This window comes from Hetaerina americana, unplaced genomic scaffold (assembly GCF_022747635.1).
Source record: "Hetaerina americana unplaced genomic scaffold, ioHetAmer1.1.p SCAF_16, whole genome shotgun sequence".
Lineage (NCBI taxonomy): Eukaryota > Metazoa > Arthropoda > Insecta > Odonata > Calopterygidae > Hetaerina > Hetaerina americana.
The window spans coordinates 11,351,338-11,639,695 of NW_027286719.1; the positions used below are offsets into that span (position 1 = coordinate 11,351,338).

The 288,358-nt window shown below is 39.2% G+C and overlaps 5 protein-coding genes and 1 long non-coding RNA gene across 12 annotated transcripts in view; 4 read left to right on the top strand and 2 right to left on the bottom strand.

Moving 5' to 3' along the window:
- Nucleotides 1–18,056, top strand: part of LOC139687014 (oxysterol-binding protein-related protein 11-like) — a 53,280-nt gene extending 35,224 nt beyond the window's left edge. For 2 of the 3 annotated variants that reach the window (XM_071584101.1, XM_071584102.1), the window contains 6 exons: nucleotides 5,095–5,311; nucleotides 9,997–10,223; nucleotides 10,348–10,619; nucleotides 13,691–13,807; nucleotides 15,122–15,283; nucleotides 17,520–18,056. In XM_071584101.1, coding sequence (XP_071440202.1) covers nucleotides 5,095–5,311; nucleotides 9,997–10,223; nucleotides 10,348–10,619; nucleotides 13,691–13,807; nucleotides 15,122–15,283; nucleotides 17,520–17,630 — 1,106 coding nt within the window. In that variant the 3' untranslated portion in view covers nucleotides 17,631–18,056. The remainder of the gene's footprint in view (nucleotides 1–5,094; nucleotides 5,312–9,996; nucleotides 10,224–10,347; nucleotides 10,620–13,690; nucleotides 13,808–15,121; nucleotides 15,284–17,519) is intronic. The other variant, XM_071584103.1, reaches the window with a different exon arrangement.
- A 7,738-nt stretch (nucleotides 18,057–25,794) lies between these two features.
- On the bottom strand, nucleotides 25,795–38,873 carry LOC139687015 (hydroxysteroid dehydrogenase-like protein 1). The gene is made up of 6 exons (XM_071584104.1): nucleotides 38,648–38,873; nucleotides 38,375–38,497; nucleotides 37,631–37,741; nucleotides 37,321–37,541; nucleotides 26,937–27,164; nucleotides 25,795–26,755 (listed from the first exon to the last, which is right to left on the bottom strand). The coding sequence occupies exons 1-6, from the start codon at nucleotides 38,856–38,858 to the stop codon at nucleotides 26,666–26,668; spliced, it is 984 nt and encodes a 327-aa protein (XP_071440205.1). The 5' UTR covers nucleotides 38,859–38,873; the 3' UTR covers nucleotides 25,795–26,665.
- Nucleotides 38,874–58,331: 19,458 nt separating this feature from the next.
- Nucleotides 58,332–217,017, bottom strand: LOC139687042 (inactive hydroxysteroid dehydrogenase-like protein 1). The gene is made up of 6 exons (XM_071584146.1): nucleotides 216,809–217,017; nucleotides 135,708–135,830; nucleotides 130,009–130,119; nucleotides 127,525–127,745; nucleotides 99,472–99,699; nucleotides 58,332–59,315 (listed from the first exon to the last, which is right to left on the bottom strand). Exons 1-6 carry the CDS (start codon nucleotides 217,002–217,004, stop codon nucleotides 59,208–59,210), a joined length of 987 nt encoding a protein of 328 aa, XP_071440247.1. The 5' UTR covers nucleotides 217,005–217,017; the 3' UTR covers nucleotides 58,332–59,207.
- Nucleotides 217,018–257,021: 40,004 nt separating this feature from the next.
- On the top strand, nucleotides 257,022–274,032 carry LOC139687016 (protein OPI10 homolog). 2 transcript variants are annotated; one of them, XM_071584106.1, is made up of 4 exons: nucleotides 257,022–257,345; nucleotides 257,463–257,574; nucleotides 268,553–268,682; nucleotides 271,627–274,032. In XM_071584106.1, exons 2-4 carry the CDS (start codon nucleotides 257,557–257,559, stop codon nucleotides 272,043–272,045), a joined length of 567 nt encoding a protein of 188 aa, XP_071440207.1. In that variant the 5' UTR covers nucleotides 257,022–257,345; nucleotides 257,463–257,556; the 3' UTR covers nucleotides 272,046–274,032. The 2 variants fall into 2 exon arrangements, with proteins under 2 accessions (XP_071440207.1, XP_071440206.1); XM_071584105.1 differs by lacking the exon at nucleotides 257,463–257,574.
- A 3,124-nt stretch (nucleotides 274,033–277,156) lies between these two features.
- On the top strand, nucleotides 277,157–279,247 carry LOC139687019 (uncharacterized). The gene is made up of 3 exons (XR_011700591.1): nucleotides 277,157–277,384; nucleotides 277,495–277,554; nucleotides 279,111–279,247. It is a non-coding gene; the product is annotated as an uncharacterized lncRNA (long non-coding RNA).
- Nucleotides 279,248–279,533: 286 nt separating this feature from the next.
- The window catches only part of caly (ubiquitin carboxyl-terminal hydrolase calypso), a 119,878-nt gene continuing 111,053 nt past the window's right edge, over nucleotides 279,534–288,358 (top strand). For all 4 annotated transcript variants that reach the window (XM_071584108.1, XM_071584107.1, XM_071584109.1 and 1 more), the window contains exons 1-2: nucleotides 279,534–279,962; nucleotides 283,672–283,886. In XM_071584108.1, the coding sequence (XP_071440209.1) occupies nucleotides 279,905–279,962; nucleotides 283,672–283,886 (273 nt within the window). In that variant the 5' untranslated portion in view covers nucleotides 279,534–279,904. The remainder of the gene's footprint in view (nucleotides 279,963–283,671; nucleotides 283,887–288,358) is intronic.

Genomic DNA, 288,358 nt, shown 5'->3' on the forward strand with positions numbered 1-288,358 from the left:
TATTCTAATGAGTCTTTGTGCTATATACATTGGCATAATATGAGCAACGTTGCATACTAAAGAGACTTTGTACTTTACCATAGATTTTTATTATAAGGTACAAATCGTTTCACCGACTTACAGTGTCATCAGGTACTGCAAGTTGGTGAAACGCATTGTACCTTATAATAAACATCTGTGGAAAAGTACAAAGTCTTCATAGTATGGATATTAAATACTTCCACGAAGTGAAGCCTGAAAGAGCAGAATATATGTGATAAATTTCTTCTCATATCAATATTTGCCACAGATAACTGCCCATGTAAGTGGTATATTATTTGATTGCTTGGAATTAATCCATTAAATAAGGTTTCTATTAGCTTAAGTGAAAGAATTTGTTAACAGAGATAGCTGCAGAATCTGCAATTGAAGTTATAAGTTTTTTCTTAGTTCAAAATGATTTGATATGATGAAATTGGGAGCTCAGATGTATGTGCAACTCACTGTGGTTCTGTTTGTTTTCAAGGCACTTGTACCACTTTCAGTTTATCTTCAACATTAATTCTTTTCATTACAAAATTTGATGAATTTTCTGTTTCATGAATTTTACAAATCTTTCACATATTTTACTCAACTGGACATGCCTTCAGCAATGATTTAGATGATTAACTACATATTATGGGTAATTTGACATTTGCATTCAATGATTGCTATTAGCTCTGATGGATCTGGCCAATCTGACACAAATAGAATTGAAATTGGAACAAAACTGAGCAAGCGAGTTCTTACATTTAAGTTAGATATTTTATGCCAAAAGTGAGTGCAGAGTTCATACGTATCTATACCATGGGTGGAAAAAGGGAAGTTTAGCTCACACACCATTTTATACCATCACAAAATTGTACTAGCCAAAAATGCTCTAAAAATACTCGAGGATATTTGGCCAGGGCAAAGAAATGTGAACTGATGTAATGAAAAAGCAGTGCTTAGCTTTTTACCAATGACTATGGATGCTGTGCTTTTTCATGGTGATTTGTGATATTGTTGTATGAAAACTGTCAGTGCAATAGTTTTATGGTAGGGTATACAATTTTTGAATGAGAAAAGGGTCAAACATCAAAGGTAGTGCTTGTTTTTGGTATATGTAATTGCTGTCAAATGAAAAACACAACAAAACATAAAAAAGGAGAAAACCAAAATGGCAAAAGTCTGATAAATTTTATTTCAGTAACTTTGAAGGCTTGCTTGGTTCTAATTGGCAAATTTTGGCAAGGTTTCTGGAAAATCATCCTCATGCTCATGACTCCTTTACCAATGGGCAATTTAAGAGATGATAGTCTCTCATCAAACAAAGATGATCATAGGTGTATTTTTGTTGATTTCAAAAGATGTAAACTGTACTTGTAGCAGTTACTGGCATCGTGAAGGTACATATGTAGTACTACCCTTATGATAGAAAAGATAATTGTTTTTGTCTTGAGAATTGGAGGACTTCTCATGGTGCAGTTTTGTCTTGAGTTAGGATCTTGCTTCATACAAAACTGCATGAAGCCAGACACATCTTGGTATAACATTTATCTGACCCAAATTCAAAGTTAATGTTACTTATGAACTAACGAGAGATAGGAACTCATATTTACGCTAACCTTTTTCACATATTAAAATCTTGTATAGGATTGTGATATACATCACAGGGTATCCTAGATCCCATGGAATATTTTTAGATCAAAGTATTATACTATATCACACATTTTACCTTCATAGATTTTCTATTATCGGGGATGCTCTGAAAAAATATTTTGTAGAACCACATAATTTTGAATTTAAGAAGGCTAAAACTGTTGACAAAAAACTATTCACAAAAGCTAATGAGGGAACTATTCACAGATGTCAGTTGTGCAGTAGGTGGTAAGGTAGCTACTTCAACAGCAACAACTTCTAAGATAGCTAGGTACAGTAAGTAGGCTCCAAGAGTGCTGTGAGCCGGAGCTAGCACAAACTTTTAACTCCACATCTAGTTTATGCTCAGGTTACGTGTCAGTATTTGCACTGCCAGGCGACATAGTTGAATGATATATGAACAATGCTGATGTGGATGCACTGGAGGATTACTTCACTTAGGACAAACACTGTAACTTTGTGGTGTGACAGCCGGCACAAATGCCATCATTGCTTCGCATGGCACCATCATTGCTTTCCATGAAAATAAAAAAAAACTAGAATTATTACTCTTGGTCACATAGCAAGCAATAAACTCAATGAAAGAGTTAAGATTTTTCTAAAAAAATTACTGTTTTTATGGACCATAAAGTAAGGCACTGGTATGTGGTAATGCTGACCAAACTCAGAACACACTTCAATGGCACAAATGTAAACTGGGAAGTGTGCATCGAAGATAGTGGTGGTGTGTGTGTGTGTGCATTAAATATCCTAAACAAAAATCTGCCTCTTACTTAACCTGTTGAATCCATCATTTAAGATTTTTCATTGAAATGCTGTTACATTTAGGTAGAAAATATTTATGGAACTAGGTTCTAGCATTTACTGGTTATTTTATGCAAGGTGTGTATAAAATGAAATTTTGAATTATGATTTGCATTAGTGGTTAGCAACGTGTGAGCTGATATCACCTAAACAAATTAATCTGTGATGGTGTAAATATTGCACTGAAGGTAGAAGCAGTTTGTTTTATGTAATTCAATTCATGGCTTAAAATGTGAAAGAGAGTGTGAGGTAGACTAAGAAGTGGAAGTTGCTTATTTCTTGGAAGTATGATGTTCTGGAAAAGTGGGTATTGCTAATCTAAATCTAATCTAAAAGTGGGTAAAACTAATCAAGTGTTGGCAGTTATTCAGTAAACTCAGAATTCTAAATTGTATTCATGCTGATTTTCTGAGTAAAGCCTGATGAATTGAGGTTTTGGCCACTTAATAACTCTTAAGTGAAATTGAGGCAGGCCAAATGGAGTTCAAAAATTTCCTAAATGTGCCGTCAGCTTTTTGTGTTCTGTTCGTTATGAGAATTGTACCATCAGTATTATGGTACCAGGAAACAATGCATCAAAAGTTCATAGAATATTTGGAATGAAAGAGGCCTATGAAGGCATATGAAGTGACAATAGATGCTAGCTTGTAGCAAGTCCACAGTGATGTTCATACTATTCATTGTAAAAAAAATGCTTCCAATGATTGTATAAATCTGATCAACTCATTCTTAGTGTCTTTCACTGATTCATGAACTGTGCAGTGTATACCCTTAGTTGAGTGATCTTATACGTTTCCACCACCATAGGACGAGGGCGATTCAAAGAGTAAGGTCCACTATTTTTTTTCATGAAAAATAAAATTAATTCTCGACTTTGTGTACTCGTAGGAAAGGCTGAGCATTTAGCTATTTTTCTGCACAGTTACCTTGACGATCAATCACTTTTTGCATCCTTGTAACTAGCGTCATACCTTTCTCCCGCCATGTCACGAAGCCAACTGACGACTGCTTCTTGCACTTTCTCGTCTGACTTGAATTTCTGTCCTCCAAGGTGTTTTTTGAGAGCGGGGAACAAGTGGTAGTCGCTGGGGGCCACGCCTGGGCTGTAAGGAGGGTGGTCGATGATATTCCAACCGAATTCACTGAGTAGGGTGGTCGTTTGATGTGACACATGTGGACGTGCATTGTCATGATGCAAACACACTCCCTTGGTGAGACACCTTGTTGTAACCGAGGACCTCCGAAACAATATTCTGCTCGGAGAAGTAGCCACTCTCTTCATTAATACCTTCCTTCATCTCATGAAGGTTAATTCTCCGGTTATTGCGCTCCATCTCATCAATTGGAGCCACCGTTAATTCCGGCAAACTCGGCTGCCCCAACCACTGCTCATCATGTTTTTGATGTCCATTCCCTTCTTACCGTAGGCTTACACTAAATGGTGATGAATTTATATCAGAGAAGCAGTCATCAATTGGCTTCGTGATGTGGCCGGAGAAAGATATGACGCGGGTATTAAAAAGCTGGTTACAAGGATGCAAAAAGTGATTGATCTGCAAGGCAACTACGTAGAAAAATAGCAAAATGCTCAACCTTTCCAACGATGTACGCAAATTTGAGAATAAATTTGATTTTTCATGAAAAAAAATTCAGGAGACCTTACTTTTCGAATTGATCTGGTTTTTACCAATCCTGAGTTTTGTTTTGATTGATGGCAGCCTCCTTTTAACCTGGCCATGCGCAACATACTCTTTCAGTGAAGAAGCCAGTTCTGTTCCAGGTGCCACCATTTAGTTACTCACCAAATTCTTGCAATAAAAAAAATTGCATGACTTGGTGGATAATAAATGAGTTGAGTTATTCACCTGGGACTCAAACCCAAGACCCTTCAGTTGGCAGTTGAACTTGCTAGTCACCGCTACTCATAAATTTGACAAATATTGTACGAAACTCCTGTGTCTACAAGCTTAAAGTGTGTTTACATGTAGTACTTTCATAATTTGATTTTTGTAGGCCTGTGTTTGTTCAAAGTATTGCTATGTGTCATATGTGGCATGCGTTTGGAAACACTGACATTTTAAGTTGAGCGCAGGTGTTGGCAAAGCTTCTAACTTCTGATTGCTCACCTTGCCCATTGCATAGTGTTGAGTGAATGTAATAGAGAGTTTTTTCACTTTGCTTTATTTTCTTTATCACACTGTGGGTTAAGAATTTTTCCCTCATTTGAATGTCTTCAAATGTCTTAGGTAGAAGACTGCTGATGATTTGGATTTCAGGATTAACTGGGGAAAACAATGAATTTTGTTTAAAATTGAATTATTTTAATATTTTTTCAGCAAAATCCATAACAATGTTTACGCATCAACCTGCATCTAATTTTGAATAATTAATAGTGAGTCATGCATCACTTTTTATTTACCCCTTGTATTACTTATAACTATTGTATATGACTATATATCATTTTTGTCGTATTTCCTACTGATTCCTAAGAAGATTTTCAAAGGCAGAAATTTTTTCTATTTATAGCTTGAACCATTGTTGAATGATTACATATTATTTGAAGATCTTATCCATGATGTTAAATTTGGCAAGTTATAATATTCTGAAATGTTTGCTCCCCACATTTTTCAGGAAATAATGATTTAGAAGATTATGTCACTGATGATGAGTCTGACGGAATTGAAGACATGCACTTAGAAGAAAATAAAGCTGTAATCCTTCAAATTTTATCACAAATGAAGCGTGGTATGGATTTAACGAATGTCAATTTACCAACTTTCATTTTGGAGGGACGCTCTCTACTTGAATTGCTTGCTGATTGTTTTAACCATCCAGATTTATTTATTAGGTAGGCATACTTTAAAAAGGAATTTTGAATTGCAATTTTTAATAAATGAAAAGTAAAAATAATAGTTATGCCTTGAGTAGCTGGTGGCTTTCATAGCTACCAAGTATGTGCACTCATATGTTATTTGTGGTTATGAAATTAATATAATCGAAAGCACTTAAGAAGAACCGCAGTGCATAAGAAATAAATTTGTACCTTGTTAATGGGCCCAGATCACTCTTTATCATTAGTTATATGGTTATGCTAGAGATTAAATTGTCTCTGGCCCATTGGTAAGGAGGTAGGTTTTGAAATCGTTGATGAATTATCTCTACTTCTATTTCCTTCAGTAAATATGTAGCAAATTATTACTATTCTTATGTAGTAGTAATATTTTAAGGTGATAATGACTAATATTTGACTAAACATATTCATTTGTGTGGTGCAAACCTACATTGGTAATTTCTTCTGCAGTTGTAGTTTGGGCAGTTAAGAATTCTGTAAGACCTATCAAATTCATGACTTCTGCGGTCTGAAAATTGTGAATTATATCACTGAATAGCTGTTTCCATATCATTTCCCAAGGCTATTGACATTTTTTTTTAGATGTATGGTATTCTTGTAATATTTTCAAAAGTGGTTGTTTTGCCTTTTCATGTCTTATTTTTAAGTTGACTTATCAGCAAATTAATGTAGAACTAATTGTGAATTGAATGCGTTCTTGGAATTTCAGGTAAAACTAACAAAAATTATTTACACGTGGAACTAACGAAATGCATGGATGATGATGAACAAGTTTGCTCTCTGGGGATTCATTCTACATTTATTTATTTAACTCATAGCATATTTACCAATATTTCAGTCAACTTCTTCAAATGAGTTGTAGTGCAATGAGAAAGACGTATAAGAAAATCAATCTTGTAGCCAAGATTGATTTTCTTATGTCTTTTTACATAATGGGAAAGATAGTTGACAGAGTAATGCAAGAGATGGTTCTTTTTTCAACTTTTCTTCTGAAGTTAATCATTTACTCATAAAACTAAAATACAATTACAAAATATATTGTTCAATTGGAAGTATTTCTGAACATCAATAGAAGTTTTAACCATGGTATCTTAGGCATAGGCAAGATGAGAGGAAATGGCTAGTCTTGCAAAAGTGAAGACTTGACTTTTGAAGGTAAAGAAGATTGCTTTATCTTCCATTCTTTAAGCAGTGTGTGTATGACATTTGTCTCAAGTTTTTAAAATTCTTGGGAATAATAAGATCAATTAGTAATGTTTGTGGGGAAGGTTATTTTGTAAAACTGATATGTAACATATATTCTTAATTTTGCACTAATGCTGGAAACCATTAAAATTAGTATTTGTAAAAGTAATTATGTGAACCAAAATAATTTTTAGCCATGGGAAATGAGTTTTGGTCTGCTGCAATATTTTCTGAACAAAATGCTTATTCTTAGTGGCAAAATTCTTTGGCATAGCCAAGGTGATTGAGTGGGGAAAACTGATGCTATACAAGCAATGAAACATCCAATGCTGAAAATTCATGGTGACTGAACCTTATTGTGACATGAAATTATATTTTTCCAATTTCTTGATGAAGATTAAATTTTTTTTACGTAGAGTTTGTGTAAACAATACAATCTTTAGGATTCCATTTTTTATTAGATTAAATTTAAAATTTTGAAATGATAAGTTTTGTCAGTATATAATTGGTATAAACATAGATTATTATATTATTCTCATCAATAAATATATAAATATCTACATTAGTAATAGATATTATTTTACAAAGTCAAAGCATTATTTTCGTCTCAAATCCTTCTGCAAAGGCTTCAGCAAATTTGGCTTCAACCCCCAGTGCAATAATGTAAATGCATCGTTAGCCCATATGATAAATAGGCTCAGTTTTTGCCAAATTTGTCTAAGTTCTTCAAATTAATTTTCCTAAAATAGGCTCATGATTATCTGTGATAAATTGGTACTCTTTTTCATATCTTTTGTTTATTCATGCAAACTCATGGTCCATATTTAGTATCAACGTTTCAAGCAGTCCTCTCTTACGGGAATCTTGTGGAAGTCCATTTGTGCATGTCCAGTCAATGATCTCAATGGCTTTGTCAACTGGGGAATTAGTACATTTAATTGTTTTAGGATTCTTTATACCATAAGAACAAAAATACATGCTATTGGCTGAGGACAGGATTACATTTATGCATAAAAAAAGAAAAGTTGTCAAAATAATGCAATAATACAAAAGATTAATGACTAGGATGTTGGTGAAAAGTGGTGCACATTAAAGCTGATATGGAAATCATCCTCTGTAATCACTTATTTTTCACTATCTCCATGAAATGTGTCATTTTTGGTCAATGTAATTTTTCTAGAAAACGATTGAAGTCCACCAGGCCAGTTTTTCATTAATTTATGAATCAGAGAAACATGTTCAATATAGGGTACTTTTGAGAGCCCATATAATCTTGGTACATTAATTTGAGATTTGGTTAATTAATGTGTCTTGTGGGATGGATGAATACTGACTAAAGAAAACTGGAAAGAAAGAGTAATCTCTCGTAGTGAAAAGCCCTAAGAGCATTTTACAGGCACGCTTAGCCTTTAATGCTCAAGTTTCAGATTGTGTTATTCTCTGGGCATGGAACAATGTGTGTCTTATGAAATAAATTGTGCCTCTGAAACTAAAAAAGGCGATAGCATTATTAGGACTGCATATGGCACAGTGATAACTACTTATACTATAGGAAATGAATGAGATTTGGCCTTTTCAATTCTCAACCAACTTGGGTATCTTTACGACTCAAAATCAACTCTCAACCAGTTCAACCCCAGCTATTCCAGCCAATCAGTTGGTTAATTAGATGACACTTTCAATAAATGGTATAATACTACATTTTATCCTCCTATTTATTTAGTCATAATTATATTAACCAATTGTGTAATATTTTTGTATGAGCATGTAATACCATTTATCATTAAGCAAAGCACTACTGAGCAATTACCAAATTTGACTGCGTATAAGACACACCAACATATAAGAATGCACCCTAGTGCCTTCCTTAACCACCTTCAGTTGGGCACACGCAGGGAAAAAAGTTTTAACAGTCCATGCAAAAGCTTAATGCCCCGCTAACTTAAGTTACTGTTTCTTTTAGTTCTTACATTAGAAAAAAGCCAAATAGTTGGCACAATCATTGATGTAATTGCCCAAGAAATGTTGGAATGCCTTGCTGCTGCTGCTTCCAAGCTCTTTTGTGTAGTCTAACAGTCTGATTTAAAATTGAACTGTGTAGCTTCATCTCGTCTCCTATTGTCATAATTGTTTGGGTAACTATTTTAAAACAAATAATTCTACTCAATCTGAAAAGGCCACTGTTATGATGAGTATGTAGGATAAAATAGAATCAAGTTAATTCAATATCTCGCTTGCCCCTTGGTTGATATTGTCAAAGCAAGCAACGTGATATTCACTTCACATAATTGTGATGACCTTAATTTTAAAAATTCCTGCAACAAAATTCAATTGAATGATAAATAATATATAAAAGTAAATATAATTAATTAAATATGGGGATCGGGTTGGTGAGGAGGCTAGTACTGGCTTCCCGCCCTGAGGGCCTGGGTTCAAATCCTGAAGGCAGCAGATATTTTTCAGTGGTATCACGGTCCCTACTTGTGGTGCTTTGGGGAGAGCACTTTGAGTAAGTACGCCCGTCGGATGGGATGTTAAACTATGGACCCCTTGGCACCTTTCGTTAAGAGCAAGCTCATGTGGATGCCGGGTTTCTCCACCCTTTCTTGTCCATCCCAAATGGCGCAAACGACCTCAGCTCTTGGTTGCCTCCCATAAAAACTAATACTTATTTAGTGTTAACCATCTGGGGTAAAAATAACATTCAGTATTGGACCTTAAAGCATGGGGTCCCAACCTTCACATATGGGTGATTTGTTTAATCATACTTTTGGAATAAAAGGTCTTATATGCCATCAAATACGGTAGTTGTTTCACACTTATTCCTGGAATGCATGTTCTGTTCAATTATTCTACGTAATGGGAAATGGCACTTCAGATTTGAAAGCCTCCTAAAATAACTCTGGTTGAATCTTGGATGGTATCTGTGTTGAAACAATTGATGGCCAGTAATGCATTGTTGCATAGTTGATGCTGTTTTCAGCAATTGCTGATAAAATTAATGGTGTTGCTTTGCATGATTTGTAACACATATTTTGAAGTGCGTTAACTTGGCCGTTATTAGATGACGCCATGTAAAAAAGTGGATGTGTGATCTCTCTTAGGCTTTGGCCATAAATGACTTTGTTTTACTCTAAAAATTGGAAGTGTTTCTCTTGTGATTAAATGTTTTTGGAATGCACAGTGCTCCTTAGGAACTCACATAATTTTCTGCTTTGTAGTTGAGTTAAGAAAAAAATTACTTGCTCTAACATCTTCAGTTAATACTCCTTTTTTTAAATCAAATGCTATCAGTTCAAGTTTTGAGTTACATCACTAAGATGGCCAGTGAATACAAAAAGTTCATGCTAATCATTGAGCTCGTGTTAAATCAATGGCTATTAGTCACAGCCATGGCTAGAGGTCATAAATATTTTACTGGAAATAATTCAAATTTTAGTGTATTGATATTCATTGATAACAATGAAAATTATTAATACCATCTTCCATAATTGCAGGATTGCCGATGAGATAACACCAGAAAGAAGAATGCTGGCATTTATGGAATGGTATATGTCTTGTTTTTATGCCGGCCGGAAGCATTCTTTCGCCAGGAAACCTTATAATCCTGTTTTAGGGGAAACTTTTAGATGTTGCTGGAAGGTTCCTAATACCTATGACACTGATGAGAAAAGAGATATTGTCATAACTTTTAAAGCAGAGCAAGTGTCACATCACCCTCCAGGTATGTTAACTAATAAAAATAAAGGTATAGATCTTCCCAAATTTATCAATTATGCATTTTTAATGACAGATATTTATAATTGTAACAGTTTTGTTTGTTTTAATTTTATGTACCATTTCTTAAGTGTCAGCTCTGTATGTGGAGTGCCCAGAGAAGGAGTTATACTTGACAGCATCTATGTGCACCAAATCAAACTTCTCAGGCATGTCGGTAGGAGTTAACTTCCATGGAGATTTTAAGGTTGCTCTCGCATCTCATAATGAAGAATATACCTTCAACTTACCATCTGCATATGCTAGGTCAATCATATCAATTCCATGGATTGAACTTGGTGGGAAGGTTAATATTCATTGTTCTGCAAGTGGATATTCAGCATCAGTTGTGTTCCACACTAAGGTATGAACGCCTTCCTCTTGATTTCTTGTTTCATAAGAAGTAATAGATAAATAAAAAAAATAACAAGCCTACATTTTGGTACCTTTTATGATCAGTTTTGGCCTCGGTTATAGCTTTTTACATGTTACACAGCACATGCGGTACTATGGATCTATAGAATTCATATATGAACAGGGTGCAACAACATAACTTCCTTTTTTTATCACAAAACACTTTCACAAATGGAAGTTATGTTGCCACTCCCTGTATTGTTTAGTTGTTGAAGAAGTCATTACTAAAATATGGTCTTCTTTACTTGCTCTTAGCCACAAGCTATTAAAGCTAAACAAAAGCATTAGGAATACTCCTATTCCTAATGTTCATCAGTGACATAAGTTAACGTCCAAGAAGGATATAGTATAATTAGTTGCATATACCAAAATTACATAAATAAACATAATCAGTACGGAAGTCTCAGGTTGCTCTCCTGTGACGTAGTGATATGAGGGGATCACCATGGTGTGGTGGCTAAGGTACAGGCTTCCCACCGAGAGGACCCAGGTTTGAATCCTGGAGGTGGCAGATATTTTGCAGTGGTATCCTGATCCCTACTTGAGGTGCTTTGTGGTGAGCACTTTGAGTGAGTATGATGCCTGTCAGATGGGACGTTAAACTGCAAACCCCTTTGCACCTTTTGGCAAGAGTAGGCTAATGCCAACATTGGGTTTCTCTCCATCCTTCCTTTCCCATCCGCCCCTAATGGTACAAATGACCTTGGCTGTCGGTTGCCTCCCCTAAATACCACTACTACTACATAGTAATGTAAATAAAATTGACAACATTTCATATTTATGCACATTGGTGATTGCATTTAGTTCTTGAGGGGCCATTGCACATGGCATTTTTACCTACCACTCCGTCATGAAGTAGCCAATTTATGCCGTTACATAAATGTGTGAGAACAATAAAAGCAGACTTTCAGTTTATTTTATGTCATTTATAAAGTATATTTATTCCAGGGAAAATGTCTTTTTATGCTATCTTAGTATGTGAATATGTAGGCATTCTTGGGACTTCTAAAATTACATGAATAAGTTTCAACTTTTGCATAGTGAATCCTTTTTAATCATTGTCAAAAGTCAAAAGGTGAACTCTTAACAGCATTTAGGCTGATTTGCTGTGAAATTCCACTTCAAATACGGAAATGACTATATAGTTCACCAAGTCTCCGGTGTTATTGTTAATGGTATACTGGAGAAGGGGTGTTGCAGGAAGGATAGGGAGAAGAGAGGCAAGGGATGGATGGGGGTAAATAATGAGAGATGATCATTCCTATTGCAAAATAATAGGTAGTAGTATCTTCTTCTGGGTCCAGTTGTGTCCGTTTAAAATTTTTTTCCCATATATGGTACCAATGCATATTGTATCTGTTACTGAAAAAATGCCATTGTGTTTATTAAAATATTTTTACTATAGCAAACATGTTTATTTTTCATTGTTTAACAATATTAATGGAAAATTGTTTATCACAGGGGCACAATTTTTTTCTTAAGAAGTTGCTCAAGCACCCAGCAATGGGATTGACTGTGAATTCTTCGTAAGATAGATGTGGGCAAATTTCTAGTACCCATGAGAATACTGTATTTCCCAGCCTATAAGATGCACTTTTTTTACTTTGATACACCCTCTAAAATCAGCGTACATGTAATGGGTTGGAGGTACATGGGTACAATTTCGATGTATAAGCAGAAGGGGCTTTATTGGGAAAATATTATTGCGTATTTTTTCCAGTATCAGGCATAGAAAATGGTTGCCATTATTACAGTTCTGATGAATATCACTGTTGTGAGTCAGTAGTAAACAACAAAGTTTTAATATTTCATTGAAAGTACTTCTCAAAAATAGCTCTAAATAAATCTTAAACAAAATGGCTGTACACATTTAGATGAATTTCACATGTGGTGCTGCCGTGAGACTTAATATACGTTGGGTTAATTGGGATGTTGCCCCTCTGCTGATACATACATTGTATCTCTCCTGATAAACTCAGAGTCTATAAGCATTCAACCTTAATTAGTATGAAAGTTTCATAAAAGCATAGGCTTCCAATACCACTTTTGATAATATCAAAATGAAAACTGAAAGTAAGTGTTGCATGAAAAGTTAAAATAATTGTAACTTGATGGGCTCTTAAGAGAGAAATTGTCGTACATAATTGTATTTAAACTTGAATTTTTGAATAGTATGACGGAACAATAAAACAAGGCAGCTGAAAGGCATTTTGGCCTAGTTGTGATGAATTTCCACAGTTTTGCGATGAATAAATGTTGATATACATGCAGCTGCTAATTTTTAATGTAAAAATTCAATTTTCTCCACATTAAGTATTAAAATTATAATAATTTTATCTTTTCTGCTGATCCGACTTTTTTTGTGAATTCTGACCTGAAAAATCAGGGTGCAACTTATGGGGTGGGATATATATTTTTCCCTGTTTAAGAGATTCCAGAAGATGCTTTCAAATGATAGAAATCTGAAAAAATTATCTCCAGCTTTTAGTAGAACCCCTCCATCCATCCTATTGGATGCTGAATCTCCTGCTTTATAGGGCCGTGATCCCTTGTGGGGGCAGCATGGTAACTTCTTTGACCTAACCTCTGCTCTGAATGTTAATTTTAGTTCACTGCTAAAAGGTGTTTTTGATTTCTCAAAGAATTGCTCTAAGCTGTACAAGCAAATCCAATACTATGCGTGTGTGAAATATCTCTTCTGGGGGTAATTACACCATACATGGACATAAACTATAAAGCAACTTACTGAAGATAATTGTACACTCCAATTAACGAAAAGTAAAGCTTACATTTTTATATTAATTTTATCTAGATACTAGATAGGTATTAATGAAATTAATATGCTCAAAATGATGTTCATGAGAGTAAGCAATTCTCTTTCATCAACCCCATAAAAAGTCTGGGCATTTATTCAGTGTAGATTGCCATGTCCTGAGTCAGGTTCAACTTTGTGAGGTCATAACTTTATCACTTGTAAATTTGGAGTAAAAATGTCTGTGAGTTCAATAATTTTTATTTCAGAGTTATTATGGCGGAAAAGCAAATCAGGTGTCAGGAGAAGTTAAGGACAGCAGTGGTGCCATAATTTGTAAACTTAATGGGGAATGGAACAGAAATATTGAAATAAATTATTATGATGTAAGTATCAGGAGATTTGAACAATTAGTTGTGTAGTTGGAAAAGAACAAAGACAAATAAGAGACTGCAACCCTGAAAGCAATGTGATCATATGTGTGTGTGTGTGTGTCTGTGTATGAATATATATATGTATATATATATATATATCTTTATATATATATATATACACATAATATATATTTATATATATATACATATATATATATCTTTATATATATATATATATATATATATATATACATAATATATATTTATATATATATATACATATATATAGATATACATATATATACATATATATATATATATATATATATATATATATATATATATATATATATATATATATATATAAAATACATTATACTGCAATAAATATCCAAAAATGTACATAGGCATACTTTAAAGACAAATGCATTGTGGAAGGTTTCCTCAAACTTTCCTTTCCTTATTTATGGGAAAAAATAAAGAAGTTTTCCCATGTTCAAATGACAGGTTATTCCCTCCTCACTTAAATCTTAGCATAATTTGTAATATTAAAATGTAACCAGTTCATATGAGGAAAGTGCCTTTTCAGAAGATTAATATTAATTTGAAGCCATGGTGTGGCAAATGAGAGGCTAGGAGAATACAACTTCAAAAAGGCCGTTTTAACTTCTTAAGAAAATTGTAACAGCCCATAAACTTTTTAAATGATTTTTTCTTTGAGAAATAGGCAAATATGCAGACTGAAGTCAAAGTAGTGAACATATTTTTGTTGAGGTCACTTCAGGATTAACTAAGAGTTAATTCTGATTTAACTTTACTTTGGTGTAATTGATGTTATTGATCTTTCACTTTTAACTTAACTCAGTTAAAATATACTGAAGTATTCTTAACTGTTAACTTTTAAAGTTAGCACTACACAAGCTCTCCCCTTCGACAGGCATTTTAGGTGTTCACCAAAACTTCTGTGACCAGTAAAATAAAACACAGTTGTCATATTAAGTCCCGTATTGTGGTATAATATGAATGGGTTGCTTCAGTTCTGTCTCTTATTTGCATTAGTTACAGAAAATGTTGACAATATTTAACAGTAGGCAATGGCTGGATGAATTTATATCCGTCTTTTCACCAATACCTTTGGAAATTAAATTTGTTGCCCATTTTGTTGCTGCCTGAATTAGTCCTAGCATTGCCACATGTGAAATGGCTAGAGTGGCCAGACCTGTGTATATAACCATTTCCATAACTGATTTAAGTTGGGCAACCCGGCTTGAAGTAACATTTAATTTCTGTTATCTCTTACTGATATCATTTAAATTTTCAAAACAGGGGAAAACCAAGGAAATCAGCATCCCGAACTTACCTATTTACCGAAAGAGGATGAGGAAATTATCAAAACAAGGAGAATATGAGTCTAGGAAAATCTGGCGCAAGGTGACTCAGGCCATCAAGAAGAGAGAATTTGAAAAGGCCACTGAAATGAAAATGAATGTAAGGAATATTTTCATTGTTTAAGCATAAGCATGTGTAATTATGATTTCTTTTTATTATAGAAGTTTAGAAATAATATTATATTTTTTTGGGTGCATTTATTTGCTTTTATTCTCTGATCAAGTGTTTTCTGGTTAGTAATACATTCCTTTTTTTGAAACCTCCTTGGTGTGGACACAAAAATAAAATTGAGTCTGAAATTAAAATTAAAAACCACTGGCTTTGAAGGAGAAATTTATGAATAAGAATGGATACTTTTAATGCCACAATTTTTGAAAATACCTGAATTGAGTTGCTTCCTGTAATTCGCAACCTTGCAATTTCTAAACTGCTTGTTCGTACAAAATAACGCCATTTGAGAATGATTAAATGATACAATGATTAACTTATTTTGAGGCAGGCATTAAACTTGTTTGCACACCTTTTCAGGCTAAAATGATATGTTAAAGAAGCTAAATGAATGCTGTTGTATGAATTCAGTATACAATATAAGTAGTTGATGAGGCATATAAATAATTAAATGTCCTCTTTTACATAAATATACACACTCAATGGTATCAGGCTTGACTACATGGAAATTCAACATGAGTGAAAGAAGAATAATAGGTCTTTTCCATACATTTTTATTCAGGGCTACTTGTTTCAATGCACAGGTATCCAAAAATTGTTTATACCTGAAGATGACGCCTATGCATTGACATGAATAGTACCAAGTAAAAGTGTAAAAATAACAAGTATTCTTCTTTTATTCATGGATGTGTATGTATGTGTATATGAAGTTAGCCCGAGCGAACAAATACAAAAACACACAAAAAAGAAAAGAAACTAACTAGTTTTCGAATTGTCAGTGGTACAAGCCAACTTTTCACAAGGAATAGAAGGAAGGAACTGAGGAAAAGGTTTTAACAGAAGGAGCTGGATGCTGGATGGAAGGGGAAGGTAAGGAAAAGTTTGCGAGAAGAGTTAGAAGGGGGATTTTTAGGAGTGTGAGAGTAATATGGAAGGTTTGGGAGTGGAGGGGGGATAAAAATATGTGAAGATCGGGGTAATTAATGTCTAATATTAATACCTGTGTAATTCCAGGAATTCCAAATTCAGATAATCTCCTGCTCTATTGTTTTGAGTTTAAGTAGAGGGTCAGAGGGTGGGAGGGATGCTAAAATGGATGCACTAGAGCATTTATCAAAGGGAGTGTTGTGTTCGAGGGCGTGTTTTGGGAATGGGAGAATCCCAATCAGGGAGGAATTCTTCGATGTAGTTATTGATACTAATATTGAGGGGTGTGGTACACTGCCCAATATAAAAGGCAGGGCATAGTTGGCACTTCAGAAGGTAAACTACTTTGCTGGAAGTACATGAGGAGTAGAGAATTGGTGTGAGAGTTAAAAAGCGGGTGGGAGAGGGATGGGATTTGGGTTTTGAAAATAGGACATCTTTGGCATCTTGGTTTATTACTTGGTAGGGAGTGGTTTTGGGAGAGGGCAGGAATTTAAGGAGTGGATTGGTTGATTCAAGAAGATCTGATAAGTTGGTTGGGCATATGAAAGTAATGGAGGGATATTTGGCACTTCCCTAAGCCACACATGCCCAGCACTGAATTTCTCCTTAGCCTTTCCGACTTCATCCTCACCCTAAATTCCTTAACCTTGAACAATAAATTCTACTTGTGAAGTAGTTCAATTATTCGGGTACCCCAGATCAGCTGTTTACGATATTGTGGCTAAGTATAATACTTCGGAGAAGGCTGGGGATGGTATTGCTAACCCGGCTAATAACAGTATTATTTAGTGGATGTGCCATATTTTTTGTTTAATGGCCATAAAGGTGACAGCATAGAAATTGAAATAACTACTTGTGTAGAGACAACTCACACTTGAGTGAGTTTTCCTCAATTAATGCCCTTGGTATTTGTGGTTGTCCTCGTCATTTTGAATCTTGTGTAAAAGGCCAAGATTGATAGAGCCTGTGTGTTTAATAAATAACACTTCCACCTTCTGAAATGAGCCTTACCTTGTTTATCAGATTTTTCAATTCTTTTTCTTTCAGGTGTGTATAAAATATCTAGTCATTTAGTTCTAAACTGTTTTTGGAATATTCCATGTGAATATTAAAACATTAGATTCAATTTATTTATTTTTTTCATACTGACATGGTATTTATGGTAGCATTTTTAGATGAAATTTGAGTACCTACTCTAACTAACATGCGCATAAAAGATTTTATGTAAATTTTATAGATTGAGGATCAGCAGCGTGTGCTGGAGAGAAACCGCCAGCAAGTTGGTGCACCGTTCATATCCATGTATTTTCATAAGGTTGGATCCACATGGGCTTATAACAAGAAATAATCAGTTTATTTCATTTCATATTTATGGTTTTTTAATATAACTATTAAGGAATAAGTATTCTGATTTATTATATGTATCCATCATGTCATAGGAAGAATTATGTAAGTCACATAATAATGTTGTATCCTCCTCAAATGTTACGAGGATTATTTTTTGAGAACTTTTCGTAATAATCTTTATAGTCTAACATTTCATAGACAGAATATGTAAGGAAATCATCGTCAATGCATGTGCAAAAGCAAAGCAAAAGCAACTACAGTCATTTCTTGAAATTTATTGTTAATTCTGTAATGGCCACTCAACACTGGTATTTGTTTATCATCTGGTTTTGGATGGCTTTTTCTTTTAAGCCCAAATCATATATATATGTATATATATATATATATATATGTATATAAATGTATATTTGTAATAAAGCCATATGGAATTGTGATACATGTTCTTGTAATACTTTGGAATGCTCTATCCCTTTAAGAAAAGTTGGTTTTCATTTCCAGATAACCACTCAGTGTGTCATTTCTAAAGTTTTTAAATATATTACAAAAATATGAATTTTTCATGAGTTATATTCCATTTTTTAGGCAAGGGATTAAGTAGGCATATTTTATTCTAGGGTTAGAGTGCAATTTAGTGTCAAATGAAACCTTCGTAGAAATGCAATGGGGATTGAAATGGTGCGGTGTCTAACATACAGGCTTTCCACCATGAGGGCCCGGGGTCGACTCTTTGTGGAGAGCACTATGAGTGCTCTATGTCTGCTAGCTCGTGCACTTTCAGTCGACGATCATCCAGTATCACTTTTTGGATTTGCTTCACCATTTCTGGAGTTGTCATCTCATTTGGTGGACCAATGTGATGCTCGTCTTGACAGCTCGTATGGCCTCGTTTAAACTCTGCTACCCAATATTTCACTGTGGTAAACAAAGGAGCAAGACTCACCCAGAGTAGAATCCAGTTCAGCTTTTATATCGGTTGGGCTGAGGCTTTTTGAATTAAAGTATTGTATCTCATAACAGTGGGTCGCAGTAATCCAGTGGGTAGAGCATTGGACTGCTGACCGGCGGGTCCCAGGTTCGATTCCCGGGCAAGGCACTCTGGGCACCTGCAGCTCAACCCAAGCTATGTGATTTTTCAGGAACCAGATCTTCCTCAGAAACCATAACTGGCACAGGGAAAGGAACTGGCCCCCCTACCCTGATGTGTGAATTTCACACGCCGTCAGGCTTAGTCCTGGGTGAACTCTGCCATCACCTACCAAACCGAACTTCGGGTTGATTACTGTGTTTATGATTTTTTTTAATCACATAACAATGACCAATTTTCTCCATTTTCACAAATTCATTGAAAACGTTAACTATTGATGGCTTGATTCAAACTTAAAACATATGATTTATAGATTGTGTACTTTCTAATACAGTTATAGTTTTCAAACAACTACAGCTATCTCTAGGTTGAGCAAGGTACTTCTGGGCCTTCCCATGTACTACTAGAAATGCAAAAAATGTCATGATGAAGAAATCCTTCGTCTAGATCGACATAAAAGCCTGAATTCTTCGATTTTCATTTAAGTACTCTGTTTAGTTTAGCTTCCTAGGTATTACCTTTCACTGTAAACTTCCATCTTGGTCAAGGTGGATGACTTTTCCACGGTGAAATAACTTGTGTTTATTTTTACGTCTGATGGTGACACGAAAGAAGGTAGTTACAGTATTTCCCTATTCATTTGAAGCCTTGAAAGATAAATATTTTTCATTATCATGCTTTAATTAGAAAAGGAACTTTTTCCACGAAAAAGGCCTGGTAGGAGAGTTGGTATTACAAGAAAAAATAGAGTGGTATATAATTTCATGCCCTTTGCAGTACATAAGCATAATCATAATATAACATAACTTACTAAATAAGTTTTGTTTACCATTTAATTTCATACAATTATTATTGGCATTAACACTGCATAGATTGACCTGGAAAACTCTGGCTCTCAACCCTATCAATTATTTGATGGTTTCCGGCGTAACTTGAAGATAATATTGAACGTGGAAACCCATGTCATCTCATATTAAATTTTCAGTGGAATCACAAAGTTACTATTCTTTCATTTCCACTATCAAATATTTTTAAATTCTGGTCTTGTACATTCCTGTATGGGCAATTATCCTTTGAAAAGAGTTCAGAGAACAACTGAAAGTAATGATGTTAAATCATTGTGCTATTCATTTTCATTATTATGTTCAGTAATTGACTCACTTGTTGTGCTATGGACACTAGAATATCAAGAATCATTGGAGCATGAATCATTTTCTCTACAATTTACATTGCTAGCTGTAAATGGTTATTTTCAAAAGTAAAAGTTTTAAATATGCGTGAGGAATCGGGAGGACCTGTGATTGCTATTCCACTTGTTCATGTGAGAACCTATTTCAACATTATCATGATTTTGAGTTTGTTGAAAATATTTCAAATTGTATTTAAAAAAACAATAATCCCTGCAATTGCTATTATGTAGAAATTTTATTTTTCTATATCTACTGAAGGAACTTTGTCATGTTGATGACAATTCCAAAAATCTCAGCAATTTGTGACGATGCAAAATTACAGATATCATTCCCCCATGCAATATAAGTATTTAGTCTACAGATTTCTAAAGAAAGGCCTCACGGAAGAACTGACCTACTTCGTGTTATGCACGGGTAATCAAAATTAAACCATCATTATCATTAAATTTTTTCAAATATTCTAATGAATTAAGATCTAACACACCTTGAACACTAGCCATAACAGATTTCCAAAAACATGAGCATTTCAGGAATAAAAAAGAAGATTTGAGATTGTAATTCATAGATAAATAAAGCACATAGATCGTAGTCAATTTTGCTTTGATTTGCATACCATTCAGATGGGAAAATTGATTCAGATAGGCATATGAAAACAATTGTGGTCTTTTGGGTCACATGTTACAATGTATGAAATCTGGCACCACTGGGAAATTATAATTTTTGATATGGTCCTGAGGGAAGACATTAACTTAATTCAGAGCAATAATCTGTAGTATAACCTCATTTTTTTCAAAATTGAAGGAAGCGATATAAACAATTTAAATAAGTTAACTTGCAAAAAAGTTATTACTTTCACTCCATGTTTTGCCAATAAAATTGTGATGCAGTTTTACCTCTACTTTGAATACTAGTTGAATTAAGCTGGAAAATTTGGAATTTTTTTTTCAGTGTAGTTTTGGATGCAAGCTTGCAGCTGCGACAAATCATTTTCAAAAAAGTTAGCCTATGTTGACTGAATCAGTGAACTATGGAATATGCCCACATGCCTAATCCATGTTATCAGTAGAAATGAGTTGGCAAATAAAATCATTTATTTTGTCCAAGGAGTTCTAGAACAAATGTAGGACAGTTGCAAATTAGAGTTGAAGGTATTCATCAACGGAGTGAAACATATTTTAGGAGATATTTGCAGTTTTTTTTTAAATAGGGACATTTTGTTGAGATTCTTTACATAGCCTGGTAATTTATTAGAAAGAATGAGGTCCATATTTTTAGGCCCAAGTGCAGTATTTCTAGTTAACACAAAAGGTTGGTGCATGTTTTTGAAGTTCTGTTATTCCAAGGATGAAAGTTTTCGTTGTTGTGGCATTGAATGTTGCACTGAACAGTGATGATAGTGGTTTATATACGTGCATGGAAGAGGCAGAATGTGACGTTTTTATAATGGTAGGAACTCTTTTTCTATTGATACTCGCACATTTATTGAAGTGGGTAAGGTGATTGTTCTGCTTCAAGATTTCCTTTGAGATTGTCTTTAATTATAACTTAATACATGGATCATTAAATAATACTGATAGACAAATTATTTTGGTTAGATTTTTTGATTGCTCAAAATGATCTCCTTTCAGCTTGATACACTTTTCCCAGCAATTCTCCAAACTGTTTAAGCCACCTCAGAAGTAGGATTTCAGAAGGCCCTTAAAATATGCATCTGGATTGTCAATTACCGTGTTCCATGTGAATTGTTTTTCATCAAGACATTTCTCTACATTTGGACATAAAAAAAGTAAATGGGAGGCCAAATATGTTGTATGGGGTGGATGTTGTAATAATTTTGGCTTAAATTCCGTAATGTTTGCCATTGAAACTGCACAGGACTGGGCCCATGCATTGCCTTGACAGGAGAGGATATTTTCCTTTGCCAAATGAAGACTTTTTTTCTTGATTCCTTTGCTCAACCGGTGCAATAACAATGCATAATACTCCATTTATCGTATGTCCTTTAGCAAGTAACCGATGTAGATGATTCCATGTGAATCCCAAGAAACCGTGGCCATCACCTGGTTCGCTGATTGCACCATCATTTCCTTTGGAGCTGGATCACTTTTGGAAACTCACTCTTTTCACTGTTCCTTTGTCTCTGGAGTGTATCCATATATTGTCTACAGTTATGTGCCAACACAGAAAATTGCCAGGATTGTGATGGGAAAGTATTAAAAAACCTCTGAATTGACCACTCAATTGTATTTATTCTCTACCAAGAGTAAACATTGCACCCACTTTGCTGAGATTTTTTTCTCAAATTTTTTAGCAAAATTGAAAACACTGTACCTTGTGATGTGCCTGTGGCCTCAACTATTTTGTGAACTTTCATTCGTCGACCATTTAGAACCATATCGTGGATTTCGTCAATCATTTAGGAGGAAATCACTTCCACTCAATGCCCCAAATTATGTTCATCATTTGTGGATGTTCAGCCATGTTTAAAATGATTAACCCAAACGTTAACAGAAACAAACACAGGAGCAGGTACGCCATGAACTTCATCCAAATCTGCTTTCAGTGTTAAGCCTTTTCAATAGCATTGAAAAGTGTTTAATCAACCCATGAAACTCATTTGCTTCCCATTTTTCTAAGTAAACAGAACTTATTTTTGATTTGCATATTGCTATTCAAACAAAAATATTAAAACAGCTGGATACTCAATTTTTTCCATTTTCACAAAAATCTCTCACCAACTCTATCACATAACAACCGAGAGTCTAAAGAGGCCGAAATTTAGGTGAGTACCTTTCACTGCATGCACAAACATGTTCCTCTACTTTTGCTAAAGAGTGCTGCCATCTTCATGTTGAGGTTGGAAACTTTTCAGACAACCCTCATATGTGGGGGGTTACATTTTTATGTAATTATCACTGAGAAATAACCACGATATCTGGATAAAATTTATTCTGCATATTAATTGATTTTTATGCACATGATATTGTAAATTATGGCTATTAATATTGATTTGTTTTGTTTCAGAAAGCTGTCGTTTGAAGCACATAGTATGGAGAAGAAAGAGGCTTGCATTATGATTAAGTTCCTTAATTTGAAAGGTTACAGTAACCCACTAGTCCATGACAAAATGATCGCTGTTTATGGAAATGATAGCCCATCCTATGACACAACTGTGAAGTGGAAAATGACTTAAAACTGGCCACATGTCCTTCACAGACAATCGAAGAAGTGGAAGACCATGACTCATGGAGGATACTGCCATAGTGAAGAAAGTAGAGGACTTAATCCTATTAGAATAAAGAGCAAACATCCAAATGATCATGAAGGAGTCTGATCAAGGCAGGGTGTGAAAAACTGCCTACGTCAAAGGTGTTAGCACAATGATTTCCATGACTACTGAAGCAAACATGGCACAACCTGTCAAGACAGATTTTGAAGCTTTTAGAGCAGGACAAGTAGGATTTTTTTGGTTGCCTGGAAACAATGGATGAATCTTGGACCTATCAATATGATCCAGAGACCAAAGAGATGAGCAAAAAATACCCCCAAAAGGGCTAAGGTGCAGAGGTCTGCAGGGAAAGTGATAATATCTTTTTTGGGGCAGTCGTGGAGTCACCTTAACAGACTACATGGAGAGAGGTCAAACCATCACTGATGCATATTACTGCACCTGCTAAACAAATCACGTGATACTCAGTGGAAGAAACGGCAGGGTATGATGACCAAAGTCATCTGCCTCCTTGCAGAGAATGCATGTGCTCACTCATCTTAAGGGGTGCTTGAGGGATCAAAGCAATCTTGGAAATTGCTTCACATTCGCCCTTTTCTCCCAGTCTCACCCCAAGTGACTTTCCTTATTCCCAGGACTCAAAAAACCATTGCGGGGTCAGAGATGAGACTACGCAAATAATTTCATTCAAGAGATGGAACAACTGTTTTTTATGCAATCTGCTAAGTTCTACCATGATGGCCTTTGAAAGGTCAAAAAAACACTGGGAGAAATGCATTACTCTGCATGGTGGCTATGTAGGGAAGTCTCAAGGTTAGTAAATAAAAATTTAGTTTATCTCTTGATTAACATTTGGTAGTAATTACAGTTTACAATATCCCTCATGTGTCCATACTTGATTCACATAAAACGTTAATGCATTTTGGTTTCAACCAATGAAGTGAATTTTTGCCTTTCATCTTAGAACAAAGAATTACTAGAATTAAAGCCTGGTATATTTTGATTATCTTTTCCCAGACAAAAAAGGCTCTTGATCGCTCATGTCTTTCTTTTCACCCACTATTGCACTTCTGTGCTCCTTATCTCAAAATTCATGCTTTTTCCCTATTCCTAACTGCTTAGCATTAATTATAAGGACACACATCCAAAGTAAGGATGATAAATCCTTTTCTATCCTCCAAACTTGAAAATTAAGAGGTTTAATGACGCCATACAATTTTTTGCTTTTAAGTTATACTTGCATGATTCCTTTGCAAATATTTCTTGGGATATGCATGTAAAAGCCCTTCAACACAAGCTCAGTTCAACTTGCTACTTATTAAGACACCTGAATGAAACCACAAGTAAAATGATACTACTTAATTTGTACTATGGGGAAATTTATTCAAATACAACCTCAGTATAATAGTATGGGGATCAGCTGCTATTTCTCAAACCATCTTTAAAATGCAAATGGAAGCTATTAGAATCATCACCAGGAAACCTCACAATGATCCATCAAGGCCTATTATCCATGAATTAAATTTGCTACCACTCCTGTGGTTGCAAATTTAATTCATGGACCACTCCTGTGCATCTACATTATGTTTTCAATTCTAGATATAAAAAAATAACATTGCTAACTATTCTCTTAACTCTGCCTATCATCATCACTACACCAGAGGAAGGAATGACATCCATTATGGGAATATAAGAACTAAAGCATTGAAATTAGGACCCAATGAAATGGTCATCAGATTATATAAAAAACTACCCAAAAGTATCAAGGATACAAAGGGAACTGCTGCATTCAGGCATAAATAAAAAGGATATCTACAGCGCAATAGGTTTTACTCGGTTGATGAATATCTCAACAATATTCTTGATCAGAAAGTTCATACTTTTAGTTTTTAGCAATGGTCATGGTCCGATTCATGCTGGTGATCAATGATTTTTCTGAATTTGATATTGTATGTGCATGTTACAGCCAATGTTTGTGGGTTTGTGCCAAACATTTATGTAACTGTGAGCATCATTTCTTTTTTTGGAATCTTAATTGAGCCTGTGTCTTTGCTCCTTTTTGACATGCCTTGTATCATATAAGAATACACCACCCACCTGGTATTGTGATCTCTGGGCAAATACAAAGTAATAATAATAAGAGTGGCTGCATTAGCTCTGTTAAACTCATTTCAAATTTGCTATTTACTCGCATGATAATTGTGTATGCTTTTACGTAAGCTGTAGATATTATACCTCTCAATGAATGACAGTTTCAGGCATAATATGGTGGAAATCCTTCTTGATGAAAGAAGACACTTGGCTTTTCCAGATAAATTTTTTTTTATTATGACCTAGGTTTTGTTACAGCGCAATATCTTTGGGTTATGCTGTAATGAAACCTAGGTCATAATAAAAAAAATTTATGTGGAAAAGCAAAGTGTCCTCTTTCATCATTATACCTCTCAGTTGAAAATAATTTTTGGTTAACCACAGATCTGCATCTAAAAAGAGACAATTCTATTAAACTGACTGTAGAAGCCGTAACTTAATTGAAATCTATCTTAGTGTGGAGTGCAATAGCATTGGCTGAAGACATTGATATATCAAAAGGTGTAGTGTTTAGGTATAAATTGTGATTTTTTAGAGTAATTTTATTTCTTCCCGCATTAATTCCACAATAAATAAGCAATTTAACTTTATTATCACTTTTAAAATTTCAGCTGATACAATGTTTTGGTAGATACATGTTTAACATAATATGACATCAAAGAGAGGGCAGCTATAGTCATAATATAATGCATTTTAATATGATTTAAAATGAAAATTAAGATGACTCAAATGACAACTTCAAAAGGGGCATAGAAAATAAATATAGACAGGCATCCACTAATATAACAATGATTAGACATAATTTGATTATACTACACTTTTTTTCATGATCTATTCTCAAATTCTGACGGAATGGAGGATGCTTTTTCATTTTACTCCCTCAACTAAAACTCAACTAAACATGCCCAAATATGGGAGCTGAAGCACAATACCATTGGTCGCGATTTTTGTAGTTAGGAAGATCTTTCTGAGTTTCTGGGATCAGCAATACATTAGCATGGCATACCTATATTCAGTGCATAAGTGTGATAGATATATCCTGCCGTCAGTGATTATGGGTAGGCCAGGAGAGAAAAAAGGAAATGAGAAGCAAACAGTGAGGCAGTGATGCGGGGGGTAGAGCAGTAGGGAAGAAGGGTGGCCACAAGCATCACATCCTGAAATGCCCAACCCAAGTGTCACTTAGCAAAGCAATTTCGTAAAATTCTCATAGTTTGACAGTTGACTCTGATGTATACTGAAGCAATACTGAGCTGTCAGTAGCCTTAGGATCTGCCCTACTTGGCCTCATCACATTCTGATTGCATTCAATTCACACATATGCTCATAGAGAGTTAATCTTTCTCCTAAGCGACTTCACTCAGTAGATGAGCTAAGTACCCTACACTAACATGAATGCTTGCATTCAAATTTAGTAGTTATACTCCCACTGATGAAAAATTCTATGCATAGGCATCTTTGTAGATGAATTGTTGGAGATACAGACATATTTCACTGATTATCCTTCTGGGTATTAGATTAAAGATCCAAAGCTGAAAAAAATTATTAAATCAGTAAAAGAAAAATTCGCATTTTTCTGAACTTTCATTGTTTTGACATTCATTGAAACCAAAAATGATAAAATTAATTAGCAAACTATGTACCAAATGCAGATGATCAAATGTAAGTAAAATTATTTAAACATATACTTGAATTCAAGAAGATTTGAATTACCTGAACGTCATGAACCCAGTAACCGCATGTGGTGTCAACAATTCCCAATGTGGCCACTGCATGCCTTGCATATTTTCTGGGTGATGGAATAGTTAGTCCTCCTTGGCTGAGGTACGACGATGAGGCTACAAGTTTGGTTTTTACATACGATGGTGTTAAAGTCTGAACATCAATGCCTGATGATCTGCATTCTATTCTGAGCGCTTCCGAGAAGTAATACACATATGACTGGAAAAAAAAGGTAAACTTAGTAAAATAGGCACCTATTTACAGTGTGCTTTATGAAGTTACTACTTATTTATACCACATAAAACTAAATTAGAATTGTGCCCAGCCTTTCAACTGCAACCAACATTTAAGATCTCTTCTAAATGAACTTAAAATAAGTCTACTCCTTCAGCACTGAAATATATTTTTTAAGTGACCTAACTAATGAAGGCACTGGAGTTTCTTGAGCAGCAAGCCCTAAAATTATTGAGTTCGAAAGGCAAAGAGTCTTCAGTGAAATTATAAGAAATCCTAGTTAAAATGACATTTGCCACAGTCATGCACATTCTAGAAATTGCTCATACATGCTGACTGAGCTTTGTCTACACTAATTTTGGGATAAATTCTTTTGTACTGTATGGTTCAAACTTATAAGGTCAACATGGTTCAACAACTGGAAGAAGAAATAATGAAAATATCTTACATCTATACATGTAACACCAAAATATGAGTACCAAGCCAAACTAGTATCTGAATATCTTCTCACCAAGCCAAAGTATACCGCCAGCTAAAGAAGCCTGGAATCAATATCTGTATGTCCTCTAATGCAATTAAAATTTATTAAAAGGGAAACAGTACAAGGTATATTCGCAAAGTAAAGGCCGCTTAAAGTTTAAGGGATCATCAGCTGCCCTAATTCCTCAAAAGTTGCACCTAGATTATGGGTCTACACTAATGACCAGGGGCGTATTAACCCTATTTGCCGCTCTGCGCTATAGTCAATGTCTGCCCCCTCCTTAAGGAATTAATTTTCTACATTTTCACGTTAATAAAAAGAATGTATCCATTTATTCTTTTTCAACTACTTATACAAAATATAGACTTTAGAAAGGAAACGCTAGAATAATTCATATGAAATATGTATAATATTTATTTTGAGGTACTTACTGTTCAAGACTAGAACACAAGACTAGAATTCCATCAATTAATACTTTGACTGATAATAAATTTACAATTTTTTAATAGCGTGATCATTTGCAAGACAATGACTAATGTAAACACAGGATTTGCGCTCCTGGCGGCTTATGGTGGAACCTTTTTTCTAAAAAAGAAAAGGCTCGGGATTTTGAATCAATATGTTCGCATTAAAAAAAATTGAAAAAAACTGAGGAAATAAAAATTCCGGGACTTGTGCCACCCCCTGGGACCTAATAACTAAGGGCTAATGACAAAGAAAAAGTTAAGCAATGGAGTTGAGACTTCAAAAATGGCCAAAAAATGTGCACGATGGAGAGTGGAGTGATACATCCAGTATTTAGACTGATGAAATCATTCAACAAGTAGACTAAGAACTGTGATCTGATTGATCATTAATGTTCTACCTGATCTCCACTCCTTGGACACATTACACAAACACACTTTGCTTTTCCAAATAGAATTTTTTTTCTTATGACCTAGGTTTCGCTATGGCCTGAAGATTTTATGCTGTAACGAAACCTAGGTAGTAATAAAAAAAATCTATGTGGAAAAGCAAATTGTATTCTTTCATCATAATATCTCTTGTTTCCACTCGTTTCAGAAACTTAAATGCTATTGTATCAATGAGACAACAATAAATTGGATTAGAGACTTCTCGTCAAATTGCAAACAAATAGTAGTCATCAATGGGTTGTGCTCAACGGATATAGATGTAACTTCAGGCATCCTTCAAGGAAGTGTAATAGGGCCGCTTCTATTCTTAATATATATTAATGACTTAAGCAAACACGTAAGTAGTAATTTCAGATTATTTGCTGACGACACGGTGTTATACAGGGAAATAAAAAGCCAACTAGATCACAAGCTACTCTCTAGAGACATCGACACAATCTCGGATTGGTGCAAGGAATGGGTATTAATGCTTAATATAGACAAATGCGCAGTTTTGAAATTTTGGAACAAAGGAAGTGGCAAACAGGACATAAACTATGAAATAGAGGGTTCAGCATTAACTGCGGCCAATCAAGTTAAATATTCGGGGGTAGTTCTAACACTATCACCTTTCATGGGGCACACATATCAGGGCAATATGTGGAACTGCTTTAAAGAAACTCAACTTCATTAAATGGGTGGTGGGAAAATGTAATGAGCAAGTTAAAGAGAGGTATTATTTTGCTCAAGTTAGACCTCATTTGGAATATGCCACAAGTATCCTTGGAAGAAATGGATCCTAGGGAGAAAATTTGGTAAAAGAAATTATGAAGTCCAGAGAAAATCCACCAGATTCGTTAAAATTGTTATGATAAGAACACAAGTGTGACAGGTCTCTTAGGGGATTTAGAGCTGAGTGCCACTTGAGATACGAAGAGAACAAGCGAGACTTAGGCTCTTAGAAAGGTTCAGAACAAACGAGTTTAACGATGGCACTAAAGGAATTATAATGGTCCCGCACTACTTAGGTAGATCAGACCACAAAGATAAAATAAGGAAGATAGATTCCAATGCAGATAGATACAAATACTCAATTTTTCCCCAAACAATCAGGAGTCATAATAGTAAGAAACCGAAGTCACTTCAGAAATATTAAAAACATTTAATTTACTAGTCTGAACAAAATTAAACATTTCAAAGACATCAAGTATATTTGTAGGCGCATGTTTATGTTAGTTGGTAGTTTGTGTGTTTGTATTTACGTGGGTTGTAAGGGTTTTTGAATGACTGTACACCATGTTTTCTTTATGGATTGCATATATTTGTGGCTTTTTTTTCTTAATTATGGGTGGTGCCATGACACCCCCCACCACATACCCCTGTGGTGGCTTGTGGGGTACTAAGTAGATGTATATTACTATTTACAAGATAGTTACTGAAAAGCTCTGATATCAAAACTTGTTCGCAAGGTGGGTACCGAAAATGCTTACCGACCGACACAAAGAGCAAAGAATGTTGAGTGGCAATGTTCAGAGCCATTCAAAATGGATTAATTCCTTCTCCTATGAACCTATGCAGTGTATTCATTCTTCTTCAGAGAATTTTTAACATTTAAAATAGTTACCCTGTTGTCTTATAGGTTACATTTGTAATTATCATAATATTATTTAAGTCAACATTTTAGCACACTTTTCTCAATTCAATACTAATTTTACGTATTTATTGTCTATTTAAAATAACCTTTATTTTCCAAGAATGAATATCCCACATTTATAAATTAACAGTTAAATTAACATCTCCTGAAAGCATTTCAATGGCGCACAGCAATTTTTAAGTCTATTGGAAAGAGATGGTGTACACCAAATGGATTTTGGGAACTGAACTAGGCATGTGACATGATATCAGTGAGTGTGAGTAATGAAATTTTCAAGTTACATGAATTTGTGACCTCACTTGTGAACTCATCAACTCATGTTGACACTACCTGTACTGGTGGATCTGATATCCTTTTTATATTTAGCTACCTCTACAATGGATTGTTGCCCAGCAAAACTCAGGATTTTGACAAAACTTCCCAACCCGTCCTACATCATGGCATTCATCAAATACTCAGAGTGAAGTGTTCCAGAAAAGGATTCTTGAAAAAATGTTCACTGCACAAACAGATGGCAAATGATGGTTTCATGTACATGATACAAAATTACTATATTTGACAGCATTTAAGACAACTTTTTTTTTGAAAATTAAGGTTGAAAAAATCACCCATGTCTTGTGTGTGAAGTTAAGGAAATGACACACTCTACTATGCTACAAAATATCATTCAACTGCCACCAGTTTCAATATATATCCTTCAGCCATATCATCATCACCTGGCTACATCATCAGATGATGATGATAGACTGCATTGAAACTGGTGGCAGTGAAGTTATATTTTGAGGAATATCCGAGTGTTTTTATTCCTACATATCATGAAGGAGTTCCACCAAGTTATGTCATCCAGCATTACATACATTATATGTGAAGATTCCAAATATATGAGAGAAGATTTAATACTGAATTTTGTTTTTACTGCATTATATTCGCTAATATGTAATATTTATGTAATTGAAGAACGTTGTAATCCGGGTTGCTATCATTAAGGTTTTTGCTCCTATGTGACTTGAATACCACGTTGCTTGTTCCGTAATGCCAAAAGAGATGTGGGAGAGATATGGAAAAAAATGGATACTATGTCATCACAACTGATCATAACGAAACAGTGTGTGCTCTTATTACTGAGTGGAATAATTTGTTTTTAAAAAATGACCCAAATACATATGGCAACAGGGGACAAGAGATCAAGCTACATAATGCAATTTAAAGAACATTTTGTCCTGTAATTACATTAACGATTCTGCCATCCATTTGGCTATCCTGAAACAAAAGAGCTTAAAGGAACTATAATTTAAGTTGGAGGGGTGTCAAACTTCCAATGGAATGTGGATATTTTGTTCTTCTATGTGCTTTACTGCAATGATGATGCATCATATATGCCATCATATACAGCTTTTATATTATGTGTAAGTAAAAAGCGGGCATGGTAACCTACTGGTTAGAGAATCAGCCAGATGACAAGAATAATAATGAACAAATAATAACTCTTTTCCACAAGATATTGATTTATTAAATGACTGATTTTGAAGTACCTACTATGTCATTTTAAGGTCTTCATGAAACCGGTCATGTTATAAATCAATATCTAGTTTAAAAAAGTTATCATTTGTTCATTGTTATGTTTGAATGCCGCCATATCATGCCTTAAACTATGCAATTTATGCTGAAAAGAGGGTCAAGAGTTCATATCATGGGTGATGCAGTTAATAAATAAGGTAGCCACTCATTTTCTGCATGGGATTTTCATTCTAGACTTTGACCTTATTTACACAATGAGCATGCTGTCTTCATTTTAAGAGCTTTTCCTGCAGATTTACAATTTGAGTAGGATTTGGATTTGATCTGTGCTTCATGTTGATCACCCCTCACTTCACAAACTGTTAGTATCACTGAAATCGGTATAACAAAACTTTTAGCTCTTGACAGGGCCTGGGTGCACAGAGGACTATGAAAAACATGAACAGTTCATGCATATAAACGACACCATGTTCTCATTGGAAACTTTCATTTAATTCCCATATAGTCTCAACTCAAATATGTTTTTGCTGATTTCTTATCCAAAAGTCCAGCCCATTTCTCAAGTTCCTTCTGAATTTTTTAACAAGATGAGCATCTTTTACTGATTCTTGATTTCCAAAATGACCACCCCGCTAACCCCACCTAAAATCCAAGTAATGTGATATTCTGAGTGATAGAACTTATTTGCAAACCAAATGGCCGCACATCCTACCCCCAATTCATCAATTTCACAGACCAGGGTGAACTCTAACTTTACCTATCAAAGCCAACCTTCAGATTCATCATGTCCAATACAGTTTTTTACAACCACCTGATCATCATATTGCTCATCACAGAAGATAAAGAATCTTACAAATTCATTTATTCTAGAATTACAAGTGATTCTAGTTACACACAGAGAGAAATGTTTTTTTCAAGAGAATTTTTCTGCATAAGAGTGGAGGAGATTAAAATGCTATCCAAACCTAATTAGGGGTACAATCTTTCAAAAAAACATAGATTTATTAGAGTTATTTCTCTTCAGAGATATCTAAGGCATCAAGATTGTACAACAATGGCAATTTTATATACCAAATTGTAAATAGATTAACTGCCTGCCCTATATATCATTTTCAAACAAGCATGGATGATATTACAAGATAAATTATTTATTAATGATGAAATTGAACTGTTGATGTGACATACTATTTATATCAAATGACTTGCCTGACAACCAATATAATGCCTGCCTATAATCCCTAACAATCAATATAAGCTCTGATGAATAACTATGTATACAGCCACAATTTACACTGGACAATTGCAACCTTTACACCCATCGCTCCTTCTGCATTAAAACTGCTAAATGGATACTTTTGCATGTTTTTAAGGAGTTGGCCCGAACTGTAGCTTCCCTTTCCAAGGGTGCAAGTTGATTAACTTTATACACCATATGTAGAAGGAAAAACTTGAGAATCTCATTTCCTTGCGAAACGTTTAGAATCATAATTGAATCGGCACAAAGATTTAACAGCCCAACAATAGCACTTATCGTACTAAATTTAAACAAAGAATCTGCAATGTGTTTCAATTATTATTGCGGCTGGATATAATTATGGTGAATTCTGGAAACCAGAAATCCAGAGAAAATATTGTTACTCTACAGGATTATACATGACTCAGTACAATAACAAGAGAATGAACGAGGGGCCTAAAAAATCTAAGGACATATCAGAATACTTTCAGGTTTTCCAGACAGTTCAAACTTTTTCCATATTTTTTCTCACGATTTATAATATAAGTAAGCTCATGAAATGATAATGACAATATTATCCTCTATAAATAAATTCAAGATACTGGCATGAACCAATTTATTCACTAAAATAAGAATATTAATTTTTTAGGCAAGAAAACTTTAATTATAAAATGAGAAATGTTTGTATAAAGATAAATCAAAAAATAAGTGAAGCAACACATCTTAAATAAAAATCACTGGAGAAAATGGTTTCCTTCCTTGATATATCAATAACTGACTTTGAAAGTAGAAGTTAGCAACTTGAACATTTTAATTGCTAGAATACTTGCGCATACAAAATTATCAAGACATAACACACATTTGACTTAACTTAAACATAAACTCAACATAACTAGAAATATGTTTCATTAAAATCATTGGGACAACTTAGGAATTAATTTGTATGCTCTACAATCCAGCTGATCATCAATTAAGTGTTTTCATAAAATGCAATTATCTGGAAAACCAAACGCACTTATTCATACTCATATAGAAAACGGTGATGAAGTTAGCCTTATTAATCAAAAGAGAGATGGTGCTTTTTTCCACACTTTATTTTTAAGTCGACCGGTTTCGTCGCATAGGCGACATCATCAGGTACATAGATTCAGTGAGTTCCAGAATATATAGTTTTTTGAGAGGGGGAGGGGAAAGAGGCGGTGGTAAAGGGGGGGGGGCGTGGGTGACTCAAAGGGAGGGGTGGGGGGGTATGCCGTTCACAGCGGGGATTGGGGCATCAGGTATTGTGGTCAGAGAAATATCCAAAAGGGGGGATTGCTTACAAAAATATTCTCGTTGGCAATTTTTCCTGCCTTTTGATGCTTCCTTATCTCCAGCTCCTCCAGACAATCCATTCTTCTTCCCTTTTTCTCGAGGTGAAGAATCTCTGGGACAAAATCGCTCCTGTGGTCACTTTCCCATAGATGTTTGGCAAAATGGGATCTGTTTAACTCAACGTTTTGTAGATGTCTTCTGTGTTCTTCTGCTCTTACTCTGAACGACCGTCCAGTCTAGCCAACATAACAAATTTCACAGTCACCACATTGGAGTTTATAAATACCACTTCTATCACTAATGTCAATATTGTCCTTGGTTTTGTTTAACACAGCCCTTAAGTTACATTTGTTGTAATATGCAATTTTAAAACCTTCCTTTGGGAAAAGGTTGGCAATAGACCGCGTAATCTTTCCGTAGTAACTAAGTTTGCACCATCGTTTCTTATTTTTACTAATTACAGATGATTTATAAAACAGTCTCTGTGCTCGGAGGGAGCGTTTTTTATCGATCATTTTACTAATGACACTTTCTTCGAAACCATTTTTCACTGCAATGTCTTTGATTACCTTGATTTCCTTGGCGAAGGTCTCGGCGGACCGGATGATGTTGAGAGATCTGTTTAGCATGGAATGGAAAGCGGCCATCTTATCGGAGGGGTGGTGACGGGAGTCGGAGGGGATGACATGGTCTGTGGCAGTTTCTTTCCTGTAGATTGCGAAGTCGTAGCCTTTTTCCGTGGTTGTAATTGTTAAGTCCAAAAAGTTAATACTATGGTTGGTTTCTTTTTCACAGGAGAACTTTATATTTTTGGATTGGGAATTTAACTTATTCAAAAATATGTCCGGTTGTCTCATTGTACCAGTCCACACTGCAAACACGTTGTCAACGTATCTGTACCAACAATGTATAAAACTGGTGTTCACTGAATGATCACTGAATAACCTTTCCTCAAAGTCGTTCATATGTAAGTCCGCCAAAAGTGGTGAAAGAGGTGACCCCATTACTAAGCCGTCCTTTTGTTGGAAGAACTTGCCATTGAATTTGAAGTAATTCTCTTCCAGACACACTCTTAGTAGTGCCAGAAACTCGTCGAGGAAGGGTGGTTCAGCTCCGGCTTTTCTTCAATGTTTCTTCGGCTACTTTAACGGCTTCAGAAATTGGAATATTGGTAAGGGAAATTGGAAAATTGGAAGACAGGAGCTCTCTCTGGGTAAGATGTTGGCATAGTTCCGTTGAGTTCTTAACCCCGTATCTTGGCTTGAAACCTGTGACTTCTCTGAAGAGTGAATTTAGATGGGAGGCTAGTTTCCTTGATGGAGCAGCAACACTGGAGACTACTGGTCTTATTGGCACATTTGTTTTGTGTATCTTTGGGAGACCAAAGAATCGTGGAGTTTGCGGGTTCATCACTGTCACTGTGTACGTCTCACTTGGTTTGATGATACTCGGGGCAGAAGTGAGGGCCTTCTTCACTAATTTTTGGAATTTGTTTTTAGGGTCACATGGTAGCTCCACTATTGGGTTGTTGTCAATAAATTCGTAGCACTTATTAACATATTTGGTCTTTTCCATCACTACTACTGCATTGCCTTTATCCGCTTTTTCTAAAATTAAATTTTCTTCCTTTAACAGCTTTTGAATGGACTTTAAGGATTTTAAATCGTTTGATTAATATGGAAATATTATGGGAAAGAACAGTTTTCAATCTTCTATCACTTTTAAAAAGGGCTGCATCACAGTCCACGATTAAATTTTTAAATATAAAGTAAATACTAATAAAAAGTTAGCCTTAATTTATCAGTAATTTCTTAGAAGCAAATCTAAATTTCAAGTCAAAGTTCTGCAAGCTTTAAAATTTCTTCCCTTTGAATCCATCAGGCTAGATCACAAAGTACATCCCATGATAGCATCATAGCTGATTAAAAAAATGCAGCCACTGTAATAATAAAAAAATCCAGGATATCTTGTAACTTTCCAGGATCTCCAGACACTTTCAAAACACAGGGCATTTCTAGGCAGCCCTGTTTTTTCAGACACTTAGCTAAAAAGAGGGCAAGGTGCCATTCGAACGAAAAATTATTGGCACAAAATTAATGTGTAATCCAATTACTAAATTATTTAAAGCATATGTGACCCAATTGAATAGCAGAGTGCAATTTCTTATTCGCAGTCGATTCCATTGGCAAGTGGAAGCCCTAATCAACAATTACCTCCTAGATTACACTTTACCATAAATCAATCACATAAAAATGTAAACTATACATAATCAAAAGCTTATGCGTTTCACATTGGACGCCATGCCAGTTTTCTTGTTATCTATATAAATTGGGAACCATTTTAGCTAGCAACAATTGTTGATGATTTATTACAGATGAACATCTTCACATATTTATTTAACAAAATCAAAATTTAAGCTATATTTTTACAATAAATCACTGAAAAGGTACTTGAGAAATGAACTCTTTAAGTGGGTTTTTGGTTAATATTACTCATGAAATTCATACATTTTGGTATAAAATGCTCGCTAACCAGGATAAAAATTCATAAAAAATGTATTTTAGCTGACTACCAATTAACAAGCAAAAAATATCTTTTTTTTTCTTCGCATTTGCAATAATTGGTATTATCACACAGAGATAGAGGAAAAGTGAACTAGAAAACCTACATCTCAGAATATTCATTCACAACATATTACTTCAAGAGGAACAGCTAAAATTAAAATCAACAAATTTATACTTTCTTTGGGGATTCAAACTCTATTGGTAACACACTAACTGCACCATATAGACTAAAACTTATTTTTGTGATTATTACCTGTATGTAATGTTTCAATGTATTCCTTCCTTCAAAGTCCTTCATAAAAAATAAAATTATTTAAAATGGTCGTATTTCAGGAATCTAGTAGCAATAAAGAGAATTTGATATGCATGTTTGTTCTTTTGAGGTAACTTTTGAAGTGAATGGATTATGGCATCTATCAAGCAAATGCAAGTTGCCTCTTGTACACAAAAAAGTAACAATATACAAATAAATATTCTTCTTACCTTTGATGATGAATATACGTTCAACCACGGTAAGGGGTGCATTCCTGCAACTGAAGAAATATTCACAATGGCACCTTTTCTGGCTTCCACCATGGATGGTAAAATCAATTTGCTCATCAAAGTGGCAGCTCCAACATTAAGATTTATAACTGTCCACATGTCATTTTCAGACATATAAACAACTGGACCAGCTCTTTCACTTAAATAACCCACATTGTTTACTGCAAAAAAGCAGATAAATTAGCTATCCGACGCACTACAGGAAGTGAATGTCAGTATATAGTTTGCATGCTTTATCTCCAAAGATTACCAAGAATTCCCACTTGTATTCCCTCTAACGCTTTTCCGATCCGATCGTAGACAGGTCTCCCTTCACTGAAGTCAACAGCTAATGTTTTAGTCGTAACACCACATTCTGACTCTGTATTGAGTAAATACAAGCATTAAAACCTGATCTGTACTCAGCGGCTTTTTAGGGGGAATCACAAGCCTACGATGTAGATATAGAGGTAGGGTGAAACAGAAGGAAATGGTCAAGAATTAGATATTTCAATAATGCATGCACAATTCATTTACCAAGTTTTACTCGTAGTCGTCGTATTTAGAGGAGGCGACCGACAGCTTATGTCATTTGCGCACTCATTTGTGTACCCCTTGGCGCCTTGCGTTAAAAGCGAGGTCCACCGCTTAACGTCCCATCCGACGGACGGCGTACTCACTCAATGTGCCTTAAGTAGGGATCGGAATACTTCTGAAAATATCCGCGGGGTTTGAACCCGAGCCCTCTGGGTGTGAAGCCAATACGATAGCCAACGCACAATCTCAATTCCCTTAAGTTTTATTCATTCACCGACCGTCACTTTGAGCTGATGCAGGTGAACTGTTAAGGCATTCTGTTTCGCAGAAGCTATCACAATGAATTATAACATATAAAGTCTAAATTAACCAAGCGTCTCTGCTGAAGAATTCAATCTTCTCACTGTTAAGTGAAACGTTGTGGAAAAATGAAATTATTCCTAGTGATACTTGCAAATTATCATAGACTTTTACGTACCGATTTCCTGAGCCACTTGATTAAGCTTTTCTGGATTTCGACTGATAAGGAACACGTTCAAACCTCGTCGAGCTAATTCTTGCGCATAAGATTTCCCAATACCATCAGTAGAACCGGTGATAACTATACATAAAATGAAGTAATCCGTTAATAGGGAAGGGAGGTTTAATAATAAGCCGTGCGGGCACAATAATTTTATCAATAGTTCACTTCACTCGGCGTTAAATATTAAAAATCAACACTTCCAACTGGCTTCCATAGGAAAAAACATACCAGCCCATTTTCCATACTTCACAGCCAAATTAATTGGAAAGAACGTAGCATATAATCTAACTTTGATTTCTTTCCATATTGTGATTGTAAGTGACAAGAGTACTTTTCCAACGTAGAAATACCCTACGATCGTGAAGAACTCATCACACATCATTGCAGTTTTGGTCATTTCTCTCCACAGGAGCACAGGAGAATCTGACGTGAGAGCCATTCCGAACCATTCATAACAAACCCCACCCCCTCCACCACACAAAATAGGCCGCGTACACAGCCCAAACAATTGCGTAGCGATATCTCTTTCGCGTAAAGATTTCTCAACTTTCGAAATTATCGCCTTTTGCGTCAACCTGCTGGAAGGCGACAGTATTCGGCTCGGAGGTCAATTTAGAGAGGAATTGCAACTATTGGAAATTATTTTTGCCACATGCTCTTTTATGTTTTGACTAATTTATGTTTTTTTAGATACGTTAGACTCTTTCAAATCTGTTCAGCTCTTGATCGTAAGATGAAATACCTGTAGCCTGTTTACCAAATGTTATGGCCTTAATCAAAGCTTGATATCTGCGTGAAACGAGCATAGTTTATCGCTTAATTTCATTTAATTGATGGAAAAGTAATACCGAATTTGACGAAAAGACTCAATTTTCTAAAAAAACTTGATATGTAAATGGGACTTTGACAGTTGTAGAGTTAAAAGTAAGCTTAGAGTGCAACCTGACCCAAGCACTCAGTATATGCGGGCGAAGCACTCGAATTGCTTGTTGGGTTTCAGAGTGAGGGATATTACTATTGGCATAACCGGTAGTGTTAAGTTAGTATGTTTTCTTTTCTGTCCACTTCACCTTTTTTATCCTTCTCCACACCCACGTTTCACCAGCCTCCAATATACACCTATCGTCTTGCACCAACGACCACATTTCCACGCCGAACCAACCCACTCCCCTGCAAAACTCCACATCAATGTATAACCGCCTTTCCTTAAAATCCTTACGCAGCGTCTGTCGTCAAATATAGTCTCTTTCTGAAAGCTTCTTTGTCGAACGTAATTCTTCTTTATATGTTCCTACTACTTTGACTAGTTAATCCAAAACAATTCCAATGAAAGAAAACTGCCCCAAATGCTTTAGTTTTTCGAACTCCTATTTTATTTTAGCTTTTAATTTAACTTAGCTTTTATATTTTTCGAAAACCACGGAACCTTTGTTTTGTTTATTGGATCCTCATCCCATACCTAACGAACTGACATTCCAATTCCCTGAGGATTGCTTGCAACTCCTGGTTGACTGGTTAACCGAAGACTGATCTACCGCATACCTTATTTTATGAAATGTGCACCGACTTTTGCGTCTTATCTTGAGATCTGCCCGTGCCTTTTTATTTTTTTTTCTTATATACACGGGTAATAATGACACCCCTGTCTTACTCTTCTTTTTAACACCATTCCGAATCTCCACCAGCCACTCTGCCTGAGCAGTCTAAGACATGCACAAGTGACATACATGTAAAAGTCGCCTATCCTTCCAATCTACTCCTGTTTTCTGCAATACATTCATAAATTCTACCTACTTACTCAAACGGACGCATTCTCAAGATCTACGAAACAATCGAATGCATCCTGATTGTATTCGATGTATGTTCCTCTATATTGGTGACATTACTGCTTTAGGATCACGCCTGCCTCTACCCCTTCCAGAACTAAGACATATCACTGCCAGAGTAAACCTTTGCCCTCATTTTAAATCATATTAGTGATGATCCTAAGTATCGCATTAGCTGCCAGTGAAATCAATCGTGTTGTTCTGTAGCCCTGAAATGTCTTCCTTTCCCTTTTTGGAATGGGAACTGAAACTAATCTTAAGAAATCTTCCGGCCAAATTCCTTCCTCGCAAATGGCGAAAATTCGTTCAGAAAACTCATCCTCCCTCGTTTCCTTAAAACCTTAAGAAGTGATACTTCTTAAGGTTTTAAGGAAAGTTGGGAAGTAATCTAGCCGTAGCGCTGTCTTTGATTTCAATTCAGACGTTCGATTTAGCATAACACTTGTTGGAAAATGCCAATTATTGGAATTCGACCCATGCCACCTCACTTACAATAGGTTCATCGCACTGGACGGCTGAGCGATAACCCTCGACAAGTAATTTAAAGTGACCTCTGAGAACGCTCACCCTCCCACTCCTTGATATCCGGAGACCACCAAACTCCCCTTCCCCGCCTCATGATACACTTTTGCCTGAGCACTCCACTACCTTTCAATTATCCCATGCCAACGCGGAAGAAACTTGGACAGAATTTGTCAATATTATGCAAAAAGGCATCATAGATCTCATCCCTATAAAATACGTTAAAGCAAATCGCGACCCCAGGTGGTACAATAAAGACGTTAGAAAAGCCCTTCGAAAGCAGAGAAGGGTAAAGAAGGCAGGCGTGAACACATCATCCCCTGAGAATAAACAATTATGGGACACATATAGATCCTCTAAAATTGAAACCAAAACACAATTACGTAGCGCCTTATTGGACTTTAAACGCAAAGTACTTTGCGAGCACTTGGACACTGACCCCAAAACTTTCTGGTCATATGTTAGGGAAGTAAATGGGAGTAAACAAACCGTGGCTTGCTTAAGGGATTGTAGCAATATAGTTCATTCAGACGGTGAGGGTAAAGCTAACATCCTAAATTCATTCTTCCAAAGCGTTTTCACGAACGATGTTGCCACCGCATATCTCCAAGAAACAATACATACTCAACCCATGGAAAAAAATAACAGCTGGCCAACAAGGAATTCTAAAATTGCTTAATGAGATAAAACCCAACAAATCCCCGGGTCCCGAAACTAAAACAGCTAGGGTTATAAAACATTTAGCTCCAAACATTGCTCCGTACCTTGAATTTATATTTAACAAATCCCTCACAGAGTGCAAAGTACCTAAGATTTGGAAAACCGCGCAAATAACGCCTATTTTTAAAAGTGGTGACAGGGGGGACCCCAGTAATTACAGACCTATATCTCTCACTTCTATCTGTTGCACAATCTTAGAGCACATAATTGTCAGTTCAATAATGACACACCTTGATAACATTAACTTTTTAAGTGACAATCAACACGGATTCAGGAAAACCCGCTCCTGCGAAATTCAATTAGGATTATTTACACATGATATACTTTTATCGGGTGAGAGAGGTAGGTAAGTGGATGCGATCTTCTTAGATTTTCAAAAGGTATTTGATAAGGTTCCCCATGGTAAACTCATTCATAAATTATAGGTCGCGGGCATAAACAAGGGCGCCATAAGTTGGGTTAAAGATTTTCTTTCAGAGCGGGAAGAGGGTAGTCCTTGATAGCGCTAGTTCCGACAGCGTTCGAGTCATTTCGGGGGTACCTCAGTGAAGTGTAATCGGGCCGTTGCTTTTCTTGATTTTTGTTAACGATTTGAACCGCGAAGTGAAAAGTAAAATTAGGATGTTCGCGGATGACACGGTGATCTATCGGGAGATATCTGGGGATGAGGATCGTTTTATTCTAGCGCAGGATTTAGATTGCATTACTAAATGGTGTTCTAACTGGGGATTGGCACTAAATTATAATAAATGTTCGGTGGTAAATTTATTTAAAAGATCAACGGGATTCGCTTACAAATTAGCTGGAGGTGACCTAGCAGTAGTTGATACGGTAAAATACCCAGGTGTTAAATTCACAAAAGACTTAACTTGGGGGACTCGCATACGTAAAGTCTGCGGTCAAGCATATAAAAAATTGGGATTCATTAGACGCGTTGTCGGCAAAAGTGACTCGAAGGTCAAGGAACGTTGTTACCACGCTCTTGTAAGGCCTCATTTAGAATACGCATGCAGCGCGTAGGATCCGAGTGAAAAAGGCCTCATTCGGGAAATTGAGAAGGTTCAACGCCGGGCAGCCCGTTTTGTAAAATATTCTTACTATAAAACGCAAAGCGTCACCGAAATGCTCATGGATTTGGGGTGGGAATCATTAGAAGAGAGACGATTCAATGCAAGATTGAAATTATTAAATAAATTCAGATCCGCATGTTTCAGCACCGAGGTCTCGCAAATTATTCGTACTCCTGCATTGTCGGGTTTCACCGCGTCGTTGTTTGTCAAACAACGACGCGGTGAAACCCGACAATGCAGAGTACTTCAAACCACCGCCGCGAAAACCTACGCAGCCATATTATTCGTACTCCTACATACATTGGTCGCTTGGATCATGCATATAAAATTCTACATCTACATCTACTCAACACCCCGCAAGCCGCCGCAAGGGCATGTGGCGGGGGGTGTTAGGACACCACCCGTAATTTAGAAAAGAAAAAGAAAAAAAACCGCATGCAATAACCACAAAATCATATATCCAAAAAAACATGGCATACATTCATGCATGAACACTTACACCCCACACACATACAAACACTCAATCTACATCTTACATACACATGCACCTGAAAGTATACCTAACAGCTTTGCAGTGTTTCACTTTGCTCCGACTGGTAAATTCAATGTTTTCAATATTTCTAAAGTGACTTCGGTTTCTTACTATTATGATTTCTGATTGTTCGGGGAAAGAATGAGTATTTGTACTGATCTGTCCTGGAATCTATCTCCCTTAGTTTATCTTTGTGGTCTGATCTACCTAAGTAGTGTGGGGCCATTATAATTCCTCCAGTGTCATAGTTAAACTCGTTTGTTCTGAACGTTTCTAAAAGTCTAAGCCTCGCTTGTTCTCTCCGCACTTCAAGTGGTTCCCAGCCTAAATCCCCTAAGACACCTGTCACACTTGTGTTCTTATCATAACAATTTTTAACGAATCTAGCGGATTTTCTCTGGACTTTATCTAATTCTTTTTGCCAAATTTTCTCCCACGGATCCCAAATACTTGCAGCATATTCCAAATGAGGTCTAACTAGAGCAAAATAACACCTCTCTTTAACTTTCTCAATACATTTCCCCACCACCCGTTTTATGAAGCCAAGTTTCTTTAAAGCTGATCCGCATATTGTCCTGATATGTGCTCCCCATGAAAGGCGTGGTGTTAGAACAACCCCCAAATATTTAACTTGATTTGCCGTAGTCAATACTGAACCCTCTATTTTGTAGTTTATATCCTGTTCCTCGCTTCCTTTATTCCAAAATTTCAAAACTGCGCATTTATCTATATTAAGTGTTAATCCCCATTTATTGCACCATTCCGAGATATTGTCTAAGTCTCTAGAGAGTAGCTCGCGATCTAGTTGGCTCTTTATTTCCCTGTATATCACCGTGTCGTCAGCAAATAACCTTAGATTGCTACTAACGTGTGTGCTAAAGTCATTTATGTATATTAAGAACAGAAGAGGCCCTATTACACTTCCCTGGGGGACGCCCGAAGTTACATCTCTATCAGTTGAGCACAACCCATCTATGACTACTATTTGTTTGCGGTTTGACAAGAAGTCTCTAATCCAATTAATTATTTCCTCATTGATCCCATAGTATTTAAGTTTATGTAACAATTTATTGTGTGGGACTTTGTCGAAGGCTTTTTTGAAATCCAGGAATACTGCATCGACTTGTGTGTTGTTTTCTCCCGATCTAAGTATATCGTGAATGAAGAGACCAAGTTGTGTTTCGTAAGATCTGCTTTTCCTAAATCCGTGCTGGTTGTGGATTAGTATTTTCCTACTATCAAGAAATCTTATAATGTTAGTGACAATAATGTGTTCCAATATTTTACAAGAAATCGATGTTAAAGAAATGGGTCGGTAATTGGTTGGTTTATCCCTATCGCCGCCTTTATAGATGGGAGTTATATGGGCTAGCTTCCAGTCGCGAGGCACTGAGCCTTCTTCTATCGATTTTAGAAAAACAATATGTAAAAACGGGGCAATTTCTATAGCTAATTCCTTTAATATACTAGCAGGTATTTCTTCCGGACCAGGTGCCTTGTGTGCTTTGATACTACGGAGCAGATGTACTATTCCCTGCTTGATCAGTGTAAGATCGCTCATGTGTTCCCCGGGTGGGTGTGGAGGATCGTTTGGTGCGTTTGTGTTTTTATTGTAGGCGCTCTGAAAAAAATGGTTTAAAATATTGGCCTTTTTCACGCTATCTGTAATGATTTCTCCATTTTCCGTGTTCAAAGAATGAACAGTTGGATGTTTACCCTGTATTTCATTAACATAGGACCAGAATGACTTTGGGTTTTCCCTAAGATATTCGCTTAGCATTTTAGATTTAAAAGAGTGTAGTGCTGTGCGCATAATACTTTTCGTCTTACTACGACATTTTTTTAGTTGCTGTTTGGATGCATTCATATAAACTATATCGTCACTTTTTAAACTCTTTTTGAAATTTGACTGTAGCTTTCTTTGCCTTCTTAATGCCGATCTGACTTCCCCGTTGTACCATCTAGGTTCCTTACTGTCGCATTTGAGTATGGACGGGATGTACGTCTTTATTCCTTCGCGTAAAATATTCAAGAAATAATTCCAAGTGTTCTCTGTATTGGTTGTCAGTGTTTTTGTCTTGTATTCTGGTATTTTTATGTTTAAATATTCTCTTAGTCCGTTAAAATTTGCCTTGTTGTATAGGTATATTTTACGCTCTTCTTTGTTTATTTTGACGAACTTAGTTTTGAACTCTACAAGAATAGCCTTATGGTCACTGATTTCGTCTATTATTTCAATGTTAGTAATGATTTCGGGCATAGAAGTCGCAAAGATGTCTAGTTTGCTTTGGCCCCGTGTTGGTGATTTAACAATTTGTTCTAAGGAGTGTTTTGTGAATATATGAAGGAGCTCTTGGCATGAGTCTAGGTTTTTGGCAGATTTTCCTACGCAGTAGTTGTCCCAGTCAATTGACGGTAGATTTGTGTCACCAGCGATTATAGTAATACTGTTGCTTTGTCTGCTGCTGATAGTGGATATTTGTTCGTCGAGCTTGTGAAGGACATCTGTGTTAGAATCTGGGGGTCTATAAGGCTTCTGCCGTTGTAGTCCTTAATGTTGCACCAAACGCTTTCTATGTCATCTACGTCGCATTCATATCGTTGGCTACTAAGATGTGACTTTACTGCAATGAATACTCCCCCACCCAACCTATTTGGTCTGTCCCTTCTGTAAATTGTGAAACCGTTGGGAAAAACCTCATTGTTTGCTATATCTCCCGTGAGCCAACTTTCTGTTCCAACTACTATGTCTGCGTTTGTACTGACAAACATATGTTCAATATCCGATATTTTGTTTCTAATGCTACGGCAGTTTAATGTTATAATCTTAATATGGCTAATAACTTCTTGTTTTTCGGTTTTATGTACGCTAACAAAACTGTTTTGAGACTATTCGTGGTGAACAGAGACAAAAGAATTACATTCACTTGCATTGCTATCTGGTATGTATTTAGAGGCACCAATTTTATTAAATTTAGATGGGTTATATGTTGTTTTAACGCAAGTGTGTGTTTGTTCAATTTTTTTGGGGATTTGAGAGGCATGACCTGAACTGAAGTGACAAAAAGCGCTGGATTCTACTTTATTTATCCCAATTTATGACCTACGCTCTTGCCTACCAGCTAAACCCTCGAAACGTGTTCGTGTAACCTACGCGCTACCAACTGCGATGCCTCGGCAGTATAATGGACCCCGGAGCGATTAAGGGGTACCCGACACGATGAGAGGACGGGCCTCAGATCAACGAAGTCCGCTCCGATTCCCCGGCAAAATCCCAGCAATCTCTGATTTAAACCCACAATGCGGCTCCAAACGAGGCTTCCGCGGTCTACACGCGGCACAATACTACCTATACTTAATTTAATTGGGACCTTCAACTCTGCCTCGACTCGTTTCACCTCCGAGTGCATCTCCTTAAAGGAGCGCAGGATCTCTTCAGATCCACGTTCCGAGGCGTCGTTTGTCCCGACATGAGCCACAATGCGAAGCTTGGAGCAGCCCGTATTACTGACGGCCGCCTTCACCGCCAGCGTCGCCTGGGGTACCCCGCCGCCAACACCTCCCTTCTGTTGTACTCTGCGGCGCAGCGGATTCATTATACGCCGGACATTTGAACTACCTAATATAACGGTTCCCTCCCTTCCCGACCGCTGATGCCTTACCCTAGGCAGTGCCCTCGGAGTAGGGTTAGGGGCTGCAGGTACGGTGGTGCTGTCATCCGACAGCACCTGGTACCTGTTGGAGACGGGGATGGTATCTGCCTCCGCAGAGTCCAATCTCGCCGCAGCGTTACCTTCCCCTTGCCCCGAGAGACGACCCTCCAATCGTCCGACCTACGGACGTGAGACACTCCCTCGTTGAGAGATGGGACACGGGGTAGGTCTCTAATCGCCCAGCCACGTGTTGCATTCGGACGAATCCGTGCACCCCTATGGGCGTGGCGGGTTTTCGTATTCCCACCCTGAGCACCATCTCTCCTGAGGGGAGCCGTCCGGCCGGCGATCTCCGATCGAAGCTCCCGCACCATTCTCTCCAGCATGACGATACGGGCCCTTAAAGGCGCGCATTCGCCCGTGCCTTCGAGCATGGCAACAGGGGACCTGGATGAAGCCATCCTAATTTAACTACCGAGTTCCCAACCAAAGCTAACCTGTATACACTATGGTAAAATTTCTAAAAGGGGTTAGCTAAATTTAGCTCAATCAATAAGTTACGATTTGGAATTGAATATGAAGCGTAAGTGGAAAAAACGATGCTTGAGTAAGGTCTGGTTTTCAGAGGACCAGAAAAAGATAGTAAGAAAAAGGAAAGCACTCACCGGTCACCAATCAGAGTCGAAGGACAAAAACCACTGCAATCCACTGAATAAATTACTACTACCACACACTACGGTTAACAAACCACACACAAAACGAAAACTATATACACGAAGCAACGTATACGTTCACACTTCACTAAAACCAAATGCACCAAGAATCAAGCTGGCAGGCAGGTAGTCTCTGGTGGGTCAAACCGGTTACCAGGAGCGCTCAGTAGGCAGGTCCGCTCAGGTTGAGGGCCAGAGAGAGGATGTAAGGAAAGTGAATTCAGGAAATAGATGCCAGAACTAGCCGCCTCAAGGACTCCTTCTTCCCACGGACAATACGGGATAGCAACTGCATGGTTATAGGTAGCAAAAATTCCACTTGCCACCCTCAGCGTCTAAAAAATAATTAGTTGTATTTAAATGCATGCTCTACCACTAACCTTATGTGTTTTGTTATAATAACCCATTCTTTCCGAATGACCTCATTCGTGTTCTGTTCATCTGTTTTTAAGTTTCCCTTTCAATCCCTCGTACCTCTCCGCGGGGGCAAATTCCTGCTACCTGCAACGTTGGGTCGCATTCCCTGCCTTTTACAGTCTCCTCGGAGGGTAGAGTGTTTTGTGATGCATGTTCATTTGGTAGTGGTGTTTAACATTCTTGCTTGTTGTCTCCTGGCTTGAGTGTTGTAGGATGGCTTTCGTGCTGCAACCTGGGGTGCAGTTTTTTGTTGGTTTTTTGCATGAGTGTGTGCGCTGCTGTGGGTGTAATTTTCCACGCTGTTGTTTTGCATGTGGTATTGTTTTCGTTTTTATGGTTGATGACCTAAAACCCCCCGCCACACGCCCTTGCGGCGGCTTGCGGGGTATTATGTAGATGTAGATGTAGCGATCCAAAAACGCTCGCCCACTCAATATTCTTTGCTCTTTGTGTTATTTGGCAAGAATTTTCGGTACTCACATTGCACACAAATGGTAATATTTGAGCTTTTCTGTAAAAATCCTGTAAATCGTGGTGCGTTCAAATAGAAGGAAATGTATCATCCAGAGCACTAATCGCCAATTGTTGATCAGACCAGAGTTCTTGGTTCACTTGTTGAACGATTACATCGGTCTGGATACTGGGCCTGCCACTCCGTTCTTCATCGTGCACATTTGTGCGGTCATTTCTAAGTATCGACACCATCGTATAACATTTACTTCACTCATTCCCACAGGTCTACAAACTAGGCACAATTCCCGATGAATTTCAGCAACTGATGTTCCTTTTGCGCCAAAATATGGAATTACAGCACGCGAAAACGTTTAAAGATAAGGGCGGGGAGAGGAGCAGGAATTCTCTATCGTAAAATTACGCCTGTTTAGAAATATCACGTAAATGACGCCTTAAGCCAGAGTCTTGCTACCCCGACATAGTCTTTTTTTCACACTGGCACTTTAAGACAAGGATTAGGGACAAGTTTTGCTAAGGAAATCATGGAAGGAGAGTATTTGGCGGGTATAAAGTATTGCAGAGAAGGCCTATTGTGCAACGAAACAAGAATGCTCGACCGTTATATGGGCGTTCAAATATTTTATGTGCTATTTATAATGCAGAAGTTTTCACTTTGATAAGTGTGCTATGCTCCTTGAGTGAGTATTCTCTCGCAAGGAGCTATCATCTTGTTTGTCTAGGTGATACCTCATCCTGAGAGCTTACGGGTTTTCATCGATTCACCACTCAAGGATAATGCATCCAAATTTTGATATCCTTTCCTGAACAGTAATTCCAGTAGTAATGAGGAAACATGAACTCACTTTGGTAAGTGTACTCATTGAAGCGGATCAAGAGTAGGACGATAATTGCAACAGAGTTGAGGAAGGTGATTCCGATGTGCTGAGGGCAATTGTCGTCGGATTGCTGCAAAAGGGAACATCTCATTTGATCGTTTCAATGAACATGAGAGTAAGGATAATTGCTTACCTATCATGGTGAACCGTCGGCGGGATAATTGAACAGAGTGAAAGGCAGGATAGCTAGAGTAAGGAATATTTTGGTTTTCACGGATTCAGAGGAGTACAAACGTCTATTACGGGCAATGCTGAGGTGTCAAGAGGGTAAGAATTTGGAGATTAAGGGAAAAGCCCCGGTTCAAAAAAACCCCAGGAGGTCACCATCCCCCACCGAAGAACACCAATGGATATAATTGGACCGCTCCCAGCAATGCTCTACCAAGGATATACAAATATCAGCCTTTCAGGACTGGGCAGGACCAAGGCGTATGGATTTATTCGCCTGGGTGGAGGCCTATAGGAGCAGAGGAAGCCAAGGAGTAATGAGTCCAAAAAAATTAAAGGTTTTGAAATAATGATTTTCTGATACTTCCGTGTTGAGACAGCATTAACAATGGTATCTGTATCCATAACTACGCTGCATCAAAGGCGAGATGCAGCGGTTACACCAGAAGACACTGATGGAGGCACCGATCAAGACTTGAAGAGGGCCCCCAGAGAACTAAGAAAAAAGAGAATCTAATGCCAATGGGCGATTGGAACGTGGTAGTTGGAGAAGGCAGAAAAGGAAGCTGCCAGCATAGGACATTTCGGCCTGAAGGAATTAAGTGCCAAACGAGAGAGACTAGTAAAATTCTGCGAAGAGAAGAATATGGTATTGAAAAACATACTCTTCGAACCACATAGGCACAGAATATTTGCATTAAAGATAATTGATGACCAAGCCAGTTTTTCAATCGGCTACATCTCGGCCGGAGAGAGGCATTAGAATTAAGTGAAACAGAAAAAGCAGTTATAAAGAGTGACCATTAGCTAGATTGTTATGAAAAGCCGTCTCTCATTCAAATAGATTAGAGGGCGAAACACGAAATGAAATGGATCACAGTAACTCGAGGGAAAAAGCAAATCAAAGAAAGCAGGGCCTCCGACGAAATATTGGAGTGAGGAAAAGAGATCATTGCAGAAGGAAAATGGAAATACTCCGAAGAAGGCAAATTCAGGTGTAGCAGAATCGCTTCCGTGAGAGCTTAAGTCTGATGGCCTTAGAAAGCTGGTCAGATAAGAACGCTTATCGAGGAAAGTAGACAAAAACAACGACTCAAGAAATGAAGACGAGAAGGGCCTAACAATAATTACTAAGCCAAGTAATTCGAAAGTCAAAGAAGGCGAAGGAAGAGCGAATTGAAAACAAATGCGAAGAACTCATTAATTACGTGAAGAAGAGAAAGACCGAGGGATCTTATAAGCTTTTGAAGAGTCAATTTGAAGGGGCGAGTAGTGAAATAATTTAAGAAAAAAATGTGCTAGGAGGTGGCAACATCAACGGAGAAATCACCAAGGAAGGCGAAGGGAAAAGTAATAATTTCCTATTTGGACTAATGAAAGTGACCTACGAAAATGGAAGGCTTCCGGAGGACTTCAATCAGTGTATGACGAATGCAATTCCATGTAAAATCAAAACCGAAAAATTTCATGTCCAATGTTGAGCCTAGTTTCACTTGGATGCAAAATACTGACGAGGATGATCAGTCTAGGGAAAAACCAACTCAAATTCAGGAAGAACAGAGGTGCAAGGAAGGCACCACGGTAGCTTAATTGAGTGAATCACTCGGCCGGGCGTCAAGTGATTCAGGTTTAAATCCCGATCAAGGCGAGTTATTTTTACGCTGTGGAATTACTGCATTGAAGCTCTATAAGAATAAAACCACCTCAATGAAAATGAAAGAAAAATTGAAGCTAAATTAAGTAAAGGGGTTAATCATTGTAATATATCGCTGGAATGGCATTATTCTGAATGTTCTTAGAAGAAGCAATTACGAAAGCCCAAGGAATCGGCATCAAAGGAATAAGGGTAAATGGAGATGATGTTTACATACTCCACTTCGCGGATAGCAACACAGTTGTGGTAGAGATTCACTTTCAACAGGAGGGCTGCAGCTAGCCACTGCAGAGCAATCGGCTTCCATGGCGTGCTGTATGTTCCGGATGGCGAGTGCTGGTTATTGTTATTATTATTATTATTAAAAATACACATGTGCTGATAGACAGTGTCAGGTGGCACACAAGTCCCAAGTAATCACAAAAGATAATAGATAAAATCAGGCAGTAAAACAAAAGTACACGAAAAGGAAACTTCAAAACACAAATCTCTTTAACAAAACAAGAGAATCCCCATCTCATTTACATCCATCAATCAGCAAGAAAAAAAGATAAATTAAAAAAAAGCTGTTACATAAAATACAATACACCACACATCAATCAAATTATTACATATATTCCTTACATCTTTTCTTAAAAGTATGCACTCTGTTAGGAAAGTATACACTCTTGTGGCACGGGGGTCTACAGATCGATGGCGATCTCGAAGAGGTCGGTGAACTGGAGACCTTTTCCGAAGTGAGGTATTGTACAACTGGTGCTATTGATTAGCCCTGGCGACCCATTTGAGGCTCCATGGATGGTGTGGAGATCTTGAGGGACGGAAGCTTTTCTTGAATGGGAGAACCGTGTTTATCCGCGACCAGAAGATCCCGTTCGAACACGAACGGGAGAGAAAGCATTTTCTGTGCAAGTTAAAATTACCTTATAATGCGGGGGGGGGGGATTTTTACTCTCGAGTCACATTTCCTAATATTTAAAGTTTTGTTTATTTCTGTACCTTGAGAACTAAAATTCATCAAAAAGTTACGCCATGGATACCAAATTACGTTTCTATTAGGAGTGCAAAGGTTCCACAACTAATAAAAATGGCGTATCGCAAGCAGAGTGAGCATCTTCTAGGTACAACCATATTGCAGAACATTCCTGCGTGGGTTGAAGCAGACAACTCTCAATACAAGTTGGGGGTTTTTTTCATTTCGAACTTTCGAGTGTCGACTTCGAAAAAATGAAGAAAAAGATTGCTCCACAAAGAGTCATCGACTGCTGACAGTTGACGAGCAAGACAAAGAAATTGTGAGCTCCCTGGGAAAGTGTTTATAGGGTTAAAGCACGCTCAAGTACGACCCTTCATGCCGAACCCAATGCGATTTTTCAATTGCCAACGCTTCAGCCACATCTCTTAACGATGGGAGGGCAAGTCTACTTGTCTGCGTCGAGGCAAAGAGAAACAGGAACTTAAGATGTGCGATGCTGAATCTTTCTGCGTGAATAATGAGAGAACCCACCCCGTGTTCTCCCACGATTGCCCTGAACTGATTACATACTGGCTTCCCTCCCAGAGGGCCCGGGTTCTAATCCCGGAGGTGGCAGATACTTTTCAGAGGTATCCTGATATCTACTTGAGGTGCTTTTTGAAGGGTACTTTGAGTCATTACACCGTCCGTCGAATGGAACGTTAATCTGGGGACCCCTTGGCGCAGGCTAGGGGCTAAAGAAGAGGCAAGTGCCGACGCCGGGTTTCTCTCCACCCTTCGTCCTTTCCTGCCCATCCCCAATGGCGCAAATGACATTAGCTGTCGGTCACCTCCCCTCACTAATAAATGAGAATTCGGATGAAAGTTAGAGAACTAAAGTTATTGAGCCATATAAAAACGCAAATGCAACATCCATGCAAATATTTTTTTTGAATAATCGAAATCGGTGATTGAGCATTCAGTCGCATACGTCCCTTTTCGTCTTTATCGGACTGATCATTTTTTACGATAATTTCACGACTCAAAATTATTTTGGCTCTTTCACTATCTGGACATGGAAAATTGTTGATGTTGAAACTCACTGCATGTGATTATGATAAAATTTGATTGATGTTTTGAATAAATGAATGTGAATTAATGTTGCCATACTGATGAAATTTGTGAAATTAAAACCATTAAAATTAATTAATGGCTCACTTCCTTATGCCTGGACTCATCCTTTCAGTGTTTAGGAGTCATTTGTTTTGGTTGAATGCTGCCTTCAATTTCCTTATCCTCAGGGTGCGACAGCATACATTTCTAATTTGAATCCAAATGGGCATATAACGCTGCCGCATCCTACCACCATACCATATCCTACTTGTTTCACGCATCGGTTCACGCTTATTTCAACCTAGTCTAATTTTAAACATATCCTTCAAAATTCAACTGCACACCATTTACTCGGTTTCATTGTCGTTGATTGAAAGTTTGCACATTTTCATCCCCTTTATCATGTATACTTATCCTTATCAGGTCCTCCCTCTTCTATCAATGCATGAAACCATGCCGTCCTCGAGTTTTAAAGAAAAATTATCAGAAATTAATTTAATATTAATATTTCGTATTTTTGTTCTAATTTACTTTTTTTTAAATGTAAATTTTTTTGCATGCTTATTTTTAGTCAATGCTCAAAGAGTTGACTGCGATGCTTTCCGATCTGACGAATGAGGCCAAGTTAGATCTTCTCTCGATCGCATCCTCGGCTTCCATATCTGACGTGTGACATGGGGCATAGTTCTGGAACTACGTAAGTTTTCCTCCTCCCACAGTTGCGTTACAATTGTTCGAATAGGTGTACCGATCTTCAAACTTATGAAGCGCAATACAGCCGAATCTACTTTCCTTAAAGATTTGATTGAAAAAATGAACCAAACATTGGGATGTTGAATAGAGTGATGACATGGTACACACGCATAACCTTCTCCAAATAACCGTGTGTGACTCCATGCAAATAGAGCGCGGCGTATTATTTAACATTCTTTCACGAGGAATGATTGGGAAGTGCTCAAGGTCGATGTAGAGAAAAAATACTATTTTTTTTAGGCGTCTTTGAATGGCTTAAATAATATTGGATTGCTATTGAGGAAGGCGTCGATGAAGATGTATACCAGTTGGACCAGTTGAGATGGATATTTTTACAATGGTTCCTTCAACTCCTCACCGCATCCTTATAAAAAATTGAAAATTCTAGAAATTACCCCACTTGGTGGCGACAGAAATTCGAAGTTCAAGGGCGACTCAGAATGGAAATGGAAGAATTGGTTGACCTACGGAGGTTTGGAAGGAGTGAAAGGAAATCAATCGAATGCAGAAACCACGAATCGCAGGCCCACTTCCTTGCGGATTTCCGTCGGAGTGGATGTCAAATTTTACTTCCTCGAGCATTGCACTCGTTCATTTCTTGAATGAAGTCCTAGCGTTCCGTATGTTTATCACATTCCTGTTGTGAAACCTAACGGGTAAAACTATCTCCGGCCCCCGTGGGTAATAACAGAGATTTAAAATAAAATCTTGCGACAATACTTATTTCGTTACTTAAATTACAGCTTAGTTTTTAAATAGATCTTTTGAATGCTCTCGATCTATTCACTTTCACTCAACTACTCCATTAATGAGGCTTTGGAATGCAGGCCGATTCGCGGAGCGAGTTCTTCGTCTCGTTTGCCCATGGAGTTAACTTCTTAGCAATTAAAAAGATCGCGTCATCTTGTTAAAAATTCGTTAGTTTATTTATGGAATGCATCATTTAAAATTTTCATGCTTTTTTGATTTCAAATACGGATCCGAATATTGCATCTTGCACCGAATTGCACCGAACGGGGACGTTTGTAGGCTGACAAGAAGATTTAGTTGTCACATGTTGTTGCCAGTTACATAGGTAATGATTATGAACGCGAACTACTTCGGTTGTCAGTAATTATTCTAATCGCTGGGGATTGTTGTTATGAATATTATCTCAGCCCAGCCAAAGTTGACAACAAATTGAGACTTTTATCTTGCAAGATGCAGAACCATAGTTGACAGCAAGATGCTCGAACTCTTCCGTGCTCCTGGGTTTATTTCATGACTTCTTTTAGAGCCTTATGACACGTTACCGGAGCAGTATAAGTGATGCTAGCGATGAAATAAAAGATAAATTAGGAAGCAATTCCCACAAGTTTGTCTTCATGACTGGGATAGTATAACACATTATGGACAACTGGTTAGGAAACGCTATAAAACACGCGTAGTATTTCGCTAGTGCAAGATTTCCTTGCTCTATGTGGACTAAAATTGTATAGTCAGGTAGAACAGGGTGTGTGGTGGCAATCAACGATAACTACGAAGATTTCTCCTCGCATTTTCTAGTCTCTCTAATGAAGTGACAAATCCAGATCCGGTTGCTTATTACTAACTGATCAAAGCCAGTTTAGGCATTGCGCGCATGGCACTCTGCCATAGTACATACTTATATGTACTGTACAGAATGGTGGACCAAAACTACAGAAAGTTATCAAACTGAATGCTAAATAGCTTGCAAAATGTATTTGTTGTCCTTATATATAAGTATAAGTAGCATAGGTCCTAGTAGTATAGGTAGCATACTCGACGATGAGATAGAAAGGGCATTAAGGGAGATGAAACTAAATAAGGCCGCGGGGGTGGATAACATTCCCGCGGGACTATTGAAATGTTTAGGAATATAGTATGTGGGAGGAAGAGGCTATATGGGCTCATTCGTAGTATATATGAGGAAGGAATCTGGCCGGAAGACTTTGTTAGATCAGTTTTAGTTCCTATTCCGAAAAAGGTAAAGGCTACATCATGCGAGGACTACAGGACAATAAGTTTGATATCCAACGCAGCTAAATTTGTTCTCAGGATCATAAACAAAGGGATAGAGAGTAGGGCAAATGATTATTTAGGGGATCATCAGTTTGGGTTTATGAGGGGGAGAGGTACGCGTGATGCCATTGCAGTAATGAGATTATTAATGGAGAGGAATATAGAATACAACCAGGAGGTATGTGAATGTTTCGTAGATTTCGAAAAAGCGTTTGATAGAGTGAATTGGGAAAAACTAATGAGTATATTGCAGAAAATAGGAATAGATTGGAGGGAAAGGAAGCCAATCCGCAACCTGTACATGTCTCAGACTGCTTAGGTGCGGATGGGGAACGGGGAGTCCGGATGGGCAGTGTTAGGAAGAGGTGTAAGGCAGGGTTGCCCATTATCACTGTTGCTGTTCAACCTGTATGCAGAAGAAACGATTAAAGAGCCATGGGAAGAACTGGAGGTAGAAATGAAAGCGGGTGGGGAATTCATACAATCAGTTGGGTTTGCTGATGACAAGCTTTAGTTTGCCAGTCGGCCAAGGGGTTGCAAGTATTTCTGAGTGAATCGGAAATTCAGTGCGACAGATATGGGATGAGAACCAATATTAATAAAAAAAGGTTATGCGATTTTCTAGAAAGAAAAGCGGCAAGCTTAACATTAAAATAGGAGGGCAAAAACGAGAGCAGGTAGGAAAGTTTACGTATATCGGAAGTGTTTTTGATCAACACGGTCAAAGTAGTAGGGACGTAAGGAGAAGAATTGCGCTAGGCAAAGAGGCTTTCACAAGGAGGAGGGAGTTGGTGAGAGGGACGTTGAGTAAGGATATTAAGAAAAGACACGTAAAAACGCTGATATGGAGCGTAGCTATGTACGGCGCGGAAACGTGATCATGGAAGCAGGAGGATAGACGTTGATTGGAGGCTTTTGAAATGTGGGTGTGGAGAAGAATGGAGAAGGTGAAATGGACAGAGAAGAAAACAAACGAGGGAGTACTTGGTATGGTGGGCGAAGAGAGGGGTTTGTTGGGAGAAATCCTATGGAGGCAGGAAATGTGGAAGAAGGGGCATTGACCGTCAGTGGGATGTTGAAGAGTCTGATAGAGGGGAGAATGTTAGGGAAACGAGGAAAGGGAAGGAACAGGATAGGGATGTTGAACGGGATGAAGGGAGGAAGAAAGCACACAGAGATGAAGAGAGACCTGATATAGAGTAGGATGCTGGAGTTTGTGTTTTGTTAGGAGTCACAAAATGTTTTATTTAGTAGCTGTGTACATCCAAAAACTTACCTTAACCGGTAGATTACATGATAACAAAAATAATATAAAGTATGATACATTTTTGCTATGCTTATAATCTATTAAACAAGAGTTGGAAGTTCAGGGGTTATACTCAGAAACAGACCATATCGATGTTTCGGGAAAAATTGCTTCTTTCTTCTAAAAATGCAGACGCAAGACATAATCTGCATTTCTATATGATGTACAGTGACGCAAATGACGCAAGCAAGGAAGCCACTTAGATTCAATAGGGAGAAGGGAAGGCAATACTAGCGAATATCGTCTTTTAATATGCGCATCAAGTTCCCACAGATTAACCGTCAAATAATGAAATATTGACTAACTTCATGGGTTAGTTGTTCTTGGGGTAAAATATTAGTGAACTGTGTTTGTTTTGCGACAATAGAAATGAGAGTGCTCTAGCTCTAGCAAATATTTATTTACTTCTTTGATATAAAAAATTAGCAAGTGTTAAAATTATGAAAAGTAAACAGTTTTTCTATAGGCTTCTGAAAGCATCTTTTATTTCAAATACATACTTAGCACATATGTTTTTTCTTTTATTTTTTAGCCACTAATATTGATTATGGATAAGGTACTTGATTGTTTGCGTACTCCAGTGAAGATACAGTCGTAGAATCAAAACGATGTGTTGGAATATAAGCTTTTGATATCGATTTCCGCTTCCTTCACAATCTACTTACGTTTTCAACCCCGGGAGCTGATTTTTCAATCTTGAAAAAGGATGCTCTGACTCAGCACGTGGCTTTCAAAGGAGGCGCTTTCTAGTTTATTGCTTCTTAAAGTAATCTAATGTCATGGAATATGCTCAAAAACGTTAAATTCCTTCAAAATGTATTTCAAACTCGACATCTAGAATTATCCTAAGTAGCACATAAACGGAGAAGTGATTTTTATGCCTTTATGTCAGCATTGAGGGCAATTGATTCTGATGTTCACCCGTCTATTCCATGTTCTATTGTATAGTGTATTTTTATTACCACATTATATTGTAATGTACTTCAAACTGTAATATTTTTTGTAATTTATTTATTTTTTACCACCTTGCAGGGCTTTTGTAGGTTTCTCACACACCTGTTTCTTTGTGGGTGTTTTCCTGTGTCGGTTTTTACCAGGGTATTAATATTTGAACTCCCTTTAAGGTTTTTCCTACAAAATGACATCTTGTGCTTATTCCTTTTATTATATATGTGGATTTTCCATTCTTTTATTTTTTCTTATGACGCTTTATTATTATTATTGTTATGTACTTGACGAAGGTTTAAATGGAATGTAATGGTCTCAATTTCGCCCGATTAAAGACGTTTATCTATCGTGTCTATTTCTCTCCTGTTGCTATGCCAAATATTTTCTGACAGTAACTGTACGATTTCTTGGTCGCTGGAAAAATCATTGTAATGACATTAAATTTTCATAAATGTATTTTATTACCCATATTGTTAACATGAAAGTCATGCTACTAACATCAGTGGATTGAGTATAAAGACATTTACTGAAACACACACTTTAACAACACACATGCCAATATTCAAATGACTATAAATATAAAAACATAATTCAGTCCTCGCGGACACACAATTTCTAGTAAAATCAATCCATAAAAATCATACTGATCAAGTGCAATAGCTTGCATTATGTATATTTTAAAATATACTTTAGAATATAATGGAAATTCCTTTGATTTTTACAATAGCCTACTCGTTGAAAAATAAATATTCCAATCGGTCATATCACTATTTATTAGTCGGCAATCGGTATAGATATATTTAAAAAAGCTTTTGCATGCTTAAAAATTCAGGTAAAATAATGCTGAGACCAAGGTAATCATTATGTGTTGACGTTTTAGACGTAAGTCTGTATGAAAACATTCTTGCAGCTATATTTGTTTCGGAATTTTCATGAGCATAATACAAGCGTATATGTCACAAATGAATATCGTAATAGTTCATAAAAAACCTAATATTGAATAAAGGAAATAGCAGATCCCGGGTTGATTTGATTTTTCCCAGATCCAAAAAAACTTAAAAAAACAACTAATGAGTCACTTTGTAAGACTTGAAATAATCTCTTCTGAATCCTTGTACGATGAGGCCGCCAATGCACGTCCGCACCCACACTGGTGCCAGGACGGTGAACCAGTACTGAAAAAGTAAAGAATAAATAATGGTCAATGTAAATCTTTATATTGATGCATCACAACGACGAACGAAGATATTAAATATATATATATATATATATATATATATATATATATATATATATATATATATATATATATATCTTATTTTATTAATATTAACGAAAAAGTGACCATTCTACCCTTTGGGCGGGTACATTTGGAACACGTAAAAATAATATTTTATAATAATATCCTGCGAAGGTATATCATACATAATGTATTATAATCTGTAGAATCTATTTCCAAACTTTTAGGGTTAATTGTACCGCACCTTTTTTAACCTGAGTCAATGGGTAAGTTTTGGAATTAATAATGCAAAAATCGTTAATTTGTGTTCTCTTTAGTGGCTTAACCTTCCTGACTTCATTATCTCATGGCCTTAGCAAGCTTTTAGAGAACACATTTCTGTTTCCCACGAGCTCTACATGGGGCGACCCGATCTTTTTAGGGCGGATTATGATCACAGTAAATTAGCAGATCTACGAGTATCTATGGGTATTTGAAATATTTTTCTAACTATTCTTGAGAGAAATATTAAGTATCTTTATTAATTTACATCAAATGGACTAAATTGAAGGTAGAGTATGGGAACATGTAATTCAAAAACCGATAACTGAGCTTCGAGAATGAGCGCTAGCTCTAAGGGAGCTATTTTGAAGCGTGTGCCATACACGAGTAAATATGTAGTAAAAATCCATATTCACAATCGACAGATTGATTGCTTTCCTGAGCCTCAGCGTTACGCTCGAGGAAACTACGAGGGTCATCCGGAAAGTAGTACCCGTTCGTGCCGCATGAAGTGCTGACGACACAGCAATATTATAAATATTATGGTAACAATTCATACAATAGCACAAACATACCAAAAAAGTGACCAGAAACCTACTATGAAGAGATAAGTCACAACATAAAGAAGAGAAACACCCAAACTGCTTATGATCTAGCGAAAAGAAAATTTGGAAAAAGAAAAACAATATCCCACAACATCCAGGATGCAACTGGAATCTCTTGTAATTATATTTCCCAAGAGCAATCACTTTTTTTAGTCATTTCCTATTGTGATAAAACCATTCATGGCTACTAAAATATCACCTTTCATCAAGTATACAGAAATGACATCATCTTCAGGTGAGATGCATGAATTACCATCATTTATTGATGATTTTAAAATATTTATCAGAATCATAACAAATACTTTTTCATAAAGATGGAAAATTGAGTTATGATTCAAAGGAAACCAAAATTTAGTATGATTTACAAGCTTCCACATATAGTCCTGCGAATGTTTTTTTATTTATGTTATGGACCATAATACTATTAAAATAAAAAATTTACACCATGATATCCAAAGTTATAATTCATAACCCACTATGGAATTCACAGTTAAGATTGCCTCATTCTGTATGCTTGGGAAACATTCAGCAATTAGATAAATATATGAATTATTTGTTTCTGGAAGCAAATGATTTATCAAGCTATAAAACATACTTTTGGAAAGTCAACATTGTACTTTTATCACCATATTCTGAGAAAGTTCCAAGCAAACCATATGTTTCAGCGGAATGCAATAGTGTTACTATCTTCTGGCCCCACCCCTCACTACAAAACCAGTTTCAGTTCAGATTTTAAATGAGGATACGACCCAGGTCCAGTTCACTGTGAGTTCCTTGCATGAATTCCAGGTCTCATTGCCTTCCATAAAACAACTTCACTAAATAAACAATACAATATTGCTAGTAGGTATCCAAGTTACACTGACATTATTGCTGGTGTTGATTTCAGATTTCCGTATTTTCCCATTGATAACGCTCGCGTTATCTATACAAATATGTCCAGATGATCCAAAAAATGACAATGCGTGCAATATAATAAAAATTGAAAAAAATCCTAACATTTGCATACCTATACACACAATAATTTGAAGAAGACTCTCGCAAAAATATATTAGTCATGTGTGATGATGAGCCTGATATGTGAATTTCACACGCCGGGTATTGCTTAGTACTGGGTGAACTCTACCAACACCCGCTAAATCGACCTTCGGGTTGATTACCGTGTTTATGGTTTATATCTATACACACATATATATATATATATACACACACACATATACATATACATCAACATATATATATATATATATATATATACACACGAGGGTCATCCGGAAAGTAGTACCCGTTCGTGCCGCATGAAGTGCTGACGACGCGAGTAGCCGCTGGACGAGGTCAGATAGCTTCAGTGGCTTGTCTGCCTTCTCTGAGCCAAGTTGCGTGACGCTAGCATTGCCTGTGTTGTTTCTGTGATTGTTTACAATGTTTAAAAAAATTGAGAACGCCGCCAGTTGTGAAGTGAGGGCAGTGATTAAATTCCTCAATGCAAGAAACGTTCGCCCATGTGATATTCATCGCCAATTAAAGGAGGTGTATGGAGACAATGTAATGGACGAGTCGTCTGTTCGGCGGTGGTGTCGCAACTTCAACATGGGGAGGGGGAACACACACGACGATGAGCGTTCGGGGAGACCGTCTGTCATTACAGACCAACTGGTGAGCTCAGTTGACGAATTCGTGAGGAACGATCGGCGCGTCACAATTGATGACATCTGTGAGCATTTTCCCAATGTTTCTCGAACAATTGTTCATGAAATTGTTAAACACCATCTGCATTATGCAAAAATTTGTGCAAGATGGGTCCCTCGCGTATCTCAATGAGCTGGCGGCGAAGGACTATGCAGCAGGAATACAGAAACTTGTCACACGTTATGACAAATGCCTTAATTTGCTTGGAGATTATGTTGAGAAGTAGTTTAAAGTATCCTCTTTCAAATAAAATTTTTTATGTTTGTTAATATTTACTTTTGTGTCTTTATTTCACGAACGGGTACTACTTTCAGGATGACCCTCGTATTTCGAGCGAGACGTATCCCCTCGCTCTTTTTTCAGTTTCACTTTTTCTCTGTGCATAGCTCATGTTGTGGTCCCGTTTTTAGCAGCGATCCATTAAATGGGTCTAGGGAAAATCTTGGGGGAAGGAATTCTGACTCAAGGGACAGTCGAGTCAGTGTCTTCAAAGCGGACCAATTTTAATGCACTCTATTCATGCATAACCATTTTTATGGCACACAAGGAAAATGTTCGCTACGATCAAAGTTGGAGTACTCTCCACAAAACACTTTGAAGGGCCCTCGATGCAGATTTCATTTAAGTACGCTCGATGTTTTATAACGTTACGGCCTTGGGGCTGCTAATGTATCTTATCTGTTTAGGCCGTAGTGCTTCCATCTAAATTTAAAAAAAATAGAAATAAGACAATGCTGCAGATCTAGCACATAGAAAATCTTCGCAATCTGTTATTTCAGCCACCAATCTCATCAGTCATTCGGAGTAATTTAACAACTTTATCTTTCCCTCTATATTCACCGCCATCTTTCGAAATGCTCCTTCGGCATTGACTAAAGCGGATCGAAGGATGGCGGCATGAGTCGTAGTGCCACAGTCAGCTATCCGAGTGTTTTCTTTAACTCACTATCCCCTTTTTTCCATGCAGAGGTTTATATTTTATTTCCTTTCTTGAAGAGACTGCTAATGTATGTTTTACTCATGTACCTTCTTTTTTAGATTCATTAATTCCTGATTTTAATTTCATTTTTCTTCTGCTCAGGTATTTTTGGTTTCTTGAAATAAGTTTCTAGATTTTACATACCACCAGCTTTCAGATTTTGCTCAATATTACTATCCTTCCAATTCAATCAAAACTTCATCGAACACATTCCCCGATGTACTCAAAAGACTAATTACTCCATAATACAAATTCCCAGAAACTACGGGAAATGCCGCAAGAGTAAATTTTAGTGGAGTCATCCGCTAAATGTGCAATACAGTGCAACAATACTCTATAATATTTACATTCCAACTTACTCCCTTTTATTTGCACAAATGTACGACTTTTGTATTCCTCCAAACTTCTGGTTGAACTAAAGTTTGTTCGTTATACTGTCGTGTCCCCTCGAGGACAGCGCGACAAGGGACGTCTCAGAAAAGGATCTTGACTAACGCTGAGGAATCTCCGGACGACGAAGGTGGTCCAATCGGCGAGACAGTACGGCGAAATGAAAAGAACGGGGTCCTCCGCTAGAGATTGTATTTGTACCAAAGCAACTCCGGCAAGAGTGACTCGTCCATCGGCAAACCCCGGGTCTATCGAAGAGTTTCCCGCTTCCACGGTTCTCGGCTTCCCTCCGACGTGTACGCGGACTTCCAACGAAAAGACATCGAACCAGGAGATGCGGAGGTTTTATTAGATCGCGGCATCCGGCCGCGCCCCAAAATATTCTAGAACATTCCAGTGTTATGACCATGAGCTGTGGTCGCGTGCTTGCCCCTTCTCCCTCGAGACGACGCAATTCCCCAGTTGCTACAGCCACATCCGTAGAAGCGGATTCACGCCGGATGCTGGGTGCTCACCATCATCGGCGGATGGCAGTCAGTGGAAAAATCCCAACATGTGAAATGCGCAGCAAACAAATAGACCTCCTCGCGAAAGAAAAATGAATCGGGTCGGGAAAAATAAGCCGGGACATAACAATACAACGCCGTAATGTTTAGGCAAATAACTAGTTTCTCTATCGGCGAAACACTTTCAACTCCCTGATGAATTTCAATTGGTAGAGGAGGGATTGGAGAGCAAATAGAACTTTTGAGAGACATAGAGATATAAGGGAGACGAGAATAAAACGTCAAAAAACATAAGTTGCATATCTGTACAATGGGAAGAGGGATAAGATGGAACTTCACTCCGCAATTATGTAAAACTTATTCTTGCCACGCAACGCTCGGTGAAACTATTCACGATAATCGCAAACCGCAACTGCGGCACTGCGAATTATCAACTACTCGTTCACGATAATTAGCAGTGTCGCAGTTGTGATGAAAACACCAATGCCAGGGAAAACGCAACGAACATGCCCAAAACGGCATTCGAATCCAAGATCTGTGGGTCACGAAAAAAGCACGGCCCGCTGCCAGTTTAATCCTGCTCTCTAGACTATATTTTCTTCAACCGAATTCACTTGCGACTGCATACTTTCATCATGCACGGCGGACCACCTTTTATTCCTGTTTCTCTATGACTAAAAGCATAGCAATTCCACATGCGCAGATATCAATACTAAGAATTTTGTCCTTGCAGCCCTTCTTTTCGCCCTTGTTAAAGCTGAATTTTTATATCTAGATGTCCTTTTTGAAAACCTAGTCATCTGGTTCATCGGCGTAATGCTAATAAAAAAATTAAAGCGAATTTTAATCTTGGTGGAGGACATATTTTTGGCCGTAGAAGTGAACAGTCTATTGTAGAAACTATAGTTTCCTCTCTTGAAATGTAATCATAGGGCAATGTATGTGTTAATCGTCGATGCCTCCGTCAAGTCTGCCGTGCAGACAATTTAAGTGATTCTGAGACTAAAGAGAATGATGAACTTTGCGCATCTTAACGCAGGTATCAACCGTGCATGCAACTCGTGTTCAACTCTAGTGCATATGAGAGCAGACTAAATGGTACATAAAGATCGTCCCTTCCCAACTGTAGTCAGTAGTCGTAAAATTTAGTGGTCATTCACTCTACGTACGTCATCCGCATTGCGACTCTTGGAAATGAATCTTTGACTGAATTAAGGAAAAGGCTTTATCTGACAGTCAGGAAACTGATATATGAGCGTAAAAATTGCAATGTGGTAATGCCTTCGTTTTTACAATATTTTTTATTTCGCTAAAATAAGTTTATTTTTCGGTGCTTCGTTTTACGGGGAGCGGAAGCCTTGGGGATGGAGTTGAGGCAGGTATTTATCGAGTCCCTAGAAGTCGAGTCTTATTGTGGTCAAAGTGGGTCGTAAGAGATAAAACCTTCACAGAAGAGAAAGGCGGAAGAATAAAAAAGCCTCCTCGGAGATTTTCCCTCGGCTGGTGTGCACGAACTCTGTGTGACCTTGATTCAGTGAGGAGGACTTCGTGAGATCTTTTCGAGTCACTCCTGCAAGGAAGTTAAGGAAAAAGCTACCGAGACGATTACTGCAATATCTGTTCCGTCTACCGAGTTTCATCCGAAAGTTACGTATGCTAAATCATCGCTAACTTTTAAGTAGTTTCGAATTATGGAATTCTTTCTTGTTCGGTTCAAGAATATATTCTGAGCCGACTGAAAATGCTCTCCCAAAGTTTCCATTTTCAGGTAAATACGATAAAGGGAACGTGCGCAATTATATCGTCCACGTAAGTAACAATGCCAATGTCATTAATTTTTCTTTGCATATCGAATATTTCAGGTGCTAGGATATAACAATGTTACATGAACATTAATTAGAGTATTATATATAATTGTCAGAGCGTTATTATACTTTTTATTGATTAAATGAAGATTATTGCAATATTTTAAAAATATAAACCAACTGTTTGCATGACAACTTTTTGAGAACTAACGGAATGCTTGATGTAAAATTGAGGAATACGCAGTATAAATTTAAAAAACTGAACCTTAAATGACTTTTTTATGATAATTGAACATTTTTATGTTGTCATGCGTACTGTAGCGTCGAATCCTTCGTTCGACTTCCACAATTCTTCCCTGGACGCTCACTATTTATTTTCCAGGCCTGCTACTGGCAATTGCGATTTATAAACAAACGTATTGCCACATTCACACGCCAACCATTCATGATAGCTGGTTTCCCAACATCGCTTTCTGTAAGACCTCGTAGGATGTAGAGGATGAGTAGATTTTGTGTGAAAAAACTAGGGAGAGTTGCCTTTGTGCCCAGGAAGTTAAAACATTGTGTCTGATTTCGGAGCGTGAAAAATTAGGTTGGCACAATAATGTGCCAACCCAAATTTTTTTCCAGCTGAAAGGCACAAAAAAACCTTTTATTCTGATCGAAAAAGAGGGTCCCTAAACGTCTTGAGAGTGTAGTGCAAACGCAGCTATTACAAACGGCTCATAAGATTTTTTCAGTGAATCACTAAAGTACAACTAAAAAAACCTGTACGATCTTTAGCCAACTGGCAAATGAGAGAAATGGTTTATTTAGCGTATCAAAGATATTCCAATTGAATTTAACCAATTAAAACTATATGGCCATGTATGGATAATATTTAAGAAATACACACATTATGCTGATACGCAACAATAATAGGATACAATTAAGCAACATACCCACACAAAAAGCGTATAGGCATGACAAAACTTCTTATTGAAAGTAGACTAGAATATATTGAATTAGTCGATAAAGTTTGAGAGCTTGTTTTCAGCTACCTGTACAATCACTAGAAAAATTGCAGATAAAGGATTTGTTTTGAAGCTTTCGATTCAGCCACCTAGTCCCACAGAATGATCAAATAAATAAAAAAATAAGCCCATAAGCAACACTTTCTTTGTGGCATATACATCATCCATTTAACAACACAGAATGCACTTTTTCGGGTTCATTCTTAACATTTGAGCAGGGTTTTGGATGACGATAATTCTACACGTTTTGCGTAACAACCGCATTTGAATAGGGAACAATGCTAACTTATTTCCAATGTAAATCAGGTAGATGACTTTTATTTCTTACAAGTACCGTGAAATTTCACGCTTCCGCGAGCGAAAAGTATTCCAAAGGATATTTTCCCCTTTTTTAAAATAATAATGCAGCAATTTTCCAGGCCTGTTTTCATTTCGAATACTTTAAATGTATCGCAGCATTATCAAGCGAAGATTAGGTAACAAGTTCAAATTGATGCACCGATTGAAAGAGGAATCGGCGGATGAGTTAACGGTGGACCATCTTTGAGGGCATAAAATGGTGAATGTAACTAAATTAACGAAATGCCACCGTTGAGTTTTTTTATTGGTGCCATACACAAGAGTAAAATAAATGAAAAACATATCTGTGAATTTTTCACAGAGATTAATCATGTTCACCAATTAAATGATTCCATGCCTAAAATATTTCTTTTAAGATCTTTCTGAATTGGAATATAAAGCGGGACGACAGAAGATGGCGCAGTGAATAATCAGAAGCAATTAGGAAAAGAGACGCTGTGGTAATGAGTAATTGGGAAATTACAAGAAACTGCGGGAGATGCCGCGACAGTAACTTTTAACGGAGTCATCCGCAATATACGCGGACGCGGAACTTGACCGGGATTCGAACCCGGATCCCTCGATGTCCGACCGAGTGCTTTAGCTGGTTAAGCTATCGAGGGGTCCTATCAAGGCGAATGATATTTACACTCTGAAATTGTTGCATTGTAATGCGTATATTGTGGATAACTCCGTTAAAGGTTACTGTCGCGGCATCTCCCGCAGTTTCTTGTAATTTGTCAAAGGTAAAACACCCCGGGTGTTTAAATTTGGCTTTAGCCTCCTGGACTCTGGCACATTGTACACGGCTACGAATGCCTATGACATTATATATTCGGTATTTCGTCACAACATCTTGTTCCTTTAAAGCCCCCAGAATTTTGGAGTGTAAGAGGACGCCTGGACTTGTGGCATTGAGGGATACGCATTGAGGATTATGAACAAATTTTGGACACCGGAAACAAACATTGAGGTGTCAACAGGATATAAGTTGTCCTCCGCGACTGCAGGATAGCATGCTCGTCTGTCAGTCTTAAGACTTCTGGCTCAACTCCCACCTAATTGGAATTTTCTTCACATAGGGTTTGGGGTTTCACTTCGAGTATATTACCAACGTTCATTTAAGTTGTCGGTGGGATTGGAAGATGCGGGTGGGGATGAGACGTTTGACTGCCAAAAATTGCAAGTCTCCGTTACCACCTACGAAACGGTTTCACCACCTCAAACTTGACACTGATTGCACGTTGAAAAAACTCCGTCTCCCGATGCCAGCAGCTCCTCGCCGCCATAGCCACATCCCCCCTGAAGCGAGCGATCGAAAAGTCCCGACTGAACATCCACCCTTGACATTTCCAGACGACGTGGGAGTGGCGAAGCAGCACAGGCCGGCTCGCGGATGGCCGAACGTGATTTCCCGGCGGAAGAAATTGGCTTTTCTGGCTTCGGTAATGAGGGGAAAAAGAAATGCTGCAGGAAGACGCTCGCCCGTACTTTCGCTGTGAATGGAGGTCATTCGGTCCCGGTGGTCTTTGCGGCGGAGGGGCCTCCTCTCCACGTTTCCTTCGAGCGATGGCATTGGGCAAACGGAGTTGGTTAAGCACTGAATTGAAACCTACATTGTATCGGGATCGTTCATTTGTTGCAGTGGTCTTATTCAGCGGCTCTCGCTTCCTCCAAATTCTCCTTCGGCCGGACAGGTAGATTCGATCTAACTTGTGGATTTCCTCATTATGTCTCCCATGGTTCGCTCGCGTAGATCGCAAGGCGAAAATGTTGCTCGAAGTAGGTAATGCGATGCGTTCCGAGCGGTGGAAAATGTCAGTCCTTTTTGTGATGAAATTTGGAAAGTTAAAAAATTACGGCGGGTGGTGGCTGGCTATTTATTTCCATTTTTTTCATCGACGTGAAGTTCACGGCGATCGTCTGGGTTGTCCTGAGCTGGAAGGCTAGAAAGTGCCTAGGCAGAGGAGGGGGCGCTTCTCTCCGCCTTGGTTGGGACGCCACTAGTTACATCTTTATCGCGTGATTGACATTTCGAAAAATTGTTAATTATAAAATGAAATATCGTAGATCACCGAGTGTGTTGACAGGTACTCTATTCCTTCTCCGCTGCACCTGGCACTCGGTGCGAGTTACTGCACAATGCTCGCATCACCTAGTAAATTTAGAATCGAACATTATTGTGCGGCCAGAATTTAAACTGAAAAAAAATAAAAGGGCTATATTCCGTTTAAAATTGAAGTTGGTTTTAAGAATATTTCGTCTCTATTGATTTTCGTATTTATTTTGCACTAAAATCAGCAAGGATTATATAAAAGCGTAATTTTCCAAAGTGGGTAATCTTACTCCTTAAAATGTGACCGCAACTGGCCAACTGGAAACTTGAGGAGTAACTCGTGGGAAAGGCAGAATGTATACCGAATAAAAAATGCTGACCAGAAAGAATGAGCTCAAAAGCAACAAAAAGTGGGTCGATAAATTTAACGAGCGCATGGAACGCATGGATATCCGCTCAATGTCAGAAAAAAACTATTCTTCTTTTACACTTTTTGGTGGGTGTAAGTCAAACAAACTTTATAAGAAATATAGCGCTATCTGACTGAATCATTGAGGAATCCGATGCTTTGGCTAGATACCTACGATTCTGATATGCTTTTGTAGTTTCCTCTTTGAATCATTAAAACAAATTTTTTACTGCCATTCGAAAAGGCAAATATTTTTTATATTTTCTTCTAATCGTATAGCAATATTTTAATTGCCAATGTGTTCGCATTTTCCAGCCGAGTAGTCGTTGTTGAAACATCACCTCACTGTGGTAGCTTCTACCGAGATTGGCACCCTGGCGGAACCGCTGTAATCAGCTCAAACTTTGGTTTCGAGAATAAGGATTGAGCTCGGCTAATACTAAGCCCCGTCGGGTGCCCTGCTTCCATGTGTCACCTGTGGTTTCCCAGAACCTGTTACTCGGATAATTGCACAGCTCCGGTGAAGGTGAGGATGCCCAGAAGTGTCATCCGAAATCGGGCCCAGGCCCAAGAGTAAGAGTCCATCGCTCTGCTTCCCGGACTACCACATGCACTTAAAGGAAACGGAGCGAATCAGAAGGAAAACCCCCAGAAAGATTAATGATCGATAAAGGTAATTGATGAAAGACTGCACAACTAATATATATATATATATATATATATATATATATATATATATATATATATATATATATATCCTTTCGTGGACGTAACACGGAAGTGCCGAATAGTACATTACACAGTAACAAACAATATAGAAACTCAAAAAAAGGGTCACTCACACGTTATTTCTTGATAATTTCGACGGAATTCTACTCAATCTTCATCGGAAGATAGAGAAGTAACTTCACATAGTGACTTCTCTATCTTCTGATGAAGACGGAGTAGAATTCCGTCGAAATTATCAAGAAATAACGGGTGAGGGATCCTTTTTTTGTGTTTCTATATTATTTGTTACTGTGTAATGTACTATATATTATATATATATATATATATATATATATATATATATATATATATATATATATATATATATATATAGAGCTCGAGCTCGCTCCCTAGAATCGGTTCGACCCTACCTGAGACTACCTGGGTGCCTGTTGTTACTTCTGTGCCTCTGTGTTTGTTCTTCCCTAGTGAAGTGTTGTTCAGTGTTAGCTTTAATTTAGTGAAATAGTTCAGTTTATTTAGTTTTTGTGTTGCTTGTTATTAGTTTTTAATAGTGTAGTGGTATTCCTAATTGGTACTCTTAGTGGCTTGCGGTGGTTTTTGTCCGTCGAATCTAATTGGTAATCGGTGAGTGCTTTCTTTTCTTTACTATCTTTTTTTATTTACTTCCTTTACTATCTTCTAAAGCGTAACTTATTGATTGAGCTATATTTAACTAACCCCTCTTAGAAATTTTAGCGTAGCCTATACAGGTTAGCTTTTGTTGGTGACTCGGTTGATAAATTATGATGGCTTCATCTAGGTCCCCTGTTGCCAAGCTCGAAGGCACTGGCGAATGCACGGCATTAAGGGCCCGTATCGTCATGCTAGAGAGAATGGTGCGGGAGCTTCAATCGGAGATCGCCGGCCGGAGGGCTCCCCTTAGGAGAGATGGTGCTCTGGGTGGAAATACGAAAACCCGCCATGCCCAAAGGGATGCACGGATTCGTCCGAATGCTACACGTGGCTGGGCGATTAGAGACCTACCCCGTGTCCCATCTCTCAACGAGGGAGTGTCTCACGTCCGTAGATCGGACGATTGGAGGGTCGTCTCTCGGGGCAAGGGGAAGGTAACGCTGCGGCGAGATTGGACTCTGCGGAGGCAGATACCATCCCCGTCTCCAACAGGTACCAGGTGCTGTCGGATGACAGCACCACCGTACCTGCAGCCCCTACCCCTACTCCGAGGGCACTGCCTAGGGTAGGACGTCAGCGAACGGGAAGGGAGGGAATGGTAGTAATAGGTAGCTGGAATGTCCGCCGTGTAATGGTCCCATTGAGGAAAAGGGCGCGCCGCGTAGGCGTCAATCAAGGGGTGACCGCTTGGTGTATACCAGGCGGAGGAGTCCCTCAGGTGACGAAGGCGATCGAGGCGGCGGTCAAAGGCACGAAGTGCTCTAGGCTTCAGGTCGTGGCCCATGTGGGCAACAACGACGTCACGGACCGTGGATCCGAGGAGGTCCTCCGTTCCCTTAGAGAACTCAGCTCCGAGGTGAAGCGCGTCCAGGGCGCCGAGGGGGTTCGGCTGGGACTGACGGTCTGCAGCATCGTTCCAAGGGAGGATCGCCGGTCTCTGGTTTGGAGCCGAGTGGAAGGCATAAACCAGAGACTATCGAGATTCTGCTCGGACATAGGAGCCTCCTCCGTCGACCTGAGGCCAACTCTCCGATCATGCAGGACTCCCCTTGACCGATCTGGGGTCCATTACACGGCGGAAGCGGCGAGTAAGGTAGCGGATAGGATACTCGACCACTGTAGGCCTTTTTAGGATAGATGGCAGGTCATTTAGTGGGTGGGTGACATCTGGGGCTAGCGTGTATAATATTATCTCCCTCCATCAAGCAGTACGCATGCCCACCCGTCGAAAGAACATATTGGACCTATTTCTTACCAACACGCCTGAACGTATTATTAGTGTATCAACTGACGAGGGCTTGAGTGACCATAAAGCAGTTAATATCCACTGGGACATAGAAATAAAAAAGATTGTTAAACCAAAAAGAAAAATTTATAGTTACCATAAAGCAGACTTTGAAACTTTTGCCAATCGATTAAACTCTTCACTACCCGAGTTCAAAACCCGCTTAAGCCATGCCATCGCGGAAGAAACTTGGACAGAATTTGTCAATATTATGCAAAAAGGCATCATAGATCTCATCCCTATAAAATACGTTAAAGCAAATCGCGACCCCAGGTGGTACAATAAAGACGTTAGAAAAGCCCTTCGAAAGCAGAGAAGGGTAAAGAGGGCAGGCGTGAACACATCATCCCCTGAGAATAAACAATTATGGGACACATATAGATCCTCTAAAATTGAAACCAAAACACAATTACGTAGCGCCTTACTGGACTTTAAACGCAAAGTACTTTGCGAGCACTTGGACACTGACCCCAAAACTTTCTGGTCATATGTTAGGGAAGTAAATGGGAGTAAACAAACCGTGGCTTGCTTAAGGGATTGTAGCAATATAGTTCATTCAGACGGTGAGGGTAAAGCTAACATCCTAAATTCATTCTTCCAAAGCGTTTTCACGAACGATGTTGCCACCGCATATCTCCAAGAAACAATACATACTCAACCCATGGAAAAAAATAACAGCTGGCCAACAAGGAATTCTAAAATTGCTTAATGAGATAAAACCCAACAAATCCCCGGGTCCCGAAACTAAAACAGCTAGGGTTATAAAACATTTAGCTCCAAACATTGCTCCGTACCTTGAATTTATATTTAACAAATCCCTCACAGAGTGCAAAGTACCTAAGATTTGGAAAACCGCGCAAATAACAACTATTTTTAAAAGTGGTGACAGGGGGGACCCCAGTAATTACAGACCTATATCTCTCACTTCTATCTGTTGCAAAATCTTAGAGCACATAATTGTCAGTTCAATAATGACACACCTTGATAACATTAACTTTTTAAGTGACAATCAACACGGATTCAGGAAAACCCGCTCCTGCGAAACTCAATTAGGATTATTTACACATGATATACTTTTATCGGGTGAGAGAGGTAGGTAAGTGGATGCGATCTTCTTAGATTTTCAAAAGGTATTTGATAAGGTTCCCCATGGTAAACTCATTCATAAATTATAGGTCGCGGGCATAAACAAGGGCGCCATAAGTTGGGTTAAAGATTTTCTTTCAGAGCGGGAAGAGGGTAGTCCTTGATAGCGCTAGTTCCGACAGCGTTCGAGTCATTTCGGGGGTACCTCAGTGAAGTGTAATCGGGCCGTTGCTTTTCTTGATTTTTGTTAACGATTTGAACCGCGAAGTGAAAAGTAAAATTAGGATGTTCGCGGATGACACGGTGATCTATCGGGAGATATCTGGGGATGAGGATCGTTTTATTCTAGCGCAGGATTTAGATTGCATTACTAAATGGTGTTCTAACTGGGGATTGGCACTAAATTATAATAAATGTTCGGTGGTAAATTTATTTAAAAGATCAACGGGATTTGCTTACAAATTAGCTGGAGGTGACCTAGCAGTAGTTGATACGGTAAAATACCCAGGTGTTAAATTCACAAAAGACTTAACTTGGGGGACTCGCATACGTAAAGTCTGCGGTCAAGCATATAAAAAATTGGGATTCATTAGACGCGTTGTCGGCAAAAGTGACTCGAAGGTCAAGGAACGTTGTTACCACGCTCTTGTAAGGCCTCATTTAGAATACGCATGCAGCGCGTAGGATCCGAGTGAAAAAGGCCTCATTCGGGAAATTGAGAAGGTTCAACGCCGGGCAGCCCGTTTTGTAAAATATTCTTACTATAAAACGCAAAGCGTCACCGAAATGCTCATGGATTTGGGGTGGGAATCATTAGAAGAGAGACGATTCAATGCAAGATTGAAATTATTAAATAAATTCAGATCCGCATGTTTCAGCACCGAGGTCTCGCAAATTATTCGTACTCCTGCATTGTCGGGTTTCACCGCGTCGTTGTTTGTCAAACAACGACGCGGTGAAACCCGACAATGCAGAGTACTTCAAACCACCGCCGCGAAAACCTACGCAGCCATATTATTCGTACTCCTACATACATTGGTCGCTTGGATCATGCATATAAAATTCTACATCTACATCTACTCAACACCCCGCAAGCCGCCGCAAGGGCATGTGGCGGGGGGTGTTAGGACACCACCCGTAATTTAGAAAAGAAAAAGAAAAAAAACCGCATGCAATAACCACAAAATCATATATCCAAAAAAAACATGGCATACATTCATGCATGAACACTTACACCCCACACACATGCAAACACTCAATCTACATCTTACATACACATGCACCTGAAAGTATACCTAACAGCTTTGCAGTGTTTCACTTTGCTCCGACTGGTAAATTCAATGTTTTCAATATTTCTAAAGTGACTTCGGTTTCTTACTATTATGATTTCTGATTGTTCGGGGAAAGAATGAGTATTTGTACTGATCTGTCCTGGAATCTATCTCCCTTAGTTTATCTTTGTGGTCTGATCTACCTAAGTAGTGTGGGGCCATTATAATTCCTTCAGTGTCATAGTTAAACTCGTTTGTTCTGAACGTTTCTAAAAGTCTAAGCCTCGCTTGTTCTCTCCGCACTTCAAGTGGTTCCCAGCCTAAATCCCCTAAGACACCTGTCACACTTGTGTTCTTATCATAACAATTTTTAACGAATCTAGCGGATTTTCTCTGGACTTTATCTAATTCTTTTTGCCAAATTTTCTCCCACGGATCCCAAATACTTGCAGCATATTCCAAATGAGGTCTAACTAGAGCAAAATAACACCTCTCTTTAACTTTCTCAATACATTTCCCCACCACCCGTTTTATGAAGCCAAGTTTCTTTAAAGCTGATCCGCATATTGTCCTGATATGTGCTCCCCATGAAAGGCGTGGTGTTAGAACAACCCCCAAATATTTAACTTGATTTGCCGTAGTCAATACTGAACCCTCTATTTTGTAGTTTATATCCTGTTCCTCGCTTCCTTTATTCCAAAATTTCAAAACTGCGCATTTATCTATATTAAGTGTTAATCCCCATTTATTGCACCATTCCGAGATATTGTCTAAGTCTCTAGAGAGTAGCTCGCGATCTAGTTGGCTCTTTATTTCCCTGTATATCACCGTGTCGTCAGCAAATAACCTTAGATTGCTACTAACGTGTGTGCTAAAGTCATTTATGTATATTAAGAACAGAAGAGGCCCTATTACACTTCTCTGGGGGACGCCCGAAGTTACATCTCTATCAGTTGAGCACAACCCATCTATGACTACTATTTGTTTGCGGTTTGACAAGAAGTCTCTAATCCAATTAATTATTTCCTCATTGATCCCATAGTATTTAAGTTTATGTAACAATTTATTGTGTGGGACTTTGTCGAAGGCTTTTTTGAAATCCAGGAATACTGCATCGACTTGTGTGTTGTTTTCTCCCGATCTAAGTATATCGTGAATGAAGAGACCAAGTTGTGTTTCGTAAGATCTGCTTTTCCTAAATCCGTGCTGGTTGTGGATTAGTATTTTCCTACTATCAAGAAATCTTATAATGTTAGTGACAATAATGTGTTCCAATATTTTACAAGAAATCGATGTTAAAGAAATGGGTCGGTAATTGGTTGGTTTATCCCTATCGCCGCCTTTATAGATGGGAGTTATATGGGCTAGCTTCCAGTCGCGAGGCACTGAGCCTTCTTCTATCGATTTTAGAAAAACAATATGTAAAAACGGGGCAATTTCTATAGCTAATTCCTTTAATATACTAGCAGGTATTTCTTCCGGACCAGGTGCCTTGTGTGCTTTGATACTACGGAGCAGATGTACTATTCCCTGCTTGATCAGTGTAAGATCGCTCATGTGTTCCCCGGGTGGGTGTGGAGGATCGTTTGGTGCGTTTGTGTTTTTATTGTAGGCGCTCTGAAAAAAATGGTTTAAAATATTGGCCTTTTTCACGCTATCTGTAATGATTTCTCCATTTTCCGTGTTCAAAGAATGAACAGTTGGATGTTTACCCTGTATTTCATTAACATAGGACCAGAATGACTTTGGGTTTTCCCTAAGATATTCGCTTAGCATTTTAGATTTAAAAGAGTGTAGTGCTGTGCGCATAATACTTTTCGTCTTACTACGACATTTTTTTAGTTGCTGTTTGGATGCATTCATATAAACTATATCGTCACTTTTTAAACTCTTTTTGAAATTTGACTGTAGCTTTCTTTGCCTTCTTAATGCCGATCTGACTTCCCCGTTGTACCATCTAGGTTCCTTACTGTCGCATTTGAGTATGGACGGGATGTACGTCTTTATTCCTTCGCGTAAAATATTCAAGAAATAATTCCAAGTGTTCTCTGTATTGGTTGTCAGTGTTTTTGTCTTGTATTCTGGTATTTTTATGTTTAAATATTCTCTTAGTCCGTTAAAATTTGCCTTGTTGTATAGGTATATTTTACGCTCTTCTTTGTTTATTTTGACGAACTTAGTTTTGAACTCTACAAGAATAGCCTTATGGTCACTGATTTCGTCTATTATTTCAATGTTAGTAATGATTTCGGGCATAGAAGTCGCAAAGATGTCTAGTTTGCTTTGGCCCCGTGTTGGTGATTTAACAATTTGTTCTAAGGAGTGTTTTGTGAATATATGAAGGAGCTCTTGGCATGAGTCTCGGTTTTTGGCAGATTTTCCTACGCAGTAGTTGTCCCAGTCAATTGACGGTAGATTTGTGTCACCAGCGATTATAGTAATACTGTTGCTTTGTCTGCTGCTGATAGTGGATATTTGTTCGTCGAGCTTGTGAAGGACATCTGTGTTAGAATCTGGGGGTCTATAAGGCTTCTGCCGTTGTAGTCCTTAATGTTGCACCAAACGCTTTCTATGTCATCTACGTCGCATTCATATCGTTGGCTACTAAGATGTGACTTTACTGCAATGAATACTCCCCCACCCAACCTATTTGGTCTGTCCCTTCTGTAAATTGTGAAACCGTTGGGAAAAACCTCATTGTTTGCTATATCTCCCGTGAGCCAACTTTCTGTTCCAACTACTATGTCTGCGTTTGTACTGACAAACATATGTTCAATATCCGATATTTTGTTTCTAATGCTACGGCAGTTTAATGTTATAATCTTAATATGGCTAATAACTTCTTGTTTTTCGGTTTTATGTACGCTAACAAAACTGTTTTGAGACTATTCGTGGTGGACAGAGACAAAAGAATTACATTCACTTGCATTGCTATCTGTTATGTATGTAGAGGCACCAATTTTATTAAATTTAGATGGGTCATATCGATGTTTCGGGAAAAATTGCTTCTTTCTTCTAAAAATGCAGACGCAAGACATAATCTGCATTTCTATATGATGTACAGTGACGCAAATGACGCAAGCAAGGAAGCCACTTAGATTCAATAGGGAGAAGGGAAGGCAATACTAGCGAATATCGTCTTTTAATATGCGCATCAAGTTCCCACAGATTAACCGTCAAATAATGAAATATTGACTAACTTCATGGGTTAGTTGTTCTTGGGGTAAAATATTAGTGAACTGTGTTTGTTTTGCGACAATAGAAATGAGAGTGCTCTAGCTCTAGCAAATATTTATTTACTTCTTTGATATAAAAAATTAGCAAGTGTTAAAATTATGAAAAGTAAACAGTTTTTCTATAGGCTTCTGAAAGCATCTTTTATTTCAAATACATACTTAGCACATATGGTTTTTCTTTTATTTTTTACTTTACTCGGAGGTACTCGGAGATGAAGAGTGACCTGATTTAGAGTAGGATGTTGTGTTTTTCTAGGAGTCACAAAGTATTTATCTAGGAGCTGTGTCCATCCAAAAACCTACCTTAACCGATAGTTTACCTAATAATAATATACAACCGATGTACGGTGTTTATGGGAAGTTTTTCAATCAAATTGCCCTTTCTCCAACATTTTACGTAAGTAACTCTTTGAACCCCAAAGGGTTCCGACATCTTTAATGAATTCTTCACGTCAGAATTCTTGGACGCATTAATTAACAAGCAATAAAACTACTTTCGATTTAATGACTGAATGTTGAATAAAATTACCAATTTGTTTACCAATTTTCATTTTAAAAGTTTAAGTGAGAAACGTTTGAATTATTTATTATTATGAACATTTTGCCTCCTCGTAGCAAGCCTTGCCTCGGTCACAATGATTTGCTGTTCGATTTAACGAAAAATATGATTAGCGAAATTTACTGATGTAGTCATTTAGGTAATGGCTCTATTTAAGAAAGAATTGGCAAGTTCATCGTCCGCTGAACTCTTCTTTTCCTTCGTTTACTCATATTAGTCAAACGCAAAGCAGTTATGCCCATAATTTTCAGAATGTTTGCTTTATATTCAAAATTAGCATTAAGATAATATTAAAAAATGGTAAGACTGATTTGGACAATTATTCGTTTGTTTATTCGTGATGTATTCGCTAAATTTAAGCTTTGCCGTCGGGGAAGAGGAAGGTTTGAAAATTATAATTTATATTTTATGGTAGATTTTGTTGATAAGACCTAAGACCTGATGATTAGGTATTTCATGCATATCATGCGGTCATCTCAAGAAAACGAGGTCATTCCTAGCTCAGCTGAAAGGTTAAGTTTATGTAGCGTGATCGCGGGCAGTCGCCAACTTTCACCTCCTTTCACAACGTCGACGGATCAATTTCCTATACCATGCAGGTACGGACCATCGAAAAGATTTCAGCCATGCCGTAAAAACTCATATTCTTCCTTCAAAGTGTCGTACTTGCCTTTTGCGTGTTGCAAAGCGTTCTGCAGGAGTCATCAAACTCTTTTTTGCACTGGAAGTAAAACTCTTTGTGTATTCCAGCATACGAGGTGACCGCCACCGAAACGGAGCACTATTTTCCCCAATCTCCTCGTCTCAGATTGAATTATCTTTCTCCTTAATATTTCGAACAATTAAGATTCTATCTGGATCAATCAAGGAAGTTAATGAAGTGCCCCTTTGCTTGAGTATATTCCCGAGGAAGGGAAGCGGTGTTGCTCATTAACCGACTCACTGCGGAGAAAGGGTGGCCGAGCGATGCGTTTCGATGAAGCCCCTTTTGACTTTTCCTTGAGTGCCAAATGGTGGCCCGTGAGATTCCGTGTGAATTTCCAGAGCGGAGAAACGCACGCGGGTGTGACTATTTTTTTCCTTCGTGTGCACATTTGTGGATGAGCCCGAAGTACTCGAAAGCACATGGTGTTTCAGGGAAAGTAAATTTTCTGAAAACCAATTAAAGTCCCGAGGCAGGCGACGGTGGAACGTGCACGTTGTTTACCGAAGCAAAATTAAAGATGTTTTGTTCTCTCCACTTCAGCGCCTCCGGTTACTTGCTCGCATCTATCTATCTCTGTCCCTATCCCTCATCTCTCTCTCTTTCTCTCTTCATCTTTCTTTCTCTCTCTATCTCTGCCTCACTTGCCTAAACCTTATTTTGCAAACTCTTCGCGTTAAACTTTTACCTACCATTTTAGAATTGAAAATAGAGTTAAAATTGTCTTTATTTAATTGTGTTTAAGTAAAATTTTAACAAATAAATTTTTAGGGTGCAAATTAATTTTTAAATGCTTCACCATTAGATATGAATACATTCTCTATTTAATATTTTTTGAAAATCAATCCAGTTTTTAGTCTTTTTAATATAAATGATTTTACCCTTGGAATGAGAGCATTATAAATGTCCTCCTTTTATTAATAGCAACTTTTGATGTGCCGAACACGAGAGTTTCGATCCATCTCGATGACACCAATGAGTGAACTCTTGGATGTCCTTGTTTATCACATAAGGCTTCTCTGAATCGTGTCTGACGAGATCAAGTAGCGTGGCTCCTTTTTTTAAAAACGCTTCAATGGACATCATATGCAAAAAAACAATTTTAGTAACATAATTACATATTTTGCACCAATGGGAACACAAAGTAGTGACCACAACATACCTAAAATAAACCATTCAAAGTTAATACCATTCAAAGTTATTTAACTATTTCATTAGTCAACGCCACCCTTTTAGATCACTAACTCCCTCAGAACTGATCATTTTAATTTGGGACTTTGATCCCTAAAACTAGTCGCCACTTTACATAGCAATAGGTATTCTTTCGTAATTTTATAATTTCAACAGATAGCATTCAGTATTAGTGCTGAGATCGATTCTATATTTTAAAGCAATTACATAACTCACAAGAGGTTGTACTATATTTGATGAATATTAAAAAAATGATCCATTATGAAAAGGTTTCTGACGAAATAATTTTGGAAAACTCCACAAAAACGACCCAGCAAGTGTTTTGGGAGGTTTATATTGGACCAAATTATTTCTACTATTAAATTAACTGAAATATATCCAATTAGGCTTTAGTGGTTGTATAAAATTATTGTCACCATTTATTTCCCTCTCATTCGAATCTTATCTTTGGTTCACGTTGACAGTGCCATGATGATAAAACGTTTAATCAAAATGGAGACTTTTGAAAAACCTGACTGAAGTTGAAATCTAGTTCGGTTATTCAGAGTCACATTTACAAAAATGACCTTAAAGTTAACCTCTCATAAAAATTGAATTCCAAATTAATTCCTAGAAACCTTTAACCTATTATAATTTGGTATCCTACCAATTAAGGTGGGTTTTGGATAGTCTAAAACTGATCATCGCTAAACTTCTAAGCCTCGCCGAACAAGGCATAACCTGAAATCTCACACCACGATAAACCCTGCTTCAATTCCGCTTACATTCTACCTTCCTTCAGTCTCCTCCTCGTGAAAGCCTTTTTGCCTAGCACAATTCTTCTCCTTACGTCTCTACTACTGTGACCGTGTTGGTCCATAGCACTTCTGAGATACTGAGAACTATTCTACCTGCTCTACATTTTGTCCTCCTATTTTAATGTTTAGCTTAGCCTTATTCTTTCCGGATAATCGAATAGCCTTTGCTTTATTAAAATTGATTCTCATCCCATATCTATCGCACTGAGTGTCTAGATCACTCAGCAATGCTTTGCAACCCCTTGACTGACTGACAAACTAGGGCTTGGTCATCAGCAAGACTAACTGATTTTACGAATTCCCCTCCCCTCTGACTTCCATTCCCACCTCCAGTTCTTCCCATGCTTCTTTAATCATTTCCTCCGCATATACGTTGAACAGCACCGGTGACAATGAATAATCCTGCCTTACACCTCTTCCTAACACTGCCCATCCGGACTCCCCGTTTCCAACTCACACCTGAGCAGTCTGAGACATGTACAGGTTGCGGTTTTGCCTCCTGTCCATCCAATCTATTCCTATTTTCTGCAATGTATTCATTATTTTTTCCCATTTCACTCTATCAAACGCTTTTTCGAAATCTACGAAACAGGCAAATACGTCCTGATTGTATTCTATATTCCTCTCGATTAGTCATCTCATTATCACATTGGCATCACGCATACCTCTCCCCTTCCTAAACCCAAAATGATCATCCCCTAAGTAATCATTTGCCCTACTCTCTATCTTTTTGTCGATGACCCTGAGAACGACTTAGCTGCGTGGGGTATTAACTTTTTGTCCTGTAGTCCTCACATGATGTAGCCTTTACCTTTTTCGTAATAGGAACTAACACTGGTGTTACAAAGTGTTCCAGCCAGATTCCTTCCTCATAGATACTACGAATAAATCCATACAGCTTCTTCCTCCCACATTTTCCTAAACCTTTTAGTAGTTCTGCAGGAATGTTATCCATTTCATGGCCTAATCTAGTTTCATCTCCCTCAATGCCCTTTCTATCTCATCGTCAAGTGTGTCTGGACCTAAGCCATCTTCATCTACGTCATGTTCTCTTTCTATGCCTAATCTTGGATTTTTTTGTGTGAACCCGAATTGTCTCTAACTGTTAGCACAGATCTTTACTTCTTACTTCCCGATAGAGATTTATATAGCGTTGAATAGCGAACCAATTTCGTTCTTCCTCTGCAAACTTTCCATCCCCTCGCACTGCGTCTTCCACCATGCTTATTTTGCTTTATTTGTTGCCCGTCTCAATTTATTATTTAACTCTTTGTACTTCATCTTGCCCAACTCTGTGTTTACAATCATCCATTTTGTTTTGTCATCAATCTTATTAATCTTTGTAATCATTTCGTCCGTGATCCATCGTTTCCTTTTCTTTTTTCCATTAACGGTTCGTATTGTGTCTTTTGCGGCTTTCGATATCCCTTTATTGACATATTCCTATTTTACTTTGATAGTACCCAGCTCTTCACCATCATCCATGACTTTCTCTGCAGCCTGCTGATACTTCTTCCTTGTCAATCCATTTATTGCGTCCACGTTCCATTTCGTCACCCACCGCCCCTTCCTTATCTTTAGAAATGGGCGCTACACTTCATAACAATTAAACTGTGGTTAGAGTTCTCATCCGCTCCAGGGAAGCTGCGCCGTTTGATCACACTGTTTATGAATTTGTGCCTAACTATAATATTATGTAACTGATACCTTTCGGAATCACCTGGGATTTTCCATGCATACCAACGCCTTTTGTGGTGTTTAAACCAAGTGTTGGTGATCAGTAACCCCTGTCTTCTGCAGAACTCAACTGCTTTCTCCCCGCGGTCATTCCTCCTGCCTAAACCGTAGTCCCCGACCTCGTCACCATCTCTTCCTTCGCCTACCGTCGCATTCCAATCTCCCATCACTATCAAATGTTTCCCTGCAGGAACACACGCGATCATGTCCTCTAACTGATCGTATATGCAATCGACCTCTTCCTCTGTATGGTTCCTCGGTGGCATGTATACCAGAATAATAACCAAGTTCGTCGGTTCTGCATTTACCTCTACCAGTAATATTCTATCCGTTACCTGTTCCATGTTGACTACGCTTCTTATTACCTCTTCATTTAATACTATGGTAACCCCTCGTTGGCTGTCGTCCCCGCCGCTGTATATTATTCTATAATTATCACTCCACTAATCCCCGCTATCCTTCCATCTCACCTTGTATAGACCTAAAATATCTATTTCCCCCTTTGCATCTCTCGCTTAATATTCTCTAATTTTCCTGTCTTCAACATTGTCCTAAATTCCTAGTTCCTAACCTAACTAAATTGGTCTTCTTCTTCGGCGCCTTCTGTCCTGCTGCTCCCGGTTTTCCCTCGCAAGTGTTTCCTGGGATGACGACCGCGGAAGACTTGCTTCCCCCGCTGCCGGGCACGACACACGGCCGATCGGACCGACCCCCGTGGTTGCCAGGACTCATATTCTCTAGAGTATTCATCATATTAATCTTGGGAATGACAATTGAAGGGGTTTTCCATTGCCTTCCTCAATAGTGTTTTTAACGTGACACCATCACTCAATGGCCGCCCCACTGAGGAACAGACGCTGCGTGGAATTCATTTCGTCTGGCTCCTAAGCTTCGACCTATCTGGATTGGGTGACCCTACCAGGTGGAATTATTTTTACTGCCGCCAGCACAGCTCTAGGCGTCATCGGAACGTACAAGCCCTTCCACCACGTCAAGGTTGTTGTACATGAGAGGGAGTGTTGCTTGTATTCAATAAATATTTAAGGTTGGCATAAAAAATGTGTAAAACATTTTCACCCTGCAGCTGTTATTTCCTATTTAGGCTGAAGCAATACCCTTTGCAGATATGAAAAACCTACTTGACAGCAAAATGTATATTTTCTATTAGCGCTAACAAGGCAATGTTGACGCTCCTGTGCACATGCCATTGAAGCCGCTTGTATTCCATGATACCTGTTCGGTAAAACATGAGGGGAATCTGTAAAATGTTTACTGGTCGCATTCTGAAACGGGAAAAAACGGAGGGGGTAATAGATACCCTTCGAGTATGCTTCGAGACACCGTGGAGACTATTTTGGCATGTAAAGGATTAAGGATTCTGTGGTAGATGAATTACCTGTATCACGGCAATTCTTAAAGCGAAAGCATGTAATGAAATCTTCATAGTAAAAAAAAATTGCCGCGGAATGGTGGTGAAATGGTAGGATTTATTTTGGGTAGTATTAGTTGATAGAAATATTTTATTTTATCATTTAATTGTTTGAACAAAGAGACAGAAAATTATTTTGAAAGTAGTCTGAAAAGATCTACCTAATGTTTACTGCTGTGGAGACTTCAAATGTTGCTTAGAAATACATTTCATTCATTGCAGATATATTTAAACAGGCAGATTTATCAGTTTCGTTCTTAAAATAACCAATTGTTGCTTCACATAGAAATGTTTGGCGGAGGTAGAATTGTTTCCTTGCGGCCAGAACTCAAGCCATCCTTTTTTATTTTTCCAATCTGTTGCATCTTTCGGGTTTCAATTGTATCATTCTAGGTTTCCTAGCATTCGTGTGTGACTTCATATGTTTTTTTTAAATCGTGTGGCTTTGCTCTGAACTGGCTAAATTGAGAAACTACTAAATCTTTTCATCGCTGGGCTCAAAAGCTGGGAGTGAATTTACGATGAAGTATAACTTAGGCACAGCAACGAACGGCTCTCCTTCAATTTTAATTGGAAACTGCTACACTAATTGTATGATATGACAAAGTTTCTTTATCGGAGCCCCGGAGATGATAGGAATGGGAAGTACGAAATGGAGGAGGGGCTCTGTGACGCAGGACATTGAGTGTATGGAGGGAGCGAGTAGACCAAGGCCGGACGCTTCTTAGAGATCGATGCGAGAGAGTGGGTGCCGGGTCTCCCGAGGGCGTTCACGACCCCAGAGGTTTCGCTACAAGTGCATTCACATCTTGCGCGTCCAAGAAAGTGACTTAGGGTGATTGATGACGTGCGCGGGAGATATCTCCCCTATAGCCGCCCCCTCACGTTGCAAATTCGACTAAATCTGTCTCAGGTGCTGCTTTCACTGCGCTCCACGCTAGCCGCGACTTTTACAATGCTCTGTCGTGGAAATCGAATCAGTGAATCAGCTGCTAGGATATTTCCCTCTAGTGACCAGCACAATAAAGAATACATCTTCTTTGCCCTAAATTGAGGGCATTGCCACACTTGGGACTTTTTCACACTTTGCCGTAGAATTTCCAGAGTGGCCCCATTTTTTCCCTCTCACTCCCTCTGAGCTCGAAATCTTAAGAAACTTTGAAATCGAAGTGTTCCTTACAGACTGAAAAGCATGATACTGTCTTGAAAATCCATGGCATTTCTTGCAACTTATATGTCCAACGGTATACAAGTGCCATTGTCGCTTAGAGCTGCACAAAGATTGCAGGTAGAAAAGTAGACCAATGGTCATAAAGAGCATCCAGTTTGTATTAAAGAAATCTTCCGAATTCCAAATTAAGTCCTGTCCCAAAGCTACCACGACCCCGCAAAACGTCCCCGAAAATTACGAAAACGTCATCTACTTGGCGGTAATGCCCCTTCAGGGAACTGCGAATTTAGATGGAGAATAATGATGATGATGACTAAGGAGGCCATTGAGATCCGCCTCCAAAAACATAATTTTAACAGGGACTCGGGCTTTTACCTGAACAACACGTGAAAACCGATCCTTAGAGTAATGGGTGAAACCAGGAACGACGGGCGGCCAATGGGAAGGCGCCCTGATACGGACCAATCAAATGACACCTGATTGGGGGGAAACCATATACTATATATTGTTATTTCCACCCTGAAGAGGAGCTGATCCTTAAACGGGGTTTCCGTATTGTTGATGTTATGTTTTCGCTGTATATTTTATATTTACTCTTGTAACGCTGATTTTTTACGGAAATAAAACCTTCAAAAGTAAAAAAAAGTAAAGTAAGGCAAACGGCCGCAGAAAAGAAACGCAAACGCTACCATCTTTGTAGCCTTTCCTTATTTAATTTTTCCACCCCCAAGAGGAGTATATCCTAAAACGGGGTTTCCGTATTATTGTGTTATGTTTCCACTATATATTTTATATATTCATTCTTGTACGCTGTTCTTTACGGAAATAAAAACCTTTAAACTGAAAAAAAACTGAGGCAAACGGCATTCAGAAGCCCAGAAGACGATGACCGAGTCGGACATCGAAACGTCGGCCGATTTGGACGATATAACCCGGTGGAGGACCCGAGAGGAATTTACGCAAATGATGATTTTTCTTCGACGTAACACGGGCAGAGCGTGGAGTAAACTGGCCTAATCGCAAATACTTTTGGAGAAAGAAATGCAGTCCTTCGATTCGACTTCGTGGAGCACGAAGACCCGCCAATGACTGCGAAGACACCAGGCAATGAGTTCTTTGTTAATTCGATGAAAACCACGCAAAGAGAAAGTTGGTACCGACGGTCATCGTACAACAATCTTTCAGCTTTAAAAATGAAGAGAGTTAATGTATTCCGTGCAGGAGGGAATAGTGAGAAGGCCAACCAGTAATTTAATTGAAATGATGGCAACGAAAAACGATTATATGCCTGCGAAAACACTTGGGGTTTGCGCATTGAAATGTCATGACTCGCGAAGTTAATATACTAGCGACTTACAACGCGGAAATTTGATGATATAAGTGCGTGAGGGTGAAAAAACGTCCATTTTTACCATCACACACCCTTTTAAGTTTAGACCATTAAGATTTAAATCTCGTCAGACAAGTCGTGCGTCCAGCTTTGGAGCCAGCATTACTTATTTCCTACAAGAAGAGCTTTTTCCCCTCTTCTGCCCTGCTCTCCGGCGGAGGGGAGGGAGAGTGAAAGGAGCACTTTGCCCAGGGAAAGCAGTCACTGGCATAAACTTCATACACTGCCACCAGCCGTTGCCTCCCCAAATCTTTATTACGGCACTCAGTTCACACAATTTACGAATAGCCTCTTTCTTATCTTGACCATTGACATACCACGTTCTATATTTGTGACTTTATTTAATTGAAATGTAGTTTTTGATTATTAATGTTCAGAGTAAAAATTGTCCTCAAATTTAAGCTTAAGGAGTTACATATTTAGATACCTGTATCCAACGCAGGTGTACTCATTATCATAACTTTAATAGCATATAAGAAAACAAATGTTGTAGAGAGAAACTGAAACTGGAAGCTGAAACTTAAGAGTTGAGAAAATCAAGACAAATTAAAATTTCTTGATCGCATTAGTTGAAAAAATAGTATTTAGTAAATCTTGATTTACTTAGAAGCAACAGGAAATGTTTCTGTCCAAGAAAAAATTTAAAAGGGGAAAGCAGGCAAAGAAGCGGGACGTAATATTATTGGAAAAGTTTTTAAATATTTAAAAACCTGATTATATTTGAATAAAATAACTGCTAAAAGTGGTAATAATTGCCTAAAGTATTCTGACCTTAGATGAACTGTCGGATACCCTTCAGTTCATAAGTTCAACGATCATTCTGCAAACTCATCAAACCTTCTCTTTTTCTGTGTATATTAGCATAAAATGTATGATGAGTATGTATAATTATATAATAATTATATATGTATATATATGTATATGCATGTATATGTATATACATATGTATGTATATACATGTATGTATTGTCCATCATATTTTTCTTGGGAATGATAATTGAGGTGGTTTCCCGTTGCCTTCCTCAGTGAGGCGGCTGCAAAGGCGTCTGACCCCTGTGGGGGGCTATTGAGTGATGATGTCACGTTAAAAACACTAGTGAGGAAGGCAATGGGATACCACCTCAAATATAATTCCCAAGACCTTTATGATGGACAGAATAATGAATATCAGTCCTTGCAACTACAGAATGCTTAGGTCCAGGCATGCTCGACGATAAGATAAAAAGGCGATTATGGGATATGGCATCTAATAAGGCCGTGTAGGTTGATAACATTCCTGTGGAACTACTAAAATGTTAAGGGAAATATGGGAGGAAGAGTCTATATGGAATGATTCGTAGCTTATATGAAGCAGGAATCTGTTTGGAAGACTGTGAGATCAATGTTAGTTCCTATTCCGAAAAAGTTAAAGGCTACATCATGTGAGGACTACAAAACAATGTTTGATATCCCACGCGGCTGAAGTTGTTCTCAGGATCATCAACATAAGGATAGAGAGTAGGACAAATGATTACTTCGGGGATGATCAGTTTGGGTTCAGGAAGGGGACAGGCACGCGCGATGCCATTGTGGTAATGAGATCACTAATCGACAGGAATATATGATACTGTCAGGACGTATTTGCCTGTTTCGCAGATTTCGGAAAGACGTTTGATAGAGCGAATTGGGAAAAACTAATGAGAATATTGCAGAAAAATTGGAAAAGTATATATATATATATATATATATATATATATATATATATATATATATATATATGTGTGTGTGTGTGTGTGTATGTGAGTATATATATATATATGTATGTATATGTATATATATATATATATATATATATATATATATATATATATATATATATATATATATATATTTGATGATACTTTTTAAAATAATGACGAGGCGAGGTTGCTTTCAAGTCAGGCTTCCCGGAAGTAAGGCAATGTGAAAGGATTCACTTCGTTCGTAAATTGGCCGCTGTAGTAGTTTTGGCGGTAATCGACAACGGAGCTCGCCCGCCAGTGCGTGGTAGGCGGGATTCCCAGGAAATATTTCTCTTTAGGTTCTCTGATCGCTTCGTGATAACTCGACTTTACGCCTTTTCATTTGCGAGGTTTTCAAATATTCATTCAAAAACGGGCCCCTACCGGATGGAGGAGGGAGAAACCAATGGGAAACCTTCATTTGTACTCTGCTCTTCTCCCAAATCTCTATGTGTCAAAAATTTCAACCTCATGGCGTTCTTACATTTAAATTGTAAAAGGGCTTGTGTGAAATGCGATTGGTCCTTAGGGAGGGGATCAGCAGATCTCCTTTCTAGGGATGATGGAAGAATTAGGAGAAAAAAGAAGGAAGGTGTAGTGGGAAAGGAGAAATGAGAAAACAGAGAAAGAAGAACGGTTAAAGACGAGATCCTTAGTTCAGCAGACGGAGTGAGGAGCGTTTGGCGTGATTCGACGCGCTAACTCAAAAGCGTTTGAACACTGCGCCAACCTATTTTAATTCCAACCATTGCTTTTCTCTCTTGGTTGGACCACACGCATCCATTCTTTTAAGTCAACCCCTTATATATTGTGAAGGCAATAGATAGTGAATGAAAATAATCGAACGTTAACCACGCTAAACGCAGTTGGTAGATCACTGAATAATGGTTTTTCCATCGACGTATTTCCAAGACTTAATTTTTAAATAAATGGCAGAATTAATTTTTCGAGTGCTCCTGTAGGGATATATATATATATATATATATATATATATATATATATATATATATATATATATATATATATATATATATATATATGTATATATATATACAGCTGAAAATAATATGAATTATTTGTTGTCTATTGTTATTTTCTGCCCACTCTCATTTGATACTCAGCGATAGCGGCGTTGGAAGTGGAAAGAACAAATATTAACTCTAAGCTCATAATTGAATGAATAAATTAGTTATCAGTTCACCATTTGTAGTTATTATGGTAAATAATTCAATTTCTCAGACACACCGAAACTTAGAACTGGGTTTTGCGATTATTTTGGTGATTGCGAGTCAGGCCGAGAGCGGTTGTCACTTGATTGATGACCAAAATGTAGCCTACCCTTTTTTAAGAAAGAAAAGAGATTTCTTGCGAATTAAGAGGCGAGGGAGAGGAAAGATTATCGATGTGGTTACTGAGAAGATTTTTCCCCAAATTTTCGTCCCGGAGAGCCTGCTTCATTGGCTTGAACCTTTTCCTACACGTATTACCATGAAATATAACCATTTCAGTAGAGAATATTTTTGTACTCAGGACATTAAAATTCAAAGGAAATAAATAATTAAGGTGAAAATGAAGAAACACTGTGAACCTGGAATTAGTCAAACGCCATAAAAAGCTGAAATAAAATTTGATTCCTAAAAACAAAAAAATCTGTATTTTCGAAGGAGGTTGTTCAGTGGAAAGATTTGTTCCTTGGAGGGAAAATGAAAGCATTTAGACCTTCGGGGTTATCTAAAAAATGGGAGCGCCCAGGGTACCTAGGCATTGGGAGGCACCCAAAGAACTCAGACTATGGGGTCCTGAAAGCAATAATTGAAATCACTCTCACAACTAAAATACGGAGGTGAAAGACGGGGAGTGCTCACATAACGAAATATTGAGTTTTTATTACTAAATGTAATAGAAAGAGAGGTATTTATTTCGTTTTGTACCAGGAGCCTCACTAGTTGTTCACCATGTTAATTTTGTAGGGATTATTAAGTGTGCGTGAGAAAAGTATTCCATAAGTATAGATTGCCGTGACGGGAAAGATTTTTTCGATGGAAAAGAAGTTCTCTAAGTGGTTTTTGATATAATTTGGGTAAAAATTAAACTTCAGTGTTGTCATTAAATCGTAAGATTCGTCGATTCCATACTCAGGTGAATCTAGAGTAAAGATATTAACGCTTACTCATTGAAATCATATGCTTTTTATTTATCCCGGGAATCGTTAAGTGGCTACCGTCATGGGTCTTCCAATAATCCTGTAACATTTTCCGCCCTTTCCTAACATTTCTTAATAATTCGTCTTACTAGGGTTATCCTTCGCATTTTGTTTCCAAGGAAATCTTTCTGCACCGAGTTCCAAACGATCTAGGGCTACCCAAAATGAGGTTTAACTAATGTGAAAGCTAAACCCACATAGCACATTGGTGCTTTCTCTACGACCAAGGCCCTGCTGATCAGACACATCAATTACTTCTGATAGACTGGAATAGTTTCTTGATGAGTTTCCCTGATTTGTCTATTTTTAAAGGACGTAGGGTGAGAGCAGAGTGAGTGATAACTTGCGCATCCCCATGTTTCGATAGTCAAAGCTAAATAATCTAAATAATAATCACACGTTTTGCCGAGTATAAAAAGTGTCAAACCAAAATTCCATGGTTTAACGCATTGTTTTTGCTATGGGTTTTCATGAAAAAACATAACTCATAATATAACAACACAGGAAAAGGTTAATATTAAATAATGCGTGCTAAAATGTAGGCAACTTAGTCTCCCTTTAATTGTTTAAGCCCTTTGAATCTTCTGATTCTCATTTCATGCTCAAAATTACTTTCTAAAATATCTGTCCAGAAAGTGACTTACGCTTCGGCCGAGGTGGACAGGGCTAGAGCCACCATCTTGGTGTCCAAAAGTACCTGCACTGAGTACGCATCCTGCTGTGGTGGTCTGCAGGCTGTGAGTCCTCTACTTTGCTCACTGTGAGCATTTAAAACGTGCGCTCTAATAGAATATCCCGCGAGTTGTGAAATGCGATCTGTGATTTGGTTCTGTGATTACGTTTTTACTGGCAAAAAATCACAAACCGATTGAAATTCATAGCCAACTATGTAGAGGGCATGGTGACGGATTAATGGGTGAAGGCGGAGTGAGGCTGTGGTGAATGCAGTTTAAAAATGGCCGCAAAAATGTTCAAGACGAGGACCGCAGTGGTCGGCCTAGCCTTGCGAAAAATGAACTGACCGTGAAAATCAACGAAAAAATTCATGAACGTCACCGATTTAACTGTTTCTTCTCGTTTTCACAATATAAATATTATTTTCCGACTGTAGACGGTTAGGGCTAGAATCTATTGATATATTTTTCAATCATTCTCTTCAATTTTCGTATTTTAATTTTTCCCGAGCACACATTCTAACAAAAATTCTAGAGATGCAGTCCCTCATAACATGGATTTCCGAAACTTCCAATTTTCGATTGCCAGAGAGATGAATGTATTGCCAATGATTTTTTCTCTGTTGTTACTCTAAAGGTTCCTGCTGGAATAATAATTATTCATTGGCATGCTTCCTTGATAACATATTATTTTTAGAAAGCTATAAAATTTGCTCTCAGCTAGCTAATTACATGATTCTATTAGGTTTAAAAATATTCAAACACTTTTTATATTTTAACTGCCCATGTTGCAACCAGGCGGCCGGGAAATTGTTCGTGCAGGATTAGGCGTGAACGACACGCGGTATGAGCCATCACCATCCTGTTGAAACCAAAATGCTTCCGTGTCATATCCCTCACCATACTCCTCCATTTTGGGGTGTAAAAGGTTCTCCATCATCCCACAATAGTGTAATGAGTTCACAATAGCAGTTAAACCTGGAGATTTAAAAAATAAGTCCCAATAATGCCTAGACAGCGCACCAAACTGTCACTTTGGGGCTATGGAGTGGTCTTGGGTGAAGTTTTCAAGGGTTGTCAGTCGCCCAGTAACGAAAATGTTGCTTATTTACTGAGCCGGAGAGGTGAAAATGTGCTTCATCGCTAGACCACAGAATATTGTCGGGCTGCGCAGAGGTTAAGATTATATTGCAAGCATCTGTACGTTTCACTCAGTTTTCTGAAATCAATTCTTGAACAACGATCGTCTTGTAGGGGTGTAAGTGAAGGTCAGAGCGTAAAATTCGCCTTACCGTTCTGGGCGATATTCCAAGAGCAGCAGTATGTTCCAGCGCAGAGCACGATGGAGATAGTTCAATAGACCCTCTCACTGCCACGATATTTTCAGGTGTCCGCATACTTCTAGATCGCCCACCTGGTTTTGTAGGAAGTGCAGATCCTGCCGCCCGTACACTATCAATCCATTTCCTAATGGTTTTAGCATCAGGAACCCTGTCATGGCGAGTCAAACCAAACCGTCTACGAAAAGCCCTCTTGCCACTACACTATCATTGTTTTTAAAGAACGTTTCTACGACAAGCCTCGATTCTCACCAGACTACTGCATTATAACTACTAAAAATGGCGTTGTTTCCCCCAGCTAACGCCACTACTCCCACTCCGCTAATATACGTGTGCGCTCTTCAGTGATTTTTTAAAACTAGGGAGTCCATTCTGTTTCACCCTGCATAACTTATACGGTATAGTAGAATCCAACTTAAATCAATTAGTTTTGAATTATGGGTGCATCATTGTCTTATCTCTTTAAATATCACTCGACGTATACAAGAGTTGCCGGGCAGTTGAAATTAATTCTAAATTACTCCGTTGAATAACAAAATAGTTGAGCTATCCGCTACCTAGGAGAAGACCACAAGGTAGTATTGATAATGTGGAGAGCAATCGCCTTTTACAAAATTACCCATTAAGTAGAGCAAAAACATTTCACGGAAGAGGGGAAAGGCGAAAAGTTCTTAATTGGACGAACTGTAGTCAATAATATTTGAGATATTCCAAATTCCTCAAAATATGCGCAAAAAATAAGCAAATGCCTACCAATTGTATTGTTTTCACGTGAAATGCATAAATATCTTTTCGCATGAATTTAACTGAACAATTCCAAGCAGACATTGATTTCTGTCCCTACTAAATTGGAATTTCAAGCCAAATTAGTAAGACGGAGTAGCAAAGGTCACTCACTCTTTGCGTCTGCTCCATTGTCTTTATCTTCTTGCCTGAAATAATCCTGAATAATGGAATTTACTGTTGGTGAATATATTTTACTTTCGAAGAATATTAAACTAAGGGTTTCTCTCTGAATAATCCCGAAGGATTTGGCTCCTTTACACTAAATTATCACCGAAAAGCCGTCTTAGAATTTGCTGAACAATAATAATCCAAAAGAAATAAAACCACTGATAAGCATAGATATATGCTACTTTAAAGTATTTTTCCTTGTCCTGAATGAATAAAATATCTTTATAAGAGTAAAATAATATTGCTCGCCTAACACATGCACGGGAATGTACTCAAATTAATATTCGGTTTTTTTTACTCATCCCAGCCATTTTTTTAATCAAAGAAGGTGAAATTCTCTAAATACTTGACTGAGTCAATTACTTGAGTAACTACCCGTGGAAAGACTTAAGTTTGATAAGAAAATGTGGGTCAATGCGGGTGCTCAACAAGCCACTCAAACCTGAGGAATTAGGCCAACTCTTGACGGTGGAAAATGAAATGGGGTGGAAGTAATCGTACATAACTGTTTTTATGTTTTCGGCAGTTTCATATGGGGCTCAACTCCTCTTTACTCGGCGTACATATCGAAACAGTTTCACGAGCAGCCAACTCCTGCAATTGTGCACCTTTTTTCTTGATGGAACTTTTCACAACAATCCGATCAGTGGCCACGTTAGTTTGGTTCACAGCGAGAGTTCCGTTCTTTGCACGTCCCCTTTCGCTCTCTCAGTCAAAGGTGAGGGAGAGAAAACATTCCCTTTCTCTTCTGCTTTTTGACGATGGCGAAACCCTGGTGACTCCATTGTCTCGAGTTTATCTCTCGACACCTCTGGCTCTATTTGCGCGGTCGAGTACCTTGCTAGGATGGAATGCCGAGTCACCGTTGCGTCGATGCCTCTCCATCGAAGATGCTAAGTACACCGGTCGAGCACCTCGCTTACTCTCTCAATTCGCCCCCATTTGAGTCTATAAACCCACGCGGAAGGCAACGATAAAATAATGCGTCTTCTCGCAAGTGCTACCAACAGCAAAAAATACTTAAAATTAGTGCCCAATTACCGCTATCAGTTTTGCGTCCGTTCGAGTGCTGCGAGGCTGATATCATTCGCTTGAAAGCGTGGAAGCTCACAATAAACAGTAAATATGGTTCGCCATCTCCCACTCGTTGACTTATTCTCCGTTGGAGATGCTATACTCCTACCGTGAAGTAGCACCCCTAGTAAAGTTAGTCAGTTATGTAAAGCTCGTAGTTGGAGTCTCCGAACGTCCTGGGTTGAGTGCTAATAACGGTTAGAGCGCTTAATTCAGAAGAAAGAATGTTAGTTCGAGCTAAGAAAATTGGAAGGAATGTAATGGCACAAGAAAAAAAAAGTAGGTACAGTCAAAGAAACAATAATCTTGAAACGCATTTCCAGAAGATTCATTCTAACTCACGATAATTATGGTTAATTAGGAGGGTGGCAAACAATGAAGATACAGGGTTATACAGAGATGCACGTCCTTGAAATAACAAAATCACAGGAGAGGACATAAAAAAATGTAGCACACAATATAATAGGAGGCAAAGCAAGGGGTGGAGTCGAGAAAAACAGACTACTCTAGAGAACATGTTCTTGCATACTGAGTGCTCTTTAAATATATTCGTTAACAGAAAGCATACCATAATATTTGGTTAATGGATGAGCTAGAGCTATTACTTGGTCAAATTTGCAAAAACAATATCATCAGTATGTCTATGATAGAGGAAAATTGGTGGGACAGTAGGAACAGAGTGTTACCTATTGCAAAAGAAACACTTGGTTTTTCCACATAAAATATTTATTCACGACCTAGGTTTCGACGCTCAGCGTCATCTTCAGGTCTTCAGGCGTCCACAAAGTGACGCCTGAAGTTATCTCCTTTAGAGTGTTACCTACCGTGACCCTTTCAATTGTAATTCTTGTACAAAATTTGGAAACGGCTACGTTACCACCGCTCAACAATCCTAAAATATTCATCATTTATTAAAATTCTTTTGAGATTTGATAGTTTTTTATAAATTATCATATGTAAATCTGAAGAAAGGCATTTATAACAAATCTGTTTCAACAACACCTCAGTAATAAAGCCGAGGGTTGACTTATTAAGAGCCCGATGGAGCGTGCAGTTCATACATTCCGAGTTGCAGTTTTTTTCCTCTTTTAATCTTGCTACCAGTCACTTCCCATGAAGTCCTTGTTATGAGAAAAAGGCGACGTTTTATGGGGACTGGGAACCTAAGAACAAGCTTCCTACAGACTTCGCTGGATTATCACGAGCGATCTTATAGTCAATATCTCTATCCTTGAATTCACAGGTTCCTTCGGCAATGAAATTATTATATAATTTGATTAGAGGTTTTCTTCAGGTATTTCGGTCATTACAACTGCATAGCGCACAATTCCCATGATCAGTACAGAAAATGAACCCAAAAATTAAAGAAATTCATCGAGCACGTTACTCACGAGGCTGTATGCTTGCTTTTGGTTTTGTACGAAGGCTGCCCAGAAAGTAACTTACGTTTTGAAATAAAATATTAACCTAGAGACATGACAAAGTTTTATTGGATACATTACAAAGACTTATTCTTAAACTATTGTTTTCATAGACACCATTCAAATTGAGTTATGTATCATCACCATGCACAACCTTTTCAATTCCGTCTCGGAAGAACTCTGCTGCCTTAAATTTTAACCACTTGTTCACACCAGCGTGTGATTCTGCGTCACTATCAAATCAATGTGTTGCAAGCCACATTTTCATCGGCCTCAACGGTGCCACAAAAAATGTATCGTTTTGAAAGGTCTCAGCGGTGCTACAAAAAATGCCTCGCTTTTATTTTTATTGTGTTCCCAGTCTCGTTGCCCTATAGCAAATCGGTGAATTTTGAAGATATTCATTTTCATACTTACTAAGTGTTTACTTACATACAAATAATTTAAATTATAAATCCAGTTTATTGTTTCTACCAAAATATTTTACTCGTTTCTACCACCATTTGCAAAGGAATGCAAAAATGATAATTATTCATGCTCAATTCCATGATGCTAAATTTTGAATGGAGAGAAGCATGTATGAATAAACATGTGTCTAAGATAAGAGTCGTCCGTAATGACTCATCCCCGCAGGCGCATTTACTTTTTACAGTATAGCCTTAAATATTACGATGCCAGTGTATCTGTGTACTAGAGCATGGCAAATATCTACAGCTTATTCTTAGTTTCTTATGGTCCTATCGTTTAAATAGATTTTACTTGGTTTATACTAATATTTATTGTATGCATGAGCATTTAAAATAGTAGTTATTTTGTGATAATAGAACACAAAGAATGGGATACGAAACGATTAAAGAACATATATTTATACAATTTATTTATTGAAATTGACAATAAACAACATGGTTTTTCCAGATAGAAATTTTTTTTATTTACCACCTAGGTTTCGTTATGGTCTGACATCATCAGGTAAAAATACAAGTCGAACACAGTATATGTAGCTCTGGACGGAGGGGAAGAGGAGGGAGGGAGGAAAGCAGGGATTGGTTGAGGTAGGAAGAGAGGGCTGATGAGGAGGATTGGTAATATTGATAAATTAGCAGACTGGGAGAAGGAATTAATGCAGTGTTGAAAAAGGTTTTGCTTTGTCAAAGGCCTACATTGGATTAATCCCTACCTCAACCAATCCTTGTTTCCCTCCCTCCCTCCTCTTCCCCTCCGTCATATGCTGTGTTTGGCCTGTATTTATACCTGATGATGGTATACCATAACGAAACCTAGGCTGTAAATTTAAAAAAATTTCCATGTGGAAAAGCCAAGCCATTTTTTATTGTCTATTTCAATATGAAGATTTTCCACCAAGTGACGCCAGAAATTGTTTTATTTAACTATTTATTTATATGAATTACAGTTTTAAAACCGGGGTATAAATTATCAAATTGCCGTACCTCTCATTAAGTTATTTAATACAGCAGCAAAGCATATGCCCATTGAAAAAGAGCACTCGGACTATTCCACAGACCATTTAATCTTACAACACGTTCCTTCGCCTACATGAAGCGAAACCTAATCTAGCAGAAGTTAACAAAAATTATTTTATAAAATGCTGCTTACAAGTTCCCGCAGCAAGGCACCACTAATATTCCCAGTCTATAAATGTGTCAATTTGGTAGCTTTAACAAGAGACCGATGAATGAGGTCTTTTCACTCTTAGAATTCGATGGACACCTTCAGTTTTTCCATAGGAAGACGAGAGGACAAAATATCGGTCTCACTATTAGTATATTTTTAATGAAAGGAATCCATATTTTCCAAACAATGGAGTGAGTCTAGAATTTCAAACGCTCTTGGCACAGCGAGCAAGCGGGTATCGGAAAATCATTAATAGGTGGGCCGTCTAGATTCAAAGCTTTCGAAATACTGAAGCACTTGCCACCCAATGATGCTTTTTTATGGACAGATAAAAGCATAACCTTAATGTGTAACCAAAGAACATTATCCGACGGTATCAGTGCGATGTAAAAAAATACAAATATAGCTGTATGGCAATTTAATATAAAATGCTGCATGTAAGCTACCCAAAGATCATTTTTATTAAAATTGTGATATTATTATTAATATATTATTTAATTATTAGGATCACCATTTTATGTATGAAATAGTTGAATTTATAATGACAAAGATTGGGAGGAGGGCAAATTTTATTAAAGAAACGTATGCATTTAACTCTATACAAAAGGTGAAATTTTCTTTGAGCAGTAATGGTGTAAGGATAGTGTAGCTAGAAAAAATGAGAAAAATTCGAACAAATATGAAACAGTAAAATAATATCCCACTTTCTCTTTATTTCCAGGAATTTCTGAATCAGTTACTTCAGAATCATGCTGGGAAAACTTATTTTAATCGGCTACTGCATATTCAATATAATGCCTTGTATAAAAACTAATTTTGAGCATGAAATCCTACATCTTTCGTTTCGTAAATGCATAAGTTGGGTTATTATGTAGCTCTGATATTTGAGCTCGTTTGAGCCTCGTATTAATCACGGGGTGTGGTGGCCTAGTGGAAAAGGGTTTGGTCCTCTGACCGAAGGTTCTCTGGTGATCTTAAATCCAATTGGTCTTTTTATCTCGTTGCTAGAAAGTTAAAAACATATTGATGGCGCAGGGAAAGTAACTCCCCATCCCCTTCCACGAATGCGTGAATTTCACTTGCCTTCACCAACCTCGTGGCAGATATTGTATGGATGGTTTTACCCTGGAAGGTTATCCTCTTATATTTTACAACATTCCAAAATCTCCATATCATACATTTCAATTTGACTAAGAAATCTGCTCTGCTGAAATCGGAGCCGTGGGGAAATTCAAATAATAAAAATCGTACTGCAAACGCATTGTGTGCAGCAAATCTGGCGTAAAAAATTTGTGCATTATATTTTAGGGTTCCTTTCTATGCACAAACAGTTAAGGCAATTTTTTGATGAAAATCTATTGATACCTCAGTCTATTAGCGTTTGCTTCCCCTAATTTACTAGCCACCTACACCTTATCGCAAGGCTCTGCATGAGTCTGGAAGAATTACTTGGGGAACAACACTCGAGGACGTTGCCAGTCCAAGAGAATTGGGTCGTGGGTACGTGGAAAACACTCGTTTAAGTTTCTATTTCACTCTTAGTCTCCCTGATACTCTGCAAAAATATGTTGCCAGGGGCAGTCTAGCCGACGAGCGGTCCACACTCGCCGCGCCCAACCCATCATCCATCGCGTGCGTCTCGAAAGATTCGAGACACGGCCCTGCAAGGGGGACGTTCCTCCCCGACCTGCATCACTACCGCCGCTCTCACACTACCCTTACCTGTATCCCGTGCAGCCAGTAGCCCGTCGAGTGGTCGCAGAGGCCGAGGGTATTGACGGCGCTCTTGGCATAGGTTGCAGCGTCCGGGACGAAGACGGTGGACCTCCGCAAGCGATGGCTGAAGTCGTTCATCTTTGTGTTGACGAAGAGCGGGGAGAGGTGTTGGACGGTGATGCCCGTCCCTTGGTACTCATAGCGGAGGGCGTCGGAGAAACTCCTCAGGAACAGCTGCGTTAAGGAGAGATGTGTTTGCGTGAGCAAATGTGTAGAGGTGAACACTTCCGCGAGCGTTTCGCCTCGGCTTCCCTCCCCATCTCGGCCGAGCGGAGTGGAGTGGCCGGCCAAGGAGAACGGAAGAAAAACACGCCACTTCCTCCCCAAAAAATTATTTTAATTATAACCATTTGCATTTATCTTTTGAAATCAAATCTCATTCTTTCGCGCCAATGATGACGGGCTAGTAGATATTTTCCCAATCTGAATATTTCACGAATCGCTGTTTCCACAATTCCATTCTCACTGTCACGGATCCTCACCTTCGCTTCGGGTTGGTGGCTCCTCTTCCGTGATGGGCGATGATGTCTTTGGGAATATGCTTTAAAACGACGGCATCAAAGGTTGCGTTGGAGATGTCAAAAATACGAATGTGTCTCCAGTGAAGCATTCCCTGAGTTAACGCTCTTTATAGGCATGGAGATAGTATTTTGTCGTTCGTATTAGTATTTACATAAATTATTATTTCGTTTTATGTAAATGTAACATTATGAAAGGGTGAGAAAATTATCACTTAAGACTCCAGAAAATTACGTAAATATTAATACTGTCATTGTGAAATGAACAAGGTTTTAAAATTTTAGAATGTCTGTGATAAACGTGAATATATTTGTATGAGTGCGCGTGTATACAGGCATACGCACTCACAAGAGTGAATGGCGTTTGTCTATTTCAAGCGGGTTATGGTCAATGAGTAGAAATGTAAATGTAGGAGGAGATTAGCATATTTAAGTGAAAGTGGAGAGGCTTCCAAAAGTATTCAGGAGTTCCTTCCAGAGCTTTTGACTTCGATCATTTGACTCCCTTACCTGAGAAAGTTTTGCAGCAGACAATAAGGTGAATATATGCTTTCTTAAAGTTCACTAATGGTTAATAATACATTGGTACTACAACGTTAACGTTTTTTCTTGGTTTTTAACTCGAAATACAATTTAATAATTATCTAATGGAAAATCTAGGAATCTGTTCCAATAAAGACTGCGGGGAAAAGTAAAAAATTATGATTTTACAAATGTGCTTAATATGAAATAGAAAATTCACAGCAACAAAATATTTTGTTTTTTATGCGAAAAATATTTTCTAAAATATTACTTTAACTTATTGAAAAGGTGTTCAGTTGATGACTAGAAAATACTGTGGATGATCCGTCTGCAAACCTGAAGAAGTGCATTTTTTGTTTAAGGAATATTAAAAACAACAGTGAATACGTTACGCGTTCGCCGTAAATTAATTACATACAAAATGCCAATACGGCGCTGCGAACAGTGAAGTGTGCAACGGGGCATGCATATTACAGCGGAATCATTGGCAGTACGCGCCTTCGAACAGATGCCAATAACGTATATCGTTGCTCGCACTAAGTAGTATGTGGTACGCTACATTAGAAACTGCAGCGTGTTCGAATCTCTAGAGTTAACTCGTGTCTATGAGCCAAAGCTGAAGTTGAAAAAAGTTGGTATCTCGAAACATTCGTATATTGAACGGTTCGCGTAAATGAGCACCATTGTACCTAAATTAATTATAAAGCTAATAAATAAATGGTGTGAAAAGGGTGATTATAAATTTTTTACGTGAAACTCACTTGTTTTGGATTTAACTTTAATTTTTACTCCATTTCTTTATGATTCCTTCTTCATCTTATTCACCTCAATCTACAGTAATTCTGATCATTACTTAGTATAAATATTGTTTCCAAAATTTAACTTCCCTCCGCTTCTAGAGGAAAATAATATTTATTATTTTACATTATTTTTGTTATGATAAATACTACATATTCCAAATATACACGGTAATTTTTTAAATACGCTTTATGGCTTGTAAGAGTGAAAACATATCGTACCTTTCATTGGTTTTACAGTATTCAATAACTGCAGACTGACTACATATTCTCTCGAAACCTTCGATAACTTTCCTCAATTCACCCTGTCATGTACCTTCTACAACTCGATAAATGTAAAGTCAATTTTCCTTCCAACGTCAAAACGTTTCTTCGGTACTTGCTGAAGTGCAAGGAGACACATCCACATATCTTTCACCGGGTACAAGGACACAATGAACACACCGAATACTGCCCTAAGTTTCTTCCGTACTCTTCAAGAGACACTTAACCAAACACTTTCCTTGGTATGTCTAATAAGCTAAAACCTCTATGGTTATCACATTTCATCTATTACCTCGATTTTCCCCAACACGGAGGTGCAATTCTTGCATTCTTTCCATCAGTTAAAAGATCTAAATTTTGCCAGCAAATTCAAGCCATTCCCAAAACCAAATCAGAAGAAGTAACCGCTTTCATACTCCTGTATTCATTCCCTTCATATATGTTCCATCCCTGAATCTATTCCTATTTTTAAAATGCATGCAGGTTTTAAATCTTCAGTTTAATTTATTCAGTTTAATCTTCAGTTTAATTTATTATTTGATATAAACTCCCCTGGGCGTTTATACAATCGACTGACTTTGGCTACCTTCTATTTTCCCTTTCTCTATTATTTAAGCTCTCACAATTAGTTTAACTTGGTATTAATTAATCCACTATTCCGGTGGCGGCGGGGTTACGCCCTCGCCTTCAAACCCTGAGGTCACGGGCTCGATTCCCTCTCAGGTGGGGTTTCCTTCACCCAAAGAATCGGTGTATGTAATTGTCAAATTGCTATATCATGGCTCATAGTCCAATGGAAAGGCCGAAGTGCTGTTTTCAGGCTAATGCATAATAAATAAATAAAATTATTGTTAATGGCAAAATCCTTCCTTTGCATTCTCTTTGCTCTGCCCTCTTTACTCATGTCAAAAATAGCTTTTAATTTCCTTCGAAGACAATCTGTATTTTCTTCCTATTTCTGCTGTTTATATTTTTTCCAATCGTGCTACTTTTTCTATATTTTTTGTATTTTCTCTCTTTCTATTTGTTCACGTTACAATCTATCCATCTAGTTTCATCACCTTTAGCCGCAAATATCGTTTTCTCATCCAAACATTTCTTGGTATTCACGGAATCTTTCTCTTCTTCATTCCACCAACCATCTTTCATTCTTCCACTCATACGTTTCCTGCATGCACGGTCCGCATTGAGCGTCCATTCCTTTCAAATGTTCCCACCCATCACTCTCACTTAATTCTGTGACGCATTTATCACCTTCCGCCGGATTCGAGTCCAGCATATTCTTTTAGAGTTCATTCATTCCGCATTTTTACATTTATATGAAGTATCTTCTCTACTTTCACTTTTATCAGTTTTTACATACTCTGATTTCTTTGCCATTAACTTTCTCGCCAGACATACTTTTGGAACATTCAATTAGGTGGGAAAATGTAATAATGAAAATAATAATTTGCCTGGAAAAATCTACATACGTTGCGGCGATAGATATTGTAATGTTCCGAAAATGTGGAGAGAGCCGAGGAAATCTCCCGAACGTTGCAAGTCCCCAAAAAGTCTAGCTGGGCACCAAGTCCGGTAGTATTTAATTTAATCCTACTTTAGATGAATATGAATATCGTTTATTTCACGAGTGTGGGAGATAGTTGTGGAGGTGCGTGTGTGGCGGATCGAGATTTGGGATTGAGAGTGTTAGGGGCTTAACACGGCACTGCCCATTGTCACCCGTGTTTTCCAACGTAAAGGTACCAAGAGAAACCAAGAAATGCCAGGTTTGGCGAGGGAAGGGAGAGAGTTGCTGTGGAGATCCAAAGGTGTCAATAAAAGCGAATTCAGAACGTTCCGATTGCCAGTGGATTGTTGAAGACAGATGGAAGAGAGAACTTCAGGCACGAGAGGTAGCGGGAGGAAAACATAGGCATGTTTGATGAAATGAAGGGAAGTAAAAAGTATTGAGAGTTAAAGAGGGTTTCTTTTTGTGAACAGGATCAGGCTTTACCTTTTTAGGCGATGCTTGGCAATTTAACGGTATTTGTCTGTGTCCACATAAAATTTACATCAAAGGATAAAATAGTAAGATCTGGTTTTTTCCCGGCGTATTTGCTTCATGAAGTTTTCTCGGGTCTCGGGTCCTTTTCTCCGGTAGGGGTTCCATATTGGCCTGCGGAACCTCTGACCCGGTGGAAGACCCGAGATAACTTCATTAAATAAAGGATAAAATACGTCAATAAAAATACCATGATTACAAAGCCCGAGTATTTGAAATTATGATCATTGAGGTTTATACTAGCCGGTATAAAATAGTCACTGGCTTTGATAGTATCTTGATAAAAAATAAAATAATAACCCCTAAATACAAGTTGTAACAATACTTGCAATTTCGTGACTGATAAAAATGTTATCTTAAAATACATGGTATCGTGATCACTTTACCCCGATTACATGCGTTCAGGTGTTATCATTCTCACCTAAATTTCCACCGCAGTAAAAAAGAAGCGGTGGTTGGTTTGCGAGGTGAGGAGAGAGCTGACAGGCCGTAGATCCAAGCTCTACGGCCTGTGAACTTCGCACATCGGGGTAAGAGAGACATGGCCACGAGTGTACTTTTCCTCCTCAAATCATTTGACGATGGTGGATCCTGCGACCCATTACCAATAATTCATGTTGGCGTCAGGAGCCGCGAATGCTAAATTTGAAGAACACGACAGAGTATTCCTTATTCATAACGGTAGCGAAAACGCGCGCGCGACATGGTGAACCATAATCTCGCCCCCGGCGGTCGGTAAATCACGGAATTTGGATGAAGTTGCGGGTGCCAAGTGGTGTCAGCCGGATTTTTGAGTCTTAGACCCTCTGCTCCGTAGTTAAGTACTCTTCGGATAAATCAATCAATGCTGCTCCCTAAAGCGACACGAGGCGAGAGATTTGATAGAAGGCAGAGATGAAAACGCCACAATATAGCTGCGCATTGCCGATCCTCGCGAGACATGGTGTGCTCAATCGTGCAGTCCGAGTACCAACCTTGGACCCCGGGAGGCGTGAACATCAGTCCTCCGGGTCCAGCTCCCGCGCAGGATTCCTATTCCGCGAGCATAGTGGGGGAAGCCTCAGGGTTATTTTGCATAATGACTCGCCACCGAGCGGTGAAAGGAGTTTTTAAGTCTCATTGACGCATACTCTCGACATCGGCTGTTCCTTGAATGCTAACACTTAGAAAGGCAACACTCGATGAGTTGAAGTATTTCTCCTGTGTTTGCTTTCAGAAGAACACTTTTGGCCAGCTGACTCATCTTGTTCTCTTTACTCTCGAGTTTCGGGGAAGGGCTTGGGTAGCCGCAATGAGGGGTTCTTTCGTTACATGCCGACAAAGAAGCTTTGTCGGAGGTTTATGCCTCGGTAGATGAGAAGTAGGTCAGGGACCACATATTTACCGTGACCATATGATAAAGGTCGCAGTAATCAGGCGATAAACAACCTGCTATTTTATGCATAGCTGTAGCACAATCCTGCGGCCAACTCCCATGAGGGGTCATGGGAGTTAGGAATGACGCTGAATGACATTCAACTATTATGCCTATCGCAAGTATACGTAGGTCTCATTGAATTGCATATTATCTTTCTGCCTAAACAGCAAAATTCAGCTGTTCTTGCGTGTCTCTTGACGATCGTCTTACCATTTGAGTAATCATTCTTCCTTAAAATGTTCTCATGGGAGAGAAAAGTAGTAAATAGACAAAGTAAAAGGTTTCGGAGGAAAAGTGGCTTTGTATATAGTATGTCGACTAGGAAAGTGTACTTTGTGAGTAAACTTTTTATTTGGAATCTACCTTACTCCGATGTAGCTTCTTTCTAATCGGGACAGCTTTAAAATTATAATGCAAATGCACTTATATCACCACCGTAGGGAGATCTGCGTTTTAAGAGGAATTATATCTCGTCTCCCCAAATTCACTCACGTTATCAATCCTCATCTCAATAAATTCATCGGTCTGTCAGAGATTGATTCATTGAACTCCCTAAAACGAAACTTTATAAGGTGGGTGAAATAAGCCTTTCATTTTCATAGAGTTGTGAATATTATATCCATCATAGAATTTCATCATTATCTAGTTAGCCTAGTTTATAAAATAATTAATATTTTATTGCTATTATTATAATATTTTTAAAGTGCTTTATTCGTCACTGGATGAAATGCATCGGCTCTTGCACAATAAACGCTACGTATTGATCACCACCAAGGAGACGGTTTGCAATCTCGCCAGACTTTAAAATGCACTGAGAGCTAAATTCAAGGGGCGAAATTGGCTTAAACATCGGAAGACCTTCTTAACTTAATTACGGATATCACTTTCAACAAGTTTTGTAATGTTTTGTAAGTTTTGTTTTTGTTTTCAAATGTAAGATTAGTGAACACCGCTGTTTCGTACTAAACACAATTAGGCACATGATGGGCTACAACTTCATTGAGCCTTTATTTTTTCATACGAGATTTCTTCAGACTAGCATATTAATAATTTAACGTTTAACTTTTTCTAACAAAGAATATCAAACAGGAATGTCCTTGCTTTTATGTTTGCAGCAATAACAAGGTCTGTTAAAAAAGTATCGCGACTTTTGTGTTTTTCCGAGAATTATTTATTTATTTATGAAAAATTATTTTGTTACCTTCAAAGTAATCCCCATTAGATCTTATACACTTGTACCAACGTTTTTTCCAATCCTCGAAGCACTTCAAAAAACTTGGACTCCTCAGTTTCGGGAACAAGGAAAAGTCACTGGGGCCTCTCGGGAATACGGTGGCTGCGGCATCATTAGTGCATTGTTTTTGGCCAATTACTCGCGCACAAGCAACGATGTGTGAGTAGGGGCGTTGTCATGGCGCAAAAGCCAATCCACAAATCTGGGCGTTTGTGGCGGATTGCTTCGTGCAAATGGCGCATAACTTGCAGGTAATATTCCTTATTAACCGTTCTACCCTGTGGTAAGAACTCATGATGCACCACGCCCCTGCAATCGAAGTAATCTCTGAGCAAAACATTCACATTCGACCGAACTTGGTACACTTTTTATTGCCTTGACTTGTGTTGCAGCTACCATTGGGAAGTTTAGGAGTTTGAAAGTTTCCACGTCATAACCTTCACCCATGATTCGTCACCCGTTATGACCCTCGGGAGCAAATTTGGGTCATCGCGGACAGAGTCATTCCATTACCTCATTAGCAATATTAATGCGTTGCTTTCTTCACTCAAAATTCAGCAATTTTGGTACAAAATTCGCGGCGACCCGTGTCATGCCCAAATAATTGGTAAAAATCGAATGGCACGAGCCAATCGATATGTTTAGGTCGTCAGCAACTTCTATAACAGTTATTCGACGATTGACCAATACTATTTTATTCACTTAATCAATGTTTTCGTCTGCTGTTGCCGTGCTCGGGCGTCCGGCACGCTCTTCGTCCTTCACATCTTCTCGGCCCTCTGAGAAAGTTTTGTACATTATTATTATTAGATAATCTACAGGTTAAGGTAGGTTTTTGGATGGAAACAGCTCCTAAATAAACATTTTGTGACTCCTAGCAAAACACAACATCCTACTCTACATCAGGTCCCTCTTCATCTCTGAGTACCTTCTTCATCCCGTCCAACATCCCTACCCTGTTCCTTCCCTATCCTCTTTTACCTAACATTTTACCCTCCATTACAGTCTTCAACATCCCGCTGCCGGTCAATACCCCCTTCAGCCAGTTTTCCTGCCTCCATATGATTGCTCCCAACAAACCCCTCTCTTCGCCCACCATACTAAGTACTTCCTCGTTTGTTTTCTTCTCTGTCCATTTCACCTTCTCCATTCTTCTCCACACCCACATTTCAAAAGCCTCCAGTCTACGTCTATCCTCCTGCTTCAATTACCACGTTTCCGCGCCGTACATAGCTACGCTCCATATCAAAGTTTTTACGAGTCTTTTCTTAACATCCTTACTCAACGTCCGTGTCATCAACTCCCTCCTCCTTGTGAAAGCCTCTTTGCCTAGCGCAATTCTTCTCCTTACGCCCTTAATTCTTTGACCGTGTTGGTCCAAAACACTACCGAGATACGTAAACTGTTCTACCTTCTCTAGTTTTTGCCCTCCTATTTTAATGTTTAGCTTAGCCTTTTTCTTTCTAGAAAATCGCATAACCTTTGTTTTATTAATATTGATTTTCATCCCATACCTGTCGCACTGAATTTCCAATTCGCTCAGCAATGCTTGCAAACCTTTGGCTGACTGACAAACTAAAGCTTGGTCATCAGCAAACCTAACTGATATTACGAATTCCCCGCCCACTTTCATTCCTACCTCCAGTTCTTCCCATGGCTCCTTAATCATTTCCTCTGCATACAGGTTGAACAGCAATGGTGATAACGGGCAACCCTGCCTTACACCTCTTCCTAACACTGCCCAACTGGACTCCCCGTTCCCCACTCGCACCTGAGCAGTCTGAGATATGTACAGGTTGCGGATTAGCCTCCATTCCCTCCAATCTATTCCTATTTTCTTCAATATATTGATAAGTTTTCCTCAATGCACTTTATCAAACGCTTTTTCGAAATCTACGAAACATGCAAATACCTCCTGGTTGTGTTCTATATTCCTCTCGATTAATAACCTCATTACTGCAATGGCATCACGCGTATGTCTCCCCTTCCTAAACCAAAATTGGTCATCCCCTAAGTAATCATTTGCCCTACTCTCTATCCCTTTGTTTATGATCCTGAGAACAAATTTAGCTGCGTTGGATATCAAACTTATTGTCCTGTAGTCCTCACATGATGTAACCTTTACCTTTTTCGGAATAGGAACTAAAACTGATCTCACAAAGTCTTCCGGCCAGATTCCTTCCTCATATATACTACGAATGAGCCCATATAGCCTCTTCCTCCCACATTTGCCTAAACCTTTTAGTATTTCCGCAGGAATTTTATCCACCCCCGCGGCCTTATTTCGCTTCATCTCCCTAATGCCCTATCTTTATCATCGTCCAATATACCTGGACCTATGCTACCTTCCTCTACGCCATGTTCCTTTTCTTTTTCCAACATTGTTGGTCTATGTTCTTTACCATACAGTTATTATATTCCTTCATCTCTCTTGGACCTTTTCTGTGCAACTATTATTTTACCCGCCTTATCCCTAACTGTTAGCATACTGATCTTCCCTTCTTACTTCCCGAAAGTGTTTTAACCTTGCTGTGCATCGCACCTATTTCACCCTTCCTCTGCAGCCTTTCCATATCCTCGCACTGCGTCTTCCACCATGCTTCATTTGCTTTATTTGTAGCTCACCTCAATTTATTGTTTAATTCTTTGTACTTCATTTTTCCTATTTCTGTATTCTCCTCTCATCCATTTCTGTAATCATCTCGTCCGTGATCCATGGTTTCCTAGTCCTTTTAGCGTTAACGGCTTTAATAGTGTCTTTTGTGGCTTTCGATAACCCTTTCTTGATCCTTTTCCATTTTTCTCCGATGGTACTTAACTCTTTACCATCCTCCATGATTTTTTCTACCACCTATTTGTACTCCTTCCTTGAAAACCTTGAATAAAATTTTTTTGCCATAGAGCTTTCTTTAGAGCTCCATATATGAAGAGCACCGCGAGTCATTTAGAATTTTTAAGGTGTCGATAACCTTTGGAATACACCAAAGCGATAACGAGAATTCGCAGTGAAAGTGGAAATCGATTGTGCGAGTTCGAAGATTGATTTATTTTTTTGATTTCATAATTGCCGTTTTTTGAAGTTTTTTCTTGCAAAAATTTCGGACAAATTATTTTTAATCAAGTACTTGAACGCTGACGGAAATCAAATCGTCTCGGGTCGTGTCATAACGTTTCCAGTCCGTGCTATCGAAGGATATAATCATGCACATGGGTGTGCTTACAAACGTTTTGAAAGCTTGATTTCCCCAAGGTAACCACTCTACAAGACTTTGGCAATCCCTTTTCTTGGATTTCTCATTCTTTCATTTTTTCGGGTGGCAGTCATCAATGGAGCTTGATATCCCATGCCATGATATTCATAAGGATCCATCACTTGACAGGCACTTCATGACCAACTAATCTTGTCACTCATAATATACTCTCATATGAATTGTGATTGCTAAGGAAGTGTATCGAAATAACTTATTTACATTAACGGATAAAATTTTGCGCAAAATGCCTCTCTCACTAAACTTTTGCAATAATCGTCAGCATGTGGCAGTTCAAAAATGTTATCAATGTCAACGGAGAAGTTTTTATTGCTTTATGAAGGCATTGGCCATATTTCGATGTGAAAAGTTTTATTTTATAATTGGTTTTACATTATTAATCATGAAAATAAATGGAAGATAATAGTTTTATTTACAGGGAATAGAAATAATGTACCAAATTAATTTCTTCTTTTCGGAAAATTTCTGGTAAAATGTAATTACATTATTTCTATCTTGGGATATTCCCGCATCTCATCCAAAGAAATTTCAATAGCAAATTTTTCATTATTATATGGAAGGGAAAGAATATAGCAGAGTATACAGCGTAACATATCAGAATCCCATCTAATATACCATTATATAGGTCTTTTGTGGAGATAAATCTCCATGTAACACGTCGTTCCTGTTAGAACCGATACATAGTGTTCAGCAGAGTTCAAAAACATTTTTCATTTTATACTCAGCGTAAAAATTTAATTTATCATTCCCACGTGTGTATTACTAGTTTACGGGCCAAATAGCCTAAATTATTTGGCTAACACTACGCAAGACATAAAATACGTATCTTATTAGATCATTGAAAATTACAACCTTTTTTCCGATGGATTGTCTCTCTCCGAATCGTTTCCCTGGTCACCCTCCGCATTTAATGAAATGCGTACACCCTTGCTGCTCCAAATTTCTACCCGACTCTTTCGGGAATCTTGTAATAAACGAATGGATTTAATGAATTATAAATGGTTACGAATTGAAAAGCAACCTCTGAAGTGAGCCACCATTTCTAACCTCGAAATATTTCTCCCGTGACTAACAAAAAAATCTACCTTAGGCGATGGGGATATCGAGTCTCACTCTCACTCCAACAGAGATCTTTTATTAGTATTATTGTATCCTTGCTACTACTCTCCTAAGGTTCTCCGGAAAAAAGGTACCACTGAGGGTATTACATCCTTTGCAGGTTCGGATCAGATCTGTGTAATTGTTTGTCCGTGGATCATACACTACCGATTTAAGTGGTAATCTATGATGAAGCCGTGACACAACAATAAATGTCCATTTTAATGGGCTGAGGAATCAGAAGAAAAAGCATGCAGCTAGTTCTAGTATTTAGGAGAGGCGACCGACAGCTAGGGCAATTTGCGCCATAGGGGATGGACAGGTAAGGTTGAAGGGTGGAGAGAAACCCAACATTAACCTACTCTTAAGCAAAGGCCCCAAGGGATCCGCAGCTTAACGTCCCATCCGACGGATGGCGTACTCACTCACAGTGCCCTCCGCAGCTGCAGGAGTATCAAATGCCATCAAGCTTCGGCGGACAGGAAACTAGCTTCCCTTCAGCTCAGGCGTACCTAATCTAGGCAACCCCACCCCCTACCCAACCCTTCGTACAACCCGAAGTCAGAGTTGCCAAGGCCAGGTGGACAGACCGTGAAGTCTGTTAGGAAAAGGTTTTTTAATAATATTAAGGGTTCTTTTTTCAGCTTATCCTGGATTTTTCACTTAACATTTATGGGTCTTTTGTTGACTGTACATTTTAAAGGGCAGTTTTTAATAGCTGATGACTTCTTGAATTTTTCTTTCATTTTTTCACATTTACAATAGCCCAAGCGACCAATACTACTGCCTCTCCGAGTCCATGGATGGCAATACCTTCAAAAATGGTTGTTTAGGTGAAAATAAAGTTTTGAAAAACTAAAAATTAACTGAACTGAACTAAAGAGGCAATGCTTCACTATGGTTTTAGGTAACATCACTTTGCATAATCTCGATGAGGAAACTAAGACTGCACTCTTGAATACCCTACGTTGTCGAGTAATGCGGATTTTGTTTAGATGAAATATTTTGTGGTAGGAATCACTCATTTTTGGTTTGATCACACATGTAAATAATAAAATTTGACTTTGTTTTAAAAACAAATTCCACGTCCTTAAATCAGGGATCAAATATTGTACAGAAAAACTAATTACATAGATGAAAAGCGTCCGCTTTTTACGTTCGGTTTGTTTCTAATGTTTTATTTGGAAAGATGATGGAGGGAAAATGCTTCAAATCATGATAATATGACTAAGTGGGTGAAAACTGCCCAAGAAACAACAGTGGTAAAAATTATATGCATAAATGTTCCTCTGGGCCCTCAAGTACAAAAGACTGCGTAGATTTATTTATATAAGAGCCAAGGCGAAGTAGATAGTTCCCGTCATTATTAAGGTAGTGCCGTTAAGGGATACGCTGTGATACCTGTCTCATGCAATGACTGATTACTAAATTGGGTTGGGAAGCTGCGCCTAGCCGACTAGCTTCCTGCTATATGGAATTGAGCCTAATGTATGCGACAAATTATTCGGTTAGTTAACTCAATGAATCTAAAAAAATTGGCTCGGAACAGAACTACTTAATGATGAGTATCTTTCATTTTCTTTTTTTTTTCATTTTGTGCGTATCGTTTCCTGAATCTCTGGATTTAAGAAACAATTAAGTTCTTAAATCCATAACCCACGTTACAGTAACTAGATATCCAGAATGTAAATTATTTGATGCATATTTTAAAATATTTTATGGCATGCGCATCATTGCAAGGAAACTTAATCGACTGGACTAATCCCCAAGAACGAATAATTTTGGCGCCACAAATCATTCAAAGGGCAATGCTCCCAAAATTTGATTGCATGTTCCTACATTGACAGTAGTAATTTTAATTCGATATCAAATGCGCTGAAATGAATGGATTTTCAGATGGTATATCATCAGTTGGTCACTTATACAAACAACAGGATGATACGCTTGTTCTTCATTCGAAAGACTGAGAAAATTATCGAGTTTCTCCAATGGTGAGCTAGAGAAAATGATGACGAATCGCAGTTTTACCCAAACACGAGACCAAGAGTCATAAAACTAAGCATTAGCTACCACTGCGTTCGCAATAGAGCGTTTCAATCCGTTGGATTCTGTTGGCGAGTGAAAGCTCGGGGAGAGAAATAGGTTGGGGTCGTCGGTTTTTTCACCTAGAGCAAGTAACTATTTACATACTTAGCGAGGGATATCATTTCAAGGCGTAGAGTGGTGACGCTGTTTTTGCCGTTTCTGGGTGGCATTTCTCCGTTGCATAGATAATAGAAACACAGCTATTTCACAATTAACATTCATTGACAACCATGGTTTCACCACAATGTGACATCATCAGGTCACCTGGTGAATTGTGGAATAGCTGTTTTTCTATCATCTATACAGGGTAGATTGGTTGTTGACGTGGAGCTTCAGTCCAGGCAGCCTCAGACTAAGAGTTTCAATTGAGCTGCGTATTTTTTACGTACGAAGATTTAGACCCCAGACTTATTTTACACACAAATAACCTAGACCCCATTCTTAATGCAATCAATTAAAGTCATTTTTCACTCTTCATCCAATTCCATTACTGCTTATCATATATCGTTCGGATGCTTACAGAGCCAACATTTGCATTATACATGTATATTTAGAAAATTTCACTAATCTTTATTCTTATACTTCATTAAGTACGCTCCCAAAATCCAAGGTAATCTCCAAACATAGAATAAAGCCTTCGACCGATAGTTTCTTGGATAAACAGAGCGCTCGCATCTTTTTTCAGTTGGCTACAGCATTTATTTAACTTAAAGCCCGTAAAATTGTTTTTGTCGGGACACTGTGGGTTAGATATTTTTCGGTTATGCGCAATGTGGAACATGTGTAGCGGAAATTCGGAAGAATAGGTTTTTTGACCATGTGAGTGTATAGGGTTCGAATGCTTTTCTTTTACCCTTATACCTAACTAAATATATCGGATTATGAGCCCGACACTAAATGAAATACTGTTTTCCATCAGTGCTAAAGTAGGCGAAGAAAAAGCGCAGTTTAATGAAGCCATGATTTAAATGTCGTAAAAAGCTGTTCCAAGTTTTTGCGCGAAACGTCTGTGTCGAAAGCGATCCCTATAGAGGTCCAGCATCCCTAATCACCGGCAGAAAATTTATGCAGCTAAAAATTGACGGTAATTTTGCCGGCAGGAAGAAGGCAAGTAGCGAATGCAGATCCTGATCAGATCGAAGTAAAATTAAAAAAGGGTTTTAAAGTTAACCATGCTAAAGAAAAGGCAATTACAGTTAAATTCGTTACAGAAAAGCATCTTGATCTAATTAAAGATGTTCGGCCTGCTAAAGTATTACTTGCAGCACATGAGAATGTCCTTCAGCTGAAGAATGCGTACACAAACTTGGTACTCAAGTGTAAGCAATTAAAATTCTAGATTAAATAGAAGAAAAGTTAGAAATTCATTTTCTTTGCTTTTTTTCTTTTAATAAAGAATTAGAAAACGTGTGTAAGTGGATTACAGAATCAGAAAAGATTCTCCACCTTTTGGTATCTCTCATTTAACAATTATGGTAATGTAAACATTAAATAAAGAAAAAAACATGTAAACTTTGTTAAAATGAAATTTATAAATGGAGACAAAGATAAATACGAAATTTTAGGATTGTGTGAGAAGTGCAAATAGCGAAGTATCATTTGAAGCTACCCCATTAATATGTTAACAATACGGATAAAAGAACATAAAACTTAAGAATACGATGAAATCAAAAAAATACTGGTGCGGGAGATGCCGCAACAGTAACTTGTAACGTAGTCATCCGCTAATGTGCATTTCAATGCAACAATTTCAGAATGTAAAAATCAGGACGAATGATTTTTACACTCTGAAATTGTTGCGTTGCAATGAAATCAAAAGTTTGTCTTCATCTTGAGGCAAGAGGAGTAGAGTAAATACAGTCCATATGAACTGAGGCTGTCGAAGCCAGGGTAGTCATTTTCAATTTAAGGAAGCACTTCAGGTCAGCAGTAGTTATATGGAAATTCGTTAACTTCAATAAAACATTTCGTAATGAGGCAATGTCGAATATTTAATAAAAAAATCTAGTTCATTCGAATATTTGGTAAAATTTGAACTAAAAAAATACATGAATAATATAGAGATTTACCAAATGTAGTGAGTGATTCGTGTGGCAAGCGGTGAGAAGGTTAAAGAAAGGGACGTGGACAGTAATTTTCATATGGGGGGAAAATTAAAAGGAATATTCAAATCGTTTCTGAATTGAAGCAAAATCTCCTTTGTGTGGCTCGGTTAGTAAACAAAGGATATTGTGTGAAGTTTTTCAAGGAAAAGTCCTTGTTGCAAGACGCGACTCTGAGATTGAGCGTGGGAAATTGAAAAATTCGTTCGGAATCAGGTTTGTTTTCTTATTATCTGCCATTGAAATGTGAACCTGCTGGTAAAGGCTGTTCACTATGAACAGATAGAGAGAACAAAGGTGAATTTAATTCTTGCCGTGCCATTTAGCCAATTAAGTGAACTTATTGTTAAGCAAGAAGATTTCTCCGAGAGCCGTTTCATGATAAGGTGAGAAATTATTTTCATTAAATTGGTGATCTATTTCAATCTAACATTTGCGGCATTTCAGGCACTGACACTCGTCAATCAATTAGGTAAGAACGATTGCAAGTATATGGAAGAAATTGTTGATGTTTCCTCAGATTTTGTGATGGATATATTAAGTTGAACAGCGGAGCTGAGGATAACATAATATATTACATAAAGCTGGAAAACCCCCAGATGCGTCTTTGACTAAAGCTTCATAGAGTTGACGATGGTAGACGATTCTCATTATATTCTTTCAAATATTTAGAGAGACAAGCCAGCTCAGTATGTGGTGGCTTTCTCATTCAAACAAAATGGGATGAATGGACTCGGGATGGAAATAAATGTACCATTGGATCGAGAACGTACAAAATTATCCCAGAGTTTGCGGAGACCCACAACCCAAGAGTTTGTAGGGAGAGGCTATGTTCAGTGTATAAACTCAGCATATGTGCTACGAGGGCCAATGATGATATTCCTCCTGTAACACATTTGTATGAAGGGAATGGCATATCCAAATTGAGGGTCTTTGGGAGCAAGGCATGGATCGCGCAACTATCCTAACCGACTAACTATAAAATGGAGATGCTTGAGCCAATCCGATGATGATGGCAGAGGAGGCTTCCTTTGTTAATCCTTTGAAGAGATTGTAATACCTCTCAGAGATGCCTTTTTTGTAGCTAATACCAATTATGAGAAGAGCATTTTTTAGGTTTAACCACCAATGGTGGATGGGCACCAAACAAAGTAGAATATGTTAAAACAAATAAATATTAATAGCAAAACATTAGCTCAAAAATTACTGTAACTAAATTTGGGAGAATTATAAGCCAATTGAAGTATTGAAGTTGATGCGATGTGTACCCAATTTATTGTCTTTTAACTATGTTCAATATCCAGGGACACATGATAAAGCGGTCTGTGCAAATAGTTGTATGCAAAAAAGAGCTAGAATCTCACAAGTAGATTTAAACATGGACACTGTCTAATTTCCCCCAAGGAAGGACGCTCTTCGGCAAAGCAAGATGGGTCTTAAAAACCATCACTAGTTGATTGAGGATTTCAACAGAGGTAAAAAGTAATGCCCGGTCTACTTTATGCGGCAGTTTTAACAATTACCACACCAAAGGCGTCATTTGTCCATTCAGTTCAGAAAGGTTTGCCATGTTCCTCAGATTGATATTTCAACCGCATATTTAAATGGTGATTGGGCAACAGAAGTGTATTTTGGACTCAAAAGAAGAAGTCACTTAAAAAGTAATGTTTCAAAAATAAATAAGATACAATAAAATAAACGATGCTCCACATTGCCAAAATAATATTTTTTAACAGTTCGCCTTAAAATTCGTATGTAAAAAATCAGGTCATGACTAATGTTTGGATAGTTATGAATCAGTAGGTATTGCTAAAAACATTTTGTTGGCTGTCGGTGATTTAATGGCTGGTGCAGTTAGCAGAGTAGTCCATGCTTTGGAATATGAACTCTCAGCAGAGGACAAGGACATCTATAAAGGTTTATGGGGATGAAAATTTCACAAACAGATAAGTGTTTAAAGATGACACACATGAGTCAGAATTGATAAAGAAATTTTTAAGTCTTCAATATGCCCCAGAGCAAAGGAAGTAACTTAATCTCCAGTTAATGGGAACTGTATTTCATATTCCTGATGGTGAGAGGAAGATAGACTCTTCTTTCCGAAAGTTGAGGAAACCTGGCGCATATGGCCATTACAGCACGGCCAGACTTGATGTTTGCAGTTGCCTGTCTCTGCCGAAAGCTCAGCTGGAAAAGTCAGCAGAGTCCCTGGAAAGCTGGTATATAGCCTTGTAATATTAAAACAAAACATTTGGGCTTAATTTACTGAAAATGCAATAAAACTATTTTAGAAGGCTATTCTGATACTGACTAGGCTGATGATAAAAGCGAGAGAAAAAGTGTTAGTGGATCGAATAATTTTGTAAGCGGGTATTCCAGTGTCATAGTTTTCTAGAAAAACAAACTTGCGCGCCCTTATCAACTGCAGAAGCTTAACATGTTGTTGCTGTATTTTCAGTACAAGAACTAAGGGATTGAAAAGGCATTCAAGAAATTAAAAAGTTTTGTGTAAAACTGTTTTGCATACGGATAATCATACTCGCAGTGCATTTGTTATGAAGAAAGATAGCCAAAATACGAAAAGAGGAAAACATTCTTGGACATTTTATTGAAGAGAGCGAGGGAAGGAGTAATAAATATTTAGGGTACGATTTCAGTGGACCATTTGGCTGGTAACGAACAGCTGACGAAACCCATGTGTAAAGAACAATACCTAAATATATTGAAATGAAATGAAATAATTTACTTTGTAATTCCACACACTTTATTTAAAAAAAAACGCGACCCAGGTTTCGACGTTGAACGTCATCATCAGGTGGTCCTCATAGAAGTAGGCTGGCTATATATACCTTCTAATCGAGGGAGGGGGGTTGGTCCGAGAGGGAGGTTGAAGGGGTAAAAAGATTACAATGTAGTTGGGAAGATAAGAGAATTACATCTTTGGACTTAGAAGAGTGTTAGGCCTAGGAGTGGGGAGTGAGAGGGATACAATATTTTGTTGGCAAGCTCATCTTTCCAACGGACAAATTTCAAAATTTCTAACTGTTCCAAAGCATCGGGCCTTTGACCTTTATTTTCAAAATGAATAATATTTGTCACAAAGTCACTTTTGTGGTCACTTTCGATGAGATGCTTTGCAAAGAGGGATGTTATGTTCTTATTTTTTTACACATGTTTGGTGCTCTTCAAATCTTTCTTTAAATTTCCGTCCTGTTTGCCCAATCTACTTGGTGTTACATTCTGAGCACTAACTCATACACTCCACTCCTCTCGTTTCTGGGGACTTTGTCTTTAGCGTCAGAAATCACGTTCTTAAGGCATGAACCTTTGATGAATCTTTTCTTCCCAGCTACATTGTAACCTTTTAACCCCTTCAACCTCCCTCTCTGACCAACCCCCCTCCCTCGATCAGAAGGTATATATAGCAAGTTTGCTTCTATGGGGACCACCTCACCTGACCTGACCTGACCGACCTCCGCTGATTCGACCTCTGAGTGGAAGGAAAGGAAGACCTGGCCTGGTGATATACCTACTGAAATTTCGACGCACGCCTCCCTTGGCGTATTCTACTGGATACTTCTAACCCTGGTTGCTGACATCATTTAATAATCGAGGGACAGCGAAGCAAGGCGCCCGGGGCGCCCAATATGGACATCGTGCCGCTACCGGCGGACATTAGAAGGACTCTTCTCGACCAGCAGCCGGAAAATACTTCTTCAAACTCTGTTCATACCGTCGGCGCTCTAAATATGGACGTTCACATGCATCAGAACGGGCCGTATGCCCCTGCAGCGAAATTCGACGACGACTGGCGACACGTCAAGGATCCCAGAGGAGCCGGGAAGCGTAGCGCACCATTGCTCTCCATTGAAGAAGCAAATAATAAGCGCCCGGTATGCACGAGTAATAAATACTCACCGCTAGTGACGGACCCGGGCACGGACATCTCTTCTGCTCCCGTGGCGATGGAGGCTGAAAATTCATCTGCACCATCTAGATCCCCGGCAAGCCGAAAAAAGGAACCACGCCCCCCGGCACTCATCATATACGATGTAGTAGACCACGCGGCCTTGCTGAAACTAGTCCGATCCGAGGCAACGGACAAGTACTTTACTGCAATCCACACAGCCGACTCGACGAGACTTTAACTAAAGACTGCGGCTGATTATGCGGCCGCAAAGCAGCTGTTGGTGCAGTCAAATGCACAATTCTCGACCTGGGACCCGAAATCGCAACGAGCCAATTTCTACGCAGTTCGTGGACTTCCGTGCACCTACCCAGTTGAGCTACTGAAAGAGGATATGGACGCATGGGGATTCCGGTGGAACGGGTGCATCAGGTACGGCAGGGAACCTTCTATCTTGTCGTTGTTAAGGAAAACCCTGAATAGCAAACAAAAGAAATGCTTGCCATAAGACACATCGGAAATCCCGTGTCAGGGTGGCAAAATATCAGCACAGGGAGCCACAAATGTGTTACCGGTGCACCCGCTTCGGACACGCATCTTCCAACTGCACGGCCGCCCCGCGATGCTACAAGTGTGCTGGTGCACATGAAGGCATCCAATGTCCGGACAAGGAAAGGAAGAACACTTGTGGCTGTAACTGCGGAGGAAACCATCCTGCATTTTTCAGGACCTGCCCTGTCTACGCCAAACAGAAGGAGATGAAGATGGCTAGCCTCCGGAGGAAAGGCGTTCCAACCCAGGGGGAGAAGAACACCACAGCTGAAACAGAGCTGCCTTCTCATCAACAGAGTACGCTTGGTACCTTCAACGCGTGGAAGCCGGGATACCCAACCAACACAACCCAACGTCCGACCATGTGCAAGCATCTTGACTTTCCTCCACTCGCGACGCCGGCTCCGGTCGCCAGGGAGACGGCGGAAGAAATAAAAATTCCTCTTCTCCAGAAGAGGCGGGCTGCAGACTCGCAGATGCCGACTCCAACTTTGGCTACATCCCTCTCTTCCATCCTGGAAGCATTGACGTCCTCTGCTGCGCTATTGCAACAACAGTTGTAAGCTTTAACTGTCGCTCTTACCGCTATTTTCCCAAACCAAAATGGACCATAGGCGAGAATCAAATAAATCTATCATCCTAGCCACATGGAATGTCGGCGGCGCTTTGAAGCGAAAGACCCCTGAATTGCTTGCCTTTCTACGGAAGGCAAGAATCTCAATCGTCTGTCTGCAAGAGACTCATCTCCGTCCTGGAACTTCATACGCCCTTCCAGTCTATGCAGTTTACCGAGATGACCGGCAAACAAGAGGAGGGGGCACGGCGGTCCTCGTTTTGCTTGACCTGGTTGCGAGAAAAATTGACCTACCAGCTCGACTGCATCTAGAGGCGACAGCAATTGAAGTAGATACTTCGCTCGGCTCTCTCACAGTGGGGTCACTCTATCTCCCCCAAAACGACCTCTAGCCACACGGGACTTCGAAGTCATTTTCTCCGGGTCACGGCCGTCGCTTTTTCTCGGGGATCTAAATGCAAAGAATGCTGCATGGCATTCAATTACACCGAACTCTCGGGGTGAAGCGCTGCTCACATGGACTCAAAACAACGGAGTACGCGTCACGTGCCCACATGGGCCAACGCATCAGCACCACGGCAGGAGCGAAGACGTCTTAGATATTGCGCTGCACCGTAGGCTCACGAGTTCGCTTTCTCTCGTGGCGACACCGACGTTGGACAGCGACCACTACCCAGTCTGCGCCTATCTGGGATGCTGCCCAACGTTACTTCCCCCACGGCCGGTGCGATGCCTGGATAAAACAGACTGGACAGGGTACAGGCAGATCCTGTCCGACATTTTGCCGGAACAGCCGCCATCACTGGCGTCACAAGCTATGCTGGACGAATATGCTTCTGTCATAACAGCTGGCGTGGACCAAGCATTACAGAACACCGTGCCAATAAAAGTGATCCGCCCTTCTGGACATCTGACGCTGCCGCATTCCATCCTTCGCCGCATTCGCGGAAGAAATCGGCTTCGACAACGATTTCAAAGAACCAAATGTCCCGCGGATGGCGCACGGTTTAGAAGAAAACGAGCCGAAGTGAGGCAGCTCATCGAGGACCACAGGCAGACGACGTGGGAGAGGAAGGTTGCTTCCCTCCGAACCGAAGATGGGAGCATCTGGAGAATTGCAGCTTCTCTTCGCCACAACATTCGGATCGACCCACCGATCGACTCACCTGGTGGCCCTCTTATCACGGAAGAGGAAAAGGCTGAATTTGCGGCAACTATGCTGGAGGCCACTTTCACGTCGACACCGGATCCACTGGTACCAGATGATCCTAGTGACTTTCCTGAAGAGGATGAAACAACGGAGGAGGGCACCATGACGGTAATGAAGGTTACCGAAAACGACCTGAGAGCAGCCCTTGGACGACTAAGCTTCAAGAAAGCACCAGGAGAGGACAACATCCCGAACGAGGCCCTTCGACAGATGCCTGTCTCGCTCGCAACTCACCTTATTACGCTCTTTACGGCCTGCTTCTCCATGGGACATTTTCCGGCCATCTGGAAATCGGCAAAAGTCATCCTATTGCCGAAGCCGCCGAAGTCCGCTCGGAACGTAGAGAACTACCGCCCGATCGCCCTGCTAGCGACCCTGGGAAAGCTGCTTGAGAGGGTACTGCTGCCACATCCTGAAGCACATCGCAGCCTACTCAATCTTGCCGGCATCACAGTACGGTTTTCCAGAGGAACACTCCACCACACACCAGCTCGTCCGTCTCGTGGAACAGGTGACGGCCGGATTCAATCGGCGATGCTGCTCAACGGCGGCGTTCTTTGACATCAGAAAAGCCTTCGACCGGGTATGGCACGCTGGTCTCAGGCGAAAACTTGCAATACAGCGGTTTCCAAATTGGCAGCGCCGCTTGCTAACATCTTCGCATCACATCGAAAGGAATTTCCGTGTCGCCTGGGGACGCGCGCTGTCACAGCCGAAACAGGTCCACGCAGGCGTGCCGCAAGGATCGGTGCTCGGACCGATACTTTTTAATCTATGTACGGCGGACCTCCCGGTAGACCATGGACGACATACCATGGTTGCCCTGTATGCGGATGACGCAGCAATAGTGACCACTTCGCGGAGAGCACACATGGTGGCAACATACCTGCAGCGAGCAGTAGACAAACTGCTGGAGTGGTACGCCCTGTGGCGAATCAGCGTCAACAACGCAAAGACGCAGACGATTCTTTTTTCACCTGAAGGATTGCGAGAACCAGGAGAAATCCTCGTGGGCACCGAGGATGCGCCATGGAAGGAAGAGATGATCTATCTAGGCCTCATACTGGATAAAAGACAGACATTCAAAAGTCACGCCCTCGCTGCCACCAGGAAGGCAAGAGGAAGACGACTGCAACTCTCGCCGCTGCTGCGTTCACCGTCCCTCTCTATCAAGACAAAGACGTATCTGTACGTGGCGGAAATTCGCCCAATCTTGATGCACGCTTCACCGGCATGGAGTGGCAGAATGACTCAGACGGCCTTCCACCACTTGGAGGTGACGGAAAGAGGGGCACTCAACAGTGTACTTGGGCTTGGCTGGAACTATGCCGCAGAAATTCTCCACGCCTTAACTGAAACTGCGCCCATTGGAGATGTCATCAAGACTCGCGCGACGGCCTTTTATGAGGAACTTGAAGGCAAAAAATAAGAGCACTTGCGGTCGATCGGCGGCTTAAAACCTTTCTCCTGTGAAAGGCACAAACGCCCAAGAGCAGCAACGGGACGGGACGACGACCAACCACCATTGAAAAGGAAAAGGAGTTGATTGGACCCTCCTTCATCGACGGGCTAAGAAGCCGCAAACACGGCAGCTGACTGATTATATCATCGGGCAGCTGCAAGCCAAGCATCAAGAGGGAACGTTTTGGCAAAAAGAAGACGAGGAGGACCACCTCTAGGCGACCTCTGAAAAATAAAGCCGCTTATAAAACGGCAAGGCATGTCATCGTCGAGGACCACCTGACGATGACGTTCAACGTCGAAACCTGGGTCGTATTTTTTTTAAATGAAGTGTGTGGATCACAAAGTAAATTATTTTGATTTCGTTTCAATATGTTATGCAAATTCCATAAAGTTACGCCTGAGACACCAAAACAATACCTAAATTTGAGGAACTTAAAAAAATGGATATTTCATTTTTGTGTTCCAACAAAGTTTATTTTTTTATTTGCTTCACATGCCAGTATGAATATTGATTATAATTGAGTGATTTTTCATATTTATTTTCGCTTGTTTAAAAATTAAACTTGGCAGAATCCGCTAGAGTTAAAGCTAGAGAACTGGTGGAGTCTTCCAAGTCAGTCTTCCCTCATTTACACCTGGTAGGAAAGGTTTCCACCGAGTTACGCCTGAAAACTCCTAAAAAATAATCATTTAAATCAAGTAGGAATGTTAGCTCTTGTTTTGATTCTGTATGAGCAATACGGGGCAGGCAAGAAGTGACAGGCAATGTGTAACGTATGTGGCAGAAGTAGCACTGCGTTGCATGCGCTGCGTCCCACAAAATGTATAGTTCTTGTGTCCATCTGACTGAATTGAGTTCGACCAATTTTCTCTTGCTCTTTCACATCGTGTAGTATTCCGTTCCTTCCCAAATAAGTCCTATCGCCTGTTTTTAATGTAATAGAACGAAAGCCATACAATTCTGAATGTTAAACAATCCTAGTTTTTAATATTGTACGACTTTTTCAATGCATATGGTGTTACTTTAGACTTGACTTGTGATACAGAGGAATGAGAATACTAGGAAGGACGACTCGCACGAGCTCTTTCAATATGACCTTCTCCACTGTCACCTAAGAATGACGGTGTTTTTATAAGATTCATAAAACCTCTCCACGGCGTCCTTGATAACATAACTTCATGCAACACCCATCTAATCGGAAAATCGGAGAAATCTTTGAAGAATGTCCCTCTTTTGGAAACCAATAGGAGCCACTGATATATTTGGCAAGTGGTAATGAATTCCTCTTCACATGGTAGGATGAAGTGATCCCATTCGTGCCATGGCTTGCTATCTTCCACGCAAACTTCCTCGACTAGACATTCATGAAGTCTGTAAATTGAAAGAGTAAGCATAAGAGCTTCCCTATACACTATTTAGTGATAATAGGTATGTTTCCATACTCAGATCGATTATTATAACACTTGATTCGACACTGGAAAGATAAGAGTCACAAATGAAATTCTGTTTGTGATAATAATCTTAAAAAGGTAAAGGAGTTGATTGGGTGAAGCTATTACATAATTAAAGTATACATTTCATTACTAAATAAGAAGAAGGAAGGAAAAAGAATAGTGCACTGGAAACACATTTTGACCTAAGTTGCACCATGTTTGACGAAACGTTAACCCTAGCTATGGTCACTTACCAATTTTTTACTTGACTTCGTATTTTTTCTTTCACATACGTGAATTGTGCAGTAGAGTCAGGGGCGGCGGGTTAGAAAACGGATAACGGAAAATGGAATGTAGAAGCATTAAATGCATTAAAAAGGAAGAAGTACCAACAGGCAGTGGAGGATCATGGAGGATGGTAAAGAGCTAAGTACTATCGAAGAAAAATGGGAAAGTATCAAGAAATGGTTGTCGAAAACAGCAAAAGACACTATTGGAACCGTTAACGCAAAAAGGACTAGGAAACCATAGATCACGGATGAGATGATTACAAAGATGGATGAGCGGCGAAAATGGAAGAATGTAAATACAGAATTAGGCAAAATGAAGTACAAAGAATTGAACAATAAATTGAGGCGGGCAACAAATAAAGCGAAAGAAGCATGGTGGAAGACGCAGTGCGAGGATATGGAAAGTCTGCAGAGGAATGGTGAAATCGGTGCGATGCACAGCAAAGTTAAATCGTTATCAGGAAGTAAGAAAGGAAGATCTGTGCTAACAGTTAGAGATAAGGCGGGTAAGGTAATAGTTGACGCCGGAAAGATCCAAGAGAGATGGAAGGAGTATATAGAAGAACTGTACAGTAAAGAACATAGACCAACAAAGTTAGACATTGAAAAAGAATATGACGTAAAGGAAGACAGCTTAGCCCCAGGCATACTAGACAATGAGATAGAAAGGGCATTAAGGGAGATGAAACTAAATAAGGCCGTGGGGGTGGATAACATTCCGGCGGAACTATTGAAATGTTTAGGAGAATGTGGGAGGAAGAGGCTATATGGGCTGATCGCGTAGTATTTATGAGGAAGGAATCTGGCCGGAAGACTTTGTGAGATCAGTTTTAGTTCCTATTCCGAAAAAGGTAAAGGCTACATCATGTGAGGACTGCAGGAGGATAAGTTTGATATCCCACGCAGCTTAAGTTGTTCTCAGGATCATGAGCAAAAGGATAGAGAGTAGGGCAAATGATTACTTAGGGGATGACCAATTTTGGTTTAGGAAGGGGAGACATACGCGTGATGCCATTGCAGTAATGAGATTATTAATCGAGAGGAAAATAGAACACATCCAGGAGGTATTTGCCTGTTTCGTAGATTTCGAAATAGCGTTTGATAGAGTGAATTGGGAAAAATTTATCAATATATTGAAGAAAATAGGAATAGATTGGAGGGAAAGGAGGCTAATCCGCACCCTGTACATGTCTCAGACTGCTCAGGTGCGAGTGGGGAACGGGGAGTCCAGTTGGGCAGTGTTAGGAAGGGGTGTAAGGCAGGGTTGCCCATTATCACCGTTGCTGTTCAATCTGAATGCGGAGGAAATGATTAAAGAGCCATGGGAAGAACTCGAGGTAGGAATGAAAGTGGGCGGGGAATTCGTAAAATCAGTTAGGTTTGCTGATGACCAAGCTTTAGTTTGTCAGTCAGCCAAGGGGTTGCAAGCATTGCTGAGCGAATTGGAAATTCAGTGCGACAGGTATGGGATGAAAATCAATATTAATAAAAAAAGGTTATGCGATTTTCTAGAAAGAAAAAGGCCAAGCTAAACATTAAAATAGGGGGGCAAAAACGAGAGCAGGTAGGAAAGTTTACGTATATCGGTAGTGTTTTGGACCAACACGGTCAAAGAATTAAGGGCGTAAGGAGAAGAATTGCGCTAGGCAAAGAGGCTTTCACAAGGAGGAGGGAGTTGATGACAGGGACGTTGAGTAAGGATGTTAATAAAAGACTTGTAAAAACTTTGATATGGAGCGTAGCTATGTACGGCGTGGAAACGTGGTCATTGAAGCAGGAGGATAGACGTCCGTGAATTGAAGCAGGACTATATTGTTCACGTTCGTGAGACTTTCAAAAAGTGTTATACATGTAGAGATATAAATATACATAATTATATATTTACATATATATAATAGACACATACACGCACGGGGGTGGTCTGAGAAGTTTCCGGCCTTCGACATTCCAGAAAATTTCAGTAAAAATTTATTTAGCGATGATACATTTGGAGAATAGTGGTAGATTAGAAGATGAAAATCGTGGAACTATTGGAAGCCTGGATTGAAGAATGATTGTACTGCTATAAGGAAGACATGTTTGGTAGAAAATGTATTTTTGATAAAATATACCGAATTCTTTTGTCGTAATGCTATGTAGTGCGGCAGAGGGCGGCGTTCTAGATCGTGAATCCAATTCCAGGTTCAAGATTTCTTTGGCAGCATACATTTTATCCCATTACGCTTATTGAGGCCGGAGATTAAATGTACTTGCCGAGGACGTGCCGTTTGAAATGGTAGTGATTAAACTGAATAAAGGGCTATCGAATAGCTGTTGTTGAAATTCGGCCTTCGAGCAAGCACCTTGGGCATAAGGTATTTCAATGAACTTCTCTGAACTCGGCCGATGAATTAACTTTCTAGTTCGGGAAAAAAGAGAAAGATCAAATTTAATTTAACGCATCATGGTATTAAATGAGAAAGAAATGCTTTCGTCTTCAGAAATATTGATGCAAAATATAATTTTTTCCTCATCCCTTTCGCCCTACGTGCGAATTACCCTGCCGTCATAAAAGAAATACGTAAAGAATGACTTCGCAATATCGCACCACCTTTGGAGATAATTCATAATCGAGTATAAGTGTTTTCCAACTCGGTAGGCCACCGTTAAAAACTATATATTATCTGAATAACATTTAAGAAGATTTGATCAGTGATATCTTTTTCCGATAAAGAATGTCCGCGGTTTGACTGAATTCCGTGGCTCTGCTCACTCTTTATTTCCTCCGAGGGAAATAAAGAGTGAGCTCATTCTAGCTCAGAAATTGTGGCATACCAAACTCTTTCCCGTCAACCTTTAATGGGCGTGCTGTGAGAAAAGCGTCGAACATAATCACCTGTGGCGTCTCTTTTATTTACTCCTTTTTGAATTCATTGACAAAAATGAAGACGCACTTAATATTTTTAATGCTCATCAAATACACCTGCCATTGCCATTTAGGCAAACCCTTTCGAGAGAAAAGAGAAAGGTCTTCAAAACCTCGGTCTCAATTCTCACCGGGAAAAGACGACTTCTGACGGCGTCACGATCTTTTGTCTATTGACCCTGGCGGTTTGGCGGCATCATTTCCGTGAGTGAGGGAGCGCCCGAGTGCGAAGGGCGGCTGCTTCCACTCTTTGCAAACCTTGAGCTCGAGCGCCCTCCTGTTTACTTTTTACGTAGTCGGGGAGGCGACTCACTTTGGAGGCTGCGTAGACGGTCCAGAGAGGAAGGGGCTGCAGCTCGGAGCCAGAGGAGACGTTCACGATGGCGCCGCGCCCACGCTGAACCATCCCACCCAGCACCATTCTGCTCATCATGGTCGTGGCGCCGATGTTCACGTTCACTATGTCCCACAGCTGTTTCGGTGGGACCTCTCCGAGGTACATGGGGTAGCTGTATTGACACCCCACGTTGTTCACTGGTCAGGGGAAACACAGTAATTATTATTAGTAGTTATATACTAGGAGGAGGAGACCGAGAGCTGAATACATTTTCTCCTCTGTCCAGTCCAGGTGATAAATTGGTGAATATGTTCGGAGGATGGGGGAAGAAATTTGATAGAAACCCGGCGTAGGAATTAGCCTACTCCTAACACAAGGCGCCAAGGGGTCACAGAGTTTAACATCCCATCCGGCGGATGGTGTACATGAAGCACTCTCCGCATAGAACCCCAAATAGCAATTGGGATAGCACTGAACGACCCGCTAGCGCCGGAAATAGAACTCGGGTCCTCGAAGTAGGGAGCCCGAACGATAATTACCCCACCAAATACCTAAGGGAATAAACGGAATTGAAACATGAGCTGAGAGGAGCATCGGCTGGGATTGAGGGCGTGCGAGGACAATAAACACGCCCTCCAAACTGCCATGCGAAAAGCCCTTTAGCCAAGACAGCCTTGAGCGAAGGTTCGAGGATTGGAAATGAAGATGAGGGAAACCTGGTGGCGACAGCCTCGCATGCCAACGACCCATCCGATGTATGAATTACCCATCTGCTGTATTTGAAATTGTCTCTAAACTGCACCCGAGAAGGGATGATGGGGAGCATTACGTATAGTTTATACCGTGCTCACGAGTAATTCCGATTAAGATTAATTGTGATACGTGATTGAAAAGTAAATGAACAACTTTAAAGGGCCCATAATCCGTTCCCGGATGGAGGAACATCCATCTCGGCGAGACTCTGACCTGCGACCTTGGAATTAGCTGGCGAATTCATCGCCGTCAACACATCCTGTCAGAGAAATATAGATGTGAAAAGTGCCGGCCACCGCATGGGCGCAAGCCCGGCTAGCCAGCTTCCGCATCAATCGGGGTATTGCATTGTATTTGGGTAATTGGGGCATAGTATTGAATAGTTCAACTCAGTGGCTTGTTTATGTAACGTCTAGTTAAATCCGGCGTTCAATCAACATGAAATATAAAAGATTGTTATTGTCGGATTTTCATCGACTATCATTAATCTATAAATAACAATTGTCAATTCCCCAATCGCAGGTCTCCCGATTGTTAATGAGGAAAGAGAGCTTTCAAAAGTTGCCCCTAAACACTTTTGATTTATATTTCAGCAAATATTGAGTTTTGGTAATCACTAGGAATACAACTAACTGGTATAATTCAATTTTTTGGCTGTACTTCTAATGGCCGTGAATTCTTAAGGCCGGAAACCTAGTTACTAAGGGGAATTATGGGAATAGAAGCATATAGTTGTACCATACCCCGACTTCGCTTTCAAAATTTGTACGCCATTATTTAGGTATATATCTAAATCATGATACTGATGATGAAATGTTGACACAGCATTCAATGTATATTCCACTACAGTGATCAACCCAAAGGTCGGTTTGGTAGGTGATGGTAGAGTTCACCCAGTACGAAGCCCGACGGCGGGTGATATTCACACATCAGGGTAGGGGGCCAGTTACTTTCCCTTTGCCGGTTATGGTTTCCCAGGAAGATCTGGTACCAGAAAAATCACTTAGCTTGGGTGGAACTGAGGGTGCTTAAGGGTGTCCTTAGAAATTGAACCCGGGCCCTCCGGATAGCAGTACGGTGTTCTACACACTGGACGACCAAATCCCCCGTTAATGTGCATATATGAGTTTGTTAAAAATGAAATGATTTTCATTCCCTTAACCCCGAGGATGAATGCTTGAGAAAGCCCAAATCGTTATGATGAATTGGTTTTCGAGAAGAATGGCCGAATTCTCACGATACATGGCAGCTAAATTTCTCGCTCTCTGCCCTAGTTTTTGGTGATATCTTCCAACAAACCGCAGTGATCAAACAAAATAATAAGCTAAACATATTTCAAAGCAAATTTTCAAGCTTTCATTTATGTACTCGTACCTCAGGTGCACAAGATCCAGTTTTTTTCTGTGCAAATCCCGCTAACCTATGTTTTAACGGGATTCCCACAAGATACTCACCGTTACCCATTTTATTTTTCCTTGTACACATTCATGCGTTTTATATCCTACATTTTTTAAATAAGTTCCATAAAATAGTGCTAAATTTCAGTAATTGAAATAATGCCTTTCGAGCAAGAACTTTGGGTAAGTGCTTTTGTTCCAATCCAGTGAAAACATTGCGAGACATTGCGACAACTACTGCAACTGTGTATGAATTGAGTAAAATAATGAATGAAAAGATAAATACTTAGAATAATAGATGTGTTCTTACCTAATATTCCAATGGTGATGTCTTTTAACTCCTTCTCAATGTCGGCGTATATTGGAGGGCCGAGGCTGAAGTCTGCCACGACGATCTTCGTCTGGACGTTGTAGGTCGTCTCTGTGGTGTTTTAATATTTCTTTTACTGTTATTATCGGATACTCAAGAATCGAGATCAAGGAGAGGAAAAATGATTTCCAAAAATTTATTGCCCATCAAATATAAACGCAAGCATAGATAACTGAAGCATGCTCAAACTAATGTTATTCACCGCTAATGGGGAGAGAATGGTTGAGTAAACATCGCTCACGAGGCACTAATTCCTCTTTTCCGAAGCAGGCTACATATTTTCCTGTTCTCAGTTTATTACCAAGGCAAGTAACAATATTTCCACCCTATTTGTGGAGGTGGTGATATTGTTACGTTGAGTCATGCTAACAACAATGACTGGGTTTTCATATTATTATTTAATTTTCCGTGTTGTTTTTTTGCATGTGGTATTTTTCTTTTTTACGGTTGGTGACCTAACACCCCCCGCCACACGCCCTTGCGGCGGCTTGCGGGGTATTATGTAGATGTAGATGTAGATGTATTATTCCGTGGGCAACATTTTATCAAATTCAAACAAATTCATTGTATTTCTCTTTTGAAGCAAAATCTGCTGAATGAATAAAAATGCATGGCCATTTACCACTGATCTAGGTGGTAACTTTTATGTGCCGGTTAAAATTGTTTAATATAAATTGCTGCATATTTTTATTATACCTTTTTAAATTTAAACATTTTTTCTTTGTTAGTGGACATCAAAAGGACCTAATTATTATTATTATTAGAAATACACATGTGCTGATAGACATTGTCAGGTGGCACACAAGTCCCAAATAATTGCAAAAGATAATACATAAAACTAGACTTCAAAACACAAATCTCTTTAACAAAAAAAGTGAATCCCCATCCCATTTACAACCATTTATCAGCAAGAAAAAAAAAGGATAAATTAAAAAAAAAAATTAAGCTATTACATATAATACCATACACCACACATCAATCAAATTATTACATATATGCCTTACATCTATTCTTAAAAGTATACACTCTGTTAGGAAAGGGCTCGAATATTTTTGCAGGTAAAGTGTTCCACTCAACAACTGTTCTATTTAGAAAAGAAAATTTTTTTTTATTTGTTCTCTGTGCCCGGCATTTTATCTTAAATTTGTGATCATTTCTGCCTATAAAATTTGGGTTCCCCGCCTCTTTCCTAAGATCTGCCCAAGCTTTCTCCCCCTTCAAAATTCGGAACATTCCACAAAGTCTGCTTACTTTTCTTCTAGATTCTAGAGGTTCCCAGCCCAGCGTTTCTAGCATGTCAGACACACTCTCCATCCTCCCATGCTTCCCCAGTACATATCGGGCAGCCTTTCTTTGCACCTTTTCCAGTTTTTTAATATGACCTTCTTCATGAGGGTCCCATACAAGAGAAGCGTACTCTAAAATTGGCCTTACTAGGGTCTGATAAGCCTTCTCCTTGGTTGCTCTAACGCTCCCTTTGAGGTTTCTCATTACCCAATGAAGAGTTTTGAAAGCTTTCTTATAGATGCACTCCACATTTAGCCCCCACCCTAAGTCCTTAGTTAAATATACACCTAAGTATTTGACAGTATCACTTCTAGGAATGACATTTTCTGAAAATTTATATTCCCTATTGTTTCCATTTACCTTATTGCTAAAAGTGATTGATTTGCATTTGTTAACATTAATATCCATCCCATTTTTTGTCACCCAATCTGCCATTTTATTAATGTCCCTTTGAAGTTTGTCACGGTCTCTGTCATTTTCGACTTTCCTGTAGATAATACAGTCGTCTGCAAAAAGTCTTATCTGAGAATTAATATTTATTGGGAGATCATTTATATATATTAAAAACAAGAGCGGGCCAAGTACGCTTCCTTGTGGGACTCCCGATGTTACCCTTGCTTTTTCAGAATACACTTCTCCTAATTTGACCCTTTGTGTTCGACCTTCCATGAAATTTCTGACCCAAGAGATTACTCTTCCATCTGTGTGTAGTGGCAATTGGCCCATCTTAAGCATTAAGAGATCGTGGTCAACTTTGTCAAAGGCTTTTGACAGGTCGACTATTATAGCATCCACCTCTATTCCCGCATCCATAGAGTCGAACATTTCTCGGCAGAACCCTAATAGCTGAGTTTCGCAAGAGTGCCCTTTTCTAAAACCGTATTGGCGACTATACAACCAATTCTCACTCTCCCACAAGTCCCAGAGATAATCAGCCATTATCTTTTCTAATAGCTTGCATACAACTGATGTCAAGCTTACCGGTCTATAATTATCAACTAGTGCCTTATCTCCTCCTTTGAAAATTGGCGTAACATATGCCTCCTTCCAATCATTTGGCAGGGCATTATTGTTTAAGGTAACATTGAATAAATGATTTATATAATTTGAAACTACACTACCGCCCAATTTAAGCAAGTCAATTGAGATACCATCTGGCCCTTTTCATTTATTTGTCCTCATTTTCATAATTTTTTTATAAATTTCTGCGCTGGTCGTTTTAATACTTTTGGTATTTAATATTTTTTCGCCTCCTTGTTGACTCAGAGTTGAATCTACAGGATCCTTTTTATTTACCATAACTTTAAATACACTTGCATACCAATTGTTAAACGTATTAGCCTTTTCCTTATCATCAACGATTAGTGTCCCATCCTCTTTTTTTAAAGCTGTTATGTTTTCCCTGTTGTCTTTCCTCCTCCAGAGGTACTTGTAAAATTTATTTCCATTATCTATCCCGATTATTTTCTGTAGAAAACTATCTTTGGCTATTTTCTTTTCTCTATTTAATTCACGAACTAATTTTTTGTAAATTATGAGCCATTCCGAGCTCTCGTTCCGTTTTTTGTGAATCACTCTCAGTTTTTTCTTCAAGGATCTAATTTTGCGGTTGTAGAACTCTGGATCAGTATTTTCTTTCAGAATTTTTTTCGGGACAAATTTATTTAATCCCTCCTCCATTATCCCCTTAAATGTTTTCCAGATTTCTTCTACATTCTGCCCACCACTTACCCATTGCGAATACTTTTCCCTTAAAAAGGTCTGGAACCCTTCCCTATCACCCCGTTTATATTGCCAAACTATCTTTTTGTTTACTAGCCCCTTATACTGAGCCCTCTCCCAGTTTAGATACATACGCACAGCTGAATGGTCACTTATTCCCGGAAGGACATCGACTTCCCCTACCCACTTTTTCGGTCTCACAAGTATGACGTCGAGGATGTTTCCCCCGCGCGTGGGTTTTTCCACCATCTGTACAAAACCCTCCTCGTTTATAAGACGACTAACGATTTCTTGGGCCTTCCCACCCCCCACCGTGACCTCGTCTGCCGACCATTGAATACCTGGAAGGTTCAAGTCCCCCGCTATGAGGGTGTGATCCTCAGGGTTAGCCGAGCATATGTCTGCTAATACCTCGACTGCGTACATCCCTTCGTTGGGGCTTCTGTACATAGCAACTATTTTTAAAATTTTCCCTCCATTCCTACCTTTAACATGAACACACATCATCTCACAATCATTTCTTACCCATTCCAATGTACTTATTAGGTTTTTATCTACACATATGAATATCCCCCCTCCACGACCATCCCTATCCCTTCTGTAAACTGCCTAATTTTGAGGAAAAATCTCGTTTGACATAATATGATCACTTAGCCACGACTCCGTACCTATCACAATATCCGGATTACATGAATCAACTAACGTCTCGAAATGGCATACTTTATTTAGAATACTTCGGCAGTTTACCTGCAAAACTACTAAGCCCTTACCTTTCTTTCCTTCGGTATTGCGAGGTCCACCTCTTGTGCCCATTACAGGTTTCCCTGCTCACTGAGCTTTAGTGCGACATTTTTAAACAGATTTGACAAAACCAGGGATCCCTTCCTGTTTAAATGCACTCCATCGCGGCCCAAGTGTCTATCACCGACCCAACAGTTTGGGTCCACAAATGTCAGACTTTGTTGCACGCAAACCCACTCTATTCCTTCGTTTATGGCGTCAATTCTCTTCCAATGTATGTCCCTTCTACGAAGAATTCCACTAATAACAATTTGAGCACTTTTGAACTTATTTTTGGCCGAGGTCGCCAAATCCCAAATAAAACCGATTAGATGGTCTTCTGACTTAGCACTTTTTACGTCATTTGTCCCTACGTGAATTATGACAACACTTTCATCACCATCACTAGCCATATTAGCTATTTTATTGTCCAATTGTTCCACTCTTATCCCCGGAAAACACTGAACGCCTTCATTGATACTTTCGCCACAATCTCCGACGAAACGTATTATGGAATCACCAAATATTTTCACTTTGGGTGGCCCTGGATCACCAAGAGACGTCCCCTCCCTTGACACTATGACCTCCCTCATCGGAAGCACTTCCCTCTTCGGTCTCACATTTATCCTATCCTTCCTTCCATCTCCTCGCTTCTTTGGCTGCTCTCTCCGTAGGAAGCTTTCCCGTATTCCTCCAGCCCGATCGGCATCCGCGTCACATGAGCTTGTTCCACTTCTGGTCGGCCTTAAATCTTCCGGTTTCCTCTTATCACACCTCCGGACAAAGTGGAGATCATCTTCGATTTGCTGTTTCACCCGCCGCCTCATCTCTGTTAATGATGCTTTCAGTTCCTCATTTTCAGCGGAAAGACTGAAAATTGTCTTCCGAGCGATGTTTAAATCCGCTTGCAGCTTTTCAATTACCTCCTCCTTTTCTTCTAAACCTCTTCGATTCTTCTGACTTTCACACTTACTGCATTGCCAATTATCACTCACGCAATCCTCCAGTTTACTCTTAGAGCAATTAAAGTGGTACCAAGAGCAACACCCACTACACTGGACTCCATTTCTCAATTTTCTACGGCAAATAACACACTTTACATCCACCGCCATGCCCTTTCCCATTTCGCCCAAGGGAGTGTGCCTTCTAGCGGTCACTAAACCTCTCGAGCGGTCACTAATGCGCAGCTTGAAAACACGTCCGTCTCCCTTGAGGGTCCGTGAGTGAGTGTTAACCAGAATTATGAATTAATTTATAATATAACAATAACCCGCAATATTGATAATTATGCTACTCAATAATCTGTGTATGGATGTTTAACAATGATAATTATTCCTTTCATAATATGCATTATTCCAGCAAATGGCATGCCGTTGACCAACCATTCATGCCCCAGAACTTCGAAAATGCCAAAACCGTTAAATGAGTCCAAAAGAACGTATAATCTACATCTACATCTACATAATACCCCGCAAGCCGCCGCAAGGGCGTGTGGCGGGGGGTGTTAGGTCACCAACCGTAAAAACGAAAAATACCACATGCAAAAAACAACACGGAAAATTACACCCCAGCAGCGCACACACTCATGCAAAACTAGATAATAATGAAAGATGACACAAATTTAGTTGAATTGTGGCTTGATTTCAGACTAATCACATTTTTTTATTCAGAGAATAAATATTTTGCTATTCTTAATTATTTTTGAATTAGTGGCAGCTACTAATTAGCATGATTCTCTTCATATAATGCAACCTTTAGAATGAACTTCATGAACTAAGTTTTTTTAAATAAAATTTGGTGGAAAAATCGATGAAGACCCAGTTTTCTGTAATTTCTGCATGGGCACTCACCTATCTTATGGGAAGCTTGTTTCAGTTTTTCCGGATTTCGGCTGATTAAAGCTATGTTGAGACCCTTTTTCGCAAGTTCCTCTGCATAAGCCTTTCCAATGCCATCTGTTGATCCGGTTACCACTGTAATGAGAACATATATGCGATTACAATCCCGTTGGTGACGTGACTTGCATAGTCGTACCTTAGCGCACAAATATCTTTCATGATTTACAGAATGAGCGTCAAAATTCTCGGGACAGATCAGAAGCAGTGCGCTTCAAGGGGGTATGAGCACAACCAAATCATTGAAATAACTATACGGACTCTAGTTTACATAATAATTCCCTATGCGTGGTTAATTTACCTGAAGAAATAAAATTACGTTGTATCAGTCACCTCCAAATTTCTTGTATTTACGTGTGCAACCTGACTTTCTAAAAAGGTAGGGCTTTTTTTTGGCTAAGATAAGATTTGAGAACAGCCGTGGTACGTCAGCTGACGTTATTTGGGCCAAATACTGTCAATTTACACTTGAATAGGAAGCCATAAATAGGGACTAAAAACTAAATGATATCCATGAATAATGAAAACCATTTTACATTACGAAAAGAAGGAAAACCAGCTCTTCTCAACTAAAAAGTTCAAGACTGATTAATTATAAAATTGCTTGTTTCAATCAATTCTATTTGAATTTCTAGCCGCAAATTCATGTAAATCGCACGTCTTTCCTTAGATACATTTATATCTTCTTCGAAATGATATCTACTCGTAATTTTAATAACAAATCTTCTGAATTAATGATTTAACTTTTATTGACTATGATTGCCCTTTAACAATTACTAGATTTTCATGAAGCGATTAATTTCATATCCACAACCTTTATACCGGACCCTCGTTCAGGCACCTCGTCGTGACCTCTTTGGCGTAATGCAGTGGTCTAAAATAGTACTCAAAGGGGTTGTACTTGAGTAGTACTCAAAGACCCATGTCTCGTCAACAGTAAGCAAGTATTCTAAAAACTTCGTGTCACTTTCACCGTGGTCCAAGGCAAGATTGCCACACACGCGGTCTTCTGAGAGCACCTTGCAGTTTTGGTACACCTTTCTCATGGCTACATCTTCGGTAAGAATGCAATGCACTGTAGTTTTATGAATATTGAACTCTTCTGCTAACAACCTGGAACTTCAATGAGCATTGAGCATGTGACTCACTCACTGCACATTTTCATCACACTCTGTTGTTGATGGATGTCCAGGGCTTTATTCCTCATCGTCAACCTCCTCGTTATACCCTCAGAATATCCTGTGCAGGTAAGATCATAGTTTAGCTGATAGAAATGAAAAATTTTTCCAGTCCCAAATCCAATTTAGATTTAAAATGTATCCATTAGAGCATAAGTCGTTTCTGAATGCGATTTATTCAGTACACGGTGAACAAGGGGTCTAAAAATGTTTCACGAAGAAAGTTCCTTTTCTTTCGAATATCTCATTGCGCATTTTCAGTTGCGTTGCACGGTGTTCTGTCATGACCAACTTATATATACCAACATTTTTCTGAATTCTGGTTGCACAAGTCAGTCTTAAAATTTAAGTAGGACCCTTAAAGAATATGATGTTTACCTACTGTTATCAATCCCATCATTCTGGATTTCAAAAATTATTTAACGGTTTACCTAGTTTGCATAGTTGTTAACGCAATGATTTAATTGAAAGTCTTATGTATAAGGAACCTGTTAAAAGTTCTTAGCAAGTTATGCCTGAAATATTTTTATCGGCATGATTGAAAGATTCAGGCCCATAGGCCAGTTGACCAATCGCTGTCTTTAATTTGATTTTTCCTAGGTGCAGTAAAGATGTTCCCTCAAGTACTGAGTATAGATGCTAAATGGCGATAGAGATTTTATGACAGAAGTGAAGCCATCGGCTTTAGAAATATTGTGTATGAAATTAGTCTCAATTATCAATGCAAAGGCCAATTTTGAAGCAAAACTTCGTTTTCCCACCGTGGCAGCGCGGTCTCTTCAATTAAAAAGTGCTATCAACATTTTGGGTTTCCAGTATTCATAACATAAAGAGTGCGGCGATAAAAATTTTCTCAATTCTAATAACTCAGGGGCTCATTGGTTCCAGGGGATTCATCTAATCAGAAAGAGAAACCTGAAAAATCTCATCATTATATTTTCCATAAGGATACACTCCACCATGGCATCGTATGAATGAGAGTTCTATCGATGACCAATTTCAAACTGTTCCCAACCTCAAAGCATGTGTTTGACCTTGGCTATACACCAAGGATATTGCTGAGTCATATTTCGGTTGTGACGCCTGACTAAATATACATAAATATCATGGTGGTCTTTCAAATTCGCCTCTAGAATATGGGATTCTTTATAGGTTAGACCTCCTTGCAGGAATTTAAAAATAAAATCCTCCCCCTCAACTCAAATATGTGGTTCCAGAAGGAAAATATGCAAATATCACAACCCTAGATGATACGAGATACTTTAGTATGAGAGTATGTTTATATTTCCGTCTATTCGTAGACTTCACGGTAAGTTATCAATTTTCGGAAAAAAGGAATCGAAGTGACTTTAAGAAGGGTCTGTAGTTGGGGAGAGAATCTTTAAAAAATGTATTCAATTAGGAATCAGCAGACACCATTTGGCACAGTGGCTTAAATATGTTATCTCCCATTCCACATTCAACAGAATTTGATTTTTTAAATGATGAAATTGAGTGCTTTTTTTCTAATGCACATCATTTCCGCCGATATTATGGAAGGGGCTTTATCGCCTTCCGAATAAGAAAATATTTAGCGAGGCCAGGGGTCAATTATTATTTTAATATAGGCCAATCGTTCGTCAAGGACACATCTGTTCTGGGAATTGCATCGTTTTATTTTTGCATTATTTTTATATTTGTACTTGATAGTAGGCTTGGAAAAATCCACTTCAAATATTATTTTTGCAGAAATATCAACATATCATTTTTATTGCTTTTCGCTGAGTCTCTGTGGAGTATTTACGATGCTTAAAGAGTACGGTTGAAATTTCCGTACTAGCCGTCATCACCTATTCACCACCTTTGATTATTCGCCATCATTCATCGGAGCGAAGTGAGCTCTTTTCAGGGAAGAATTCAAACCCGAAACTTAATCCAGCGAATACATGCACGATTGGCTAGACTCGATTACATGAATGATTTCCATCCTCTTGCAACTAAGTAACTTGCAAGTGCTATTTATACATCCTAATAATGGTGACACAGAATGTATTCAGGTCCTATATCTCAGAATTAAAATGAAATTATTAGTTTCAAAATAAAAATAAGTAATAAAACGACCCTTTTCCATTTCTGTATCAAAATTACTGCAGGTTGAAAAGTTCATCAAGAAATACTCGATCCAAATAGGATGAATGCAAACGCTGATTACCTAAGCTCTAGATTGAAAAGACCTAGGTGGGATTTTAGCTCGTCACCTTCTCTGTAGCGGCTTTTAATTTCCACCATCCCCTTCATCGAGGACATGTCATTTCGAAAATTATAAAAAAAAATAGTTTGTAGTTGGACATCCCGGCATTGGCAATTAAATAAGTGATGCGAATCAAAGGAATTAAAATGAATGGGAAGGAAAGTGATGTTGATCCACTATGTTGATGACGACACAGTTTTAAAAGAGAATCGAATTGACCTGAACGCATCCCAAGACGAAGTTGGCGAATACTTGAAGAATATAAAGAGAAAAACTTAATGAGAAGACAACTAAAATTGTAGCATGTGAAGGAGAGAATATGAAAACGAAGAGATCGAAGGATATTTACTTCGGAAACATATGGCATAGATAACAGAAGAAGGTCAGCGGGCATAAAGTGTTGAAGAGCTCTAGCGGGCGGGTCACCCATTTTACGAGGGTCATCCGGAAAGTAGTACCCGTTCGTGCCGCATGAAGTGCTGACGACGCGAGTAGCCGCTGGACGAGGTCAGATAGCTTCAGTGGCTTGTCTGCCTTCTCTGAGCCAAGTTGCGTGACGCTAGCATTGCCTGTGTTGTTTCTGTGATTGTTTACAATGTTTAAAAAAATTGAGAACGCCGCCAGTTGTGAAGTGAGGGCAGTGATTAAATTCCTCAATGCAAGAAACGTTCGCCCATGTGATATTCATCGCCAATTAAAGGAGGTGTATGGAGACAATGTAATGGACGAGTCGTCTGTTCGGCGGTGGTGTCGCAACTTCAACATGGGGAGGGGGAACACACACGACGATGAGCGTTCGGAGAGACCGTCTGTCATTACAGACCAACTGGTGAGCTCAGTTGACGAATTCGTGAGGAACGATCGGCGCGTCACAATTGATGACATCTGTGAGCATTTTCCCAATGTTTCTCGAACAATTGTTCATGAAATTGTTAAACACCATCTGCATTATGCAAAAATTTGTGCAAGATGGGTCCCTCGCGTATCTCAATGAGCTGGCGGCGAAGGACTATGCAGCAGGAATACAGAAACTTGTCACACGTTATGACAAATGCCTTAATTTGCTTGGAGATTATGTTGAGAAGTAGTTTAAAGTATCCTCTTTCAAATAAAATTTTTTATGTTTGTTAATATTTACTTTTGTGTCTTTATTTCACGAACGGGTACTACTTTCCGGATGACCCTCGTATATATGCAAAGGAGATGCGTTGAAGTCAAGAAGGCGGTGTTAAAACATTCGTGGGACGGTAAATGTAAATGGATCAGTGTAAAACGGACCAGAGAAGAACTAAGGCTTTGCATTCTGAATTCGGAGGGAGTTCGAGTGTACTTCGGGGAAACCGAAAGTATATAGAAGAATGGAATGAGAAAAATCGCACGGGAAAAAAATCAGATGCATTGAATTCTATTCTGCCAATAGATTCACTAAAATAATTAGGTTGGTTGGGTCATAAATGTGGAAGATCTAGGAACAATTAATACGTGGACAAAATGAATAGGATTTAAGATGGAAGATGAATTTATCACGGTGAAAGTTTGGGATATGGAAGAATGGATTGTTGAGGTACACCAATCTCCAGGATGAAATACTTCTTGAGAAATATATGCCGTTTAGCATAGTGTGATAATATATAATTCCCTTTATGAGGTTTGAGTACAGTTAAAATGTATAGGTATTTAAAAATTCGATGGAAAGCCAATTCGTAAAATGGCACCAAGAGGGAACCTATGCAGTTCACACTTGGGGGGGGGGGAGGTTGAGGAGCGAGCTCTGAATTCGAATGCTACATGTTGATGCACGTTTTCGGAGAATGCGACCACCGACCCAGATCCGTGGGCACCGTCCTCGCGCGAGAAGCCGTGTCCTTAGCCCCATCCTCCCAAACTTCTTCCTCCGATTTCTTCCCGCACACCGGCCGCCGTCAACTACCGGCTTGACCTTCATCTTCAAGCCCCGATGAAGTTTTTGTACTGGCCTTCAAACAAAATTGGTGCCCAAAATACACTTCGACATGGGAGGAGTTGTCACTTTCGATGAGCTAGGCCACGAAATACGGAATCCAATTACGTTTGTGATCGAGAGCGAAAAACAGATGAGGGCACATGGAGGGCGAAGCGGAACCCCTCCACGATGGTGTCACGTTATTATATACAGTGTGCAGACATGTTTTTAGAAACTATCAAAGTGAACTGATTACTAGCGGACGTAGTCCACTCGCAGCAGACGTAATCTCCACACTTCTTAGGTAGATCAGACCACAAAGATAGGATAAGGGAGAGAGAATCCTGTACAGATAGGCTTTAATGCTCGCTCATTCCACGGGCAATCAGGAATCATAATAACGAGAAACCGAAGTCAATACAGAAATACTTAATACATTTAATTTACGCGTCAGGACAAGATTAAACGTTGCGTAGACGTAAGGTATATTCGTAGGTGTTTGTGTATGTTAGTTGATAGTATATGTATTTGCATGCGTGTAAATATAAAGGTTTTTTAAAGAATTTATGCGATTTTGTTGGTGTAGATTGGTTTGAATTTGTGGATTTTCCATTCTGTTTTGTTCTCTGCTACGGATAGTGACCTGATATACCCCGTCACACGCCGTTGCGGCAGCTTTGGGGGTACCATGCAGATGTATGACCTTTGTGTTAATGAAGTTTCCCCAACTATCATGGGCAACCGTGGACGGATAATGATTCCAGGCACGGATATCCTAATTATTTAGTTAGGCTTCATGTACAGCATGCTGCTGGAATCATGGGATCCTCACGATGTTGGTCTGAACGCCGAATTAGACCGTGAGCACTGAATGGATTTGCAAAGCACTGTGAAAAATGTAGAAGCGTATCTGGATGATTAGAGGATCTAGTTTGGAAGTGAAGATAGGGATGGTGGGGCGACTAATGTCCTGGCTTCCTCCCCAGAGGACCTGGGTTTGAATGCTGGATGAGGTAAGTGGTCAGCGGAGAGCGAGTGGGGCCCGCCGTCCGTCGGATGGGACCGTAAATTGTGGATTCCTTTCTACCTATCGTTAAGAGCAGGCAAATGCCGAAGCCAGGCTCCTCAACATTCGACGGACCCTTGGGTATTCATGCAAGGGAAACCTGCTTTCAATACCATTCACATATTGTTCCTATTCCTGTTGCTTCCAAGCAAAGAGTCAATTAGTTTAGAAGTAAGCTAAATGAGTCGATCCAGACCGCCTTGCCAACACAAACGCCACAAGTGCTTTAGATAGCCTGGAGTGGTCAAGAGAAAAGGCTGGATGTTGTGCGTAAAATTTAATTAGTTACTCAGACCAGATGATTCAGCAAAACCTTTACCCGAAAAGGTACACATAAAAAAACGTTAGTGCAGTGCACCTAAAATACCATGTCTTTAAATTTGGGTTTTTGGTGAATTAAGATCTCAGTGGCTGTTGAATATTTCCTTGGTAAGATGGTATTAACGAACCATGAGGGCGCGTTCTGATTGCACGGAGAACATGATCGCGTGGCATGGCTCTCGGTCACTCCAAGGTGATTGATAATTAATCGTGAACATTATTTTAACGCGCATGTACGGAGCCCCTCCCCAATTCATGTCTCAAAGGGCATCGGTGAGAGGCAAGATGGTGCGTTGTGTTTCTCAAATAAATAAGGCTAAAATGAAACGGAAACCCAGCATTGATACTTCTTTCAACAGGTGGGATAACACTTGTTGAATTGACCGGTGCGGATTCAAAAGAAGCCGAGTGGGCCGGAGAGGGAAGTTATGTGGCTGTGGGCAGTGTCAGGGACGGGGTTGAGGAAGAAGCGCTATGGGGAAATTTATGCTGGTATTTGTTTATTTCGTTGGATTTCTTTTAATTCCAAGGATTAATTAAACAGTGTAGTTTTTATGATGCCATGTTGAATTTTCATAATTTCATTTCCGAGTTTGCGTAAGATTTACTTGGCGTCAGGATTTGAATTTTCTTTTGATTTTAATAAAGTCAAGTATTACTCAACATTCTCATAAATAATCAGAGCTCGGCGCTGAGTGAAGAAAATGGCCATTCGTTAGATGTAATAACTTTTCCTCGAATCCGACACTATGTTTTTTCATTGTCCAATATTTGAGTGCTGACAAGCGCCGCAGTTTATGTTATGCATGACATTATTTTTCTTCATCATCGTGCATATTGCATCACCTCAAATCTTTCGGGTTTTTCTCAGTATTTGAGAACTAATATGCCGAAGGGAGACATGGTTCAGCGTCTTTAATGGGTGCCAAAGAAAGGAAGATCCCCGCGGAGGCTTTTCAGAAACGTGGGCATCAGCATTAATTTCTGCACTTGATCGGGCAAGAATTTCGCTAGGTAGTCCTCGACTTCTCCTAGATCTCAGGCGCAACAGACGACCTTCTCTTCTTCCTTGGCTAGCATTTTTCTGCTTTCAGCATTTCCACGCAATCGCTCGTGCATATGTTTGAGAAAAAAAGACCCTCGTTCGGAAGCAAGAGTCGCTTTTCATCTCCTTGCATGGATCTATCTCTCCGAGCCGGGCGGCCGTTCCGCGACTACCGTCCAGCCCACGCAAACGTTTTCTTTTCTTTTTTGCGCAACACACAGAGCGTAGCCATGTTGGTCGAACCAAAACAAGACATCCATCCTCACGTCTGATTTTTTCCAGCGTCGCCTGCGCCGATCCCAAAAGGAAAGCAGAATCATAAAATACCACCGCTCCCAGGAATGTGTTTTTTCCCATGCGCCGAGGTGGGAGCGTTTAATACGTCCGCATTTCTTTCGCAAGACAATTAATTCAATCTAGTTTCCTCCCTAACTGCTTTCCATCGCGCACTCCTCAGCATTCACCTAAGGCTTCCGGGAGTGGGTCGCTTAAGTAATGAAAACAAAATGTTTAATACCTTCCCATTCATTTGATGATTTATCAGAAAATATAAATGCCAAAAATCAAGTGCATTAAGTGTGCGTGGAAATATTGCGTGAAAAATGAAACGTGCTTCCGGAAAGAGATATTTTGCGGTTACCTAGTATGCAGTATCATAGCCTAACGTCCATATATTACGTAGATAAATATATTTAAATTTGTATGCATTTTTAAAGGAATAGTACTAGAAGATTACGCGTAAGCGCCTTTGAATTGATGGAATCGATTCATGTGTCTAATTGTGAAACAAATGAATCGGTGATGATACAAGGAAGAAGATTTGATGGGTAAATTTTAGATGCCGATAAGGACCGTCTCGAATCCCTCTCTCGCCCATCGCGATTCGTCCGCTCCAAGACGCGGGAGGGGCAATGCGAATGCCCACCGAGAACCTACCTCAACGGCGGAAATGACGAGAGATGTTTATTGGCAGCGAAGCAAATGAAGGGAACGGCCTCCGCAGGTGATTGGTGGATAAGGCATCTCTTATACCGCCACAGATTCTGCTCTGGGAACAGTATCCCGTCCCTCTTTTAGACAAGTATTCCCGCGGAAACGCCCCACGTTGCGCAATCTTTGAAATGCCAGCGTGTTTTCCATAACAGAGTGCATGCACTCGAAGGACATTGCACTCCAAGGATTTTGAAAGTTCATGCTTTCGAAAAATGAAGCCATCCTTATTGCAAGGAATTGCCTATAATTGAAGGATCATTTTTAGAAATATATCTCAAATTCGAGAAGCGAAATATTTATCTAACGCCATCAAACACGAACGCAAACGTATCGGTACGCAAATTAGCTATAAATCACTAACCCTGCTTTGGATATATATGTGATAGAAAACAGGTTTATTTTGATTGAAATAATGCTTACATTATTGTTTTAAATAATGCACCTATTTTCATGCATCAGAGAGTGGTCTTTTTAAATAGTGCTTCCCACTCACTCTTTGTACTGGCCCGAGTAATTGGTTGTGACGTCAAAGAAACACGCCTGCACCATTCGAAAAACATAATTAACTTTTCCAGGAGTGTTTTCTATAAATTCGACTTTTTTCATGGAATTTGGAATCATTTTTTGTCTTTTCACAAACACTCTTTCGCGAGGCGAAGTGAATGACAGGTGAAACGTATGAATCCAAATATACCTACTAATCCCGACTACCTCTGCACACACATAAATTTTGCTCCTCAGAATGTTTGTGCCTATATCTTACTCATCGTGAGACGACTGGCCTTTTAGCCCCATTTCAGGCGAAGCTGCACTCTCGGTGGTAGTCGATGACGTCATGCGTCAATGCTTCAAAATGAATCTCGTCCTAAAATGCACCTGGGAGGAAGACTGTGGCAGTTGATGCTGTCAAATTTCAAGTTACATTTCAAGTCTGATGCCCGGAGGAAGGCTGCTCGTTCCTCAGGTTTCGCGAGAGCCTGATTGCTTGACTCAAGAAAGTTGTTCGGCAGGTGGAATTGTAATGCGGAGTGGGCAACGAAACGAGAGGTTTGATACGAGACCGTTTTCTTTGAAGTAAAAATAAATGATTTTACTGAATGGGTAGTGGGCAATCTAAAATGATTGGAATTATGATCGCATAACCGGATCATTTTTTAATGGTGATCAAAAAAGTGTGTCACAATATTTAATGATCAACTTGATTATTATTCAACATTTGACTAGAATATATGCATTCTCTATTTTGAGTTTTTAGTTACTCATGGGCAACTGCCTATAAAACCATTAAATAAGCTTATGGTATTGTATGTGTGCGTGAGAGGGTTGATCTACAAAAATTGGCTCGCACTGGATGAGTTACATGCATAGGGAGTAACTATTCCATAGCGCACACAGCCGTTTTAAAAAAATGTAATTCCCCTAAAATATGAAAGGATAGAATTTTCGATTAAAATATAGAAACATTAAGACCAGCTTTACTCATTGTTAATTAGGCAACAATGAAAATAAAATTATAGGTTTTCAAAGGGCAGCAGGCTTCGCCTTTTAACTTTTAAAACCGGTAGAATATATTAAACGGATCTCGTGAACAGGAACGGGCCATATTAGTAAGGTGGCTACTTTGGAAGGGGGTATTTAGACGTTTGTTTTTAAGCGATTGCCTCTTCGTTTATGGTTTTAATGTCAAATATTATTTGATAACAAATTATGTTGCTTACAATTTTTTCATGTGCCAAATGGCGATTTATTGAAGAGTAATGGTTGGGCGTTTGAAAATTGAAAACTAGCACTGATAGTAAAAGTGATTAGTTCTCCTTAACAAGAAAATCAAGAAATTTAATGCTGAAAATCGCCATACTAATGTTTAATCAAACAAAAGAGAGTTTTCGACCTTGCAAAAATATATCGAAAAATTATTCTATCCTCGCGGCATGAACTCTCGGAGGATCAGAGGGGTCATCAATCTCCCAGCATTGATCAGAAAATTCTCTGCAAAAGCTCATCGCATGCCACATACCACTTCCATGCTCCTGCCCGAGCCTTGCTTTTTGGAAGGAAAGTGATTGTTTGGGGCCACACCCTCCAGGGTTCTTCATATGCTTTTCTTATTGGTCACAATTTAAAATATATTTCACAAACTAAACAATATATTTTCTATGAATACTGGCTGCTGAAAAACATAAGCGGAGAAATAAATAACGAAACTCCACGAGAATATATTTCTAAAAGCGCATCGTCTCTTGCCACCGCCACTACGTAATGGACTAAGTTCTTACACAGGTAGTCCATTTTTGGGCGTCCAGTAAACTCTAACCTTTGTCTTTGGTGATATTTTTTGTGTTGATATCGTGGTGGCATCTTATTTTTGTGTTTATATCAATAATATAACACAGAGATTCGATGGCCGTATCATGAGTGAAAATGCAGATTAAAGTTGTTTGAAGGAAGGTTTTGACACCGATCTCAAACTTTGCTTTTGAGGAAAAAATTATGACTTCAGATGGAGATTTCTGAGATACGGTGTTGAAAAACGATGGAGAACACAAGAAGGACCGAGATGAAGACTAACGGAAAAGTGTCCGATAAGGTACAAGAAAAGAGAAAGTTGGCGAATTTCGAATGAGAGGCAAAAAGTGAATGCAAAAGAGAACAAGCGGTTTTGGGATGTTGAAGACTGCCGTATGATGAATATTGCTATGTGAAAAAGGAAAGAAAAATCCACAAATCAGGGGGGGCACGGAAGGGTTCAGAGGCTTTAAGGAGCTAAAGGCACACTGCCAGACTATTGGTTTTCCTACGGTGGCTTTCTTTGTTAATAATTTAATGACATGTTAGTTCCTTCGTTATTAGATTTTCGTCCTCGTAACCTTTATATCCCCGTCCTTTTTTATATCTCTCCTAAAAAAGCACTGCCCAACATCCTACTCTAACACAAGCCCCTCTTCATCCCCGGATGTTTCCTTCCTCCCTTCATCCCGTCCAGCATCCCTATCCTATATCGGTCCCTTCGTCCCCAAAATTCTATCCACCATCACAGTCTCCAATATTCCATTGTCAATCATTGTGCTTTGTATCCATTTTTCCTATCTCATAAGGATTTCTCCCAACTAACCCCTCTCCTCCCCCGCCATACCTAGCATCTCCTCACTTGTTTTCCTTTCTGTTCTCCTCCTTCCTTCTCCACACCCACTTTTCCAAGGCCTCCTATCTACGCTTATCTTCCTGCTCCAATGACCACGTTTACGCGCCGTACATAACCACGCTCCATATCAAAGTTTTAACGAGCATTTCCTTAACATCCTTGCCTAATTTTGAATGAATGTAAAACTCCAATAGCCGTAAACAGTTTACCTTTCTAAACCAAGTAGTATATTTGTTACCGTATTAATTTATTATTAAACTCTTTGTGCTTCTTTCTACCTAATTCTCTATTAAATTTCTCCATTTCATTCTTTCATCTATCTTCCTCATCATCTCATTCGTAATCTATGATTTTCTTGTCCTTTTCCTCTATAGTTCCCATAGTTTCTTTTATAGCTTTCGATATTTTTATGCTATATTCCCATTTTTCATTTTTCCTCATTAGTATTCAATTTTCCTCCCTTTACTCACTCATGATTTTCTCTGTTGCCTGCTGATACTCATTCCTTTTCAATCCAGTAAATGCTTCTACATTCCACTGCCTAACCCATCACCCTTGCCTTATCTTTTTGAATCAGATGCTACACTTCATAACTACTAAATTGTGATCAATCGTACTAGCATTCCAAGTTCCTATCTAACTAATTCGGTTTCCTTCGTATGCGTCTTCTGTACTGCTGCTCTCTGATTTGTTTTGTGAGGATTTCGTGAGTTTGCGACCGCGGAAGCCTTTACTCCTTCGCTGCCTGGTACGACACACAGCCAATTGGGATGACTGCTGTAGTTCCCAGGAATCCATTTCTCAATATTGCCCATCTTGAAAATCTTGGGATTAATAATATAGGTCGTTTCTCTTTGCTTTCCTCAACACTGTTTTCATCGTGAAACCATCGCTCAATGGATGCCCCACTGGGGTCAGACGCCTTTGCAGCAGCCTCACTGAGGAACAGACGCTGCGCGGACTTATCGTCTTCTACCTATCTGACATGGGTGATGGTACCATGAGCAAATATCCTTGCCCCCGCCACCACAGTTTTAGGGGTAATCGGAACGCACGAGCCCTTCCATCACATTAAGGTTTCAGTCCATGGGAGAGAAATGTTCATTAATAAAATTAAAATATATTGGAGATGCAGCGTTTCTTGTTCTCTACCGAACATTAATTATATTAACTGTTTTCCTTGTGATTCAGAACATGATCAGAAAATTTAAGGACCACACTATGTACGAGGGTCATCCGGAAAGTAGTACCCGTTCGTGAAATAAAGACACAAAAGTAAATATTAACAAACATAAAAAATTTTATTTGAAAGAGGATACTTTAAACTACTTCTCAACATAATCTCCAAGCAAATTAAGGCATTTGTCATAACGTGTGACAAGTTTCTGTATTCCTGCTGCATAGTCCTTCGCCGCCAGCTCATTGAGATACGCGAGGGACCCATCTTGCACAAATTTTTGCATAATGCAGATGGTGTTTAACAATTTCATGAACAATTGTTCGAGAAACATTGGGAAAATGCTCACAGATGTCATCAATTGTGACGCGCCGATCGTTCCTCACGAATTCGTCAACTGAGCTCACCAGTTGGTCTGTAATGACAGACGGTCTCTCCGAACGCTCATCGTCGTGTGTGTTCCCCCTCCCCATGTTGAAGTTGCGACACCACCGCCGAACAGACGACTCGTCCATTACATTGTCTCCATACACCTCCTTTAATTGGCGATGAATATCACATGGGCGAACGTTTCTTGCATTGAGGAATTTAATCACTGCCCTCACTTCACAACTGGCGGCGTTCTCAATTTTTTTAAACATTGTAAACAATCACAGAAACAACACAGGCAATGCTAGCGTCACGCAACTTGGCTCAGAGAAGGCAGACAAGCCACTGAAGCTATCTGACCTCGTCCAGCGGCTACTCGCGTCGTCAGCACTTCATGCGGCACGAACGGGTAATACTTTCCGGATGACCCTCGTAGATTGCAGTGGAATGTATATTTGTCCCTGAGTGTGTATATATATATATATATATATATATATATATCTATATATGGATTATTTAGTAATACTGAATGGAAATCTCTTGAATCTAACGATTATGAATGTAAAAGTTATATTTGACTCAGAGTGAAAATTTGAGGCTTCAACGGGATCTATCAAGTGATATTACATTTTCAATTCACGCCTTTCAAGAGGACTTTAAGAAATGAAGAAATAAGGAATAACAATTGAATTGATACAAATAGGGTCCATTAAGTTTATCGGATTTGGTGCTACTGTCTTTGAATATTTTAAAAGGCTACAAGAATGAAAATATTCGCTTCCGGCTCGCGTCGCCTTTGAATAATTTTTTCCATGATTTATCGCCATCATTCTGCTATGGAGATTAACTCCATTGGAAAATCTTCATAGGTTCGTCGATGGCTTTTCATGTACTGAGCCGCCTTTCCCAGCGACTCAGTAACCTGAAAAACCCACTTGTCTTTGTTTTTTCAGCTTGAAGTAACCTTCGGCAAAATCAGGTTTCTGGAAAATTGGCGATACTGCAATTATGATGATATCATTTCGTACGTCTGAATTTCTAACATGAATCACTTCGTATGGTCCAATAACCTCATTTCAGGCATCAAAATTATTTTTTCAGGCCCAACGAAAATTATACCCCAAGACATAATCAGCTCCTAGAATAGAGTTTATTATTGAACATCAGGTACCATGGAAATTGTTTTTTCGATTTTCGGACTCATATAGCTGTTACCATTTATGTAACGATGAGGGTTACATAACAAGGTGCATACTTTTGATGAAAAACTCGTCAGTCCTGGATTAGCCACTCCAATTGGAGCACTTGAGCAATCAGAATATAGCATTGAGAATCGAAAGACAGCGTGAAAAAATCTTGAACATGCAAGTATTCTTTAATACCCAAATTTTTGTCCACCGCTTAACTTCCTTTTATAGAGCTAAGCAAAAAAAAAAAGAATTTTACTGAGACATGAATTTTTCATTGTCCAGGTCACATGGTAAAACCGCATTTGGATAAATATCTAGCCATTTTTAGGATACACAATTTAAAATAAAAATTTAAGAAGAAAAATAATATTGTTGTACGTCAATACAATACGTTTTTGTATTCTTGCTCACCATAAAATTGAAGTTTCCTAATTTCATTGAAAAATAGTCTGCGTAAAAATACATGTTTAGGTACCTGAAAATGACTAATAAGAATCAGCAGTAGCAAATTAAAATTATAGATATTATGATGATTTTCAGTATGTAACACAATTTCCTGTTACTACAATAGAAATTACGCATATATAAGTACAGGGCAAAAAATTGAAATCTAAGACAATGAATGAAAAATGTAAAAAAATATGCCTGTGGCTTTTTAGGAACCATAGACGAAAATTCAGGTGGCCAAAAAATCACAGCTTGGGTGACGCTAAGAGTCCTCGAAGCGTCATCAGAAATCGAACCTTTGTCCCCCCTAGCTCAGCATTCTCTCCACTGGCATACCACACTCCAATTAGGCGCTCAAATTATTTTCTGGTTTGATAAAAATTAAATAATTTTCTGTAATTAGTGAGAACAAGCCCACGAAAGTTTCAAGCTTCATTGCTAAGGTCCGAAATTAATTTCAAATTGTATGCTCTAAAGAGTAACGAATATTTTAAATTAATTTCAAAGAATTGATGACTTTGCAAATTACTTTTTTTCTTGGGCACCCGAGTTAAAGTATTCAACAGACGATTTTCAAAGGCCAAATATTTACAAAATGCAAAAATATTAAGTTGAGTCTTACCTCTTGTTATCAGCACTTCTAGTCCAAAAATATTATGTATGACGAAGGTTGATTCGACGGATTCATTACCATTCTATACCAAATCAATTCCACTCTACCTCCAATTGCAAGGTTATTTTCGCCGCCGGCTTGATGAAAAACCGAGTCGCTTTACATCAATGGGAAAACTGCAGCCCACCGTAAATAATATCGCTGACTTTCCACGGTGTAATATTTGTGGACGAGCGGCGGGCAATTTGCGTCGCACGATATGCCGCTAGCACAACTTTTTACATTTTTTTCTTCCCTTTCATTTCAGAAACGAATGAGAGAGACGTTACAAAAATAAAGTTTGCCCCTACTCTCGCTCCCATTCACGAGTCATTAAATAAAACTAACCCCGTTGTGAAAGACGCAGTACACTTGCTTTCTTTTGTCCCCACTACGGCAAAACTCTTCGTAAGTCTCCTTGTATCTGAATCGAAAGGGTGCAACCCAAACATCGAAAAGGATAGTTTGGGAACTCGGCATAGTTTAACGCAATTGTACTAAAATTGCTAAAATACGAAAAACATTTCGGTATTCTTTTGATTAATATTTGAACTCCTCAATATAAACGACCCCGTGGAACTAATACAGCTTCCACAAGAGAGATGAATATTATGGTGTTCCTATGGGTTTGCGAGAGAGTTTTAATTAAGATAACTAGAGTAATACGAAAAGCTAAGGGAATTTGCGCGATGAGTATTCCGTATGAAATGCTATTCCACCCATTCCATGTATTTTCTATGCATCCCCGTCGATGTATTTTCAAAAGGGGCTGTGTGATGAGTACTGGTCCGCCATTAAGTACTGTTACTTATTGGTCATTGAAAAATTCAGTCATTGAGTTTTAGAACCATCTCTTAGTTTCATTTTTGTTACACAAAATTGGATTGAATGAAAAAAATAAGGCCAATTGCTGCAAATGCTGAACGTGCCTGAAAAAACACATGAATTATTCATGCAATCTTTTGAACCATTCTGAACATCAATGTTCTTCTCACTTTTGGGTATCTGAACCCTCTCTTCCTCTGTCTCATTGTGACCTGGTAAAGCATTACCCTACTTTCCCCAGGGTGGCAATATTATTTCTTCGGCTAAGAACTCCTCTATTATTTTCCATTCTCCTTTATTTCGCCCGCAAATTATTGGGACTGTTCACCGAAACAATAATAATTGCATCTTACAAGTCTCAGGTCGTGGAAGTCCAAGGAGCAGAGCGTTGGACGACTGACCAGAGGGTCCCGGGTTCGATTCCCGGGCAAGGCACTCTGGGTTCCTGCAGATCCACCCAAGCTAAAGTAATTTTTCGGGCACCAGATCTTTCTGGGAAACCAAAACCGTCACAGGGAAAGGAACTGCTCCTCATACCCCGAAGTGTGTATTTCACGCGCCGTTGAGCTTAGTACTGGGTGAACTCGACCATCACCTTCCATGCCGACCTTAGGGTTGATTACTGTGTCCTTGGTTTTTTTATCCTTACAAGCCCCCTCAGTTGTTGGATGAAAGCGGTTTTGATAGATGGTGCCTTGTATGGCACTTTTTGATAATTGCTGAATTCAAATGTGCTTCGGGCCTTTTTTCCTTGCAAAAATGCAGAAACAACAGATATTTTAAATGATAACAGTGAAAGATGCACGCTACGAAAAGAAATTTATTTATGAAGATGATCTTAAGTCCGTTTGTCGTCGTATTCGAATCTGTAATTATATTTTCCAGCCAATCATTCCATGTAATACTTTGTTATTTAATATAGCAAAGTGAACTAAAATAAAGAGAGGTAAGATTTTCAAAATTTCGCTCTTCTTTGCTCCAAGCATGAAATCGTATCGCCAGCGCGGTGGTCTCTACCTGCGGGCGTGGTGCTCAATGGAAGAAGCGACTCCATTTCAACTTGTTTCTGTGGAAAAGACTTTTCACCAGAGTGAAGCTAACACCGACCTCACCTAAGATTCAGGAGAACAATCACTAAAAGTATGTTCTTCAAAGAGCCAAACACCTAACACAAATAAAATCAAAGCATCACGGTTTATTAAATGAAGAACACAATGTTTTTTACCACTGTTATTGAAACTTGAAATACATTGTGTTCTTCTTAATGAACATTAGCTTCCACAAATTTGAGACAGAAACCATCGCAAAAATCACCGTTTCTTAAAGCTGCTAGGACATTGAAAATTAATTTCTATGCTATCAGCTCCCTTGGAGAACTGTCTCCTGAAGAGCATTTCCGAGTTGCGAGTTTTTCCTTTATTTACTATTCTACGTTCAATTTCATGCTATTTAATACATTCACTGTGCTAATATTATCTTATACTTATTAATACTGAATAATGTAATGTTTTAACATATATATAAAATCTTTAAATATTTTTATGTCATTTAACAGATGTTTTCTTTTTAATTTCTTATATTCTGATCGATATGATATACGATAAGTTAGAGGACATAATCGCATGGGTTCCGCAGGGAAACATTTTATAGTGATGGGGGATTGGAATGCGGCGGTAGGCGAAGACAGAGATGGTGATGAGGTGGGGGACTACGGTTTAGGCACGAGGAATGACCGCGGGGAGAAAGCAGTTGAAGTACAAAGAGATAAACAATAAATTGAGACGGGCAACCAATAAAGCAAAAGAAACGTGGTGGAAGACGCAGTGCGAGGATATGGAAAGTCTGCAGAGGAATGGTGAAATTGGGGCGCTGTACTGCAAAGTTAAATCTTTATCGGGAAGTAAGAAAGGAAGATCTATGCTAGCAGTTAGAGATAAGGCGGGTAAGATAACAGTTGACACAGGAAAGATCCAAGAGGGATGAAAGAACTCAGACCAACGAAGTTAGACATAGAAAAGGAACATGACGTAGAGAAAGATAGCATAGGTCCAAACATACTCGACGAGAAGATAGAAAGGGAGATGAAACTACTATATATAAGGCCAAGGGGGTGGATAACATTCCCGCGGAACTATTGAAATGTTTAGGAAAATGTGGGAGAAAGAGGCTATATGGGCTCATTCGTACTATTTATGAGGAAGGAATCTGGCCGGAAGACTTTGTGAAATCAGTTTCAGTTCCTATTCCGAAAAAGGTAAAGGCTACATCGTGTGAAGACAACAGGGCAATAAGTTTGATATCCCACGCAGGTAAAGTTGTTCTCAGGATCATAAACAAAAGGATAGAGAGAAGGTAAATGATTACTTAGGGGATGATCAGTTTGGGTTTAGGAGGGGGAGAGGTACGCGTGATACCATTGCAGTAATGAGATTATTAATCGAGAGGAATATAGAACACAACCAGGAGGTATTTGCATGTTTCGAAGATTTCGAAAAAGCGTTTGATAAAGTGCATTGAGGAAAACTAATGAGTATATTGATGAAAATAGGAATAGATTGGAGGGAAAGGAGGCTAATCCGCAACCTCTACATGTCTCAGACTGCTTAGGTGCGGATGGGGAACGGGGAGTCCGGATGGGCAGTGTTAGGATGGGGTGTAAGGCAGGGTTGCCCATTATCACCGTTGCTGTTCAACCTGTATGCAGAGGAAATGATTAAAGAGGCATGGGAAGAACTGGAGGTAGGAATGAAGGTGGGCGGGGAATACGTAAAATCAGTTAGGTTTGCTGATGGCCAAGCTTTAGTTTGTCAGTCAGCCAAGGGGTTGCAAGCATTGCTTAGTGAATTGGAAATTCAGTGCGACAGGTATGGGATGAAAATCAATATTAATAAAACCAAGGTTATGCGATTTTCTAGAAAGAAAAAGGCTAAGCTAAACATTAAAATAGGAGGGCAAAAACTAGAGCAGGTAGAACAGTTTACGTATCTCGGTAGTGTTTTGGACCAACACGGTCAAAGTAGTAGGGACGTAAGGAGAAGATTTGCGCTAGGCAGATGCTTTCATAAGGAGGGAGTTGATGAGAGGGACGTTGAGTAAGGATATTAAGAAAAGACTCGTAAAAACTTTGTTATGGAGCGTAGCTATGTACGGCGCGGAAATGTGGTCATTGAAGCAGGAGGATAGACGTAGACTGGAGGCTTTTGAAATGTGGGTGTGGAGAAGAATGGAGAAGGTGAAATGGACAGAGAAGAAAACAAATGAGGAGGTACTTGGTATGGTGGGCGAAGAGAGGGGTTTGTTGAGAGAAATCCTATGGAGGCAGGAAAAGTGGATGAAGGGGGTATTGACCGGTAGTGGAATGTTGAAGACTGTAATAGAGGGGAGAATGTTAGGCAAATGAGGAAAGGGAAGGAACAGGATAGGGATGTTGAACGGGATGAAGGGAGGAAGAAAGTATCCAGATATGAAAAGGGACCTGATGTAGAGTAGGATGTTATGTTTTGCTAGGAGTCACAAAATATTTATTTAGGAGCTGTGTCCATCCAAAAACCTGCCTTAACCGGTAGATTACCTTTAAAAAAAATATTCTGATAGTTTCATCATTTTTCTCATTTAGCACATCAGCGGTTTTCTCTCTGGGAAGTTTTTCCTCTGTTTTACCTCATTGGTCTTTGCAGCATCTTATGGAATTCCCATCTTATTTTAATACAGCAACATTGATATAAGTTACCATGTGCTAAAGATTAAAAATTTGCCTGCGAAGCCTCATTCTTCACGCCATCAGAATACTTCAAATGAATTGCACGAGAGTAACACACCATCTGCTGAATTCTTTATTTCCCCATATGCATTATTTTGCGCTCGGGTAATAATCTTAAGTTTCCGCTGGCCTCATTAATGCGATCATTCCTCCAATGTTAACCCCTCTTTGTGCCCCCATCCCACCCCTCCTCCCTCCACAACCCCCCTCCTACTTTACCTCCAGATGAAAGTGTACGTATGATGATACTTTCACTCATTCTGAACTGGAAGGAACTGTTCATTCTTTCTGTACGTATTTGATCTAAAACTGAAATTTATAGTAAATTTGCTAACCAGCAGAAAAGTGCCATTTTTAGATCATTAGTCAGTCATTTTTGGGAACAGAATCGGTCCTATCACACTGCTGCCGTTACGTTTTATCTCGCTAGATTTCACTTCTGCATCGTAAAACAGGCGTCAAATTACTCAAATGAATTAAGCGGCTGGTATGTACCACTGCACTCCCTATTCAGTCGTTCACTAGTAGTCTCCATACTCCGTTAAGGTGCCTGTCATCAACTCCCGCCATTTTGGTAAAGCTACTACGTCTTAGACCGCAATTCATCTACTAATGTACTAACCACATCACATAATCTACCCGAAAAGGCTAAGCTATTCTTCTCGCTCCAGTTTTTACCCTCCAATTTTAGTGAATAGCTTACCTTTTCTACTTCTTGAGAATCGCATTACCATAGCTTTCCTATGATCCATGATCATTCCTCGTCGCATGCCTATTACAATGATTCCGATTTTACTAATGATTCTAGTTCTTTGGATGCATTTCTAACTAACGCGTAATCATCGGAAAACCTAACCGATTAGAAGGCCTTTCAATTATGAACCAAATTAATTTTTAAGAATTTTCTTCCTAAAAATAAACTTGAAAATCATGTGAATTTCGATATCAATCTCACTTATTTTAGAAGAGGCAACCCACTATGGAGTAAGTGCATAATGCCATTATCAAGGGACCGCGCGTATTTTATGGAAATGTCCAGTGTATCATTTATGCTAATTTTGAATTCTATTCAAGAAAGGTATTTCCCAAAGGGCATGGCCTCCATGAATCTGCCTTCGATTATAAATCGGAGTACAGTTGGAAACTTCTTCGCCTGCCGGAATCTAATCGTAGCCATGGGTGCTACGGTAGCCGGTTAGTTCCGGTGCGTTATTAAATATCGGCCTTGTTCCAACGGCGGTTGCACTGACGGCCCACGTTGTATAGTCTCAAGCCCCATCTTCCTGCTCAGCCCAGTTCACCACCACGCCTCCACTGCCCCCCTCCTCGCTTCACTCGGCACTCGCCCACTCTCTGCAAAACATTCTAAGAATTCAACTCAAATTCCTTACCTTACCTTAGGAACCTGAATCTGAATTCAAACTCAAAACCAGTTTTACGGAATTTCCTCCCCAGTGTGGGCTGATTGAACAATCCAAGGTGCACTGGTGCCCGTCATATGTATTCTTCATCGCCCTAAAGCATTTCTCTCTGTCCATCAGTCACGGGGTTCGAATGAAAATTATATCCTCTCAAACGCCGCTTAGTAATTTCCCTTCATAGCAGCCCCACCAATTGATCGGTTGGTATTAATCCAAGAACCTTCCGGCACCTCCCGAATGCAAGTAAATATTTTCTTCATGTATTATTTTTCAGCAATTATACTCGTATAAAGTTTTCTTCCGAAAAAGAATAATTTTCTTACAACATATTTATAAAATATTAAATCAAAGCGCGCGATTGTCAAGGGAAAGATTTCCTAGCGTTAGTTTGTTTCATTTTCGTTTGAAAGACAAACACACACACACACACACACACACACACACACACACACACACACACACACACACACACACACACACACACACACACACACACACACACACACACACACACGCGCGCACGCGCACGCGCACACACACACACACACACACACACACACACACACATATATATATATATATTTATATATATTTATATATATATATATATATATATATATATATATATATATATAAACCATAAACACAGTAATCAATCCGAAGTTCGGTTTGGTAGGTGATGGCAGAGTTCACCCACTCCTACACCCTATACGGCATGTGAAATTCACACATCAGGGTGGGGGGGTTAGTTCCTTTCCCTGTGCCGGTTATGGTTTCCCAGGAAGATCTGTTACCGATAAAATCACATAGCTTGAGTGGAGCTGCAGGTGCCCAGAGTACCTTGCCCGGGAATCGAACCCTGGCCCCTCCAGTCAGCAGCCCAACGCTCTTCCCCCTGAACTACCGCGACCCACTTAAATATATATATATATGCACACACACGAGGCATATTCATAAAGTAAGGGGCGTTTGCTTGTATTTAAATATTGGAATATTGGCCCTTCATAACGTACTTTTACTCCTATTACTGCAGCACCATCTACTGATTCATTGAGAAGCTATAGCAGCATTTGTTTTGTTTCAGAAGTCGTTTGCTTGTCCGTGAGTGCAAACAACAATGTCCGCGACATACGTTCATCCCGCCAGCTGTGAAGTGCTTTCTGTCCGAAGCTTCTTGTATGCAAAAGGATTGTCGGCTGCCGAAATTCATCGGGAGTTATGCCTAGTTCATGGACCTACAGTTATGAGTGAAGGAAAGTTTACATAATGGTGCCGTGATTGTAAAAAAGGACGAACAAATGTCCATGGCGAAGAGCGAAGTGGCAGGCCCAATATTCTGACCCATGAAATTGTTTCGCAAGTGGAACAAAAACTGCGATGTGATCGTCGATTGACGATTAATAGCCTGGCAGAACAATTTCCTCAACTTGGTCGCCCTACTGTCTACCAAATTGTCACAAAAATCTTCGGATACCACAAATTGTGTGCAAGGTGGGTACCGGCAATACTCACCGACCACCACAAAGAGCAAAGAACGTTCATTGGACGAGAGTTTTTGGGCTATCACCAACAAGAAGGAGATGACTTATACTCTCGAATTGTTACCGGGGACGAGACGTGGATATTCTACATCAATCGAGAAACAAAACAGCAATCGATGCACTGGCAACACTCATATTCACCAAAGCCGAAAATTTTAAGCAAACTCCATACACGAGTCGAAAATTGATGCCTACCGTTTTTTGGAACATGAACGGTGCTCTTTTAGTGGATTATATGGAACGTGAGAAAACAATTACAGCTCTTGTGTACTGCAAAACTCAATAAACTGATACGTGCGATCCAAAACAAACGACGCGGGAAACTGTCATCTGACGTAATTCCTCCACGATTACGCGCGTACTCACACTGCTGCCAAAACCAATACGAAAATTCAAGATTTTCGTTGGGAACTATTTGACCACCCACCGTTGAGTCCTGATCTTGCACCTAGCGACTAATTCTTCTTCTTGCACTTGAAACATTCCTCGGTGAACAACGTTTCGAAACGCAAGAGGAACTCAAGAACGGCGTTGTCAATTGGTTCAACTCTCAAGCGGCGAGCTTCTATGCAGAGGGGTTAAAGAAGCTGGTGCAGCGGTATGAAAAATGCTTATAGGTGAACGGCTTATGATGCTTATTTTGTAGGGAAGTGAAGTAGGTTTGTAGCCTATTAAAGGTGCCAATAAAATGTGTTTTCCTATTAGAATATTTTTTCCTGTGACCAAACGGCTCTTACTTTATGAACATGCCTCGTATATATATATATATATATATATATATATATATATATATATATATATATATATATACACGAGGCATGTTCATATATATATATATATATATATATATATATATATATATATATAAACACACGCACATAAATCATATCGTTTATTGGAAACAAGGAGAAAGATTACTCCTCTTTAATATATTAAAAGCTATAAAAAATCTTTGTTTTGGCCGTTTTATCGCAAAATAAGTGTTTTCCGGGAACCTATACTATTGCTATTCGGAATACACGTTACCAATTGCTGGCATTGTACGAATTTATGGCCTTTTACCTTCCATTCCCTGACAATTGGATTGAGTTTTTCTCATAATAAACGGTTGATCTCTTTGTTCATTTAAAAATATTATTCTTTGATCGCAAATTGCATAAACTATGAATAAATTCTTTGAAAAAATTTCTTGAGAAAATAAGAAATAGGTGTCTTTGGCCGCTTCGTTTAACTCCATGGTGATTCTTCTTTGTCCTGCGAGAACAATGTGATGCATTTTAGAAATAATGGCATGGAAACTTTGGAGTCCGAAAACAGAGTATTTAACCAGATAATAAAATTGAATGAAATGCAGCGTCACCTCTTTTCAACAATTTCTCATGAAAAAAGTCATCGCGGGAATCCCATGACTTTGGTTTTGATTCAAGAACGTATACCGAGTGACGTTGCCACGGAAGGTCAAGCAAATTGTTTGGCGAGTGGAAAACCTGGAATGGAGGAAATCACGCATTCGTCATACGTGAAGCTACAGAGGGTAAAAAGGTACTCGAGGGCTTACAGAAGTGGTAAGTAACTATTTGAGCATACATATATGTTATTCATTTAGTGGCGATAGAGCTTTGAAGCCGAAGACTTTGTTTAAACAGCAGCATGAGCACTGTGAATATTGATTTCCCAAGGAGAACTTGTTTATTTTCAAGACGTTTTCTGGAATATTCTTCGTTTTCCGTAATGCGCACACAAGGTTGAATGATATGCTTGAGTCCTCAGGAATCCTCACCTCACGTACAAGTCCTCTTTCATGGACAACTTGGTTTAACCTTGGCAGTTGTGGGTTTTTACGTTGCCAACATTGTGTAAAGATTTTTACCAGAGATTGCGGCTTCCTTCCCTAAATGAAACCATCTATTCTTTGAGCATGCGGTGAACAGACTTTCCCGTGAGGCGGAAAACAATCCGCAGATGAACGTGGCAAGGATATGTCTGGATTCGAATTGTCGCAATGTTAGGTGGAATGGCGAATCCGAGCCGAAAAGTAACTTCGAAGGCATGACTGTTTAATTGAGCATGCAGGCTTTGAAAAAAAACATAGTTTATTTATTTTAGCGATATAAATCCATGTGATCGCCAAGCGTTTGCCAAAGTCATTCCGTTTATACGATGTCTCATCCTTTCTTGGTACAATGATAAGTTCATGCAATAAAGGCAGCTTGCGAATTCTCTCTATTTTATTGACAACCCCTGCATAATAAATATCAACGGAAAACAGATACCGATGGAACACGAGTGTGTTGCTGATTGTTCGTTCCCTGTTGCTATCGGAATTGCTCTGGTTTTTGTCATCAAACACGAAATTCGAGGAGTAAATATTAGGCAGCTTCAGTGCACCTTTCTTCCAATTTATTATCCAACTGTTGTCAATTAATAAAAGGGAACAGCGAAGTTGTTTTTGAAGTAAACGGAAGAAGTCATAACTTTAGTAAAGTTAGCGAGTGATTAAGGTTGAAGGATAGCGAAAGTTTTCTATTCCATTTTCAACGATAAATTTTATCAGCTGCTCAGTGAACACTGAAAGATTTTTAGTGGTTGGCTTATTAGCAGTGAGTTTTGTTTTGATATAGGAATCATCACAAAACTTATAAAATGTCCAAATTTATGCCTAAATCTATGAAAAAGTTGTTCACGATGCGCGAGTTTAGGGAGTAATTTTTTCAAATTTCAAAGAAACTGCGGGAGATGCCGCGACAGTAACTTTTAAGGGAGTCATCCGCTAGTGTGCATTTCAATGCAACAATTTCAGAGTGTAAAAATCATTCGCCTTGACTGGGATTCGAACCCAGATCCCTCAATATCCGGTCGAGTGCTTTAGCCACTTAAGCTATCGAGGCGTCCTCTTATGCACTTTATGAAGTGCACATTAGCGGATGACTCCGTTAAAAGTTACTGTTGCCGCATCTCCCGCAGTTTCTTTGGAATTTGTCAAAGTATAAACACCATAAGTGTTTAAAGTTGGCTTTAACCTCGTGGACTGTGGCTCGTCGCGCACGAATACGAATGCCGGTGACATTGTATGTACGGTATTTCGTCATAACATCTAGTTCCTTTAAAAGCCCCAAAATTTCTTTAGGATATTGAGGGATCTGGGTTCGAATCCCAGTCAAGGCGAATGATTTTTACACTCTGAAATTGTTGCATTGAGTAATTTTTTGCTTTCAAGTGAAAATGAAATTTCCTATTTAAAAAAACACTATTGCGAATCATCAATTAGTTTTCGATGTGGTTGAAAATGCTTTTTTATCTAAATAGGGGTCATGTAAAGGTTGACCTTTGTTCACTTAGCCATTCAGTGAATTCACTGAGATTCATCAAGTGTATGGAAAAAGTACTCCATTTCTTACTAATCATGAATTCTGATGAGTTGGGAAATTCAAAAATATTTACTTTCTCTTGAAGAATGTCTGTGAACCCTGTACTTAGGCATGATTTCTTTCATTGTTTTAATCTCACCGCAGTATCCATTTCTCATATGTTCATTCGGCTCAGATGAATTTTACGTCGGTTATGTATTCCAAAACACCAAATATTTGGATTACACGGTTATGTGGAGGGAAAAATAGTATTTTCTCTAATACATGTATGTCTTTTTGGGTTGTGGTACCTAAACTACTTACTGATGTTGTGCGTACATCAAAAGAAAACAATACATTTAAAAACTAAGTGAACTAAACCGGAAAGAAATATACGCATAGCTATATACATATACATGTATTTTGGTCACTATTTATTTATCCTCGGCGAAATACCTATTTATATTTTAGCGCGTTATAAATACATTCACTGATAATATTTTGCGGAAATGCATGGTTGGGCACCAGTATGTACGTAAGCATTAAAATTTTAGCTATAAAAAAGTTATGATTATCGAAATGTTTGCTAAAATACGTACAGTAATGTGAATATGTTGATTGATGAGTGGTTAAAATTATGCTGTAACGTGTGATAAAAATTCATAATTGGTTCAGCCTTTGAGAGAAAAATCTGAAGGACAGAGTGAGAGCAGAATACTTCCTGTTTCCTAGTTCATGATAAAATTCCCCATGCATGACGAAACCTCTCATTCACGTGAACATTAAAATGCAAACTGATGTGAAGCATGGAGATATCGACATGTAACTTCTCACCACTTTAGTCAGGACTTTTACAGCTAGTATATAATTTAGAGAGAAGAAAATAAAAAAGTCTAAAACCACTGAATAATAATGGTAATCTTCTTTGACTCTATGCACTCTTTAAAAGTGATGTTAGACAAAGGTTTGTTACCTTCTTTGCCTAGCATCACTTTTAAAGAGTGCATAGAGTCAAATTGTCAAAAATAAGTTTTAAAAGTCTGAGAGCAATGAATACATCTGGATGATAGACTTAAAATATAGTTCTACCGAATTTTAAACCTGTGTCTTCTCTGTCAGCTTATTGACGTTTATATCACAAGTAAATCCGCTAGAAACATTTCCATGTATTACTTGCAAATGAAAGCAGGCCTCTGAAGCATTCAGCTTACTCAAAGAGAGAAACGCTATAAAGCTATTCTTAATCTCCTTGGAGCATATTATTTCTCATACTACGCTGGGTCAGAGACTGTTATTAATGGAAAATTTCTTATTACTTTAATCTGTTTGGCAAAAAGATAAATGTGGAATAAGGAGGGGAATCTGTATAGCTACAGACTAGGTCCTCACTCCTGGCACGGCCTTTGATTGGTATTTACGAGTAATATTGATTTCAAATGTCGGGATGCAGGCAGTCTAACAGAACTAAAGTTTACTTTATGTTTTGTGAGAAATATTAGGGATCTCTCGAAGGAAATATTTATTGACAAGAGTTATAGGGGAAGAATGATCCACTAGATCCATAAAATTTTTTGCGTGAAGAAATTAGATGTGGCATTTGGTAAAATTAAATGAGAACCGTTTCAAGCCAAGGAGTGAAGTCACTTTTAAATCGGAATCTCTTTTATACCTCTGGCTCAAGGCAATAATTAAATCAAACCCTACATCTATGGCTTTATTATCATCGATACTGATGATATTCAATTCTGTCACGGTCCCTAACACTATAATATATTGCATATGGCGTAGATCCTCTTATATGACTTCATATCATCCGTCATCTCTTCCCTGCTTACCTTACCTTACATTCTACCTTCTATTTGGTTCTCTAATATCCCACTATTCCTCAATTCGCAAATCTCTTACCCGCTCTTTTGCCTTCTTCGGAGTTCACCTGGTGACTTCCCGTCTTCTCCAACCACGTCAAAAACTTAAGTCTTCCTCCCCATTCTTCTCACTTTCTCAGCTGGGATACTCAGTCGAATCTCAAAAGCTACTAAGCTATACTTATCATCATTTTATAAATACATCGGATCCATACCGTGCTACGCTCCACTGCAGTCTGAACTAATCTTTTCTTAAGCTCTTTACTTGGGGAACTCTCGTCAATTCCGATGTTTGCAAATTATTCTTCGCTAACGAGAAGAATTTGCAAAATTCTTCTCGTTAGCGAAGCTATTGGCGAAGTCTTGTAAGCGTACTCGCTCCTAGTAAATGCAACCATTCTACTTCACCCATTTCCCTCTACATTTTTGAACGTTTCCACCTACCTTAGCATATTATCTCCAATTTTAATGTTTAACTAGGACTTCATACTTGCTGAAAATCTCAGTACTTTCATTTCTTGCCCTTCATTTTCATCTGCCACTTCTTGCATTGCTCCAGTAATTTACCCAGTCAACATAACTGAAATCCTTTATGTATTTGCATGCGTGTAGAGGTTTTTGCTTGAATATATACGCCTCTTTGGGTATATATAGATTTGCATGAATTTTTGGTGTTGCATGTGGCTTTATTCTCTTTTATGGGTGGTGATCTTACAACCCCCGCCACATGCCCCTGCGGAGGCTTGCGGCGTATTATATAGATAGATCAATCGAATCTTTTGGCTATTGGACAAACTATTGTGTGATTTTGCATAGACCCCGCGGACTTAATGTTTCCCGCTTTTATTTTTCGCTTAAACCATCGCTGCCCATGCCGGTTCTCCTTCTCCCACCCTCACCTCAGCTCTCTCATGTTCAAGTCGTCTCCTCCCACCTGCACCTTTATTCCGCGGCACTTCACTCAGCTTTGCCCAATCTTCCATTAATCCATACATTAAAGCCTGATTCCATTAGTTTTATCGCTCATTCATCCCTGTTGAACACCTTATTGAAATCCACGAGGCGCATAAATACATCATGTTATTACATATTCTGTATTCATTTCAACTAATGCTCACATGACTGAAATGCCATGTTTTCCCCTCCCCTTTCTAAACCCAAATTGACCTTGCAATTCATTAGTTCTCGCAACGTATAATCATTAATTATCAACGCTACCTTTGCTGAATGTTTACTCACGTACTATGGACCTCAAAAACTGCCTGCTTGCTTTTTTTCGGGATTGGGATCAATATTGACCCCTGAAGTCTTCTGTCCAAATTGCTTTCTCACAAATGTCACGCAATTGAATAATCTCTTTCTTTCATTATTTCTTATAATCTATTCCTACTCTCTGATGCGGCTTCATTTCCCGTAGCACTTGATCGCTGTCTCCGACTCCCTCTAGTCTACCTTTTCCTTCATGCCTACCATGCATTCCCTTTGTCATTCCCAGCTGGCTCCCCTCATCCTCGCCATTATGCTCTTCTCTTCTCTTAATCTCTTCCGGCTCCATTCATAACTTCCTGTCTTCTTTCGCACGGACGGTTACATAAATCCGTTGCCTTCACCACCTTCCGGCACCTTTATAATCCTCTCCTGATGCTGCATTCTCTTGAGTTGCGCAATCTGCACGCCACGGACGCCTTCGCAGCATATATTTTTGCCTCTATGTCACTCCAATGTCTTTTTATCTTGGCAATGATTTGCCCGCCATCTTACTTAAGTCTTATTGTTTTCTCGAAAATTTTTACCATTTAGCTCTCTGCACATTCTTCTCCCTAACTTGATGCTACCATTATTCCATCGCATTCAATCCTCCTTGCCATGAGTCTGTGATAAGTGGGCCCTCAATTCTCTTAGTTTGAACCACTACATCCTTTGCTGCCCTTTCCATTCTCTTCGGTGATGTTCAGCGTTTAAGTTTTCTATGCAAGGTCCACCTACTTCTCCTCGGCAGTTCCCATTCCTATTAACCTCTCTTAAATCTCTACTAGGATTTTCTTAAAACTCCTTCTTTTTTACTTCCGTTAAGGCACATGCCACTTTAGCTTCCAAACTGCTCACCCTTTCGCATTTTAAATTCCACTACATTACTACAACGATGGTCCAAATCTGTGTCTGCCCCCGGGATAATGTGCGAGTATGCTGTTCCCAAATCTATGTCTAACATATGAAATATTCTAGCAAATCACTATCTGTTTCTCTAGAAATTTCCCAACTGTACCTATGCCTGTGATGGTATTTGAACCAGGTGTTAATAATTATTAAATTATTTCTTCTGAAAAATACGTTGCTTTCTCTCAATCTTCACCTACACCTCTTTCCTAGCAGTACGAGTATAGACCCATATTTTTTCATCTAACACTTTGCTAAACTTTGCGTTCCAATGCACTCTCGCCATCATCGTTTGCTACGAAGTTAACGTTTCCTATTATTTCTTCAGTTTAATCACTTCAACTCTATTCTCCTTCCTCCCGATGACCGCTTCTCGCTTTGTACACCTGAGCAACTGTTATGCATCGGAAGATTGGGTTATCTATAACATTAAGAAAATTAGAACCCAGCACCGAAAACAACATTCATTTCAACTGCTCGTATGCTCGACCAAAACAAGGTTGAAGAGCCTGAAAATATCACTGAAACGCCTTTTTGCTATTTGGTTTACCCTTGGGGTAAATTTGTTCCGATTGTTTAAAAATACCTCACGCCAGCGTGGCAACTCGTAGTGTTACTTAGATTGGTTATATTCTGTAATGGTTACATCAGTTACATCTTCAGAAAATATACCCCATAGAGTAAGCGATAACTTCATTTTTTCATCGCCCTTCGTAGCCACGTCTTCAGGCAATATTCGAAAGACTTTAATATCTAACTCGATCATCATGTATTCATTTGATTTTTGACTTGAACAGCATTGCCATTCCTTGTAGTTCCATTTCCTTCGCTGCTGCTTTCGACCATATCCCATGATGCTAGTAAATTGTACTACATATTGAAACTTTAATGAATATGTATTTTACTTCCACATGTGCAAAAACTTACGATTAATGGCAATGGGCAGTTCATTAGTGTAGGAGGTTGTGAGTAGAGGTCCCCTTCGCCCTTTGGAATATTTTTAGAAGATTTCTGTTAGTTAGTAGTTTTAGAGTTGGAGGGTGGTAAGAGGAACTAGCTTCTACAATACGACGAAATATAAATGTAAACAAATGGTGCGAAGCGGGTGAATAACCTAAGTTGAAGGATTTCCTTTCAACAGTAATTGCAGCTACAGCTACCATTATCACTACATCTGTAATAAATTAGTAGATTCTTAATTTTCCATATTCAAAATATTTTGATCATATTCATTGACATTTTCTAGATTAAATCATTTATCAATTATTAGAAGCTCAGTGTGCCACTATCGTAATAATATTACATGAGATGTTTATCAATGTTTAGTCATAAAAAATTTGATGACCAAGTCTACCTACAGGTACATTTCCAATACATTTTAATTAATTTAAATTAAAAAATAGAGATGTATAGGTATATAGATACATCGAACATCACCAAATTTTTATCAATCCATACGAACCATCACTATATTCAAGTAAATATTTTAGCAAGTCATGGTAAAGACAGTTTTTAAACTGTCAGCAGTAGTGCTGAAGTGCTGATTAACAGCAAATTTCTCTTCTATTTGCTTACCCAGATACATGTAAGTAGCAAGAAAAATTCAATCGCGAAGCAAGATGGCGGTCAACGGGTTACGTCATTTCTCATTAATACGGAAGAGCTTGGCATACGTTCGACATCAGCGTAAACCAGCATCCTAAACCTCGCAAATCAAGAGGGTGGCTCATTTCTTGGTATTCAACCCGTGACTCGTCCTTGCTCAATATCTCCACACCCTCCAGCCGATTGTGCCTCACGCTTTCAATTATGAAAGGGGAATAACGATGAAATTTCACCAAGAAGTCTAGAAAGTGGTAACAACTTGTGTTTCCCTTGGAGTTCAGTCGATAGATACATGATAGATTTAAAGGATGTTTTGGCTACAATGAAATCTCGTACATTTCGTTCTCTACCTCTGGTTTAAAACGGCGATTTAAAATGATAATAGTTTTGCTTTGCTCTCATCAATGCCAAATGTTCTCCGACCCCATTTCTCCTTCGTAATTACTTGAGCATGGAATCACGATTCGTATTATTATTATGGCTAGATGTCCATCATCCAGCAAAAACAGATTAGAAATTCCATCGAATTATATTCTGGCTAATTAAATTGGACCAAATTTAATTAGTCACATACGCTTTTGTATTCTAACGCCAAGTCAATCCTTACCTAGATGTGGGAAATGGATCTATGGAATTGTAGGCCAAACGAAAGGAATGCTGGCTCGATTATTTGGACATGAATTTTTAAATTCCTTTCTAATAGATCCAGAGATCTCAATAAGAGTTCCTAAATATCCTCCAATCTGACAGGAGTCAGACTAATAATTTTTGATTTGAAACCTGCCATTCGATGTATGAGTTGAACTGGAAACCGCTGGTTTGGAAGGCAAACAAGTTACCGACACGCATAATAGTGCTTGACATTTTTCGCAAATTTGAAACATTATTTTTAATAGCAACAATATTATAAACCTTTTAAAGTTGTAGAGCACATTTCAGCCACATTTTATAAACAGAGCAGATACTTTTCTTTAAAGAAATTAGATGCTTCATGTTTTCTCAGATCTTCTACTTTTGGCCCCGCAAACTGATTTTACTGCATTGCATTCAACGTTATAATAAATTAACCTTGATTTCCGATATATCCTGACATTTCCGTGACAAATGAGACCGTGTGTAGTTGGCAGTTGAATGCTTTTTATGTCTATAAATATGCTCAATTTTTAGAACTTCAGGCCATAGTTTTCTTCTCTGTAGTAATTATTGCTTGTATGCATAAAATAGATTTTTAGGTAAAATGCACGTAGAAATCCAACGTCTAACCATTCGCCCAGCTCCTACCATCTCTTAGTCAGCGCATTTCTATCATAAAAGTCGTTTCAAAAAGCACGGTCTCATTTCTAAGGTTGTCGTGCGAATAGTAGTAGCTGCTCTTCAGACGGATAGAAGACAGGCGAGAAACCATGGTGACAATGAAAATGTCTCGCAAAGCAAAGCAACTTCGCCATTGACCATGCCAAATAGCTTCGGCATCCCCTTAACTTCTGATATCCACAAAAGTATAAGACATCACATATATCTACAGTTGTATTTAACATATTATTTTTATGATCCGTTTGATCTTCACAAATAAACGTGCAAATGTGCAATGTCTTCTGCTCCTCGAGAAATGCTCAAAACGTTTTGATTTTTCCTGAAACAAATAAGCTCAGCAGAAGATACCACATCGTTCAAAGTTTAAGAACTTAAAATAAACGGATGCTTTTTCGTAGTAACTTGAAGGACTTTCCGCATGGCAAAAATGAAAAACTGGGTTTCTAATGGCGGGGGTTCGGGTTCAAATACCGATAGTGTCAAGATTGTTCAGCGGTTCCCGACCCTCACTAGGGTCGCCACGTGAAGAACACTTCATGCGAGGTACGCCGTTCAGCCGGTTGTCTTGTCGGCATCTTTCGTTAAGAGTAGGCGGAAACCGACGCCAGGTCTCTCTCTACCCTTCCCCCATTCCCTGCAAATCCTACCACTAAAAAACATCCCGCCTATTCCTAGTGGCGCAAATATCAGTCGGTTGCCTCCCCTTGCCACATAAATGGAAAACAAGCTGCATTTCCCTTTCAGATCGTTCCACGTTCTGGAAAGAAATTTCCGTCTACCCTCGTAGAAGGAAAACGCATTCTGCCAGTACCCAATTAATCATTGTAAAACATAGCCTCTACTGGACGGCAAAACCAGCAAGCAACTCTAAGATTTGTAAAAAGATTAATAGCAAAATGGCCTTAAACACTATGTACTGTTAACCTTTCCCGAAGTGTTTTGGTGCTTACACGTCATGCGTAGTTTTGGACACAATTTTAATCAGCATCACTTTTAATGTTTACATGTCATTCTAACCTGAAAAAAAATAATTTCCCGTCCATAATATATTTTTAAAATGCCCTGGTCTTACAGTGAAAACATAGGCAAAAGTATTTAAGTAAATTACTACTTTACTAGAAAAGTCTGCGAAAATAATGCACCTGGAAGATTGAGAACTGCTTATAAAACATTCAAGCACTCAGCGTTGGAAGATGTCCAAATGTGAGGCAATTCCTTTACGAGACTTCACTCTAGCATCAACAAATGTAAATGTTTTTCAACCGGCGATTAGAGGAATTTACCTCAATTTTCTCTTATTATCTTTCCATCTATAAAGTTTTGTTCTTCGCGATGAATAAGTAAACAAAACAACTCGACCCTCTTACTTTTAATCGAGCGCAAATCTCAATGTCATCCGAATAGGAGAATTGAGATTTTATATTGCGTAATAGATTCAAGGCTTATAGCAGTGAGCAATATATTTCTTAAACACGATTTTGAATTTCAAATTATCTGTAAAACACGCGTTTTCTTCGGGAAGTAACGTTTGCAGAAATATTGTTAACTTTTACTCCTCCAATCGGTGTTATCGGCTATGGGCAATTTCGGAACCCATCGAGCCGAAAAAAGTCTCAATTGCAATATGTCTGTTGTCAACATATGAGTGGCACCCAATGAAACTGCAATAATTCTGATATTAATCTTAAAATTATTCGAAGATCTTATCATATAATGGCAGTTGTTATGTCGAAGTTTACTTCTGAAACAGTGACGATTGGAGCTCCTGATCCAATAACAGAAAATTTTATTTTTGGCACAAAGCATTATCATATTGTTATTACAACACTCTACCCGCGTTTTTTCAATTGTTTTACTTGGCCATGCAGTAAGTGTCTAATTCATTCGAAACAATTCTGTGTTTCCAAGTATTATTTCATTACTGAAGGTGAGAAAGAATTCTGATTAAAAAGATGTTTACACAAAGTTGCAAATCGTGATAAAAATATTGGTTAACGCTGCGAAGGAAATATATAAACACTGTTTCACACATTCATAGAGCCCGTTTATTTATATTTGAAGAGATTACCTGCAGAAACATCCCGCATCGCATTACAGCACTCATAAACGCCGATAATTCCAAAAGGAACACCAAATCACGCGAAAGAATATTGTCATAAAGTATTAGATGAAGGTCAGTATTTATAATTCCGAAGAATAATGTCAGGTTTTCAACTAATTCATCCGTTTCTCGGAATTGTTTTAAAGAAAATGTTTTAGCAACCGTTCTTAGACAGCCTTTCAAATGAATTATAGCTGCAGAGATTTCTGTAATACTAATAGCGATTTACGAAAGATCTTCTGCTTTCCCGGCGTGTCTGTCGAATAAAATCCTCGCAGATCTTCAAACGGTTTACTGTCACCGTTGGCAGCAATGGAGACAGTAACACGGCTTAGACCCGAGAGAATTGCACTCAATAGCGATTTAATTTTATAGTATTTACTTAGGCTTGCCTCTATAGATGACAAGATTTTAAATTTCATGTTAATGTAATTTGATAGAAGTGTCATGAAAATGTGAAACATGAGGCTCATTGCAATGGTGTTAGTGTTTATGTATATCATGTAATAATCGTATCATTTTGGGATGAATGCACCCTATTGTGGCAATATCTAGAACCATCGATTGTACACTTGAAAAACGGCTTTTCCGCTTTTGATGCGCGTCTCCAAGTTGATGTCCTCTATTGAAGTCTCCTACGAAGCATTCGTCATTCTTAGCAGACATTATATATGTCCCGAGTTGAACAGCTCTTTTCATCCAATCACGTAGCTGAAAAAATATATTTCGCATCGACGAGGACATATGCTACCTCATTCAGGAAAAACAATCCAAAGGGTTTTAAACTTTCGGCTAAGCGGCATTGAGTGTGGACCTGAATTTTTCCGATACATGGTGACGAAATTCATTTTCCCTTGCCGTCAATCATTCACGTTGCTGTTCCAGTTGGTAATAGTTCTTGCTGGTAATGGAGCCCTCTTTCTATTTGTATCGGCCGGGAGGTGGATTGATAGAATGCGTAGAAAACGATCAAGGTCGAAGGGCCGCTGCTTACGCGGGCGCACTCGGGTCTCGAAATCATTAGCACATCTTCCTCGGTCCAGACGTCGATGTACGAGGGTCATCCGGAAAGTAGTACCCGTTCGTGAAATAAAGACACAAAAGTAAATATTAACAAACATAAAAAATTTTATTTGAAAGAGGATACTTTAAACTACTTCTCAACATAATTAAATAAATAATCTCCAAGCAAATTAAGGCATTTGTCATAACGTGTGACAAGTTTCTGTATTCCTGCTGCATAGTCCTTCGCCGCCAGCTCATTGAGATACGCGAGGGACCCATCTTGCACAAATTTTTGCATAATGCAGATGGTGTTTAACAATTTCATGAACAATTGTTCGAGAAACATTGGGAAAATGCTCACAGATGTCATCAATTGTGACGCGCCGATCGTTCCTCACGAATTCGTCAACTGAGCTCACCAGTTGGTCTGTAATGACAGACGGTCTCCCCGAACGCTCATCGTCGTGTGTGTTCCCCCTCCCCATGTTGAAGTTGCGACACCACCGCCGAACAGACGACTCGTCCATTACATTGTCTCCATACACCTCCTTTAATTGGCGATGAATATCACATGGGCGAACGTTTCTTGCATTGAGGAATTTAATCACTGCCCTCACTTCACAACTGGCGGCGTTCTCAATTTTTTTAAACATTGTAAACAATCACAGAAACAACACAGGCAATGCTAGCGTCACGCAACTTGGCTCAGAGAAGGCAGACAAGCCACTGAAGCTATCTGACCTCGTCCAGCGGCTACTCGCGTCGTCAGCACTTCATGCGGCACGAACGGGTACTACTTTCCGGATGACCCTCGTACAATGGGAAATAAAGTGACAGAGCTTGTGCGAGTCCAAGGTGTGAGTGAGAAGAGAGGCCTCAGGTTGTTGCGGTGGCGACCTGGGCGGAGAAACACCTCGCCTTTGATATTTCCTTGATGGAACTTCATGCTGAAGGAGAGGGAGAAAGTCTCTTTTCCAAGTACACCCTGGCGGGCCGCGAAGAATGCAAATCCCAACTATTGCTGTCATGTATTGGCGGACTCCTCGACGTGCATTGACCAGCGATCCGACAACCGGCGTGCGGCCGCCGTGGTGAAAGCCGTTCGTGACCCAAAGCGGATGGAAGCTGTCTCCTTGGCCAATGGATGAACGTTGCGAAAAATATCTCGCCCTCCGTCGCATCACAGGGAGCGACCCGAGGAGAGTTCTTTCGCGATTTTGAGTCGAGAATTGAGCGGTTGGGAGGAATGTCGAGCATTGAGTGAGGCGGTTGTGTGAGTCCACGTAAAGGCATTTCGAGAAGGATCCACACGCCATTTGCACCTCCCAAAATACCAATGGCAGTGATCAGGATTTTAGCGAGGACATCATTTTTATATGTGCCAAACCAAACCCCAAATGAAAGCATGAGGAGAAATAAAAATCACACTCTACCATCAAAGTACTTTTATTCCCCCCCCCCCCAAGAAAGAAGGCATGCATCGCTCCCGATTGGTTTCACACCCAGCTAATATGGTACGCAACATCATCGCTAAGACAATGAATAAGAAGGCAAATGAACTACGGGGATGATAAGATTGGTTTCAGGAAGGGAAGTGGTATGCATGATGCCACAACAGTAATGATATCACTAATAGAGAGGAGCACAGAGCACAATCAGGATGTGTTTCATTGTTTCGTGGATTTCGAAAAGGTGCTGTTCACTGAGCGGAGATAATGAATATATTTATAGAAAATAGGAGTAGATTATAGGGATAGGGGACTCAACCCGCAAACTGTTCGTCTCAGGAGCATGTATGTAAAGAAGAGGGATGGGCAGGGTAAGAGAGGGGAGTGAGACAGGAATGCGCACCATCGCCTGTTCTTCCCAATCCGCATGTAGGGGCAACAGCAAGATTTGGTTTGCCAGTAAGCCAAAGGGTTACAATCAGTGCTGAGTGCATTAGAAAACCAGTTTATTAGGTATAAGATCAAGTTGATGTGGAAAAAACAAAGATTACGAGGTTTTCAAGAAAAAGGCAAGCCAAGTTAAACGTTACAATAGGAGGGCAAAAACTAGAGCAGATAGAACTGCTTACAAAGCTTCCAAGTGTATAGGAACAAGATGGTCAAATTAATAGGGACATCAGAATAAGAATTGGGCTAGGCAAAGAAGCCATCACAAAGAAAAAGGAGTTGATGACAGGGAAATTGAGACAGGAGATAAAAAATAGTGAAAACTTTGAATAAATTGTGGTTTTGCACGACGCGGAAACGTTGCCATTGATGCAAGAAGATTGGCGTAAATTGGAGGCTTTTGAGATTTAGGTTTGGAGAAGGGTTGGAAAAATAAAATGGACGGAAGGAAAAGCAAGTGAAGAGGTGCTAGGCGTGGTTTTCTGGGAGAGATCTAAAGGAGGCAGGAAAGGTGGGTGCAGAACATTTTGATAGCCGAAGGACTTTTTAAGACTGAGCTAGAGTGAAGAACGTCAGGCAAACAAGTAAGGGGAAGAAAAAGGATAGGAATTCAGACGAAATGAAGCAAGGTATAATACATATATGTGGAGTATAAGAAGGGTTTATTATGGGGTGAGATCAGGCTTTATATTGTACGAGGCTAGGAAATGTAGGGATGTTAAGATTGTGTTCATCCAAAACCAAACCTAAACGGTATACTGCTAAATAACAATAACAATATCTCATTATCAATTTTATGTAAATTCATTTGTTATAATATTATACAAAAATAGGCACACATGTCAGTTAAAACTTGATAGACCTAAAATAAGTTTCGTGTAAACTGTTTATATTATAACTATGAAGTACTCGTTTCTTGCCGATCGCCCTTTGAAGCATCCACTGAAATCACATCTTCCCTCTCCTCAGCACGGATTGGCATCTTGCATTTTAATCCATTTCTAAATATTTCCCCTTCAATTCTATAGTCCAGAAGATAACTTCAGTCAACTCTCTTAGACTTCTAAGATAGGAATGTTAAAATATCGTTCCTACGGGCTCCAGAGCACGCTGGAATAGCAAGAAATGAGATGGGAGTTAGAACGAAAAAAGAAACGGCAAATAAATGCCATTAGCTGTCGCCAACCGCACTGGGTCAAGATCTAAGAATTATGTTAAAGAGAATATCGGTAGGCGAGTGGAGCACAACATGGCATGCCTAAAACAATAATAAGCTGCAGGCTTTAAAACCCGGTCTCGGCTTGGACTTCAATCATCGACTTCTTCAAATATTCCATTTACCAACTCTTTTTACGCAATCCTCAGTGGGTATATCTAATGAATCCTAAGCCACCCATTGCCAAAATTCTGGGTCACTTGAGGCATCAATTTGGATTTTAAGGCAAATCAAGGGTAGGGTGTGCAAGGTTACCAGCAGTCCCAGTACCACGTGTAGAGTTCCCTGTTAGCAGTTACAATACTCTACGGACCAGTGTTGGCACGTTTCCTCCATAGAAAAAAAATTGAAACCAAAGCTTAGCTAGTAATACCCTTAATACCCTAGAACAATTTACACTATCGTAAACAATCTCATATAAAGGAATCGATATCCAGCGCGTCGCTGCCCACAGATCACCTATGGGGCTTTTCTTCATGCGATGCACGAACTTACCAAGAGTAAGAAAGTATATTTTGCGGTATTTGGCGTGATTTAGTTTTCTACATTATTTCTAGCATATGATGCAAACGACATTCAATTCCGTTGTAATCAACCCGAAGATTGATTCGATGGGTGAGAGGAGAGCTCACTTCGAATTGAGGCCAAAGACGGTGAAATTGGGGATCGAGATAGTGCGGGGGCTAACGTACTGGCTTCCCACCCTGAGGGCGCGGGTTCAAATCCCGGTGGTGTTGAATATTTTTCAGAGGCATGTCGATCCCTACTTGAGGTGCTTTGTGGAGGGCACTTTGAGTGAGTACGACGTCCGTCGGATGGGACGTTAAACTGCCGACCCCTTGGCGCCTTTCGTAAAGAGTAGGCTAATGCCGACGCCGGGTTTCTCTCCACCCTTCATCCTTTCCTGTCCATCCCCTATGGCGCAAATGACCTTAGCTGTCGGTCGCCTCCCCTAAAAACTACCACTACTACGGTGAAATGTGTACATTAATGGTAGTGGAGGGAGCAGTTATTTTCCCTATGTCAGTTGCGGTTAACCCGTAAATCTGGTACCCGAAAAATGACCCGGCTGGGGTGAGATTGAGGCAACCTGCCATGAGAAACCGTAATGTCATTCACTAAACATGCGGTGGTCGTCTGGCAAAATTCCAGGGTAAGATGAAACATGAAAATTATGTGATGCATACAATCAGGTGGGTAACAAATAAAAATTTATGAGAGAGCAAAAATCAAGGAGTTCATGGTAAAAATCTGTGTGACGCCTCAGGACACCCTCAGTTGACATGCAGTCTTGACCATTCTCAGGATACTTGTGGGAAGTCTTGTGGAAACCACAGGAGGCACAAGGAAAGTAATTGCCTCCACTATCCTGAATTCGCACGATGCGAGTCTTTTCTCACCTGTCTAAACAATCCTCAGGCTGGTGACTGCGATGATTTCGGAATATGAAGTGTTTTTTTTAATGATTGTGCCGACATTCTACCTATTTTCACCGTCTATAGGCAAAAATTTGATCTAAAAGTAGGCTCTACTAAAGGGGGAATGATAATAAAAGTTGAGCCCTCTTGGAGGCGTATTAATTGAGATGCAAATTAAAATTTTGTCGTATATTTAGGTACATAAAGATACAATAAATGCTGTTCTACAAATATTGTAGGAAAGGCCACTTGGATGATTTTTCCCCAGAGATACTCTACTGTTATTCATATAAGTTATTTTGGCTGCCACATATGTACGTGAAAAAGCTGATTATTAACATTTTTAGCAAAGGAAATCGAATTTGGTCAAGAACGGCATATTTTGGTCTAGTATTCAAGAGAACCTGGTTACTATTTCTAACTATTTCTAGAAACTAATAACCAATATGGAAATTTGTTGAAATTCAGTTTATATTTAATATATTTAACATAGTATATAGCATTATAGTTAACATAAATACATGGATATGTAAATTATCGCTATAGATAGGTCCAAAACTGGTGTTTGAGGCGATAGGATGTGCCTAGGTAAGAAAATTTTAACTTCCGGGTATGGCGAAGAGGGGAAAGAAACGAGAGAGGGAAGGTGAATTAGAGACTGCGAGGCAGTTCGAAACTGAAGACATCAATAGATTAGATGCGTTGATGTTTTGAAAACGGAGGAGAGAAAGGAAGAGACTAATATTTTTTTGGTGGCATCATGAGGCAGGAGACACATGTACGAGGTCTGTTCAAAAAGTATCGCGACTTTTGTGTTTTTTTCAAAAACTATTTATTTATTCGCGAATATCTATTTCGTCCCCTTCAAAGTAATCCCCATTAAATATTATACACTTGTGCCAACGTTTTTTCCAATCCTCGAAGCACTTCAAAAAATCATTTTTTGTGATCTTGTTCAGCTCCTCCTTCGATGCAGTCTTTATCTCGTCAACCGTAGCGCAGCGTCGTCCTTTCATGGGCATCTTCAGTTTCGGGATCAAGGAAAAATTACTGGGGCCCAGATCTGGGGAATACGGTGGCTGCGGCATCATTGATGTGTTATTTTGGCCAAAAATTCGCGCCCAAGCAACGATGTGTGAGCAGGGACGTTGTCATGGTGCAAAAGCCAATCCACAAACCCGGGCGTTTGTGGCGGATTGCTTCGCGCAAATTGCGTATAACTAGCAGGTAATATCCCTTATTCCACCCTGTGGCAACAACTTATGACACACCACACCCCTGATCGAAGAAAACTCTAAGCAAAACTCTCACATTCGACCGAACTTGGCGCGCTTTTTTCAGTCTTGGCTTGTGCAGCAGTTTCCATTGGGATGTTTGGGAGTTTCCACGTCATAACCATAAACCCATGATTCGTCACCAGTTATGACCCTTTGGAGCAAATTTGGGTCGTCGCAGACGGAATCACTCATTTACCCCATTAGCAATGTTAACGCGTTGCTGTTTTTGGTCGAAATTGAGCAATTTTGGTGCGAATTTCGCGGCGACCCGTGTCATGCCCAAATCATTGGTAAAAATCGAATGGCACGAGTCAATCGATATGTTTAGGTCCTCAGCAACTTCTCTAACGGTGATACTATTTTCTTCACTTAATCAATATTTTCGTCTGTTGTTGACGCGCTCGGGCGTCCGGCACGCTCTTCGTCCTTCACATCTTCTTGGCCCTCTGAGAACATTTTGTACCACAGATAAACGTTGCTTCGGTCCAAGGCAGCTTCTCCATATACCACAGTCAACATTTGGAATGCGTACGCGCACTTAATTTCGTTTTTCACACAAAAGATGATACAGATTCTCTGATCCATTTTTTGGAACGGGCAAAAATCGAAGACAAGCCAAAACACGTCCCAGCAAAACAGCCGCCAAAAATTAACGTAGCATCCAAAATGGCCAAAATGTTCGGCATAAGGGAGAGACATAAGTATCAACATAACGCTATAAAAAGGTCAAAGATCAAATTCACGTAACCTGCGAAAATTCAAAATTCGCGTTACTTATATAAAAAGATGCAAAAAATGAATTATGGATGAGGAAGAAGAGTTCCGCACGTTGTGTCATGCGTACTACGTTTTAAGAACTATGATAAATCTAACTTTAAAGAATCCAAAAAACTGCGGAAGATGCCGCGACAGTAACATAACACCATTTGGTTTAATTAGACTTGAAGTCTTTCTGCACATTTTAAACCAACCTTTGGGCAATTGAATTCGGTTGGTTACTGTATTCTAAGTAATATTCGTAAGTTTGACGTAAGTCTGTTTCGCATTAATCAAGTACTAGCTAAATTTTATAAAATTGGGTGATACACTCATTGTCGTTCCAATAATTGTTTTCAGTACTTTATAAAATTGTCCATTTTGCCCAGAGTTTTAGTTACATGTGATCTAAATGAAGCATTTCAGGCGTCAAGTCACCCCTGCCACACACTGGAGGCCTTTTTTCAGGATACCTCTCATGTAGTCAGTCTAATAAACCCATAATTATAGAGTAAATGAATAGTCGATCTCATGCATTAAATGAAGCATAAAACGCTTAGTCTCATTTGCTGATATATACTCAGGAGTTCACAGGCACGGCAAAATTATGTACTCTCCACTCTTTAAAATTTCGAGCTCACTAAAAGATTATGGATTCCGGAGAAACATTCTCTCTTAGCTATTGCCTCATTAAATTAATTTTTATTATATTATACTGCATATAAGGCCATGGAAGTAGACAATATGAAGTTTTTATAGCTCTATAAAGTTTTTATAGCCTCAGCTCGGGTATTTATTGAACAGACCTCGTATTGCAGAAAATAGGAATAGATTGGGGGGACAGGAGACTAATCAGCGACCTGTACGTGTCTCAAACTGCTCAGGTGCGAGTGGGGAACGGGGAGTCCGCATGGGCAGTGTAAGGAAGAGATTACGGCAGGGTTGCCCATTATCACCGTTGCTGTTCAATCTGAATGCGGAGGAAATGATTAAAGAGGCATGGGATGAACTGGAGGTAGGAATGAAAGTGGGCGGGGAATCCGTAAAATCAGTTAAGTTTGCTGATGGCCAAGCTTTAGTCTGTCAGTCAGCCAAGGGGTTGCAAGCATTGCTAAGTGAATTGGAAATTCAGCGCGACAGGTATGGGATGAGAACCAATATTAATAAAAAAAGGTTATGCGATTTTCTAGAAAGAAAAAGGCAAAGCTTAACATTAAAATATGAGGGCAAAAACTAGAGCAGGTAGAGTAGTTTATATAATTCGTAAGTGTTTTGGACCAACACGGTCAAAGTAGTAGGGACGTAAGGAGAAGAATTGCGCTAGGCAAAGAGGCTTTCACAAGGAGGAGGGAGTTGGTGACAGGGCCGTTGAGTACGCATATTTAGAAAATACTCGTAAAAACGCCGATATGGAGCGTAGCTATGTACGGTGCGGAAACGTGGTCATTGAAGCAGGAGGATAGACGTAGACTGGAGGATTTTGAAATGTGGTTGTGGAGAGGAATGGAAAAGGTGAAATGGACTGAAAGGAAAACAAATGAGGAAGTACTTGGTATGGTGGGCGAAGAGAAGGGTTTGTTGGGAGAAATCCTAAGGACGCAGGAATAATGGATGAATTGGGAAAATGGGTGTATTGGTCGGCAGTGAGATGTTGAAGACTGTAATTGAGGGGAGAATGTTAGGCAAACGAGGAAAGGGCAGGAATAGGATAGGAATGTTGGACGAATGAAGGGAGGAATAAAGTACTCAGAGATGAAGTCCTCAGAGAAGATGATATTTATTTAGTAGCTGTGTCCATCCAAAAACCTACCTTAACCGGTAGATTACCTAATAATAATTATTATTATCCATTTTAACCATATAATTTCAGAATATCACTCATGAACTTTCATTCAGCACCAATTTCGTTCACCTGTTCTACTCGTGTATCATTTCTTTGGTTATCAAATTAAACTGTGCAGCCAATTTTAGTGGGAAGTAAAAAATTCAGCATTGTAAACCTATATTTGTATAATTAAGATCGAATATACCATTCATTACATAGGACTGTAGATTAAAGAAAAGCTATATTTTTCAATTCGAAACCACCGAAATGTAGTTGCTCGATTGATGATTGTTAGGTGAAGCGAACGAGAGCCCTAGCGTCAACATAGATTGGGCACTATCAAGGAAGGAGGAAGGGGGTGACTCGCCGCGGGAACAGCCTTTAGACCCACCTCCCCACGGAGGTGTCACAGAGGGCCAATGACAATGCGGGCCAGAGTGGAATGAGCGGAGAACTCCTTCAACTTGCTTCAACTTGAGCGTGGATGTGCTTGTGATCTGCTCGATTCCACCTTCCACACCATTCCTATTTCTGTCCTTCATCTTGTATGCGTTCCTATCCCTTTTCTTTATACCTATTGCCATGTAAATGAAAATGTGTTCGCCATTTGGCGGGTTCTCGTGTTTGAATGTGCCAATGTGGCCCGTTTCCTTCCTCTGACTATGCGTGCCACAAGACACACTGTTTCTATCCTTCATGTCGTTGTATTATGATTGCTTCCCCTATTATCCTTTCCTCTTGCATCCTCGTCTATTTCTCCTTTGGTTGGCGAAACAGCTCCCGAACGCCATCTCCTGCTCAAAGAATCAGGGCACTTGGTTGCATGCACCTTCGCAGATGTAATTTAATGCGTGTAAAGTAATCCGTCAACATACCTAATTACTTTAAAGCCTTTTTAAAAAATTGGTAAAGTGAAGAACGTCATAGTAGCTTAATTGTCTAAAAAGTACTTGGCCAAATGTCGAGGTGTCCGAGTTCAAATCCCAGTAAGGAAAGTGATTCTTCTCGATGTGCAACTTGCGCCATATGCATGCACGTCAGGGGGTGACTCCGCTAAAGTTGTTCTCTTTTACGTAATAAACCGATACATAACAAACGTTAATAGACCAATGCATGATCATTTAATAATTTAATATTATTAAAATAATTTTCCCTTGGTAAGTTTTAGTAATTAGAAGTTTTGGAACCGCATGAAAGAAGAGAATGTTTTGCAATTTCAGGACACAAATGCATAACGGGCCGCCAAAGAGGGAAATATAATATTCGAAAGAACCTGTTCTCGTTTATAGCTCGAAATGTTAATATAATCCAGATGAAGAAAGAAAACGGTTATCCCATGTACGAGTAGAAAGTATTTTACATTTACGGTCTTAGAAGTATATCTTCACCCTTAGACTCAATTGCACTCTTAGAAATGTAGAGCGACAAATAGAGGTCAAACGTGTACGCCTATGCTGAAAATAAATGAAGGGGAGCTGTTGTTTGCATACTAAATCATTATAAAACCTGTATCATATGATTGGTCCCATTGTTTCTCACTTAGATGAAGTTTTGAACCAAGATTTTCCTTGATTTCCATTAATATAAATAGAAATTACTTGAGGTTTTTTACTCAGCTTAAGTGGATTTCATCGAAGAATGAAAAAAATATTTTTGCTGATCTTTCGGATACTTAAAAACATTTGCCCTATTTGTTCACACTCGTGCGTCACGACACACGAGTCTCATCTCCACAGCAAAGTGGGCTCTTGCCTGATTTATCACTCCTATTAACCCTTACTGGCCTTCCAAAAATAACTCCTTTCGTCCGTTTTGAGCTTCTTCCTGCACCACTTTCACTACGTATCACGTTAGAACGAACCCTCCAAATCATTCCGCATCATTTTGATTGCAAAAGTACACTTCTTAATAATTTTGTAGAAAATCATTGCCATAGCGTGATCGTTGATACTATATTTCCCGGATTTTTTGCTTGATTTATGGTACTCACAAGACAAATGCATATTGTCCGCTCCCAGGATACCAGTTAAACCTGACAATGGTTTAAAGGGAGATTTAGAAGAGCATGAAGCAGAATACGTTAAGGATTAAATCATTCACTGAACTGATTGCATGAATACTGGACTTCGCATGAATTTTTAGGCAAATTATCAAATCAAATAATAATGTCGATGAACAACTATTTCCAATGATACGCCCCGTGAAATTGAGAGTAAAACGGCTCTCAGCTAAGTGAAAAAACGGTTGGTCACGAAGTATGCAGAATATTATATACTGAAGTTAAAGTTTTAAGAATAACGAGTTAAGAGGAGTTATTTCCTCGCACTGAGAAGTAAAGCTGCTCTGACCTCCCCGCCACATGCCCTTGCGGGGTGCTCTGTAGAAGAATGTTTTTCCTCGGGGACCTCGATTCGGTTTGAATCGACATTGTTTAGCCCTTAGAATTTCAATTTGAATACGCTTCCAATCACTTGGAAACTCATCCATGGTGTAAAGTGATGGTGGTGGGATGATGCAAGGAGAAGAAAATCGAATAAATCGGAAGGGAGCCAAGGAAGTGACATCCGCGAACATATGACATCACAACTGAATAACAGCAATGGAACGGAATGATTGACATCTTGTCCTCCATGTAGGGTCTGAATTTATTTTTCTCTAATTCCCTTTGGGAATGAAACGTTCACATCCCAAATGCATCGAACAAAATGGGGATGGCGGGAGTCGAAAAATTCGAACTTCACCTGCGTTAGTCCCCATAGAACTAATGCCTGGCAATCGTGAGGCGGGTGAACGGAGACGGTCTTGGGGAAAAGAATCAACAATTTATGGCAAGGAATTTAAAATTTCACCGATCAGAAATGCTAATGTCATCATATTGACCATCGTTTCGTAACTCTGTTGATTCTTTCTACATGAGAGTTATCGTTTCCTTTTAAAATATGAAAGTGTTTTGACAAAAAAACCTGTGAGCCCTTAGGTATGAAGCATGTGGAAACAGCCTTCAAGCCTTCAACCTCGAGATCGGCTTGATTGGCCGAGGTAGAGATCACCACCTAGTCGTGAAGAATGTGGAATCCACCCAGTCACAGACATCCAAAGGAGTTCACTTCCCTGCGTTCTTCGTGTTTCTTAAAGAATGTTCTGATACTAAAATAAATGTGCATACGTATTTGGGAAAACTGGGAATGCTCATAATCTGAATTTTAAGCTACATAACTAGTGAAAATCTTGTTTCGAAAGATTGCGGGGATAAATCAGATTTCCTTATAAGACTCGCTTTTTCAATTTCTCCTTTTAAATTCATTGAGAACTTTTAGACAGCTCATTTATTTATGGTTAAATCCTTATCACATAAATTTATGGAAAAATAATTAAAAGCGCAAACTTGAGTCAGCTCATATTTCTATCGGATATATCGGAAAAAAATCTATAAAATATCGGATATTGAACATATTTTTGTCAGTACATACGCAGACATAGTAGTTGGAACGGAAAGTTGGCTCACGGGAGATATAGCAAACAATGAGGTTTTTCCCAACGGTTTCACAATTTACAGAAGGGACGGACCAAATAGGTTGGGTGGGGGAGTATTCATTGCAGTAAAGTCACATCTTAGTAGCCAACGATATGAATGCGACGTAGATGACATAGAAAGCGTTTGGTGCAACATTAAGGACTACAACGGCAGAAGCCTATTCGTGCGTTCATTTTATAAACCCCTATATTCTAACACAGATGTCCTACAAAGGCTCGACGAAAAAATATCCACTATCAGCAGCAGACATAGCAACAGTATTACTATAATCGCTGGTGACACAAATCTACCGTCAATTGACTGCGACAACTACTGCGTAGGAAAATCTGCCAAAAACCGAGACTCATGCCAAGAGCTCCTTCATATATTCACAAAACACTCCTTAGAACAAATTGTTAAATCACCAACACGGGGCCAAAGCAAACTAGACATCTTTGCGACTTCTATGCCCGAAATCATTACTAACATTGAAATAATAGACGAAATCAGTGACCATAAGGCTATTCTTGTGGAGTTAAAAACTAAGTTCGTCAAAATAAACAAAGAAAAGCCTAAAAGATACCTATTCAACAAGGCAAATTTTAACGGACCACGAGAATATTTAAAAATAAAATTACCTGAATACAAGACAAAAACACTGACAACCAATACAGAGAACACTTGGAATTATTTCTTGAATATTTTACGCGAAGGAATGAAGACGTACATCCCGTCCAAACTCAAATGCGACAGTAAGGAACCTAGATGGTACAACGGGGAAGTCAGATCGGCATTAAGAAGGCAAAGAAAGCTACAGTCAAATTTCAAAAAGAGTTTAAAAAGTGACGATATAGTTTATATGAATGCATCCAAACAGCAACTAAAAAAATGTCGTAGTAAGACGAAAAGTATTATGCGCACAGCACTACACTCTTTTAAATCTAAAATGCTAAGCGAATATCTTAGGGAAAACCCAAAGTCATTCTGGTCCTATGTTAATGAAATACAGGGTAAACGTCCCACTGTTCACTCTTTGAAGACGGAAAATGGAGAAATCATTACAGATAGCGTGAAAAGGGCAAATATTTTAAACCATTTTTTCCAGAGCGTCTACAACAAAAACACAAACGCAACAAACGATCCTCCACACCCACCCGGGGAACACATGAGCGATCTTACACTGACCAAGCAGGGAATAGTACATCTGCTCCGTAGTATCAAAGCACACAAGGCACCTGGTCCGGAAGAAATACCTGCTAGAATATTAAAGGAATTAGCCGGAGACCCCGTTTTTACGTATTGCTTTTCTAAAATCGATAGAAGAAGGCGTTTGTAGAGTTGTATATATATAAACCTATATATATATATATATATATATATATATATATATATATATATATATATATATATACAACTCCACAACCATTAACACAGTAATCAACCCGAAGGTCGGTTTACATTGTGAGTGTCCTTTTAGGTGTTTTCTATTTCATTTGTGTTCTATTGTGCAGCCCAAATGTTACATATATTATTATTAGGTTATCTACCGGTTAAGGTAGGTTTTTGGATGGACGTAATTGCTAATTAAATAATTTGTGGCCCCTAGCAAAACACAACATCCTACTCTTCATCAGGTCCCTCTTCATCTCTGAGTACCTTCTTCCTCCCTTGATCCCGTCCAACATCCCTACCCTGTTCCTTCCCTATCCTCTTTTGCCTAACATTCTCCCCTCGATTACAGTCTTCAACATCCCGCTGCCCGTCAATACCCCCTTCAGCCACTTTTCCTGCCTCAATATGATTGCTCCCAACAAACCCCTCTCTTCGCCCACCATACCAAGTACTTTACTCACCATACCCGTTTGTTTTCTTCTCTGTCCATTTCACCTTCTCAATTCTTCTCCACACCCACATTTCAAAAGCCTCCAATCTACGTCTATCCTCCTGCTTCTTTCTAGAAAATCGCCGAACCTTTGTTTTATTAATATTGATTCTCATCCCATACCTGTCGCACTGAATTTCCAATTCACTAAGCAATGCTTGCAGCCCCTTGGCTGACTGACAAACTAAAGCTTGGTCATCAGCAAACCTAACTGATTTTACGAATTCCCCGCCCACCTTCATTCCTACCTCCAGTTCTTCCCATGCCTCTTTAATCATTTCCTCTGCATACAGGTTGAACAGCAACGGATAATGGGCAACCCTGCCTTACACCTCTTCCTAACACTGCCCAACGGGACTCCCCGTTCCCTACTCGTACCTGAGTAGTCTGAGACATGTGCAGGTTGCGGATTAGCCTCCTTTCCCTCCAATCTATTCCTATTTTCTGCATTATACTCCCAATTCACTCTATTAAACGCTTTTTTTTAAATCTACGTAACAGGCCAATACTTCCTGATTGTATTCTATATTTCTCTCGATTAATAATCTCATTACTGCAATAGCATCACGCTCTCCCAAACTAATCATCCCCTAAGTAATCATTTGCCCTACTCTGTATGCTTTTGTTTATGGTCCTGAGAACAACTTAAGCTGCGTGGGATAACAAACTTATCGTTCTGTAGTCCTCACATGATGTAGCCTTTACCTTTTTCGGAATAGGAACTAAAACTGATCTCACAAAGTCTTCCGGCCAGATTCCTTCCTCATAAATACTACGGATCAGCCCATATAGCCTCTTCCTCCCACATTTTCCTAAGCATTTTAGAAGTTCCGCGGGAATGTTATCCACCCCCACGGCCTTATTTAGTTTCATCTCCCTTAATTCCCTTTCTATCTCATTGTCTAGTGGGCCTAGACCTAAGCTATCTTCCTTTACGTCATGTTCCTTTTCTATGTCTAAATTTGTTGGTCTAAGCTCTTTACTATACAGTTCTTCTATATATTCCTTCCATATCTCTTGGATCTTCCCTGCGTCAACTATTACCTTACCCGCCTTATCTCTAACTGCTATCGTTGATCTCCCTTTCTTACTTCCCGATAAAGATTTAACTTTGCTGTGCAGCGCACCAATTTCACCCTTCCTCTGCAGACTTTCCATATCCTCGCACTGCGTCTTCCACCATGTTTCTTTTGCTTTATTTGTTGCCCACCTCAATTTATTGTTTAATTCTTTGTACTTCATTTTGCCTAATTCTGTATTTGCGTTTTTCCATTTTCGCCGCTCATCCATTTTTGTAATCATCTCATCCGTGATCCATGGTTTCCTATTCATTTTAGCGTTAACGGTTCCAATAGTGTCTTTTGCGGCTTTCGATAACCCTTTCTTCATACTATCCCATTTTTCTTCGATAATACTTAGCCCTTTACCATTCTCTATGATTTCCTCCACTGCCTGTTGGTACTCCTTCCTTTTTAATGCATTTAATGCTTCTACGTTCCATTTTCCGTTATCCGTTTTCTAACCCGCCGCCCCTGTCTTATCTTTTTGAAACGGACGCTACATTTCATAACAACGAAATTGTGGTCAGAGTCCGCATCCGCTCCCGGGAAGGTGTGCGAATTCATCACACTGTTCCTAAACCTGTGTCTAACCAGGATATAATCTAGCTGATATCTTTCTGAGTCACCTGACATTTTCCATGTATACCTGCGCCTTTTGTGGTGTCTAAACCAAGTTTTGGTGATGACTAGCCCCTGTCTCCGGCAGAACTCAACTGCTTTCTCCCCGCGGTTATTCCTCGTGCCTAAACCGTAGTCCCCGACCTCGTCACCATCTCTTCCTTTGCCCACCGTCGTATTCCAATCCCCCATCGCTATCAAATGTTTCCCTGCAGGAACACCCGCGATTATGTCCTCTAATTATTCGTACTACGATCGTAGCCTATCGATCTCTTCCTCTGTATGGTTGCTCGGTGGCATGTATACCTGAATAATAACCAAGTTCGTCAGTTCTGCTTTTATCTCTACTATTAGTATTCTATCCGTTACCTGCTCTATGTCGACTACGCTTCTTCCTACCTCTTCATTTAATACCTTGGCAACCCCTCGTTGGCTCTCGTCGCCGCCGCTGCATATTATTCTATAATTATCACTCCAGTAATCCCCGATCTCTTTCCATCTCACCTCGCATAGACCTAAAATATCGATATTTCCCCTTTCCATCTCTCGCTTAGCATTCTCCAATTTCCCTGTCCTCATCATTGTCCTAACATTCCACGTTCCTATTCTAACTAATTTGGTCTTCTTCTCCTGCGTCTTCTGTCCTGCTGCTGCTGGTTTTCCCTTGCAAGGGTTTCGTGGGATGACGACCGCGGAAGCCTTGCCTCCCCCGCTGCCGGGCACGACACACAGCTGATTGGGCCGAGCCCCGTAGTTGCCAGGACTCAAAATATCTGTATAGTTCATCATATTTTTCTTGGGAATGATAATTGAGGTGGTTTCCCGTTCCCTTCCTCAATAGTGTTTTTAACGTGACACCATCACTTATTGGCCGCCCCACTGGGGTCAGACGCCATTGCAGCCGCCTCACTGAGGAACAGACGCTGCGTGGACTACCGTTCGTCTGGCTCCCTAACATTCTACCTATCTGGCATGGGTGACCCTACCAAGAGTAATAATTATTACTCCCGCCAGCACAGCTCTAGGGGTCATCGGAACGCACAAGCCCTTCCACCACTTCAAGGTTGTAGTCCAGACGATGGATGTATATATATATATATATATATATATATATATATATATATATATATATATATATAACGATTGTCCGGAAAAACTCATACGAGCGGCACAATAATGGGCTGACACAACATAACACAAATAGAAAAGAATAGACACATATAAAAGAACACTTACACGGTAAATTGTTCGAGCTTTCGGCCCTCTCAGGGCCCTTCTTCAAGAGAGACTCTTGAAGAAGGCCCCTGAGAGGGCCGAAAGCTCGAACAATTTACCGTGTAAGTGTTCTTTTATATGTGTCTATTCTTTTCTATTTGTGTTATGTTGTGTCAGCCCATTATATATATATATATATATATATATATATATATATATATATATATATATATATATATATTTTTTTTAGGTAATCTACCGGTTAAGGTAGGTTTTCGGATGGACACAGCTACCAAATAAAACATTTTGTGACTCCTAAAAAACACAACATCCAGCGACCTACTTTATACCAGGCCCCTCTTCACCTCTGCGTACTTTCTTCCTCCCTTCAACCCGTCTAACATCCTTATCCTGTTCCTTCTTTTTCCTCGTTTGACCAACATTCTCCCCTCAATTACAGTCTTCAACATCCCACTACCGGTCAACACCAACTTCATCCACATTTCCTGCCTCCATAGTATTTCTCCCAACAAACCCCACTCTTCGCACACCATATCAAGTACTTCCTCATTTGTTTTCCTCTCGGTCCATTTAACCTTCTCCATTCTTCTCCACACCCATCTCAAAAGCCTCCAATCAACGTCTATCCTCCTGCTTCCATGATCACGTTTCCGCACCGTACATAGCTACGCTCCATATCGGCGTTTTTACGAGTATTTTCTAAATATGCGTACTCAACGGCCCTGTCACCAACTCCCTCCTCCTTGTGAAAGCCTCTTTGCCTAGCGCAATTCTTCTCCTTACGTCCCTACTACTTTGACCGTGTTGGTCCAAAACACTTACGAATTATATAAACTACTCTACCTGCTCTAGTTTTTGCCCTCATATTTTAATGTTAAGCTTTGCCTTTTTCTTTCTAGAAAATCGCATAACCTTTTTTTATTAATATTGGTTCTCATCCCATACCTGTCGCGCTGAATTTCGAATTCACTAAGCAATGCTTGCAACCCCTTGGCTGACTGACAAACTAAAGCTTGGTCAACTGATTTTACGAATTCCCCGCCCACTTTCCTTCCTACCTCTAGTTCTTCCCAAGCCACCTATATATAAACACATAACCATAAACCATAAACACAGTAATCAACCCGAAGTTCGGTTTGGTAGGTGATGGCAGAGTTCACCCAGTACTAAGCCCGACGGCGAGTGAAATTCATACATCAGGGTAGGGGGGCCAGTTTCTTTCCCTGTGCCGGTTATGGTTTCCCAGTAAGATCTGGTTCCCGGAAAATCACATAGCTTGGGTTGAGCTGCAGGTGCCCAGAGTGCCTTGCCCGGGACCCTCCGGTCAGCAGTCCAACGCTCTATCCCCTGGACTACCGCGACCCACGCACACACACATATATATATATATATAACTTATGTAAATGTCTCACGGGTGTGAATAATAAATTATATCAAGTTCCTACTAGCGAACGAAAACACAAAAAAAATAAACTCACACTTTTCAAATTTTCGGTGGTCAAGTCATCTTTCACAAGGGAGAGAGGAAAGGAACTCAGTTCAGGAAGGAACGGAGTTCCTTCTCTTTCTTTCTCCTGTGACTTCCTTCCTCAAGAAATGTGGTGTATACATCCGTATCATTCATTTGCGACTATAAAGAGGATGATTTTTAAAATAGAACAATAGTTCTAAGCGACATTGCTACCCTCGGTATGGAGTTTCAGCAAACGGGAAATAAGTGATTCACGTCTATTGATAATGATTTTCCAGTTTGATATGCTCTACCCACCTCTCGCTCCCCGAGAGCCATCGGCTGGAATGGATGCGCACGAGCGGAGGCTCGAAGTGGTCGCCGACGGACCCCTCCCCCAAAGCCACGAGGCGTGTGGCCACCTCGCACGGGGCAACGTGGGCGCTCACCGAGGCGGCGTCACAACCGAGCGCGCCAAGGGGGTGGGACAGCCCGTCTCCGTGGCTTGCCACCGGTGGTGAGGTTGCTTCCGCGACCGGGTGAAAGCCTCCCCGGGCGATCTAACGAGTTCACGTCGTGCCTTGCGCAACGCGGCCGCCGGCGACCCTTCCTCGTCTGGGAACGATTTCTTTGCCACATACATAAAAACCTCCCGAGGGTGTACGTAAACTGGAAATCATTCTTCCGTTTTTATAAGGATTTACACGTATTACAAAAGCTCAAGATTTTTTCTCTTTAGAATTGTGTACCGAATTTCATGGAAAAATTTACTATCGCAACTTAGACGTGTATACCTATCGTTAAATGCATTAAGATACTCGACATGAATAACAAAGTTTGTCCTTAGACTTCCGGAGACGGCAGAGTGTTAGGTCAAAATCATGAATACCCTCTTTGCACCTAAGAAAATAATCTCATACCCGGCTCTCGACAGCGAAGTACAGTTATGCGTTCAATTCACTAAAAAATGTTCCATTAAATGCTCTCAATGTCATCTCTGCACTCCAACACCCAAAAAAAATTTCGACCATTGTTTCTTTCATCCATCTCTTCATACATTGTTCATTCACGACAGTTCTCAACTGTTCTCCTAAAATCCTTCCCTCACGCCAACATGACGGCTCGAAAACTGCAGCGTAGAGGTAGGCAAAGTTTAATGAAGGATTTTAGGTAAACTATAACATATTAATCAAATAGAATTGTCTATGTGTATATATGTTAACCAACATGCCTGCACCACGCACCTCAGACACGCTGCAGCCATGAAACTTGTATCATTCGATGCAGACTGATGTTCACTCTCGTGACCCGTTAAACTGTTACCACTGAATCTTAATAGCGAAGAGTTTAAAGGCCCATATTGTAGATAAAACTATTTTTTAAATATTTATATTTAATGAGGAAATTAAAGTGTTAAGATTCTCAATTGTGTACCAAATGCCACTCTCTTTTTTGAATGCTTGGAAAGGTTGAAATAATTTAATGTGAATCTGAACGATGCTCACGGGATTTTGTGCTTGGTCGAATTCAGTAGTTACATTTCAGCTCCAAAATAATAATTATCGATGTTTATGCTTGCCAATGATATGGCTTACTTGAAAGTTTTCCTGAAATTAAGAGAGCAGGCCAGGGGAGAGGGAATGCAAGCGAAAAATCTTTAGTAAAATGGTTTTCAGCTGCGTAAAATCAAGTACATACGCTACATCAGTTCACTTTCAGTTTCATTCCCTCGGATCTCATGTGAGGAAATCACACGTTATTCCGGTGCTCCACCATAGGGCCCCGTCACAAAAAAAATTATTTGTGGTATCGAGAAGATTGAGAGGGACTTGTCCGAATTGTTAGAAATAGCTGAAATAAAGCGAAATGTTTTGACTGCAGTCATGGGTTAAGATCATGGGAACATGGTTTTTCGCTAAATTAAAAATTTCGAAAAAGAGTGCAGCAGGTTATTGTTCTCCCAAATGTAGCATAGTTATTCACAGCCGAATTTGAATTTGCTTTTTTAGACCAAGAATCAAACTAGAAATAAATGTTATAGCATATATATTTTGAACTCTCTGTAGCTGCGATCAATAACATCCAAATTAAAATTAGTAGATTCTTCCTCTTATTTACTCGCTAAAATAATTTCCAAGACTACAAACCGTAGGTACGCATCTAATTGTAAAGCTTCCCTTACACGGGTGTAGAACACAATTGCATTCATCACATCATATTTCAAAAGGTGATTCCGTGAATCCTTTCAGTCATTATGCATTTACATGCCCACTTGTGTATGCGTTCTCCAGACATTTTCTGATACTTGTTTGCCTTAATCAGAAGGGTGTAATAACCATTATGCATAGACTTTTCATTAAAACTTTGGTCATAAAAGCGTGCTCAGTGCTTGGTATTTTACGTAATGTACTTGTACGAGGTTTGTTCAAAAAGTATCTCGGCTCGTGTGTTTTTTCAAGAATCATTTATTTATTCGCGAATATCTATTTCGTCCCCTTCAAAGTAATCCCCATTCGATATTGGATCCACTTGTGCCAACGTTTTTTCCAGTCCTCGAAGTACTTTAAAAAATCATTTCTTGTAAACTTGTTCAGCTCCTTCTTCCATCCAGTCTTCATCTCGTCCATTGTAGCGTAGCGTAGTCCTTTCGTGGGCCTCTTCAGTTTTGGGAATATGGAAAAGTCACTGGGGGCCAGACCTTGGGAATACGGTAGCTGTGTCGCCATTAGTTTATTGTTTTTGGCCAAAACTCCGCACACAAGTAACGGTGTGTGAGCAGGGACGTTGTCATGGTGCAAAAGCCAATTCTTGTTCTTCCGCAAATCCGGGCGTTTGTGGCAGATTGCGCATAACTTGTAGGTAATGTTCCTTATTTGCCGTTCTACCCCGTGGCAAGAACTCATGATGCACCACGCCCCTGCAATCGAAGAAAACTGTAAGCAAAACTCTCACATTCGACCAAACTTGGCGGGCTCTTTTCGGTCTTGGCTCGTGCCGCAGCTTCCTTTGGGATGTTTGAGCTTTAGTTTCCACGCCATAAACATAAACCCATGATTCGTCACCAGTTGTGACTCTCAGCAGCAAATGTGGGTCGTCGAAGACAGAGCCATTCAACTACCTCATTAGCAATTTTAATGCGTTGCTGTTTTTGGTCGATATTGAGCAATTTTGGTACGAATTTCTTGGCGACCCGTGTCATATCCAAATCATCGGTAAAAATCGAATGGCACGAGCCAATCAATAAGCTTAGGTCCTCGGAAACTTCCCTAACGGAGAGTCGACGATTGGCCTATACTATTATCTTCACTTCATCCATGTTTTCGTCTATTGTTGACGTGCTCGGGCGTCTGGCACGCCCTTCCTCCTTTACATCCACTCGGCCCTCTGAGAACATTTTGTACCAGCGATAAACGTTGCTTCGGTACAAGGTATAGTCTCCATATGCCACAGTCAACATTCGGAATGCGTCCGCGCACTTAATTCCATTTTTCATACAAAATTTGATGCAGATTCTTTGATCAAGTATTTGGAACAGGCAAAAATCTAAGACAAGCCAAAACGCGTCCAAGCAAAACGGCTGTCAACAATTAACAGAACATTCATAATGGGAACATTCAATGGCAAATCGCGATACTTTTTTAACTGACCTTATATGCACATTTCGTTGCTTATACTCCCTAATTTGTCAGACTCTTCAACTCTACGCTCACTATATTTGTGCGCTTCATTAATAATGTACTCGCCTACCACAGATTCATGCAATCCAAGCCTATGCTTAAGTTCTTAGGTCGTTTTACTCATTTGGGGCTGCTTGAGGTATTGGTATTTGAATGCTACCATGATAGATGTGTTATTTTGCAGCTAGAGTAAACAAGACAGTACGCAGTAGGCTTTAAAAAAGAGGAAAATGTTATATCCTTGAAATCTTTGCTCTGCCACATTGAATTACCGTCCGAGAAACGTGGTTGGCGACGCGCGTCAGTAACTCAGTAATGCCTTAGCAGTAGACGGATGAATGCCTACTTGAAGGTATGGACGCAAAAAATGAAACTTAGTAGGTCACGATCAGATACGCAGGGAATTAGATCAAGGTGCCATCAATTTAATGATCACACATATTTCATTACCGTATTCCCGTGATTACCGTATATTCGCACCTCGATATCATCAACAGATCTGGCTACATCTATTTTCGCAGAAGTGATTGAAAGCATTATTAAAGCCTTCATCAATTTTTCTGCTTGAAAATGTAGTCTTTGTCACAAAGCATGAATGGATTCATAAAGAACGTTACTTGAGCTACGTTAAATTGTTGAATTTACTCTGTTCATTTCACGTAAAATGTGTAATTATTTTCAATTTTTATGTAAAATTTTGACTACGATTTTATAGTTAATTAAATGACGGTGTGACTAAGTATTATGTCAACCATAATTAAATAATTACTAATTCATAAATGATTGTTTTGATTCTAATACTCCTGCACGACTATTAGGTATAACTTAACTGTTTGTAATAGCACAAGCACATTTCAATTTAAATGTCTAAATCTTTGTGTAAAACTCGGTATAAACTTGATAGCCTGATTGTAACAATGCCTAGAAGGTAATTCTGGCACATGAAAATATTTGAAAAGTATAAAAAGGATGTTTATTTAACAGAAATAACAAATATTGATACACAATAATTTTCGATAACTATGGTTTTACTAGTCTGATATTGGCCGAGTTTGAGCGAACTATTTTAAGTATATCCATTGTTAAATGCATAAATTGAATCTTCGGTTTCGAGTATTCAGGGAAAATATTTCACATCCACACCATATGAGCCGATCTTGCTAAATTCAATGCAATTGTTGAAACGAACTCTACTGCTGACCCACAAGTCCTGACTTCGCGAGCATGGGAATAAATACTTCCCAATTCCTAAAGTCAAAAGTATCATGCTGTTGTTTCCATCCGAATGTTTCTTATCATCGTGCCGAAATGTTTACGGTTGAAATATTGCAGGTTTCCTTTTATATGGGACCACATTTGTAACAATATACTCGTGTATTTTCTTGTATCATTTGAGTCATTAATGAAATAAGGTATACGATACCATTGAATATTTTTTCTTAACTTTTTATAGCACGAGTATTATGAATATGCTAGCAAATAATTTCAGAAATTTCGTTGTAATACAAAAGCTTGCGACCCTATAAACGTGAACATTTAATTGCTGCTTAATTTCATCTAAATCGTCTTCGCTACACGAAGCTATCCTAGTGCAAATGAAGTTCGTAGTTGATTCAATTTTTTTTCGGATAGGGCCAAATCTCTGATCAGAGATGTAAAATTGGTCTTCTACCCAAAGTTGAAAAGATGAATGATTTTAGAGCTGACATAGAAAATTAAATAACTTGGGCTTAGCTGGGATGACTAATGTCATCACCCGCACTCCCAGTTCCCAGTGAAATTTATCATCACTAAGCTACCACGCTGCCATGGGAAATTGAACCAGTCTGCAGGGCACGTTCGTGAGGTGGATTCCCACCAAATGACCGCTTTCGAATTCACTCCCCGAAACAGACAATCGCAATACACCGACGGAGGCAGATTTAGAAATCTCAATTTTTTCCCCACCGAGGTTTTTCGACGTATGTTAAGTCTCAGCAACTGATGAAGAAACGGTAAGTTTACGGCACCAGAGTCAATTGACAGTAAACGTTTGCATACGTGCTCAGGTTTCTCAGTAAATCCTCACCAGATATTTGAGCGTATCTCGTAGGGCAGGTAGACGTTGAGCCAATAGTCAAGTCTGGGGCTTCGGGCAGTGGATACCCACGGGGAAAATGGCATTTTAGCGAAGAGTGCTGACTTCCCAGGATAAAATGGATGGAGCAAGAGAAGAAATCTTGATGAGATTTCGTGGAAATCGGGGTTGTATTGCACGTTAAAGAATGAGATTTGTAATATGCTGACGAAGGCTGAGATTCAACCACCAAATAAGCAAAACAAAAGAAAAATGACTTATACCATTACGTCAACCCGTGGAGGGGATAAATTGAAGAGGGATTTGAAGGGGAAGTTATCTTACTCAAAATGATAGGAGCAAAAGAGAAAGGATGGATGAGGCTTTGGCTTGCAATCTAAAACCATAATGCCACCGCTAACCTTTTTCCCAAATGTCTCTCTGTTACTTTCAAACGCCCCGCCAACCTATCCGATCTCCTCAAATCAACCAATCCACTCCTTAAATCCCCAACCCGTCCCAAAACCACTCCCACGCCATGCAATAAACCTAGATGCAAAACATGCCCTATTTTCAAAACCAAAATCCCATCCTTCTCCTACCCGCTTTTTAACTATCTCCCTTTAATTCCCCAATTGCACATCTAGCAATGTAGTGTACCTGCTGAAGTGCCAACTTTGCCCTACCTATGATATTGGGCAGTGTACCACACCCCTTTATATTAGAATTAACAACCACCGAGCATCATGCAAGAATTTTTCTCTAATTGATAAGCTCCCTATCCCCAAACACGCCTCCGAACACAACACTCCCTTTGATAAATGCTATAGTGTATCCATCATAGCATCCCTCCCACCCTCTGATCCCCCACTGAAACAGAAAACATTAGAGCAATCCTTCATCTGGCTCTTGGAGTCCTGGAATTAACCAGGAATCAATATTAGGCATTAATTACCCTGCTCCAAGCATATTTTCATCCCCCCTCCACCCCATCACTTTCTATATTTTCCCCACCCTTCTAACGCTGCCCCTCCAAACCCGTCCCTTCCGAATTCTCTCCCCACCTTCCCCTTCCAGCCATCGCTCCAGCCCTCGTATTCCCTTCAGTTCTCTCTTCCTTGATAAAGGTGGCCACGACCACCGAAAATTCGAAAAAATAGTGAATCTCTTTTTTGCGTATTTTTGTTCGCGTCCACTAGTGCTAAGTTTTATACATTATATGTATATATATATATATATATATATGTATATATATGTATATATATGTGTGTATATATATAAATATATATATATATATATATATATACTACCTTGATCAAAAATTTCCCGGAATTTATTCAGAAAATTAAAAATACAAGTTTATTCATCTAAATCTATATTGTCCCCTTCAAAGTAATCCCCATCGACTGCAACACACTTATGCCAGCGCTTGATCCAATCCTCGAAACATTTTTTATATTCGGTTTTCGGTATGTCCATCAGTGCTTCCTGCGATTTTTCCATTACTTCCTCTCGGCTGCTAAAACGCGTTCCCCGTAATGGTTTTTTAACTCGATTGAACAGAAAGAAGTCACAGGGAGCCAAATCAGGTGAATTCGGTGGCTGTTGGATGGTATTTGTTGCATTTTTCGTCAAAAAATTACGAATAATGATAGCACTGTGCGACGGTGCGTTATCATGGTGCAAAATCCACGAGTTTTCTGCCCACATTTCTGGTCTCTTTCGGCGAATTGCTTCACGCAAACGTCTCATAACGCCCAAATAATACTCTTTGTTTACTGTCTGGCCTTCTGGCAAAAATTCATGATGCACTACACCGTTGTAATCCATGAAAACCGTCAGCATTGCCTTCTTTTTTGACTGAAAATGACGTGGTTTTTTTGGTCTCGGCTCATTTGGTGAACGCCATTCACTTGCCTGATGTCTGGATTGCGTGTCGTACTCATAAACCCACGTCTCGTCTCCAGTAATGATCCTTTTGATGAATGTGGGATCGGATTCACCCTCGCAAATCATGTCTTTTGCGACGTCAACACGGTCTCTTTTTTGCATGAAATTGAGGTCTTTTGGCACCAACTTTGCTGCTACACGACGGAAACCCAAATCATTAACCACAATGTCTTGGGTGGATCCATAGGCAATGTTCAAGTCCTCCGCTATTTCTCTGATGGTTAATTTGCGGTTATTGACCAACATTTCTTTTACTTTATCAATTTTTTCACCGACTTTCGATGTCGATGGTCTGCCACTGCGTTCATCATCTTCGATTGACTCACGACCACTTCTGAACCGCTCGTGCCACTGGTAAACGACCGTTTTTTTAGAGAATCGTTGCCGAAACACTTTTCCAACATTTCCAACGTCCGTGCGCCACTAAATCCATTTTTTACGCAAAATTTAATACAAGTTCGTTGTTGCAAATTTAAATCCATTTCTGAAATTGTAAAAAATCGCCAACACACACAGAGATAGATGTACTCTTGGCTACGTAACTTTTGCAAATGTCAAGTTATGACACTAAGATTTAAAGGGAATATCAACAACAGATGTACCAATTTAACAAAAAAAAACAGAACTCAAATCGGAACGATGGGAGCGCCACACGGTGGTTATTCCGGGAACTTTTTGATCAAGGTAGTATATATATATTTGGTAGTCGTTTCCATCCAAAATCTACCTTAACCAGTAGATTACTTAATAATAATAATATATGTTATCATGAACACATTGAAACACGAAAACCTGCCTTATGACGGACAAATATTCATTCACATTGATATAAAGGAAAGATGTAAGGAAAATTGATAGGAACGCATATAAAAGACGAACACAGGAGAGGTGCGGGAGACAGAATTGAGCGGATCACAAGGGCAAAAATGTATCCTTGACCGGGGCATGAACGTCTCCTTGTGGCTATCCGTGCAACGAAACACACTTTTCCTACCCTTAATGACGTTTTATGATTGCTTTAAATGCCGTCCTTTCTTCTTGTTTCGCCCATTTCTCCTTTGCTGGGTGAAACAGCTCCCAAACGCCATCTCCTGGCTAAAGAGCCATGGCAATTTGTTGCATAAACCTCCCGCAGATTTCCTCAATAGCTCAAGTGGTTAGAGCATCGGCCCGGCAAGTGGAAAGTTCCGGTGTTCCAGTCCCGGTCTAGGAAATATTTTTGCGTTTGTGATCTGCTCGATTCCACCTCCCCAACCTCTCCTGTGTTCGTCCTTTGTATGTATTCCTATCCCTTTTCCTTATATCTATTTCCATGCAAATGGATACATATATATATATATATATATATATATATACATTTATTTTTTTTAATACAGTTTAACTCATTCAAAACTCAAACGCTTTAGGCACTATCATTCCCAAGACGCCTTTTTCTCGGTCCTTGGAACTTTCACGTGAAGGCAATAGTTAAATCTACCGTTTAAGACGCAGCTTATAAGGCTTGTTTTTTTGCGATGGATGGTGTTCCCTGCGGCACACTTTAAAGGATCGTTCGCTCTCCTCAGCCAATAGAGTATTGATCAAAAATAGCGTATGCTGTCTACAGCTCCGACCTTATCTTTTTCTCTCTCTCTATTCTCAACACATCCAAAAGTAGACTAATAACCACTTCATCGTTAATTCTTACAAGCTTATCCAGTAATAATTATTTTACGGCTGCGAATTTAGCATGCAATGTGAAATTAAAATGGTCATTTTCCTTGTCCAAAAAAATTCCTCAAAATGATGGATAGAATGTTCGGTGAAAGATCGGCATCCCCTAAATATTCTATCTTCTACACCATCAGCGAGGAAATTTAGGATTAGGAAAAACATTGAGGATGGATGGAATACCCAGCGGGTGAGCTTCAAAGAAAACCGGAATCTTTCAAACGTTACGGCTTGAAACTGATACGGGACAAATCGTTCCCATCAAACCACATAATGAACCAAATGGCAGGAAAATCATCAGAAATAGCCATTCCGCAAAAGACGAACATGAATCCGAAAGGCGAATAATGGCTGTATAGGCCGAGTTGGGTTAGGTGTGGTTCGGTCTTTGAGAAAATCTGAAGTGTACCTGAACCAGTAAATCGAGAATCGGATGAATGCTTAAATCCACAGTATCTATTTGAGATATGTTTCATCATACTGCAAATATATTTCATAGAGTTAAATTTGGATAGGGAAAAGTTTTAATCTTCACGCTCCTGAAGGTTGTCCCCGAGCAACTAAAGCAGTTCATACGAAGGCATACAGGCTGAAGGTTACACTGCGAACCCACAAGGGCAATTGGAAATAACTGCGGCATAATATCACTGGGAAATCTTCGACGTACCCCTTTCAAGGAAAAACGAATGCTATAGAGTGCTGAGTTTTACGCTTGTCCTTCGCAGAGCATGAAGTCATATCATTGGGGAAAAGAGCACTGCATGAAACTACGACTTAAGACATCCCACTGAAGCGTCACTTGACACGTAGCCGTAATTTGCTTAGACCTTAAAACCAGGAAATAGTTTAGGAACACAGGTTAAAGTAAGTTTTGATACTTTATTTTTAGGTCTTTTTACTTTTACTTTAAAATTCTGTTGCAGAGTATTTGTGCCCCGAGCTAATTAGTTTTGGCGAAGGGAAGAATTTACACCGCCTCTAACCGAAAGAACCTGCTTCGCTCTAGCATTTGACGAGTATGTTTTCTAGCGAAAGATGGAACAAAAAATCCATGACCGCTGCATTATTATGAAAAGATATATTTTCATTGCTTCTAACCTTCACTAAGAGTATTTGGAACCTCGGCATTAGTTCATAAATCCCCATGACCAAGGGCAGAGGGGAAGAAAGTCAACAGCAACTGTTGGCTAACGAATTCCCGGATGCCCCAACCAGAGGCTTCCAATTGTTAGTCGCGGTTCGTAAGGAGTACTTTCGCTTTGCACGCACGCTATTTGAAATGAGGCGATGACGAAATCCGAAGGACTCGAGTAGGCCACCGAAGATGGCTGGAAAGAGAAAGGGGAGCGAGAATTTGCAATACCGCTGACTATTTCCCAGTTAAATCTACGACGAAATATACCTAGCGTGGGAAGTAATCAGCCTAAGTGCAACACTCCGACGTTGATCATGCATATTTGTCTTCTATATGTTTGTTTACGAATCTCTTCCACTTGAAAGTAGAGTGCATTGAATAAAATTTAACCAATGTAACCGTGTTTTGCAGCATTTTAAATTAATATTATGGCAACACCGCTGGATGTTAAGCTAAGCATATAGAAACTATTCTTAAGTACTCAGTAATATAGGAATGGTACGGAGTCAAATGTTAAAATACTTTCATGTGTACGAAAAATCATACCAATATTATCAAACTTTTAATATATTAAACCAGTAGATTGCTGGGTGAGATTAATTTTGTATCTTTAGCATCGCAAAATACGTTTAAATTACTATTACATGATTAGAATAATTGTGTAATGAATTAGAAAATAATATTGCATCCAATAAAGAAATATCTTTAATACTTCCCATCTCCACAGATATCGTAAGACAATCACTTTATACTTTAATATTACAATTGCGCTTAGAGAATTAAAAATAACATGCTTTTCGGCTGAATAAATGAACATAAAATTTTCGATTTTTAAAATTTAATCAAAGTACGTTTCGTTTTCATAGGAAACATTTGATTTGCAGCCGAAGATTCATTTTTGGCACTCACTCATCAAACAGTTGAACTAGTTTTTGAAATGGCGACGAATCGGGTATTTTTTCGCTACCCTGCGAAGAAAATCCCAAGGAACGCTCAAGGTCCGTAAAGAATGTAACACGTTACATAGCAAAATTCTCTCTCGCTCCTTGTGTAGCGATCTCCTTCGCCCCATAACTGTATTTTATTCGCCGACTGAATGATTCTGCTTTGATCGTAATTGGCAGCTGCAACGGATGCGGTGACGACGCAGCAATAAATGGCGAACTCTTCCTCACCGTATGGCATGGACGTTCTCTATCTGAACGAGCGGGATGGTATTCGGGAAAAGGGAAAAAGGGTAACGAATGGGAAAAGGGAGAGGCCCCCAGTGTCACTCACTCCCTCCAGTTAACCGGTTGGGTAACGGAATCAAGACCGCACTTTCTTTCGAAGCACCAGCCTCCCGTTGCCTGAGGGGAAAAGAAGGGCATTTGAGTGTCTACTTCCGTCTTAGACCCGTGGCCTAGCGCTGATATTCGCAGCGCTAGCAGGACGGTGCAGCGGTCCAGCGGGCGACGCCAAATTTAGCATCGAAGTTCCCTGCCGGGAGTATAATTGATATGCTTTAATTTAATAGTCCCAGGGATTAGTCATTTTCATGACATAATAATGGGAGGAAATCATAGGCATGAGCCATTAATTCCTTCTTTATTTATTTATTTTAAAAAACTATTCACATTCAGCAGTATCGCCAATTTACAGTGAAAAATATGACAAACATGAAAGAGGACAAAATACAATAACAGCATAACAATAAATTACGAGAACCGAACATGGGCAGGGGAAAATTTAATTTGTTGAAAGGTGGGATGAAGCTTGAGTGGTGAAAGGGTTATATGATAAATTAAAAGGATCGACAGTGTGAGGGGGAGTATATTTAGAAGGGCGGGGAGGCGAAATAATGAAATTGAGCGCTTGGTGAGAGATATTCTAGGAATAGGCAGATGGAGTAGGGAGTGGGTGCGGGTGGATCGAGTTGGTATCCTGAAGTTGAAGAGAGAGAGCAGTTCAGCCCAATGAATAGTCGAGTTTAGGGGGTTGTGGAGGAGTTTTAAATCAGCTTTAAGTCTGCGGTTTTGGGGACTAGAAATGGATGAAGAAGACAGAATAGCATTTGATTACATATTGCGGAAATGTGGGATTCAGAGTTTGACTATTTTGGCAGAAGTGAGAGATGCAATCGAGGGATTTAAGGTTAGTTGGGGATGAGGTGGACCAAATGGGGGAGCAATATGATACTATGGGGAGGACAATTGTAGAGAAGTACGAATGGAGTGCTATTGGATCTTTAATTTCTGTGAAGCAGTAAACAAGGTCTAATAGGGAAATAACCTGATTTTTTACGGTCTGTACGTGGTCGAAGTAATTTAGTTAATGGTCAGTTAAAACGCCAAGATCTTTCATGGTTGTTAGTCTATTTAATGGAGTTGAGTTAATTGAGTAGTTGAACATCAGGAGTTTTTTTCAGAGCAAGAGTCATGATGTTGCATATTCCAGGGTTTAAGTTAAGCTTCTAGGTATCACAGCAGAGGGAAATTTGATGTGAGGCAAGTTGAAGGTGAATACAGTCAGAAGTATTATTAATTTGCTCGTAAATCTTGCAATCATCAGCATAGAGAAGGGTATGGATCTAGGAGGAAAGGAGCCGGGAAGGAAGATCATTAACGAATAAATTGAAAAGATATGTCCCAAGGTTTTGTTAAGGTTTTCGTAGTCCTCACTACAAAGGATAAAAAATTTTAATCTGAGATTAAACCGGGTCGGATGGGGCAGTGGCCAACGTAATGGCTCCCACCGAAAGGGACCCGGGTTCGAATACTGGAGACGGTAGATAATTTTCAGTGGTTAACGATCCCTACTTGAGGTGCTCTGTGGAGAGCACTTTGCATCAGTACGTCGTCCGTCGGATGGGACGTTAAAATACGGACCCCTAGGCAGACGTATCAACAGATAGATGCAGGCATACTATCGTAATAATAGTATCTCCAGGAGTAAAGAAGTTTCAACAAGCATGAGTAAGGGCCATCATCCTAGCAAGAGAATATTCCTCAGATATCAATTTGATGCAATAAGTATCAATGATTTTTCGCGTGATGCATAAGTTAGGGGTACAATTTACCGATTGGTTTTTGATACCAATAATAATGATAGTATCTTGTTGTATCCGTTTAGGTGGAAATAGAATTGAAGTAGTGCGTTCTGTCAAATATCGCCTAAAGCCTTGTAATTTAACACCTATTACAGGCTCTTGTGACGTCTCACAAGGTGGCACACAAAATGATCACGCAAAACTTTACAGAGCAAGGGATGTCAAAACGAAACAGCAAGGATATTCGATAGTTTATCCATTAGCGAAATCCCTTTAGTGGTACTCTTTTAATGATACAGAAGAAAGGAGTCATCTCATCATTATAAGCTTATCATCTTTCCAGATGTGCTGCTGCGCAACCGATCGTAAAGAAAGATTATTTTGTGGTAGAGCGATGTTTCGACGAAAATTTGATACGCATTTATTGAAAATTGATTTGGAATTAAAGAAATCATGTAAATGATAATATTATTCGGGAGGTAGCTGAGAGCTAGCTGATGTAATTTTCGCTGTGAAGGTTAGATCAGTACTTTGGTAGAAGCAGGACTTCTGGGGGAGAAAGGAAGCGTAGAATCACGGCGTCCGCGTCAACCTGGTCATAAAGATACCATTGGATTGATAATCAAGCATCCCATCCCGCGGAAAGAGTAATGCATGACCACCACAGAGTATCCAATCACCGGCGGCATAAGCGAGTAAAATGCGTCACTGACGACTTTCGAGGTCGCGGGGAGTTGTCAGTATACTGTACTGTCAGTAGGCGTCACCAATCTTGTTCCCTAGTTTAAAATAGAGCCATTTTGCCAATTAATTTGAAAATTTTACTATGCTGTACATTTTTAATACTGCGTTGTATAAATAATCAATAGAGGTTAGTGATAATCTCGTAGATACGAGTATACAGTAACGTTCAATGAGGGCGATAGTTTCCTGAAAAAATCTTTAAAAAATTAAGCTTGTTTGAGTTACGCAGTGATGTCCGATGTGGCCAAGTGAAAACTTTATGGAAAGGAATTTTCGCCAAAGGTAAATAAAAATATATACATATAGCAGATCTCGAAGGGAATTTGGAAATAAACCAAATTATTTCACAGCAAATAGGATGCTCTTTTGAAACCGCTAACTCTTAAAGAATGAGAAAACTGGAGCTGCTGGAAAACTGACTGGAGTGCTTATAAATGTTTGAAGTCATGTCGACGTCTCTTGATAGTCCAATAAAAATGAAATATTCATTTTGGGACATGTAGTCCTGTCGAACTCGTGGGGCTCGACCTCTCCAGCAAGAGCAGTCGTCACTTCGGGAACAGAGGCCCGGGTATTCGTATTCAAGGAGGTATTTTTTCTAAATAGCTATCATAAAATACCTCAATCAAACTTTGAAAAAGCAGGAAAAGGGGAATATGGAGGGCTCTGTCGTGTCTGATCTTCAGCAGTCATGCCGACAAGGTGATCAGTTAAAATAGAGCACAATTAAATTTGCTCTATTGTACTGTATCCACACATGTATGGAAAAAATTCATAATGTTACTCATGTAGGGAATATGAGAAACATTCTGAAATAAATGGAAAACATTGCGATGAAATGTAACTTACACACACGTACTAATGCAAACGAATAGCTAACTATTGCAACATAAGAGAATCGGTAATCTTTCTCTATAAACTAAGAAAGCTGTTATCAACTGAATGTTGGATTGATAGATGAGGGTAAGGCTAGCCTCCAATAAAGCGTAATATGACGTGTGTGCACTTCACATTTCAGGATAGGGGGGGGCAGCTCCTTTCCTTGTGTCATCTGTGGTTTCCTGGAAAGATCTGGGAAAAGAAAAAATCACACTTGAATGAGGCTGAGTGTGCCCAGAGCTGTCGAGAGGAATTGAACCTGGGCCCCCCAGTCGGTTCGTAGCGATCCCAGCTAACTACTCACTCGACTACCATGCCCCTTAAATCCTTTAAACTATAATCAAACCAAATATTGAACGAAGAAATAACTGAAACAACAGAAAAGAGAGCAGATGTACTTTGAAAATTATCGGGAGAAAAATAAAGCTGCCCTCTACAGAAAATTACAAAAAAATGATGTGATTGAAAAAATTGCACTCGTTACAAGTGTATGGTAAATTAACGTAAAAAAGCAAAACATGTAGCATGGATATGGAATGTGCTCAAATCAATTCACTAATAGGAGTTTCTAGGTTTAGAAACTTGTAATATTATAAATAGTTTAAAGAAACGGACGAATAAGAACCTAAGATTAAATTAAATTTAATGCAGACAGAGAAATTAATGCATGCATGAATGCAAATAGACTGAGTGTGCGGTAGTCCAGGGGGTAGAGCGTTGGACTACTGACCAGTGGGCTCGGGTTCGTTTCCCGGACAAGCCACTCTGGGCACCTGCAGCTCCACCCAAGCTACGTGATTTTTCGGGTACCAGATCTTCCTGGGATACCATAACCGGCACAGGGAAAGGAACTGGCCCCCCTACCCTGATGTGTGAATTTCATACACTGTAAAGGGCTTAGTACTGGGTGAACTCTACCATCACCTACCAAACCGACCCACGGGTTGATTACTGTGTTTATGGTTTTTTTATTACGAAAAGCTATTGATATAAAATCGCTCGGAATAACTTTTCATATTATTTAATCGCTAGCATTACTCCGCAGAACTTAAGTATTATGTTGTGTTGTCATAAATATAATTTTAAACCAATATAGTCTTTTGATATAGACAACCTCCTCCATTAAAAATTGAGGAGGTTGTCTGAATCAAAAAGTGAGCATTGGTGACAGGAGTCAAAAGTGCAGTTTCACGCGCATGACGGATCCGTCGTGCTTCGTTGTAAGAGTGGCACGAACCGATGAGAAAACCTTTCATTAGGCTCTTGGCACTGCTTTAATGCTTTTCATTGCTGCAAAACTAGTTTGATTGCCCTTGGAGGAAAACTATGAGATTGGCAGTTGATTGATTGAATAGGGAAAGAACTATTTCGTTCGTGGTACCACAAAGTAAACTTATTTCCCACCTTCCGACTGCGTTAATTGTTTTGACGATTTCATTGGGATGAGATTGAAAGTTGATAGTCCCTTCTTCCTTTGAACTCTTATAAATTACAACAAAGACAATCGCAAGCATTCATGCCCTAGGTGGAGGAAAACCCATGTAGGCGGGACTCGAAAACCGCAGCCACTGGATTGGCAGGCACGGGCGTAAACCCCCTCCCCCCGGGGCCAGCTCAAGGGCTCGCATTCATTCGCCAATTGACCTTTCACATGGATATCAATAGTTATTAGTAAAAGCGCAGATAATTCCTGGGCCTGATCCTTTTTTTGATGTGTTAAGGAATTCACGCAAGAATTTATTTTATTAGGAATACACTGCATAAATTTACATGGCATAATGTAAGATCATCTCCTTAATTAATTTAGATGCACGTGCAAGCTGATTTTTAAATTTAAGATGTGGGTAAACTGCACTTTTGAATTGGTTTTATTCGAATTTAGGATTGAAAATATTCACTCAGAATTCAATTTTTACTACGTATATTTGGATTCTTTCTGAGTATTGACGAGAAAACATTATTCAAAACTTAATATTGAGCTTTGTGTTAAGGGATTCCAGCATTTGAATTTGCAGGACGAGGCTTTAATGGTGAGGGTGTGGGGAAGAATGGAATATAGGAATGGATAGCCAGGAAAACCAAGCGAGAGCTATTAGGCGTGGTGGAGAAAGATGGAAAGATCGTGGTTGAAATTCGAGGTCAAAACACGGGTGGATCTTCTCAACAGCGTTTTATATCAGTACCTAATTAAACCTACTCCGCGAAGAGATACTAGAGAGATAATTATATATATATACATATAAATATATCTTAATATAAATAAATAATATATATATATAATTATATATATATATATATATATATATATATATATATATATATATATATATATATGTGTGTGTGTGTGTGTGTGTGTGTGTGTGTGTGTGTGTTTGTGTGTGTATGAAAAATTCCCATAAAATGTGGGAAGAAGAGGATATGTGGATTCGTAGTATCTATGAGGAAGGAATCTGGCCGGAAGACTGTAAGATCAGTGTTAGTACCTATTCCGAAAAAGGTAAATGCTACATCATGTGAGGACTACAGGACGATAAGCTTGATATCCCACGCAGCCAAAGTTGTTCTAAGGATCATAAACAAAAGGATAGAGAGTAGGGCAAATGATTATTTAGGGGATGATCAGTTTGGGTTTAGGAAGGGGAGAGGTACGCGTGATGCCATTGCAGTAATGCGATTATCAATCGAGAGGAATATACTATAGAACACAATCGGGAAGTATTTACCTGTTTCGTAGATTTCGAAAAAGGGTGTGACAGAGTGAATTGGGGAAAACTAATGAGTGTAGTACAGAAAATAGGAATAGATTGGAGGGAAAGGAGGCTAATCCGCAACCTGTGCATGTCTCAGACTGCTCAGGTGCCAGTGGCGAACGGGGAGTCGGGATGGGCAGTGTAAGGAAGAGATTACGGCAGGGTTGCCCATTATCATCGTTGCTGTTAAACCAGTATGTAGAGGAAATGGTTAAAGAGGCATGGGAAAAACTGGAGGTAGGAATGAAAGTGGGCGGGGAATCCGTAATATCAGTTAGGTTTGCTGATGACCAAGCTTTAGTTTGTCAGTCAGCCAAGGGTTTGCAAGCATTGCTGAGCCAATTGGAAATTCAGTGCGACAGGTATGGGATGAGAATTAATATTAATAAAACAAAGGTTATGCGATTTTCTAGAAAGAAAAAGGCTAAGCTTAACATTAAAATACGAGGGCAAAAACTAGAGCAGGTAGAACAGTTTACGTATCTCGGTAGTGTTTTGGACCAACACGGTCAAAGTAGTAGGGACGTAAGGAGAAGAATTGCGCTAGGCAAAGAGGCTTTCACAAGGAGGAGGGAGTTGGTGACAGGGCCGTTGAGTACGCATATTTAGAAAATACTCGTAAAAACTTTGATATGGAGCGTAGCTATGTACGGTGCGGAAACGTGGTCGGTAAGGTAGATAATATAAATAAATATAATATAAATATTATAAATTATAGATTAATTAATTAAATATAGATAAATATTCCGTGACTCCTAACAAAACGCAATACAGCAACCTACTCTACATCAGCTCCTGCTCCAGTGACCACGTTTCCGCGCCGAACAGAGCTACGCTCCATATCAAAGTTTTGACGATTCTTTCCTTAACATCCTTATTCAACGTCCCCGACATCAACTCCCTCCTCCTTGTGAAAGCCTCTTTGCCTAGCGCGATTCTTCTCCTTAGGTCCCTACTGCTTTGAACATGTTCGTCCAAAACACTTTCGAAGTACGTAAACTGTTCTACCCGATATATTTTTTACCCTCCTGTTTTAATGTATAATGTTTTAATGCCTTTATCTTTCTAGAAAATCACATAACCTTTGTTTTATCAATATTGATTTTCATCCCATACCTGTCCCACTGAATTTCCAGTTGGCTCAGCAATGCTTGCAAACCCTTGGCTGACTGACAAACTAAAGCTTGGTCATCAGCGACCCTAACTGATATTACGAATTCCCCGCCCACTTTCATTCCTACCTCCAGGTCGCCTCATGCCTCTTTAATCATTTCCTCCACATATGCTTTGAACAACATCGGTGATAATGGGCAATCCTGCCTTACATCTCTTCCCAACACTGCCCATCCGGACACCCCTTTCCCCATGCACACCTGAGCAGTCTGAGACATGTACAGGTTGCGGATTAGCCTCCTTTCCCTCCAATCTATTCCTATTTTCTGCAATATACTCATTAGTTTTCCCCAATTCACTCTGTCACACCCTTTTTCGAAATCTACGAAACAGGTAAATACTTCCCGATTGTGTTCTATAGTATATTCCTCTCGATTGATAATCGCATTACTGCAATGGCATCACGCGTATCTCTCCCCGTCCTAAACCCAAACTGATCATCCCCTAAGTAATCTTTGCCCTACTCTCTATTATTTTGTTTAAGATCCTGAGAACAACGTTAGCTGCGTAGGATATCAATAATATGTATATATAAAAAAATAAATATAAATATATATTCTCATTCAAATGTGTTTATTATACATGTGTTTACATATATATTGATACATTGTGTGTATATTAATACATGTATGTATGTGTGTCTATATAATAATCATAGATGAATGAAATGGATATTATACACAACCTGGGAAGAATATGCGCGATATAGTACACTGCTTGGTTTGTGGAGCAACTGTGAGGGCATATCTACATGCCCTCACAGCGACGCTGACCTTGGAAAGCACGAAAAAATCCGTAATGTTTCTCCGCTAATAAGATGCGTTCGAAGAGTGTGTTGTAGAAATGAGTTGTTAGATCAAAAATCTTAAAATAACGATTGATGCCGGTCAAAGTACACCTATATTGAAAGGATGCATGAAGCTCAAGCTTTCATCGGCAGAGAGCGTATTATGGATGACATGAAAGATAATAGAAAAACCCTTTAAAAAGAGTTACCAACGTAAGGGTTACATAGTTGATGGTAGAGTTCAGGTCTAAGTCCAACGGGATCTGAATTTCACGCATAAGGGTAGGGGGCGTCAGTGACTTCTCCTATGCCGGTTATGGTTTCCCAGAAAGTTCTGGTACGCGAAAAACCACATATTTAAAAGAATTAAACGGTGAAGTTAGATAGCGCTAGCGAATAAAAGCACAGAGAAACACATAGAATGGTTTGAAGTTGGTTTGTGTATTTTCCTCACCAGTGGTATCATTATATATATATATATATACATATAGAAATAGATATAAGGAAAAGAGATAGGAACACATAAATTACGAACACAGTAGATATATGTGTATATATATATGTATATATATATATATATGTGTGTATATATATATATACACATATATATATAAATAAATAAATATATATATATATATATATATATATATCCCTCCCCGGACTACAACCTTGACGTGGTGGAAGGGCTTGTGCGTTCCGATGACCCCTAGAGCTGTGCTGGCGGGAGTAATAATTATTGCTCCTGGTAGGGTCACCCATGCCAGATAGGTCGAAGGTTAGGAGCCAGACGAAAGGTAGTCCACGCAGCGTCTGTTCCTCAGTGAGGCGGCTGCAATGGCGTCTGACCCCAGTGGGGCGGCCAGTAAGTGATGGTGTCACGTTAAAAACACTATTGAGGAAGGCAACGGGAAACCACCTCAATTATCATTCCCTAGAAAAATATGATGGACAATAGAGATAATTTGAGTCCTGGCAACCACGGGGCTCGGCCCAATCGGCCGTGTGTCGTGCCCGGCAGCGGGGGAGGCAAGGCTTCCGCGGTCGTCATCCCACGAAACCCTTGCAAGGGAAAACCAGCAGCAGCAGGACAGAAGACGCAGGAGAAGAAGACAAAATTAGTTAGAATAGGAACGTGGAATGTTAGGACAATGATGAGGACAGGGAAATTGGAGAATGTTAAGCGAGAGATGGAAAGGGGAAATATAGATATTTTAGGTCTATGCGAGGTGAGATGGAAAGATAGCGGGGATTACTGGAGTGATAAGTATAGAATAATATACAGCGGTGGGGACGAGAGCCAACGAGGGGTTGCCATAGTATTAAATGAAGAGGTAGGAAGAAGCGTAGTCAACATAGAGCAGGTAACGGATAGAATACTACTAGTGGAGATAAAAGCAGAACCGACGAACTTAGTTATTATTCAGGTATACATGCCACCGAGCAACCATAAGGAAGAAGAGGTCGATAAGATATACGATCAGTTAGAGGACATGATCGCGTGTGTTCCAGCAGGGAAACATTTGATAGTGATGGGGGATATGAATGCGACGGTAGGCGAAGGAAGAGATGGTGATGAGGTGGGCGACTACGGTTTAGGCACGAGGAATGACCGCGGGGAGAAAGCAGTTGAGTTCTGCAGGAGACAGGGGTTAGTCATCACCAACACTTGGTTTAGACACCACAAAAGACGCAGGTATACATGGAAAATGCCAGGTGACACAGGAAGATATCAGCTAGATTATATCCTGGTTAGACACAGGTTTAGGAATAGTGTGATAAATTCCCACAGCTTTCCGGGAGCGGATGCGGACTCAGACCACAATTTAGTTGTTATGAAATGTAGCGTACGTTTCAAAAAGATAAGGCAGTGGCGGCGAGTTAGAAAATGGAATGTAGAAGCATTAAATGGGTTGAAAAGGAAGGAATACAAACAGGCGGTAGAGAAAATAATGGAGGATGGTAAAGGGCTTATTACTATCGAAGAAGAATGGGAAATGATCAAAAAAGGGTTGTCTAAAGCCGCAAAAGACACTATTGGAACCGTTAACGCTAAAAGGACTAGGAAACCATGGATCACGGATGAGATGATTACAAAGATGGATGAGCGGAGAAAATGGAAGAATATGAATACAGAATTAGGCAAAATGAAGTACAAAGAATTGAACAACAAATTGAGGCGGGCAACAAATAAAGCAAAAGAAGCCTGGTGGAAGACGCAGTGCGAGGATATGGAATGTCTGCAGAGGAAGGGTGAAATCGGTGCGCTGTACGGCAAAGTTAAATCGTTATCGGGAAGTAAGAAAGGAAGAGCTATGCTAATAGTTAGAGATAAGGCGGGTAAGGTAATAGTTGACGCAGGAAAGATCCAAGAGAGATGGAAGGAGTATATAGAAGAACTGTATAGTAAAGAACTCAGACCAACACAGTTAGACATTGAAAAAGAAAATGACGTAGAGGAAGACAGCTTAGGTCCAGGCATACTAGACAATGAGATAAAAAGGGCATTAAGGGAGATGAAACTAAATAAGGCCGTGGGGGTAGATAACATTCCCGTGGAACTTTTAAAATGCTTAGGAAAATGTGGGAGGAAGAGGCTATATGGGCTGATCCGTAGCATTTATGAGGAGGGAATCTGGCCGGAAGACTTTGTGAGAGCAGTTTTAGTTCCGATTCCGAAAAAGGTAAAGGCCACGTCATGTGAGGACTATAGGACAATTAGTTTGATATCCCACGCAGCTAAAGTTGTTCTCAGGATCATAAACAAACGGATAGAGAGTAGGGCAAATGATTACTTAGGGGATGATCAGTTTGGGTTTAGGAAGGGGAGAGGTACGCGTGATGCCATTGCAGTAATGAGGTTATTAATCGAGAGGAATATAGAACACAACCAGGAGGTATTTGCCTGTTTCGTAGATTTCGAAAAAGCGTTTGATAGAGTGAATTGGGAAAAACTAATGAGTATATTGCAGAAAATAGGAATAGATTGGAGGGAAAGGAGGCTAATCCGCAACCTGTACATGTCTCAGACTGCTCAGGTGCGGGTGGGAAACGGGGAGTCAGGATGGGCAGTGTTAGGAAGGGGTGTAAGGCAGGGTTGCCCATTATCACCGTTGCTGTTCAACCTGTATGCAGAGGAAATGATCAAAGAGGCATGGGAAGAACTAGAGGTAGGAATGAAAGTGGGCGGGGAATTCGTAAAATCAGTTAGGTTTGCTGATGACCAAGCTTTAGTTTGTCAGTCAGCCAAGGGGCTGCAAGCATTGCTGAGTGAATTGGAAATTCAGTGCGACAGGTATGGGATGAGAATCAACATTAATAAAACAAAGGTTATGCGATTTTCTAGAAAGAAAAAGGGTAAGCTTAACATTAAAATAGGAGGGCAAAAACTAGAGCAAGTAAAACAGTTTACGTATCTCGGTAGTGTTTTGGACCAACACGGTCAAAGTAGTAGGGACGTAAGGAGAAGAATTGCGCTAGGCAAAGAGGCTTTCACGAGGAGGAGGGAGTTGATGACGGGGACTTTGAGTAAGGATGTTAAGAAAAGACTCGTAAAAACTTTGATATGGAGCGTAGCTATGTGCGGCGCGGAAACGTGGTCATTGAAGCAGGAGGATAGACGTAGACTGGAGGCTTTTGAAATGTGGGTGTGGAGAAGAATGGAGAAGGTGAAATGGACAGAGAAGAAAACAAATGAGGAAGTACTTGGTATGGTGGGCGAAGAGAGGGGTTTGTTGGGAGCAATCCTATGGAGGCAGGAAAAGTGGATGAAGGGGGTGTTGACCGGCAGTGGGATGTTGAAGACTGTGATAGAGGGTAGAATGTTGGGCAAAAGAGGAAAGGGAAGGAACAGGATAGGGATGTTTGACGGGATGAAGGGAGGAAGAAAGTACTCAGAGATGAAGAGGGACCTGGTGTAGAGTAGAATTTAGGGTTGTGTTTTGTTAGTAGTCACAAAATATTTGTTTGGTAGTTGTGTCCATCGAAAAACCTACCTTAACCGGTAGATAACCTTAAAAAAAAATATATATATATATATATATATAACGATTGTACGGAAAAACTCACACGAGCGGCACAATAATGGGCTGACACAATATAACACAACAAATAGAAAAGAATAGACACATTTAAAAGAACACTCACACGGTAAATTGTTCGAGCTTTCGGCCCTCTCAAAGGCCTTCTTCAAGAGAGACTCTCTTGAAGAAGGCCTTTGAGAGGGCCGAAAGCTCGAACAATTTACCGTGTGAGTGCTCTTTTAAATGTGTCTATTCTTTTCTATTTGTTTTATATTATATATATATATATATATATATATATATATATATATATATATATATATATAAAGGGAGTGAGGGGATGATTCGATGGGAAAAAGTTATCGATGTTCATATGTCTTTTTCTTTGATTATTAAGATTTCTTTGATTATCTTCATATTTCTTTTAGGGCTTTAGCTCCATGCATGACTGCCTCGGTGACCAAGTCCTGATCGTTACTGAAAAAAACCGATCTAGCTAGAGTGATAATAACCCAGAACGCAGTTACGGCCACTTGGAGACCAGACCAACGAGATATTTCAGTTTCCAAATTGACGGCTGTTTATCTCTCATTCACATTACCCTTGTTTTTCGTGCCGAAAAAATGTACGCGTAATTTTAGTTTCTGTACTGCACAAAAGTTAATGAGACGATACTGGGAGGAGATAATGCATGCTAAAAAACTAGGTGAAAAATAAAGAACAGGGAACATTTTGGGAGATAAATTCAGGAAGGAGTCGCAGTGAAGGGAAAGGAATACTAGTTGCGGAAAACCAGTGTTTGCAGAGTTACCAGCTGATTATTTTGATCAAGTCATACGCTTTAGAAAGTACTGGTACCATTAGTCACCACCCTTTTATTTTAACGCAACTCTGTTATAGTCCAAAAAAGTAGCTCTAAAGTTAAAATAAATGAGAGGAAAGACGCGACGCTGAAAATTAGTAGGTTGGGCTCCAACATTCGTATCTACTTCAGCAGTATTCATATGCTCAGCATTTGTCGTTCTATTGTGAAAAGCGAGAGGGAGGTGGTCACGGGAGTGCGTAGTGGCTGCTATGGGCCATGCCACAGGAGAACGTGGAAGTCGTGGAAGGAGGACGGCGTACGTGAAAACAGCTAAGAGAAGAGTGGGGCGACGAATTTTACTATTACAATGTTGCGGCGTGGGAAATACATCTTTATACATACTGTCTGCTGTAAAAGAAGCAAATCAACCCTAAATATATGCACAAGTAATGGATAGGGCTCGGAAAATTCAGGCATCTCTTAATATTTATACGACGACCTGTGTGTACCGAGGGCGCCCACGCCCGGTTTCTGGAAATGGTCATAATGAAAGAGCTTGGTTAAATAAAATGCTCAATTAGGTAATAAATATGGCATCTTGTAATAATCAATTTTATAAAACTTGTATTTCATCCTATAAATATCATCGTTTCAAATAACGAAAATCGTGTCATTTTACGGAAAAGGAGGGAGTTGGAAGTTTAAGACCGTATTATTTTTTCTAATGCGAAAGGAGTTTTCGCCCTCCGTCCGACAAGGAAGGAAATTACTTATACAAGAAAATCCCAGGGCGCGAAAAAAATTGAAAAGCCTGCGGCCACTCATTCACCAAATAATTGCTCGCAATATAAAGAATTTTCCGATAACCTCGCTTTACCTACGTCCTTTGCCGATTCTAGTGAAATGCCGGATTTACCGAGCATGAGAAACACCACCTGCACCATTAACAGAATTTTGGAAAAATAATTAGGTTTTTGACGATATAGCCCCGAATTTATATGGAAAAAGCCAAAGAAATATCAGCACTACTAGATCCATACAAATATAAAGCAACACAAGATACCTATGTATTAAAAAAATTAAAACATAATAAAACGTCATGAAAACCGCATCTTAAATCATGGAACAATGTGCTTCATGATTTGACTAAATTTTAATCCTCCTATCTCATCTAGAAGATATTTGGTAATACTTGTTCCGCTGCAATAAGGACGTCCGCCCTTCACTCCAATGCATTATATGACCTGCAGATTCAATTTCTGGACAATTAGGTGATAACATGTAAATATGCACTCGAGAAAAGATTAGCTCGGCCTAAAAGGCGGTGGAAGTATATCCTCACTATGAAACCACGAGCCCGCCACCCTCCACTTCGAGCACATCCTAGGAACCCTAATGAGCACCACCGCATGGCCGGAGTGATCAAGTCTCCGAAATTATCCCGAAATGAAATCTCGTCGCCAAACCACCGAGATCTCAAGACCAAACGGCCGTAGACTCACCGGCCCACGGTCCGTACTTGGTGGCGAGGTCCCTGGGGCAGGGCAGGAGCCCTCCGGGGACAAAATGAGCCCGGATGCCGTTAAGGAGGACCCAGACGTTCTTGAGCACGAGCCAAGCAACGACCAGGAAGCCGATTAGGGCGTGGATCACTATGAGCGGCGGCAAGGACACGGGAGTCTCGGCCGGAGCAGTCATCACGGTTCCCTGGCGTGGAAAACACTGCCGGTGAAGTGAGACGTGGACACCGTCAAAAGTCGGCGTGGCGGCTTTTGCCCCACCTCCCGCTCTTTCTTCCTTCCCCAGCCCCCACACAGTTCTGAAGCAAGCCACCCCTCCCAGCCCACCACGAGTATCACTTTCCCTTCCTGCTGCCGCTCGCGCCCCGCCGTAACTCCATGTGCGTCCCCTCTCCCCCCCTTGCACCGACGAAGACGAGTGGAGACTGGTGTTGATTTATTATTTTTATGCTTTCTGCGAAGGAAGAGGCTGGCGGCCTTGGGAAAGGTTTCGGGGGCATGTGGTCATGTCACTCGAAGGTTTAGACCGATATTTTTTCTTTTTTTATTATTTCAATTCCGTTCGTTTCAGGTGGAGGCGAAATGAGGAGCGAGCGTCAATTGAGAGAGGAACATTATCTCCCGCGATAAAAGGTGCACTCGCCAAAGAAAATTACCCATGCGAATAACGACTGAAACAAGTTTGACGGGATGAAAGCGAACTAAAATCCTCTTGTTTTGTCCCTTTTCTTCCTCAGTGCTTTTGTCCTCAGTGGAGTGTGGATGCAGACCATTTTCATAGGCGAGGGGATTTTGAAGACTGTGAGGGAGGGGGGGGACGTTAGGTAAGTGAGGAAGAGGGAGGGAAAAGATTGGAATATTGGATGGAATAGGGAGGCATAATATATAGTATGCGGAATTAAGGAAGAGCTTATAGTAGTGTGTGAGGTAAGGCCGTGGGTTGGGCGAGCCCATCTGAACTCTACCTTAAACCGTAGACTACCAAAACATAATTAATGGATTTTAGCATTTTAGCAGCATTTTAAAGCCTCGCAAATTTAGTTGAATACGCACTATCAATTGCACCTGAAATTAATCAAATGATTAGTAAAAATCGTGGGTATTTCTTTGGGTTAACAATATTGACTACCCAAAAAATGCAATGAGAACTTGAAAAAGATTGTACATAATAATTATTCAGGGGTTAATTGTATTTCCTTCATTAAAGTATAAAATTACTGATAGATTTATTTATTTCTTAACATTTTCTGTTAAAGCACATTGTTTCTTAGTCAAGGTGAGTACAGAAGCTACTATAGTAAAGCAGTAGCAGTGAAGTTAACTCTAAACTTCTATATTTTGCCTTTGAACGAAAATGCGTTCATCGTTAAGCTATTATATGAATTACTGATGACATTAAAATTACCATGCTTTTATAATTATGGAAATGCCTATTATGAGATGCGTAGGAAGTCTGAGAAGCGAGTTATGACTTCAAAAATGAGCGAAACAATCTACTGTTTCTAAATTGATTATTTTTAATCAACAACTCATGCTGAATAAAAGCGCATCGGACTGATACATTGTTAAATTGGGTGTTTTTTGCTGTTTTTCATCAAGTGAATATTTATTTGGACAGTTTTCTATTTGTACGACATTATCAAGATTCTAAGATAAGAGCCAGTTGATGTACTTACGTGTAAGTGTGTGGGAAGGAATGGTAAGAGTGGGAAGAGCAAGGTGACCCGTACAGGTCAGCCTGTTTTGGAGGGGATGGTTTGAGGTGAAAGGTACTGCTGTGGCGTGAATGCCCCCAGGATAAGAAGCAAAATAATTTCTTCAGTTGAAGAAATATCAACCCAAAATTGATGAATAACAGTATCAGGAATAGACGTGTACAAAGATAATATAGGAAATAATAGACGGAGAACGGGGGCTCGATGTAGCATTTAAGAAAATGAGATTCTCAATAATGAGACCCCGGAATCGATCGTTGCTTCCGAGCTTATTTATTTGATGGGGAGGAGATTTGATCAATCTCTACAAATAATTACTTCAGTCAAAGCTGAAGTCATCTGTTATGCACCTAAAATATACCTTTGACTTATAAAGTGAGCACAGTTGTATGTTCCTGTAAATGCTTGCGTGATGTGCAGAAAGAATCGGAAGAAAAAATCTATGATGCTTTTTGCTGACGAAGTATTTGATGCGGCAGCGGGAGAAGTTGATTTGCAAATGCCACTTGTGAACTTAGAAAAAGTAAGGAACCACGTGGGCATGATCAAAAACAAAACACAAGTGTGGCAGGCTTGGAATAGGCAGTGCAGGGATTAAAATATGTAATCAGAATACAGAGTGATTGCAAAAGTTTTATAATCTGGTGATTAGATTCAACAAAAGTGGAAGAAACAAGAAAGAAATAGAAGTCGAATGTGGCCGTCGAGGGAAATGTGATTGGGGCAAACAGCAGTGGGAGACATATGGTAAAATATTCGTATGAAGCAAATAATGACAGACACCCCAAAGGAGAAAAATTGAAAGGTCAACGTGCAAAATGTTCAGTAGCAAAGATGTCACCTTGCAAAAAGGTCGACATTAAATAGATCTCTTTGCAAAAAGGCTTTAAGGAAGGATGTTAGAGGCTAATTCAAATTAACTTATCATTTATATATTGTATTCCCATAGCACTGAATACTTTGCTGGATACTTGATAGATTTGATGACTTTGCAGTAAAATTTTCCGCATTTTTTGCAATAAAAATGAGATTTGAGATGAATATGATAAACATATATTGGTAAAAATATCTCACAAAATAGAGGAAACATAATCCTAAATGCAATCTGACATTATGGTAACGCCGCGTCTTATTACTTCACTTTTCTCCCCCGTTGCCTCGCACAGCATGGTATACGCAAAAATATTCTTATAAAAGATGACATCGGCGAAAATTCCAAATTCAATTCCGAAATAGACTTGGCCGGCTGAATCGTTTCCAGGGAATGAGGATGGGAGGTGAACTGTAAACATACCTTGAACATGTTTCTAATGAGACACTGTCTTAGTGAAATATTTCCAATATTTAAAGTGTCATGGGCATATAAAAATCATATAACAGTACCTAACCCACAAATATCTAACCTGCTGGCAAACTTCTCCCACAGTTTTTGATTCCATCGTTTACATTTTTGGGGGCAATTTTGCATGGCGAAATGTGTTGTGATCTTACTCACCTTTTTTGCGTCACACATTTCCTGTCATTGTCTTACACGGGAACCTATTTACTGTCGAACTTTTTGCAGTATGACCTAATTCATTGTGGGCCTTTCACACGGCGACCTATTAACTTTCCACCGCATGGCTCACATTTGGCGCCAGTCTTATGTCGTCGGGCGTTTTGCTGTCGACATATACGACGCCGTGAAGGATTTAACCAATGGCTATATTTGCCGACGCAGATATCAACTGATAGCAAAATCTTGTGGAGTACTGCAACAAAATAAGATCGATTTTTATTGATGATGTGGATGGTTATGATGTTTGATCAAATTCCTTATTCAACATCAGACTAGAGAGTGCAATTAAAATATAGAAGCACTTTTCCGTGATCAGTGGTTACTAATAACAACTATTTATAACCGTCGCAGAAGTTGGTGGCTGATGGCAGCAATCAGAATGTAATGTATGAATGTAATCAAATGTCAGGTGCCGTTGCTCTAGATGAAATTTTAGCGTCCGGCATTTTCACTGACCTGCTCCACTGCGGATGCTCCGCTGAATCTTATGTAAAGCGAATGTTCGGATACGTTGAGAAACATGGGCGTCGTTACGAAATGTAGCAAATGTTGAAATATCCTCACTTTCACGGGCGGATGTTTTCATAGGAAAACGCTCCCGCTTTGATTCACCACAGATATTACCCTTAGTTTTTCCATAAACTCTATGTTGGATGGTGGCAAAGGAGCAAAATTTTCCAACGGTAATTTTTCTGGGTCATACCTCTTCAGAAGTAAGTGTATATAAAAGCGTATTTACAATATCTCTCTGTCATTTAGTTTTCCTTAAAAACAGCAGCTTGAGTCGTTTAAAGTGATTTCCATGGCAGTCACATCTCCGTATTTATATCTTGCTCACTCCTTTTACACTTTGGCCACCATTGAAGTTTATTCTTAGTTACATTGCATCGGCGGAGTTCAGGTCTTCAAATATCTTGTTCAAAGGCACCACCCTAATAATCTAGTTCGTCGTCGATCCCTTAAATATGCGCCATGAATTACGGGTTAGTGCTCCGTTTTTATAGGAGTTCATGAGAGTGAAGTACAAATTGGCAAATTAAATTTCCATTTGGAATAAACTTGGAAAGTGCGAAAATACATTGTGATCTATCGCGGATATTGACGATTATGAAATTAGATATAATTCAAATGACCGATGACTATACTTATCACAAGTTCGTAAAAAATTAAATCAAGTTATATGTTTAGTTTTTAATTTAAATTAAAATGCTGGGAATTTGTACATTAAGCTTTTGGGAAAAAACTTTCAGACGCGCAGAGAGCAAACGAGAGTTTCACATTTTGAAGGGCACGAGGCCATTCATTTTGATTGTGACACAAGTGTTCCAATATATCGCCAAAGAATACTACCCGTGAAAAATAAGAGGCAGAGACTCGGACAACGAGAGTTGAATACCTGATCTCAATCTTCAGGAATACCAGAGCACGTGAAAGTGGAGTGAGGTGCAATAATAATTGTAACTGTGAAATAAATTGTTATCTGCCTATTCTTGTTGGATCACAATTACCCTCATTAACAAAAGAGAGGCCGGTATCCAAGCACCTATCCTGAGGGGAGGGGGTAGAGCGTTTTGCTTGAAGATAAAGAAACAATTTCGCAAATTCAGCCTGGGTTCCCTTTCAAATTTCTCGAATGGCCCCCGTCCAAAATATATCCCCACCCCACTCATTACACCTCGTTTTGACACGCTGCAGAATATCGATATGTCAGCATTAATCATTGCTTCGCCTTGCTTTCAGACTACCTATTTTCACGCGCTGTACTATTTTCCCTAATTGCACCTCTTTCGGGTCCGTTTAATTTGCCTCAATTGGATGGGAATTCCTTTGCATGTTTTTTTGTTCCGAGTCCCTTTTGAATCTATCTGCTCCGCCCGCGAGGGCCGAGGGGGGGGGAGGAAGGGAGACACTGAGCCCTTGTGAAGCTCGCCCTCCATGAAATGCTGTACTCATCTCTACCCGAAATCATCCGAAAATCAAAAAGAGTAGACAAGAAACAAAATGGAGGAGAGAAAATCGTGAAAATCACGGATATTCAGGGATCGCGTCCAACTCAAAAATGTACATTAAAAACAAACTGACTAATCTTTAAAGGCTTTTCAAAATGAAAAATTGTATTAATAGAAAAATACCAATGAAAAACGGAAAAAACCACAATCCATCCATCTTTTTTCAATTTATTTGCTCGATCAAGATTTCGTTACCGTGCCAAGCGAAAAATCACTTATTTAGTTGCCAGTACTCTACGTTATTTTCGATGCAAAAACCATAAACACAGTAATCAACCCGAAAGTTGGTTTGGTAGTTGATGGTAGAGTTCACCCAGTACTAAGCACGACGGCGTGTGAAATACACACTTCAGGGTATGGGGAGCAGTTCCTTTCCCTGTGCAGGTTATGGTTTCCCAGGGATATCTGGTACCCGAAATATCACATAGCTTATGTGGAGCTGTAGTTGCCCGGGAGTCGAACCCGGGCGCTCCGGTGATTTGTCCAAAACACTACCCCCTGGACTACCGCGACCCTTATTACCGATGTATGTGACTTACAATACTTAAATGGGTGATAAAAATTATTGTGGGCAAATTAATTACGGCTGTGGGATTTCACTGAAGAATTTTGCCCTCACACAGGAAAACTTTCTCGAAGTAAAACCGGAGACAGCTGGTCACATCGACAAAAAAGACGTGCGTTGGGGCGAGTAACTCGGACAATAAATAGAAAAATTTAGCGACTTTTTTTCTAAACATGCAACCTTCGACAAATTACTTGCTGCGCAAGGCTATTCTAAAGAGATCGTAAGGAATATAGCTAGTCGGTTCTAATAAAATAATATTATAATTGTCGGTACATTTGATGTTAATCGCGATAACGCAAATAAAATTGGAAAGCCTGGATTGATGTTTGATGAATTCTTTCTTTTGAATAAGATTAACGAATACTGTAAGATTTAACTAAAAACAACCAATGCCTCTTTCATTTGCAGATTGCATGCGGGCGCTGAATCCGCTAATAAATTATAAATACACTTACGTTAAAAAATCGAGCCTGTGAGAGATTTTAGAATGAAAGCCTGAGCACGGAGAAATCCAGTTGGGCCTCAACATTATTAGTTATCTGTATCGGAAAATACATTTTTGTAACTTAGCAGCGTTAAAACTAATAACTGCGCTAAAACTGAGTTAGCGATAGAGGCATTTGCAAGAAGAAAACAATTAATGAAGGGTACACTGAGTAAATGTGTGAAGAAAAGATTAGTAAAGACTTTACTCTATGGAGCTTAGTTCCTTATGGACGTGTGGACTCATCTTTGGGGCTAGACTATGAGCCTAAGTTAGATACTTCTGAGAAGTGAACGTGGCGAGGAATGAATAAAATATAATGAGAGTGGTGAGGGTGAAAGAAAGAGAAAAAACAACTTTGCACTTCCACACACTTTTTTAATAAAACACGACCATGGTTTCGATGCTGCGCATCATCTTCAGGTGGAGATGCCTCTCTTTCTTTCACCCTCACCATGAAAGAATTCCACCAAGTTAAGCCTGAAACTGTTAGCTTTAATGGAGAGTGAGCAAGACAAGTGCTGTGAGTTTAAATAGATTGGGCGAAGAGAGGAAGTGAACGGGGGAAATCCGAATTTGCCGGAGAGGGAAGGCGGAGGAGATATTGAAAGGCAATGGTATGTGAGGGCCGTGTTAGAAGACAGAGCGATGGGTAGGGGAAGTGAGAGAGTAGGCATTTTAGACACCATGGAGGCAGGCAGTAGGGCGAAGAAAGGAAGAAATAAGTAATTTAGAGTAAACCAAAGAAATGCTTGTGATATCTAGAATGAAATAATCGTTAGAGACCATCGAAAAGCTACCATTTATGGGTGGTATACCATGCAGGAAATGTTCTCAACCGGCGTAATGCTGCTTAATATTTTCTCCATCATCACGTGGTGGGAAATCATAACGATCCGGGGAGGTGGATATTGCACTTTACGTTATGGTGCGTTTATGGCTTAAGCACTTTAATCGCGTATTTATACTGCCCTAATTGTACGATTATATTAATATTATCATAAGCTTACCTACCGGTTAAGGTAGGTTCTGGATGAACTCTGGCTACTAAATCGTTCTCTCGTCTCTCCTAACAAAAACACTACCAAACATCCTACTACACAACGATCACCTTTTCATCTCCATATACTTCCTTCGTCCCCTCATTCCATTCAACATCCCTTTCTTATTATTACTCCTTCCTCGTTTGCCTAAAAGAATACCCTCAATCTTACCACCTCCCATCGGTCTTCAACATCTCATTATTAATGAATATACTCTGTATCCATTTCTCCTGTCTTCTTATGATTCCTCCTAACAAGCGCCCTATCCTCTCCCACCACACCTAGCACTCGCTCAGATGTTGTCCTTTCTGACCACTTCGCCTCCTCATCGTTCTTTATACCCACATTTAAAATAACCTTCAATATAGCATGCCCATCATCCTGCTTCAATTGCCACGTTTCCGTGCCATACAATACTACGCTCCGTATCAAAGGTTATAACGAGCCTTTTCTTAACATCTTTACTCAACCTCCCCGTCATCGACTCAATCCTCCTTGTAAAAGCCTCTTTGCCTAGCGCAATTCTTCTCCTCACGTCCTTACTACTTTGACCGTGTTGGTCCAAAACACTACCGAGATACGTAAACTGTTCTACCTGCTCTAGTTTTTTCCCTCCTGTTTAAACGTTTAGCTAAGTCTTCCTCCCTCTGGAAAATCGCATAACCATTGTTTGATTTAAATTGATTCACATCCCATATATATTGCACTGAATTTCGAACACTCTGCAATGCTTACAACCACTTGGCTGACTGACAAATTAGAGCTTGGTCATCAGCGAGCTGAACTGACTTTATGAATCGCCCGCCGACTCTCATTTCTATCTCCAGCTCTTCCTGTGCATCTTTAATCATTTCCTCCACATATAGGCTGAATAGTGAAGGTGATAATGGCCTCACTCCTCTTCCTAACACTTCCCATCCGGAGTCTCCGTTCCCCACTCGCACCTGAGCAGTTTGAGATATGTACAGGCTGCGGACTAGTCTCCTATCCCTCCATTCTACTCCTATTTTCTACAATCTACTCATTAGTTTTTCCCAATTCACTCTATCAAACACCTTTCTGAAATCTACGAAACAAACAAATACGGCCTGATTGTATTCAATATTCCTCTTGATTAGTGACCTCATTTCTGAAATGACATCATGCTAGTCTCTCCCCTTCATGAACCCAAACTAATCACCCCCATAGTAATCATTTGCCCTACTCTCCATCCGCTTGTTGATGATCCCGAGAATAACTTACGCTGCGTGGGATATCAAACTTATCGCTCTGTAATCCTCATATATGCTGCCTTAACCTTTTTTGAAATAGGAACTGACACTGATCCAGCCTTCTGGCTAAATTCATCCCTCATGAAATAATACGAAGTATTCCGTAAAAAATCTTCCAATCACATTTTCCTAAATCGCGTTCCGCGGGAATGATGTCGACCCCCACGACCTTATTTGCTTTCAATTACATTAACGCTCGTTCTATCTCATCCTTAAGTAAGCCTGGATCTATTCTGTCTTCATCTGCGACGTTTACTCTTCTGTGTCTAACCTTGTTGGCCTAAGCTATTTGCCATAGAGTTCTTCAATATATTCCTTTCATCTCTCTCGGATCTGTTCTATTTCAACTATTATTTTATCCGACCTATTTATATCCTTTAACATTGGCGTGCCCGTCTTACTTCCCGATAGTGTTTTAACCTTCTTGTGTGGCGCAACAATTTCACCCTTTCTCAGCGAACTTTCCATATCCTTGCACTGCGTCTTTCACCGCGCTTCTTTTACTCTGTTTTTATCCGTCTCGGTTTATTACTTAACTCATTATGCTTCCTTCTAAATAACATTGTCTTCACATTCTTCCATTCTCTTTTCTCTTCCATCTTTCTTACTAGTCTCTCCACCACGTCAAGTTTGGAGTCTATGGGAGAGGATAATAACTTTGAACATATGAAATAATTGATAAATATTTGTAGTCTCTTTAGTTTTTTTAGCTTAAACGACCTATCTTTTTTTGGTTACGAATATTACTCTGGTTTTTAAATATTGGAAAATTAGTTCTCCAAAAGACTCGAGTAACGAGTTCTACATATTCCCGAAAAATTTTTAGTTTAGGAAAAATAGGTTTCCCATTTGTTTTCTTAGTAAATAAAATAAATTAAGTTGCCTTCATGTAGTTTTTCTGTTGCAATTTTTGAAAACACTTGTCAATGCGTGATTCTTGTGACTTTTGTAGAGCCGAGAGGGGCGTCATTTTGATTCCTTAGGGGAGTGGCAGGGGTCAAGAGGACTCTGACGAAAACCTTTTTGTTGCATAAATTCAGTCATTGTGGGCGAAGAAAGAATTTTAATTAACCGTTGCCACAAAAGAAGTCGTTTTGCATACACTCACTATTGAAACAGTCGTTTCCGAATCATTTGGACTTAACCTATTGCAATAGTTGCGAAATATTCGTTTCATTTCATTGCGTGCACATATTTTCATTCTCCATACTAAAAAGAAAGACTCGTACGTTTCCACAGATTTTATTATACGGTGAAACGCGTTGTACCATATAATAAAATCTGTGGAAAAGTACGAGTCTTTCTTTTTAGTACGGATATTAAATACTTCCACGAAGTGAAGCCTGAAACAATAGAATATATTTTCATTATGTTTAAATTTAAGAAAAAGTAACCGTCATTGTAGTTTATCCTTTCAGAGCAAAACATGCTACTGAAATAATCGTAGTAAGACATTCGTCAAACTAAATGCCTTTAATCCTTTATAGAAAAAATTACCTGTTTGATACATCAATGAGAGCGGAGGTACTTGCGGGCGATGGGGAGGTTTACATATGATTGACCTTTATAGTTGGGGTATGGGGTAAAAAATTAAATGGCCTCATTTAAGGACAGGCCGTAAGGGCTCGTATTGCCGTGCTGTTTAGGATGATGCAGGAGTTCCAATCTAAAATTGGGCTGACGGGTGGGCGGGCTGACTTCTTCCTTGAGGATCGCGGTAGGAAGTTGAAATCCTTGCCAATAGTGCTGTACAGATACTCCTGATTGCCAAAAACGACTGGATGATTGAAGGTCAATCTGTGGCTCGACCTCAAATGACAGTGTTGGCGCACTCAAATTAATTTCGAACGTTTCCAAGAAATCAATTTGATACCGCTAAACTCCATACGGAACGCATTCGATTTGCAATCACTACCTTGTTCACGCTCCGAAAGGTGATAGAAAAAAAGTCGATGACTCATAACGTGCTTAAATACTTCCTTCACCTTCGTCTTAATTTCCTTAACATTTGGCCAACTTATTTTGCATGACAATTGTTGTATTTTAAGACGCACGTACTCCCCGATACTATCCATTTCACTTCCTGCACAAAAAGTTGTAAAAGTCAAGCATCTGGTATCACAATACCTACCCCTTTCCCCGTTTTCCACCACCACTGAAGGCCAAAAGTTTAAACTTTCTGAAATGTGAGTGTCCTTTTACGTGTTATCTATTTAAATTTTGTGAACTGTGGTGATCTATAAAACCCCAAGCCCTGCCATAAGCTACCTTGAGCATCTAATTAATCTCTTCCCCGGTTTTTCCCTTTTCACACAAACTTTGACGACATAGCACTGTTCCCATAACCGGGTTCATGACAGTGCGTAACGGGGTCCCGTTATGGAGGTTATGAAAACGGTTGATCCGCACTCCGCTAAGGCTGGGGGTCAACTACCACCGGCTTCCAGGCTTTCCTGAGACTCCCCTCCCTCGAACCCAGCCAGAGAAACCGCCACCCGTCCGTCCGTCTCAACCGGGAAAAAATACGTCCTACTACTTTTGGAAAAGGCCTTGTAATCCTCAACCTGGACATGTCTCAGACGACTGCTCAATTGTGAGGGGGGGACGGGGGGGTTGATTGACAGTGTGTATGTATTTATATTATATTAATTTATGCATATACGTGTATAAATTATGTATGTATGTATGTATTTTAATATATACAGGGTTCGTCCGGAAAATAAGTGTACTGAGCTCAGGAAAAAAAAATTATTACACTTTTACATATCTTAAGCTAATATTCCTCAAAATAGGACCCTTGTGAGTCGATACACTTGTTCCAGCGGCGTTCCCATTCCTGGAACGCTCCCGCGAAGGCATCATCGGGAACCTCTCGAAGACACGTCGTCACGGCCTCTTTGACGGCGTCCAAAGTCCCGTATCGCGTTCCTTTCAAACTCCTCTTTATCTTCGGGAACAGAACAGTTCTCTAAAAAATGTGGATCATTTTTGCAGTGATCCGCAAGTTGTGTCGCGATTTCCAAACGATTGAGTCTTTGATCATCACTGAGCACTTTCGGCACCAACTTTGCACAAATTTTTCGCATCTGTAATTGCTCCCTAATAATCTCGTGCACTATTGTTTTTGGCACATTACACTGCTCTGATATCATCCGAACACTAAGACGGCGATCAGAGTTCAGTACATCGCGAACTTTTCGCACATTTTCGTCGGTGAGTGTCGTTGATGGGCGCCCAGGCCGTGGTTCGTCGTCGACCTCTTCTCTGCCCTCCACGAACATCTTGTGCCACCGAAAGATCATGTTTCTGGACATGGCTGACTCCCCGTAAGCCTGGTTAATCATACCGACAGTTTCGGTAGACGATTTCCCAAGCTTTACCGCAAATTTGATGGAATAACGCTGCTCCAAAAACTTCGGCATCGCGTTCCGTGACGTGGGTCGAGCGTGGAGGTTCGCGTTAACAGAGCTCCTCACTACACCACAGCTCAGAGCCGACTGCCTTTTTCAGCGTCGCTTGCCAACATACCCCCCTCCAATCGCAGCCCGTCAGAGCGGTGCTGGGCGCGCCTGGAGCGGCGGGAAAAAATCAGTACATTTATTTTCCGGACGAACCCTGTATATATATATATATATACACACACACACACACGATGTATGTGTATATATATATATATATATATATATATATATATATATATATATATATATATATATATATATGTGTGTGTGTGTGTGTGTGTACACACATGCACAAAACTTGTCGTTTTAGACATTTTTTGTAACTGATAATTATTTTATTAAGTAATCTACCGTTTAAGGTAGATAATATAAATAAATATAATATAAATATTATATATTATAGATTAATTAATTAAATATAGATAAATATTCCGTGACTCCTAACAAAACGCAATACAGCAACCTACTCTACATCAGCTCCTGCTCCAGTGACCACGTTTCCGCGCCGAACAGAGCTACGCTCCATATCAAAGTTTTGACGAGTCTTTCCTTAACATCCTTACTCAACGTCCCCGACATCAACTCCCTCCTCCTTGTGAAAGCCTCTTTGCCTAGCGCGATTCTTCTCCTTAGGTCCCTACTGCTTTGAACATGTTCGTCCAAAACACTTTCGAAGTACGTAAACTGTTCTACCCGATATATTTTTTACCCTCCTGTTTTAATGTATAATGTTTTAATGCCTTTATCTTTCTAGAAAATCACATAACCTTTGTTTTATCAATATTGATTTTCATCCCATACCTGTCCCACTGAATTTCCAGTTGGCTCAGCAATGCTTGCAAACCCTTGGCTGACTGACAAACTAAAGCTTGGTCATCAGCGACCCTAACTGATATTACGAATTCCCCGCCCACTTTCATTCCTACCTCCAGGTCGCCTCATGCCTCTTTAATCATTTCCTCCACATATGCTTTGAACAACATCGGTGATAATGGGCAATCCTGCCTTACATCTCTTCCCAACACTGCCCATCCGGACACCCCTTTCCCCATGCACACCTGAGCAGTCTGAGTCATGTACAGGTTGCGGATTAGCCTCCTTTCCCTCCAATCTATTCCTATTTTCTGTACTACACTCATTAGTTTTCCCCAATTCACTCTGTCACACCCTTTTTCGAAATCTACGAAACTGGTAAATACTTCCTGATTGTGTTCTATATTCCTCTCGATTAATAATCTCGTTACTGCAATGGCATCACGCGTTCCTCTCCCCTTCCTAACCCAAACTCATCATCCCCTAAGTAATCATTTGTCGCACACTCTATCCTTTTGTTGATGATCCTGAGAACAACTTAAGCTGCGTGGGATAACAAACTTATTGTCCTGTAGTCCTCGCATGATGTAGCCTTTACCTTTTTCGGAATAAGGACTAACACTGATCTCACAAAGTCTGCCGGCTAGATTCCTTCCTCATAGATAGAACTAATCAGCCCATATAAACTCTTCCTCCCACATTTTTCTAAACCTTTTAGTAGTTCCGCAGGAATGTTATCCACCCCCACGACCTTATTTAGCTTCATCTCCCCTAATGCCCTATATATATCATCGTCGAGTATGCCTGGACCTATGCTACCTTCCTCTACGTCATATTCCTTTTCTTTGTCCAACATTGTTGGCCTATGTTCTTTACCATACAGTTATTTTAAATATTCCTTCCATCTCTCTTGGACCTTTTCTGTGTCAACTATTATTTTACCCGCCTTTTCTCTAACTGTTAGCACACTAGATCTTCCCTTCGTACTTCCCAAAAGTGTTTTAACCTTGCTGTATAGTGCACCTATTTCACCCTTCCTCTGCAAACTTCCCATATCACTGCGTCTTCCACCTTGCTTCTTTTGCATTATTTGTTAACCGCCTCAATTTATTGTTTAACTCTTTGTACTTCATTTTGCCTATTTCTATATGTACATTCTTCCATTTTTTCCTCTCATCCACCTTTGTATTCATCTCATCCGTGATCTAAGGTTTCCTTGTCCTTTTCCAATTAACGGTTCCTATAGTGTCTTTTGCTGCTTTCGATATCCCTTTCTTGATAATTCCCATTTTTCTTCGATAGTACTCAGCTCTTCACCTTCATCCATGATCCCCTCTCATCATTCATTTATAACAGTAGAAAAGGTGTTGTCATAACAAGCTCAATTACGTTCACAATTATTAAACGACTCAGTGAAAAATAACCTTTACTCACATAAAATCAATTATGCACGAGCCGACATAGCACACGGCAACAAGAAATCAGGAGCACGGAAACACAAGGATGTGCAGGGTTCGTCGGACCAGGAAATTCTCCTGCTCATCAACTCAAGGGAGATTTTAACTCGGCTAGGATAGTGTGCGGCATGGTACAGCTCGCCGAGAGATCGACTGTCATGCACTACATCAATCAATCAATTAATTCACATCAATTAAATTTGGAGTACATGAAAAAAAATCATCCCTATAGTCTTAAAAATACTACATGATATGATTAGAGAACACAATTATTCTATATCAAAGAATACTGCGGCCTTTCAAGAAAAATCACATGTATAATTATTGTAACCATGGAGAAACTCCACAGGTGAAAACTAATAAATATGGGTATTGCCTTGACGTCCAAAAACTGAAGTTCCAGCTAGGAGGCCGAGAGACACTCCGTGCCCAGATCAAAAACAAGTGAGAGAATGCATTTCGAGAGCTGGATGAGGGAAATATACTCAAAGAGCTTTTTCGTAGCTCTTACGGAAACGAGTCAGAAGATAAGAATATAATGTTCGCTCGCTATCGCATGAGTTTCGAATTTTCGAAGAATTCCCAATTAAGTCACGCATCGAAAGGAAAGGACCTGGGATAGGCGCTTCAGATGAGTTGGCAATTACGTACCACAGCTTTGGTACAATTATGTCGTAAACGATCATCATACTGTTCCGAAACCCCCTCTTAATAGTCCCTTGTATCAATTAGGTGCCACTGATTATTATTGAAGGATTCTGCATTATCGGGTTTCACCGCGTCGTTGTTTGATTCTGACAGCAGTTTCGCCGAAGTTGCATTCGGCGTCTTCAGGTCGAAGATGAGGGACTGACCGACCGACCGACGCTTTATGACTGCGCCGTTAGGCGCATTTTATACCGATATCCAGCTATGCTGATCAACGGTTGTAGGATATAAGTGGCTAATGGGCGAAGTTAAGTTAGTGAGTATATATTAGTGCAGTTTGTGGCAGTGTTATATTTGGTGATTATGGTGGCCCATTTACGCTTGTTTTAGCACGTTTGCATTTGAAATGGGGATTATTAGTGTAGTCCCATAAATGTTCTAATAGAGGGTTACCAGTATTTCCTATTGCTTGTTGAAATGACGAGGCTAGGTCGCTTAGATATGTTGGTAGGTCCGGTATTTTTAGGTCCTTGTGAATATCTGAGTTTCTTACGAACCAGTGGGCGTTAGTAAGGGTTCGTAAAGTATTATTTTGGAAGCGTGCCATTTTCTTCAATTTGGTTACAGCTATTGATCCCCAGGCTGTGTAACCGTAAGATGAGATAGGTCGTATCATAGATTTAAATAAAAGTACCTTAGTGAGAAGACGGAGGGGACTGGTGCGCTTTATGAGGGGATAGATTGAGAAAATGGCCGCATTGGCCTTGTTGAGTGCATATTGAGTGTGTGTTTGCCAAGTGAGTTTCCTGTCCAGTTGTACACCAAGAAATTTAGCCGATGATGCCTGGGGGATTATTTCCCTGCCGTAGTAGGTAGGAGTGATGTTAGGTTTCTTCCATTTTCTGGCGTAGTTTACGTTTACGCATTTTGTGGAGTTTATGGTTAGTTTCCAATCGGTCAAACACTCTGCTAAGCTAGGGGTGACAGAATTGATCCTTGAGGAACGCCTTCTGATATGGACCGAGTAGTTGATTTGGCATTGTTAAGGGCTACAAAGAACGCGCGGTTTGAAAGAAAGGAGTGGATTATCTTAGTTAGGTATAGTGATATAATGGTTTCTATAGGGATATAATGGATAGGATGGTTTTAAGCAGTTTATGTATCAAACCAGTATGCCAGACCTTGTCAAAAGCTCTTTGGAGATCAAGGAAGACTACTTGGGTGTGCTTGGAGATGCTGAAACCGAAAGTGATCTGTTCAACCAATCTTGTTATTTGCTGAGTCGTTGAATGGTGACGGCGGAAACCAGTTTGCTCAGGTCTGATCAGGTCTAGGGCCGAGATTTCTTCTTGTAACCTGTTTAAGATGCATTTTTCTAGGAGTTTGCCCATACAGGGGAGCAGGCTAATGGGTCTATAGTTAAGGATATCAGAAGAATTTTTATCGGGTTTTGGAAGAAGTATTATTTTAGCCGTTTTCCACGCCTTTGGGGAGTACGATTGGCAAAGGCAGGAGTTGAGGATGGAGAGTAGGTGTTTGATAAAAGATTTAGGAAGGTTTTTAAGGTGAAGGTAGGAGATTTGATCGGGGCCCGGTGATGACTTGGTTTTGGTGTGGGAGATAATGGAGTAAAGTTCTTGAGGAGTAATTTCCGGGAATATGGGGAATGGGCAAAGGGACAGACTAGAGACGCTGTTCAACGCATCTGAATCCAACGATGACGTTTTATCGTTTTTAAAAATGCAATCGAGGGAGTCAGCAAAGGCATTTGCTTTGTCGCTGTCATCGTATAGTGCTCTCCCATTATGTAGCATTGGCGGGGTGGGTAGTTTTTCCTTTGCAGACAGCGGGCTAGGGTCCATACCGAATTGTCCTAATGTGAGAGTGAACTTATTTCGTCATGCCAAGTTTTTTCCCTATGTGTTCTAATTTTGGATGTTACCAGGTTTCGAATTGCACAGAAGCGGTTTTTATCTTGGCGGAGATGAGTGCGTTTCCAAAGGGCTCTGGCCTTGTTTCTAAGTGAAATTAGGCGCAAAATATCTGGAGGTAGCGTGGGACCAGCGATGGAGGCCGGAGAAGGAGGGTAGCGAGAGCGATGAATGACGTTGGTTAAGGAACTTGTAAAATCTTGAGCCGCTTTCTCTATGCTGTCTGGAGTGCTAGCGGGAGAAGGGACAAGGTTAATGGCCACGCAGTTTTCTTTAAATAATTTCCAGTTAACTCTTCTAGTTGGTTCTCGTTGTATGAAGGAGAGGGTTGGAACGCAGTAAAATATGGGGCAGTGGTCGGAGGCTGTGTTATCTAGTTTAAGGGTTTGGAATGCGATATCTGCGGATGAGAGAACTACATCCAGGAGATCAGAGGAGTGGGGGTGAAAGTGGGTGGGGAAAGGTGGCGAGTGAATTGCGAGATTTTTGGTAAACAGGAGCTTACGAAGGGCGCGCCCTCGTGTGGTAGTGGTTTTGCAACCCCAGGCAGAATGTTTGGAGTTTAAGTCACCGCCTATTATGAGCTTTGGGTGCAGTATGGATGAGAGTGCTGATAAGTCAGGGGCGTCTGACTTGGAGGATGAGTGTGGAAATTAGGCTGACCAAATGTAACGGGTTCCAGTAACTCCTTTTATTGCTATTCCAGCGAGTTCCAGTTTTTGGGTGGGTGGGGGTTGAAGTTCTGCGAAGAGTAGGTTAGTTTTGGATAGGATCATGACCCCGCCACCAGGACCATTCGCCCTATCTTTTCTGATTGTACGGTAATTTGGACAGTTAAACGTTTGGCTATTATTAAGTTTGGTTTCTTGAAGAAGGATGATGTATGGGTTATGAATGGTTATTAGGAGGTTTAGCTCTTGTTTTTTGTTTTTATATAACAGGAGAACAGGAGGCGGAGGAGGGGTGAGAGGAATGGTTGGGGAGAGGGAAGGGAGGGGAGAGGCTAGAGGGGAGCGGAGATAGGCAAGGAGGGAGAGGGAGGAGGTGGAATTGACACAAAATCGGAAAAGAGAACAACCTGCCCACCGCAACTATTGCAACATACGAGACCCAGGTTTCAATTTACAAGTATTGATCAAGATTTCGCAAGTCGAAACAAAGGCCACGTACACCAAAACTCATGCGGAAAAACACAGTCTTCACCCCCCGATATTCATCGCTTCCACAAAGTAACAATTTTAGGCCACTCCCATCATTGAACGAAATTAAGGCCCGGATGCTGATAGGCCATACAGATGTAAATGAATGCCAGTTCAAGACTTTTTAATTCTAAAGGGTTATCAGATATGAGAAGGGACGCTAGGATGGAAACATTGTAACACTGGTTGAAAGGGGTATTATGATGGGAAGCATGTTTAGGGATGGGGAGACCCGCGGACGGGGAGGAGGGATTACATGAGGCGCGGTGGTTATTAATCCTAATGTTCAGTGGTGTGGAACATTGGCCTATGTCAAAGGACGGGCAGAGTTTACAGGTTAGAAGATAAACAACATTCTTGGAAGTGCAAGAGGAATAGGGGAAGGGAGTTAAATGTTGGGATGGAGTGGGGTGGAGTGGTGAAAATAGAGCAGGTCTGAATCCCTTAACAGATACCTCAACAACCTTCACCACTCCCTCCTCCAACGAGGATACCCTGTTTCTCTCCTCCATAAAAAAATACTCAAACATTCCTACACCACCAAGCCTGCCTCAACCACAGACTCCCAGCCTCTCTCAATCTGTACTACCTACTTCCCAGGCATTCACTCTCTCAAATTCATCCTCAAAGACCTATTCCCCATCCTCAAAAATCACAACACTTCCTCCAACCTTCTTCCCAAATGCCCCTCTGTCACCTTCAAACGTCCCGCCAACCTAGCAGATATCCCCAAATCCACCAGGCCGCTCTCAAAATCCCCTCACACCCCCAGAGCCATACCCACTCCATGTCCTCGAGCAAGATGTAAAACCTGCCCTATTTTCACCTCACATTTTCACATAGCTTGGGTGGAGCTGCAGGTGCCCAGGAGTGCAGCAGTGCCTTGCCCGGGAATCGAACCCGGGACCCTCCGATCAGCATTCCAACGCTCTACCCCCTGGACTACCGCGACCCATATTTTTTTTTTTTTAAGTAATCTACCGGTTAAGGTAGGTTTTTGGACTGACACAACTACCAAACAAATATTTTATTACTCCTAACAAAACACAAAATCAATCATCCTACTCTATATCAGGTCCCTCTTCATCTCTGAGTACTTCCTTCCTCCCTTCATCCCGTCCAACAACCCTATCCTGTTCCTTCCCTTTCCTCTTTTGCCCAACATTCTACCCTCTATCACAGTCTTCAACATCCCACTGCCGGTCAACACCCCCTTCATCCACTTTTCCTGCCTCCATAGGATTGCTCCCAACAAACCCCTCTCTTCGCCCACCATACCAAGTACTTCCTCATTTGTTTTCTTCTCTGTCCATTTCACCTTCTCCATTCTTCTCCACACCCACATTTCAAAAGCCTCCAGTCTACGTCTATCCTCCTGCTTCAATGACCACGTTTCCGCGCCGCACATAGCTACGCTCCATATCAAAGTTTTTACGAGTCTTTTCTTAACATCCTTACTCAAAGTCCCCGTCATCAACTCCCTCCTCCTCGTGAAAGCCTGTTTGCCTAGCGCAATTCTTCTCCTTACGTCCCTACTACTTTGACCGTGTTGGTCCAAAACACTACCGAGATACGTAAACTGTTCTACCTGCTCTAGCTTTTGCCCTCCTATTTTAATGTTAAGCTTGGCCTTTTTCTTTCTAGAAAATCGCATAACCTTTGTTTTATTAATATTGATTCTCATCCCATACCTGTTGCACTGAATTTCCAATTCACTAAGCAATGCTTGCAGCCCCTTGGCTGACTGACAAACTAAAGCTTGGTCATCAGCAAACCTAACTGATTTTACGAATTCCCCGCCCACTTTCATTCCTACCTCGAGTTCTTCCCATGCCTCTTTGATCATTTCTTCTGCGTACAGGTTGAACAGCAACGGTGATAATGGGCAACCCTGCCTTACACCCCTTCCTAACACTGTCCATCCTGACTCCCCGTTTCCCACCCTCACCTGAGCAGTCTGAGACATGTACAGGTTGCGGATTAGCCTCCTTTCCCTCCAATCTATTCCTATTTTCTGCAATATACTCATTAGTTTTTCCCAATTTACTCTATCAAACGCTTTTTCGAAATCTACGAAACAGGCAAATACCTCCTGGTTGTGTTATATATTCCTCTCGATTAATAATCTCATTACTGCAATGGCATCACGCGTACCTCTCCCCTTCCTAAACCCAAACTGATCATCCCCTAAGTAATCATTTGCCCTACTCTCTATCCTTTTGTTTATGATCCTGAGAACAACCTTAGCTGCGTGGGATATCAAACTAATTGTCCTATAGTCCTCACATGACGTGGCCTTTACCTTTTTCGGAATAGGAACTAAAACTGATCTCACAAAGTCTTCCGGCCAGATTCCCTCCTCATAAATACTACGGATCAGCCCATATAGCCTCTTCCTCCCACATTTTCCCAAGCATTTCAAAAGTTCCACGGGAATGTTATCTACCCCCACGGCCTTATTTAGTTTCATCTCCCTTAATGCCCTTTCTATCTCATTGTCTAGTATGCCTGGAACTAAGCTATCTTCCTCTACGTCATGTTCCTTTTCAATGTCTAACTTTGTTGGTCTAAGCTCTTTACTATACAGGTCTTCTACATATTCCTTCCATCTCTCTTGGATCTTTCCTGCGTCAACTATTACCTTACCGGCCTTATCTCTAACTGCTATCGTTGATCTCACTTTCTTACTCCCCGATAAAGATTTAACTATGCTGTAAAGCGCACCGATTTCCCCCTTCCTCTGCAGACTTTCCATATTCTCGCACTGCGTCTTCCACCATGCTTCCTTTGCTTTATTTGTTGCCCGCCTCAATTTATTGTTCAATTCTTTGTACTTCATTTTGCCTAATTCTGTATTTATATTCTTCCATTTTCGCCGCTCATCCATTTTTGTAATCATCTCATCCGTGATCCATGGTTTACGAGTCCTTTTAGCGTTAACGGTTCCAATAGTGTCTTTTGCCGCTTTAGACAACCCTTTTTTGATACATTCCCATTTTTCTTCAATAGTACTTAGCTCTTTACCGTCCTCCATGATTTTCTCTACCGCCTGTTTGTATTCCTTTCTTTTCAACCCATTTAATGCTTCTACATTCCATTTTCTAACTCGCCGCCCCTGCCTTATCTTTTTAAAACGTACGCTACATTTCATAACAACTAAATTGTGGTCTGAGTCCGCATCCGCTCCCGGGAAGCTGTGGGAATTTATCACACTGTTCCTAAACCTGTGTCTAACCAGGATATAATCTAGCTGATACCTTTCTGAGTCACCTGGCATTTTCTATGTATACCTGCGTCTTTTGTGGTGTCTGAACCAAGTGTTGGTGATAACTAACCCCTGTCTCCTGCAGAACTCAACTGCTTTCTCCCCGCGGTCATTCCTCGTGCCTAAACCGTAGTCCCCCACCTCATCACCATCTCTTCCTTCGCCTACTGTCGCATTCCAATCCCCCATCACTATCAAATGTTTCCCTGCAGGAACACATGCAATCATGTCCTCTAACTGATCGTATATCCTATCGACCTCTTCTTCCTTATGGTTGCTCGGTGGCATGTATACCTGGATAATAACTAAGTTCGTCGGTTCTGCTTTTATCTCCACTAGTAGTATTCTATCCGTTACCTGCTCTATGTTGACTACGCTTCTTCCTACCTCTTCATTTAATACTATGGCGACCCCTCGTTGGCTCTCGTCCCCACCGCTGTATATTATTCTATACTTATCACTCCAGCAATCCCCGCTATCTTTCCATCTCACCTCGCATAGACCTAAAATATCTATATTTCCCCTTTCCATCTCTCGCTTAACATTCTCCAATTTCCCCGTCCTCATCATTGTCCTAACATTCCACGTTCCTATTCTAACTAATTTGGTCTTCTTCTCCTGCGTCTTCTGTCCTGCTGCTGCTGGTTTTCCCTTGCAAGGGTTTCGTGGGATGACGACCGCGGAAGCCTTGCCTCCCCCGCTGCCGGGCACGACACAGGGCCGATTGGGCCGAGCCCCGTGGTTGCCAGGACTCAAAATATCTCTATTGTCCATCACATTGTTCTTGGGAATGATAATTGAGGTGGTTTCCCGTTGCCTTCCTCAATAGTGTTTTTAACGTGACACCATCACTTACTGGCCGCCCCACTGGGGTCAGACGCCATTGCAGCAGCCTCACTGAGGAACAGACGCTGCGTGGACTACCTTTCGTCTGGCTCCTAACCTTCGACCTATCTGGCATGGGTGACCCTACCATGAGCAATTTTTATTACTCCCGCCAGTACAGCTCTAGGGGTCATCGGAACGCACAAGCCCTTCCACCACGTCAAGGTTGTAGTCCGGGGAGGGCGCGACCCATATATATATATATATATATATATATATATATATATATATATATATATATATATATATATATATATATATATATATATATATATGTATATATATATATATATGTATATATATACATGTATGTATATATATATAAATATATATATATATATATGTATATATATATGTATATATATATAAATATATATATATGTATATATATATATATATATATATATATATATATATATATATATATACTATTGCAAGCATTGCTGAGTGTGTGGAAATTCAGTACGACAGATATCGGATGAGAATCAAAATAAATAAAACCAAGGTTGTGCGATTTTCTTTAAAGAAAAAGGCTAACCTGAACATTAAAATAATAAGGCAAAAACTATAGAGGGTAGGACAGTATACGTATCTTGGAAGTTTTTTGGACCAACACGGTCAAAGTAGTAGGGACGTAAGGAGAAGATTTGCGCTAGGCAAAGAGACTTTCACAAGGAGGAGGGAGTTGGTGACAGGGACGTTGAGCAAGGATATTATGAAAAGACTCGTAAAAACTTTGATATGGAGCGTAGCTATGTACGGTGCGGAAACGGGGTTATTGAAGCAGGAGGATAGACGTAGATTGGAGGCTTTTCAAATGTGGGTGTGGAGAAGAATGGAGAAGGTGAAATGGACCGAGAAGAAAACAAATAAGGAAGTACTTGATATGGTGGACGAAAAGAGGGGTTTGTTGGGAGAAATCCTATGGAGGCAGGAAAAGTGGATGAAGGGGGTATTGACCGGCAGTGGGATGTTGAAGACTGTGATGGAAGGGAGAATGTTGGGCAAACGAGGATAGGGAAGGAACAGGATAGGGATGTTGGACGGTATGAAGGGAGGAAGAAAGTACTCAGAGATGAAGAGGGATCTGATATACGGTAGTATGCTGGATATTGTGTTTTGTTAGGAATCACAAAATGTTTTATTAACTAGCTGTGTCCATCCAAAAACCTACCCTAACCGGTAGATTACCTAATAATAATAATAATTATATATTAATAAATAAATAGAGACATGTATGAGTGTGTATATATATATATATAATGTTAACCATGTTTATCTCCTCACATTGGCAGAGGTGAGAAAGCGCATGGAATGAAGTTAAATGAGTGGATTCGAAGGAATAATTCAAGATGACCTATTCATCGCAAGGGAGAAATTAGAGTCGATTGACCAATTGGCATATGTCGCATTGTACTGAAGGGAATTAAAATTCTTGGGATGTCTCTATGAGGTTGACGCGATGTTAGCGAGCACGAAGTTTCCGGCGAGAGTACATGAAGCGGTAACGAGTGGAGAGTTTTGGCTCTGCTGTAACCGTCTCGGGTTGTGCGCGCGATTACGAAAAAGGGAGTCTTCCACGTAATGACGAATTCTAGTGTTGGTGAGTGAGTGTTATTTTGTGAAAAGGGCGGGACAAGATGTGAGAAAACACGGGATCAACACCATTATCAACATTTTAATTTCGAAGTCGTGTAATTGATTTGTCTGATGAACTGGACGCATCTTTCTCGCTTCGCACACTTGTTCGACTTGGAAATCTTGTGTTTGCGTGCACTGCTTTTCTCAGAGTGCGGCTGTCTATGTGCACTTAAATGTGAGCATTTCTTGGGAGAAACAATAATAATTAGGTAGTAGTGCGCGGTGATTTTTTTATGTCCAGTCAGACTTAGTACCCTTTTGACCTCCTTTGACCATTTTACACCTACAAATGAAGTATTGGGGACACCAGAAGTAAATCGTACAGTTTACGAAGTTGAAACAAATGATGAGCATAAGAAATATTCTTAAAAATACACTCACAAAGTACCCTGAGTAAACGCATCCATGGCCATGAAAACATTACTACTTAACACAGGGATCATTGATACAAGTACTAGATGTTGTTAGGAAAGAATGAATGAATACGAGAATGCCATTTTGGCATTAGATATTTGTTCAATATTATTGAATGGTGTTTACCTTATAGAAATACCATTGAAAATAGTAAACAGTACATCTGATAATATTCTGATTGCTGTGAAATTTTGAGATGAATTGGCTTGTATTTTTGACGAATGGTTTCCGGAAACTAGATTTCAGTCTGAATGGACAAAGTCAAGAACTCATTAGCAATCCAAATTATAGCTAATCTAACCATTTTGTAACCTCAACCATTTCTCCATATCACCCACTACTACTGCAAATATCAAACGGTGTCCTCTGACATTTGTTTTCTTCCTGTCTGCCTTGGATTCACGAATATTTATAATTACATCATCCAAAATTTTGATGAAAGCTAGGGTGGGGAAGCATTTTAAATGCATTTCGTAGGTAATTTCTTTATTTCTGTGCTGATCCCTATGCAATCGTTTCAGTTTTGGGGCAAACGTTGCTACCATGTATGAGAAGAAAATTTAACTTAAACAACATTGTGTTGCATTAACTCTGACGTAAGTTCTTCTTCCGTTACTGCAAAGCTAAGTTTCTCACCCAAAGTGCCTATAATTAGAGTAAGATCATATTTACTCGTGGTAAAAGAACTATGCCTGCAAATGTCAAAAAATTTGAATTATTATTTTAACTTTTAACTCAGTAAAATAAACTTGTTTGCTGAAAGTATAAGGTATTTTACACGTTTTTGAAATGTTTTCTGCATAATTTCTGACATTGGAAATGATTTCAAATGACTATGGAAAAAGACTATAACAAAATTTTTATTTCTATATCCTCAAGTTTAAATGGTATGATCGGTGAATATTTTCATAAAAAAGTTATGAATGCGTTTTCATCACCCTATTGAAAACGCCTTTAGCACTTGGCGTTTCATGGACAAAGTTTTTTTTCGGGTACAGACTTCTAGGAAATAGGAAATTTTTTCAGCTTCAGCTTTTTGATGAAAACTGTATTCTTTCCGCTTAAAACTAGGAGAAAATGTTTTTAAACGGGACAGTGTTCTGCCTATGATTATTTGAAGGAGGAAACACTGTCCAACCCCATTCCATAGTGCAAAAAATTAGAATGCACGTTCAAAAACAATTGTGTTAATTAATACGCTTTTTATGACTACATCAGTCAGTATGAGGTCTCTTCAAAAAGCATCTCGACTTTTGTGTTTTTTCAAAAACTATTTATTTATTCATGAATATCTATTTTGTTCCCTTCCCCATTAGATATTATACACTTGTCCCAACGTTTTTTCCAATCCTCGAAGCACTTCAAAAAATCATTTGTTGTGATCTTGTTCAGCTCCTCCTTCGATGCAGTCTTTATCTCGTCAACCGTAGCGCAGCGTCGTCCTTTCATGGGCATCTTCAGTTTCGGGATCAAGGAAAAATTACTGGGGCCCAGATCTGGGGAATACGGTGGCTGCGGCATCATTGATGTGTTATTTTGGCCAAAAATTCGCGCCCAAGCAACGATGTGTGAGCAGGGACGTTGTCATGGTGCAAAAGCCAATCCACAAACCCGGGCGTTTGTGGCGGATTGCTTCGCGCAAATTGCGTATAACTAGCAGGTAATATCCCTTATTCCACCCTGTGGCAACAACTTATGACACACCACACCCCTGATCGAAGAAAACTCTAAGCAAAACTCTCACATTCGACCGAACTTGGCGCGCTTTTTTCAGTCTTGGCTTGTGCAGCAGTTTCCATTGGGATGTTTGGGAGTTTCCACGTCATAACCATAAACCCATGATTCGTCACCAGTTATGACCCTTTGGAGCAAATTTGGGTCGTCGCAGACGGAATCACTCATTTACCCCATTAGCAATGTTAACGCGTTGCTGTTTTTGGTCGAAATTGAGCAATTTTGGTGCGAATTTCGCGGCGACCCGTGTCATGCCCAAATCATTGGTAAAAATCGAATGGCACGAGTCAATCGATATGTTTAGGTCCTCAGCAACTTCTCTAACGGTGATACTATTTTCTTCACTTAATCAATATTTTCGTCTGTTGTTGACGCGCTCGGGCGTCCGGCACGCTCTTCGTCCTTCACATCTTCTTGGCCCTCTGAGAACATTTTGTACCACAGATAAACGTTGCTTCGGTCCAAGGCAGCTTCTCTATATACCACAGTCAACATTTGGAATGCGTACGCGCACTTAATTTCGTTTTTCACACAAAAGTTGATACAGATTCTCTGATCCATTTTTTGGAACGGGCAAAAATCGAAGACAAGCCAAAACACGTCCCAGCAAAACATCCGTCAAAAATTTACAGAATATTCAAAATAGCCGAACTTTTCGGAATAAAGAAAAGACATAAGTACTGTACATTAATACATTAAGTCGCAAAAAATCAGAAATCGAGTATACGTTACCCGCGGAAATTCAAAATTCGCGATACCTTTTGAACAAACCTTGTATATTCCCTTCATAAATCGAATGACTGAATTTTCAAATATACATAAGAAAGCTGATTGGGTTACTCGGACATGCACCGATTGGTTTCCATAAATGGACAAATTCATAGAATGCAGGAACTACACAGGAAGGTCTTGAAACTGAATGCCCGTAGCAGAGTGCGGACATCGTAAATGCACAGTGGAGGGACAACTTGACATTAGGATCGACTGGAGTACTGCTAAAAACGTAACTCTATGACATTATTGGAAAAAATGTTTGATTGGATAACTAATATGGATTCTCGCATTATATTGTCGGGTGGAAAGTTTGGGGCTATCCATTCTATCCATCCACTGCATTCAGATTGTAGTAACATACTCCCACGCTAAATTCGTGCACCCATAAAAAGGATGCAAAAGGTACACTTAATAACGGTTGTGTAACTGCTCGTTGCTCTTGAATCTAATTTCATGAAGCGTCTTAATTCTTTTTTTAGTTCATGTAATTCAACGTTCCTTACGTTGACAAATAAAAATGAAGGGGGAAGAGTTGACCTCATGAGAAAGCTGGTATCGCGTGAAAGAATACTCATTCCATTCACTGCAGTGTGAATTATTTTTATGTACATTTTATGCATGCTATAAATCCATTTTTCCAGAATTTTGAATCAACGTTCGCACTAAATTTACATTGCCAATTTCTTCCACGAAGAAAGATGAAAATATCCTTGAAATTCTGGTGAAGCTAATTTTATGTTAATTTGTGATTTTGACTCAAAAAAGCAGACGGTTGATCTTTGATCGTTTCTACAATTTATTGATTTTCTTCCACATGCACTGTCAACTGATTTCCGGTCCCAGCCTAGACTGTCCAACTTCGATAATTTCCTTTCTTAGAATTCATGAAACAGCGAGTTTTTTAAAAGTACTACACCAGTAAAATCATTGGTAACTTTTATTCTGGGAATAATAAACAGTAAACTGTCAAAATAAAAATTAAATGAGAGACAATTTTTATTCTAATATACAAAATTCCATTTTAGGTAGGAATTTCTTGCTAAATTTCGTTTTAATATGTTATAGCCCCAGCTCAACATCATTTGCGGAATTAAAATCAGGGTTGCATTTGACTATTATTATTATACAGTACCTGTAAGGTAATCTACCGGTTAAGGTAGGTTTTTGGATGGACATAATTACTAAATAAATAATTTGTGACCCCTAGCGAAACACAACATCCTACTCTACATCAGGTCCCTCTTCATCTCTGAGTACCTTCTTCCTCCCTTCATCCCGTCCAACATCCCTACCCTGTTCCTTCCCTATCCTCTTTTGCCTAACATTCTCCCCTCGATTACAGTCTTCAACATCCCGCTGCCGGTCAATACACCCTTCAGCCACTTATCCTGCCTCCATAGGATTTCTCCCAACAAACCCCTATCTTCGCCCACCAGACCAAGTACTTCCTCATTTGTTTTCTTCTCTGTCCATTTCACCTTCTCCAATCTTCTGCACGCCCACATTTCAAAAGCCTCCAATCAACGTCTATCCTCCTGCTTCAATGACCCCGTTTCCGCACCGTACATAGCTACGCTCCATATTAAAGTTTTTACGAGTCTTTTATTATTATCCTTACTCAACATCCCTGTCACCAAATCCTTCCTCCTTGTGAAAGCCTCTTTGTCTAGCACAATTCTTCTCCTTACGTCCCTACTACTTTGACCGTGCTGGTCCAAAACACTTCCGAGATACGTATACTGTCCTACCCTCTATAGTTTTTGCCTTATTATTTTAATGTTTAGCTTAGCCTCTTTCTATCTGGAAAATCGCACAACCTTGGTTTTATTTATATTGATTCTCATCCCATATCTGTCGCACTGAATTTACAATTCACTGAGCAATGCTTGCAACCCCTTGGCTGACAGAAAAACTAAAGGTTGGTCATCAGTGAACCTAACTGATTTTACGAATTCCCTACCTACTCCCACTTTCCTTTCTACCTTCTGTTTTTCCCATGCCTCTTTAATCTTCATACAGGTTTAACAGCAACGGTGATAATGGGCAACCCGCCTTACACCTCTTCCTAACACTGCCCATCCGGACTCCCCATTCCCCACCCACACCTGAGCAGTCTGAGACATGTACAGGTTGCGGATTAGCCTCCTTTCCATCCAATCTATTCCTCTTTTCTTCAATACACTCATCAGTTTTCCCAATTCACTCTATCAAACGCTTTTTCGAAATCTACGAAACACGCAAATACCTCCTGGTTGTATTCTACATTGCCCTCGATTAATCATCTCATTACTGCAATGGCATCACGCGTACCTCTCCCCTTCCTAAACCCAAACTGGTCATCCCCTAAGTAATCATTGGCCCTCCTCTCTATCCTTTTGTTTATGATCCTTAGAACAACTTTGGCTGTGTGGGATATCAAACTTATTGTCCTGTAGTCCTCACATAATGTAGACTTTACCTTTTTTGGAATAGGAACTAACACTGATCTCACAAAGTCTTCCGGCCAGATTCCTTCCTCATAGATACTATGAATCAGCCCATATAGCCTCTTCCTCCCACATTTGCCCTAACATTTCAATAGTTCTGCGGAAATGTTATCCATCCCCACGACCTAATTTAATTTCATCTCCCTTAATGCCCTTTCTATCTCATTGTCTAGTATACCTGGACCTTAACTATCTCCTCTACCTCATATTCTTTTTCAATGTGTAACTTTGTTCGTCTAAGATCTTTACTAAACAGTTCTTCTATATATTCCTTCCACCTCTCTTGGATCTTTCCTGAGTCAACTAATATCTTACCCGCCATATCTCAAACTGTTAGCATAGATCTCCCTTTCTTACTTACCGATATAGATTTAACTTTGCTGTACAGGGCACCAATTTCACCCTTCCTCTGCAAACTTTCCATATCCTCACACTGCGTCTTCCATGATGCTTCTTTTGCTTTATTTGTTGCCCACTTCAATTTATTGCTTAAGTTTTTCTACTTCATTTTGCCTAACTATGTATTTACTTTCTTCCATTTTCTCCGCTCATCCATCTTTGTAATCATCTCATCCGTGAACCATGGTTTCCCAGTCCTTTTAGCGTTAACGGTTCCAATAGTGCCTTGTGCGGTTGTAGATAACCCTTTCTTTATACTTTCCCTTTTTTTTCGATAGTACTTAGCCCTTTACCTTCCTCCATAAATTCCTCCACTGCCTAATGGTACTCCTTCCTTTTTAATACTTTTAATGCTTATACGTTCCATTTTCTAACCCGCCGCCACTGCCTTATCTTTTTGAAACGAACGCTACATTTCATACATCTACATCTACATAATACCCCGCAAGCCGCCGCAAGGGCATGTGGCGGCGGTGTTAGGTCACCAACCGTAAAAAGGAAAAATACCACATGCAAAAAAACAACACGGAAAATTACACCCACAGCAGCGCACACACTCATGCAAAAATCCCTTCATCCAACACTCATGCAAACACATATACCGCAAAACAACTAAAAAACTGCACCCCAGGATGCAGCACGAAAGCCATCCTACAACACGGAAGCCAGGACACAACAAGCAAGAAATTGAAACATCACTACCACATGAAAATGCACCACAAAACACTCTACCCCCCAAAGAGTCTTTAAAAGGCAGGGAATGCGACCCAACGTTGCAGGTAGCATTACAAATGACTTAACTTTGGGGACTCACATACGTAAAGTCTGCGGTCAAGCATATAAAAAATTGGGATTCATTAGACGTATTGTCGGCAAAAGTAACTCGAAGGTCAAGGAACGTTGTTACCACGCCCATGTAAGGCCTCATTTAGAATACGCATGTATATATAATCCTGCTACATCTACATCTACATAATACCCCAAAAGCCGCCGCGAGGGCGTGTGGCGGGGGGTGTTAGGTCACCAACCGTAAAAAGGAAAAATACCACATGCAAAAAAACAACACGGAAAATTACACCCACAGTAGCGAACACACTCATGCAAAAATCCCTTCATCCAATACTCATGCAAACACATATACCGCAAAACAACAAAAAACTGCACCCCAGGATGCAGCACGAAAGCCATCCTACAACACGGAAGCCAGGACACAACAAGCAAGAAATTGAAACATCACTACCACATGAAAATGCACCACAAAACACTCTACCCCCCAAAGAGTCTTTAAAAGGCAGGGAATGCGACCCAACGTTGCAGGTAGCATTACAAATGACTTAACTTTGGGGACTCACATACGTAAAGTCTGCGGTCAAGCATATAAAAAATTGGGATTCATTAGACGTATTGTCGGCAAAAGTAACTCGAAGGTCAAGGAACGTTGTTACCACGCCCATGTAAGGCCTCATTTAGAATACGCATGTATATATAATCCTGCTACATCTACATCTACATAATACCCCAAAAGCCGCCGCGAGGGCGTGTGGCGGGGGGTGTTAGGTCACCAACCGTAAAAAGGAAAAATACCACATGCAAAAAAACAACACGGAAAATTACACCCACAGTAGCGAACACACTCATGCAAAAATCCCTTCATCCAATACTCATGCAAACACATATACCGCAAAACAACAAAAAACTGCACCCCAGGATGCAGCACGAAAGCCATCCTACAACACGGAAGCCAGGACACAACAAGCAAGAAATTGAAACATCACTACCACATGAAAATGCACCACAAAACACTCTACCCCCCAAAGAGTCTTTAAAAGGCAGGGAATGCGACCCAACGTTGCAGGTTGTAGGAATTTCCCCCCGCGGAGAGGGACGAGGGATTGAAAGGGAAACTTAAAAACAGATGAACAGAACACGAATGAGGTCATTCGGAAAGAATGGGTTATCATAGCAAAACACATAAGGTTAGTGGAAGAGCATGCATTTGAATACAACTAATTATTTTTTAGACGCTGAGGGTGACAAGTGGAATTTTTGCTATCTATAACCCTGCAGTTGCTATCCCGTATTGTCCGTGGGAAGAAGGAGTCCTTGAGTCGGCTAGTTCTGGCATCTATTTCCCGAATTTTAAATGCATGATCCAAGCGACCAATGTATGTAGGAGTACGAATAATTTGCGAGACCTCGGTGCTTAAACATGCGGATCTGAATTTATTTAATAATTTCAATCTTGCATTGAATCGTCTCTCTTCCAATGATCCCCACCCCAAATCCATGACCATTTCGGTGACGCTTTGCGTTTTATCGTAAGAATTTTTTACAAAACGGGCTGCCCGGCGTTGAACCTTCTCAATTTCCCGAATGAGACCTTTTTCACTCGGATCCCACACGCTACATGCGTATTCTAAATGAGGCCTTACAAGAGCGTGGTAACAACGTTCCTTGACCTTCGAGTCACTTTTGCCGACAATGCGTCTAATGAATCCCAATTTTTTATATGCTTGACCACAGACTTTACGTATGTGAGTCCCCCAAGTTAAGTCTTTTGTGAATGTGACACCTAGGTATTTTACCGTATCAACTACTGTTAGGTCATCTCCAGCTAATTTGTAAGCAAATCCCGTTGATCTTTTAAAGAAATTTACCACTGAACATTTTTATAATTTAGTGTCAATCCCCACTTAGAACACCATTTAGTAATGCAATCTAAATCCTGCGATAGAATAAAACGATCTCTCCATCTTTCTCTCCACCCTTCATCCTTTCCTGTCCATCCCTTATGGCGCAAATGACCTTAGCTGTCGGTCGCCTCCCCTCAAAACTACTACTACTCTGTCCAAGTTTCTTCCACGTTGACATGTACTGAGCGGGTTTTGAACTCGGGTAGTGAAGAGTTTAATTGATTGGCAAAAGATTCAAAGTCTGCTTTATGGTAATTATATATTTTCTCTTTCGTTTAACAATCTTTTTTATTTGTATGTCCAAGTGGACATAAACTGCTTTATGGTCACTCAAGCCCTCATCAGTTGATACACTAATAATACGTTCAGGCGTGTTTGTAAGTAATAGATCCAATATGTTCTTTCCACGGGTGGGCATGCGTACTGCTTGATGGAGGGAGTTTCTTTGAACCAATTTTATCATGGAATTGCAAGATTCGCGATCGCGGGTCCCAGATTTAACGATATTGCTGGCCCAATCTATACCAGGGAGGTTAAAGTCGCCACCAATTATGTTTATGCTGTTATTATATTTACGTGTAAAATTGTAAATTTTATGTTTGAGGGTATGAAGTATTTTCAAATCTGAGTCTGGAGGTCTGTAGAAAGAGCATACATTTATGTTGGGTTGATTGGTCCGTATTGAGGTGCACCAAACACTTTCTATGTCATTATTTTCAAATGAAACTTGCCTGCTTTCAAAATGACTTTTAACTGCCACGAAAACCCCTCCTCCGGGTCTTGTATCTCTATCGTGTCGGTAAACTTTGAAATCTATTGGGAAAATTTCTTGGTCGTTTATGTCATTGCACAGCCAACTCTCTGTGTCTAATACTATATCAGCGGAATGAGTTTGGATTATGTGTTCTAGATCCGCTGATTTGTTCTTGAGGCTTCTGCAATTTATAACAAGTATAGTTAAATTATTTTTATGTTGAATAACGTCCTTATTTGTGCCTGACTGTAATTTAGGACGCCTTTGTGGCGAATAGCGTGTCACATGTCTTTCTATATCAATGCCAGTGTTGTCGGTGACTTTTATATTTTTATTAATAATATTATACGCGCTATCCCCAGATGTTACTGACCCACTAAGTGACCTGCCCTCTATCCTAATAACAACTAAATTGTGGTCAGAGTCCGCATCCGCTCCCGGGAAGCTGTGCGAATTTATCACACTGTTCCTAAACCTGTGTCTAACCAGAATATAATCTAGCTGATACCTTTCTGAGTCACCTGGCATTTTCCATGTATTCCTGCGTCTTTTGTGGTGTCTAAACCAAGTGTTGGTGATGACTAACCCCCGTCTCCTGCAGAACACAACTGCATTCTCCGTAGACCCCGACCTCATCACCATCTCTTCCTTCGCCTTCCGCCGCATTCCAATCACTATCAAATGTTTCCCTGCAGGAACACACGCGATGATGCCTTCTAATTTATCGTATATCCTTTCGATCTCTTCCTCTGCATGGTGGCTCGGTGGCATGTATACCTGAATAATAACTAAGTTCGTCTGTTCTGCTTTTATCTCTACTAAAAATATGCTATCCGTTACCTGCTCTATGTTGACTACGCTTCTTCCTACCTCTTCATTTAATACTATGGCAACCCCTCGTTGGCTCTCGTCCCAGCCGCTGTCTATTATTCAATACTGATCACTCCATTAATCCCCGCTTTCCTTCCATCTCACCTCGCATAGACCTAAAATATCTATTTTTCCCCTTTCCATCTCTCGCTTAATATTTTCCAGTTTCCCTGTTTTCATCATTGTCCTAACATTCCACGTTCCTATTCTAACTAATTTGGTCTTCTTCTCCTGCGTCTTCTGTCCTGCTGCTGCCGTTTTTCCCTTGCAAGGGTTTCGTGGGATGACGACCGCGGAAGCCTTGCCTCCCCCGCTGCCGGGCCCGAAACACGGCCGATTGGACCGAGCCCCGTAATTGCCAGGACTAAAAATGTGTATTGCCCGTCATATTTATCTTGGGAATGATAATTGAGGTGGTTTCCCGTTGCATTTAACTATAGTGACTCTTAAATTATGAACTTACAAATTCTCTCTGTGAAATTTTTCATAACCGTCTGAACTGTAATATTTCCATTGACTATATTTTATCTTTTGGATAAAGATCAATACAATTACGCCAGAAACCAAAAATCGGGTGAGGAACTACTTATTGCTGTAGCTACTGTAAAATTATAATTCTCTTTCTTCTACATAGTTTGATTACTTTAAGTCAGGGATATAGTTGCCAGCCTTGTGATTTTTTTAAATTGATCCTTAGAATTCGTTCCCCAACAATACCATAGTATTTTGGGGGAATTGCACAGTGAATTTTATGTTTATTACGTACCTTTCTGTTTTTTTCTTAAATTTGGTTTAACATAAAAATATTGTTAGTTATATTTGTTTTAAAACTCGCACGGAACCATATAAACATTCATTCCTTGCGAGAAGGCGAAGACTACGTCACATACTACTCACTAGAAGTTGATGTCTATTTCCTTTATCCATCTGGTGTGCAGAACATACACCATAACTGCTGACCTTTATCTCGCCAGGATCCATACCAGAGCTTTTCGAATGGTATTCAGGGTTGCAAGTCAAAACTGCTTAGTAGGAAACAGGAATGACCTTTCTTTGAAACGCTTTTTCGCCGATCTCTGGAGTGTTGATAATAAACCAGCGCTAGTTGCCATACTAAAAAGAAACACTCGTACTTTTCCACAGATTTTATTATACGGTACAACGCGTTTCACCGACTTGCGGCATCATCAGGTACAAATTTGCAAAACAGGCAGAGCAAGAATACAGGGTAAGAATACAGGGAGGGTTGGAATGGCCTGAGAGGGGTGGGGGCTCTCAGGTGCGTTGATGGGTTGTTTTGACCATTTCCAGGCTAGTTTCTCGGAGAGGAGTGGGGAGGGGTATGGGAACAATTGCTCATTACAAAAGGTCGTGTTGGGGTTTACCAAGATCCTTCTTATCTCTAATTGCTCGAGAGCGTCCATTTTTAATCCTTTTGGGAGTGTGTGTAATATCTCTGGGACAAAGTCACTGCTGTGGTCGAATTCTAGTAAATGCTTGGCGAAGAGAGAGTTGTTATTCTGATTTTTGTGACACCTTGCGTGTTCCTTGACTCGTAACTTGATATTCCTGCCGGTCTGACCGACATAAACGCTGTTGCAATCCTCGCATTTCAGTTTATCAATGCCTGATTTGAGAAGGCTATCCTGGGTGTCTTTTCCGTTGGCTAGAAGTTTGGAGAGGGTTATGGGCGGGTAGAAGGCTGCTTTGAGTGAGGTGGGTAGGCAGTTGGAAATCCTATATGAAAGATCTCCCAGACATGGGATCGAGCACCACTTAAAATCTTTAGATACTGCGGGCTGTGATACGAAAATGCTTTTTATGGCCATTGCTTTTTGTTTTTTCCGTAGTAATGTGTCACCTAGTTTGGGGTTGTAATCATTGTTGGTAGCTATATTAGTGATATTCACGAATTCAATGTTGAATTTTTTGGGGGAAAGGGGGATGTGTAGGAGGCGGTGGATCATGGAGTGGAGGGCTGCGTGTTTATGAGAAAAGTGGTGTGCGGAATCATTAGAAATTGTGAGGTCTGTATAAGTGGGTTTCCTATAAATTGCAAATTCGTGTCTATTATCCCTAATTGTGATTGTCAAGTCGAGGAAGTTGATGGTGCCGTTGACGTCTTTTTCCATGGAGAAGGAGATATTCCGATGAAGAGTGTTTAGGAAATTAAGGAAGGAGTCTAACTGTCGGTTGGTTCCGGTCCATAGGCATAGTATATCGTCAACGTAACGAAACCAATTGCCCACGTTTTTGTTATGCTGATTGTCAGCATTAAAAAGATGTTCTAGCTAGCAGCGCTAGTGAGGTCATTATTTTTCAACTCTCTCAAAAGCCTGATATAGCATACTAGTAACCAATTGTTGTTGTGGCTGAGCGTGTTTCATAGCACCCTCCTTAACCTTTAAAACGATCTATAGCCATTTCAGCTCTCCGGTGAATATCAAAGTACCGCGTAGAAATCCATGATTTTGATCATTGTGATTTGGTCTATGAAACGAGATTCTGAACCTATGGCAGGTATAAGCAGTTGTCGCAAATGATTCTCCTGGTGCAAAGTAAGGCGGGCGATCATGGTCTAGAGAAATAGTGGTAAGCGCGCCGAGAGCAAAGCATCTTAATCACGAGAGATCGATTAAAATATGAGCACTACTCCAAAGCTAAATAAGAATGCTCGAAAGATTACGAAGAATCGTTTTGACAAAAACTGAACTATGCATTTGAATGGAAAACTACAACACAGGAACATTGGTTGAGTAAAGGGGAAAGTTATTCATGAATATGAGAGTTTAGCCTAATTGAAATCCTACGTTTATAATGCCATTTTGTACAGCCTGCGAGTAGATTTGATATCGCTCCACGTGGACGTATTAAAACCAATATGAAAGCAGTAACCAATTCGCAGATTGAGTCCACTCCGCTAATGAATGTATTTATCATTTCTTCTTTTTCATTTCACTCCGTCTACTTCTAAAAGGGAGAATTTATAAGGCAAGAGTTTAATGTATTTAGATTCAGTAAATATGTTGCGAGCCTTCGCGATTGTAGTTTTTCATCACGAAGAAATGCCGGGCCATCCTGCGAAGCCATATTTTTTATACGAAGCAATATAATAAAATTGTACCGACCATTCAAAAAAACTTGGGCATTTCTATTAGAATATGCTCTCACGAGCATATGAAACCGGGAGTTTTACAGTGCTTGCAGCGCCGAAAACATATGATTTCAAGCTTTAAGGAAACTATTATTTGCCCCCTTATCTCATGATTCTATCTCAGAATAACTCATTCCTACGTCGAAGCTGGCAAACGTAGAATGGAATGAAGTCGGATATACTCACCATCCTGCAAATACTATATATCAAAGATGTTTCGGCCGTCTCGGTAAATACTGGTGAACTTAAGATTAAACAAAAGTCGCAAGAAGACTAAAGTCAAGGGCTTTAATCCATCAACGAAGGAAGCAGGGTTCAAAAAATCAAAAGGAAAAGAAAACCCTTTTTCAGTACATCTACATCTACATCTACATAATACCCCGCAAGCCGCCGCAAGGGCGTGTGGCGGGGGGTGTTAGGTCACCAACCGTAAAAAGGAAAAATACCACATGCCAAAAAAAAAACAACACGGAAAATTACACCCACAGTAGCGAACACACTCATGCAAAAACCCCTTCATCCAATACTCATGCAAACACATATACAGTAAATTACATGCTGCCAAGCTATCAATTATAGACAGGAATACACAACTCAATTACAAACTACAACCAGGAAGGCCAATGAAGGGAAAAGGTGAGATCGCCATTCCCACGACAAGGGCTAATCCATGGAGCATTAGGAATCCTTTGCACTCCATGGACCATGGAGAGACCATGCCATTAACATAGGGGAATGACTACAAAGGAAGATGAACTAGTGGCTTGAGTTTGCTATCAGCGCCAAAGAAGCTAGTCGCCCTAGCAATTTAAACAATTTACAATAGCGCTTGGAATTTCATTGTGGAACCTATCCGTAGTGCGAAATATGAACTGTGACCACATAGTTGCCATTTTTGTGCTACATTTTGATAGCGCTCTGAAGAACCCCCGCACCACAGGATAACCTCAGCAATGAAGGATGAATGGAATACAGGTATGTCATACACCTGCATGTCTGTAAATATGTGAAAAAGTAAACAAAAGTAAATAATTTTTTATAAGCTTCAGAGTATGTAACATTCACGTTGGCGGAACTGTAAGCAAATAACTAACTGACTTTAATGCTAAAAATTATAAGTAAGATTTAATTACAAATGCAGAGAATGCTGAAGTCATAATATGTATAGAACATTGATCAATAGGAACTAAGCGATACTTAGTACCTATTAAGTAAAGTAAAAAAAAAGAAAAAAATGTATCCACATGCATTGTTTACTTAATTAATTATTTCATTTTTAAACGTTCCAGTCTTTTTTAGTAAAATAACGCAGGTATACTTTGTCACCAAACTTAAAGCAATTGATCCGTAATAATGAATTTTTATTTTTTCTTTTCCGCGTTTTCTTATCCAACATTAGTTATTAAACTAATGCTGAATAAGAATGAACGTATTTTTTTAAGGTAATCTACCGGTTAAGGTAGGTTTTTGGATGGGCACAACTACCAAACAAATATTTTATTACTCCTAACAAAACACAAAATCCATCATCCTACTCTATATCAGGTCCCTCTTCATCTCTGAGTACTTTCTTCCTCCCTTCATCCCGTCCAACATCCCTATCCTGTTCCTTCCCTTTCCTCTTTTGCCCAACATTCTACCCTCTATCACAGTCTTCAACATCCCAATGCCGGTCAACACCCCCTTCATCCACTTTTCCTGCCTCCATAGGATTGCTCCCAACAAACCCCTCTCTTCGCCCACCATACCAAGTACTTCCTCATTTGTTTTCTTCTCTGTCCATTTCACCTTCTCCATTCTTCTTCACACCCACATTTCAAAAGCCTCCAATCTACGTCTATCCTCCTGCTTCAATGACCACGTTTCCGCACCGTACATAGCTACGCTCCATATCAAAGTTTTTACGAGTCTTTTCTTAACATCCTTACTCAACGTCCCTCTCATTAACTCCCTCCTTGTGAAAGCCTCTGCCTAGCATAATTCATCTCCTTACGTCCCTACTACTTTGACCGTGTTGGTCCAAAACACTACCGAGATACGTAAACTGTTCTACCTGCTCTAGTTTTTGCCCTCCTATTTTAATGTTAAGCTTGGCCTTTTTCTTTCTAGAAAATCGCATAACCTTTGTTTTATTAATATTGATTCTCATCCCATACCTGTCGCACTGAATTTCCAATTCACTCAGCAATGCTTGCAGCCCCTTGGCTGACTGACTAACTAAAGCTTGGTCATCAGCAAACCTAACTGATTTTACGAATTCCCCGCCCACTTTCATTCCTACCTCGAGTTCTTCCCATGCCTCTTTGATCATTTCCTCTGCATACAGGTTGAACATCAACGGCGATAATGGGCAACCCTGCCTTACACCCCTTCCTAACACTGCCCGACCGGACTCCCCGTTTCCCACCCGCACCTGAGCAGTCTGAGACATGTACAGGTTGCGGATTAGCCTCCTTTCCCTCCAAACTATTCCTATTTTCTGCAATATAGTATACTCATTAGTTTTTCCCAATTCACTCTATCAAACGCTTTTTCGAAATCTACGAAACAGGCAAATACCTCCTGGTTGTGTTATATATTCCTCTCGATTAATAATCTCATTACTGCAATGGCATCACGCGTACCTCTCCCCTTCCTAAACCCAAACTGATCATCCTCTAAGTACTCATTTGCCCTACTCTCTATCCTAATGAACGTATATTATATGCCGGTAAAAATCAAATCACAACAATTAACAAAAAAGAGAAAAACATGCTAGTTTTTGCAAAAGATATCTGAAAGTAAAAATTTCATTAGTTTCAATAATTAGTCGATAGGGAAATTCGAGTCGCGGGGTTGCATACATATTGTCGGTGATTTCACATACATGGAGAAACCGTTTTGAAAGTTTGCCTTTCGCACGCCGGGTGACCGGCGACTATGCGCCACAAAGAACGGTGTCGAAAATTGGCATAACTCGAAAAATGAAGCAAACTGAAATCTAATTTCGCTGTGCCGGTAGTAGTATACCGTATAGTGAGTGTAGCGTTTAAAATTACGTATCTATTGTGCAGCGTAACTGTCGAGTATTTTGCAATTTAATTCAAAATATGTAAGAGTGCATCTCAATTTTAATAATGTGTGTGATTCCAGTTTTACGATAGTTGATTTGTTATTCTTTTATAACGTGTAACCGTTTGAGGGAATTCGGTCACCGTATTACTCCTCATCAACTGGCATATATCCCCAAAATCTCATAGATATATTTTGCTGGAAAAATGTCAATATTTGGTTGTATCGTTTCCGGAAGATTGGTAAGATATATTCTGTACGTTGGCCATGTTGAGTTTATGTAACCCTTGTATAAAAATTTAAATTTGGCATGCATTGTAATTTAAAGTAGCACCTCATGCTCCCTAGTTATTTTTCAGGTAAAAGATACACTTTAGCCAAGTTGAAATGATATGAAGTGATGCCCGGATATTAGGTCAAACACCTGTGTGATTTTATAGTTCTTGTTCAATTATGCCGCTATTCATCTTGGTACGGCATTTCAATTTCAGATATAAATGTTTCCTGTGTAATTGTGAATGAATAATAGCCTTGGTGGGTTATTTTATTGATTAAGAGTGTTTAGTGTGCTCTGGTGATAAAATAATTACTTGAGCACAGAGTTATCACACACATTTCTGTGAACTGGGATTGTTAACAATGCCTGCTTCTTGCCATAATTTAAAAAACTTGATTTTATACACAAACCACTAAATTTAGCATCCGATAAGTGAAATATTAATATTTACTGCTAATTATTCTTCGTAGTTCAGTGAACCTCGGATTTAATGTTGTACTAGTAATTGCTGTGGTTTCTGAGCTTAGTCCAGAGCATTAACTTTATCCTTTATAATTATGTGGAGCTACAAGCAGCTTATATACGTAATTTTGCCCATTATTTGCATTGTAGTCTTCAATGAATTCATTGAAAATTAATTCATTTCTTCTGGCTACTGCTCATCATGAGCGAAAACCTCTAAATTTCTGTTATCGCCACTTATAATAAGATAATACTCAAACCTTTATCAATTCAGAGTGTTGTTTCAAAAATATATCCAAGTGCTCATTTGTTTTTTAGGATAAGCTTGCCTGTCATTTTCAAGGCTATTTTTCCATAACACTTTTGCAATAGTACCTTATGAAACAAGTCACACTCAGTTAGTTTCATGGGTTTACTTAAATCTTTACATCTAATGAAATTTTCTGTCTTCCCATGAAGGCTCATACTATTAGAGACTTTCCATTCTACTTGGGCACATTGTGTCAGATGACCATCTTCAACTTTTTCTAACAAAAGCGATTCCCTCTACTTGAAAAAGTATTTATATCCTAAGGATTTTTGAGAAAAAATTTTAATTACCAAATTACAGGATTTTTGAAAATTGTCATAAGTTTTGATTCATTAAAGACTCGTAGAAAGCAACATTTTTATTTCCGTTTCTTTGGTGCTATAAGGGCTTGAAATTCAATATTAATTTTCCTTAAAAAACTCATGCTCTATCTTTTAATTATTTGAATGGAATTCAAATTTCACCCTAAGGCTTAGGAAAAACTAAGTTTTTAGGGTGGAAATTTTTTATTTTCTTTAATGTTTTACAGGTTTTCAATCATTTAAGGGAGGTTTAATCAGTGGAGCAACTACCATTTTGTACCACTGTGTTGTTCACCCTGCTATTAAGTTATCTCTGGGCTGTGATGACCACCCATCCTGAAATTGATAATCAAATTTTGGAAAAAATAGGTATTATTAACAATTTAAAAAAGTTTCTCATTTTTATTGCTAAACTTTACTCAAATTAGGTCCTAGAAATACAATAGAGATTGGTAATACCAGATAACTGAAATTTGGCCTGGAACCATCTATATGATTCAAAAATACCACACTTTGAATTTTCATCATTCCATGTAGTCCTCAAATTTAGATAAGAAATGCGCATTTTTCTGTGTTGATCAATAACATTTTAACTTTGATATTGTTCTTCTGACAAATGTAAACTAATATAAAAATAGTTAAGGCTAAATCAGTAGGTCATCAAGCATTATTTACATGCCATAACATCCGAAGCAACATCACATACATGGTGCCTCCACTTGGTGAGTCACCTTTAAAAGTGGCACATGCTGTACGTCTTCATCCTCATTTTTAATCGCTCTTAATGTTCAGCCTGGTTTGAAAATTGATTGAGGGATTGTTTTTGGTTTACTCCATGCTGTTCATTTTGACATTGTTTACTTTGGGTTTTTAATCATATCAGGAATTCATAGTTCACATGAATCCAACTATCCATACTAAAAGGAAAGACTTGTACTTTTCCACAGATTTTATATATGGTACAACACGTTTCACCGACTTGGGGCATCATCAGTACCTTTCCTTTCCTAAAAGACTTCCACGAAGTGAAGCCTGAAACAATAGAATGAAGCCAACTCTGCTACCTATGTCAAGCAGCATAAAGAACTTGTGAATTCAATGTTCTTGAAAGAATTTTTTACCTTCATAAGCAAATTACTTAAAAAATTAATTACATCCTTGAAGATTTAAAAAAAATGTGTCCAGCATAGTCAAGTTGTTCAATGAATTTAACCTCCCATTAAAATATTTAAAAAATACATAACTTTGAAATAAATGAAAATTTTCAGTCGAATCCCCTTTCTTTTATTCAGTTTGTAAGTGATGTTCTAATTTCATTGTAATAATTGATAGAAACTGCTCTTCAAGAGCTTTAATTAATTGGTATTCTACCTTTTATGTTAGGTTTAAATGAGCATGGACTGAATAATGCAACATTGCTTACCTTCATCTTACAAGACACCTACCCTGGCACCTCAAACTACATTAAAATGCTTTCAAATCTACTCACTTTCTTTCTACTTTCATTCTTTCCGACTTGACTATTCTTTTCCTACCCATGCCTCAAATGTTCTCCCACCTATCACAGTCTTTAACATGTCATCTCCATTTAAAATGCTCTGACTCCACCTTTCCTGTCTCTTTGGGATTGATCGCAATGATGCTCTCTTCTTCACCACCATGCCTAGTACTCCATTTGTTTTCCTCTCTGTCCATGTTACCTTTTCTACTGTAAAAGCCTCAATCTATAGGTATCATGTTGTTTCATTGACCATCTTTCTACGCCTTACAGAGCCACACTCCATATTTATGTTTTGATGAGACTTTCCGTTACATCCTGACTCAACATCCCTGTGATAAACTTCCTCCTTGTGAAGGTTTCATTTCCTAATGCAAGTCATATTATGTCCCTACTACTTCAAACATCTTGGTCCAATACACTTCCAAGGAAGGCAAAATGTTCCCACCGCCTAGTTTGTCCCATCCTATTTTAATATTTTACTTTGCTTTCCTGTTGCTAGAAAATGTCAATCTTTATATTGTTTACATTGATTCTGATCCCCTACCTATTATACTGATTTTTTAATTCACTCAAAATTGATTACACCCTCTTCACTGACTTAACTAAAGCTTGATCTGATCATCCACAAAAAAAACTGGATTCAACTCCTGCTTTTACTCCTACCTTCAGCCTCCATCTTGGCTGTTTTACTATTACCTCCGTTTGTATGTTAAAAAGAGAAAGTGATATTGGCTAACCCTGCCTCTCTCCACTGCCTAACACTGCCCATACCAACTCTCCATCAGGCACGTGTACCTGAGCTGTCTGAGGCATGTACAGGTTGCAAATGATTTACCTATCTCTCCAATCTACTTTTATCTTTTATATTGGGTTAATTAATTCCAACCAGTTTATTCTTTTAAATGCCCTCTTAGAAATACACAAAACAAATGATTGTTTTCTATGTTCCTCTCTATTAGTGACCTCATTACTGTTATGGCATTGTGCCCTTCCCTTCCTGAAATAAAACTCATTATCCCTGAAGTGATCATTTTCCCTCTTCTCAAAGCTGTTATTGAGTAGCTTAAGTATCTCCTTAGCAGATTTTGAAGTCTATGTCCTCACTTATGGATGCCTTTCCCTCTTTTGAGATGAAAACTAATGTTAAAGATAAACATAATTTCAATGAAGTGATCCCTTAAAAATTATGTTTTCAACTTTTTGTGAACCCACAAGTTGCTTTTCAGGGTTATTTTCTCTTTTCTCAGCCTTTTTTTATTTTAATTTCCTTAATGCCCTTTCCATTCTGCAATCAAGTACACCTATGTCTGAGCTATCCTCAATGTCTAAACTTGCTGATCTAATGTATTTGCCGCCCATGTAACCTTCCTATCTCTCTTGAATCTTTTTTGTCCCAATTAATAATTGTCCTACTGCAGCTTTAATGGTGTGCTGGGCTTTTCCATTCATATGTCTTGATAGTGCTTTCACCTTTCTGTGCAGCATATATTTCTCCCTTCCTTTTCAGTCTTTCTTATATCCTTGGACACTATCTTCCACCATCTGTGTTTTTGCCCTATAAGTGTCCTGTGTCAGGCTATCGTCTATATCTTTGTTCCTCCTTTTGCCTAATTCTGTTTTTACATTCTTCTGTTTACCTCTTTCTTCGTTTTTCCTAATCATCACATCTGTCATCCATGATTTCCTTGTCCTATTTCTGTTGACTGTTTCCATAGTTTCATGTGTTGCTTTTGATATCCCTTTTTTATATGTTCCCATTTTTCTTCAATCGGTGCAATATTTCCCTATCCTCAATCGTACATTTTTCGAATGCCTCCTGGTACTTCATTTCATTCCAGTCAATTCTTATGCATTTTATGTCCTCATCCATCTTCCCTGTTTTATCCTCTTAAATCTGATGTTGCACTTCATTAGGACTAAATCATGATATGAATCCCAATGAACTCCTTGAATATTGTTCAAATTGATTATGATGTGCTAAAATCTGTGCCTTACAATAGTGTAATCTAACTGATATATTCTAGAGTTACATTCTCACGTTACCCTATGTCTATTTTGGTGTATATGCCTAGTGTTCATTGTGATTAAACCTAGTCTTGTGTGGAACTTAATTGCTTTCTCTCTTTAATTTTTGCTTCAAAAATCTCATTATTCTTCTACTTCACCTTGCACAGCCCTAAAATGTCTATATTTCCTCTCTTCATCTCTCACTTTATTTAATAATTACCCTGGCCTCAACATTGTTCTAGCATTCCACCTAATATTCTGATTTACTCCTCTTCTACATCTTGTTCACTGCTGCTCCTGTCCATTTTGCTCTATATGAATTAAATGAAATGAAAACTGTAGAAGGCTTGCCTCTCCCACTGCCGGGCATGACCCTGGTCCATGATCCAGTGGGCCAAGTCCCATAGTTGCCAGAATTCATTCAAATAATTGTGTCCATCATATTTTCACGAGATAAGTAATTGAGGTGCTTTCCCATTGCCTTCTTCATTAGTGTATTTAACGTGACACCATCACTCAAAGGGCTGCTCCAATGGTATCAAATGCCTTTGTCGCCAGCTCACTGGAGAATAGATGCTGAGCAGACAACCTTTCATCTGGCTCTTCACTAGAAGCAATGTCTATGCTTTCTCTGGAACAATTATAGGGGTCATTAGAACTCAGGCTCTTCCACCACATAAAAATTGCACTCCATGGATAGGATTCAAGAGCCTTACAACAATTGTAGTATTGGATTCCCTAACTGTAATTGTATCTGATAATTCAAATTTTGCTTTCCATGCATCTTATGTTATTCATAACAATTTTCGATCATTTTCAGAATCTTTTAAAATGGTCAAAAATATTTTTCCCAGAATCCTCGTAGGATAATTATTTTCTCAAGTAGAGGTATAATTTTTGCAAAAAGATGGAAGATGCTCATCTGACACATTGGTGTTAGCTGTTTGATTTTGAGGAGGACATTGTTAGGAGCGGCCAGGCAAAAAATAAATAATACTTGTGCTCCATTATGTCATATATAATAATAATAATTATATATATATATATATATATATATATATATATATATATATATATATATATATATAGTACAATACACAGTAACACAAATGACTGAGTCATTACTTCTATATCTTCAGATGAAGACGGATTATTTCCGTCAAAATATCAAGAAAATATGTGAGTGTTCTTTTTTTGTTTCTATATTGTGTGTTACTGTGTATTGTACTATTCGGCACTTCCGTGTTACGTCTACGAAAGCATATATATATATATATATATATATATATATATATATATATATATATATATATATATATATATATATATATATATATATATATATTATATATAGCATATATATATTTATATATATGTATATTAATATTATTATTATTAGGTAATCTACCGGTTAAGGTAGGTTTTTGGACGGACATAATTACTAAATAAATATTTTGTGACACCTAGCAAAACATAACATCCTACTCTACATCAGGTCCCTCTTCATCTCTGAGTACCTTCTTCCTGCCTTCATCCCGTCCAACATCCCTATCCTGTTCCTACCCTTTCCTCGTTTGCCTAACATTCTCCCCTCTATTACAGTCTTCAACATCCCACTGCCGGTCAATACCCCCTTCATCCACTTTTCCTGCCTCCATAGGATTTCTCCCAACAAACCCCTCTCTGTGCCCACCATACCAAGTACCTCCTCATTTGTTTTCTTCTCTGTCCATTTCACCTTCTCCATTCTTCTCCACACCCACATTTCAAAAGCCTTCAATCTACGTCTATCTTCTATCGTCTATCAATGACCACGTTTCCGCGCCGTACATAGCTACGCTCCATATCAAAGTTTTTACGAGTATTTTCTAAATATGCGTACTCAACGGCCCTGTCACCAACTCCCTCCTCCTTGTGAAAGCCTCTTTGCCTAGCGCAAATCTTCTCCTTGTTGGTCCAAAGCACTACCGAGATACGTTAACTTTTCTACGTGCTCTAGTTTTTGCCCTCCTATTTTAATGTATATATACACATATGTAAATATATATGTATACATATATATATGTATATATATATACATTTATATACATATATATATTTTATTTATTTATTCATTATAAGTCCGAAAACAGCACATTCGGCCGTGTGTCGTGCCCGTTAGTGGTCGTCATCCCACGAAACCCTTGCAAGGGAAAACCAGCGGCAGGACAGAAGACGCAGGAGAAGAAGACCAAATTAGTTAGCATAGGAACGTGGAATGTTAGGACAATGATGAGGACAGGGAAATTGGAGAATGTTAAGCGAGAGATGGAAAGGGGAAAAATAGATATTTTAGGTCTATGCGAGGTGAGATGGAAGGATAGCGGGGATTACTGGAGTGATAATTATAGAATAATATACAGCGGCGGGGACGAGAGCAAAGGAGGGGTTGCCATAGTATTAAATGAAGAGGTAGGAAGAAGTGTAGTCAACCTAGAGCAAGTAACGGATAGATTATTACTAGTAGAGATAATAGCAGAACCGACGAACTTGGTTCATATTCAATTGTTCCTGGCTCAACCTTGTGGAAATTCATTATAATGAAATTAAGAATACAAAGTAACTTTCCACTGTCCTTTATTAGCGTACAACCGGTTTCAAGGCGAGGATGATGACGCTGGAGCGTTGAAACCGTTTGTACGCTTTCTTTGTATTGTTAATTTCATTAACTTGGTTCATATTCAGGTATACACGCCACCGAGCAACCATACAGAGGAAGTGGTCGATAGGATATACGATCAATTGGAGGGCATCATCGAGTGTGTTCCTGCAGGGAAACATTTGATAGTGATTGGAATGCGACGGTAGGCAAAGGAAGAGATGGTGATGAGGTCAGGGACTACGGTTTAGGCACAAGGAATGACTGCGGGGAGAAAGCAGTAGAGTTCTGCAGGAGACGGGGGTTAGTCATCACCAACACTTGGTTTAGACACCACAAAAGACGCAGGTATACATGGAAAATGCCAGGTGACTCAGTGAGGTATCAGCTAGATTATATTCTGGTTAGACACAGGTTTAGGAACAGTGTGATAAATTCGCACAGCTTCCCGGGAGCGGATGCGGACTCTGACCACAATTTAGTTGTTATGAAATCTAGCGTCCGTTTCAAAAAGATAAGGCAGGGACAGCGGGTTAGAAAATGGAGCATAGAAGCATTAAATGCATTAAAAAGGAAGGAGTACCAACAGGCAGTGGAGGAAATTATGGAGGATGGTAAAGGGCTAAGTATTATCAAAGAAAAATGGGAAAGTATGAAGAAAGGGTTATTGCAAGCCGCAATAGACACTATTGGAACCGTTAACGCTAATAGGACTAGGAAACCATGGATCATGGATGAGATGATTACAAAGATGGATGAGTGGAGAAAATGGAAGAATGCAAATACAGAGTTTGGCAAAATGAAGTACAAAAACTTAAACAATAAATTGAGGTGGGCAACAAATAAAGCAAAAGAAGCATCATGGAAGACGCAGCGTGAGGATACGGAAAGTTTGCAGAGGAAGGGTGAAATTGGTGCCCTGTACAGCAAAGTTAAATCTATATCGGTAAGTAAGAAAGGGAGATCTATGCTAACAGTTTGAGATATGGCGGGTAAGATATTAGTTGACTCAGGAAAGATCCAAGAGAGGTGGAAGGAATATATAGAAGAACTGTTTAGTAAAGATCTTAGACGAACAAAGTTACACATTGAAAAAGAATATGAGGTAGAGGAAGATAGTTAAGGTCCAGGCCTACTAGACAATGAGATAGAAAGGGCATTAAGGGAGATGAAATTAAATTAGGTCGTGGGGATGGATAACATTTCCGCAGAACTATTGAAATGTTAGGGCAAATGTGGGAGGAAGAGGCTATATGGGCTGATTCATAGTATCTATGAGGAAGGAATCTGGCCGGAAGACTTTGTGAGATCAGTGTTAGTTCCTATTCCAAAAAAGGTAAAGTCTACATTATGTGAGGACTACAGGACAATAAGTTTGATATCCCACACAGCCAAAGTTGTTCTAAGGATCATAAACAAAAGGATAGAGAGGAGGGCCAATGATTACTTAGGGGATGACCAGTTTGGGTTTAGGAAGGGGAGAGGTACGCGTGATGCCATTGCAGTAATGAGATGATTAATCGAGGGCAATGTAGAATACAACCAGGAGGTATTTGCTTGTTTTGTAGATTTCAAAAAAGCGTTTGATAGAGTGAATTGGGAAAACTAATGAGTGTATTGAAGAAAATAGGAAAAGATGGGATGAAAAGGAGACTAATCCGCAACCTGTACATGTCTCAGACTGCTCAGGTGTGGGTGGGGAATGGGGAGTCCGGATGGGCAGTGTTAGGAAGAGGTGTAAGGCAGGGTTGCCCATTATCACTGTTGCTGTTTACCTGCATGCAGAGGAAATGATTAAAGAGGCATGGGAAGAACTGGAGGTAGGAATGAAAGTGGGCGGGGAATTCGTAGAATCAGTTAGGTTTGCTGATGACCAGGCTTTAATTTATCAGTCAGCCAAGGGGCTGCAAGCATTGCTTAGTGAATTGGAAATTCAGTGGAACAGGTATGGGATGAGAATCAATATTATTAATAAAACAAAGGAAATGCAATTATCTAGAAAGAAAAAGGTTAAGCTAAACATGGAAATAGGATGGTAAAAACTAGAGAAGGTTATGTAATTCGTAAGTGTTTTGGACCGACACGGTCAAAGTAGTAGGGATATAAAGAGAAGAATTGCACTAGGCAAAGAGGCTTTCACTAGGAGGAGGGCCTTCTGTAATGGGCTCATATTTCCACCCGAGGGTCCGATTGTTAAAGAAAGAGTTCGTTACTTTGGGATACCAATGTAGAAAAAAGCAATTCATCTCAATGAACCTTTTAATAGCTGGTGATTAACTAAGCTATTTTGTCCTTGCATGATTTATAAGATACATTTGTGAGGCATGGTAGTCCAGAGAAAAGATCTTCTGGGGATAGGAAATGACCCCCTGCCCTAATTCTGGAATACCAATTACCATTTAGGGCTTGGTATGAGGTGAGCTCTACCCCTGCCTATCAAATCAACCCTCATGTTGAATGCTGTCATTCATTTTAAGATACATCCGCAAATACATAATGCATTTGAAAGGAGTCATCACAGACAGTGTAAATCAGTTGGTTGTGAAGTTCCATTATCATACCAGGCACATCAATAATGACACTATCAGCAGCAGGATGTATGGTATTGTAGGGAATATGTCCTGGGCAGCCAACTCCTATTAGTTGCAAGTTTATACTCCAATTAAGTTTTCATTCTGGTTCACCAAAATTATTTTCTGCCTTCCTGCATAGTTCTCCAAAATCAGTTGTAATATTATCATGCGGCAATGTACTTGTCCTCAATTCAACTGTTAACAATTGAATTGTGAAGCTGTGCCACAGCATGTAATTTTGCATCATGGATTTTATCTTAATGTAATAGCTAAGTTGGCATATATTTTGTGGTATTCATCATTACCATCCTCTATGTTAATGCCATTGAAGTTTCATTAGAAAAATGCTTCTTATAAGTCATGCGAAACAAGTTGTTATATTGTTTACTAAAGTATTATGATTTTGTCTTTGCAATGGAAATGTTTTAGTTATGTAAGAGAGGTGAAATTTTTCTGATAGCAGTTGGCCTGCATGTGTGCTGGTATAATATGATTGATAGTTAAAAATGCTGAATGCACATGGAGTGTCTGTTTCTGCAGCCTTTCTTTCCTCTGACGGTAATGACAAAGAAGCTATTTTTTAAAGCTGATTTGCCAGTACTGATGGCGACCCTCACTGACCACATTTTTGTCCCTCTTTATTGGAAGCACAAATATATCTGCATTCTCTCCACACATTGAGTGCTCTTACCACCCAAAAGTACAGAGCATAATGGCGTACAATATCTTGTAAAAACGATTTTACTCAAGCCTCTTTCCTGCAAAAAGTAATAATTCATTTCTGTTTGAAAGAATGTGACATTCAAATTGAAGTTTTATACTATACCTACCTACCTGTGTACCCATTTACTCCTCTCTTTACTAAGACAACAGATGATTCCAGTTCTTGAAGTATCTTAAAGCATTTGCATATTGTGATGTAGGTGTACCTAATTTGCCCTTTATGTGAATTTTAGCTCAAGTATTTCCTTATTCTGAAAATGTAAATGAATCAATGAAAGTATGACTTGACATATTTTTTCAAAATGAGAATTTAAAATTGATTTTCAATTAAGGTCAAATAGATTTATTGGCCATGCTGTAACTTCATGTAATACTTTTATTTGGAAATATGGAGAAAGTAGCTCATACTAATTTTTGGTTCAGTATATCCTATACCAATAGCTTGAATTTTCTTCTCAGAAAAGAGAAACTGAGTTTCCAATGTATTTCATTTGCTCAAACTTTTGTTTGTTCTTCTGAGAAAAGACATGGGATGCAAATTATCCAGAGTTATTTCCATGAAAAATAGCATTGTATTCAGCATTTTGCCACCTAGTGATGAACATATAAACTAATGTGTATATTGACAAATTGGTACCAGAATAATTTCTTTCTAGGTACAAACAGATTTCCAGCAAGTTGGAGAAACACAGTTTGTGATAACTATTCCCGAGGCTGACAACATAAATCATATTGTTGTATTTTTGACTGGTCTGCAACAATTCCCTGCTGGCCTTGCGGGTTTGGGTATGTGTCAAATAGTGGCAATTCAATTTTATTTTTAAGAAAATTTATAAAAAGTTAAAATTAAGAGAGATGGAGGTTAATTTCATTTTTTTATATGCATAAGAATTAAGTCCCCACACAGTAATAATGCAAAACGTGCCATTCATTTTTGTAGGTGATGAAATACATTGTATGTGATTGTGGGCTCCTCCTGGAATCTCTGGATGAGCTCTTTGGTGCCACGCTTCAAAGCTTGGTCCTATAAATTCATTAACTCATTTTCCTTGGTGATCTTGGATGATGACCCAAAAGTTAAATTGGACTTTGACAACAATCATCAAGGCATAGTCTTAATTTTTGTTGCAAGTGACTGGCCTGTTGCGTTGGGCATTATCTAAAAATATTGAAAAATTTCAAACGATTGAAAAGCATGGCAAATTAGCACTGGCAAATAGTCTCTCTGAACCTCTCCAGGTAGTGCTCCATCAAAATGGAAACTAATTGAGATTAGGTTTGGGCCATGAGGCTCCAGTGCTGAAGAGGTTTTTAATGAAGTATGAATTTTTGGGCGTAGTATTTTGTTTTAATCTGATTTTAGTTTAATTTCAAAAAGTACAAGTCGTGAAAAAAGTCCGGATCGAAACGACATGCAGTGCGCCATCTAGCTACACATCTGCTGACTTAAAGGAGAGGTGTTGTGTTTTTTTATGTTGAGTTGTATGTGGCGGTACGTGTCTTAATCTGTTCATCGCCGCATGCAACGGCAGCAATGAAGGAGCTAGAGGAACGGCGTGTGTGTGTGAAATTTTGTTTCAAACTTGGCAAAAGTGCTACGGAGATATTTGGAATGATTCAGCAAGCCTTTGTTAATGAAGCTATGAGTCGAAGCCAGTGTTTTGAGTGATACAGTCATTTTAAATTGGGCAGAACCTCGACAGATGAAGATTCGCGAACGGGGCAGCCTTCCACTTCGACAGACCCAAACCATGTCATATTGGTGAACGATTTGAGGTGGGCAAATCTCCGTTTATGTGTTAGGGAGAGAGCCGAAGCAGTGAACATTAGTTTTGGATCCTGTGAGACAATTTTGACAGACATTTTGGGCATGATGTGCGTCGCATCAAAATTCATCCCGCAGGTGCTGACTGATGAACCGAGACAAAAACATGTGGACATTTGTCAGGAACTACTGGATCGAGCCAATGCAGACCCAGTTTCTTAAAACCTTCTTTTTTGTTTTCAAAGTTAAAATCAATCTTGAAAGGGTACCAATTTGACTCTATTGCGGACATCATAACTAATTGTAAGGTGGACCTGAAGAGGATGCCTAAGGTGGCTTACTAGGCAGGGTTTGAGAGCTGGAAGAAACGTTGGCAAAGGTGTGTCGTCAGCCAAGGCATGTACTTAAGGGCAACAAGTTCCATGAAGCTGCATCCATCAAAATAAACAAGTTATAAAATCAGTACTGTCTTTTTTTTATCACACCTTGTACCTCTAACTGCTCCGAATAATCCTCAACCAGTTCTTCCCCATAAATGAAAGGAAGAATGTGGAATAACAAATAACCATTTCGTGTAAGGAGCAAAAAGACTTCATTGGCTTCCAATTGGATCTGGTAGAACATCATGCCTAGCTCTAATTATGTGGTAATTATTCAAGAGCAGCCTTTTGACCAGAATAATTATGTTGTCCCGGATTACATGGCAGTAAATCACAAGACTTAGATCTTTAAAAACATTTGATAAAACGTATTAACTTAGAAATTACAAAATAATGATTACACTTTTTACACTCTCCTAACCTCAGGTGAAATCTGAACATGGTGATTCCCCAGCGAGACTTTCGTAGACTGACACCCATTTACTGTCAGCTAGATGCTGGGCTGCTGGAAGCCTAATCATGCATACACCCCGAGATCTTTATGTAATGCCATGGGAGTTTGTAACAATAACTTCATCTTGAAAACTGAAATAATAGCTTCATATTTTATCTTAGGGGGAGGTTGAGGGGATAGCAGCTTTTGTTAAGGAAGAAGTAGTTCGCTATGTAATTGATCCTTTTGGACCCATCCTCCTTTGGAAAAAAATGTGTCCCATCATGGGTAATAGTCATGGGCCTCTACCCTCCCATATGACGTGGGAAGAGACCTTTGGCACTTGATAGAGCAGGACTGCCTACCTGCTTGGGAAAGTCAAGGGATTTTTTGGGGACTTGGGCAACATGGAAAAGTTGAGAAATTTAAGAGAAATCACTAAAAAATATTTTTTAAAAATCCTTTTTGGCACAGTATGGTGCTAAAGGTGCCTGGTGTTTTATAAAGGAAGCCTGAGTTATCAAATAAATCATTAGATTTTCCAGTTTGTCTCACTAATGAAATAAAAAAGTTTGATTCTTGACTGTTGGTTTCCTACCAATCTCTAGCTGTCATGTGTGTGCTCATATAATTTGAGTGAGGATGGTCATGTGTACTTTGATCAATGGTAGAAATATATTAAACCCTATCAATTTGGGAAAGGGTTCATTATTTTTTTCTGAAGTAGGTAATGGTGAAATTTATTACCATAGTTTATTTTATTATTTTTTTCAAATGTCTTAGATTTTCACTCAATATGCAAGCAAATCACTTCATATGTACATGCAGATTGTATAAGGTAATAATAATTGGAGTAGGGTCATTCATGGCACTTTTAATTTTGAGAGTAGGGCATGAAAAACTTTTTTTTTTGGCTTGTTAGTATAGCATATATTTAGTTATGAATTTCTATATTTTTATGTGGAGGCATACAAATTTAATTTCAAGGGGTTTTATAATGAAGTCTATTTATTTGTAAAATGTTGACTGTGTTTATGCCAACATTTTTCTACGCCTTTCCGAATAAGTAAATAAATACATAATTTTTGTGTGTTCACTATTAATTCTGATGACTCAGCTGCTAGCTTGTTAATGAAAAAATGTTTTCTTCAGTTTATTTCAGTTGGCCCAACCCTAATGCTCCACCTCAGTGGCAGATGCTTGGCCATATTTCAAATGAAAAGCCATCGGCAATATTCAAAATATCTAATCTAAAAAAGAAGCCAATGGATGGCACATCCACCACAGTTATATTTGATCAGCAGATGTCGCATAATGCTCAAATTGGTATATCAGTAGAACCTATTTTCAATGTTAAAGAAGAGAATCCAGTTAACAATTTGAGAACTGTTGTGGAGACGAGTCATAAAGTATTACAACATTTTTTAAATTATGTTACAAGCTTTGCCCTTACCCCTAGTCAAATTCCATCTGACTCGACGGATATGCTTGTTCCTCTCTCAAGAATCCAGAATTGGTATAGTAATGTTGAACGACGCTTGATACAAAATCCAGACTTTTGGTGGTCATAAGTAACATACTTTTTGCTGTGGTTGTTGAATTGAAGTCAGCTTCTTTAATTGAAGCTAATTTTTTATTTGAAGTGAATCTGTTTTTCTTGTTAAGGAACTATAATTCATTTGATTCATTGCTTGTTTGTACTTCCTATTTGTGCAACTTGGTTATATTTAATTAAAATACAGCATGTGGAATGTGATTCTCAATCAGCTTATAGTATCATCCCCTGTAATTCAAATTGATTAATGCCCAATCGATATTTAATATCTATATGTCTATAAATATTTTTTTATTCTTTTAATTTGTTTAATATATATTATTAATTTTATAGTTTAGGGCATCATATTACGTATCACTTAACGGATCAGCTGTGGCAAGCACTAAAAAATGCCGTTTGGTGTTGATGAAGCCCACAGATATTTCATAAAAGTATCCTTGTAAAGTTTTGTTATTTTTGGCAATCAGCTGATCTTGGATTTGCATATGAATTTCATTGCTTTTTTATCATTCATAAGCTGATTGGCATTCTAGTTTCTTAATATTTTAATGTTTGTTTCTGTAATAGTATTGTCATTTTTAAATAAATGGTTCATTGTTTTGTTATTTTTGATAATCACCAAGACTTTGGGAATCACTTATCAATATCTAAATTACTTGATCATTGTGAAAAATTAAAAAGAATTCTAATTTATGAAAATTAATATGTTTTTGAATTTTTACTTCATAATATGCATACAATAAGTATGATTGAGGTAGTGACTAACATAAATGTGAACCTGGTTATTGGGTTTTGATATATGTGGCTGTTGTTTTCAGCTATATTTTTACTTGAAAACCATCCTTGGGCAAATTGATTCATATAGTTAATAGCCATTTTTGTTTAAATATTGGTCAAATGAGCTATTGTATCACCTGTTAAGATAATATTTTTTTACTATCATTATCACCTTATTTTGTTGGGTTTAACTAATAGGAGCAAGTTTCTTTGCAATCATGGGCTACCCAAGCCATATTTATTTGTGTAACTGAACTTGTTGTATTCCACCCAATGAAGAAGATATCACTTTTTTGGCATAAGGTTGGTAACACCAGTACATGATCTTGCATATCTGATCTGACTTATTTAAATGCTTCATTAGTTTTATTTGTGAAAGCAACTATTTGTATGAAATGTAGTACAGATGGCTATCCCAAGTGTTCTCTTTGATACTCAATTAGTAAGTAAAGGATTTCAAGTTTAAAATAATACAAAGTCATTTATACTGTAAGTCCTAAGGTTCCAATTTTTTCTAGGGATTTTTCATCAGACTTTAATTTCATAAGCATTTCCGTGTATTCTTGTATTGGCACTATTGTTAACTTTTGAATCACAGAAAAGGCAAATTGGGGATTAAAAATCTTAGTCATATCCACGTAAATATCCAGGCCACTATAAAATGTATTCTCTTAGTCCCCCAGATTAACACTTCTATTTCTCTATCTAATCTCTAAATAATTTGTACTTCTTAGTTGTTTTATGATGCCATGCATCTCAGAATTTCTTGAATTTACTAATTCATCCCTCTATGGGATTGTTACTGTTAAAAGAGAGAAGAATGTTATAAAATTGAATAACAGATATATTTTGTTAGCTCATCAGGTTATTAAGTTAGGGCTTTGTGAATTCACTCTTTAAATATATTATATATATATATAAAAGGCCTTGAAGAGTTATTGTCGTAATGCATTAGGTACGTCTGTGATTCAAGTGTATCAAGAGCATGGTTTTCAGCATGTGCCGAAGTTTGATTCCAAACCAATATTTTTGTTGTGTGCAAAAACTTATACATTTTAGTGAAAACTAATTCATCAGTGTCAAATTTAAATAGAGACAGACTTCCAAAACAGGAGTATAATCCAAAGAGAGGTATATTTATTCAGAATATGTTTATTGAATTGTATTTTACCAGTATATTTCTATGGAAGCTGGAGAAAGGTTTCATATTGCAAAATAAAATGGAATGTGGGTAAATATTTTATGAATTGGATTAATTTCAAGGCACTTTTCGCTTCTTCTCTTCCATTTCCTATAAGAGCCAAAAGAGCTCGGCATCCAAATGACCTTCCTCTCTGACATGCAATCCCTAAAGTTTCAGATCCCTGCATCATCTCCCAGAGCAAAACCACCATTAACCCATCACATTCTGCATACATTAAGATACTTGTGAAGCCTCCAGGTCAGTTCTAAATCTAACTTTATATATATATATATATATATATATATATATATATATATATATATATTTAATTCTCTCCAATTTTGTTCAAAAAGAAAGGTGCTAATATTTTTTGTCTGTGTTCCTATTTTTGTTTTAAGATGTTGATTACTTGGTAGTATCGAACACATTTTTGTAAATCTCTTAAATGTGCCCATTGGGGTTCCAGCTCAAAACTTCTAAGAATAATTTTCATGAGGATAATGACTTGTTCATGCAGTATCTCAAACAAAAAGGGTGAGATATTTTTGAAGTGCGATTCACTTTAATTCTTATGGAAAGGGACAGCAAGAGAAGGAGAGCAGAATATTCTGCACAAGAATCATTATATTGGGGAGCATTTGTATGAACATGATTCTATAAAGAAGGCTAACTCGAATACATTTGAAAACTGACCCAAGAAGCAGTGACAGTTAACAATTTCTGCTGGTATAGCACAAGGAATCAAAAATAGTTAATGTTTAAAATGAAAAACAGAAGAAGCAGGAAACAGTAGCTTGGAACAACTTGGCTTATTGAACGGAAAGAGGCAGTTGGATACTCGGGACGTTCAATATTGACCATGACAAAGTGTACAAGGACACTTCACCTTTATTGCGGAAAATAATAATATTCCATGACTGTATTTTTTATTAATTTTACAATAGGCTCCACAATGATAGGCTACAATGATATTTCATTTTTGTTAAAGTAAAACTAATGATTCTTATTTGTACATACTATTTGAATATGAGGATTAAAAAATGGGCGAATCAATGGGAAAACTGTTGAAACAACCATTCTTTGTGCGTCATGAATTTCTACTCCTGTTCTAACGTGCACATTTTATTACCAAGTTATTTATGGAGTAGCATAAAAGGTGTTTTCTTATTCTCCTTAGGTAATTAACTTGCTTCTTTAGTTGTTGTCATTGTAGCCATATTATAAAGCCATAGGTACCCATGCCAAATGCTGAGGGATTGAAGAAAGTATGAGACTACATTATATTCAAGCACAGATTTAGGACCAGCGTGGTCAATTCATAGTTGCCCGGGGCAAATGTGGATTCATAGCATAATGTAGCGACAATGAAGTGTAGTATCTGATTGAAAAGGGTAAATTAGGGAAGATTGTTTAGGAAACAGAATGTATAAGCTTTAACCAGAAAGACATCCAGGTTTTATTAGCAGACTGTAGAGCAAATAATGGATGAGGACAGGGAGCTGGATACTATTGAAGAAAAATGGGAACTGGGTAAAAAAAAAGATATCGAAAGTTGCTAACAAAAATGGAGGAATAAGAATCTATGCATGACAGACGATATGATTACAAAGATAGATGAGAGAAGGAAATGGGAGAATATGAATACCAAATTAGGTATAAGTAAGGATAAAGAGTGAAGGAATAAACCGTGGTGTGAAATAAACAGGGCTAAAGAAGCTCAGGGGAAGTTGCAATACAAGGATAAGGAATGTTTACAAAAAAAGTTGAAATTGATGCGTCATACGCGAATGTGAAAGCACTGTCAGGAAGGAACAGGGAAACTGTAAGAAACAATCAAAGATAAGTCTGGATAAATACTAGTTGAACCAAAAATGATCCAAAAGAGGTCAAAGGAATATACAGAAGAACAACTGTATGGTTAAGGCACTAGACCAGCAAGGTTAGACGTTGAAAGAGAGTATAATGTTGGTGAGGGAAGCTTAGGTCTATGCATACTCAATGCCAAGATAGAAAAGGCATTGGAAAAGAAATTGGATAGAAAGGAAATTCGTATCAAATAAAGACCGTGGAGGTAGATAAGAGTCCCACGGAACTACTTAAAAGTTTGGGAAAGGGTGTATAGAATTGTTATTATGGACTAATTAGTAACATTTATGAGGAAAGAATTTGACCAGAAGACTGTCAGATCAGTTTTAGTTCCTATCCCAATAAAGGGAAAGGTAGTAATATGTAAGGAATACGGAACAATAATTTTGATTTCGCACGCAGCTGAAGAGGTTCCCTGAAACACCAATTAAGGATGGAGAGCAGGGTAAATGAATACTTAGGGAATGACCAGTTTGGGTTCAGGAAGAGGAGAGGAGATGCCACAGCAGGGATGAGGTCACTATTAAAGAGGAGCATTGAATAAAATCAGGTTGTATTGTGCAAGAAACTTTTATTTTGGAATTTATATTGCATATACTTACTTCAAGGATGGAGTATTAATTTATAGGTTTATTCATTGTCACTCTGAAATACTGTCTGTCAACTTATCAATGGGAAAATAAAATTAAACATTGAGTCCATTGGGCCACATTATCATATATTTTACTGAGAATACCAGCTTTCGCTAATCATTGACTAAGAGTAAAGTGATTTGTGGAACAGCACCTATGTGTTTTTGATACTTTCGTTCTCTCTGAAAACTAAAGGAATATTTTTCCTTAATTATTATCCACTTTTGCATCATTTAACAATTCATGCGAAAGGATCCAATCTCACTTCAAACGGTTTAGAGCTATTGGGCCCGGGTATACCTACCTTTTGAAGTTATAGTATTCATATTTAATATTTGCGTTTCCTAAAATACATGGTGATTTTGTATTTCATTACTATCGAACTAGTTTAATTTTTTATCAGACAAAATGTCATTCAGAAGCATTTCATGGTAGATTTTGCAGTGGATTTTGTTGGAGGAATGTTATAAGAATTTGGCCTGGAAGAAAACATAACTGAGTTTTATTCCATACTCAATGTACAATGATTGTCTTGCTAGTGCCGCCATTACAGACGCATGCTCACTCAAGGGCCGCATCGCCAGTGACTGGAAGACAATGGTTTGCGTTTTTTTGGGCCTTATTCCGCGCCATCTGTGAGAGGGTTTCCCAACTAAACCAGGGAACAGACCTTACACCTCCTATATGAGGAGGTGGGGATAGGGATGTAGCGTCTTATTAAGAAAGGATCCAATTTCGATTTAAACTGAATCTCGCTAACTTCCAAAGAACATGAGTTTTCTGTGATATTTTCCTGTTGAATTGTCAAAATATCGCCTCTGTCACCTAAATGAAGTTGCGTGTTAGGCTGTGACTCTAGAGGAGGAAAACATGTCACTTTCCGTGGGTGATTGAGAGGTAAGTAAGTAGTGTAATAAGAATCATAACGATCTCGCGCGCAAATGTCAGCAGCCAATTATGGAATCATTTTTATCATTAATAATCATAAAAATTTATTTCATTTTCAGAATAATTATATTATACCCATGCGGATGTCGAATGATTAAGAATTGGTTTTCCTTGCCTTGGTAAATAAAATACTGGTTCTACCTGCAGTATGATCGGGAATCGTTACAATACATGCACAAGTCCATTGTAAACAGTCTTCAACATCCCACTGCCGACCAATACACCCTTCATCCATTTTTCCTGCGTCCTAAGAATTCTCCCAACAATCCCTTCTCGTCGCCCACCATTCAAAGTACTTTCTCATTTGTTTTCTCCTCTGTCCGCTTCACCTTCTCCATTCTTCTCCACACCCACATTTCAAAAGCCTCCAGTCTACGTCTATCCTCCTGCTTCAATGACCACGTTTCCGCGCCGTACATAGATACGCTCTATATAAAAGTTTTTACGAGTCTTTTCTTAATATCCTTACCCAACGTCCCTGTCATCAACTCCTTGTGAAAGCCTTGTTGCCCATCGCATTTCTTCTTACGTCCCTAATACTTTGACCGTGTTGTACCAAAACCTTTCCAAGATACGTAAACTGTTCCACCTACTCTAGTTTCTGCAGAGGTATCTCGATCCCTATTTGAGGTGTTTTGTGGAGGGCACTTTGAGTGAGTACGCCGTCCGTCGGATGGGACGTTAAACTGCGGACCCCTTGGCGCCTTTCGTAAAGAGTAGGCTAATGCCGACGCCGGGTTTCTCTCCACCCTTCATCCTTTCCTATCCATCCCCTATGGCGCAAATGACCTCAGCTGTCGGTCGCCTCCCCTCAAAACTACTACTACTCCTATATTAATGTTTAGCTTAGCCTTTTTCTTTTTGGAAAATCGCATAACCTTTTTTTATTTATATTGATTCTCATCCCATATCTGTCGCACGTAGTTTCCAATTCATTCAGCAATGCTTGCAACCCCTTGGCTGACTGACAAACTAAAGATTGGTCATCAGTGAACCTAACTGATTTTACGAATTCCCCGCCGACATTCATTTCTTCCTATGCTTCTTTAATCATTCCCTCCACATATACGTTGAACAGCACCGGTGACAATGGACAATCCTGCCTTCAACCTCTTCCTAACACTGCCCATTCGGACTCCCCGTTCCCCACTCGCACCTGAGCAGTCGGAGACGTACAGGTTGCGGATTAGCCTCATGTACCACCAATTTATTCGTATTTTCTGTAATATACTCATTAATTTTTCCCCAATTGGCTTTATCATGCGCCTTTTCGAAATCTACATAACAGGCAATTACGTCCTGATCCTATTCTGTATTCCTCTCTATATAAGTGATCTCCTTACTGAAATGGCGTCATATATATAATAAAATGACCTAATTTATCATTTTTGTGTCTCTATCTTTAGTTACCACGAAAATTAATTCACTATCATTACGAGTTTTCAGCCTTAATAATTGTTTTTTTTACATCTTTTTGTGAATCCGTCATCTTAAATTACTCTCATGGTGATTGCAGCAGTTGTAGTCACTAGTTTCATGAATTAGAGAGAATAAAGCTTATGCTTCAACTATTAACTACCCATATTTAATATAAATTGCCATGAATTGTGGACTCAGAAGTCTACTCTTCCTTGCTCAATGTCTAAATTTTAATAGTTCTTTTTCTTTATTGCAGAGCCAGGTACTAGACGATACGGAAGCATGTTTGGAATGTGTTAGTGATACCTTCGAAAGATTGGCAGTTATTTTGTACTGATTTGTCGTAAAAATGTGCTTTTAAATAAAAGTTCAATTATAATGAATGATTTGTGGTTTGTGAATTGGACTTACATGCGGTTCTCCGTTCAATAAATATAAAAAAGCTAATGCAGATGTTTTTCTTTCCTGCGGCCATCGCCCAACTAATTTCCTAATATTGGGGCTTCGATTTGATAATAAAATATACTATATAATTGTAAAATTATTAATACATAGAAGGAAGGATTAGAAAATACGGGAATATAAATGATGGAAGAAAGCCACGGCGCAGTCTTGTGACGCCAGCGCTACCTATTGACCAAGAAAGTAACTATATCGTATTTCATTGCAAATCCTCGCTCTTTTTACGGGTTATCTAGAGAAAACGGTGGTTTTGGACTTCTAACATGGGAATGGACTACCCTTGGGTTCGACCAACTGCTTCGACGTGTTTGTAAACGGCTCAGATCAGCTGAACATCTAGCGGGGCCCCTATTGGGTAATTGCGGCGTTGGTTGGACTGCAGCTGTCATCTATGTCGAAAATCGTAATAATATCTGATACTAATGCAGTGATTGTGCTGGGAGTGGTTTATTATTTCGTGTGTTTTAGTTAGGGTCTTAGAATCATGGTCACTTTGCAGCTGCTTACCCTCCTGACATGAATTGCGATGCATCCTGTAATAATCGCATATTCTTGAGTATTTAACTCATTTTATTTTCTCCTCCTAAAATGCCAGTGGATATCAATCGTTTAACAGAAGGATGGCTGGAACTGGAGAGTGATCCAGGCTAGTATATTTTAGAATCTTATAATTTTAAAAGTTGCTTCAATGAACTTTTTGTATGTAGCCCAATGTAATTTTAAGTATTTGACAGCCAGGTTTTAGGTCTTTGATTGCAGTTTTACCCGTTTAATTTTATTCTCTCGATTACTCTATAATTTGCCGCAATCGCATGGGGAATTGCTGTAACAAGCTTGTGATATGATCACTGGTATCTTCGAATCTCAGCGTTAACTATTTTCAACGCTTTACTTTAATGTTTACGGTTTAAGTCCAGAAATTCCTAAATGTATTTTTAAAGGTAATAATATTGACGAATTCCTACTCTTTGTCTGGTCAGCGTGGCTGAAACGATTGTTCGGCAGCAATACATTTTTGCGAATTGAGAAAGTAGTAGTTGTAAAAGCCAAGCTTGCATTTATTTAGAGGTGGAATGCTTTTATTAAAAATTGGGCGGATGCCAATATTTTATTTTAAAGTCTAAAATTGTTTTTAATATATTTTTTCACGGTTTGAAGTTATTATTATTCCTAATGGCAGTATATAATAACAGAGGATTTGAAATTGTATGGTAAACGTTTTTATTATTTTTCGAAGTAGCCGAAGTTTTAGGTTGCTTAAGTTTTGTAATCTCTTAGAAAGCATCATAATTTCAGGAAAGTCTTCGTCATTTTGTAGCACTTCGTACTTCATTGAGGATATGGTACTGGGGTGGTTTACATATATACAGTGAAGGACAGCATGTTATCCTTATCCAATTCACTAAATGACTCATGTTATGTACGTTTTTAGGATAATTAAGATTCCTGTGGCCCTGAACTAGTGTTAAGTATCTGTAACAGTTGCACATCAAAGATCAATCACAGAGTTGCAATATCTTAAAAAGTAATTGCAATCCAAAAATAAAGAATTATGTATTAATATCTAATTTCTTTGTAAATACATAAAGTTAAACTAGGTACCAGATAATTGCTCTTCTGCTCATATCTAAACGAAATGTGCACCCATTCAGGCTGATAGAAAGGAAAAGTATGTATCCAAAAGAAAACTTGAGTCCTGTCTTATACAAGAACTTAAAATCAAAATGCAATATTTCTGAAACTTATTTGGAATTTAATGCATGTTTATGCAATTGCTGGTGACGTTAAGTGACCAATGGTAAGTGGCAACATTGTCTCGGAGAAATAATTCACTATTGCCTCCTCTTAAAAAATTGAAACATTTTTGTGTTAAAATTTCTATTTGGATCATGTCAAAGACAGCATAGTAATTACATGCGGACTGATTTATGAACCCTTAGTGCAATAAGAACTCCATGCAATTACCTTTGTACAGAAAACTTGGCGAGATAATTAATTAACTGAGTGTTCTGCCAATTTTAATCTCTTAGCCAGTTCAAAGTTTGTTGAGTGTTTGGATTAGGAGTCTTAAGTGTGAAAATTTTTTCCCCAAAAGAAAAGGGAGAACGTTTTCTCCTGATATAGGTCTGTCAGAGAAAACTTTTTCTGCGGACTGCAAGGGAGAAAAATCTCAAAACTCGAAGAAAATCATGGAAGTTGCAGAGTTCTTTAAGAAGTGTTTTGCAAGCCAATGAAATGTTTTGTAACTACTCAGAGTATGATAGTGTTTGCATATTTAATATTTATAAACATAGTGGTAAATGAATTAGTTCAGATTATTGCTGCTGCATTTTTCTGCCTGGATATTTGTGGTGATAGGGATGTCAATTTCTTAAAAATCGCAATTAAACGGTTAAATTTGAATCGTTATTTTTGAAAGTAGAAAATATCTATTCTTAGTCTAGTTAGCATTCCAATTGATCTATTGGTAACATTTGAATGTAACAGCAGTGTTAATTTTGCAGCTGAAACATTACGATAACTATGGGATGCTATGGGAAGAAAAGCAAATTTTTGGATTAAAAATTATTGCAAAGAAAGAAAATTTGAAAAATGGCCCTATATTCTGATGATAATGCTTGTATCAGCAGATTCAGATAACTATGCACGTTCATAGTCCATTCTTTAGTAAACTCACACCAGCCGAATTAGTTAACTTCAATCAACCTGCTATAACTTGCTCAACTTGCTCTGTTTGCTGATTTTAGAAATCTTTATAAATGTGGTCTATTGTAAAATTACTGATTCTTACCTCAGGCATAGGCTAAATAAAGTCTTTGCCACAGCATGGTCTGTATATGCTTTCTATTTTTATTATATCAATACTTCGTTAATGGAAAGATCCATCATGCCTAAATTTAATCATTGATATCAGTACAATATCCTTACATAACTTTAAAACTATTTATGAAGAAATTAAATAATATATGAAAGTGTATTAAAGTGAAATATATATAGTAAAAGTACAGTTTCTCAGATATTTGAAACTCCAATTCCTAGATATAATGCATTTCACCAGCTCGGGTTGTCATCAGGTACAAATTTCATTACAATCAGCATTGGAATATATACCCTTAGGACAGAGAGGAGGGGGGTTATGGTTGGGGGTGCAGAAGGGTGGGATTTTGAAAGAGGTTTTTGGAATTACTTGGGTAAGAGAAGGAAGGTCCTCATGCCTTCGCCCATTCCCATACCCCTCCCACTTCAACCCATGCCATAGTGTGGGGTGAAGGGGAGAGGTATGGAAAGGGTCAGGGTGATCAGGTGCATTGAAGGGTCTTATTTGGTTTTTTCCCTCAAGGTTAGTTTCTCAGGAAGAAGTGGGGAGGGTTGCTGGTACAATTGCTCATTACAGATTGTTGTTTTGGGTTCTACCAACTGTCTCCTTATCTCAGTTTGTTTGGGAGTGCCCATTTTTAATCTTTTAGGGAGGATATGCAGTGTTTTGGGGAAAAAATTTCTATGTTGGATGTAATCTACAAGGTGTTTTGTAAACAGGGATTTGGAATTTTGATTGTTGAGCCCCTAGTGTGATATTTTGCTTGTGTCTTAAAATGTGTTCCTATCTGACCGACATAAAGAAATGTTGCATTTAAGTGTATAAGTGCCTGATTTGAAAAGTTTTTATTTTATCTTTGCCATTATCTATGAAATTGGTGAGAGTATGGGGTCAGTAAATGCTACTTCGAGTGAGGCAGGTTGATGATTCGAAATCTCTGTAGGTATCTTCCAGAAATGGGATTGAGATAACTTTGAGGTGGCCCCTCTGGACTGGCATGAATGATTCTCCCATCGGTCTCCCAGAAGTTTCTTAGTGAGTTACAATCTAAGGCTGGAAGACTCGTTTTCTCCAGGAGATTCATCTTTCTCCTTTCTTGGAAGAAACAAGTTACGGTCTTAGGCGGGGTGATTCTCCTCTTCTGGATTATTTGCAAAGTACCTTTCTGAGGCAAAACAAGTTACAGATTAATGCTGAACAGTCTTGAGTGCAAAAATGTTGCATGCTAACTGGGTAAAGAAATACGTCGTGGGAAGGTGTTAGAAAAAGAAATCATCAATAATTAATAAAAGAAGAGATGAGGTATTTGCAAAAACTTTTTCTTTTAAATGTTGAATTGATGTGGTATTGGTTGGCTTGGGTAATGAGGGTTCTTGACTTATTCTACCTGGTTTGTGTAGGAGGGGGAACTGAAAAACTGGTTAAATCTATTTTATGTACATTTTATTGGTTATGTATTTAGTTTATGGTATTACAAAACTTAAGAAAAAGTGCCAATGAACATTTATGTTGATTATCCTGTGGTAATGCATTTCAGGACTCTTCACGCTTCTCCTCGAAGACTTTGGAGTGAAAGGGGTGCAAGTAGAAGAAATTTATGATTTACAGAAGTCAATTGAGGGACCAGTATATGGATTCATTTTCCTATTTCGGTGGATAGAGGAGAGAAGATCCCGAAGAAAAATAGTTGACAAGAGTGAAAGTTTTGTGAAGGATGAAGATGTCGTTAATAACATATTTTTCGCTCAACAAGTTAGTGTTAAGATTATTTACTCAATAATGTAGCTGTATAGTATTGGAATTGTATTTTGAGAGAAAATATTTTTTATGCGCTGATAGCATCAGAATATATTCCTCTAATAATTGTGTATAATTGTATTGAAATATACCCATTATGGGGGTCGTGGTAGTCCAGGGGTTAACCATTGGAATACTGACTGGAGGGCCTGGGTTGGATTCCTGGGCAAGCCTCTCTGGGCACCCTAAGCTTTGTGATTTTTTCGGTACCAGATCTCTCTGGGAAACCATAACCGGCACGGAAAAGAACTGGCTCCCCATACCCTGATATGTGAATTTCACACGCCGTATTGGGTGTAGTACTGGGTGAACTTTGCCACCACCTACCAAACCGACCTTTGGGTTGATTACTGTGGCTTTTTATATCCATTATATTGGCTGTAAAATTCTTAATAGTAATGTGTTTGATTATCATCATTTAATTTTAGTAGCATTACAAGTACAGTAAACTTTTGATTATCTCTGCTACTCTCTTCCCAGAAACTTGAAACTTAAATAACAATGCAATCGTGAAGACAATTAAGGGCATTGAAACTTTGATTGAAGTTTACAATACCTGTGCTATTACAAAAGTTTTTAATTTCACAAAATCAGAAGCTGTCTATAGTAAGTAATGTTTTAATTAAAAATTTTTTGTACCATCCTTATTTTCCCATTATCATTTCCCTGGTATTCACATGCCCTGAGAATTGTCATGCCATATTGTCATGTTAGGTGAGCAAATGCATTGTTTTACTGCCAGAAATAAGTCATTAATTACCTATGCTGCATATTTTAATTGGTATCATATGATGAATATAAATTAGTATCAAAGATCCTTTTTGAAATTAGTCCATCACCAGTCAATTTTTTATTCCTGGCCACAAGATTGACGTAGGTTTCCGAGGAAAATATCTTCTGCTATTCACTTGATGATAGTTTGTTCGTGTGACTCTCTAATTCTACCCTTATATAATTGCTGGAAAATGGAGAAAATGTTCTTTCCATTGCTTCAAAACTAATTATTCACACAAAATGATAAAGGAAAGTTTCCGTATATATCTGTATATATCGACAGCATATTTTCCATGTATTTCAGTTATCCATGTTTTCAATTGCCTTTGCTTCATCATGCATCCATTAGCATGTATAATCAAGAGTTAACTGCAGGTAAATTATGATCTCTAACAAAAACTATGGTTGGTTTGATTAGTGAAGGTAGGGCTTACATAAAGTGCCAAGCCCAATGGTGCGTGAAATTCACACGTCACGGTATGGAGGCCAGTTCCTATCCCTGAGCCAACAATGTTTTTTCGCAGGATGGTCTGGTTCTCAAACAAATCACCCAGCTTGGGTGTCTGGGAATCGAACCCTGGCCCTCCAGTCCTTGGTCAAACACTCCACTCACTGACTACCATGTCCCACTCTATGCCTCCATTTAATAATTTTTAAACCTGCCTGTAGATATATAGTATGAAATGAAATCATATGTTATGATTTGGCTCTAAAAGTTATGCATTTAGCTATGTTTCCAGTATGGTGGGTTTTTGCTATCAGGTTGCAAATGAGATATTTTTTTCCTGAATGACGAACTAACTCCTTACAAAATGACAAGGAAAATTTTGAACAACTTTTAAATTTGATTTTACAAATGACATGGAAAGGGTTGATGGTAATGTAAAATGTAATAGAAATAGTACATCTTTAGGTTGTGAATATTACCTGAGGAGGCTATTCTGCCCAGGTCAGTGGTTACTGCTCTAGTTGCACTTGCTATGGACCAAAAGGAGTGAGGGTAGTTTTTTGGTTATGTTGTCGTAAAGATTGAAGTGAATTTGCTTTAGATATTCCTCTGACACAGAGACCTCATGGAAAGGAGTTAAAAAGGAGAGATGTTTCCATGAAGTTCATAAGTGGTGCATGCTTTGCTGGCCCAGGTGTCCCGAGGACCTGGACCAAAATAAGCAAACACAGGAAAGAGTTGTGACTACAACAAATTGAAACATGGGGCATGTGGGATATCCTTTCCCATTGGGGTCAGAGCTACCAACTTCACTCGAGGGGGGGTTTATTTATTCTCCCTGCTAGAAAATTAATATTACCTGGCCAAAAATCAACTGCTGTTTCACTCTTAGCGTTATGGAAATTATTTTGAGTTATGTTACTTTGGTGGTATCAGTCAACTCTGCCACTAAATTGGGACTCCACCATTATGCAGTATTTCCAGCCTATGTTTGTGGCAGATCAGTGCTTGCCATTGCATGTTACGAGGGTGGCACAATAAGTCCTTAGAAAATCGAAGAGATGGTGCTCGTAGTATCAAAAATACATTTTTTCCATTAAATAACACTCCTAACTAGTCATCTGTTGAAGTTTTAGCTGTATCGGTCAAATAGTTTTGTTGTTGTCATCGAATGAAGTAAACAACTTTAATTTGCCTATAAAAATGGATAAAAATGAGTTTCAAGCAGTGATTAAACACTTGTATTTGAAAGGGTGGGCGCAGAAAAAAATCAAAGCTGAGTTGGACAAAGTTCATGGCACATCTGCTCCTGTGTTAGCAAATGTTTACAATTGGGTGAATGAGTTTAAACTTTTGCACTTGGATGTTGAGTGTGCAAATTTTAATTACACTCATAGGTACCACATAATTATAGTATGAGATTATGTGGAACTTGCTTGAAGAATGATGAATTCATGAACATTGGGAATAAATTTACCTCTTATATTTGCATTATCTAACTAATCTTTTCATTATTGAGAAGCAACCTGATACATCATCTTAATATTTTCTGTTTCCCTTGATTTGTGATAATTTTAACCGTTTGCACTCGGATGTCGAGTGTGACTCGACACTGTTAGCAATGGCAGCAGCTCGAATGTCGAGCCACACTTGGCACGGAGTTGCACCACGAGGGGTATTTGGATTTTTGTCTATTTTTCAAATAACTTTTCTTGTAATCATCTGCATGAAAGGACAAGTAAAGTATAGCTTAATTAAAAGCATGGCTTGTTTTATAAATGAATGGTATCAACATAAATGTCGTCGTCGACATAAATGCCGTGTCCAAAGGATGCCACCACCTATACAGATGTTTGTTGTTATCTATTTACTGTGTTGCAAGTTCTTTTTCATTTGCATTGTTTGCCCTTCATTACTTAGAAGTCAGCTAAATGTAAAGCAATGTCTTTGAGAGATTATCGGTGTCTGAAAAAAAGATCACCAGAATGTAAAGTTACCTCAGTCTGCTGTTCTGTAGTTCATTGCTTCCTAGTTTGGACTCTTTCATTTTCTTTTCTTCCTAGTGTCTGCTGTCTCATCAAAATTCTGCCTGCTCTTTCCCTATCTATTGCATAGTCAGGAATGTTGAGTAGGAGGGTCCAAGATATGATCTATTATATTCATAGTAAAACACGAACCTTAGCCCTTTTCCTGGAGTCATGCTTTTTTGAGATTTCATCATCATTGTTTGAGGAGTGTCCAAGACATGAGTCATTGATTCATAGTAACTCTAACCCTAGCACTTTTCCTTTGTTGTGCTTTTTTGAGGTTGCATCATCCTCCTGTGGTAAAGAACCTTCCTTATCTTAGTCTCAGAGGTTTGCTTACGTTTCTAGAAGCATAACGCAGGTGTTTTCCCTGATGACAGAGGGTTCTCTTACAACAGATGCTTCCCCTTTAGTTGGACGAATGGTTTGCCAGCTAGTAGTTACTCATTCTGACCGATTTTCACCTCCTCAGTAGTAGTACTGAGTCGATTAAAAAAAATTTACTGCCAGAATTCATATATGCAGTCAAAAGTGTTTGAAGTAGCACCCTTGTGCATCGGCCCACTGCTTCCAGTGGGTTTACCACGCCTTCTGGATGGCAGTGGCACCCAGAATGCTGCTAAGCTTCAACTGAGCCCTGCGGATGTCCTCTCAGCATGGATTTGAGGCAGGGGAAGAGAAGTGTGGTGGGTTGGATGGCTTAGGCAGGGTTGCCACATTGTGCTTGGCCAGGTAGTCGATTACGCAGAATGCGGTGTGGCTGGGTACATTGTCATGTTGAAGCTTCCATGACTGTGCAATGGCTGGGCACCCTTAGAAAATGCATTTTCACTGTTTTTCAAGGACTTTCACATAAAAAGCTGCATTTATGGTTTTTCCAGGTGGCAAAAATTCCTTGTGGATCACTCCTTTGGAATTGGTAAAGCAAACAAGTTTGCTCTTTTGCTTTGATTAGGACATGCGAGCCTTTTTGGGTCAAGGGGATGATGTGGTGTGCCATTCTGCACTTTGTTGCTTGGTCTCAGGATTGTACTTGAACGTCCACATCTTGTCCCTGGTAATGAAATTGTCTAAGAAATTTGGATCCTCACTGACATGGTCGAGAAGCTCTTTGCAGATCCATGTGCGAGTTCTCTTTGGTTTGTCTGAGAGCATTTATGGCACCAACGATGGATAAG

Coding starts and splice junctions, on each gene's coding strand:
- LOC139687015 (XM_071584104.1), bottom strand. CDS start 38,858: ATGGCTCTCACGTCAGATTCTCCTGTGCTCCTGTGGAGAGAAATGACC. Junction 27,165..37,320: donor ACGTATATTCATCATCAAAG/GTAAGAAGAATA, acceptor TTTTTTTTCCAG/TCATATGTGTATTACTTCTC. Junction 26,756..26,936: donor ACTGGGTTCATGACGTTCAG/GTAATTCAAATC, acceptor AATTTTTTTCAG/CTTTGGATCTTTAATCTAAT.
- LOC139687042 (XM_071584146.1), bottom strand. CDS start 217,004: ATGACTGCTCCGGCCGAGACTCCCGTGTCCTTGCCGCCGCTCATAGTG. Junction 135,831..216,808: donor CAAGTACGGACCGTGGGCCG/GTGAGTCTACGG, acceptor TTCTCATTACAG/TGGTAACCGGATCAACAGAT. Junction 99,700..127,524: donor CCGTCTACGCAGCCTCCAAA/GTGAGTCGCCTC, acceptor TCCTTAACGCAG/CTGTTCCTGAGGAGTTTCTC.
- LOC139687016 (XM_071584105.1), top strand. CDS start 257,310: ATGTCAATATTTGGTTGTATCGTTTCCGGAAGATTG. Junction 257,346..268,552: donor GTATCGTTTCCGGAAGATTG/GTAAGATATATT, acceptor ATTTCTTTCTAG/GTACAAACAGATTTCCAGCA. Junction 268,683..271,626: donor TGCTGGCCTTGCGGGTTTGG/GTATGTGTCAAA, acceptor TGTTTTCTTCAG/TTTATTTCAGTTGGCCCAAC.